The sequence below is a fragment of the Phoxinus phoxinus genome (genome assembly GCF_949152265.1).
Source record: "Phoxinus phoxinus genome assembly, chromosome: 5".
Lineage (NCBI taxonomy): Eukaryota > Metazoa > Chordata > Actinopteri > Cypriniformes > Leuciscidae > Phoxinus > Phoxinus phoxinus.
This window is the reverse complement of record NC_136880.1, coordinates 23,530,834-23,765,198: the sequence shown is the minus strand read 5'-3', so window position 1 is coordinate 23,765,198 and position 234,365 is coordinate 23,530,834. Positions and strand designations below refer to the sequence as shown.

The 234,365-nt window shown below is 37.6% G+C and overlaps 13 protein-coding genes and 1 long non-coding RNA gene across 20 annotated transcripts in view; 7 read left to right on the top strand and 7 right to left on the bottom strand.

Moving 5' to 3' along the window:
* Window positions 1-36,420, top strand: part of tox (thymocyte selection-associated high mobility group box) — a 55,110-nt gene extending 18,690 nt beyond the window's left edge. Inside the window, exons 3-11 of one of the 2 annotated variants that reach the window (XM_079612436.1) lie at window positions 9,022-9,087; window positions 11,323-11,430; window positions 20,577-20,825; window positions 26,085-26,336; window positions 27,643-27,873; window positions 29,444-29,524; window positions 30,090-30,434; window positions 34,629-34,777; window positions 34,873-36,420. In XM_079612436.1, the coding sequence (XP_079468562.1) occupies window positions 9,037-9,087; window positions 11,323-11,430; window positions 20,577-20,825; window positions 26,085-26,336; window positions 27,643-27,873; window positions 29,444-29,524; window positions 30,090-30,434; window positions 34,629-34,777; window positions 34,873-34,909 (1,503 nt within the window). In that variant the 5' untranslated portion in view covers window positions 9,022-9,036 and the 3' untranslated portion in view covers window positions 34,910-36,420. Of the gene's footprint in view, window positions 1-9,021; window positions 9,088-11,322; window positions 11,431-20,576; window positions 20,826-26,084; window positions 26,337-27,642; window positions 27,874-29,443; window positions 29,525-30,089; window positions 30,435-34,628; window positions 34,778-34,872 lie in introns of those variants that run through there. The other variant, XM_079612435.1, reaches the window with a different exon arrangement.
* A 10,678-nt stretch (window positions 36,421-47,098) lies between these two features.
* cyp7a1 (cytochrome P450, family 7, subfamily A, polypeptide 1) lies at window positions 47,099-55,948 on the bottom strand. The gene is made up of 6 exons (XM_079612434.1): window positions 55,683-55,948; window positions 50,645-50,885; window positions 49,948-50,552; window positions 49,657-49,787; window positions 49,377-49,555; window positions 47,099-49,240 (listed from the first exon to the last, which is right to left on the bottom strand). The coding sequence occupies exons 1-6, from the start codon at window positions 55,763-55,765 to the stop codon at window positions 48,941-48,943; spliced, it is 1,539 nt and encodes a 512-aa protein (XP_079468560.1). The 5' UTR covers window positions 55,766-55,948; the 3' UTR covers window positions 47,099-48,940.
* Window positions 51,057-55,204, top strand: LOC306998399. Its single transcript, XR_013797557.1, has 5 exons — window positions 51,057-51,196; window positions 52,154-52,222; window positions 52,336-52,473; window positions 52,613-52,804; window positions 54,580-55,204. It is a non-coding gene; the product is annotated as an uncharacterized lncRNA (long non-coding RNA).
* Window positions 55,949-68,136: 12,188 nt separating the features above from the next.
* fam110b (family with sequence similarity 110 member B) lies at window positions 68,137-113,609 on the bottom strand. Of its 2 annotated transcripts, XR_013797556.1 has the most exons (6): window positions 113,445-113,609; window positions 85,770-85,860; window positions 73,166-76,076; window positions 71,989-72,948; window positions 69,373-69,461; window positions 68,137-68,305 (listed from the first exon to the last, which is right to left on the bottom strand). XR_013797556.1 is itself a non-coding variant. In XM_079612437.1 (3 exons), exon 3 carries the CDS (start codon window positions 75,747-75,749, stop codon window positions 74,556-74,558), a length of 1,194 nt encoding a protein of 397 aa, XP_079468563.1. In that variant the 5' UTR covers window positions 75,750-76,076; window positions 85,770-85,860; window positions 100,612-101,080; the 3' UTR covers window positions 73,472-74,555. The 2 variants fall into 2 exon arrangements, 1 of the variants encoding a protein (XP_079468563.1); XM_079612437.1 differs by lacking the exons at window positions 68,137-68,305; window positions 69,373-69,461; window positions 71,989-72,948; window positions 113,445-113,609 and adding an exon at window positions 100,612-101,080 and having other exon boundaries at window positions 73,472-76,076.
* A 7,714-nt stretch (window positions 113,610-121,323) lies between these two features.
* On the bottom strand, window positions 121,324-125,548 carry selenof (selenoprotein F). Its single transcript, XM_079614177.1, has 5 exons — window positions 125,417-125,548; window positions 124,472-124,639; window positions 124,239-124,302; window positions 122,712-122,761; window positions 121,324-121,975 (listed from the first exon to the last, which is right to left on the bottom strand). The coding sequence occupies exons 1-5, from the start codon at window positions 125,462-125,464 to the stop codon at window positions 121,844-121,846; spliced, it is 462 nt and encodes a 153-aa protein (XP_079470303.1). The 5' UTR covers window positions 125,465-125,548; the 3' UTR covers window positions 121,324-121,843.
* Window positions 125,549-125,929: 381 nt separating this feature from the next.
* Window positions 125,930-138,815, top strand: hs2st1a (heparan sulfate 2-O-sulfotransferase 1a). Its single transcript, XM_079612153.1, has 7 exons — window positions 125,930-126,429; window positions 133,528-133,760; window positions 134,098-134,183; window positions 134,612-134,750; window positions 136,273-136,370; window positions 136,455-136,612; window positions 136,698-138,815. The coding sequence occupies exons 1-7, from the start codon at window positions 126,306-126,308 to the stop codon at window positions 136,922-136,924; spliced, it is 1,065 nt and encodes a 354-aa protein (XP_079468279.1). The 5' UTR covers window positions 125,930-126,305; the 3' UTR covers window positions 136,925-138,815.
* Window positions 138,816-141,924: 3,109 nt separating this feature from the next.
* lmo4 (LIM domain only 4) lies at window positions 141,925-145,005 on the top strand. The gene is made up of 4 exons (XM_079613572.1): window positions 141,925-142,198; window positions 142,373-142,625; window positions 143,404-143,500; window positions 143,650-145,005. The coding sequence occupies exons 2-4, from the start codon at window positions 142,390-142,392 to the stop codon at window positions 143,812-143,814; spliced, it is 498 nt and encodes a 165-aa protein (XP_079469698.1). The 5' UTR covers window positions 141,925-142,198; window positions 142,373-142,389; the 3' UTR covers window positions 143,815-145,005.
* A 428-nt stretch (window positions 145,006-145,433) lies between these two features.
* On the top strand, window positions 145,434-174,645 carry pkn2a (protein kinase N2a). The gene is made up of 22 exons (XM_079614134.1): window positions 145,434-146,126; window positions 156,103-156,394; window positions 163,543-163,697; window positions 164,687-164,816; window positions 164,906-165,051; window positions 166,472-166,700; window positions 167,145-167,327; window positions 167,450-167,559; window positions 167,648-167,791; window positions 168,023-168,098; window positions 169,305-169,464; window positions 169,561-169,678; window positions 169,920-170,056; window positions 170,133-170,214; window positions 170,936-171,027; window positions 171,125-171,301; window positions 171,391-171,453; window positions 172,247-172,323; window positions 172,399-172,541; window positions 173,215-173,322; window positions 173,410-173,490; window positions 173,584-174,645. The coding sequence occupies exons 1-22, from the start codon at window positions 146,106-146,108 to the stop codon at window positions 173,785-173,787; spliced, it is 2,928 nt and encodes a 975-aa protein (XP_079470260.1). The 5' UTR covers window positions 145,434-146,105; the 3' UTR covers window positions 173,788-174,645.
* Window positions 174,646-175,476: 831 nt separating this feature from the next.
* Window positions 175,477-181,100, bottom strand: gtf2b (general transcription factor IIB). The gene is made up of 7 exons (XM_079614135.1): window positions 180,923-181,100; window positions 179,828-179,934; window positions 179,596-179,729; window positions 179,365-179,511; window positions 176,950-177,079; window positions 176,101-176,382; window positions 175,477-176,020 (listed from the first exon to the last, which is right to left on the bottom strand). The coding sequence occupies exons 1-7, from the start codon at window positions 180,937-180,939 to the stop codon at window positions 175,887-175,889; spliced, it is 951 nt and encodes a 316-aa protein (XP_079470261.1). The 5' UTR covers window positions 180,940-181,100; the 3' UTR covers window positions 175,477-175,886.
* A 1,318-nt stretch (window positions 181,101-182,418) lies between these two features.
* Window positions 182,419-188,157, top strand: lrrc8da (leucine rich repeat containing 8 VRAC subunit Da). The gene is made up of 2 exons (XM_079613741.1): window positions 182,419-182,845; window positions 184,132-188,157. The coding sequence occupies exon 2, from the start codon at window positions 184,134-184,136 to the stop codon at window positions 186,612-186,614; it is 2,481 nt and encodes an 826-aa protein (XP_079469867.1). The 5' UTR covers window positions 182,419-182,845; window positions 184,132-184,133; the 3' UTR covers window positions 186,615-188,157.
* A 444-nt stretch (window positions 188,158-188,601) lies between these two features.
* znf644a (zinc finger protein 644a) lies at window positions 188,602-198,194 on the bottom strand. 4 transcript variants are annotated; one of them, XM_079611923.1, is made up of 6 exons: window positions 198,057-198,194; window positions 192,825-195,466; window positions 191,344-191,874; window positions 190,656-190,781; window positions 189,799-189,901; window positions 188,602-189,598 (listed from the first exon to the last, which is right to left on the bottom strand). In XM_079611923.1, exons 2-6 carry the CDS (start codon window positions 195,433-195,435, stop codon window positions 189,406-189,408), a joined length of 3,564 nt encoding a protein of 1,187 aa, XP_079468049.1. In that variant the 5' UTR covers window positions 195,436-195,466; window positions 198,057-198,194; the 3' UTR covers window positions 188,602-189,405. The 4 variants fall into 4 exon arrangements, with proteins under 4 accessions (XP_079468049.1, XP_079468052.1, XP_079468050.1 ...); XM_079611924.1 differs by having other exon boundaries at window positions 188,626-189,598; window positions 191,344-191,871; XM_079611926.1 differs by lacking the exon at window positions 190,656-190,781 and having other exon boundaries at window positions 188,606-189,598; window positions 191,344-191,871.
* Window positions 198,195-198,416: 222 nt separating this feature from the next.
* On the top strand, window positions 198,417-212,930 carry hfm1 (helicase for meiosis 1). 2 transcript variants are annotated; one of them, XM_079614178.1, is made up of 40 exons: window positions 198,417-198,490; window positions 199,196-199,287; window positions 199,417-199,529; window positions 202,367-202,586; window positions 202,732-202,982; window positions 203,236-203,277; window positions 203,723-203,793; window positions 203,871-204,003; window positions 204,132-204,283; window positions 204,361-204,438; window positions 204,534-204,689; window positions 204,791-204,991; window positions 205,075-205,163; window positions 205,603-205,646; window positions 205,742-205,843; window positions 205,957-206,102; window positions 206,412-206,506; window positions 206,640-206,773; window positions 206,858-206,905; window positions 207,023-207,103; window positions 207,246-207,337; window positions 207,441-207,547; window positions 207,639-207,686; window positions 207,786-207,883; window positions 208,039-208,173; window positions 208,332-208,417; window positions 208,560-208,643; window positions 208,890-209,047; window positions 209,140-209,243; window positions 209,373-209,537; window positions 209,867-209,953; window positions 210,564-210,670; window positions 210,833-210,915; window positions 211,019-211,119; window positions 211,249-211,332; window positions 211,414-211,686; window positions 211,820-211,862; window positions 212,097-212,127; window positions 212,307-212,395; window positions 212,469-212,930. In XM_079614178.1, exons 2-40 carry the CDS (start codon window positions 199,217-199,219, stop codon window positions 212,533-212,535), a joined length of 4,269 nt encoding a protein of 1,422 aa, XP_079470304.1. In that variant the 5' UTR covers window positions 198,417-198,490; window positions 199,196-199,216; the 3' UTR covers window positions 212,536-212,930. The 2 variants fall into 2 exon arrangements, with proteins under 2 accessions (XP_079470304.1, XP_079470305.1); XM_079614179.1 differs by lacking the exon at window positions 198,417-198,490 and adding an exon at window positions 198,816-199,120.
* Window positions 212,931-213,408: 478 nt separating this feature from the next.
* On the bottom strand, window positions 213,409-214,868 carry cldn18 (claudin 18; the record flags this gene model as incomplete). The annotated part of the gene is made up of 5 exons (XM_079613375.1): window positions 213,409-213,514; window positions 213,617-213,715; window positions 213,823-213,973; window positions 214,113-214,277; window positions 214,649-214,868. The coding sequence occupies 5 exons, from the start codon at window positions 214,866-214,868 to the stop codon at window positions 213,409-213,411; spliced, it is 741 nt and encodes a 246-aa protein (XP_079469501.1).
* Window positions 214,869-221,500: 6,632 nt separating this feature from the next.
* LOC306998975 (transcription factor Sox-14) lies at window positions 221,501-222,178 on the bottom strand (the record flags this gene model as incomplete). The annotated part of the gene is made up of 1 exon (XM_079613374.1): window positions 221,501-222,178. The coding sequence occupies one exon, from the start codon at window positions 222,176-222,178 to the stop codon at window positions 221,501-221,503; it is 678 nt and encodes a 225-aa protein (XP_079469500.1).
* Window positions 222,179-234,365: the final 12,187 nt, after the last annotated feature.

The following is a 234,365-nucleotide window of genomic DNA, read 5'->3' as shown; positions in this document are numbered from 1 at the left end:
CCTTAGTGTTTTTGTAGTGGTTTGGTTGCTTTTTGTTACTTAATCGAATACATTTACTTAAAAATAAATATAAAAAGTATGTATATATTTTTTTAAATAATAATTTTTTACTAATGTATTTTTTTTTTTTACATTTTGGAGTATTTTTAAGCATATTCACATTTGCCTAAATTGCTGCATTACCTGCTTAAAAAATAAATGAATCAATTAATAATAAAAATCATTTTACTCTTTATTTATTTATTTTACATTTTGTAGTATTTTAAAGCTTATATAAGCTTACAATTTAAAACATAATCATTTATTGCAGTTTATTGAAGACAAAATAAAATAATTTAAGTTAATTTATTAATAAAACCCTTAATCTGAACATTTCAGATGTTCAAAATAAAAAACACGCTGGAGATAAAACAGCTGTGAAGTATTTCACATTTAAAAAGCACATTAGCATTGAAAAATGCATTATATCCATTTCTGTCAGTTCAAGAGGTTTTATGATAGATATTTTAGGGGGCCCATATATTTCAGCGGCTCCTAGTCTAACATAAAAGGGGACGAAAATGAGCATGGTGCTGAGTAGTGAGTGCATTTAAACCACAGGGTGTGGAAAGAATACACACTCGCAGTTTGATTTTCCCATACTCTGACCTTCCATAAGAAACTGATGAGGAATGAAATTGGTTCCAGTCTCGCGAAAAAAAGCTCTGATTCACATCTGGACAACTGAGAGAGAGAGAGAGAGAGAGGGAAAGAGAGAGAGAGAGAGAGAGACGCTCAAAATGTCCTAGTCGGTGCAGCAAAAATGGTTCTTTACTTTCAGACAATGTGAAAAACTGTCATACTAACAATCAAGGCCTATGCTGCATTCCTGGCAAACAACTGCATTTAATGACTGAAAGCTGTACCACACTAAAACATTTGTGAAAAAAAACATGATGCCATTCACATCTGCGTCACATGAAATGATGAGTACAGCACAGCAATAAAGTCTGAGCACAGGTGCAACGCCAGAAATAGGATTCGTTCTATTTGATTACAGTATGTATCACTGAGCAGGAGAGATGTCACTTCTAGACATATCATCCAGTGCCAGAGAAGCAAATGCATAAAGCCAATTTGACAAAGGGGTCAATATACAGCATCCAATAAAAAAGAAATCTACAAGATCTGCCAAGAGCTATAAACATCAAAATAATGGCCCCACTGTTCAACACATATATTCAATTGGCTCCTCTTTTCTTATTTGTTTCTTGGATCATTTTATATTTTTTGCCATTTACAAAGTCGTAGAAGTCAAACATGATGCATGGCGGCGGAAAGTATGCCACGTCTTCTACGGTGAAACATTAGCCGCGTCTGTACAACAGGCAATCACGGGAGATGATGCGGGGGCTCATTGATTGCACGCAAGTTGCATGATTATGTTCGGCGCAAAGCATTCCATTGCACTCATATCTCATTACCCCTCTTCCTGAACGGCGGCCATTTTGATTGGGTGCTGCTACAGCAGAGAGAACTGTTGAAACAAGAGAGTGCCATCAGCCCCCGGTTCCACAGGAAGTGCATGATAATCTGTGTAGCTTCACCAAAAAGACCTCGAAATGTCCTTTGTTTGTAATCTGTTCTGTCACCAATATGTCTGTGGCATCATCCCAGCTAACAAAAACATGTTCTTATATGTGCTAATATTCCCATTCAGTTATGAAAACGTTATTTCTGAAGAGGACCTTCTTGCTGTAAGGAGACAGTGCTACCCAATGAGCCACTGTGCCGCCCTTTTTATATTTATGTTTATATGATTTCAAGTGATAAAAATAGATAAATGTTGCAAATTAAAAAAGCCACAAGTATGGATTTCAAATTAACAAAATTGTAAAAACGGTTAAGTGCATTAAATATAAGACTTTACTTTAGGATTCACGCTTTACTTTAGAAATACACTAAAAAGAGGTCTGAGAAGTGCACAGTCCAAAATATGGATTCACAAAGAGCATTTCTAAACCAAAAACACAACACCAAGTTAAACAAGGGAAAAAAGAACACAAACTCAAACATACAACTAGACAGCACACAAGCCAAATCTAACAAGACGTGGTAAACAACACTATAGAAAAATAAAACACCACAAATGTGTGTTCTGTGTATATGAACTGTTTACGGAGTTTCAAACAAAATGCTTTGTGATGCTTTAGAGAGACCTTAGCGTGTAACGTAACGGCTGTCTGCAGACTCTGGATGTTCGGTTTAAAATGGCGTGGAATGGAGCGCATGCGCAGAGTTGCGAGTAATAGAAAGATAATGAGAGAATTTAGTTCAGAATCAGATGAAGTGATGTTACAGTAGGGGAAGTTCAAAGTCCAGATTGCTTCGATTCAATCCCAGCTAACAAGGAACGTTCCCATAACTTTCACTAAAAGTGATATAAATGTTAGGACAAAACGTTCTTAAAACATTTAAAAAGCTGGATGTTTTGAATGTTCAGAAAACGTTCAGAAATAAAGTTTTCATAACTAAGAATGTTGTCATAACTAAAACATAAAAATAATGTTGGCTGAACATTCTAAGAACATATTTTTTGCTGGGATGAAGTCAGTGTATTATTCCTGCTTGCCTGTATATTGTATTTTTGCATTCATTGTTTGTTCCTTATGTGTCTTGTTACTTCATGTTTTCTTCAATTCTCTTTTTTGATCAAACAAGTAGTAACGTTAAACAATTATAGATGAACGTCCAACTAAACCAATCCAAAAAATGTTTCCCATGAATTATGTATAAATAATGTTTTTTTTTTTTTTTTTTGCTAATGTTTTGACAACATTATTAAAGACCAGATAACTTTTTTTTCTAACATTTACACAACTTTTAAAGAACATGAAAATGATGTGAATATTCCCTGTTAGCTGGGATGTGTCTCTCCTAGGATCCCTTCCCCCTTCTTATGATATCTGTTTATATTGGATCTGTACAATATGAATAATGTAGAGCAACCAATCTCATTACCATGCTCAGATATAGAATACAGATTATTGTATAACATTTGCATAAAATTATGGCTCTCGTTGAGGGAGAGGGAGCGTTTCTTTCACAATTTGATTTATTGGGTTCATTTACGGTGAGAAAGATTAGGTTTGAGTTACATAAAATTGGCTCGAATGTGAAATTTATGATACTTAAGTTGGAATTCAACACCTTAAAATCTGATTTTAATAGCTGTAAATTTTAGACACATTTCAGTTAGAATGACTTTTCAGGAAGACCTTTATCATCATTAGCACTTTTCAAAATGAAGTTGTTTCATAATTCCACACATGCATATATTTTGCACCTTCTTTTGCATAATACGCTCATTTACAAATCCTCACGAAGATGTATTTTGCTCATATAACAAATGCCACTTTTATTATATTACACGCACTATGCGAACATACCAAATGCAGTTTTTTACAAATGCAATATTTTGCTGTGATCTGAAAGGCCTTCATTTGCGTCTGTTTTTTAAACTGTCGCTGTGCATAAATGAATAGTGTATCATGTTGATATTACAGCCCATAATTCCAGTTTTGGAAAAACAGTGGCTCGCTGTCAAATATGGATGTTTGAGGAGTTTTTTGTGAATGCAGTACAATATAATTAGCTGGAGTGGCCAAGTACTTCGCTCAAGGGTACAGACTGGTCCTAACATAAAACATAAGGGTTTAACATCATCCCAGCTTCACAGCTTGTTTTCATCCCAGAACCTTTCAGAAGTCCGTCCCGGCCCAGCTAAGTGGCAAACACTTAAGATTAGAGGAACAGAAGTTCCTCATATATTTTAATAGAGAGTTGTTCAGAGCTGGTTGAGGTTGGCAGGGTGCCCTGGTACCTTCCTCCTCAATAGCTGGTACTCTTATATAATAGTGTATGCCAGGAAAAAGAGTTTGTCAGGAGGAGGGGCAGAGCTCAGGGTGGGGGTTATATGGTTTAGCCAGAACGTTTCCATTTTATCTGTGTACACATTGGGATGATGATGAGGCCGGGCAGGGGGGCTCTGCAGAAATCCTGCTGACCTCTGGAGAGCTCAAAGAGCAGTACACTGATACCAGTTCCTCTCAGACTGCAGGTGCTGAAAGCTATTACTCTCTTGATTACGGATGGGAATCTCAGGATTTAACGATTCTGGTTCCTATTTCGCTTAATGATTCCGGTTTCTTAATATCGTTGAGGAAGTACCAGATAATTGATCCTAATTACATTGTCATTCTGTTTATACAAAACCCTGTTCTTAATGTTTGTTTTTTAACCATGCGTTTTCATATGAACAATCTGTGCATAATTATTTTGGTTTTATTCTCATGAACGTTTGAGTTTTTTGAGTTTGTGATTCATTTTGACGTTTATTAAAAATGCTCATAAAAGTCACGAGAATCAGACTATACTATATAGTGTTGAGAATTTTTTTTTAATGATTCACATCGTATGAAAGGCAGGGTAGGCAATTTCGGACAGGCTAGCAATTTTAAAGCATAAGATCCAACCCTCCCTTCAGAGCGTCTCCAAAGCCACGCCTTCAAAACACACACAGAGTCTGCAAAGCGTCACGAGACAAGAGGCAGCAATTACCTTTACATATTTTCAAAAAATTAGTTAGTTATGTTCACATTCTCTATTAAAAACCTTCAAAATTATATATGATTTGCTGGAGTCCTTGGTAAAAACACCAAATTTGGCACACACCAAGTCAAAACCAAATATTTTATGATACCACAATTAATGAAACAGACAGCCTATATATTAAGACCTACTGTACTGTATGGATCTAATATAATGTTACACATCAGATATTTTTCCCCAAGAGTTAAACGTTCACATAAGACATAACAGATAATGTTTGCATGAATACTAGCCAAGACAGATATTTTGAAATACTGTAATTCTGTGTGAATCGGGATTGCGCACTGTCTGAGGCGTCTTTGTGCGCACACGTCTGTCAGTCAGTGCGCGTAAGATCACATTTTATCGGTTCAGACTCATGCTATAGAGAATTCCCTATGAATATTCATAAAGTTGGAATGCTGCACTTTAAAACGATACCAAACTTGTGCTGATGGGAAGCACAGCCGCTGAGAAGCGATCAGAGAAAAACAGCATTTTTCATGGACAAGGGAAAGGTATTACTCTCAGAAAACGTACAAATAAAGACACTTTTAGATGTTTAATCGCTATTTGGAGCATTGGGATTACTAGATGAGAGCTTAATGAACTAATTTTTGTGAAATCCTCAAATTCGACCAAAATGGACATTTTGTACTTGTTTTGCCTGTCATAATTAGCCCGTGCGCATTCCCAGGAAGGTAAGACATTGTCCAATCATTGCAGTCAGACCTGTTTTAATATTTAGACCACTTCTATTATTGATTGCTATCAGGATGTTTCAATAGTATATCAAAACATTTTTATAAAACAAATTGCTTACCCTACCTTTAATTCATACAAAATCACCACCTTCTCAAATACTGTAGTTACGTTTTCCTGTGTGAGACTGGGTTATTCACACACGCTAATTGAGGAAATTTTGAAGCTAGCGTCGAATTGGAATCAAATACAGCTTTCTTAAACACCTCCTTCTGATCGACTGTCAACTCCGAGACCCTCCAGTGACACTAATTAGAATAAATTAACAGAAAACCCCTTGTAAGATAAATACGGGCATTAGCGAATGAACACATCCCTGGCCACAGTTCAGTCCCCCACACACACACTTTGGCCCGTAGGCCTCGTCGTTCTGAACCAGGGGAGTCATTTAAGGATGAACAGTTTAATTACAGAGCTAATAAGTGTTGCCACAGACTTTCTAATATTATTCTGGGAGAACACTAGCATGTCATTACCCTCCTTCCCCTAAGGAACACTTCCTATTAATCATAATGAGGAATTTGTTAGCATGTGGTCATGTCAGTTGGGATCAATTTCTTTTACCTAAGCTTTCTATGGAGCTGCCAGACGCTCGGGGCGGAGTGTGGAAGGGATCGATTTACAGTCCCGCAGCCATTAGGCCCTGTTTTGTTTTTGTTGTTTTTGTTATTTGATACCTCATTTGCATCAGCGCGGCAGCTGCTGAACGCACATTGTAGTCGTTTGTTGACCTGCTCGCACAGATACTTTCTTGCTTTTCACACTAAAACTTGTTTATTTTAGGATGTAGCTGATGCCTCCGGCCCTGTAGTTTGATAATGGACTCTCGTGGTGTTTTTTTTTTTTGCTAATAATGCAATAATTTGTGTAGTGCATGCAGTTGAGCTGTCAGATTTTAGAATGGCAGTCTGCACTAGGTGTGGTTTTATTGGTCATGTAATGGCACCTCAGGCTCTGAAAGAAAAGCTACAATGACACAAAATGGCTCCCTGCTTGCCACAAGATTGAGAAATGCTTGTTTGCACGAATCAAGGAAAACCTCAGTCATAATCGGCCTGTACAGCTTGCAAAATGGAGTTCGCACAGTTTGCTTCGAAAGTGCAGTCGGCGTATAGTTGAGGGTGGGTGTTGGCCAACTGTTGCTGGATGGATTTGGTGTCAGTTTGATGTGTTTAGCTCTGAGGTTATACTTTTTCAGCTAAGGCCACCTCACACTTTCCACTGGCACATTCATATGCAAATAGTGTCTGATAGGGTAAGAGCTAAGCAGATAGAACAGCGCACAGACACCGAGAGAGCCATGTTAAAGGTCATAACAGTGAGAAACCAGAGAGAATCTTTTATAAAAATGGATATGGTTTGAACGGCTGCGTCTCAAATCTTCTGTTATAAATAACTGGCTGTCTATAAAGGCAGCTTACTAGCCGGTCCCATTACAATTAAGCTGCTGCCTATGTAAGTAAACAGAAAGGCAGCTCCGAGGTTTTGTAACAGAGCATGTGTCTTAACTGCAATAACTGCAGCATAGCTGAAAAATTAGATGATTTTTCAACATTTTCTCCTTCTTATGAATTTGGCTATCTTGTATGTTGTTTTAAAAACAGCTAATTTCATAGTTTAAGAATAGCCATATCTTAGATCAGCCTGATCACATTAATCACAATCAATAAGCTAGCATGAAATTAACTGTCATCCGTGTGCAAAAACCAATCAGATCAGCCCATCAACTCACACACTTAAAAGGTCGCGATGTGATAGGCTTTCATTAGGATTATTGCCATTTCATTTCCATAGAATTATCTCGAGCCGGCATAATGAAATGAGATGTGCTGCTTGGATGAACAGAAATATAAACATAGAGCCAGTGACAGGCATCAACCATGAGTTTCCTCTCTCACTCGATCTCCTCTTCGTCGTGACGCCCTCTCTCATTCGTTCGTAACACTCAAATAAGTGTCATGGATCTGTGTTAATGACAACGCTGCCGGGACCTTTTGCTGAGAAAGCCCTTCCCTCACAGCCAACTTAAAACATATCTGATTTCTGCTTTTGATGTTAATCAGTCATTTTTCATGGGTTTTAAAGAAGTGGAGCAGATGTAAATTGGCGTGTTTGTCAGGAAGGCGTGTCAGCAGAATTTGTGTGTGCAAGTGTGTGTTGCTGAGTGGACTGTAGCAGGCAGCCAGTGTGGGCTCCTGTAATTTCCCAGGTGTGCTGCACAGCTGGGTCACGGGCTCATTCTCCTTCATCACACATTTAACCCGCACTGACTCAGCTGAAGCTGTTTTGAGCATCTTCAGCAGGTGAATGCACACGCTGCATGTGTACTGTAAAAGACACTGTGGCTGAACTGACTGATTGCTGTTTGTCATTGAGGTATAGAAGATTCATGACCAGCTCTTGCTTCATAAAGTTTTCTTATTAAATCTCAAGAAAAAAAAAACAGCAGTTTTAGAACTTTAAAGTCAACATGAAATACCATGCATGTGCAACTCATTTTACTTCTGTAATCGGACATATTTCTGAGTGAAACAGGATATTTAATGAGGAAAAAAAAGGCTTGATTTTATCCATCTGGAATAAATTAACGTGCAGATTACGTGGTTGAAAAAGTATGAGGGAATAGTATGCATGACGTCAGCCAAAAAATTTGTTTCAGAAGCGGAGCATTTGCTTTGAAACAATCTGTATTGTATAAAGCGATATATAAATAAAGGTGACTTGACTTCATTTTGTTAAATTTGTATTTAATATTTAACAATTATATTAATATATTTAATAATATTAATATTACAAAATATTAAATAATTTTTATATAAAAAAAAGAATAAATAAATCTGATCTTAAAAAAAAAAAAGGCTACAAGATTAACTTTTTTAATAAACAGATTAACGTTTCTTCTGTTTGGATTAATATGCACCATTGAGTCATACACAAGAAGACCAGGAACATAAATTAAGGAAGTATTATTGTCATTTTTTATTTCATGTTGACTGTAAAGCTGAAGCATGTATTTTCGGTGCCAATAGCAGCATAAGAATTGCAAAATTAACAACTCTAATTTGGTGCTGCCAGTGGCGTAGAAATTACACACTTCATTTTATCCTAATTGTGGTAAGCCAATTATAAAATCTTAGTGTAAAAAAAAAAAAAAAAAAAAATTATTTGATTATCAGCCAGTCTTACATTTTTATACTGTATTAATCGGTCCGTTGATGGTATAAGTCGTCAAACTGTCAATTGAACAGGTTTTTGTACGTTTATATCTGCGGTGAGACACCTGTACCCTTCCTACAGGCTCAGGTCTATCCTTGTGTGGGCTCATCAAACTCCCTCTGTTTTATTCCACTGCACACATGAAAGCATTTCATTCATCCCCCTCAACCAGCAACTTTAATTATTACTGTACTAATTACATCAAATCACTGACATCTCCATCTGATACGGCAGGGACTTCAAAGACTAATTGTCTTCGAGCCCTGCGTTTTGGGAAGAAAGCACTGAACAGAAATACCAACCGCATGTTCTGTGGCTCTGTCTCATTCTGTGGCTCATATTTTGTGTCAAGCTAACATTTCTGACTGTTTATTTATTGTTTTTTTTCCCCTCTCTCTCTCTGTCTGTTTGCAGTACGACAGTGAAAACATGTTCATGAGTATGCCAGAGCCCAGCCAGGACTTTGTGCCAGGGAACCAGGTGGGTTAATTACTGCTCACTCCTTTTGTTTTAAGTCGTAATTAAACAAATTTAAGCCGGCGCATCACAAATTAGAGCCACTATCAGTCGCCACCATAATCAGGGGCTATTATAACATGTAAACAAAGCATTTAAAGCTTAATGAAATGAAGCTTTAATGCATATTGTCGCAGGCTTTCATTTCCTCCATTTACACTTTCATTAAAAACGACACACAGTATGGACTCCACACAAGGAGCGCTTCAGTGCAATTCTCCTCTAGTTACTCATCGAAAGGGAAGTATATTTCAGGATACTCGCACTTGTTCGAACAACCAAGATAAAAGGCTGTTTGTGACTCGAGCTTTGCCGACTAGATAGTTCAGCACATCTTGTTATAAAAAGCACAGCTTGATTAATTTTTAAAACTAAAACATGCAGTTTGGTGCATTAAGGTCAAGCGTGAACATGCCGCCTTGAGGAGTGCAGGTTGTCTTACGGGACCTCCTACACGTTTGCCTAATGAATTAAGGCTACAGGTTAATTAGCGCCCCTTAGGACACCTGCCACATTCTGCTGTAGGGATGTGAATGTGATGCACTGTAGATGTAGACTGATCATGTGTGCGCATGCAAAATAGTCCGTTTCGAGTCGAACTTTAGGATTGTTCTCCCTGCTAGTTTTATCAGCCAGCAGCAGGCTATGTATGATGCTGCTCTATTAAAACATTTCCTTCCTGCTTTTGTCATGAGCCGTTTGGGTTTGGCCTGTTTTTATAGACGCATTGATCTGAACTGTGCTTGCATTCTATTAAATTTAAGCAAGCTACATTTTGACATTTCAAACTTGGAATAGTATACACAATGGGATGTAGAATAATACTCAAGGTTAGAAACAACTTTTCTGCAAAGCGCCTCGACGCAGTAAACACAATGAAAGCGCTGAATTCAATCTGTTTGTGGATCACAGAGTTTGGCCTTTAATGTAAGACATGTAGAATGTAATGTGCAATAGCTCCCGCTCTAAAATAACTCCCTCCCTCCCCATCTCACTTGTGTTTTTCTCATTACAAGTTAAAAAAGTGTTATGAATAATTATTCCATTTGATAAAGTCAATTTAATAATGAAACACGTTTAAGAAAAAACTGTCCATATGGTTTGGCAACCTGCTCAAAACATCTTCTGTCTTTTAGTTTGACATAAGTAACGTTTAACAGGTCTCTGTTCTCCTGAAATGTGTGAAGGTGCAATTCACACCTTTCTCACACATGTCGAAAATTGTATATTCAAACTTAATCATGAGCGCATTCGCTTGCAGTTTGACAAAGTTTAGCTCTTTGTGCAATAACAAAAAAATATATTTAAGTTTGCTGGTCAAACATGGGGCATGATGGTTACTCCATCATGATGGTTACAACCTTTAGATTACAACGAATAGTTTATTTAAAAAAAAAAATAGTAACACTAATTTGCTGTTAAATTATATTATTCTATTGTTATTCATTTAATAATATAATTGAACAGCAAATTAGTGTTACTGATTTTTTTTTAAAATAAACTATTCGGTGTAATCTGATCTAATATCAGTGGACAAATATATTAGTTAATAGTCAACTGAAACTAAATGTTGGCTTCCACTGACTTGCCTAATTATGATGTCATGTTGAGGTTACATGCTTTGCTTCACCACATGACATATCTTATGTGATTCCTAAAAGCTCTTCAATAAGCATTCACAATACATTGTGATATAGAGAATTAGTGGGAATTATAGTGTAACCTGTAGTGCTGTAGAGACTAAGCCCAGTGGTGTTATGGCTCTCAATAGAAAGAGGAGAAATAAATAAATGATATTTGATTCATGAATTATTCAGCACACTGTAGCAAATGCATTCAGGAGAACGTAAAGGAAAGTGCACTAAATTACAGGTCACTTGTTTATTTCAGAGTTACTTCTTTTAACACGAAAAGCTGCATACGGTCCTATTGAGCCATTACATAGCCTGAAATTGGTTTAAAATGTGCATTGTCTGCATTGTACATTACTGGTCACTGTGTTTAAGGTGCTCACGCTGCATGTTTGCTACAGCTTTAATGTGGGTGGAGATGAAAGATGCATTGAGATTCTAAAGAACACAGAGCCAAAAAATGGATTGAAGAGTGATGAAAGTTGAAAGTTGTGATGAGTCTTGCATGTGCATGTTTCTTGTTACCCTGCTGTGTCGGTTGACCCCTTGGCCTTGCATCCCACTGTAGTTCCGCGTACCTGCCAGTCCCAGCCAGACGCAGCACAGCAACAAACAGGCCAGTGGCCACTGGAAAAGAGAGACCCCTACACACACGGACGGCCACCGTCTGACATGGGTAAATAACCCCACACCAACGCCAACCAGACGCCCATCACTGCAAAATAACATCAACTGACAATTTCTGTACTGTGTGTGTCTCATCCATATGGACCCTTTTTACATTTACGGGTTTGGAAAACGGAAGTGGCGGATGATTATTTATGCTTTAGAAAAACACTACTTTGTATAAGTCATTTAAAAATAAAACACTTACAATTATTTTAACGATATAAAACAATAATTTTAAAGGCTACAAGTGAAGTTAGGCATCACAACATAATGTACAGTATGAAAAATAAATATTTATTTTGAGATTTGCTACAGATTACATTTAACAATTTTATTAAATTAGTGAGCGTTAGATAAACATGATCTTTAGAGCGTTAAAGGACATTTAATGTAATGTAAAAATAGAGGAAATTAGCAGCACAAGTAAATATCAATTACCGACCAATAACAGATTACAACAATTTGCTGTCACTTCCTCCGCAGCTGTATTTGAAACCGTCTGTGAAGGCGCTGTAGTATAACATGGCATATTAGCGTATCAAAATTTCTTACACAACATGGAAATAAAACTAGCTAGCTAACTAACTAACTACAAATAAAGCAAGAAAATTATCACTGTTACTAATTGAAATAGCTTCTAAATTAATTTGTACATCTTTTTCACAATTGAAATGTTATCGGTTATTCTGGTCGCTAATGCTAATTTAGAGAATGTTGTGAAGCGACGCCTTAAACTCTTTTCCAGCAGTACCTACTACGGTAGTTAGCTAGATTTTACTTCTTTTAATTCCAGTTATATGACACAAAAGGGTCCTGCTATTTAACTTTACATTAAATTGTGTACATTGAAAGAGAGAGAGAGAAAAGCTAACCTGCTAAATTAAAGTTGAAAATACATCAAAGTCTGTGAAAAGGGTCCATTGTACTTTATACAGTCTTTAGACGATGTCTGTCCCTGCATCCTGCACTCCATTGTTGTGTAGATCGCACTTTTATTTGCCATTGAGCTCCACATTGATTTCACATGTATGAATAGGATTGCTGTAATCTTAGAGCTGCTTTGAGTCTAGCACTACTTTTATGTTTCCCTTTGAATCTTAAAACTCCCTTTGTAGATATTACTTCCTTTTGCTTATGAGCTGCAGTCTCTTTTTTTCTGCTGTTTTCGTGCTTCCTTGCATCTCTCTCCCTCTCTCTCGTTCTCAACTTCTCTCTTTCCCTCTGTTGGGAACAGGTAATTACTTTTATTGGCAACAACAGTTGAATTCACCTTGACCTCGTTGTGTGGTACGTAGCCACAAAGAGTTCTCCTGCTTTTAAACACACATTAACCGAATTAGAGAGAAGTGTGCCCCTGTGCCTATTTTAGACTTCACACTCAGGAAACTAAAACTGAAGCTGAAAAGCATCCGCAGCTCCAGCGCTAAAGGCAAAACATGTACTGCGATTGCGTCTTTTAATCTGCTCTATAATACGAAACAAAGGCAACCTGGAAAGCGGCCAAGGCCAAGTATAAGGATCATGGTTTTTAAATGAATGGTTGCTGAAGTACTTTTGGTTTGATCTGTTAATTTTTAGGTGGATTTGAAAGATCTAAATGCTGCCGTGGTCTGTGCACCGGTATGAACAACGCTGTTACTTTCATAAGCCGGTCCTCAGAGCGATTGGTTGAGATCAATGATGTTGAGTGTACCGTTAAAGATGTAATTTATGTGCATAGATACTGAAACTGGCCCTTCACATCGCTGCAGTTAGAATAGCAAAGCATCACGGATCACTTTTGCAGGGGTTAAATTGGGATTTTGGAGGTGGGGGAACTTTCAGATCTCGTAATGAACTTTAAAGATATTTTGCTCTTATGAAATGGAGCCAATATTTGTGTAGTGGAGCAAGCAAAAACTGGTCTAGATCAAATTGAATGTATAGACAAATAAACTGATTACCTTTTTGTTCTTCTTTGAAAAAATATTATATTAGGCTATGGGGGGCTAGTTGTCATTTTTAATTCAGTTTCTGTATTGACACATACACCTTAAAGTCTCGGTTACAAAAAAAAGCTTGATATTGCCCAGAAAAGATAGTTCATCATGCTATAGAAAGGCAGGTTGTCAGTCACACTATATGGTGTAATAATATAAATAATAATGATAAATATTAAAAAACATTATAAATATTATATTATATTATAAGTGTCTTTTTGAGAATATTGGCTTTAAATAATGTAAAAGATTTAGTTGTTGGAATTTTAACTTGAGAGCAGAGCTGGTGATGAGAGGGACTTTTTATAAAGGAAACGGGCATGTGTTAAAATGACATTTAAAAACTTCTGTTAATCTCTTTGAAATCTGCCTGCTTTTTTGCCATCAAAACATTCTCACTGACTGACAACACTTTTGAAAGCCTCGTAGCTGCTTGAAGTGACAAAATGTGATACTGTTATCCATCTGAGCATCTCTGCACGTGGAGATCCGTTCCTCTCTGAGAGACATAACAATAATAACAGCCCAGAAGAAAAATAAACAAACTGAATCAATGAAATGTTAAAATACATAGAGCATTCATAGGCCAGACTGCAGCTCAGCACTGTCTGTCTGCACACAGGTTCTCTCCTATCTTACAATCTCCTCTCGTTCCCCCTTCTTCCAACCCCAAACCATGTGTTTCTTGGCCATTAAATAAAAGCAACATTTATTAGCCCAAAATGGCGGAGTGTTGAGCGCATGTCAGCCCACAAGCGCTCTGTATCAACGTTTATTTATTTTAAATGCAGCAGCAAGATGAAGTAGCATGTGCCAGCGATGCTAGATAAAGCCGACTACAGCATACACTCAGCGAACACTAAAAATATACACACTTCTCATATTTCTGGACTACGCTCAAAGACACTACTTGTGAAAGCGCTCGCTTTGACTCACAGAGCGAGCAATGTTCGCTTAACAACTCTTGGTTTTTGTTAAAACCTGATAAGTGTTTAACAATCACATTTGGTTGGGTGAAATTGTCTTATCTGTGTTATAGAAGTTGCAATGCTGCATTCAGGAAGTGTATTTGATGTTAATACTATCCTAACTATAAGAGCAGCAGAGACAGTTACGATATGTTATTTATATTTGTTTCTTGCACAGTATTTGCCCGCCGCAATGGTTTGACATGTATATAGTCTCTGATGAGGGGGGTTGTCAGATTTCTGTGTGGGTTTATATAGAGTTGCTCGTATCCATCCCCCACCCCCCTCCCCCCAGATGTTGCAGAGCTCTTGGGGGACCAGGAGAAAGCTGTGCATTTTAAACATGCATAAACTAACCTTGTGCTCTCTCCTGGGAATGAAGAGGCCCGTTCTTACATGTGTTTTTTTTAGTGTATTTCAGACATGTTCAGAAATGTTCTCTTGAGCCAAACTAATGTTCCTATACAACATATTTATTCAATATTTCAACAGTAGTATATCTTAAATAATCGCTCAAATAATTCTAGCATTGTATTTCTCATAATATGCATTATTCAGAGATATTCATGAATTGCATATTCATGCATGCATGAGCTTTAAGCTGCTCAAAGGCACTGATGCAGCGTGCCGGACAGGGAGTGGTCGCTCGTGGACCATGTCTGTATGCTTTGATCCCATTCGGGTTATAAGACGCACGCCGCAGCTCGGGTCAGACGAGGCTTCACACGCTCTCATGTCACCTCCATTAAACAAAGTAGAAACCTCCTCCAAAATGCTTGACCTTGATGCTAGCACAAGACAGACAAGCCCTTCTGCATTTATCCGAGTCCGAGGTTGTTTTGGGGGCCCGGCCAAAGAATGTTGCATTCAAATGATCACTGCCCCTGGGTCCCAGAGGTATTCATTACAGGCTGAATTGCTTTCGTTGCCTCTCTCACACAATCCCAGACTAGATGGCAAATGAAAAGCCGATTGGGAAAAAATAGGGCACCTTATTAAGTTTAACTACTGTAGCATTTAACCTGACATCTTCATTATTCAAAATTACATTATAAAAAAGCCGCCTCATCTGCAGGCGCAGGTTATCGTTGTTTACTTTTCCTTTTGCTGTTCTTTGGCAATTTAATTGTTGGAAGGGCATGACAACATGTTGGAGCGCTCCTCGTGTCACATGGAGCTCTGGGTAATGATCCACAGCCAATCCTGGAGTGATCATTTAAATAGAGTCGTTTTGTTTCTGCGATAGGCAAATACCTTAAAGTGTTGGCCAGAAGAAGAAAAAAACGAATGCACCTAATGCCCCTTTCACACAGAAATGCCTGTAAATTACCGTAAAATTACTAGAACGACTTTACCAGTAAATACACAAAAATATGCACAAGCAACGGCGTTCTGGCTTTTTACCGTTATGAGACCATCAGCACCAAAATACCGGTAAATTCTGTGATGTCAGTCATCGGAATATGATCTTTAAACTCTGCGCCGTTGTTTTAGCCCGCATGAGGAGAAGCGCTTTTGTTTCAATATCTGTTCAATTTGACAGCATTATTTTTGAGAGGCAGATGAGGCGTTTTTTTTATAATGTAATTTTGATGATCACACAAAACGCGTTTTTGCTGAGCCCCAGCGCTTATGAATGAAAAAGAAGGATCGAGCTGCGAGACATGGCGCAACGGTCAAAGATGTCCATCTAGCGCATATTTACATTGAAAAACTATTAAAAAGCAGCGGTGTTTACTGTAATCAATCTCAATAAGAACTTTATGATTGGCCCAAAGCAGGCTTCTTATGTCAGTGCATTCAGATCTCGTACATCATACCGGTAATCTTCATTGTTTGTTAACACACATCATTATACCAGTAATTTACTGGTAATTGTACAACTTCTCATAAATGGCCAGAACTGATTTACCAGTATTTTTGAAAAGGTCCTGTTCACACATGATCTCTTAACGGTAATTTACCAGTAAAGACTGTACAGTATGTGTGAAAGGGGATTAACTGTCACCTTCCTGATAGCGGGGCGCTTGGCGGCGCTCTTTATTTTTACTGACTTTTTTCCTATTCTACATATTTTAGTAATCATCATAAATTAGATATGATTCGAAAGCTTAAAAACTCAAATTCCTTTTTTTTCTTCTAATCTTGACAAAACACAAATCGCCAGAAAGGTCAGAGACAGAGGCTGGTTCCATATTTGGCAACTGTTTTGTGATAGAAATGATATTCTGACAGAAATGTTTTAATTTGTCACAGGAGAACATTTCACACAAAATTAAATGGAATATGGGTTTCACCTTAAAGTCTTTGGGAACTTACATTTTTGTGATATCAATGGCTTTTATTTTATAGCAATTTTAGAGTAAATACATAGTATTTTGTAAAATATATATTTTGTATAAAATACAACATTTTTAGTACAGTACATTTGTTTCACACTAAACTTAAACTTCTATAACTTTTTGACACTTTAATTTTTCGAAGTGCAATAATCTGCTGAGTGTCTTCTTTAAAAAGAGACCAACCTGCATTCCAAAGGATTTATGAATTACAACCATTTAAGTTTGGAAAGTGCATTTTCACATTTATCCAGTTAAGGGATAAATGCCCAGGAAAAAATATACAGTTCATTTAATACTCATTGATATTTTTGCACAGATATTGGGGAATATTGTCATATTTTATGGAATATATTGTCACAATGAAAATGCCACTGTTAATTATAGGAAGTACTGTTAAAATCATTGAAACAATTTTTAAACACAAAACAATCAATGAGTCTTGTGCCGATATAAAATGTTTCATGTGACAACTTACCAGAGTACAATTTTAGAAGATAAAATTCACAAAAATGAAAAATATCAAATATATTTTATTATTAAGAAAATGAATAATAACAAAAAAACAAGAATGCATTTATTTTTCTACATTTATTTAAAATGTTTTTATGTTCTTTTTCATATCATGTATCATGTTTATACAATGTCATGTATTTTATTATTACTAAAATTATTAAAAAATTATTATTCAAAATTGAAGTGGTCAGGGGTTTAAAACCAACATACAAAACCACAGCTAGAGATAAAAAACATTTGATTTAAATGCTGGAATACAGCTTCCCCAGTTGACAACTCGCCTCAGTCTCACCCATCCTTCTAAATTTTCAGAAAGCATCTCCTAAATTTGTTTTTATGCATTTTGTGGCATAATGATTGAGCGTATATCTTATCTCAAAATGCACTTTTTTCTCATCCACCTCATATCTCAGTACACGTGCTCTTCTTTCATAATGACGAGTTGATTTACGCCTGTCAAGACGGAAGGCTTATAAACAATTCACATCTCCATTGTGAGGCTGCAGTAATTTAATGCGTAATTTCTGCTGGTGAAGCATTTCTGCCACTCATTCACTACACTATGTTAAAAACACAAGAGCTCTCTCTCCTTTCTTTCCTTATTGTCAGTGTAAACCGCATCAGATACATGACTATTCCCCCGGTTTGTTCCACTTCCCCCTCCGCTGTGAAGCTTTGATTGACTACTGGCTGTGAAGTCGCCCATAGACAATGATTCCATACAGCCATCATGACCATCATCAGTAATTGATAGTAGATTTAAATGACTCTCCTGCTCATTTGCCATTCATCTCCCACCAGTCCCATTACCCTTGTGCTATTTGACAGGCAATCACCTCCCTGAGAGATTTGTTGTCCAGTCGAAATGATGTCACACGAAATGGACAAGGACTTGCACGTTGTGGATCTCAAAACTTGTCATTTTCTTCTCCTTCCCCTCCTTTGCATGTAATGCGAATGGGGGTTGTTGGGAAACTATGTGTCATGCAAAGTCCTCATTTACACAGAAATTGTCGTTTTTCTTCTATGTTCCATTTATTGTTAAATGAAAGATAGCCTTTTAGAGGAAAACCGCACACCTAAATTATGTTAAAATTGTACGTAGCGATCTGAATGTAACTGAATTATGAATAGTAAACACTGAACTGAATGTACAGACATTGTGCGGGTAATTTCCCACAATCCTGACTCAGAATTTCATTCAGTTCATTTAGTTCATTTCGGATGATTTGATTCAGGTTTCATCAGATGATACAAAAATATTTCAATTACCAACAACATGACTACAGATTGAAAAATGAAGGATGTTTAAACAAGAGGTTGGAATTGGAAAAATGAACTGACTCGTAGCACACATTGCTTCAGTAAACGCATTTATTTCGATTAGCTGGAACTTTTTTGCAGTTTCCAGTTCAATAAGTAGATCAGCATCAGATGACACCATGTTTTGATATGTTTGTACGCGTGGCCTCATCTAACGTCTTCTTTTTCACAACAAAAACACACAGATGTAGGAAATGTTTGCAATGTCTCTTAATTTTTGTGCATTTCACTTTTTTTCAGAGCCACACACCACAGCACAGGGTTATTTATTTCCTGTGTTCTCTTTCTTGGCTGCCTGTTTACGCACCTCAGTGTCACAAAAAAAGGAAAGTGTAAAAAAAGAAAGACAGGATACCAAGAAACATCACGTACCGTTAGAACACATAAACAATCGCACCTCGACTCGAGCCGACAAAACTGTTATGCATTCCTGCTCTTATTTATTTATATCATTTTTTACCTGAAAATCATTTCTTTTTCTCCTTTCGACAATAATTACACAAATAAGTACATTACTCGCATGTATCAACAGCAATGCAAGCCACTGCAAACAGTCGTCTTGTTCTATGTGATTTATTTTTTTTCATTTGGCAGTCAAATCATTCCTCTAAGGGCCTTACTGTATGAATTATGCCAGCATATTTCCCGCAAACAAACGCAGACATCTGTGAGGCACAACACAATCAAATATGCAAATGAGCATGATACATTGGCTTTTAGAGGCAGAAGTAGGAAGCTCATTAAAACGATTATTGCAATCCTTAAAAGTAACAGTTGGACCGTTATTTGAGTTGAGTTTGAATTTGGAACCAATTTCATACCTAATTGCCTGTAGTTGGCTGTCTGACAGGTTCATTTAGTTTGCTGCAAATAAAAGCTATGTATTAGAGATAATAAAGCAGCAGAAAAGAGAAGCCCCTTTCAAGGTAAAAAAAAAAAAAGAGAGAGAGAGAGAGAGAGAGAGAGGGATCGTTTGAGTCATTTCGAGTCGAATCAGAGGCTGAGGCATATTTACGGTTAGCGTTTCGTGAAGTGTTCGGCACGATGTGTTTTCCGGCTTGCCTTTGGTACCGATGATAAACTTCATCTCTATGCCTTCTGATAACTGTATATATTTTTCTACAGTATTTTACTCCAAGGGAGTGTTTACCGAATAATTTATGATTTTGCTTGGATTTGTACAGCCTTTCATCTCCTTATCTGCTTTACATCTTTTTCATCACAGTCTAAACTGACAGGGGCTGAAGGAGGCAGCGTGCAGGACGGGCTGTTTTTAAGGCAGCCAAAGCAAACTTCACAGCCAAGCGCAAGTGACTGTTCAGCCTCATAAAAGCAGCCTTTTGTTATAGTCTAATGAGATTGATTGACCATTTGCATATAATTTTACTTCCTCAAAGGCTCAAATAGTATGAATGAATCACTGTAATGTGCAGTGCACTTTGATGTACTTTATTCAGCATTTGATTTGCTGCGTATATAGTTGTGATTAGTCTTTTTTCTGTTATTGATACAGCGTGAATCATTGCCATAGCAGGATCGCTTCAGTGGCAGAATATAGAACATCAAAGAATGTTGGTTTTCAACAAGATTTTTCTGTTCGTGCTATAACCCATTTCATTCTCTTATTTATAAGTATCAAATGGACAGTCTGTCCTTGTTCTAGCCTACGGGTGACCCCCTGTTGTGCAGTATTTCAAACTAACTGTTTGGAAAGCCTTTTCATGCTGCCTTTGGAGACTCTCTGACAAGAATGCTCATTGCACTTCACCATCTATTCACTCGCTTTTCCATTTGAAAGTTACAATGTCATTTTTATGTTGGGAGATTTCAAATTTGATACCTTCTTTATCAGGTTCTTTTGTATTTACCTCTGAATAAATGATAATAGACATGAAAAATGCATTTTATTCATCATCACTAATGACCAATCAGATCCATCTTTTGAATAAGATTGTGGTTTTGTAATCAGCCAATCAGTGTTCTGACAGGACACGTAACCTTTGTGTGCTGTGTCTCTGTTCATTCCAGCAGTCCTACCAAGTGCCCAGTCTTGGGGACGAAGACTTCAACATCCCGCCTATCACTCCCCCCACCCTCCCCGAACACATGCTGGCACACTTGCCCGAGTCTGAGTCCGGAACGTACCATCACCTTTGCCCCCCTGTCTCCCAGAACGGACTGCACCCCTTTCACCTGCAAGGAATGGACCTGTCCGGCATGTCGGTCCCCAACATGTTGGGTCAAGATGGCGGTCTGCTCACCAACTCCCTCTCAGTGGTGAGTTACTGGTGCTCTCTGTCTGTGGAAGCCCGTTTCTGCCTAAAAGGGTAATTAAGGGATACGGTTTAAAAGTAGTAGTTATACTCTGAGATACAAAGCCAAAATAATGAGAAATACAGTCACAATTGGATGATTTAAAATCACACTGCGACATATAAAGTCATATTGTTATAAAGTGACACAGCAGCAATTGTGAAATATGACGTCACATTTCTTGATTTTGAGATAAATCACATTGTAATTTATAAAGATGAAATTATGAGAAACAAAGTTTATATATGTCACAAAAGCAATTACCGGTATTGCATTGCAAGATTATATATATACACACACTTCAGATGCAAAAGGCCATCTGACATTTTTATTTTGATCAGGCTTCTATGCTTAGGTATTTTCAAAAATGTCACTGATAGACTAAAATTAAAAAAATAAATATGCTCATTTAAAAGAAAATGTCAGACGAACATAGAGGTTTTTGCATCAAGAAAAAGCAGTTGCAGTTACATTTTACATTTTTTGTACTCTGAGGTGGAAATGTGCTTCCATATAATATATGGAAAGGTACCAAAAATACTGTTTCTCAGTGAATGGAGGAAATCTCATTGTAAGATGCACATGCTCTCCTTTGAGATGTCACTAATGCATTTCGCATGACAGAATTACGCAACAGCAAAGTCGTTTCAGTGCCCAAACAATGATTTAATTGACACCAATGAAACACCTCAACAGAGATTATAAGAGGTTGGAGCGGCATATAGAATGATTGAGATAGCACCCAGCAAATGAGAGCTAATGTGATTTAACGCACAGTGAAACAATGCCAAATTCCCCGTTGGATTAAGTTAATTAAATATAATTTAGCATCAAGGCACTCCTCCTAATGCATTCTGCTTGCCGTGTAGCTGTACTAGATAGTTGTACAGTACAATCAGAAACTGTTGATTTTAAACTTTTGAATCCTAGAATCAGAAGTATATAGTTATTAGAATATAATAATTCATTATTAGAATATCTGTGCATGACATTATTTATATTAAGATTATTTTGTTAGATTTAATATCTGATATAAAGAGAATACATATTGAAATTATTTTATTTGGTTTGCTAACTTATGTTTTCTCCTCTTGTCTTTTTCTTATATTATATTGATATTAATTACAGACATCTACAAATCGCTGCCACTTCTGCAGAAATGAAACTCAAACCTTAAATTTTGGTTAAGTGCAAGAAACCTCATAATGTTATTATGACACTTCTGAAGTGTTGGTGAGCTGTGACTAACTGTGGTTGAAGATGAATGCGAGATGTGCTGCTAATCTGGCGCTCGAGTCAAACTGAAACTTCTCCTCTTCATCATCTCTCACCTATTGTTTTCCACATACATCATGTTTGGGGGCCAAACCTAAATATTTGAGCCTTGTTTTTCTGCATTTATTAATTTATTTTTAACCTTCACCTTTAATTATTTGATATTCGCACAAATGATTTATCTGAAATGAGCGCATGAAGGCGAAATTACAACTGCCGTAAGAGAGAAAAATGGTACGAGCAATATTTTCGATTCCTTTGTTAATCTTTTCGGGGAAAATGCACCTTCGCAGTGCCCCTCTTAAACTTACATCAAATAGATTTTTAAAGAATAACATACACATGGGTGGCTAAAAAAAAACACACAGAGTGACATGCACACTGAAAGATATTGAGATTCACAAAGGCATTTGTTCTTTTCACCTTAATGTTCTCAGTGCTTGGAGAACATCCATTTAGAGCGGCTATGAATTATGGTTGCCAGGCAACGGGACAGAGAGCTTGTAGCTGCAGTGGAGAATGAAAGAGCTAGCTGATGGAATTAATTTTCTCTCAGCATTAGCCTGTTGGAGCTGCCTTCTCTGGTGGAACAGAGAGTGCATTTATGTGCCTCTCACATTTTGCATTCATTGTATAGGTCTCAGAGCTTGCATTGTTTAGCCAGCAGAGATAGTTGAGTGAAATGTGCTTCACCTTAAAAACTATTAGATTAAAAGGAAAATTATCTCATAAGGTTTCACCATCCCTCCCCCTCGTTCCATTAGAAAGAATGAAAGTAAATGCCAGAGAATAGCTAAATGGATCCCCTAGTCCCGAGAAAACGAGGAAGGCTTCTTTCTAAACCTATAATGTGAGAGATGAGATCTCATCGGGCCGTTCTGATGAGCTCTGTGATTCGCATGAAACGCGACGAATTTATTGGAAATGCTCAGGTGAAGTTTGCTTTCCAGAAAGCCACATGTCCGCTTAAATAAGCACAAGTTGATGTGTGTAAAATGTGCAAATCTAAACAGAGCTGACAGCGGAGGAGAGAGAGGGAGAGGGCGTGAGCGGTAAAAAGCTTCGAGATCGTCCATCATCAGCGCAAAAGCCACTAAATCCTCATCCAGCAGTGGCCTAAATAAAAAAAAAAGGAACAGTAATGGACATAAATCTCCATTTATTGCAAATTTGCAGCAAAGCCTACAGTTTGCAGCTCTTTGCTGTGCACTGCAAAACATTCGAGACCTTGAAAGTGCAGCGTGACAAGCTACTTCTATTAGACTGCTTTTGCATAGATCATTTACAGTGAAGTTTAATAAGAGACAGGTATTTGCATGCGGTTGTGTAAAATTCAAGCGAAAGCAATTAAACACCGGCACGTCCAAATGACAGATGGCGTAATACGGCTCTAAGCTTTTATACTCCAAATTACCTCACTTCTCATATGTACTCCTGCATGTCATAAATTTGGGGTGTTTTCCATCGTGTAGACTGTGACAAGCTATTATTACTAATAAAAAATAACAGCGATTCTGAAGCGGATTAACTTGAGAGGAAAGAAATTAATAGCTAAGATTATGCCGGAATATATTTCAAATTCATTCGAACGATCGAAAGGGTAAACACAAAGCCAGTGTGTGTTTTAGCTTATAAAGATCTACAGTAACACAAGGACATGAAATACACCCTCATTACTCTGCCTGAAAAAGTCCTTATCATTGGGCTGTGGTTTTATTACCCAGAGCAAACAATTGGCTCTGATCTAGTCCAGCACTTAAGCTATTTATACCTTTTTAATGGAAACAGAAGGACATGAAAGTGCCCCTGAAGTGACAGCCGGAGTAAAGTAGACATTATTTTCCTCCCTTTAAAATGTCATTGGACTCCGTGGAAAGCTGGGGTTCTCGCGTCCCTTTCATACGTCTCTGTCGTGCACTATAGGAAGATAAGCATGCAAATAGTCTCATACTGTACGTGTGATTACAATTTGCCCTGTGATTTAAAGGAAATTGATATCAAATGAGTATGACCTCCCTTGCAGCACGGGTCAGTGCATCTGATGAAAAAACACCCAGGCCAGGCAGCCATTTGTTATTTAAAACTTAAAAAGTGCAGAACAGGCAACCTTTAGGGCTTTTGTCTGTGACCTCGTCACGTGACCTCTATTCATCCCTGGCAAGCCTTTGTCCTCTGTGTGGTGGAGATTAATGGTGAGCTCAGATGATAAATACCATCACAACCTCACTCTGACAAATGCGATTTGAGGGGTTTTTCTGCAGCCATGTTGATCCCCTTGTCGTAAAGTTTTTCTCATTGGGAAATTTCACTAGTTATTGCAGTGTGATTAAACAATTTGTCTTTGATTTCACTCTTAGTTTCTGTCAGAAAGCGTGTCCTGCCTCTAAGTTTTGTTTTACCATGAAAAAGAAAGGTGACCTTTAATAGCGTGTGTGGGTTTTCAAGTTGAAGGGTGTTTTCTACCCAAAACTGACCACATTGTCTTATTACCCCACACAAGGTGGGTATTGTCTGGGTTAACTAACAGAAAAAAGTCCCCCTCAAGAAAAGACAGATGTCTCACAAGAAATCGAGTGGGATGGGGTAAAACATTGGAAACACGGAGCGTATTAACGAGCTGTGCATATGAAGGTAAACGCATTTCGCTGAAAAACGAAACTTTCTCCTGTCCATTTACATTGTAATGGTTAAACACTAAAAAGTTGAACAGATTTCCACTGCAATCCCCCCCCCCCCCCCCCCCCAGTCCATTTCATGAGAACTTGACATTTTCACCAGTGTCAGTTTATGATTCGTCAGTTAACCGCTAAAACCGCATGGATTGGAGATTTTTCTCCCCATTGCTGTTTAATGTCACGTCATTAGACTTTTGCAACCAAATCAATTGCGTTAGAATATGCTGAATTCTCGGAAATTAATAGTTTATAAGATGCTTTATGACATGACATAAAAGCACTTTCATGTATTCAACTGAATAAGTTGAACATATGAAATTGCTATTGGCTGAAAATCAAACTGTATATACAGTATATATATTTTATTAAACTGTAAAATAAAACTATATATATATATATATATATATATATATATATATATAGTATAACATATAATTGAATAAATATAAATTAAACTGTATAAACTCTAATATGTATGTATATATATATACAATGTAAAAATGTATTCAATTTGAATTACTTAATCGAAATTTAAAACATTGAAAACCACCCAGAACACCCTAATATCATGGCAGTGACTTTTTTAGGACAAGCAGCACTCAATAATAGACTGTTAGAAGAGGATTTGAGTATATTTAGTGTATTGAGGGTTCAGAGTGTCTGAAGTGTTTATGTGGGGAGGGAGACACAGAGTCACCTGTCTTTCAGAGAAATGCCTGTGGCCTCTAACCCCAAAGCTCCACCTGTCGGGGGCATTGTGCGGCATACAATGGTGGGCGTGGGGTACATTTCAGGTCACCTGTTGCTTCAGACAGTATCAGGTGACAGACTACCACTACAGGGCTTGTCCTTGTCGGAAGTGATTTATCCCCTAGATACAGTGTACAAAAGCAATGTTTTATACACCCTGATACAGCCTAGCATTCACAGCAGCAGGAAGGTGAAAATATAAACCTGTCATAAGGTGTAGATGGAGATATTAAGTGCTAGTTAACATTAGGATTATAACATTTTTGTGAGCTTAGTTTTAATAAGTAATAATAGTTTAATTTAATAAGTAATAATATTAAATAGTGCTCAGTCGACAACTGAATGCAAAAAAAAAAAAAAAACATTTTTTAAATTCCTTATTCAAATTATTTTTGTGGTAATCAACATCATGCTACAAATGCTGCTGATTGAGATTCACTTCTTTTTGGTTTAGTTATTTGAAAGATTAATTTCAACACCTATGTATATTTGTTTCAAATAAAGTTTTCTTTTAATCTCCCAGATGCAGCAGATGGTCAACTCTGACTCGCGTTACGGTGGCCACCCTCAGGTGGATACGCATAGACCCAGGATCCAATCTGGCATGGTTCCTCAAGGTCAGCTGACCACAATCAACCAGTCACAACTCAATACTCAGTTGGGTCTGAACAGCAACAATGGCACCCATGGATCCCCATCTCCACCAGAGAGCAAGTCCGCCACACCTTCCCCCTCCAGCTCCGTGCATGAGGACGATGCAGATGATGCTGCCAAGGTGAGAGAGGGAGCTTTACCCATTCTACGATCTCATGAATATAAAAGCTTATCTTCCTCACACACACACACACACACACGCTCAGGTACTTTTTTATGCACTGTGGCAAAATACTGTGTATTAAAAGGAATGAGTCACTGCTGACCTTTTAGTAAGTTGTACTGCCATGTTTCCTTAAACACAGATTTGCTAAGACACTGATCTGCCTGAAGTCTGTTCTTCACAGCCCAAATACAGCACATTTTCTCCAAAACTCCACATCAATACTGATCCTCTGGAAAGTGTGGCCGTCTATGTGCTCTGCTTAGATATTTTTGTCTTGTTTCCTAACACGGAAGACAAGAGACATACACCATCAATATTACGAGCTACTCGTATTTTTGTGTAAAGTCTCAGTCACAAATTTCAGGAAATTTTTAAATTGTGATTTCCAGTTCAAGTCATATCACAATCAAATCTGATATTTGATTCACTTATCAATCTTAAAATATTAATGGACATTTATATAGTTAGGACTGTTACAAGTATGAAGCTTTGGCTGGTGATTAATTGTCATTCAAGTAATTAAATTAAATGTCTGTTTTGTTAATTAAACAGTTACAGTATTAAAGTGTAATCTTAATACACATGCACCATAAGAAATCATTTATTCACACTGAACTTAAAATGTATGATTTATTTAAAGGCTTTTAAAAATATATATTTATTGCACAGAGTAGACAATAATATTTGAAATAATTTTCTTTTAATATAAACTAAAATATTCAACTTGTCATTTTTAATTCAAAAAGTACTATTTTTAAATGAAATGTGCATTTATTGTATTTATTCATCCAAATAAAATTCCCTTATTTGGATAGTCATATATGATAAGGCCCTTTAATGTGTACAGTGATCACAATCCATAATCAATTATAATTGTGAACAGATGATTATGCAATAATCACTATGCCCTATAGCCAAAATTTATTTTTCTACTTATCCTCAGTTCTAAAATTAATATTTAATTAGCTAGAAATAGCTCTTTGTCAGTGAAATCTTTATAAAAATAATTTAAAAATATCCTTTGTCATTCAGAGTTGACAAACAGTTGCAAACGTCACGGAAATTCATTGGTAAAAACGCGTGGGAACCCGGTATATACGACTAAAGCACGGAAGTCATTAAAATTTAAAAAATTGCTCCAGGCTTTTGAGACAAGGCTCACTAACTAGCTTTAGGAAGATGATTCATTCATAAAGCTGTTATTATGGCTTAATCTAATTGGATATCTATTGTTTACTATAATGAGCTCCTCTCCTTTCAGATGAATGGGGCAGAGAAGAGAGCAGCCACAGACATGGCCAAGAAGCCCAAAACCCCCAAGAAGAAGAAGAAGAAAGACCCCAACGAGCCTCAGAAGCCAGTGTCAGCCTATGCCCTGTTCTTCAGAGACACACAGGCAGCTATCAAAGGCCAAAATCCTAATGCCACATTTGGAGAGGTCTCCAAAATTGTGGCCTCCATGTGGGACGGTCTCGGCGAGGAACAAAAACAGGTGACTTTCTCTCTTTAATAAACCTGGCTTGTGTGCAAAAGTGTAAAAGTTACTTAATCTTGCTGTGATCTTGTGGCTGACTCATAAAGACTGAGGTAATGTAGCAGGCATTAGATTACTCAGTGCTTCTATATACACAGCACATGTTTTGTTTATTATCTAAAGTATTATCTATAATATATACAATAGTATGTCCGCATAACGATTTGTTATGACAGCAGATGTGATGACGCACATGTTGGTCAGAACATTTGCTGATTTCCCCTTGTGCAATCACAGAAGAACATTGTCTCCAAAGTGGTGTTGTGGTCTAACATCAGCGCGGTTGTGCATGTAGGGGAAGTCTTAAAGTCAGGTGTGAAAACAGTGCAATATGTGAGATATGTTGTGTGTTGTTTTTTTTCATTGGAATATAACAAAGAAAAGTTTTGTGGGGTCTGCTAATCGCTTTATCAAGTTTCGGTACATATTTAGCAGGAATACAGGCTGTAATGTGGAGTTTTGTTTTAACCACCAAATGGCTATTTACAGCATAGTGCACAACAGCATTATGGGTTTCATTTTTTCAAAAATGTTATTTTATTGTATTCTGAACAGGTTTAAAAGTTGATTCTCAAGTCTCTATTTAAAATGAATAGGTCCTCTCATACTACTTGAAATATTACAAGTAACTGATTAAAAAACTGTCCTCATAAAATAGATAGTTTACAAAAAAAAAAAAAAGTGTTCCACAGAAGAAAGAAAGCCATACAGGTTTGAAGTAACATGAGGATTTTCAGTTTTAGGTGAACTACACATTAGATTGTGCAGTCAGTTAACAATGACTTTTTATTTGCTGTGCATTAAAGCAAATGTGTATATCAAAGTGAAATATTGGACCTTATGTAGTACAATAAATGTTTAATAATCAAGGTTTCTTTAAAGATTGAAAGCAGTGATGATGAAAAGGATTAGCACTTATGTCAACACCTAGACTCTTTTCTAGGGTGTGAATTTAGACTTCCAGAGTTGCTTCTGATTTCAGAATAAACACAACTGAAAGTACCCATTTCTCTCACCGAAGCCACCACACAGCATCTACAGTCATTCTTTTATTTTTTTGTAGTCGTTGATTCACTCGCTTTTTACTATGTAAAACACTCAGCCGGTGAAGCTGATGAAAACACTTAAAAGTACTTTTCCTCAGGAGAGGATGTTTGCCTGATAAAAGAACATCATGTCTCTCTGCTGTTTTTGTCTTTCTCTATCGCTCTCTTTTGCTCTTGTCTTTTTAGTAGAGGTCTATTGGTTGATGTAATAACAGCACAGATGTATTGATGGGCAAATAATTACACGTATGCCCCAACTGAAAGGGAAATATGGACAGTCCATAAAGGCAGAAGAACAAGCGATGGATAAAGTGGGCTGCACTCAAGCACCATTTCAGCGCTCCAACAACAATTACGCATTATGGCTCATAAATGGACTGCCATTAGATCCCATTTCTAAGAATAATTGTGCACAGGAACATGAAGAACAGCTTTGGCCTCTTAATATATTTTTTCTTTGTTTGTTTGTTTTATCATGGCAGGTGTACAAGAAAAAAACAGAAACCGCAAAGAAGGAGTACCTCAAACAGCTGGCTGCGTACAGAGCGAGCCTCGTGTCTCAGGTACGTAAATGACTATGGGTTATTGATATGCGTACGCGCTTTATAATCGCGACGTTTGAGAAGGGATATTTCGAGATGTTCTTGTTTGGCAGCTTAGAGGTGTTTTTGAGACTCCTCTCGCACACCTGAGTGGAAATATTATGAAGAGAGCGTTATAAAAACATCTCACGCTGTCGTAGCTTGCAAGAAATCCAATATTATTTAATAAATGTTGCAACATTTGAGGCATATAACCTGAATGGAAATATTACGGGTAAGACTAAGGGGAATACAGAGAGAGATTTATTTTATATTTTTATCTATACATTCATGCGATGTATTTACAATTTAGATTTTATACATAAAAATAATTTATACATATATATTTAAAATTGATATAACATTTTGATTTTATGTCATTTTAAATATATATATATATTTATAGCATATTTAAAAGAAACATTTCAGACATCAAACATTCATCAGGCATTTAAAAGCAGACAATGACACAATACATGCTTAAAAATAAAACTGTTTAAAGCAACAATGCAACCAACAACTAAAATATGTTGGTAACTTTCTCTAGAGCTACAATGACCCAGGCGATGTGAAGGTATCACAGGCCTCTCAGATGCTCGGGCCCAAGCCATCAGTTTTCTCCGGGGCAGGTCAGTCTCACCCCGGGCTCTACATGGCTTCTCCGTACCACCAGCAGACAGGACTCAGTCCCCATCTGCCCCCGATGCAGCCAGGCCTAGCCCGAGGTGGCACATCCCGGCCCATGGGCAGCATGACGGGCTCGTCCCCCCCTCCGCTGCAGATCAGCCCCCCCTTACACCAGCACCTCAGTCTCCACCAGCACCAGCACCAGCACCAGCAGCAGCAGCTCAGCAGCCACCCGATGCCTCTGCACTCCCCATCCATGGCCCAGGTCAGTCATCTACTGATGCTTTTGGCAATGAGTAATGCTCTTTTTTCTTTTCAGATACCTTTGAATTTTGTACATTTAAAGTAAGTTCCTATATGTACACTGCTGTTCAAATATTTGGGGACTTTTATTCAGCAAATACACATTAAAGTGATCAAAAGTGACCGTTAAGACAATTATAATGTAACAAAATATCGAATAAATAGTCTATTAAAATAAATGCTGTTCTTTTGAACTTAAAAGTATCACTGCTTCCAAAAAAAAACATTAAACAGCACAACTGTTTTCAACATTGACACTGAAGACTGGAGCAATGATGCTGAAAATTCAGCTTTACCATCACATTTGAAAATGTATTCAATTGCAAATTTATATTGTAATACAGTTTTTAATGTTTTACAGTATGTTTGAGCAAATAAATGCAGCCTTTGTGAGTAAAAAAAGTCCTAAAAAGAAAAAATATTAATAGGCACAAAATTATATTTATGTAATATATTAATTTAGCTTTTCATGACTGTACACATACGCAATTTTTGTTGCCATATCAGTTGACCACTAGTCCTCACATCCAAAAACCTAAATATTGAAATAAAAACTTTCAAACTAATTTAAAGTTAAATCTAAATTGACTAAAATTCGCTTTCTTAATATGTTGTCTTGGACCTAATGTGAACAATTCACGTTAACACTTTATTTTACAGTGTCCTTGTTGCGCATGCTACATGTAGTTACTATAGTAATAACTATTAATTATGCATAATTACATGCAACTAACTCTACAACAAACCCAATCCTAAATAATAAGTACACATAGTTAATTAATTTTACTCAGTACTTAAATGTAATTTACACTGTAACAATGACACCTTAAAATTCACCCCACCCATCTAACCCTGTAGAGGGCACTTTTCACCATCCGGTCAATTGCTAATGGAGAGAATCAAGACCCTGCCTAGATTTTTCTTCTTCTATTGTGAAATATGTCACATTTAGGATGTAAAATGGGCTGGCACTCTATTTCATGTTGACTTTAATCAAGAAAGACATTAACAGCTTTTCACTGTTATTAAAGCAGGACTAAAAAGAGGCATGACAGACACAAGGCCGGGCCAATTAAAGGATTTGTTCCTCAGCCAATCTATTTTCCATAAACCTCTTCAAGAACCCGCCTTGTCTCATACTTCTCCAATTTCCATTCTACATTATCGTGGAACAGATAGCGGAGAGTATATGTGTGTGTATGAATGTGAGAGTGGAGGAAGTGCTGTTTATGCAGCAGATGCTGCACCGTTTCATTTTTCATCATTTCCGGCCCCTTCAGCCTATCTCTCGCACCGGCGAATGAGGTCAAGAGAAGAACCATTAATATCTGCCAGCTTGTTTTATGTCCACACCGTGCAAAAAAAAAATCCCAGCGTATCACACAGACAGATTTTCAATTTTCTCTCTGTAATAAACAGATGCATTAGGATTTGGATGTGACTTAAGGTTGCACAGAAAAACTCACATTGAGATTGATGAATACATCAGTGTGGAAGACAAAACGCCTCAGCTATCTGATGAAAACAGTTTTTCAGACTGGGCCGAAGGAAATGAAATTAGTTCTCTGCTAAAGTGTATAGGAGGAGAAGGTTGTTTTTTGAGGACGTAGACAACAGCAAAGCAGAGAAAGCAAATAAAGGCTCTAGTCTACCCATTCACACACAAACAACCCCTAAAAAAAATCTAATTAAAGAGAAAACGACCTCTTTTGAAATAACATTCACTGTGTTTATTGCCTGCCCTGTTTTACCGTGTGAGGAAGAAGAGGGTGTTTCAACCGCAGCCCTACGTTAACACCTAGCCTCATTATTAGCATCAGTGCTAATTAAACCCTCCTGTCCCTAATAGAGATCTCAAACAGAGGTGGTTAAGGAGAGGTTTGAAGCCCGAGTCTCCTTAAACACTCGTGGTGACGGCGACAACGCCGTTAAGAGTCCTGTGTTGATCCGTTTCATGTCTTAATAGCCCTGAGTTGTGCTGGAACTTCAGTGGGATTGAGATGAGGTTGTAATTAGGTCCTAATGAATAGCACCCTTGTGCCTGGAAGCTCTTTAAGAGATGAGCATCAGCTGGGAGGCAGGACTGGCTGGTGCTGGAGAGAAGGAGAGGGCGGAGAATCACATTGTCATGGGGTAAACAGGGATTAGCTTTATAAAGAGAGATGAATCAGGTGGTCAGGAGAACAGGTGACACGCTATCCAATGACAGCGGTTTGTTCTTTCACAGAGGGATGCGCCGCGCCGACATTGAGCGATGAGCTGAATCGAAGTGCGTTTTGATAGGAATCATTAAGGAATGTATAGATCCCATCAAAGACGAAACCGAAAAACATATTTTTAATTCAAACTGTTGCCGCAAAAAAAGTTCGCCATCCACATTTGAATATGAAAGGCATATTGTTGTAAGCTTCCCTTCCTGTGCCTGCTGGGAATTCTGGGAAACGTTGTATTTAAAAGAGCAACTACTTGATTGAATTTCATGTGCTTCTTTTTTTATCAGTCCTCAGCAGGAAAATTAACTATTGCTGTGGATGATCATCGTCATAAGGCAAAAAAAAAAAGTGTCTAATTTTCATGCAGATTATAGTGTGAATTTGTCTGAAGTCCAATTTTAGATTACCACAGGGCTCCTTGTATAGCTCTGTCAATCTTTTGGAGGAGAGTACGAATGCTTAAACTTGGCTTTCTCTCCTCCGTTTGGGGAGTTCTTAAGCCTGTTCCGCAGATCCTGCCTTTATGGGAGAGTTTTTAAATCCAAAGGGGAGTAATAATCCTCGTTCATTTTTGCATATTTGTGGAGAGCAAACAAAAACGCGCGGTTCAACTTTTTCGGTGAGCCGAGGCGGGCTGGGGGGAGGTGGGGCGGTGTTGGGGTGGGGGGGAGGGACACAAAGGGGCAGATGGAGCCTTTGTGATCGAATGAAGGAGAAGAATTTGAGGAACAATTCATGAATAGGTAGAATCTCTGGAGGGGGAAAAAAACGCAGCCACCTGCTGTCTTGCTCTTTCAGGCAGATTCTCTTGTGTACCACTGAGATTAACTTCCTTTTCACATGCAGTCTTTCCTAGGCTAAGAACAGAGAAGAAGTCTTCAAATTAGAATATCTGCTTGGTTTATTTTTCGTCTCCCCCCACCGTTCGCGTCGACCACCGAATGCAGTTGCTCATTAATGCTCATTTGAGGCTGCTTGCGTTACACTGTCATCATGTCCACTTCAGATCGTGTAGGATGTTTGCTGGAATTAGACTTGAGCGAGCTGTTTTGTGCTTCGCTTGGGTTTCTCTCAGGAAAACAGGAAGGCTAGTTCAGCATTCTGAATAAATAAATAAAAGTTTGGGCCGGGGTCAGTGAGATTTTTTTTCTTTGAAAGAAATTAATACTTTTATTCAGCAAATATGCATTACATTAATCAAAAGTGACAGGTAAAAATAAATATTTGAAATAAATGCTGCTCTTTTAAACTGTCTATTTATCAAAGAATCCTGAACAAAAACTGCATCACGGTTTCCAAAACAAAAATTAAGCATCTCAACTGTTTTCAACATTTGTTATAGCATATTATAATGATTTCTGAAGGATCATGTGACACTGAAGACTGGAGTAATGATGCTGAAAATTCAGCTTTGACATCACTGGAATAAATTACTGTTTAAAACATAAACAGTAAAAAAAAGCTATTTTAATTTGTAATTATATTATATTTATACCAAAAAAAAATAATTCCCAATCTTATTACTTGAGTAACAAACTTAAACTTAAATTCCCCACACAAAGCCGTTGTATGGCTTCACAACAGCTTCTGAACAGTCCCTGGTCACTACGAGCTGTTCTTATATGGCAAAAGCTGCGTAACCATTCCTTAAAAATGTCTACTTTTGTGTTTTCCAGACCAAAATAACAGCACGACATATTGTGCTGAAATAATTTATTCTGGCATATAAATAATAATGATTATATAACAGATCCAGCATGCTTCTCATACCTCTGCACTGTGAGCCTTGTCTCTGTGGGACCTGCAGGGTGTAAGATCTCATATGTAATCTGCTATTGTGTTCTCTCTCTCTCTCTCTCTCTCTCTCTCTCTCTCTCTCTCTCTCTCTCTCTCTCTCTCCCCCTTTCTCTCTCTCTCTCTCTCTCTCTCTCTCTCTCTCTCAGGGTTTCCCCCTTCAGGCAGAGTATCAGAACATGGTAAATGTCACATCCTCCGCCGGACCTGGCCTGTCCCCTTCAATGGACTACCGCACCGGCTGCAGGAATGGACCGACCCAGGGCCTGGACTGGACCCCTGACTACTGCGGCAACGGGTGAGTGGACACCAGCGAGATCAATCACAATCACTCAGGAAAATCAGCCAATTTCTCTGACAGCCATTTTGACTTGTTCATATTTGCCTTCGCAGGGCTCTGCAGAGGGACAAAGCCCTGTACCTGACCTGATCGCCATGTCCATCCTCACGCTCCTTCACGCTCACAGGACCAAGGCAGTTCCTCATCCCAGTACAGCAATTCAGGGCCTGAATAATTATTCAGGCCTTATTTTAGACTAGACACAATCCACGCATCAGCAAAACAACGTTTGAATGTTTTCTTTCTCATGGCTCACACTTTAGTGCACCCTACCGTGGTGGCTTTGCAATTTCCTTCTAGCTTCTGACATTCAGACCGTTTGGATCTTTAAAATAGAGTTTAAATCATCGAAAGCATGAACATGTAAATTGAATGCTAAAATTTGTTTAAATGCAATCACTTCTCTAATTATATTGACTTACCTCCTACTGTTCCGCGTCCTCATTGCGTACCCAATACGAGGCCATGTATGGAAACCCCCTGTAGACGTGTTTTTTATTGGAGATTGTTTATGGTTTTTAAGACGTTGCGTAGGTCAATTTGCCTCGCAGGAAGGTTGTCAATCCATCAGTTCCTAAGCACTTACCGCTGCGTGTCGGAGACTCCAAGCTCTCGCTGACAAATGGCGGAACAAGAACCAAAACAGAACTTCTTTTTTGTACAAAGAGGAAAATCACAATCTGAAGAAAAAAAAGAAGAAAAAATAAAAAGCAACAAAAAAGAATGCGGATGATATGACTCCTGCTTTCGCCCCTCTCTTTTCCACACTCTTTCTCGTCGTATCATTCTTCCTCTCTGTAATGATCTTTTCTAGTCAACTGCCTTAGAAACAGAGTTCTGTTGTAAGTATAAAACAGTCGCTCATAGGAACGTTATGAACGGCCAGACGGGTTGTTTCAAGCAGCCCTCGTTTCAAGTTGTAAATAGAATCTGTGTTACTCCTAGAGTATAAGACTTCAATTTTTTTTCTAGTAACAATGTGATTTTGAATTGGACCACACCAGTTAATTTAAAACTCGAAAAGGGATAATTAGTCAAGAGGAGTAGTTTCTTGGCATCGGAAGTCGCCATTGATTGGACCGACAAAAGAGACTAAAGAAGTATTCTTTTCCCAAGTTTAATAAGGTAAAGGTTGATGGCATCAACCAGCGAGGTGGCATGACATGATTCATTAAGGAAAGTACTAAAGAAAAGTTTATTTTGTATTACACAAAATAATTCTTTTGTATCACTTCTGGCATATTGATTAATTTCATCCAAACTATGTGTATGAAACTGTCAGATGCTTATATGGTGTTAATTAGAAGAAACAGTGGCAGATTGGAGAGTTGCTGTATAACCCTGGCATATGGCTGATCATTTACTATTCCTCTACACTGTGTCTATATGAGATCTTTTTATGGTACTTGTTTGCGCCTATTTATGAAGGAAAAAAAATAACTGTAGGTGTTTTTTGAGTAATTATGTTAGAGTTCCAGGGATGTTTTTCTGTTCATTTGTTTTGACAGAATTGATCCAGGCAACAATGTGAATAATTCTTATTTAGTTTTTATTGTGTTTGAAAATAAATAAAGGCAAACCTGCATTTTTGTGCAGTAATTAATCAACGAGTGTCACGAGTGTTTCATTGCAAGGAATTCAGGGCATAATATTTGTATTGAGTATTATTTGAAACATTTCTAACCTCATAATTCCTTTCCGCAGAGAAAGGTCAAGCTTAAGTTTATGTATAATGAACACTAATTCTCTTCCTCACTCATATCTCATAACTGGGTCACAGTGCTGTTGATACAGAATGTAATAACAACAATCCATTTTCCAACCATGAACACAGCACAAATAAACCTCCCAATGTCAAGAGCACATTCCTCTCCTGCCGTACAGCTGCCATACACTGAATCACTTAGGATTTTACGTATTGATCTCGCTCTTAATGGTTCCTTAGTGTCATTTAAATCACATTTTCCTGCACAAACTGTATTTATAAAGTCCCCATTATGAAAAGAAATAACTAATGGGACAACTGAATTTTGTCCTATTTATGTTTATGTCTCCAAAACGGCTGTATATAATATAGCTGCTGCATACTACATACTCAACCTAGTGCATACTGTGTATGGGGATGATGAGAGGAGTCAGTATTTTCTCCTGACAATATTATATATTTTATTCATGTCTTTCACTGTTGGTTACTCAAATTAACAGACCTGAAATAGTTGGTTCATTATTTAGACTTGTTAAAATAGTCTGGATCGTGCAAGTACAAATCATAAAACAATTATGAACAGCCGATAGTGTTTTATTAGTTGTAGGCCTAGTAGTTAAAGCAAGGTCAAAGTTAGGTTTCATAAACAGAACTTCCTCTTGACCTAAAACCCTATTTGGACAATGTCCAGCCTCACTGGACTTTGTGTAGGAGTCTCACTAGACGCTAAAGACGGATTAATAGACAATCTGTATTCTGAACACCTCGCTGTTTTTGAAAACTAGAGCTCGTTGTAGTTCATTTTTAGTGATGGCAAAATATTGCCATCTCGTGGCCAATGGCAGAATAGCAGCGGGCCAATGTGATCTCTGGTTGTTATAACAGAATAAGATACATGCTGATAATATTCATATAGGCTATGTGTTTTTTGTGTGTGTTTTTTTCAGTAAATGGTTCATTTTCCAGGTAAACCTGTTTTTTGACAGGTAATTTGTCTCCGTGAATAACAATTTGATTTACCAAGGTTACTACTATGCGGGACTACCAGATGGTGCAATAGGTGACTAATGTTACCCTGTACTGATCCTTATTACTTCATCCAAAACAAAGAATCAAAAAAAGAAAAACAGAAATCCTCCTCCTGAAACCACACCCTTTCTACTTGCTCAATGTCCAAAAACAGGTGATAATAAAGTGTCCAAGGACAAACCTGCTTTGCCTTTCATTTTAAACCACAATTATCTTGTAATTCCTTTGATCACTGCTATAATGTAAAATATCAAGACTAGACTTTGCTTCTCTCTGAAAAGTCTCACAATCTACACACAAATATTAGTGCATTAACTGTCTTAACTGAAGATCTGTAAATGCTGACTCATGCTTCCTGGCTCTTCATGTAAAGTTAAAACAATGAGAAGCTAAACCTTCCCCGCTTAAAAATTAGATGAACTGAATCTTGAGTCACATACTTTTCCACTCATTACAAAAAGCACATACTGAAATTGAAAAGTATTTTTCAGTAGGCCTATGTGAATGGCATAATTTCCTTCTGTGAGTCTGTGACACAAGGTTTTGTGGGCAAAAGTTTTATAATTGAATATATTTATCAAAGGTAATTTATTCCTGTGATGGTAACGCTACATTTTTAGCATCATACTCAAGTCTTCAGTGTCACATGATCCTTTTAAATGCTCATTTACTGCTCAAGAAACTTTTCTTATTATAGGCCTAATCAATGTTGTACACGGTTGTACTGCGCAAAGGCAGTGTGTAAGTTTCGCCGCTAGAGGTCGCTTATTCAAAACAATAACAAAGGCATAACTTGATGAAGCCGTGAATTAGCATGGAATCATGGGAGTTGTCATCTTTACCTCCACACAGCCGAAGGAAAATCATCCGACGGACAGTCGGACGCCGGACTCCGGTAGAAATCATGTTCATGGATGAGCTAATGTATGGAAGTTTTACTAACGTTACTGTGGTAAGTAGGGTGGGGCCGAGAGACTTGGACATAAACGTTGCTGTTTTTATTCGCAAACGAAACGCTCCTTTCGCTTCGTTGTTCGCTTCATATCATAAAATATGTCAGTGTCATTGTTTTATCTCAAGATGCACACCAGTAATGTTTTTCTTTTCTTAGGCATGTTTATAAACGCTACTCAAATGTCCTAATTGAACTAAGGCTTAATCCTGGTTTAATCTAAGCCCTGTCTGTGAAACCAGGCTTATATAATTAAAGTTACGCCTCGTTCGTCCCTGAACTTGAACTTTGTTACATGAATTATCCATTAGGTTACATAAAAAAACCAACAACTTATTGTTAAACCATAACCTCAAATTAACCATAGTTTAACCATGGTATTTATAAAACTGTGGTTATACAAAATGGTAATCAATCCACCAAAAAAAACATGATTTCTACACTTTAAATAAAACCATGGTTAATTTTCATAATGTTTGATCACTTGAATTCACATTATTTAATTTTATTCTAATAAAACAGCCGTAAATGCTGAATTACTACTCATACAGGTCACTTTATCTGGCGAATTATAATTGTGGGATAGCCCTGTTACTTGGTCAAAACAATCATACTAATAATACATTTAAGTGTGTTGAAAGTTGATTTATGTTACTCTGTGGGTTCACTCGTGGCTGTTGTGAGACACTTGTTGCACTCTGCCTGCAGTAATCTAGATCGATATTAGATTATCATATTAATAAAAGCTGGATGACTGTGCTGGTAATGGAATGCAATTCATTTAAAATATAGCCTATATTGTGGTGGTGAAAATGCTGTATTACTGTTACTACAAATAAAGCTCTTTCTGATTTTGCTGTTAGCCACTTGACATAATAGTGTTGTCTCTGAGGCATGGTAAAAACATGTTACTCGCGGTAAATCAAGAAAACAAGAGATTCAAACAATAAGAACCGTGTTGAGCTATACAACAATGATTAGTTTTCTGTCGATAAAGGCATCCAAACAGTTGCTCACCTGTCTAATAAAACACAAAATATATGAAAGCGTGTTTGGTGTTTCCATGGTTTCTGCGAAATCAAGGGTAGCACTGATATGACATCAAGTCAAATACTCTGGATTTAAACATTGTTTGAAACATTTGGGATAATCTAAGTACACAAGTCAACAAAATATATAACATTATTAGTGTTTTTTTGGATACTTTTAAATCTTACATGTTGTGCCTTAAAGGCCATTACCTTCACCACAAACTAATTTCTGTCAAGACATGGCAAAACTTAGCTACTGCACTTTACTGTAGTGCTTTAGGGTTAGCGTTAATCATTATAATGAAACAACTGTCACCAAGCTTTAAGCACAAATGGTAACGTTCTGAGTAGGGATGGCCCGATACCAATACCAGTATCGGGTATCGGCCCGATACTGAGCTCATGTAGCCTACTCATACTCGCAAAAACGCCCCGATACCAACAACCGATACCAAGCAGCGTGTGTAGGCCTACAGTGTTTGTGTCCAGACAAAGAAGCACTGACAACAGAAAGTATAATGGGGATAAAAAAGAAGGCTGTCTATGAAGTAAATGTATCATATTAGTGAAATATTAAACAAAATATAGTAACGCCTTAGCCTATATAGCTGTGGTGCGCGAGCTGATAAAAGAAAAACGCGCAGTGGATTGAGCGCGCCGCGGCACCGAAGCGCGAGCTGGTCGAGCGCATCAGACGTCAGTGGAAAGTTTGTAGTTCAGTCGGATATCAATGGCAAAGAAAGTAAAACGAGGCATGTAGCTTATTATTAACATTAACTGACTGAGAGAGAGAGAGAGAGCGCACTTCTGTTGAATGCTCTGGATTGCTGATCGTTCACTCGGCACGTATATTTGGATTAGAACTAAATCGTATAGGCTATGTAAGTAAAACATGAACTGTTAACTTATTTATGTTTAACGACATTATTACAGGACATTTGCAGGTCAAGAAGTTACATGAACTTCAAACATCCAAAGCGCGCGCCCCGAAAACCATCGCCTCAGACAGCGCGCGAACACTGAGTGGAATTATTTCACTATTGCGCTTGTACGGATGAATTCAATTCACACAAAACTATGTAAAAACGCCCGTCTTGGCGAGTATCCTAGTAAACAAAGTATATTATATGTCAAGTGAACGTAGACAGTATAATTCAAATGGTGTCCGTGCGTTCGGTCTTAAAGGGGCAGCAGTTGAATTAATCTGCTGCTGTGTTTTAATGTTAAGCAGACAAAGGATTAACTCTTGACTAAATAGGCTACCTTTTTTTGTAACTTCACAAAAAGATCCATCTATATTTAATTTATACAGTAATGAATATGCAGTGCATTAAATATATTTGATGAACAAATTAAGTTTACATTTAATAAACACATATGATTTGACATTCTTTTGGTTTCTCTACCAATACATTTAAAAATGACAAATGCATGAATTAAATTAATTGAAAATAAAAATACAGGTATCGGTTACCGTATCGGTATCGGCGAGTACCAAAAATGAAAGTATCGGTATCGGACTCGGCCTGGAAAAAGTGGTATCGGGCCATCCCTAGTTCTGAGAATGAGCCAGCAGTGCTTCTGGAAGTGCTGGTGGAAGAAACACAAATAGGACATTAAAGATACCAATTCAACTAAGGTCCATCTTAAACGTATTAAAAAATACAAATTCTGATGAAAGAAACAGACATAAAGCCAATTTTCTGACCTTTATTTGACTGGCTTTGCAAGAGGTGACTGTTTTTTAATTATTACAGTAACCTGTTTGAGCTCGCCTATATTGTGCAATCCTGTTATAGTCTTCACCAAATGTATACTGTTGCCGCTTCACTGAATAGTGAATCATTTGATTCAAGGATTGAACATGCTTGCAGCAGCATGTTAAAGGATAATTCCGATATTTAACACCTTGAGTCTATATTGTAGTTTGTTTTGGATGAACAAGAGTGGTGGACAACATTTTTTTGACAATGGTTACTCTCTCAAGTTTTTGACTATAATAGAATTGGCCATGGACCCATTTAACATTGGAGTCAATGGGCATGTCCGAAAATGTCATTAAAACAGCCAATAATGTTAGTTTACAAAACTGTTAAACTCACCGAGTGGTTAGTGGTGTTCGTTGATGATTATAAACAATATATCGTCGCAATATATGATTCCAATCCGTTTATTTTGCTATAGTGGAACTATTTTTTCAGACAATTCACAACCGTGTAACTTCCGCTCAATATTTGAATCTGAAGCGTTAGCACACTCCCAACCACTTGATGGCGATAACCGATGTTTATGTCTCGCGGGACACTCACGGTCACAGTCGAGTTCAACTTCATATTGCACTGGTCAGTGGTCACGTCTTTCAATATTTTCAAGGTTTTGTTTGTTTATTTCGCTTACTCTCCCGGAGCACAGTTGCTCTGCTCGCTAGCCTTATGAGAAACGGAAGCGAGCAAAAAGACTACATCGACCAAATGTAAACAGCCCCCTTTCAGTTTCCGTTTCCGGTAGCGCATTTATATTAACGAGCACTTAGTCCTTCAACAGAATTCAATGGGATTTTACAAAATGACGAATAAAACACGACAGAAACTGTATTTCGCAACACTTTTTGTTTCTGGAACATCAACTAACATCACTAATCACTCGGTGAGTTGCACAGTTTTGTAAACGAACATTATTGGCTGTTTTAATGACATTTTCGGACATGCCCATTGACTCCAATGTTAAATGGGTCCATGGCCAATTCTTTTATAGTCAAAAACTCGAGAGAGGAACCATTGTCAAAAAAATGTTGTCCACCACTCTTGTTCATCCAAAACAAACTACAATATAGACTCAAGGTGTTAAATACCGGAATTATCCTTTAAGTCATGTATGTCCTGTTTCATCAGAGCATGTGCAACAATTTCCTGTATTAGAGTTAAACAAAACTTCTCCACATGCATTACAATAACCATATTCTGTACACTCAAATGGTAACTTTCCCCCTGGAGTCTGGACTGCATAAGTGAGATACAAGTAAATGCATGTTTTATATGAAACTTGTTTTACTTGACAATGTTTATGTAATTTAGTATGCGTGCGTGCGTGCGTGCGTGCGTGCGTGTGTGTGCGTGTGACCTCAGGTTGCTCCAGGGGGCCTGTCACTGTAATTAGTGTGCAAATCACTTTAGATGAAAGCATCTGCAAAATGACGGTTTGCTTTTTATTTTCATACTAAATATAAATCTGAGCGTGAATATGGTTGTTAACATTGCCTATCAATCATTTAAATAAATAAAAAACAGATGGAAAAATGCCTGCATATGGAAACCTAGAGTATGGCCACAACCATACAGTGTGTAGTCCAAGACTGGTTGCCCACTGAAGCAGTGTTGAGTCTGGTCAGTACCTGGATGGCAGCCCTCCTGGGAAAACTGCTGGAAGAGGTGCTAGTGAAGCCAGTAGGGGGTCTTACCCTGTGGTATGTGGGTCTTAACACCCCAGAATAGTGATGGGGACACTAAACAAGCACTGTCCTGAGATGTTAAACTGAGGTCCTGATTTCGGTGGTCATTAAAAATCCCATGGCACTTCTCGTAAAGAGTAGGGGTGTAACCCTGGTGTCCTTGCCAAATTCCCTCTATTGGCCCTTATCAATCATGGCCTCCTAATAATCCCCATCCATTGAATTGGCTCTCCACTATAGCTGGTGTGTGGTGAGCGGACTGGCGCCGGTGTACTTGCTGCCGTCACATCATCCAAGTGGATGCTGCACACTGGTGGTGGTTGAGGAGATTCCCCCTAATATGATTGTGAAGCGCTATATAAATACCTCATCATTCATTCATTCATTCATTAGAGCTGCACAATTCTGGATAAATAGAGATCACTATTTCCCCAATATTCTCAAAAGCCAACTAAACAAAATAACGTGATTGACAATATGTTCTGACAAAATGTAAAAAAAATAATAATAATGTATATATATATATATATATATATATATATATATATATATATATATATTTAAAAAATATTTAATTAAACTGAATTATTTAAAAAAAATTAAACTTGGTTTGAATGAATGATTCAATGACTTGCTCATAAAGAATTAACTTGATTAATTACTGGATGAATCAGCTTTTTTCTCTGGACTGAATGACATATATTTGTAACAGCACTTCTTTTGACCTACTGGTGTAACCTATACATGACAACTGCTCTCTTTGGGTCAGCGGCAGCGCGAACGCAGATCTTTTACCGATTAATCGTGCAGCAGTGCAGCTCATTGATACAAACTCGTTTAATATAAAAAATTGGCAAGACCAAAAACACTGTAACATCAGATGAGAAACCACTCCATGTGGAAAATATACACCAGTTTGGACATTTTTAAAGAAAAAATACTTTTATTCATCAAGGATGCATTACATTGATGAAAAGATATTTAGCCTATAATTTTACAAAAAGATTTCTATTTTAATTTAATTATGTTCTTGAACCTTCTATAAATATGTATAATGTATCAGAAAGCAACTGATCATAAGAAACGTTACTTGAGCACAAAATCAGCATGATTTCTGGAGGATCATGTGACACTGAAGACTGGAGTAATGATGCTGGAAATTCAGCTTTCACAGGAATGAAGTACATTTAAAAAAACTATAGAAATCAGTTATTTAAAACTGTAATATTTCCACATTTTAAAATATTTCCAAATTTTTAAAAAATCTTATCCGACCCCAAACTTATAAGCTAAACTGGATGCACACACACATTTTAGGGTTAAAAATAATCTCCATCTCAAACCAACTTCTAGTTTAGACCCATAAAATACTGTCCCAATCCCAAGTTTTTCAACCAAGTTCCAGATGTTACAAGATTAAGGTAAAGGGTTTCCTTTTGTTTAACATTTCTTTAATAACAGACTATATGAACTGCAATAATCAGCATAATATTAACCAAATGATTAATATTCTTTGCCACTTTATAACCCACTTTTGTCATTAAACCTTCGTCTACAGTCATTCTAATTTATACACTTGTTTCTGTTTCATTGTTACAGGACATGACTATGGTATGCGAAAACAAAATGACAATATGCCTGTGCCAGATGAGACTGATTTTTCCCCTCAAACATTTAAATCCCTTTTTGCAGCCGCAATATCTACTTCACACAGAACGCTTCAGTCTCATTTGCATGTTAAATGATTTATCTGTCTCTTCAGGTATTGAAAAAGCAAATCCATTAAACACTCTGTAAAAATGGCCAGCCTTCAGCTACAGCAGAAACTTTGCTTCTAGATGGTTCATTTCCATATCTGAACTCCATATCATCTAAAGCATTAGCCTAAATTACAGTGACCTTGAGATAATCTTTATGAAGCAGTTAAGATAATATAAAACAATGAACTCCTTCACTTTTCAATTACAATATATATATATGCTTTTTCTACCAATTAATGATACTCCATCCAAATGCTTATAGCCTAAAAGTCTTAAGTTGACATGTAATATAAGTTTCAGCATGATTGATAATAACCTATACTATCGTGACAGACATTTCCCCTTTATTGACTTGCACAAACAACTCCAGCCCTGCAAGATAAGGATATCCAGATCACAGGCTAACAACTAATTCAGATGTTTTATTTACACTGGCAACCAGCACCTGTCTGCTAACTGTCATCAGGTTCACTGGAAAAGGCAGAAATGAACCACTCTCGTCTATTCCGTACTGAATTGTATATCATCTCCGACATCAGTATCCTGCTTCTTCAGAAATGTAATTTGACACATATTCAGTTATTGCACATCACCTACAAGGCCAATAGTGAAACCAATCTGCATTATGACATATAATGTTATCATAAGACACTGATCTGCATGTCAATCATAATTAATTCAAAACTGAAGAAATTATATGCTGAGTTTATTCTAAACTTCCTATCCTTTAACAAATTGATCTTTTGTAGTTCGTGTTGGCATGTTTGTTACATAATCAGCTCAAGGTCAGAGCGTACAGCAGTGCGCACGAGTACTTTCACGTTGTTCCCTGAAGACTGCTGATGCATCGTCGGCCCGGGTTTACTAAGAGTCACTTTAATATTTGCATACCTTGTGCCGAGCTTATCAACAGAAAGCGGTTGCAAATCGTCCTTGACACAATCCATGTGTTTATCAACTAAATTTAGGCCTTTTGATATTCTTAGACATAACAGATGCTAAGGAAAAGGTAAACAGGTTAAGAAACATCGACTTGTTTAAAAATGTTTAAACTTTCATTGGGATTGTGTATAATCATTTGGCTAGATATTAGTATTATATGTTATAACAGATATATATATATATATATATATATATATATATATATATAATGTAAATAAATATAATAATATATATACACACACATATTATGTAAACAAAAACTTCAATGTTAGATGTGATTAATTGATTTGACAGCACTAATGTCCTTTACGAATCAGCATATGCTGCTTTGCTGGTCTTAGCTGATTTAAGCTGGTCTCCCAGGCTGAAATGCAACAAAAAATTCTAAAACCAGCTAACAGACCAGCCTGACCAGGTTGAGACACCAACTAAAACCAGTACAGTCATTGTTTATACAGTCTACAGTAAAATGTAGAGTTTCTAAAAAAAATTACACCAAAAAAAAGTCACATCAACTATAGGACTTGAGCCCTGGAAATCCTATATCAGTTAAAATCCACAAAATCCATCATCGATTCAGCCCGACGCAGTTATCATTTTCACGTCCTGCGCCATGTTTTTTAAATAGCAAATGCATTTGTGCCCAATGGGCGTGCTGGTCTGAAAATTAGGTGTGTTCAGGCGCATTGATGGCGCGTTGCTATTTTGAGGCAACTGCAATAGACTGCACAATATTTTTTTTGTTATTTAAAGAGCGCCTTAGTGATATGCGCCTATAGGCGGGTCCACAACGCACGTACACTCTGCTTATTAAACACACAAGGACGCACAGCAGCACACAAACATGGCAAATATTACAAATAAAAGGATTACAATGTAAAATATTATTATTGTGTAAAGATATGGTGGAATCCGGCTTGTCCCGTAGATGGTCTGCTCGCGCACTTTAACCTCACGCACGAACAGATCCGTTTGCGCTCTGGAGACGTGTTCGGTCTTTCCACAATCAAATTCCGCCATGTAAATAGCAAATCCACCATGGTGGGAGCGCAACTGACTTTTAAAGGGAATGGGAGATGATATTCTGATTGGTTTATTGCACGTAAAGCCCAAAATACACCGATGACTCATTAAGAGAATGGGGACAACCCTTTTAGACCATGCGCCGGGTGCATTTTTCCCGTCGTTAAAATAGTAAAAGGGGATTTGGACACACCCTAAGTGCACTTGCACCGTACGCTTTATACCATGCGCTTAGATCGTTAAAATAGGGCTATTGTGTATTGTCAATGTAGTGTTTAACTTCATGTTTACTCTTCAGCACAATGGTGGTAACCACAAAAAATTCAACATTACATTAAACACTAACAGGTCTTTTCTTTGACTAAAAACAAATAAAATAACACTTAATTCCAAAGTTAAAAGCAATTTTATTAAGTTACTACAACAACTTAATTTTTAAAAATCACAACTAATTGCACACCATATTAAGTTAATGTAATGACCAAAGTTATTATGTCAACAGAATAATGTTTGCAACCTAGAAACGCCAATTCTGTGTCGCATTTAAAACATTTCAAATCCCTCAGTTCTACCAGAAAGACTCGGGAGAATTATTTCAACAATCGTACATTTATTGACAGCTCAGCAAGCTGATAATATACAAAGTCATTTGGCGTAGGCCCCGTCCATAGTGCACAATCCGAGGGTATGGGATCTGCAATTCCTGCCTGAAGATGAAGGCAGGGGCGCAGCCGACCCCCCCGGGAGGTATGGACAGGACCATCCTGGTGGTGGTGGGGAGGATGGGGGTAATCGTTGCTTCAGTATCTGCGAACTCAAACATGTGTAAGTACCAAGCTTTTATACAGTGAGCATAAGAATATGATTGGATAGAAGTGAAGCAAAAGTTGACGTAGTAATTGAGTCTTCCCGGCAGAACTTATGCTAAAGCTTTCATTTCTCTCGCCATTTCCGAAAAACCAAACCTATGTTGATTCTCGTTTTATTACGAGCTCTGTCACTTTATTTTTTTTGCCAGCAGGATTGATGCAAAACCGTTCTCTTTATTTAAACATTCCATTCCGTGCCGATCCAGCCCAGCCGATAAGAATATGGTTTCATTTTCCACTGTAGGGCTGATAAGAGCTCTTTGGAATTTAATACAAATAGCGCAAGTTATTTGACAGATTTATAGATTATAGTTTACAGATTTTACAGATTAAAGTTTACAGATCATATGAGATGTAAATAGCCAGAGGTGTAAAGTCCAGGTTCCGAAATTAAAAGTCCTCCTCAGTATTTTGTTCCAATCACCTGGATTTACTAATTAGCACAGTTTTTCGGCCAGGAGATAGGAGACTAATTAGTGAAATCAGCTGGCTGAGTTCATGGGGGGAATAAACATATGGCAGGACTTTTACTTTCTGACCACTTGACTTTACACCTCTGTAAATAGTGGCCGCGTTACGGAAGATGATCAGATATTTATTTTAATTGTATTATTAATTTGACAATTAACAGACAAGTAACCATGGAACGTCACTACTGCCAACCTTGCTGAGAATCCCCGGCCGAGAACGGTTTGTAATCGTTCTGTGTTGTATCAGGCTCTAGTGGAAATCGTAACTGGAATCGAAACTGGAATCATGACTTGCCATTCTTAGATCCATTCGGTAAAGCGGCTGTTAAAAAATGACTCACTTTTTAACAGTGACTTGCTGCCACCTACTGGCGGTTTAAGTTTCATATTTAAATAACATTTTATTTTTCGAAATGTGTGAAAGCTATTCAAAAAACCTCTGACTGGCTAGTCTAGATTCTGACTTTTTTTATCTATCTAAACGGCGGGTGAAAAAGACACACTCAGGTATTTGGTTAAAAAATTTGTTCTGTACATTCAAAATAAAATTCACAAAGCACATAACTTTACAAAAATGGTGAACAGCCAGTGAAAGAGGATGTGGGTGATTACATTTTCTATGCAATGTACAATATAATTTTTTTGAATACTGCCATAGTTTAAGGACTGAGAAGAATACTATGAATACACAGCACAAGTGCAGTAAATGTTACTGAAAATTTTAAAAGGAGAGCACTGAAGTTCCTTTCAAACTTCCTAAAATCTCTCTCTAATCAAGTTGAAAAGAAAGAAAACACAATTGAAGCCTATTCACGTTTGTCTACTTGGACATGATGCAAAATGTACATTATTTACAGTTTAAGTCAACAGTCAATAAATAAGTGTGAGATCCTTAGTGAAATTTGAGTCTATATCGAAAGTCAACATCATAGGTGGGCTGCAAAACACCCAGTCCGGCCCGAGACTGGTCCAACGGTGGTTCTTTCACATCAGAGTCCAAAAGTTCCATCTCAAAGTACGCTAGCAACAGAGACAGGAACTGCTTTATCTCGTGCACCGCAAAGAAACGGCCCGGACACTTGGTCACCCCAGAGCCGAAGGGCATGTAGTAGTATCGAAGTTTGCGTCCATTTCGGTAAAAGCTGGTCTTCTCCTGCCCATTCTCGTCTAGGTATCTATCATACTTGTATGTCTGTTTGTGGCAACAACAAAAAACATTCATGATGAGAATAAAATTTCAAGATAAAATTTACAGGTTAATTCAAATATTTTTTGTTGTGAAAGCTGCTATGTATCTATTAAATACCAGCAAAGAACACAATACTCACCAGAGGATTGTCATAGACCTCAGGATCAAAGTGAATCATCGGGGGGTAAAGAGCTATTACATCATCTTTACGGATGTGGTAAGACTCTTTGTTGTCCAGGTGAAGAAGGAAATCACTCTTGGCCATTCTCACATTCAGGGACGCACTGGACAGTCTCATCGCCTCTTTAATGACACTATCTGAAATTGCAGGGAAGCTTTACTCCACATGACCTTTTGGTGTAGCTATTTTAAGAATGTTGAATACATAAATGTTGAAATATTTTCAAATTGTTTCCCACCTAGAACTGGCATGTTGTCCAACTGTTCCCTTGTTAGTACAAGTCGAGAATTTGGGGGATCGACTTTCTGATTAGAACTTTCAAACATTCGCCTCACCTCCTCGCTAGCAGCTTTCATGGCCGCAGGGCACCTGGAAACAAGCAGAAGTTTTGTCATCATCCTAACAAGTACATTTTCCAAGAACACTAATGCTTATCTCCATACTACAATTACTGTATTTATCTTTGCTGGTTTATAACTCTGGGGAGTGACTACTGTGCAGTTTTACACAGGCTGAGGATGAGTTGTACCTGATCATATAGAACAGGGTCCAGAAGGTTGCAGGCAAAGTGTTGGCTTGTGAAGCCCACAGTATGGCCACATGGGTCCTGGCTTTACTCAGCTCATTGAAGGTAGATAATGTGTCATTTAAGAGCATGCGCAAGGATACGAGGTCAGACACATTGGTGCGCTTGCTGAGGTTTTCGTGAAGCATGGTCTTGGCGAGGTTCTCGCGAGCACTGTGGGCACTCTTGAAAACGTGAATGGGGAGGCCAGCGATCAGAGCAGGAAAGATCTTATCAAATTCTTTAAAGTTCTCCAGGGCATTGAGCACCAGAGCTTTCTGGGCTTGCTGACGTGCAATGCTCTGGTCCCCATCCAAATCCTTTCCAAAGAGGGTCAGGTAGCCAGCTTCAAACATGGTCTTGTAGCAGAAGGCAAAAATACCATCGCTCTGCCACTTGGAAGTTTCGGCCTTCAGCATGCCTGACTGCAACATGGTGCTCTGAAGGTTTTCCATCATGGTCTCAATTAGAGAAGACAAGGCGTCTCCTTGCAGGGTCTTGAGGAAGGTCTGATGCAGATTTTCGGTGGTGTAACCGTGGCTTGGATCCATGCTCTCATGACCAAATGCCTGCAAGAACAAACGCACGTCATTACATGCCAACTTAAGAAGTTAATTTTGTAGTTAGATTGCTGAAATAATCATAAAGTTATTTCCTGTACCTTTGCAGAGGCATCAAAGTGAAATTTCTTCCAGTCCAAATGCCTTCCTTGGCGGATGACGGAGTGGTAAGAGAATGGATCACAAAGGAAATGGACATACTGCCCAGCGATCTTGCATGTAAAAATGTGACCATATTTCTTCTGTCTGCTGCGAAGAAACTCCAAAGGGTTTGCCCCAAACTGAAGAGCACAACCAAGGTAAGGGATCCAGCCATTTTCTACTGGAGGCTCCCCAGGCTGTCTGAAACACCCACGATGTCAAAAAATTACAAAACAGCTCATAAATATATAGGGTTTAAGAACAAGAAACAAGTTCTATCATGCACACTAAAAAACGTTGGGTTATTTGTTTAACCCAACCGTTGGGTTACACATATTGGGTCAATATGTTGGGTTATTTTTCAAAAATATTGGGTTGTTTTTAAAATCGTTGGGTAATTTCTAGAAATAACCCGACTGTTGGGTTAAATAGCCATAGCGACGGTTCAAATTTTAACGGTCAAGTGTCAGACAGTCAACACAGAAGCTGCTGCTGCATCCTGATAATGAACGGTAAGTCATATCGTTTTTATTTATATATAACATTAAGTATTGTGTACTGAGATACTTGAATATAATTATTCTAAAACTAAATGTTATATTTTTTAAAAACGAAGTTCCCTTTAGGCCGTTTTAATGATCCCAGGAAAGTGAGATCGGTTGGAAATAAACTTAGCTATCTCCGTTAGCTCGCTAGCTGTAATAAAGTAATTAATTAAAACATTAGCTATACTAGCGAAAACGTTAGTGATGTAACGTTACTACCAGTAAGTTACCTAATATAAACTAAGTAATGTTAGGCTTAAGTTAGTCTGAAATCACTAGCTAGCATTAACGTTACGCCTGTTTTACTGTATTCGTGATAGCAAAGGTCTTATTAAAGGGACTTTAGTGATGGTCTGTCACAGCTGAAGCAGTGCTCCAGACTGGTAACGTTAGCGTCCTTTTTTGTATAGGTGTGACTACAATTGTCACTAAATGCGGAACGAAAGAGCTCTATAACGTTACTCATTAGAACCGTAGTGCGCGGACCATCTATCAGCTCGGCCCAGCGGCGCGAGCTCAGGCATCGGTCACACGACACCACAACAGCGCTGTGAGAAGCGTTTGAATTCGCTCAAATCTCCGAGATGAGAGGAAGATGAAAAAGTGCAGATATTACCAACAACATTGAAGCTGAAATAATGAGAAACATTGTGCAACAAATAAACGATTAGTGCATGATTAGTTAAAAAAAGTTTATGTTTTCCAATACACAGATTACCTTGATTTACAACACAAACTGCAACTATGGTATTTTGGCAGAAAATATTCATAATGCATGTTAATATGCATGCATGTGCATGTAACAGTATAAATACTGGATAGCTGAAGCATCCAATTATAGTATTATAAGTGTTTTTTTTTCTTATGAAGTTTTTGCCTTTTATTTAAATGTGTTTTACTAAACGTGTTATACTTTTGTTTTAGACAAATGGGCTAATTTGTGAAGCAGACTACAACAGTTGATCTTCTGCCATTTAATTGAAACCTTTCAAGGTGAGTAAGCAATTAAAATAAGTGATATATTAAAGTTTTTTTATTAACTTATTTTTAAAGACTAGTTTACTTATCTGAACATATTTATTTTTTTCTGCTTCATTCTAACACAGGAAGGAGTAAATGGAAGTTTTACGCTGCTGGATGACAATGGTTCTCAACTCTGGTCCTGGACAGTGTACAGTAGTGCACATTTTGGATGTCTTCCTTATCTGGCACCGGTCTTGGTGTCCCTCTAATATAACAAGCTGGTAAGTTGAATAATGATTAGAGAGACCAAATATGCAGTGCTGGGGCTACTACATATACAGGTACAGTTAATTACTTATGTTTGCTTGTTTTTTCAACTGTCTTCCCTCATTTTAATACAATATGTTTTAATTTCTGTAGAGTCTGAGCTGGCTGATGACTGACAATGATTGAGTGGCAAAAGAAAGCAAGAAGTCCTCACAGCCAAGTCGAGGAGTTCGTGAGACACACACCACCTCAACAAACTGCAGTGCGTGGAATTGATCCTCTGGAACAAAAACTATCGAAGAAATCATTAGAGAACATCCCAGACTTCACCGTTTTCTTGGAATGGTAAGTTTAATGATATATTAAGTATAGCGGGTTTGCGCGTGACGTCACCATCGAGTGACTGCGGTTATACCCACTGAGTGGCAGAATGACTGCCGCAAAAACACCAATAAAATGGGAAAGAGCTTTTCAATTTGTTTGTACAACTAGATAAATCTGAGGTATATTTTTACAGACTGCCGAAAGCTAGTGGGAAGTTCTGATCATTTTACTATGTCTATAATCTATTTCAAATGTTACATGTCAATAGCCAAATTCACCAAACACATTCAATGTTGATCACATTAAGAATAAGAAAAAAATTGCAATGCTAGGAAGAGGCCAAATTATGAGAAACAGAAATGATTGATTCATTTATCTGCGTCTTCAGCCAATGCAGTCTGTTAGTTTACCTCACCTCCCAATTTGAGTCGTTCATTCATCCCATGACATCCTCATAAACTGAGCTTTGCAGTCTGTAGTACCGGATATAGAATTGAATAGTTCACGTTTCGAGTCTATCGACTTCAGGTTCAAATCATTTCTTTCAACACATGACAGCCACATAAACTGAAGCTATGCAGTCGGCACCGGATACAGTGTTGATTAGTTCATCTCTCTGGTTTGCGTCGTTCAGTTTTATGTCACGTAACTGTGTTGTTATTAGACTATATAATATATATATATATCTTTAGCAAAGGGATTTTGGCATTGCCAACTCTTTAGTACCACATTAATATGGAAAGAACCATCATAACAGAAATTCTTAAAGGGCTAGTTCACTTTAAAATTAAAATTCTGTCATCATTTACTCACCCTCAAGTTGTTTCAAACCTGTATTAATTTATTTCTTCTGCTGAACACAAAGGAAGATATTTTGAAGAATGTCAGTAACCAAACAGTAGTCTGTACCCATTGACTTCCATAGTAGGAAAAAAAAATACTATGGAAGTCAATGGGTACAGACTACTGTTTGGTTACTGACATTCTTCAAAATATCTTCCTTTGTGTTCAGCAGAAGAAATAAATTAATACAGGTTTGAAACAACTTGAGGGTGAGTAAATGATGACAGAATTTTAATTTTAAAGTGAACTATCCCTTTAAATGATCAATTTAAAAAGCTATAATTTGATACCAAAAGCGCAGCATGATACTGTAAAAAAACTGACTACTGGTAAATGCTTGTTTATAAGAAAGTTTGGGAATTATTAACTCATTTATGTGTCCAGCACTGCCACATGACAAAAGAACGAAAGACTCGGATCAGACCCAAAGACTCGAGAGATGAACTAATCATTTCTCTTTCCAGTACAGAACTTAAAGGATGTTGCGCATGTGCGGTCAAAATGAACAAAGAATTTTATCAACCAACGCGAGTGCTTTGTGTAAAAAATCATAATCGCTGCGTTCACACTCTTGTCGTCTGCTCTCGCATTAACACAACACGTATGCGTTGAGGTGCTCTCGTGAACATGCGTTTGAGTTTAATATTTTGTATACTGTAATGATGTCTTCGCTACCTTACTGGGGCTTAAAAGTGATAGTTGCAAAAATCTCTCAGACTCATCAAAAAGCTCTTTATTATGTTCCGAAGATGAACAAAAGTCTTATAGGTTTGGAACGATATGAGGGCGAGTAATTAATGACAGAATTAAAATTTAACACCAGGTGTAATGACTAATTAGAGTGACCATAATTTAATTCAATACAGCACTGCTTTGATGTAACTTTTTCATAATTTAACACTGTTGATGTTGTCACAGTGCATGCCCAACTGAACTTTATTTATTCTTTTAAGGTTGGAACTAACATGGTGCCTATCTGAAGTTCTGAACCGTAAGACAAGCCCGGATCCAGATGACTGCTGCTTGGGGACAAAGAGAACTCGCAAGTTTTGATCATATTCAGTGTGGAAGCAGTTGAGCAGAAGACTTTATTTCAACCAATGGATGCGTTTCAAAAATGTTTTACATATATGACATAAACAATTTCAAGACCTCTGCACCCATTTGGTTGTTTTTGTAGCATTCAAACTTTAATATATTCAGAGTAGTTCCTTCAACACATTGCTGCCTCATTAAGAACTTTGATCATCATCATCATTAGATCCTGTAGTCAACATATGTATTTGTAGTTTTATTACTTAAGGTATGTTTACAACAACACATCTATGCATTCAGTGTACAGAATAAAGTTGTGATTAGGATTTAATGTTATTCATTTGTGTATTCTGTCCATATTTGTATAGGAATTTAATGTATAGTTCTTGTGCTGTATATATATATATATATTATGTATGTTTTGAATGTGTTTGTACATATTTGCATAGGTTTTTAATTTATTATGCGTGTTGTATGTACACTTGTATTTTGAATTTATGTACACAATATATTTACATTAAATGCTAGACTCCCCAATATATATAGTGTGTCATTTATAAATATATTTGTTGAAACATATGTATTTTTTTATACAAATAAACAATCTGTATTTGAAAACAATGGATTTTATTTATTAAAATAGGGTCATAAATAAAAAATAAATATTTAACTCAACTGTTGGGTTATTTTAACCCAACTGGTGTTTAACCCAATGCATTGGGTTAAAATAACCCACAGTTGGGAAGGTGCTATACTAACCCACAGTTGGGTTATTCGTTGGGTTATTTTTAACCCAACATTTTTAAGTGAGTGTAGTTTAGTTTTTAGAGAACTTAAAAGATCTTCCTCTTGATTCAATACCATACAAAGATTAAATATCTTTAAATATAAAGAAGTACCCTGCAAGTTTAAGTCATTAAGCATTACGTAACATCAGTTGTCAAACAGATGCGAATCCCACCATCCCCATGATGTTCCTAAGATCAGTGAAGCTTTTAGTCAGATATCTGTAGGTATTTACCTTCTGCGTATTCCTGTGATAAGCCAGAGACAGCAACAGAGCGCAACCACTATGGCCCAAATGAGGGCAATGCTTATGATCATAACTGCTGGGGAGACAAAAACTGGAGGAACTAGAGTGTGGCTGTAATCCTTGAAGATGCACTCATACACTCTTAGCACTGTTTTTATATGATTCACCACAACCCACAGCCCCTGACGTAACCAACTAATGACTGCCTCCAACACTTTTTTTCTGAAAACGTGCCAGATGCCTTTAAGAAAAAAAACCTGGATAGGTGTATATGTGTTTGTGCATTTGTCCTTGAACGGAGTCCATGGACACCTCCACCTGAGGGCCAGTAGACTGTACTTTGATAGTACTGCAAAGTTGTGAAACAGCTTCAAGGTCTTTGATGTGTTTTTTTTTTTTTTTTGTAAACTCTCTTAAACTCATTTAAAAAAATTTGATTAAGTCATGCTTTTTAAGTGTCAGTAAAAAAAAAAGCAATGGCCTAACCATTCTCTGTAGATTGTTATGCTGAAGCCATGCTATGTAAATATGCAAATTCATTTCTGTGGATGTATTTCTATACAAACCCATATTTCACAACCACAGGCCTTTCAGACAACGTCAACTAAAGACGACAAAACAAGTTTTTAACAACGAATGCGCACACCTACACACTATTTTTTTAAGTCAATGTTTTGATTGCGTCACAAAATCTATTGGTGACTAAAAGGTTGAGGTTGCATCAGTGTCACACAAAAAAAACAATCTCATCCATCATTACATTTATTATATTTAAAAAATAAATTATTTTATCACTCTTAAGCTACACCAGTTGTGTCTAAAATAATTTATATTCTGTTTTTTGCAGCTTGATTGTGTCAGATGAGCAAGTGTAGCAAATGATTAGTCATATTTTCAGCAGAGGTTTTCTGAGTATTTCCCTGTCCTGGTGATGAGGAGAGGTCAAAAAGCTGTATGAATTGGCAAAGTGTTTATTTGCAAAGCAAGAAGTTTCTACTATTGTAACCTTAGTGTGACAGGTCACTTCTGGATAAATGGTCACTGATCGTTGGTAACTGGTGCTCTGCCCGAAAACCTAAAAGCATCAGTGAGTTCAGTCAGTTCAGGGTCATTCAGACATACTGTTAAAAAACTCACTGTCATGAGCTAGTAAGTAAAATGTTCATTACAGACTTGTTCATGCTGGTTTAGTATGATTACACACATCAGACAAATAATCAGAGTGAATGAGCATAGACATGATTTTAGAAATGGATAATTACTAACACACCTTGTTTTGTTAACTTTGGGCATTTAATCTATTACACCTGCACGCAGCAGTCTGAGATTTACGATTAAAATTAATTCAACATTCTTCTCAGATATTTTTGCCAACTGAATGGATCGGTAACACTTTACAATAAGGTTTCATTTGTTAATATTATTAGCTACATATGTTAACAAGGATGAAAAAATACTTTAAAAGCTCCTTGTTCATGTTAATTTCAACATTCACTTATGCATTATTTAAAATCAAATCAATATTTATTGATATTATTTAATGGACCTGCAGCTAATGAGACCTTATTTTAAAATGTTACCAAAAGATCAATAATCAGCTTTAAGTGCCAATATATTGCTGATCTTATCAAAAGCACCGTGTGAATCTTAATATGCGTGACGTGTCTCACTGAAATGAGTTAATTTTATTGATAAGGTCCAGATGAAGGCCATGTTCATCAACTTTAATAATTAACACTGTGATGGCCAGGCATTCCTTTGACCTTGAAACTGCAGATAAACCAAACAATCTGCTGCAATCAAATCACTATACTGTATCCTCAGAGAGCCTCTTTCCTCATAGTTTGTTCAGCTCACAAACCATTACAAAATGTTTGAAAAGTGAAAACCAATAAAAAGTGTGAGGGGGCTCAGCTATATAGCATGAAGGCATTCATGAAGCTTTATGGCTGCTGTTACTTCTCACGTGCATTTAAAGATTGAATTGAACTGGAAATAGGTTTTTATTAAACATAGCCAAATGTAAATTCTTGAAAATACCATATTTGTTCAAGTTTGTGTTGCTGAAACAGTAACAGTAAAAGTACATAACTTATTTATTTATTTTTAGATACATTCTCCATATTATTGGGCCACTGTGATTTTGCCAAGTAAGACATGGACATATTTTGTTGATCCTTAAACAACATTACTGAATGAAAATTACCCCTAAACCAATCCCTACCCAACGTATCCCTAATAGCAGAGGGAAATGATGAATAGCACTGATGTAGAAGCCTAACCCTGGTTATAAGCATAAACTTGACATAAACTGTAAATTTGTCCTTCAAATCTGATTGGTTGATTGGAATGTTGATCGTGTAGTACTTGGTGAGATCATGTAGATTCCTTACAAATTGTTGATTTCAAATTACATGACAAAATTGTAATGTAGCCTAATCTAGATAGGTATGTATTCTGACTCTGATTACTTTTTAGATTACTTTTAAGCTAACATATTTATCACATTGTTTTGCATAGGAACATATTTGACCATATTGATATAAAAATACAAAGAGAAAGAAACTATATGCCATTCTTCGTTATTTACAACATAAAGTGCATTACATCAGGGTTCGCCTGACTGGGGTTCATGAGTTTTATGAAAAGCTATTAAGTAATTACATCATAAAAATGAAAAAATGTAAGTGTGAACTGACATCAGACAACTGTGAACTTCATTTTGTTGTTATTTAATAGTGTTAACTTACATTCTCAGGGGGTTCTTCGAGTAAAAATATTAGGTCAAAGAGTTTCAGCTGACAAAAAAAAGTTGGGGAATCCATGCATTGCATGTAAATATGAAATGATTGAAAGAAAAAAGCCTTCCAGAGACAGTAATACTCACTGAGTGATAATTCAAATAATAATTAATGTGTTCATCAGAAGCTGATTAGATATCGTGGAGATGGGGTGTGTTGTAACACGGGGTGAGTTGTAACATCGTTTTAACTAATTAGAAATGAGCTACTGTGGTGAAATCTCTATCATACATAAGCACCACCCTCCGGCAGTGCCAGTTGTAAGACTTTGTTTGAAAATAAATAGGAGTTATACCCAAAGGCTGAGGAAAGCCTTTCCCTGGAATTACACATTTATTCAATTATATTTGCTTCAATACATGTCTGTCTATCCATACCCACAACTGACTTGAAACTATAGCGCTGGGATCACATTAATGAAAATAATACGTCAGAGACTGAAGAGAAGCAAATTCCACTGGATTTTATCCAAACTTTAGTTGGTACCGACATTGTCGGTTACTGCATTTCATACAAGCAAGTACATGAAAAGACTGCTACTTAATATCACACATACGACATACCTGTATACAGTATTGCTCAAATAATTACTTTTACGGTATACATGAAGTTACATGTACATGCAACTTCTCGGGGGCAAGACATAATGTTTTAAAGAACAAAATCTCTGTAGTATGAAGCATCATACTTCCTTGCACCAATAGTTTTGTCCTGCAGTTGCTACTCCAGCTTGTATAATAAGCCTGTCATGTCAAATGGTCACGAGCATGTGTCTGTTGTTTGATAAGATAGCCAGACAAACTCTGCATTGCGTTCAACAGTCACTTTGAACGGATGACTGCCAAGGAATGTTGTGAAATGAAAGGGAGCCTGTTTTGAAGAAATTCTTGGCTTATGATATTTTCAGAATTGCAGCTTATTATCCACATGAAAAAGTTTTAATCATTAGCGTTTCTTTAATAGAATAGAGTGGAAATAAGAAAAAAGAAAAGAAAAAAGAGGATGAACTGCAATGCAAGTCTGCAGAAACAACTGAACAGGGCAATGCAGGGCATTTTATCGAAATATTTGTTGTTTAAGCTTTTGCTAACTTTAATTATATTTGATCAGATATTTATACATCACTGAACTCATTTAAAACCATAAGCTGAGCATTAGTTACAATGTCTTATAGCTCCTATTGCATTTACTATTTATGCATATGCACTTTAATCCAAAGTGACTTAACTTTTAAAGGGGTCATGACATGAGAAACCAAATTTGCCTTGATCTTTTGGTATATAAGAGGTCTTTGTACCATTAAAACGTCCTGCAAGTTTCATAGCTTAAGACGTCCTCCCCATTATAAACGAATCATTTATTTAATCAAGCTCTAAATACAGCTCGTTCTGGATCCATGGTAAGAAGTGACGTCACGGTACGAAGTGACGTACCAGCGTTTGCATAATGACCGCCTCCAGCAGAAGACAGTTACGCTTAAAGCGCAAGACAACTACGCTCATTTCGTATCGTTGTCGCGCCCGCGTGCTGCGCGCCTCACAAGTGTTCAGTCGACGGACAGCGAGTGGGTCTGTGTACAGGGAACTTACGATGCCGCAGATGTGCTGTTCCTGCTGTGGACAAACAACATCTTTGAATACGCTGCGAAGGATCCAGTCGTCAGGGAAAAATGGATGCACTTTATTTTTTATTTTCTCAGTCACGGCAGTGTTAGTTTAAGCGTTTGTTCTGAAGGATGACTGTTTTGAGCTTTGCCAGAAAACTGTTGCTCAAAGATAAGTCCGTGCCGACTATTCTGGGCTCATCATCGACGACGCAAACTGTAAGTAATGTATTTAAAACTTTAAACTACTTTTTAAATACGCTGAAAGATCCAGTCGTCAGGGAAAAATGGATGCACTTTATTTTTTGCGGACGTCCCAGTCACGGCAGTGTTAGTTTAAGCGTTTGTTCTATACATTTGAAGGATGACTGTTTTGAGGAAAAAATCCCAATATGATGCTTGGCTTTGCCAGAAAACTGTTGCTCAAAGATAAGTCCGTGCCGACTATTCTGGGCTCAACAACGACGACGCAAACTTACTTTTTACCATGGCTAATAAAAAACACATTTGTATAAGAGAATCTTGAAAATATGTCGCCTTTCTAGTAGGCCTACATGTGATTAGTTAAATAATGTTTAACTGTTAGCAAATTAAGCTATAGGATAATTATGCAACAATAATCAGTTTTCAAGTGTCTCGGGTTAATTTTTTTTTATTAAGGCGAGACACGGCAGGCAAAAACATCGTTTTTTTTCACTGGTCAATTTTGAGATTTTGGGCTATTTGTCTTCAATAACATGTTTTCTTTCAGACTTGTGCTGAAAAAAAGTCCAAAATACACATTTAGGTCTTTATTTTACTACACTTTGTCTTTTTGCGTCAGTAGATTTCTCTGAAATTCAACAAAAGTTGCCGTTCTAAATCAACGCGCAGCTCCGCGATCTCTGTGTTCTTCCTTTAATCACGCACATGTCTGGAAAGCTCTCTCTCTTCTGTACAATGCTGTTGGATCCAAATATGGTCATTTCCTTTTAATCAGTAACCAATCGTGAAAGTAAAATGGGCATTTAACCCTAAAAGCGAAATCTCATTGGCTGATGTCAATTTCTGACAACCTGATTCGTTCAGATGCATCACGTGACGCGCTCTGACACTCAGATGTGTGTTTTTGACTGTTTTTCTGCTCAGTTGAAGGCCATAAATGCTGTGTTTATAAGTTTTGATGTGATTTAGGTCGTTTGTATTGTTGTTGCTAATGATTTGATAAGATATTGTGTCAGTAAATAGTTGTTTCCACTAAAAAAGTATGATTTTTTACATTACAAATCTTTAAATGCCTTTTTCTCAAAATGACTTTTCTCTCATACTCCAAGTCCGAAATCTCCTCTTCAGTAGCACCTATACACACCAAACTTTCCAGTCTTGTACCTAGTTATATTATGAAGACAATTACAGAGGGATTTGTAAATATATTATTCCTATCCTGATTTATATAACATTTTATTCCAAAAAACATGGCGAAAATTTTTTTTTAAGGCTATTGACAGTATATTCTGTTTTACAGGATAACAAAAGTAGATATCCATAAATCCCTCTGTAATTTTTTTTCCATCTAATATGTGAACACAATGAAAAAAGAATTTTGAACCTGGCTTTATCCAATTCTGAGATTTCGTTTTTTAAAATATAGGCAAATTAGCCCATATTTAATTAGATAATGCCTAATTTGCATATTTAAACAATAAATTACAGAAAACTTGTAATACATTTTTTTTTCATCTTAATGTAGGTAATCAACTGGGAAAGTTTCATGGTGATATCTGCTAGTTAAAAATATTTCCCTATTCACCTGTAGTGTCTCGCCTTAATTCAAAATAGTTTCACTTTCCATGTGGACACGAGCTGATCCAGTCTTCGTTGTTGTGGTGATGGTTCATTTTCCTCTGATTCTGGCTCAAACATAATAAGGTTTTATCATTGCAAGAGCCATCGCTTTGCATGCATCACCCGCTATTAAACAGTTGCGCCGAATCCGCAAATGTTCTGGCTGGGGGCGTTAATAATTGATGCACAGGCACTGACGTTAGCCAATCATATCAGTGGGCGTTGACACTGAACTCTTAAAGGGGAAACACCCCCAAAACAGACTGTTTGAATCAGAGGATGAGAAACAGGGTGGGAAAAGGTCATAAATCACTACATTTTAAAAGTTTTTTGTAAAAAAAACTATAGTAATACTATAATTGCACCTAAGGGAACATAATAATAAAATAAAATAAACCATGTCATGACCCCTTTAAGATATACATTTTTTTTCAATTATTTCCCAGGGAATCAAACCCATGACCTTGGCGTTGCTATGCCATGCTCTACAGTTTGAGCTACAGGAAAGCTCTGCAAGAACTTAACTAATCCACAACCATAAACAAAGGCACTTAATATACTATAAATGTAAATTATATATATGACTAAAACAATTCTCTCTCTCTTTCTCTTTTTCCGCATTTAATTTCCGTTCTAATCGACCTTATACTTGAAAAATTGTATCGACTCAAATGGCTTCTGCTGTTCCTCACTTGTATGTTGCTTTGGAGAATAGCATCTGGATGAAAACACGTAAATGTACCACGGCGCTCGTGTCTGTGTCAGCATGCATCCACATATGCACTTTGACTCTCACAGAGCCATAAAAGGAAAACATCATTAAAGCAAAACTAACTAACCTTGAAGTTGGATATAGATAAAAGGACATTTGTCACCTGTAGCCTATTAAAATACTCAGCTGAAATCAGCCAAAAGCCTGCTTCCAACATCACCGTTCATAATTCATAACACACATAAGTACATTTTTTGGCAAACTATGGAGGCTTGTACATTTTGCTAAATCAATTTTCAATACCAAAACGGTTACATCAGTTTTATTTTCACAATTTTATTGTGCTCCAAATGTACAATTAATACAAACTTATCGCCTCAAAAACAACTCTCTTTACCAAAACGGACCATATCATGTGTATCTGTTAAAGGTCAGTTTGCTTTTTATTTCAGTGCACTCTGTGACATGCTAGTATACAGTAGACAGACATTTGGAGAATTTCTGCACATGCATTGATTTTTCCTGGTCATGTTGTATGTTGAATACATGATCCAGTAAATACGTCAGAATACTGTTATCTGTTTGAACTATGAAATGAGGCAGATAGGTAAAGGTAAACCCTGACCTCTTCAAAAATACTCAACTACAGGCCTAAATCACTGGAATCTCTATAACTTAGAGATTCCAGTTTGTTGTCCTGTTCTGACAGTTAGTATACGACTAGTGTACCGCTATTCTATTAGACAATCATGACAGCAGTGTCTCAGATTTTACAATCCAATTTTGGCAAGAAGATCATGAATGCATTTATCGGGCACTGAATAGAGGAATATTAAAGCAAAAGTATTTGATTTATTTGACTTTTTATTTGATTTTTATCCTGTCATCCTTGTGGCAATCTAAATTTTAAAACCGTTTACAAATCTGCTCATAGTTGCTCTGTTTTGTATTATTTATATTGCTGCCTATAGCAACAGTATTATCAGTCAACAGACTTACAGTAAGTGCATCTGTCACTTTAGGTCAAGGCTAGACCCTAATAAATTGTGCATACAGTATCTACATATTCTGCAGGACTGTCACTATAACAGAGGGAAGGATAACAATGATCCACAACGATACCAATAGGTTTGCTGTAGGATCCAGTATACCGGTAATTAATTCAATGTTTATGTTATGTCACACATATTTAATCACCTTGTGGAACTCTATCTGATGCAAAAGAGGAGTTGAGTTTGTCAGGGCTGTGTCACACTGGGTTGCATGCTGCTCCTGATATATATGAAGACCTGGGTTTGCGTTTTGGGTCATGAGCATTGTTCCCCTTTTCTCCCATTGTACTTGTCCGTTTACTTCACACATCTTATATTACAACAGAAGTTATCACACGGGTCAGGGACAAATGATTGAATGTAAGATGAAAAATACCTACAGTATTTATGACTGCATTTAGCCAGCTATAATGGATAAAGTTTTTTTAAACTACACATTCATTAAACTCATTATAAACACAACATGCTGAATACATTCAAATTAGGCCTAACAATTAAATAAATTAAATATGCATACATACAGGTTTAGTTTTTGCTGTACAATACTTTACATTTCATTTAGCATTTGTTAATTATTCTAAAATAGTAATGAATATAATAATATGATGAAAGTAATAACTCTGAAAAAAACAAAACAAAAAAATAAATAAACTATTCAAAATTCATAAAATTAAATGAATAAAAATTAAAGGGATTGTTCACCAAAAATAAATAAATTTGATCATTTATTCACGTTCATGTCATTCCAAACCAGTATGACTTTTTCTTCTGCAGATTTAGAATTATTTTTCCCATACAGGGAAAGTCAATGGGATCCAGTTAATAGGCTTGATTTGATCTCACGTCACCCTCACACAATAACCAAAGCAGTGGTTCCTAACCCTGGTCCTGAAGTAGAAGTACACATTTTGTTTGTCTCTCTAATCTGACAGTACCATTTCAGGTCTTGAAGAGCGAGCTGGTGAGATGAATCAGGTATGTTTGATTAGAGAGAAATGTGTAGAGTTGAGGATATTCCAGGACCAGGGTTGGGAACCACTGAACTAGACCATGAACCAGATCCCTGTCTGAACTATAAGTCCTTTTACAGCACTACGTTTCAGTCTTGTTGATCTATATAAAGTTATTGTTTGAGTGTTGAATGCATGTACTGCTGCTTTTCTTATTCAGCTCGACTACTGTCATATCATCATTACTGATGAGTCTTATCCCGAACTCACCTGGTTTCATGGTACAGAGGTTCTGAATGACTTCCTTTTCAGTGTGATTACTTTTCAGTCTCTCCTCAATCTGTCTACACAGTTTGCCGACTGTCATCCACCGGTCTCTCATGTATTTTCAATCCTCTGCCTTTCATGAAAGCCAAGTCCCTCAGGAGAACACAATGTCTGCTCTAGCACTCGATGAGCCCTCGATGCTAAACGGGAGAGATATGTCAGTATGTGCTGTTGTAGGAACAGATTTGCCTAATGTGGGAACATTGTGCCATTTTATCTGTAAGCCCTCCAAGCAGAACAATCTTCAAGATAAACAAGAAAAAGATAGTCTGTCAAGGCTAACTTTGAATTTTGGCTCGACAAAGCCTCGTTTGAAAGTTAGTTTGAAATCTGAAGGTTATTTAGGCTCTGTGTACTTCTAATATGTTTGGAAGATTGCAGAGAGACTTGAAGTTTGAATATTATAAGTCTTGGGTATTGTAAATACTCTGGCCATTAAAAGTGATATACAAGTTTGAAGAGATTTAGACTCTGTGGTTTGGATTGGATTGGGCTTTGGTCTAGTTTGTTTGAAATCTCAAGTAATTAGTTAACTCTTATGCGGTGTTGAAAACCATGTAACACCGTTTGTGCTCCTTATCAAAAATGACTGGCCTTTTAAAAATTGCTTGTAAATCTATTGTTGTTATATTATCATCAAATATTGTATTCAATCTTTTTGTCAACTTGTTTTCTTTCAATTAGGACAGGTTTTGTATTTATATTTTGATTGATCATAGAAATTACAAATATTCACAAAAAAACTATTAGGAAGTAGTTACCCTGTAAAGTCAGTAAGTTTTAGTCCAATGCGATAACATTAACTAGCATTTTCTGTAAAAAGAATATCCTCTCTGGGTCAAAATGACCTGAACACAACCTGAGGGTTTTGAACCGCAAGTCCACGTAATCTCGCACACTAAGCAGAACTATGCTGTGCGGCTTCTTATCACAGAATGAGGCAGAAATTATATTATTTTATTACTGTTATAAAGGCTATGTCTGTTGGCATTGCACTATAAATATAGATTTTCCTTGTGAAAATACCAGAGATGACTTGAAGAACACAGATAAACCATATACTGTGTGTTAATTATCTTCATGTTTAATCAGTCAAAATGTCTCATTTATCAGCCTTTTATTTACACTCTAAAAAATGCTGGGTTGTTTCAACCCAATTTTGGGTAAAATATGGACAAACCCAAATGTTGGGTTAAACATGTAATGTAAAAATTGAACCCAACGGTTTGTCCATATTTTACCCAAAATTGGGTTGAAACAACAGCATTTTTTAGAGTGTAGCTACAGCGATAGTTTGATGGCTTAGTCCATATTAAAGGGATAGTTCAACCAAAAATTAAAATTCTGTCATTAATTACTCATTTCGCATTTCGTAACCATAACCATAACCGTAAACCCGTAAAGCTTCATCTTCAGAACACAAACAAAGGTCTTTTTAAAGAAATTTGAGAGCTTTCTGTTCTCTCCATAGACAGCTACGTAAACTACCACTTTGACGCTTCAAAAAGTTCATAAAGAGATCGTAAAACTAATCCATATGAATTGAGTGGTTTAGTCAAAATTTTCTGAAGAGACCGCTTTTATATCAGCGGACATAAACAGCAGCTCAACTGAACCTGCTTGAAATCTCATTGGTTAGCACGTCAAGCAAACATGTTTAAGCTTCCGTTTACCACAAGGGAAGAGTACATTTTTATATGTGAATAAAAGCTTAAATTAAATCAGTTAATTATATAAAGCAATCATGTATTTTCAGAAAATTTGGACTAAACCGCTAAATTCATATGTGTTGAGTGTGCACCTGTGGAGAGGGAGAAAAGATGAGAATGTCTTTAAGGTACATATTCAAAATGTCTCGTAGGGATATTAAATTCGGTCTTCCGCTCATCCACCTCGTGAATTCATACAAGGTGGTTAGCTTTGCAGAGGTGCAACTTGAAGACCTGGGCTCTGTGCAATAACAATAACTTTAGTCCCTATATAGTCAATGTAGGTGCGCAGGGAACCGTGCTTCTTCTCAACGAAGAAGAACCCTGCCCTAGCGGGTGGTGATGAGGTACGGAAAGGGAATATGGGCGGAGAAGTGCCTGGAGGTCAATGGCACAGTCATATGGCTGGTGAGGAGGTAAGGACATGGCTTGAGACTTTCTGAAGACCCGAGGAAGATCATGGTACTCCGCCTGGACTCCGGTGATCTACTACCTCCACCTGCAAAACAGGACACACAGAGCCAGGAGAAGAGACGGCACCGAGACAAGACGCTAAGCAAAACGGACTCCAGGCTAACACTGAGTTCCTTAAACCAACCCACGTGAGGGTTGTGCTGCACTAGCAATGGATGCCCCAGGATGACCAGGGCACCCGGGAATTCAGCAGGTACAGCTCAATATCCTCACGGTTATTGCCAGAGACAACAAGACTTACACGAGAGGTACTGTGGGTAATGATGGAGATGAGCTGGCCAGCTAATGACCATACAGAGATGGGTGAGGTCCTTGGCGACTGAACTGTCCACAGTACAGACATAAACCTTGTGCCAGGCGATCTTGTTTCTCCTGAGGCGTGAGACAGAGACACTCCAACTGCATGGGCTCGGGGTCCATTGGAAGAGGCGACGACGGGAAGGGTTGACTTGGGGGAAGGAGCCCTCCCCCAGCCTCCAGACCGATGCTGGCGCCGGCAAAGGATCCGACCCTCCACACGAAGAGCCAGGTCTACCAAGGAATCCAGGTCGCAGGGCAGCTTATAGGTGCCGTTCTCATCATGGATGTCATCATCCAGCTCCTCAATAAACCTGGAATGCAGGGCCCCCTCATTCAGTTTGGGTCCCTGTCGTAAGGTTGTGGGCTGTTGGCATGAGGTCCAGGCTCGTGGTGGAGAGGAGATTGGGCAGGATGAATGACTGGTCTGGTTCCCAGAGCATATCACTGGAGTTCCTCAATACGGGCGTTGAGATTGGCCACCCGAGCTGACGTGAATTTAACCTCCGGTGTAGTGGTGGTAAGCTGGGTGGCATGCTGGCCCAAGAGAGCGTCTGCTGGATGAGTGTCAGGAATCAGGATGAGATTCAGTTGCGGGCACAACAAAACTCAGTTTATTTCTAGAATAATAGCACACAAGGCCAAAAGCAGTCAACAGAAAAATAATAATTAAATCTAGCAGAGGGCGTTGGACAGCTCAATTCCTAGGCAGCCTTCAGGAGAACGTGAGGAACACATAACACAATAGACCACAGCACCTAGCACCCGGTGGAGAGATCGCTGGTGGGCGAGGAATCAGAGGCTGGGGTGAGTGAAGTCAATTCCAAGGAGCAGGAAGCAAGCCAGGGCAGGGGAATGCAGTCTAGACGGCGTGAGAGAGGAGAGAAACAAAACTAAAAGAAACAAAACGGGCACTGGAGCCTCGAAACAGGACACAAACACGGTTTAACTAGACACGACAATGTATTACAGCTGTCCGGAGCACTAGGTAACATACACAAACATTCTGGCACAAGACACAGAACAAGAGAGGAATAAAAAGTGGAATAAATGAGGAAGTCAATTGATGACAGGTGAGCAATTATGTTTAATGGAATAACAAGAGGGTGGGGATCATGCCACGATGACAGCGGAGCTGTCAAAACAAACCATGAGCACCAAGACAACGACAGAGAGTACAAAACTGGGCTGATCAGACCAAAAATAAAATTAGCTGAGATTTTTCTTGGATAAAGAATTCTTGCACTCATCCCACTTGATGAGGTCATGTGACAACAAAGTTGATACATTTATTATTTGCATAATTCACACATACTTTATGAACTGTATGCTGCACAGTTTTCAGTAAGCTAATATTCCTTAGTGAACATTGCCAGAAACATACAGCATGTGTCTTTCTTGCATGTTGAGAATCATCTCTGTGTGTATGCTGCCCCCTTTAGGCCTTGTGTGTAATGTTTTGAATTGATTATCAAACTGTTGAACTGTTTTTGCATTTTGTTCTCATAAGGGAACACATTTAAAAACATTAAACGCAGGATAAAAACATTGGAGTTTAGTAATGTGAAATTAGATTTAAAAAAGGCTTTTCTATTTATATTTTCACCCATGTAGGAAACAGAAAGCACCACTAGGGGACAGTCTGTGTTCATCCTGATGCAGTTATTGCATGATGATTGCACGAATGGCATCCATCAGACATCCAATCAGTCAACAGCTTGTTTGTTTGTTAGTTTGTTTTTTTTCGGGGGGGGGGGGGGGGGGGGGGCTTAGCTTTTCGGGGGGGGTTAGTTTTACGATTTTAGCACCACACATACAGTGTTTATCATAACAATCTAAGGATCCAGATACGGTTTGTGTGCCAATAGTTTGATGCAGAACTGGGAACTGAAATAAAAGCTTTTAGGTCTATAGTCCTGCGTGACTTACCTTCTATCCTCTGTGCTGTGACCACAAACTTTGTGCGTTGTGTCCCTGAGATAAGCGTTGTGTTGCTTTTTTGAAATGGTTCTGTGCCACTGAAAGTCATGAAAGAACATATCAAATGAGTTTCTGATAGACAGCTGGCTAATATCAGGCATAGAGATATACATAAAGCGAGAAAAAGTATATATATTACGGAACTGTCAAACCATCAGGCATGTGTAAAATGCAAATGGCTTATCATTATTCAAAATACTACAGTACATATACACTACCATTCAACAGTTTGGGGTCAGTAATTTAATGGTTTTGAAAGAAGTCTTTTATGGCTGCTTTTGACCAAAAATACTGTAAAAACAAATATTTTGACATTTTAAAAACATTTTCTATTTGAATAGCCTGTATTTTAAAACATAATTTATTCCTGTGATGGCAAAGCTGAATTTTCAGTATCATTACTCTAGCGTCACATGATCCGTCAGAAATCATTGCTGATTTGCTGCTCAAGAAACATTTCTTAATATCATTGTTGAAAACACTAGCAGTGCTGCTTAACATTTAACAAATTGACCAACTGAACAAATTATGTTAGTTACTACAGTTGGCCAAGATAAGAAGGGTTACACACACTGTCCTTAACACACGACCCAAGTAAGCTTTACTTATAATCTCCATTTCATACTGTATGCAGGCACTACAAGATGCATCACACTAATGACCACATCTGCATGCCATCTCAGTATTATGTCCATTAAAGGTATTCAGAAATGGATGGCTTATGCATTTCTCATCAGACTAAAAAAGCCCTTCAATCAGATGATTATGGTTGTTGGTCATATATGTTGCCCCTCAGTTAAGGGGAGGAATTTAGGACAATCTGCTATAGATATGTTATATCTAGATGTTATATATAGATATCGCTATAAAAAATGCGTCTGTGAATGGAATATGTAAAATAAAAAAAACTTTTAACCGGCCGATTTAAAAGACACGAGAATCTACAGTGTTTAAATAAGCCCAAGTTATGTTTTATAATTCAGATTCCTCCTCTTTTAAGCATCTTCAGTTATTTGAGGCTAGAGGAATCGTAGAGCAGCTGATAATGGTTAGCTGTGGGCTGCCATTTGAATTTCAATTTCAGGAGCATTCATTGCACACAGAGCCTTCTTACTCTCCTGGCTGAAAACAAGTGAATGCAGGTTGTTGACAAAGTTTTTTCCAAGCTACTGGAATTTTAACGATGGATCGCCATCGCCACATGCTTTCTAAAGATATTTTGCTCTGACGGGTTGTTCGTATCGTTCAAACACTTGACAAAAGTATACAGGAAAAACCTAAAGTCCTACAAAAGTAAGCCCTAAACCACCATGATGTGACATTTAAATAAACATAATAAAACATTTTTGTTGAAACAGATTAGTTAAGATTTGATTTGAGAAATCTACATGAAAATACAAGGGATTGCTGTAAGAAATAGTAATTTTACACTCATGAAAGTAAGTTAAAGATGCCTGAACTCACATTACAGTTTTCTTATTCAATTCTAGATTTTGGCCCAATTTTTCCTTGATTTATGTGATAAAACAATGCATCGAGACTGCATAAATACCAGGCTTCTTAGCAAAAGTCCAGTATTATATATATATATATATATATATGCACAACTCAGGGTGCCGGATTACAGCCAGCCAGTCGTGACATCAGCCGTGTGCGTGATTGTGACACCAGCAGACACACACACACACACACACACCAAAAGTCCAGGAGGCTATTATCTGTTTTATAATAAATGTAATTTACTTGCAATTTACTTGGTTATATTTAACCAAGCTAAATTGCATCTGAACTGATCAGATCAGCATGCATTTCCATTGTTTTTTTTTCTACAATAATCATGCAACTTCATCAAAAATATTTGTGTTTGTTTGTTTCTTAAAGTTCCATTCACAATCCACTTGGTTTAAAAATAAGTGCCCATTACTAAACATGACACTTCCAAATAAATACAAAAGTAAAAATTGACCATGAGTGCCATGTAAAAAATCCTCTATTTCAATTCTGCTAAGGAGATATAGTGCTGATGAAATCTCTGCTTATTTATGCTGCAGCGCCACTGACGAAACAATAGCAAAACAAACAAAAGAGGGACAACGAGGCAACATTCAGGCTGTTATGACACCACATGAATACTGTGAGACTCTGGCCTTAGAGAGAGGTGGCAATCGGTGGTAAATGGCATGCTAGTTCACAGCTGTAGCAAAGCGCTAGGCTTAAAACGCTGCATTAGAAAAGCACGAGTCAAAGGAATGAAGAAACTTGCAGCCTTTGTGTTGTGAAGGGAGGCGTGCAGGGGGAATGATTACAGCCAATGAACCCCACAACCATGTCGCAGCATCCCTCCAGCAGAGAGAGAGACAGAGCTCAAACATGGCTTGCTTTCATAGCCTAATGTTCTGCTCCACTCCTGCCAGAGAGAGAGAGAGAGAGAGAGAGACTATAGAAAGGGCATTCATCAATGCCTCTTTTGTCAGGCATGCAAGATGGAAATTAATGAAGGCATTCATGAGAGGGTCTGATGTTATTAGTGTAACTTCAGGAAACAAAATGGAAAATTAAATTCACCTCCTTATTGTTGCCTGGGGTGCCATTTTGTTTCAATCCAGGTCCTCAAAGGAAAAAGCAAGGCTTTTTACCGCCACAGCTCGACAGTCTTGTGCTTTCCTCACATGAACAGATAAACCCTCCCATTATTCATTAGATCAACTGAGAAATTATCTTCATGTCATGCAAAGCCGGAGGGAGGATTCGCTAATCCTACATTTCTTGGGGTAAGGGGAGTAGGGGAGGGGGTGTGCATTGTGTAAATATTGTTTAACAGGCATTCAAATGCTATTACAAATCATTTATAATTACCCTAAAAACACATTCAATTTCAGACCAGCAAGAGTTGGCAGCCATTTTGTGGCTTAAATAACAGACATGCCTTATTCTGGTTACTAAAATCAACAGCCCCTTATAAAAGCTGTTCAAGATAACAGCATAACCTAGGAAATGTCACTAAGTGTATTTTAATGCAGTGCTATGTGGTTGCAAGGGCGTTGTTATGGTGTTTTAAGTGGAAAATGATAACCTTTCTGTGATCAGTTCTTAAAATAACCTTTTTTTTTTTCATTGTCAACATATTAATAATCATCTGAATAACCTTTTCCAGTAAAATGAATCTTTTGTGCATTGGAAAGGTTCAATGGATGTTAAAGGTCCATAGATGCCAATAAAGAACCTTTCACTTTGAGTGTGTATTCAGGTCATTACAAGTGGCTCAGGTCCCTCCTTCAATGCAAATCTTTTTTTCTGCCCATTATACTGTCCCCTGGGCTACAATCATTTGACAAATTACTATAAGAATAAAAGCAAAAACACCTTTCCTTAATAAGGCACACAGTTTAAGGTATCATTCATGTCTGCACTTTACATTGTGCACCAGTTGAAGAATAAGTATGAGAAATAATAAAACTGAGACTTGCCTTAGCAATCAAAGACCAGTTCAGTGCTTTCGAATTTGCATCGAGTCTTTTCTGTAAACTGCAGAGAAAAGTGGGAGAAAACATTAGGTTTCACGTAAGTGTTCCAGCTTGTGACCCATAGATCCCTTGAGCTTGTTTATGAGTTAGGTGCTCCAGGGACCGAGGGGGCCTCTAGTGCAGCGGTCTGGACTTTCTAAACATTTGTGATGAATTAGATCATTTCCTCTTGCCCTGAGAAAGCAAGCAGCACAAATGACTAAATTAAAGGCACCTACCCTCCTGCAGACAGCCATGCTCTGCAAAGAGACAAGGGCTTACAATGAGAGAGCAAAAATAGGGTTGTGAGAATATAAGACTTGACAGCTGTTTTCTCAGGGTCAGCAATGGGAGGATCACATGATTGGCCTTTGTTATTTTTCCACTAGCTAGCCAATGTGTGAGCTGGTTCAAAAAGCATTCTATGATTGCTTAAAGGGATAGATAGTAAAAGAAAAAGGTTTTGTCATCATTCATTCACCTTGATGTCTATCTGAACCTGTATGAGTTTTTTTTCTCCAGTGGATCACACATTCAAATATTTTGTAAAGAATGTTTATGCTTCACTTCAAGAAAAATATCATATACATGCATCAAATATATACATGACAGAGAAAAATACATTCAAACATTTGAGTTTGATGACAAAAGTTGGCAAAATCAGCCATTTATTGAAATGAAAAATAACTAAATGTGAACAAACATTTTGATGAAATTTTTAAGTAACAGCTCAAACTTCAATATACCGAACATATATGTCATTGCAACAACAGTGTCGTACAGATTTGTTCATGGACAAAGTCTCACACAGCCTCGCAATGCAAGCCCAAAGGGGGAACAAACAGACCAGGAGCTATGGAGGAACATAGCAGACTCGTCATCACACAATGCTTTTCAGACAACTCTGAAAATGATATACATCTTCTTACAGCATTTACACCTTTCGAAACAATAGTACCACAAAAATAAAACAGGAGATTTATGGACGACAGACAAAGAGAAAACAAACCACATGAAGCTGAATGGTGTCGTGATACTGCTGGAACAATATGACCAGTGCAAGGCTGACCAAGACAAGTCGGGCGGGGGAGATCTTGAGAATAGACTAAAACATGCTTCTGCTGCGCCTATTCACAGAGGTTTATATACATACAGCTCATATCCATCATAAGAACAAGTAAAAAAAAAGTGACAGAAAGAGAGAGGATCAAAAGAAGTCTAAACACACTGCAGCTCTGCATTCATACCAATATGGCTTCCTGGCTCAGTGCGCCCAAGTGAAATAAGAAGCACCTGAAAAGTGCTGGCATCAAGACGTTTGATAGACAGAGGCAGAAAGAAAAAAGGAAATATGAGTTGTTCTCAGCACAGAGATGGCATTGACGCAACCATCTTTAAAGAGGTTCCTACATGTGCTGCATTACCTTGAGGCCGCAAAGAGGCTGAATGTCTAAGGAGTCATGCAGATTCAGAAGACAGCGAACACTGAATGCAAAAAAGCGACTAAAAAGAGCCGTCAACTCAAAAGGCTTTGCCATGTAGTCTTTAGAGATTTCAAAGACAGTGCATGGATTGCAAAAATAAGCAGGTACCAAGTCCAGATTGGGTTGGGGGGGTCTGCTCCCTCTTTTAGACATGGGAGACTTTCTGAGACTCCCGCGCCTGCTTGATGCTGTAGAGCCACTTTATGACCCGGGCGTTCCGTTCAACGGCAGAAATTCCATAGGGAACACGCTCCCCGGCATCATCTTCTTCATCGGTCAGGTCGTCGTTGCTATGCCGTGACTGCTCACAGTCCGAGCTGATCATGCTGGCACTACGGAAGTTGAGCGACACAATGTCAGAGTTCGCTCGGGCAAAGCTTTCCACACCTACGCTCTCCAGCTCCTCGGGATCCAGCCCACAATAGTTGAAGAAGCGTTCCACGTCTGCGCCAGCTCGAGCATAGCGGTCGCTCAGGTCTGATTTGGAGCGGTGCAGAGAGGGCCTGCGGGCCACAGAATTGCCCAACTCCAGCTCTGTAGCAGTGCTGGCCAGTGTCTCTTTTTCAGGGGAGCGGGGTGCATTGTCACAAGCAGCCAAGGCCTTAGCGCTAGGCTTGGGTGGCAGTGGTGGTGCGGAAGAGCTGCTGCTACGGGCCGCTCTCAGTGGCTTGCCATTGCACATGCGGCGAATGTCTGAGGAGCTGTGGGAGGCATGCAGCGGCGAACGCTCACCAACGGCCTCGCACGACCTCTCCTCCAGCAGCCTGCGACTCAGGTTCAAGTTGCCTCCCTGTGGACTGTGTCGACCTTGCGTGGAAGATGGTACCTTGAGCGAGTCGGTAAAAGAACGACATCCAGGTTCCGTTAGTTCGGATGAGCGATGCGGCGCCCAGCTGCGTGCCCCGACTTTGTAAGACGTCCCCTTGGCAGGCCCCTCGGATGAGGAGGAGCTGTTCAAGATGTTCTTCAGGATCTCCAGGTTGAGATTCTCCCGTTTGGTGGTGGTTGCGCAGGTGTCTGACTTGGCATTGTTGTTGGAGGCCTTCAAGCCAGATCCCACACCGCCATTCCTCTTGACAGGAACTGGGCAGACAGGGGGTTTGGCCAGTACCTGTGGCTTGATGGGTTCCTGCTTAGCGTTTATGACCTCCTGGCTCTTTACGTACTTGGCCTTGTCGGCCTCGAGACGCTCCACGGCACTCAACCGCTTCGGGTTTTGCTCAGTCTGGCGTCGGAAGTATTCAGGCCCCTTGTTGAGGATGCGGAGTGGGACAGCAGAGGCAAAAGCCCCACCCTGGACGGCGGGCTTGCTATCTGCCTGCAGCGTCTCGGTGGGCATCTCTGCTGGTCTCTCGGCGGCCGCCGTGGTGGATTCCGCAGTGGACTCTCGTCAAGGGGCAGCCTGGAGGCACACGCATCAAGCCAGATGACCGGACTATTAATCCCGTCTCCACTGGCTGTCAGCAGTGAGGCCTCATACTCACAGCTCATTAATTAGCCCCCGCTTCCTCCACGCAGCCAGGCCCCGCACAACGGGAAAAGAGAGCACTCAGCTCCAGTCAGTGTCAGCCCAACCTGTCAGGCTCAGCCAGCTGGGAGGGAGCACCAGAGGATTGTGGGGAAAATCCTTGTCGCTGCTCCTTTGTTCCTGGCCAAGGCTGAGGACCTGAAAAACACAAGGACCAACCATGTTAAAGGAGCAGGTGACATCACATTCCTAGCAACAACAGGAAGAGCTGCGACTCTGGCATGCTGTTGGCTGATGATGTAAGAACGAGAAAACAACTGATAGAAACACATGTACACCTCAATATCAGTGGAATTAACACATTTAGGTGGTGGTGGGTGTGTATGAGAAAGTTTTTAAATATAGAAATATTGATATGCACTAGTGCACCGTGGTTCCTTATGTATAACTGCAATGTTTATCCTTATAGGATACATTTATATATGTTACCATCGTTCGTCTGTGTAATCAACCATATTTCTTATATATTGCTTATAATTATTTCATAACAAAATTATATGAATATATTCTCATAAGTCAAAAGAGGCAAATTATTCTCATAAAACTGCAAAGAAACTATGATTCAGCAATTTAAGGGTGAGTGTGCATGTTTTCTTTTTGCAGAAAGAAATATAGACGTATGATCAGGATTCGTGTTCCTGGCAAAACCCTGAGGCTGTTTGCAGGGGAACAAGAAAAAATACATTGAAGAGAGGAAGAAACACGAAATGGTGGAAAACTTTCCTAGTCTCATAAATAAAAGTAATTACAGAGGTTCTTCGACAACAGTGTTGGTGGTGGCCACAATAGTTCTGGAAACTGCTATGACAAAGCAGTTTATGGCACAACAGTCTGTGACAATCTTCTGATTCAATCTAAGGGCTGCAGAGATTAATAAAAAAATAAATAAACATCAGCATAGCCATTACTGAGACGGCAAGTGAGTTTCTTTTTTGAGCTCAGGCTATTTTATTTTAAGCCTTCACATGCCTAGGGTCTTTAGCTCAATAGGTTTATGATTTCTTGCTTGTATAGCTTCACACTTATTTAAATAGCATATCTGTACCACTTTGTGGTGTAGAAAATGGTCTGTTATTTCAAATAATGTTTTGTCAATGTATGAGAATGTATATGTTGACCATTACAAGGTCTAGTTAATTTCAAAACTGTAAAACATACAATGGCACCCATATCAGAGTTATTACACACAGTTCTTCATTTCTGTGCATCCCGACCTCAGGCATACAAATCCACTGATTACAAGCTCACAAGGGATTTTATTGTTGTATAGCAATCAGATTTGCAGAAATATCATATAATTTAATTACAAAAACTCCCATTAGCAAGTGAACCTCACTGGACCCAAAAGCACTTTTTTTTCCGCCCAAGCACTTAAAACGTCCCCAGGGTCACTTTTGGGTTAGATGGAGACTTTGCAAAGTCTTCGAAAAGTCAGAGGAGGAAGTATTGGAGAAAACAGAATAAGATGGCCTTTTAAAAGGACAATTAAAACTCCTTCATCTGTAGCATGCTGTCAATTTACACAGAAAATAATTTTGAAAAACACACTTAAGGTTATGTACTTATAATGGAAGTCTATGGGGCACAAATTTCTACATATCTTGTGCTTTTTATAAGCCTTTATAAGTCGAAATTTATTTCCAGTGCCAATTGACAACATGTCACAGATGTTCTTAATAAAGCTTGTCAAAAACACACATACAAAACCACTTCAACTAGTAATTGGAAGCGAATTATGTACCAGCCAGAGAGTAAAAACAAAAGCACTGGTCTGGAGTAACTTTCAGTAATACTATCTTCTAAACTAACCTATTTTGCCATTTGTGGGACATTGGCAGGACAAAAACAAACATATACAGAAAACAACTTTGCAGTCACTTTATTGATGATTTAGCTAGACATAATATGAGCAGACTGTGATGAAAAGAAAACTGTGTTCTTTAATAACGCTATCAACAATGACTGTTTATATGTTTCAGGAAGGGGTCAATGATTATAAACCTAAACCGCATATGGGGAATGGGCCTTTCTCTTCAACCATAATTACAGAACACAGAGGAGACTAAAACACGGGTCATGTAGAGTAATAATTGTAACGATCTCCCCAAACGCCCCCGCAAAAAAAAAAAAAAAAAAGTCGCCTTTAATCCTCTGTGTTGAGTGCTGTAGCCCCCTCCCCCAAAACAGAGTAAGCCCAGCTGTGGGACTCCAGCCAAGAGCCATCTCACATCATTTCATCTCCCTCCAAAGCCCTTCTGAATTATCAGAGCCAAAGACAATCCCCACGGCTTTCTCAACGCACCCGCTCACCCTTATCGCCCATGTAAGAATAACACTTTACCTCACCACACCATCCCTGTGAGTTGGCCTGCTGAAATGAAACAGTAATTTGTTAAACGGATATTAGAACGACTTGCTACACGATCAGTAATACATGCAGGCCTCCCTGCATATGTGATCCTATGCCCTTATCAGTAACATATCTGTCATGTGTGTGTACTACAGTAAATATTCCTTTCTGGTCTTTAAAGACCACAATGAACTCTGTGGCTTTAGTGGTAAACACTTTGCAATAAGATTCAATTTGTCAGTAAACATCAGTTAATACATTAGGCATAATTAATATATATATATTATTATTACATTGACTTCATTAAATATACATTACATATAAACATATATACACACTAGGGCTTGGTATTGAAACAGATGTTCCAATTAGATCTTAATTGGATTCTCGATTTTTATTGCTTGGACTATTATTACTTATAATATACTATACTATATGTATTAATATATACTAATATTACTATATGTGACCCTGGACCACAAAACCAGTCACATGGGTCACAATTTTGAAATTGAGATTCATATATCATCTGAAAGATGAATAAATAAGCTTTCCATTGATGTGATCCAAATGGTTGATTGCATTGATTCCAAATGGTTTGTTAGGATAGAATATGTGGCCGAGATACAGCTATTTGAAAATCTGGAATCTGAGGGTGCAAAAAAAAAAAAAAATCGAAACATTGAGAAAATCGCCTTTAAAGTTGTCCATTTATGATCACGATTGTGCTGCATTCACTCACAAAAATAAGTGTTTTATACATTTACGGTAGGAAATGTACAAATTATCTTCATGTAATATGATCTTTACTTAATATCCCAATGATTTTTGGCATAAAAAGAAAAATTTATCATTTTGACACATACAGTGCTATGCATAAGTTTAGACACCCATGCTAAAGTTGACTAAAAAGAGGAATAAAAAATCATATTTTGGAAATTGAACTTAATGCCTTAATTTAAAAAAATAGGAAAAATCCAACCTTTAAGGACACCAATTTTCTTTGTGAATGAATAATGTATCGTAAATAAATAAATGTTCTTCCTTAAAATACAGGGTGCATAAGTTTGGACACCCCTATGTTAAATTCCCATAGAGTCAGGCAGATTTTTATTTTTAAAGGCCAGTTACTTCATGGATCCAGGATACTCTGCATCCTGATAAAGTTCCCTTGGCCTCTGGGATTAAAATATCCCCACATCATCACATAGCCTTCACCATACCTAGAGATTTGCATGGTTTTATTTCAGTTAGCCTAATAGCTGGTTTGATTTGCATTGAGAGATGATCTTATGGAAAGTACTCCATGCCAATCTCTAGATATGGTGAAGGCTATGTGATGATGTGGGGATATTTTAATCCCAGAGGCCAAGGGAACTTTATCAGGATGCAGAGTATCCTGGATCCATGAAGTAACTGGCCTTTAAAAATAAAAATCTGCCTGCCTCTATGGGAATTTAACATAGGGGTGTCCAAACTTATGCACCCTGTATTTTAAGGAAGAACATTTATTTATTTACGATACATTATTCATTCACAAAGAAAATTGGTGTCCTTAAAGGTTGGATTTTTCCTATTTTTTTAAATTAAGGCATTAAGTTCAATTTCCAAAATATGATTTTTTATTCCTCTTTTTAGTCAACTTTAGCATGGGTGTCTAAACTTATGCATAGCACTGTATGTATTGTTGGCTAGTGCCACAAATATACCCTACTAATGACTGGTTTTGTGGTCCAGGGTCACATATATACTTTCGCTTATTATTTTTTATTTTTTTTGACATGCATCCTTGTGATATTTCACCTTATTTATTACAATACAATTCTCGATTCCAGTTTTGATACCACAACTAAAACTACTAACTAATATAAATTTCGAACATTAAAAAAGGCAAGTAAACGGCCATTAATAAAAAAAAGAACAAATAATCAAACTACAATCAATAGCACAAATAAATAAATACAATAGAATAAACATACAAATGAAATATACAGTGCTTTTCAGGTTTTTCAGGCTTTTATTATTGCTGCTGTCACTTTAAGATATATATACACTAGTACAATATACTAGTATCTATAGTATAACAGTTAGTATGCTGTTAGTTAAAATCGTGAGACACAGGTCAGTGGAACTGTGATAAATACTGATAGTGTAAAATATTGATCTTGTACTCAGAGGTGTAAACAATTTTTGTCTGATAAAAAAAAAACTCTAGAATGAGAAAGTCCCTCTCCCGAATATCAGCGTTTCTGGCTAGCAAACTGCTAATCGTAATCATGGTTCACAGCTGTGGCAAAATCAAAGCTAAATTAAAAGCATAATAACAAAAATATATATACAGATACAACCTAATAACCTATACAAACTTGCTGTTTAGGAAACAAGTCAGCACAGGGCAAGGATATGTCAGCACTCAGCAAAAGGACAGAAAACTGCTTGTTATTTCATGAGGTCTTTATGGTTTCTTACGTATAGCTAGCAGATCATAAAGCACATCTGTATCAACGAGTGCGGTCCCCATGTTAGGAATGTTCTCTCAGCTGTACCAGTGTTATACTCTACGACCACGTAAGCCACATTCCAGTGCGCCTCAGGTCATAAAAATCACAGAAATGTGCAGAAAATACGCCACATCAGCTGAGCCGTTTGGCAATGTAGCAACAAAACCATTAAAACCATCTTGTTGTCTGACTGAGAGGCCAAATTTTTTCTTTTAATTCCAAACACATGATGATCACGCGAACAATTTTTACTCAGGCAGTTTAAAACCAAAACTGACCAAAAAAAGAAAAGAAAGAAAACTGCGGCTTTAAGGCCACATGACTAGATGTGCGTTACGTTAATACTAGATTCACGAGTCTGTTGCGTTTATCAACTTTGAGATGATATTAAGCACCAATGTCCCGCTGGGTGTATTGGGTTACAAAATCATGTATAAAACAAAGAGAAGATTGGATTTCAGCAAAAATCCTTTTATCACATTTGCCTAAAGGCTCGTCCTCTAGTTACATTACTCAGGGTGAGAAGAACTACAGTATGATCCTGCTTCACAGCAAAACTGCGTTAATAAACCTGCTTTGGTTTTGGCATCAAAACATTCTTACTAAATATTTCATATAAAAAACATACGCACAAAATGATTTGTTACCATTATTTAGAACCAATAAATAGTTTTATAAATAAAAAAACAAATTCATAAAGAATGTTTTACATACCGGTATATAAAAAAATGATACAACCCTTATCAGTGTCATAAAAGCACATATGCAGAGGAATGATTTGAGATGATCTTAAGAGCATTTTGAGCTTTAAAGCAAGACTTTTGGACCCGACTGTAAATATTCATAAGTTGGCAATGGTTTCATAAGATTACACCGCAGCTGTAGTGTTGATGAACTGCTATATAAGCAACAGATTCTGGTGTCCATATGTTATCTGCTCACACCAGCAGCACGGGGCTGTGACATTAGAGCTGGTTGTGTGCTGTGAGCAGTGGGCTGGACTAGTGACTCATGGAGCCAGCAGATGAGCCCCGGCCCTCAGGGGAGAGCAGCTCATTGGCTCTCCCCTCCTGTCACTCATCCAGACATGGGCCCACCGTCACAGAAGGTGTGTGTGTGTGTGTGTGTGTGTGTGTGTGTGTGTGTGTGTGTGTGTGTGTGTGAGAGAATGTGCCCGAGCCCTTGTTACATAATTATTTCATATATAGAAGCCACCAAACCAGTTGCAGTGTCACACAGTGTCTGTTCGACTGTGTAGAAGCTTGTCTACAATGGACTGGACACATGATAGCAAATTATCTAAATCCATTTGTCCTGTTATTGGAAGTTGCACATTATTTTCAAAATCGACTATCAACCGTTTGTTTAAAAAAAGCCAATGATCGGGGCCGATTATATTCTGTCAATCAAAGGGGGCGGAAAAACGTATCAGACTAGGACTTATACTGCGTGTGAAGAAAATGTCTCGTGTTGAATTTCATACAAAACAATAATGCATACTCATGATACAATAAAGACAATACTTATAATTAAAAATCGTCTCAGCTTTCAAATTCTGTCAACTTTTATCACCAAATCACGTTTTCAAATTGAATAAAAAAAAATGAAAACAATAAATGTTGGTTTGACACTCTTAAACGGGACAGTTCAAGTGGCTGTGCGGAGTGCATGTCTTTTCTTCCACTTTAATTCATTAAATACATGAAAAAAACATGCATTACCTCAAAAGGTATATTTGATCTGAAAATAAGTTTGAATATAATAGTTTGAGCTCTGTTGTTCTTTTTAAATTCTAATATTATAGAAATTTGACAAATGAGAGGGTTCCTTGTATAGTTTACACAGCATTAGTTGGAAGAGTTTCTCTTTTAGAAAATGTAACTATCGGTAGATATCATTCTGAATAATCTGCAATCGGTATCGACGGAGAAGTTTAGTATTGGTGCATCTCTAGTTTCTACAGACGTGTTGCGCTGCTTGCACCTAATGTAGACAGGGTGGACAAATGTTCAGTGCAAAAATTAGGAGCAATAAACATTACGAATTTAAACATAACTTTTAATGAATGTCTGTTAATTCGACGTTGTAAATAATACAAATTTAAACAACTTTTAATGAATGTCTGTTAGTGTTAATTCGACGTTGTAAATAAAACAAATATTAATGGAGTATGTAAAAAAAAAAGTTATTTCTACTTCAAAATGTCACATTTAATTATTTAATTCAGTGTTACTTAAAAAAAAAAGTTTATTATTTGTGAAATTTAATAGCAATTTGTACACCAAATCCTATACCATTTTTTTCAGATGCTGCTGTTACGTAAACACCATATTGAATACAAAATCTGAACGCCTATTTGGAAACATGTAAATATTGTTTGACTTCCTTTATTCTCTGTGTCAGAAAAGGAAAGTTACACCGCGCTTTGTGTACCAGAGTAACCACCACATTTCTGCTTTTCTAGAAGCGTTACCTACTGTCAAATAGTGAATTTGCATTTTCATTCAGCCTGTCTGCAGTTTTTAAACATTGGTCTGAACAGTCTGAAATTGGTCAGGCATTTAGAGTCAACTATCCACATACAAATTCAAGAGCAGAAGAAAATATTCCCAGACATCACAAAAACAAACTTTAAAGTTAGAAGAAATGTCAATATGTGGCAAACATAAAGTGCCACAAATCAGTCTCTGTCATCACATCCAGTTCATCATCCCCATGACATTTTATTTGCCAAAATATCCAGACAGAAGACATATTTGTCTTAGAAACTTTAATTTTATTTGTGATACTGGCACTAGAAGGCCCACAGCAATTTCAAGGATGTTTGGTGATCTCAATGCCGCTGCAGTAAATCAAAGGTGCTCTGTCATAGAGGAAAGGCTCTGAAAATAAAGCCTAAGGTAAATAGCAAACCTATTAAAAGGCATCATTCTGACATCCAGACCAAACACAGGACGTGCTGTGCTTTGTCGAGGGCTACCTGGCAGGCACAGGTAGCAACAGCGCATCTATTTTGAGAAGGTCTACAAAACACTAAATTACAAGTGCACATAACCAGAATATGACCTTCTATGGCTCATGGAAGACTGCAGGTGAGCCTTTCAAAGCGCAAGCACATTTGTCTGTATTCTTAAGAGAGCAACTTCAACTTTAAGCACATTTAAATATGCTCCCTTCCCTCTGGGACACACTCTAGTAAATGGCCTTTAAACTACTTTCAAAGGCCATGCTAACAGAGAAGCGTTTGACACTCCGTGAGGTTTAATTTTGGACCCTGCGTAAGTTCACAAGAATAAAAGCAACACAGCCGCATTGCGCCGTAAACGCTAGAAGCTGTCCACACTGAATGCGAAAAAGCGACCGTTGCAAATCTATTTGTTCTACGTATCTGAAGTAGTCCAAGCGCTTGGAGCAACATGTCCTGGGAGAATATCAATGTTCTAGCACAGCTTTGTTGTGTGTTTCTTGCAGCAATCACTACCTAACCAGCTCTTTGAGTTAACAAGAACAAAGTTAATCTAGTTGGTGTAAACGGATGCAAGGGACATTAACCCAGACTGAGGTTCGTTAAGAGCAAAGCCATGACCCAGATTATCCTGTACTAAAGCTCATGGGACAAATCTCACCACTCATGACTTTACTCATGCCTCATCAACCCAAAGCTTACGGGCTTTGATCACCCGTATAATAGTGAATAAATGATGAGCGTATGTATGCAGTTATACTGTACGCTAACTATCAGGAACTCACAGCAGACTCATCCATTAAAAAGTAAATGGTGTCCTCAGCGAAGACCCTAAGCTCCCGTGCACTTAATGCTCTATCTGTCCCGGACGCAGAAGAAATAATCCCGTTAGTGCTACTCAAGGAGCAGCGAGAGGACAGCAGTGACGGAGGACTGAGGATGGCCTCAGTTGGCTGGTGATCATGATGCTGTGGATTGGATCAACATGTGTTAACATGGTTCATCGTGATATTGATTATATTCTAAAGATAATTATAAGGGTGGTTAATTAAATTAACGAAAAATTAAAAATAATGCTTTTTAAAAAAATGAACAATGCGAGTACCATCTGTAACAAGAGGAAACTCGACTCACCAAGCCTCACTTACTGAGAACAAGCAGAAATAAGTGAGAAGTTGTTCACATGGGAAATGCTTTTGCGTTTAAAAACAAAAAAGATTGATAGTAACGGATTAGAAAGGAAAAGGATCTCTTGACATGTTTTTCAAACTATACATCAGCCTGCAATTGCAGACAATTTAAACAAAACAAAAATTAAGTAACATTGTTTCACCAAGGTCCAGTGTGACTGAATGTGATGGTTTAGCAGTCTTGGACAGGCGTTCCTAACATGACTGTAGGTGGAGACCGTTTCCGGCGTTTTGTAAGGAAGTCGGTCTGAAAAGATAATCTTCTCAGGTTAATTATAATAAACAAACTGCCGAGAATTAGACACACCACAGATGACTTGACTCGAGCACCCAAATTCTCATTCTCTTTTTCATCAATTGTGTTAACAGATTGTGGACAATGGGAAAATGTTATCCCAAACATTACATTTTAACGGCTTGTTAGTGAGTCTGGATTCTGGAACACATTGATTTCATCATAGCCTTTACCCAGATGAACATACCGAGTTACACACTTCTGAAGGGTTGGAAATGATCAAAGGGAATGTGTCAGCTTGTACAACCCATTCGCTTAAGAGAAAATGACATGGGAAAAACTTTTCCCGCACTAAAAGCTGCTCCCTCAGGTACCTCTTGTTTTTCTGTGAAGGAACATCTGCTAACGCACACAACAACAAACACAGGACCTGGGAATGCAAACAGACTCTCTGACCCCAGCACTGCAGATATCATGTTTGTTGGTGTATTGAAAATTGTTTGGCTAGTGTTGTTCAAAGTATAGTTTTTACTCTATAAGTTATACTGGAGGGAAGAGCATTTAAGAAGATGAAAGATGACGTAACCAACCTCTGTGTGGCTCAGGTTTTAACAGGCTCCGAGCTGCTGTCCGAGCCGCTCTTGTCCTCCAGATGCTGCAGGTTATCAGTGGGGGTGACGCCTGGGCAAAAGAAAACAGCGGGTAAGAGGCTGCCATCACAAATCAGTGAACAGCAAACTCAATGCGTTTCTGATAGCTTTATTACCGAAGCACTAGCAATGAGAAAATTGTTGTATAATAATAATAATGGTAAGGAACCAGGATGAGGGAGTTTTTGTGTGACATGTTTATTTGTTTTGTTTATTTTTTGTTTATTTTATTAAAAATATTGACAAATATTACTGTTGACAGTGTCTTCAGTCTCACCTTGTTACCTAAGTTAGTATTATTTAAAATATAATTTATTTTATATTAATAATATACTATTTTAATTAGTATTAACTAATATTTATAAATTATAATATTAATAAAAAAATATAAAATCGTTTTAAATATATACATATATATATATATATATATATATTTTAAACTTTAAACTCGCGCACGAGCAGATCCTTTTCCTCGCTAGAGAAGCGTTCAGTTTTTCCGCTTGCAAATTCCGCCATGTAAATAGCAAATCCACCATGGAGCGAGCACAACTGGCTTTTAAAGGGAATGGGAGATGAGATTCTGATTGGTTTATTGCATGTTACGCCCAAAACACACCGATTACTCATTAAGAGAATATGGACAACACCTTTAGACCATGCGCCGGGTGCACCGACCATTTTTCCCGTCTTTGAACCAGCAAAAGTGTATTCAGACACACCCTAAGTGCACTTGCACCGTGCGCTTTAGTCCATGCGCTTTAGATCGTTAAAATAAATATTCTTTAAATATTCCAAAATTTCCTCCCAAATTCAAAGTGCAGCATATTTTGTGTTAAATTTGCAACACATTACTTATTCTTGTGTAGTTTTTGATATGTATCTCTTAATTTCAAAACTGCACAAATCAAGTGTCACATCACATGTCCTTAAATTCGGTTATTTTCAGTGTTGCAAAATAGAAAAATCACATCCAAGATTAGCAGGAAAAACTCTGTGATCTGCCGGGATTGTTGATCAACAGTTTATGTTAAAAATAACTGGCAGCCGCAATCGAGATCATATCACCCCAATTCTACGTTCCCTGCACTGGTTGCCAGTCCGATACCGAATTGATTTTAAAGTTGTATTATTCATTAATAAAGCTCTCAGCAACCAAATACCTCTCTGACTTAATTGTCACGCACAACCCATCCAGATCACTTGGAGCAAGAGATCAGCATCTCTCGTCTGTCCCACGATCTGGCCTAAAAGGCCGGGGTGATCGAGCTTTCGCAGTGGCTGGCCCTAAGCTGTGGAACAACCTACAGTACCACTACATGTTAAACCAGCTCCTACATTAGCTGAATTTAAATCCATGTTAAAAACTCATCTTTTTTCTTGTGCTTTTAACCTTCTGTAACTTTTACGTGTTTCTTGCTCTTATTTTTCCCTTTACTTTTATGTACAGCACTTTGGTCAACCAAGGTTGGTTTTAAAAATGCTCTATAAATAAAATTGTATTTGATTTGATTCATGGAAAGTTGCCAATATCTAGCATGGCATCGTTTTTCAAAGACGACCAAATGAGTGTTACAAGGGGTGAGCTCAACATGCAAACACTCATCATCCACTGTATTTATGCGGCTCACTTATGTCCTTACAATCGCAGTCTTAGCTGTCTCGAAATAAGAGATCGGAGCATTTTTAATCTGGCGATGTTGAGCAGCGCAGCCTGGATTCCGATCTCTTATTTCGAGACAGCTAAGACTGCGATTGTAAGGACATAAGTGAGCCGCATAAATACAGTGGATGATGAGTGTTTGCATGTTGAGCTCACAGTGTTCAACCCCTTTTACTGTGTTAATGAATCATCATGACACTAGAGAAAGCAGCAGATGTTGGAGCTTCGCAGGCTCGCATGACTACAGTTTATCATTTTATGGGGAAGTTCCTCCAGACGTGGACATCCAAGTAATGAGAAAACCCTGGTACAAACTCGCTGCTCGGGGCTCAGCACTTTAATGAAGTAGAAACCACATTATCACCTCAGTCAGAGAACACAACCTGACAGCAAAACTAGAAATACAGAATCACTTCATTATTGATCCATTGTGTTGATATTTTTCACTAAATTTTTTTTTTCTTTTTTTTTCTCAGACTTATCAAGACACACGGATGAGATGTCAAACAGGCATATTCTTCATGTCATCCCTCCCTAGAGAATTCAACGCAGCACAGCTCATGTGATTAATGATATGAAGAAGCAAAACCCACATTTAGTCAGCTGGATCCTCCTCACTTGCACACACTTTGAGCAAACTATACTATAGCATTCAAAACTGAGAGTTGTGAAAAATATGATACACCTGTGTTTTGCCAGATGAGAAGTTTATCTATGTATTATCTTTTTACTCTTAATTCATTTTAGAACTGCATCATATATCTCTTTTAATTTCTTTTATAACTGGTTTAATTTTCCTTGCTTTTATTTTGATTATTTTAATTCCTTTCTGTAAAGCACTTTGAATTGTCATAGTGAATGCAATTTGCTATATAAATAAACTTGCCTATACCACTGAGACTAATGAACCCAAATGCATCTACTTTGAGAAGTGTACATAAACAATTAAGAGTAGGCCTATAACCAATGGGAATTTCTAGGAATTTCCTGAGTGAGTAGATTTGCCTTTCCTTTCACGTCAGACATTCACTGGTCCAGATCCAGACGCATGACAGGACTGGGTGTCTGCGGGAGGAAGTGCACCTGGTTTTGGTATGAGGGTACTTCAGTGATAATAACCATGCTAATATTTAGCAACTACAACTACAATGCCCATTTCTCAGTAGAAATAAGTCAGAAGTTGGTAAACAAACAAACAAACAAGGCGGTTCAGACTGCAGGCAAATCCGTTTTTTTTTTTTTTCAAATCAGATCTTTTTAGGTAGACTGTCCACACTATTAATTGCAAGTGATCAAATAATATTTGTGTGTCCAGACATAACCAACGTATCCGTATGGATTGCTTTGGCGGTTTTCGAAACGGATGCAGGAAAAATGGAGGTGCATCATCTCGCTCTTCAAATAAGTGCCCTGTTAAGTTGCAGTGCCGAACTGCTATATTGTGATATTCTGTGTTCTAGTCACAGCCGAAATCTTTGTATATACCATTTGAATAAATTATGAATATTATGTTTTTAAATAAATAAATAAAATAAACTAGCATTACTGAAACATTTAAAGTCACCATGAAATCAAAATGAACTATTCTTATTTTATTGCAGTGCTTAGTATAATTAATTTATCCATGCACGTCATTATTTAAAAAAAAAAAGAATTAATTAGCAAGCACCAATGATCCAACAACTCCAATGGACAAATTGGACAAATGGTCAATGGACAAAGTCCTGTCCTACATTTTTTTCCTCATTCGAGAAGTTTTCCTCAGATATACATCACAAAATGGAAGAAAAGAAGCCTGTTTTGCTGACTTTGGTAATTTCATTGAAAATAAAGAAGAAGAAAAAAAAACAGGATGCCTTCACTTCTAAATTGAAGAAAACCAGCAAATCTAACAAGGATCACTTTGACCTTATATGCATTCATATAGTTTTTTTTTTGTGAGTCATGCATTCTAGGGTCAGGGGTGACCATGTTTTAGAAACTTCTAGAACATAAATCCCGCTGAGAGCTGGTTTACTACTCAAGCACATGAGACAGCCTTCGCTTTTCACGTGGTCATTTGGCATTCCGTGCAGACGGCTCTCTTCACAGAGCCAAACGCACACTTTCACAGCTTCATTTATCTGTGAGCAAACACCAAAGCCTGCATTATCATTCCAAACAAGTCCGGAGCCATGAATCACATACAACAGCATGTGGGTTAGTCAGTTCCCAAATCTACAGCCAACAGTGTCAACTTAACTTACTACAGCACTCACTTACTATTCCACTTCAGCATGAAACTAAAGAACAACAGAGAATGAAATGCTGCGAAACAAGAACAAAGATCTAACAAACGATCGTAGTAACATCCCCGAAACTACAGACGATCTGTAGACGTCCGTGGAAACTAAAACTCTAGACATTAAACAACGGCTCCGTGAAGCGCTCATCAGCCAGACACAAGAATACATTATACTGTTGAATGCAAGTGCTATTTATGTTCAGCGTGTCTCTTTCATGCACACACACAAACTCTTCACCTTGTCTTTGATGGCACTTCTGCCACCAGCAGCAGCAGCAGAATCAGTCTCTCTCAAAGATCCAGTTTTAAGGAGAAAACACGCTACACCAGGGAGACTTTACATCAGTGGTTGGCAAATGGTTTAGCTTCATAACCCAGATTTTACTTCTGGATATCATGTGGCGACCCGATACTGAATTGTTTATCGTACAAAAGTGAACAAAACTATAGGCCTAACAATACAAAATTATTAAAATTACATAAGTTAAATGACAATAATTTCATTTCATACTTTAGCTTAATTTCAACAACAGTTTCTCCTTTTTAAACCCGACTTAACTTATATTAAACTTCTAAAAAATATATATATACTTTTTTTTTTAAAGTGATGTAAAAACATGTGTTGTCATAACTTTTTGATCATACAATATTTTACAGTGTACAGATCTAGAAGCTGAGACAGACACAGAGAACGTCGGACGAGATCTTCCACTAAAGGAGGTTATGGTTTGATTGGAGCTGGAGGGCCAATCAGAAGCTCCACCTTGCAGAGGCTGTTGTAACTTCAACAAGGAAACAAAAAGGCCCATGGTACAAATTAAACCATTCAGCGATTCATATGGAATCCATGCCTGCTTCACTAAGTTGGGACATCTGATGGTTGGGAAAAAGGAATACTAATACAAACTTACAGAGACTCTCTTTAATTCAAGCTCTCCTACAGGAAAGCTGGACAGTCCCAAACCACTAAAGGAACGTACCCATTGCCACACACCGAGGTTTATTTTGAGGAAACAGGCCCCGATGGGAACAAACAGGTTGGAGGTGTGGTGGCTTTTGCACAGGATCTTTTGTTTACCAACATGGCCAGTGTGGGAGAGGCCTTCTTTGAGGAGGGAGATGAATAAGATTGTTGCAAGTATGTTAAAAGCTGAAAACAAGGAGCGTTTCTTCACTAAAACATCCTTCCGTTGCAAGTCCGCTTTGAGAAAGAGGCCAAGCTACGGGCCGGCACCCAGAACAGCTTAATGAGAGCTCATACTGAGAGGAAGGCAACGGCATACATACAAACACACACGCTTCTGGCACACAAGGTCGAAGATTTACGCCAATGACGGGCTAATGTGGAAAAACTGTATTTTCATCATTTTCATTTAAAATATATATATTTGTTCCCATGGAAAAGGGACTTTACATTTAGTAAAGAATCCTGAAAAAAAAATTGTATCACGGTTTCCAAAAAAACATTGAAGAGCACAACTGCTTTCAACATAAGTAATATTTCTTGAGCACCAAATCGGCATTTTAGAATGATTTCTGAAGACTGTACAAAGAGAAAATTCAGCTTTGCCATCATAAGAATAAATTACATTTTTAAAATATATTAAAATGGAAAATCTGTTATTCTGAATTGTATTAATATTTCCAGATATCAAATGTTAGTGTATTGTTGATTAAATAAATGAAATGTTTGAATGGTAGCGTAGCGTGTATATGAGTTGAGCCATTTTCAATGTTTGTGTCATTGCACATTTTTAAAATTGTGAAGATACATCTTTAGCTTACCCATCAAAATCATGAATGGCATTAATATAAAACGCTATCAGACTGACATGTGACCGTCAGTAGGGCAGTGAAGGAATTTGAGGTAAGCCGCTGTTTGTTTTAGACAGAGAACGAGGTTGTGCAGTCTCCTCATTATTAGGTTGGACACACAGCTGGAAATGTAAGGGTGGGAGGAGAGACAGAGAGAGGACATTGTGCTGAGTAAGGAACGCTGCAGTGCCCGTCTGCTCCCTCACGATCTCTAAAGTTTTCGTCAAGGCTCAGCCGGCCCAACTCATCTCTCATACACAGGCCAAGGGCACAGACTACAGCACAAGCTTTTCCAGTAAACTCAGCTAAAGGGCTGTTCAATGCTCCAGTAACTCAGAAAAAAGAACCGAACACCATCCGTGTCACCCCTGCAAACATAACCTTTTTCAGATTTGTCAAAAGACAGAAGACTAAAGGTGAATCCAGGAAGCTAAAAAAAAAAAATTCTGCTTGCCCAGTCTGTATTCCCAACACACACAAAACATTATAAATTAAATCATTTAAATTGATGTAAAAAATACTTGTACCATATATTGGCCCTCATTCGCCCTCTCAGCTACCCAAAATGTCTCATAACATATCAAAAGGGAGAAACAAACACCCACTGAAATCACAATATGACATAAAATAACAAAGAAATTGAGTCTCGGATGTAAACACTAGTGCACTTTGCATCACATTAAATTATTGTATACATCTGAATTATCAGATGACATTAAAATTGGGATGAGCGGATCGATCTTAAAATATGTATACATTCGACATTTATGCAGTCTTTGGTCAATACTTTCATAATATCCTTTATTACTCAACAGGTGAGTATGGTATTTTATTGAAATGTAATATGCCATATGTAACTCTCTAACGGAGTTCGATGTAAAGCATTATCTATTGTGAAGGGTCATTTCATTATGCATTGTGCTGGAATTTATTTTCAAGGAAGTACCATGTCTATTAATGGCTATAACTACAGTAACGTTTCAGCTTGAGATCCTTTCCATCTAAACTGGTTATCTCTCTTAAGCCTGATAGTGAATGTTTTATGAGCAGTAGGCTAATCTCGCTCTCTTTTTTAGTTATGAGGAAAGAACCATATTCATCCACACAGTCCCACAGAGCTGAAGCACAACCAAAACAATGTTCTTCCGCAAAATGCATTTAGTTTTGTTTTTAAACCACTAGAGGGCTTAAAAGTTTAAAAGGGGCTACCTTTAAATATGGCAGAAGAAAATACATTACATTTTTAATTAAAAGTTTGTTACAATACTTTAGTTTTAGTATGTTTATTAGTTAATATGCTATAGTACCATGATAAATATAATAATACTTTTTTGCTGAGCAATAATAATCATAATAATAATAGTAGTCATTTTTGCGGAGTCCTGTGCAGAGTGAAAAAGCGCAAAAACAGTAAAAAAATAAAAATTCTGTATCTCTGAATTCAAAGAGAACATTAAGCTTGTAAAATGTAGCCTATTTCATATTTGATTAAGTATTAGCATACACAGTGCCGGTATTATGTAAAGCTGTGATAAATCAATGATGGATGGAATATCAAATAGCCATGCCACATGAAAACCAGCTGGAGACTCGACAGAAACAAAACAATCCGGATGCGACAGCGCCGTGTGCACGCTGAGACACATGTGTGCCTGTATAATCCTCAGTGTGTTTGCCCATTCAGGCTGATTTCAAGAACTCACTGAAAGATATTTTGGGTGGTGAATAATATCCTCTTATGAATAATGGCACTTAGGTCTCTGTTTACTAGAAACACAAGCTTCTCAGATTCATGCATCATATAAACTTGCTAATCAGTATTTCATCATGCTTTATGCCATCATTACTGAGGAATGCTGGGTAAAATAATGGGAATTAAGTGCATTAAAATTGTACTCTACTTAGAGCAATTTTTGCCTGGCAGTTTTAAAAATAACTCTTCAGCGTGTGCCCGATCCCTGCTTCGCCCTCTCAGCTACCCAAAATGTCTCATAACATATCAAAAGGGAGAGGAGAGAGAAACACAAACACCCACTGAAATCACAATAATATAACAGGTTAAAAAGAAAGAAAGAAAGAAATTGAGTCTCAGATGTAAACACTAGTGCACCTTGCATCACATAAAATGATCTGATATACTTATACACATGAATTATCAGATGATACAGGGATGAGCGGATCGATCTTGAAATATGTATACATCCGACGTTTATGCAGTCTTTGGTCAATACTTTTATAAAATCAATCCTAAAAAATAAATTGTATTTATTCTGGGTGAAAAAGAATGCATACCATGAACATTAAAGTGCGAGAAACTATCCTGTGTTATTTCAAATAATTTTGTAGTATAGAAACAAAAGATATTATTGACATGCATGTTATAATTGGCATATTATTTATTTCAATATAATGCCTTTGGTATACAATAATAAATGGCTATAATAAAGCTTTTTATCTATATAAATGACAAAAATTCAATTAATAGAAATTATAGTTTTGATATCCACATCAGCTCCTATTATGCTATAGCACCCTGATAAATATAAATATCATTAAAAAATATATTGTTTGCTTTTTGCTAAGCCCTGACAAGAGTGAAAAAGAGATCAAAACAGTACATGTAAATATAACACATGACAGGTTATTGAAAAATAGGTATTGAAGAAAAAAACATAAAAAATGCAGAAAGTGTGGAAAAAAAAGGTCTGCTGATTCCATTTGGTCCTGGTGATGAATTAAATGATCTCTCCTCAGCTTGTGTTTGCTTATAGAAAATAATAAACGCAAAGCAATGACCCAAACGTAGCCATATGCATCGAATGAAAGACAAAAACTGATAAAGGAGAGAGGGAGAGGGCAAGAGTAATGGATTGTATCACACACACCTTCCATCAGCAGTATGGGCCGCACAACTCAGGGTGCCGGATTACAGCCAGCCAGTCGTGACATCAGCCGTGTGCGTGATTGTGACACCAGCAGACAAACACACACACACACACACACACACACACACACACACACACACACACACACACTCGTCTGCCACTGCCACCCACTCCTCTCTCTAATCTAATTACAGTCCCTCAACCAGCTGCTTGTGTCGGCCGACAGCAGCGGCAGGACTGAGGCCGGTGCCGTGTATCAGCCATATTAAATTTTCATAAACTAAATCTTTCGAAGACAACCTGATACTGCTGTTCTTTTAATAAGTGGACCGGCTGGACAAAGGCGCTGTGGATTCAGACCTCATCCAGTCTATTCACTAAAACCACAGTCATCATCATAATAACCTTACCTTCAGTATGCCTTCTTACACAGAAACTAGAGCATTCAGCACAACACTGTCATGGAAAACACAATGAATACTCAGCTCTGTCCAATTAAAAATCCATGGCAGGAACAATAAACATGAACCGCGGTGTCAGATACAGCCTCTTCCATGACCTCATGGAGCAAGTGCACTGACTCCTTCAGCACAGTTTACACCATCTCCAACTTTGTTGCTGCAAGTCACTAATTGGCTTAGTACTTAGTACTCGACAGACAGTGATGATCACTCATGAATCATTTTTTAGTGTGATTTAAAAAAAAAAATCTGATTGGTAATGGCGCTACTGTGGGCTGTAACTTGAGGTCCGCATTGGACTGAAGTGAAACTGTCCCTGGAATCACTTTGATAATGAATATACAGTTAAGTGCAAAATGTGCAGCACAAATCTGTCATATACGTGACATTATAATGAGAACACTATTGTAATAGATTGTTTTGAATTCTGTTTAGTTGCCCATGTTTTACCATGTTGTTACGGAGGAGCGCATTCACGACAAGAGTTGCACATTTTGACTAGCACTTGTTCATTTGCTTCTTTTTGTGCAGATGCAAGTTTTAAATTTTGATTTATGTTGTGCATATATCTGTTTAATGTCATATAAGGTACATTGGAGTGAGTTAATTAACGGCAATGCCCGACATTATTCACTATGAATAATTTTTTCATACATTTTTCATTTTCAAAAACACTTATGATGCATTATTAACAATCCAGCTGTGATATTTTGTCATATTTTTGTCAGCTCAGCAGTATGATTTAAAGGGACAGTTCAGCCCAAAAAAGACAATTCTGTCAATATAAACTCACCCTCAAGTTGTTACAAACCTGTATGACTTACTTTCTTCTGCAGAGCACAAAAGAAGATATTTTCAAGAATGTTGGTAACCAGACAGTATTGGGGACCATTGATATGCATTGCATCGAGAGAGAAAAAATATGACATCTCTCAAATATCTTCTGTTATGTTCCACAAAGGAAAGAACGATATTCACGTTTGGAATGGCATGAGGGTGAATAAATTGACAGTATTTCCATTTTTGGGTGAACTATCCCTTCAAAATTGTTTAATTATTGTCATGACGCGCATAACACCCGTTAGCAAGTCCCCACCAGTCACTGTTATAAGGCATTCTTGGTTGCCCTGGTAACATAATTCCATGTTGACATTGATGTTTTATGCTGCTAAAAACATTCTGGAAGGAAAAAGGTTATAAATAAATTGCACCAGTGCATAAAGCATCATATAAAAGACTGACATCAAAAACAATCTGACTGCTGTTGTTTAGCCAATCAGAAGAATGTGGTGCTCTTTCATGTCCATGCTCGTGTCTGTGTCATTTTGTACGGTTTTGCTAACATGTCTTAACGGGGAGGGATTTTGGAAAGAGGGGGGGGGGGGGGGGGGTCTAATTCAGTGGGTAAGTCCAAGGAGGTCTGTAGTACATGGATAAAAGTATCCTTGGGTCGCTTTAGGGGGTCTTAGGGGGACTCAGTCCCGCCACCTAAGCATGAGCCAATGTATACTTCATGCCTCTTCAAGTGCAAGAGATCATGAGCCAAAATCTTGCTCGACTTACAAAAAGATGTGGTATATTTGATATTTTTTTGTGTGATTTCAGTGGAAAGGAGAGTGTTTGGATGAGAGAGCTTAGCTCCCCTAAGAAGACTATTTTAAGCAATACCTATGCAGCCATCCGTTAACATTGCCATTCATCTCAATGAGTCACTTCTATCCTGTAACAAGAATTCCAGCAATTTGGTCACTCTCAAAACATCTACTACCGTATAATATAATGAAATATTTACAATTTAGATAGTGCTTGGAAAAATGTCAGTGCGCATGGCAACTTTTAAATAGCTGTTGGTGGAAAACAAAAGTTTTTGGGTCCAGATGGTGTAGCTACAGCATCTACCAGCGTGGGCTAACTCAACCATGCTAGGCAGCCAAACCTCCACTCTTTGGCCAAGTCCGGTGTAGGTTAACAAAATAGTTAATATTGCTTACAGCTCCTTTAAATGAGATTATAGTAGTGTGTGCTAATTTAGACAAAGTATGAATTCATCATGCGACATTACTGCTGCATACATGCTAAAAAAGTACATTTCAAGCTACAACTTCAGCTCATAATGGTGAATTGTATATCATAAAGGCATGTTTATCAATCACTATTAGCTTACTTAGCTAAACTAAATGTGACTCAGATGTAAACGATCCAGCACTAGAGTAGAGCTGAACAACATATATAAAGTGGCTGTGACTGCATGGGCCTGTGGAAGTTTCTCGTATCGTCTCAGTATGGGGGAAGGTTGGCTCAGAGGAAGGCCACTGTGAGTCAGAGCTCTTAATCCCTCCATAAGCGCAGTTTCACATTTTTCCAAGTCGTGTTTCTTGAACACTGTGTGAACATGCTGAGAGTACAGAAAGCGTTTGTACATGGGGATGTATTTTCCACAGAGAAAGAACATGCAGCTTGTTGCTGATGTGTTTGATGCCGCTTCAAAGTTTCCACAACATCACAGGACCTACATCATTAAAAGAAACGATCTAAACTCAGCGGTACTCATGTGTGGTTTTGAAACGCACCTGGAAAAACTGTGTTATCAGGCTGGAATTCCATTCAAAATGTTCAAGTGTGTCCACAAGATAAATGCATTTAGACTGTATGACTGCTTGACATAGAAATATTGGGTCAATGACAAATCAGACTGCACAAGATAAAGGAAAAGAACATCTAATATGCACTACCATTTAAAAGTTTGGGGTCAGTAAGTTTTTATTGTTTTTGAAAAAAGTATCTTATGCTCACCCAGGCTGCGTTTATTTGATAAAAAATACAGTAAAAACAGTCCTATTTTGAAATATTATTACAATTTAAAATAACTGTTTAAAAAATATATATATTACCGGTATATATTTAAAAATGTTATTCCTAAAGCTGAATTTTCAGCATCATTACTCCATCAGAAATCATTCTAATATGCTGATTTGCTGCTCAAGAAACATTTCTTCTTATCCATTTTGAAAACGGGTGTGCTGCTTATTATTTTTTATGAAATTGTGATGGATTTTTTTCCCTCAGGATTATTTGATGAAAATAAAGAACAACATTTATTTAAAATATAATTATTTTTTGACAATTTTAAAGTCTTTACTGACATTTTCTATCATTGCAATGTGTCCTTGCTGAATAAAAGTATTAATTGCTTTCAAAGAAATATTCTTTCAAATATTGTACGGAGCACAAACTTTTAGTGTAGTGTATAAAACATTTTCCTTACACCATGAACACATGTACAAAGAGTATATTTGTCATTTTCAAAAAAAAGTTTTTAAATAATTTTTTTTTAAATAGTTTTTACTTTAATTTAATATGAATTATTAATTCAGAATATTTGTGCAACTAAAGGGACAAAACTCTTGTCAAATATTAATAAACAAAATGAATTTTAAAAGTCCAAATGAATTTTATTTTGGAGATTACAACATTCTCAATAAACAAGAGGTGCATTCAAGTCACTGCATTACACTGAATTACATTTTTAATGTATTCTTTCAAATTATTGTAATGAACAATAGATCTGGACAAAATAAAAATGAACGTCATTGTCCCTAGCAACAATTTACATCAGGCAATCTGGAAAGATATTCATTCCCCCAACCAGAAGCTGTTAAATCGATCAAACAAATCCCCATACATCATTAAGGGACTTTGCATTTCATCATTTGGGTCTGTTCAATGCTAAACTCCTATCGCTTGCTGAGGTGATTTATTGCTCTCCACAAGAAACGGGTCTGAATCTGAATAATTCTTCCATGGTCATTTATAAAGAGATTAACTCTGGCAGTCATCCATCCAGACAGACAATAATATAGGTATCTATGCTGCCCACCCCTGAATCACAAAGTACAGTATCACTCAAACAGTTGTTTGTTTGCCATTCAAAAAATATATATACACCTTTGCAGGGCTCCAAACTGCGACTAAAATGGTCGCATTTGCGACCAAATATATTTATTTGCGAGTGAAATTTCTGCCAAGGTCGCCATTGGCGACAATACAAATTTACTCCCTTTGATTGTAAAATCTGCATCATACATGCATGTTTTATAGCCAGTAGCCTATCGCTTCATTTGTTTTGTTAACGTCATGAAATGAGACGCTTTGTGTGAACTGAGTGAAAGCGCCAAAATATGAACGGGTAAAGCGAATTGTCACCTTTCGCGTCAGAAAAAAAAATGTCAAAGCGAAAAATATTGGACTTCTTCAAGCAATCCTCATCTCTGTCAATCACCAGCACGCATGACACACCTCTGCTAACAAAAAATATGCGATATTTTAAATGCGTCATTCTGTTCATAGAACGCTCCATATGAAAGTTTTTTTTTTTTTGCAATGCCAATCTAGCGCTGACTCCATGACGAGCCAATAATCAGAGTTGTTCCCTGCACCGCACAGCTTAGTTTCTAGATGTAGAAACTAGAATGTTTTGCCGGACTGGACAAAAGCGAAGCGAACTGGGCGAGATGAGACAGCGTGTGTCTGTGCGCGAGCAATAGTGCGCGAGAGAGACCGATGTCTGTGCGCGAGCAATAGTGCGCGAGAGAGACCGATGTCTGTGCGCGAGCAATAGTGCGCGAGAGAGACCGATAAGGGTGTCTGCGCGCGAGAGACTTCAAATAACAAGAGACCTTTCAAATAACAACTACAGAATTTTATTAACTGACATCGGGATCCCTCTTACATGGCTACCTTCCAAATAAATCAATAATTTGACAGAAAATATTGATTTAAAAACGATTGTATTGCTTCCGTGTCCATGACAACGCTCTGTTTTTCATGGCAACTGTGTCTTATCAAGAAATAACATACTGCATTCTACATCAGAATTTAACCAAGCCATGTAATAATAGGTAATAATAATAATAACAGAAGATAATATCTCTAGTCTATCCTAATAATTATTATAAATACAATGTATATAAAATATAAATACAATTTAAAATATTAATAAATTATTTATTTTTATTTATTCTGGAGAAGCACTGAATTTTGGTGAATAAGAGGACCCATTTTATTTTGATACACATTAGCAGGAGATGTAGCACAATATGAATGTAAAAAAGCAGTTATAATTAGCCTATGTGACAAATCAACAAATAATTTTGGCCAAAATCGTGCAGCCCTACTGAGGTATGATCACGAGACACAAATTTTTTTTTGTGACTTTTGTTCAAGAGCGGGCAAAGAAATAGCGGGGAAAACGGAGTTAATTACAGGAACTAACCATTTCAAAAAAGAGACTGTGAGAAAACACGGGGACAGTAACTAAGCAAAGTAACATTTTTGGACTATTTTGGATTATTATAGTTCATAAGTCGGAAGTGACATTCAGTTCCCAAATAAGCTTCAGTTCCCAGAACATTCACAAGATGAAAATGCTGAAACTGTAAGAAGAGGAGAGACATGCACACAACAGGGTGACTAAAAGTAAATGCATTGTTATGTGGCTCTTAAAAAAATTATTTGGCGCCTGTTTTTTCCCCCTATAGGAGCCAATGGCTCCTTACTTGATTTTTTTGTTTGGAGCCCTGCCTTTGGGAACTCTGCGTTCATTTGTAATACTACCATAGAACTGAGTATGTTAAAATACCATTGTCAAAGCTACAGAAAACTACCACAAGATACTCACATGATGAAGTTTCCTTTGAAATCCACACAGAGATGACACATTTCCAAAGTTGGCGTACAAGGAAGCACAGAATCACAGTACACATCTTTCGACATACTTTATTGCCGGGTTTAGTCCCATAACAGTGTCAGCAGAATGATAGTGTCCTTCCAACTTAACGAAATCTTACAACTGACTGGATAGACCAGCCAGAATGCCAGTTAGTCCTCGATCAACATCTATTAGGCTAATACAATCTGACTGCCTTCCTTAATCACAGGCCAACATTGAACTGCTTACCCTCTTTCCTTAAGTGGGAAGACCCTAATCTTCACTTTTAAAAAAACATTATTGTCATAACGAAGACTTTACGAAAGTGCAATATGTTGTTCCAGGACCATGTATAGGTCATGTTTGGGCCCACAGAAACATAGCCTATTTGTAGCTCCGAAGCAGCGCCTACCACACAGAGCTGAGACACATCTTAATCGCATCAGTGGAGATTGTAGGCCAGATTTCAATGGGATTACAGTGTCAACACCGCTCTCACTGTCCACAGAGAGTTCAGTTTAAAAAAAACATGGACACTTTTTAATGACCTTGGGAGTGGGACAGACAGTAACAACGACTGACCAATGAGAGGAAAGATACGCTAACATCAGGTTGAGATGAATCGTTAAGCAATTTCATCTCTAGGTTTATTTTGTTATATAAGGCAAAGCACTGAAAGGAGTAAGTTGGTTGAGAGTAAAAAAAGATGTTGGCATCAAAGACAGTGATTCACATGCAATGTTTAACAACATCTAGTGAGTCACTTGGAGCTGTGTTGAAAACTGTGATAACTTGGCCATATGAACCAATCCAAATCTATACCAATTAATAGACATGGTACTTCCTTGAAAATGAATTCGAGCACAGCACTATAACAACCCATAATAATGAAATGACACTTCAAAAAAGATAATGCTTTACAATATACTCCCTTACATGAGAGTTACATGTGGTAATTTATCTGTTCAAAATCATCAGTTCTCGTCTTTCTCAAAAAGCCAGGAGAATGTTGACTCTCGTTTTATTATAAGCTATTTTATTCTGTAATTTTCTCTTCTTGCACGCAGACTCTCTTCTGTTCGCTGCTTTTTTAAACAGGTGATTCCCCAAAGATTCAAGATTTAGCTGCTATGTCAACCCTTCTCGCTCATTGCCTGCTTATAAGAAAGATTTTTCAAATATCTGACTTTTGTTATTGAGAGTATTTTGATATTGGCATCAATAAGGTGATCATCTGTAAGCAGGGCACAAGCTATCCGATTCATCTGAGCAGAATAATGGAGGAGCCAAAGCTCAATTTTTACTAAAACAACACAAGTAACTTGTACACTGAAAACACAAATAAGTTGGCAAAACTCAATCAGTTGCATACATTTTTAGGTAAAGAAGAAATTCAAAGTTTAAGTAAGCAGAACTGGTGGATGTTTAATTGCTCTTAACTTATATTTGAGTAAGACAACTTTTCACTTAAAATTATCATGTAATGTCTACTCAATTATTTTTAGTAGTAGAAACTTAGCTAGCTCTAACTGGCTGATTCAGTAAATGCTAACTTGCTAATTAGTAACACAGGGTTTTGATAGCTTTAGCATAGTCTAGAATGAGTAAGGCAATATAGAACATTTAACATTCCTGTTCCTCTCATGACCATGATGGTAACCTACATAACAGACACTCTTAATTAGCAGCTAAACATCTCTCTACTAAATCTCTCACTTAACATTAATCTTGCACAAAAAAAACATTATTTAACAGTACATTTTTAGCATTTACTCTCCCTTTCGAGTGTCATGACATAGAAGGCAATAGAAATCCCATTCCAGTTTCAGTTCAATTTAAGTGTGTCAAAATGAAAAGAAACAAGTTCATAAAACTCAAAACAATGAAACAATTCAGATTACTTAAAATGTGTCAGTTTAATTTTAGTCAGTTTAGTTTTGTGAACTCAAAAGAAAAAGAAAGTTCTATATACTCATAAAAGTTCATTTGAATTAACTAATTTGTTTAATTTAAATTTACCATACTCAAACCAAATAATTATTTGATCATTAGGGTTAACAGTTTTCTGCTTTAACCGCTAGAGGCCCAAAAACTACATAGTGTAGCTTTAAGCAATTTAATCGTAGCAGATGCCGGTGCTTTCCTGTGCGCCATCATGTATACAGGTTTGAATTGGTGAGTAAATTATGTCAAAAGTTTCATTTTTGGTTGAACTATCCCTTTAAACAAACCATTTTACATTTCCAATGCGTTAATACATTATTTACAGTATAAGGGTGTGTAAAACAATATTTTTTTTTGTTCTCTTAGTTGGATGAGAGTACACCATCATCATCACCTATCCTTGATTATTTTGTATATTTATGAAGCCAATTTTTCTTGTTAGTCGGTCATTAAGATGGTTGTGATTTGTAGACTTTACTATTCTTGTGTAAACATTTGGTCGGATTTATAAGAACATTACAAAGGCCTTCAGGTAGTCAGGCTATGCTGAAAATAAACTATACTGACCGATATAGGCTAGGTTTCACTCAACCTTTTCTTTGTTTCACAAACAAGAAACTTTACAATATAGCACTGTAACTGATTTTAAAAAGCTATGAACAGTCTTAAATGTATGTCTACCTTGTAAGACTAGTCTTAGAGATTTATGCAACTTGGTTTGAAACAATATCAGGGCAGGGGGAAGGAAATTATGACCATTCTACTTTTGGGGGGAACTATTCAAGTTCTTTTCGAAGGATTGGGGATAGAATATTTAATTATTTCAAAATAAAAAGGCAAGTTCCCAAATTTATAGAAACAAATGGATGTTTGTTCACGGGCAACATATGCATTTCTGCCAATACTGTGCCACCAGAGAGAACTGGATGTGCCACCATGAGAATTGGCATCTGGATTGAGTGCTAATGCACTGCCACTTGAACCGACCCTGGGGGTTGGGCACAATTTTACCCTGGCCAGGATTGACTCAAGCCAACTAAATGATTTAAGCATCTACACAAACTCCAGGGTATATTAACTGGACACACCACCATGTATTTGCTACTAGATGCCCAGCGGACAAGCTAGTAGTCACTTTAACAGTCTCACCCCATCACATAACAGCCCATAGCATAGCATGAGGGTCATCAAAAGGATACTGCACATTGCATAATGTACAGCAGCTGTTAGCAACTAGTTGACGTAACAATTGCTGAAAGAGAAATATTCCAAAATGTAGCACAAATAATAAGCGCCTGAAATGAGATGGCAACAGAGAGAGTAATTCATCCCTTCACTAGTCTAGCACACTCTGGACGACATGAAATAGGTCACCGTTTGAGCGTAGTGCTTGGCCCTCTGCCAATGCTCCCAACTATTCGCTGATCCTCTTCTCTTTTTTTAAATTCCTTTATTGTTGATCTCTGTCAAAGCAGTCATGTGAATGCAAGATGGCAGATGATGTAGACTGTAGACATTTTATTCATTCTGCTAGACATACAGCACTAAAAACTGAGTGATGGGAAGATTTTTCATTTTAGGATAAACCCTTGAGAATATTAGTATTCCTAAAATGGAGGGCGACTGTGCTTCTCTAACACATGTAAGGCTAATCCTATTGTTATTGTTGATAATGTCTGAATGGAGACTGAAACACGAAAGAATTTGGCAAATAACAGGTAAAAAATTCTCACAAAACCAAATCTTTTCCTTCATCTCAGAAATTACTTGGATCTTATACCGAGAATCATGGCATGTTTAACTGCGTAATTAAGAGTCCATTCCCTAAATACAAAGACAAATCACAGGTTCATGCATGCTTTTCATCCTGTCCAGAGGATTTGGGTCACATTTTAATCCCACAGTCAGACAAACCATAGAGTCTAGCAGTTAATTACTTTAACTCAACATAATGCACTCTGCTTATTTACATAATGCACATTCAAATATATAATGATTAACATTTTATATTTCACTGATGATTAAACATTCATAAGCACTTCTTTAATACAGACACTTAAAGGGGTGGTTGATTGCGATTTCACTTTTTTCATTTTAAATAGTGTGTAATGTTGCTGTTGGTGCATGAACAGTATCTGCAAAGTTGCTGTGCTGAAAGTTCAACGTAAGCAGAGATATCGTCTTTTAAAAATCAGGAAGTTTAATGCCTACAAAAACGACTCGAATGGGACTACAACGAGATACTTCCCAGGTTTTATACGTAACTAACCCATACATTTACATCAACCCTCCCTCCGGAATATGCAAAAAAGGGGGCGTGGCCATATTTCTGCTGCTTTGTGGAAGAGGAAGAATTATAGTGGAGAGCTGTAGCCATGCCGTCTAAAGTGTGTTATTTTTAGTCAGGTCTTCTGTGTTCGGGCTTCCTATGGACGCTGTAGTTCGTCAACAATGGCTAAAATTTCTGTTTGATTATGTTCCTGAAAATTACAATCGTAGCTCTCTGTGCTGCGCATTTTACGGAAGACAGCTTCCAGAATCTCCACGAATTTAATGCCGGATTAAACAAGAAACTGTTACTAAAACATGAAGCAGTTCCAACTTTAAAACCAGAGGCAGCCGTTGTCGGACCACAACCTGTAAGTAAGACTTAATAATTTTAAATTTCTTTGGATGTATAATTTCAGACGTAATGTTTTAGTTTTATGAAGGACGTAAACAAATGCCAGCGCTGGCGTTAGTAGCCGCTATTTCGTGTGTCTATGACAAACGCGTACAAACATTTTGGACCTGAATTTGTAATTATGTACTAATTTTGTAAATGTATTTTCCATGTATACTTTGACGTAATTTTTCGATTTGATCAAGAACGTAAACCAATGCCAACGCTAGTTTGTTTATAGTAGCCAGTTAGTTCGATGCTATTTTTATAAGACAAACGTGTATAAAGTAAAAAAAAATGATATGTAATCGCAACAGCAAACTTCAGCAGCGGTATTACTCGGTCATTTATTCAGTTATATTAAATGTTTAATCAGGAGAAAACCGTATCCCAAAAGCTAAAGAACAGCAGTGGCATTTTCGATTTTCAAGTATTGAAATTATTATAGAATAGAATAGAATAATAATATTTAAAAAATTTACCATTCAGAAACGTTTTGTAAGAGCCGTGTTTGGAGGTTCTGCTTGACTCTCTTCATTGCCGCTTTCTGGGTCTGATTCTGGCTCAAACTGACGGCAGTATTGACAACATTATTTACATTTGACCGGAGCACATGCGACTTTCGCCCGTAAAGGTGATGGGCGTGAAGTTTCCGGACAACGTGCACTACGCAGTTTAGCCAATTACAACACACCGGCCCAACTAACCAATCTGAGCCCATGCCTGTTTCTGAGGGAGTGGTTTCATAGAATCAGGAAGTCAACCGGTCGTTCAAATGACAGAGGAGAAAGCGTCTTACAATAAAGGTCAAATGTATGAAAAATAAGGCTTTAAAAAAAAAAAAAAGACGAAGACATGTTATATTGCACCCCATAAACACAATCATGCAAAGAAAAAAAAGCAGTAAACCACCCCTTTAAAGGTCCCAGGGGTTGATTTATATTACAACTTTTGTTTTGATTGCTACTTTTCAAATAGCTTTATATTTTATTTTTCTCCAGACCTGGACATTACATTTTCACATCATAAAAATATTAACAATTTTAAAACTATGATAACCTAAACAAAGGGTAAATTAAACTAACTATTATTTACCAATTTTTTTAACCCAAGGTTCAACACAGACCCAAAATGACAATTCTCAATTGACAATTCTACAATGTATGCCTAAAATGAAATATGAGCAAAGAAAAAATTAAACAAAAAGGTATATTTCACTTGAATATTTACATATCTCTGAAAATTTGTATTGCATATTTCCAGTCAAGCTTCACTTTGGTCAAATTATGCAAAAGGTGTGGAAATAGGATTAAATTGAGTGCATTTAGAATAGCTATAATGTCAGCTATGAAATTATCATTCGGAAGACAAAAAGACGAGCCATTTAATTCCGAAATATTTTCTACCTGAATTGCAATGAACAAAATACAAAATTTTTAGACACTGTTAGTTGACATTTAAATAAGTTTAGTTTGAGAAGTGCGTTTCGAAAAGTCCACAAAGGCCGAAAAGGCCCATAGTTGAAGAAACATCCTTATGCGATTGTCGTATATTAGAAAGAATTCCAATATGTAAGCACCTGCTGTGAAATGAGTTATGAGGAAAGTGTTTACAAGCAAAATATTAGTTTGGTGTGGATGGCAATACAAACATTCATTATACTGATTATTGAGAGTATAACAGTGACAATTATTCCCTGCTCCATATCCATCACCTCTTAGCCAATAAAAGCAGGATATTAATTCTCACTCAAATAAAGATAATCACCCAGGCAGAGACATATTGAATGATTTCTAATAACTCTCCGGAAGTGGGAGAAGGAATGTGACCTGGCACCTAACATCAGTTCCCAGTGTGTGTGCCATCTGCTGTGGAGCACCTCCATAGGGCTGCTTTCATCAACACCTTCTGTTGAGCTATTCACACTCGCAGCAGTGTGGCCTAATCCTCCTTCAGCTGACCCAGCGTTGGGACACTTTAATTGCAAAAATATTTCTCAAGAGCCTGTAGACAAGATGCAATCACGTTTCTCTATGATATAAGCCGCCAAGGCCTGAGCTGGAATAAGTGCTGAGAGATTCAATAAAGGCCTGATCTGCTGTGCTTGCGAAAGGATTTTATTTGTTGATGCATTCTGTAATATCAAAGCAATATTTAGTAACAGGCCCTGTAAAATGTCTGCAGTAGTTATGTAAGAATAGGGCTGCGAAATCTATCAGCCTAAAACAGGACATTAGAAAAGCAATACACCATAGTAATGGATTAATGGAATTGGGGTTGTAGCCACATTATTTTCATGTTTTGCTACCAATTTTGCAAGCTTGCGTGAGGCCTGGTTGAGTTGCGTTAATAGTGTGTTGTTGTCACCATGTCCAAGAGATGCTGTTTTTTTCACCCCGAATCAAAACCTCCTTTTTGCGGCCTTTCTAAGGCAGATAAAATACAGTAGTTAAAATATATTTTTAACATGTCTCACGATTTTTATAACGTCGATGCAGGCAGGGGCACGGGAAGATTGTTTTTGTTCGTTTTTTGCCAGAACATAGCGATACTTGCGCTCATATGCAACAAGGAATGTATTTGTAATCCGCCATTTCAAAAAAGGGCTATTTAGGTTTTTTTGCAGGCATAAACGAGCCCGCGCACGCAGCAACAGGAAATAATAATGAATAAATAAGAGGAAACCTGCCAGTAGGTGGCAACAAACAAGTAACTGTTTTAAAGAGTGAGTCATTGAATCATTCATTCAAATAGACTCGTTCTGAAATGTTAATTTTCTCATGAACGAAACATGTTGCTCAGAGATGGTTCTGATGTGGCTTTGTTTGGAAATACTTCCATTGAAGGAGCACAAAAAACCCAGACAATATAATGCAATATAATATTTGCAATATGCTATGTGGGGAAAACAGTGCTCTTGCTCATGTGACAGCTTAGTGCTTAACTAGCCTATATCTTTAAAAATATAAAAATCAGGAGCTTGTTATTGGGGCATTTTCCACCGTAACTTAATTTTTGGGGGCATTTTTGTTCATTTTGATGCCATTTTTGCCACAAGCAGCCGTTAATAATTTCAGTCCCTGGTGTGCGTCAATCAAGGTCCAAGTGGAATGAAATAATAGGTTAATCCCATTTTGAGAAAGTCAACTAGCCTATGTAAAATTTGGAAACAGTTTAATAAGAGAAAAGGTTTGTAGCCCACTAACAACAATTTATAGTTAAATTCCTTACTGAAGGTTTACTGATTTCAAATGTATTGATTTCTTTATAAAAACAATTGTGCTGTGTGCGTTTATAAACCTGTGAAAACATCACATCTGAAATGTAAGAGAGGAATAAAATAAAGAATTACCACTGTGAATCGTCCTGCACAAGTCGTGGTTGCGAAAGTTGTTTCATTTTGATCAACTTGTTTTTCTTGACTGTCATTATCGGGCTCGGGCTCGAACTGATACGGCAAAACTGACGCCATAGTTAACGTAGTTACAGTAGGGTTTGCAGCACCTCAGGAAGCATCCGGACCTGATACTCGCCGTTTATGGTAAGAGGCGTTACATTTCCGATACCAGCTGTAAGTGGTAGACAATCATAACCGGCTGACAAATCAGCGCAGACTGCGATTTTCAGAAGGCGGGTTTTAAAGAAATCGAAACTAAAACAGAGCGTTCAGACAGAAGGAGAAAACAGATGCTGCAACAATGTAAATTATACGAAAATGTATGAGTTTTTTATCATTAAATGATGTAAACATATTCTTGTAGACCCCATAAACAAAATGATGAACCTGTAAATGAGCATAATAGTTCCCCTTTAATTCAAATAAGCCAATAACCAATATTATACAAATATATGGTGCACCCCTATTTGATTCATAAATAGACCTTAATATTTAATAAAAAACTAAATACATTACTTTCTATGTATATTTAGCTAAAAATAAAATGTATAATTTATTGCAGTGAGGCTAGTGAATATATCATCAAGTCAAGAACTAATCTAAACTACCGACCTACCTGGATCAGCAGAAAAAAAATATTATACTCAAGCCCTGAAAAATCAGAGCATGGAGAGTAATGCATGCAGGCAAGAGAGCGGTGGTTCTGCTGACAGGACACCTGTCTGTTGTGACTAACACGCAACCTAGTCTGAGGACCCTTTAAAACAGACCGGTGGCACGTCCTGAACAAAACAGCGAGTATGGAGCCTACCCCACTCGCATGCACAGAGACACAAACACACGCCACGCCTGGGCACATTACAAAGGCCTGCTGGGGGTCACGCTATGCATCTGCGGCTCCTATTGATGTGAAGAATCAGACAGATGGGCCTAAACCACCCCTGGAGAATAAACAATACAAAGGCAACATGAAACCACAAAACGCAACCTGGGCACAAAAGTGTTTCATCACCACTAATAACTACTCGGTCAGGGGGCATCCAAACCAGTTAGTTTTGTTGTGAAATTAGTCAAGCTACAGGCCATGTACAAAAGATATTGATTTGTCTTAAATCTCATCAAAACACTTTTAAGTGTGAGGGTGGTCGTCGATATACCGGTAGACACGATTAACTGGTAGAAATTTTGGACTATCGTCTCTATCGTGGTTACGCTCACATGACATTGCTGTGCCATGAAAGCTTATCGTTTGCATGCATTTCAAGCACTGCGGTTTAAAGTTTTTAAAATCGTTGTAATGCAATAAGCAGCGAAAGAGAACTCATTTCGCCATGTGCGCACTCTGAAAAAGGAAAAGATGGTTTCTGAGCACTGTCTGAAAGACTCGCACACATTAAGCCACTGCTTGAACTCACTTCTTTTCTCCGCCTTCAACAGTTACACACAATGCTGTCAAAATGCCGTCTTTGGGAGAATCTTCATGAACAGTAATTTATGTCTTAAACAAGGTTGAGAAGGAAAATGCATTAATGTTAACATTAATGTTAATCGAACAACAAAAAAGAGAAAATCTCTCAATGCTCTTGACTGAATCACTTTTGTCTCACTTTAATAAGAATAAATGTATATTGAATTTACACTGTGAAGATATGCAGTGTTTTTTTATTTGATTACTTTATACAATTTATGTAGGCCAGTATTTCTTATTTCTAGAGCTTGAACCGTTTCAGGTCTATTGCTTTGTTCTATTGTAGTTTGTTGTCATATTGCTTGTAATTCATTTTTTTAAGTAGGCTAGTATTGGTTTTAGTATTTTTGTGGTTGAAATTGGTAACAAGAATTATGAAATCTATAGATCTGGGAAATCTGGGTAAGCAGCACTTGGCTAAACATATGAGACAAGTGAGTTGTACACAAACTTCGGTAATTCTACCTCGGACAGATTGGAAACTCATTTTCAAAATGGACTGATGTTGACTTTAATTGCTGATGTGTTATTTTCAATGATATGTAAAATAAAAATAAATTTAAAAAAGTAAAAAAAACAATATAACTGGCTCTTAGTAATGTCTTTTCAGTGCTTTTGAGGCCGCAATGTAACCTTTGGATTTTCAAATTTTGTGGCTTTTCTTATAGGAAATATGATTACAACAAAGGCAATCAACAGATTAATTGTGATTGATTCATTAATTGGCATATCAAATAATTGATACGATATTATTAAAAATACAACTCGACTGACTATGAGTTTCAGCAGCTTTGGCTGAAAGTGTTTTCCTTTTGTAAAAGTTATTTTTAGATTGTTATAGATTTATAGTAAACTGTTATTGAGCTTTTATATTTAGGCCTACATAAAGGTATATAAAGGGCCACATGACAGACACAAATGAACTGGGCTGCATGAAGGGAGTAGTCTTAAAGAAAACACGATTGAATTCACTCTCTGCTTTTGCTCTCAGCTTTTGAAAAGCTGATATACCTACTGGATTTAATTACTCTCATGATTTATCCTGTGACTCACCGTTCATACTGTGAGAAGACTGAAAAAGCCCAAGACTTTCCACATGTGAACAACAAAACTCACCCTGAATGACCCACTGGATCATCCACGACTTAAATTATGATCCAATCGCAGCTGGCTCGACCATGCAATGCAAGATGCCAATATGATGTCAAAATCTGTCCGCTATTCATAGACTGCTCTGCTGTTTTTAAGACAATTCCTCAGCCAAAGAGGGGACTGCGTACTAAAGCTCTTGATTTCCTCAAACCCTGAGAGGAGTGCTGACAAAAAAAACTCTAACTGCATTTTCATCTGTTACCTCTAAACGCAGTTCATTTCCGCATCTCTGCTGAAGTCATCATGGCATTCCTCATATAATCATGGCTTTACAATCCCATGACACTGTTCCAGCTCTGAGCTTTTCATTCCACATCCCATCTTTACGCCACAGAAGGAGAGTGCACTACATTCCTGTTGTGTTATTACCAAATTCTGTAGGTTTGACACAATGTAACTTGTATTCAAAATGTTCAAAGAGGAAACAGCCTAATTAACGGCATAAAGTTAAGAATTGTGCAATACACTACCTACATTACCTAAACCAGTGGTTTTGTTTCAAAGCCTAGCTTTTGGCGACCTATCTCACTTCAAATTTGTTTATTGTATAAAAAAAAACTATTCTTAAACTAAACATGTAATGTATTCATATTACCAGGAACTTTATAAGCCCAACAATATGTACAAATATTAATATGACATTTGTGACAAAATACCAGTCTGATTTGACACACATTCTTTAAGTTAAGACACATTCAAAAACGTTTTCTCTTCCCTTTTAAAGTTGCGATGTAATGGAAACATTAACAGATTGTTTCTTCCATATTGTGAGGTACATCAGATTGAAACGGCTTATCGCAAAAGAAAAAACTTGGTTTGGTTTATTGGATGGAGGCAGACCTGAATGTGAGCTCGAGTTGATTGTAGGAAAGGGGTGGGTTTAAGGAAACTGAATGATTGGAGAAGTCTAGCATACGTCAACATTTTGTTTAAGAATAACGAGGTTTTTTTTTCTATGAAACATACGTATTGATAAATCATTCATAATAAGCTCGACTACATGCATTCAGAAAACACATAGTGGATTTCCAATTCATGCATTTATGTTTTCATCCTAACTATGCCAGCATTGTTTCCCTGCTATCCACAACCTGTGACCAGCCACCAGCCACCAGCCACCAGTTGAGTTTAAACTGACTATTTTTACTGAGCGAACCAACAGAGATGGTATTTAAAATGACGGGCAGTTTCTTGTGCTCAAAACAAGCATTAGTCTCTGGTTGATCAAACCGAACAACATAATATAGTGAGCTTTTGGCTAATGACTAATGCTCAAAACTAGAATTTTGAGATGCAAGTGTAAGCCAACCTTATGACCAACCCCTTAAGCAGCTATCCTAATCCAAACAGACAGCATACTCCAGTCAAACAGCCTTTAAATCTGGTTTGAGCAGCAGTATTTTATACAAGTACGTATAAACACAACAGGTCACCAGTGCCACATTTTGGACTGCAACAACAGGCACCCTGTCAAAACTTGGATATCTGAATGACTTAATCAAGCTGTCATTACGGCTTGTCTAATTCCCTTCAAACCTCCATTAGAAGCTTAGAATGATCCAAGACATTTAAGCAACATCTTTAAACAGGACCAAATTTAAGGGACGCACAAGAAGAGGGATGAAAGAACAAGGCATTTATGTGTATGTGTTTGGCATGCTGGAGGTGAACTACATTAGTAACAGTCCTGATAGACAATCAATAGCCCGCTCAACACACAACAAGAAGCCAGACTCGTATAGCCTACATTATCAGACAGTTACAATCAACTTACAATGGAGAAAAGAAAGTCATATATGGTGGGGAAAGCCTGCTGTTAGTTCAAGCGTATTGTCTGTCTGCTCTGTAATCCATGCGGTTTCATGACAACAGCAATATTTCCACCTTTATTGCAAAATGCAGTTAAGAGGAAGATCATAATGCAAACACTATCAATATTGAGCGAATGGTTCTTTAGATATGCTGCTTATCAAATTTCCTGAAGATAAACGCAGCACAGCACAACCACATGCAACATGTCATTGGCAGTGTTCATGTCCATGGAATTTGGATGTCTGGAGTTGAACAATAGGTGAGGGATGCTAGACTGTTATTGAATGGGCTGTTATGAGGTCTAAACAGACACTGACGCATCCTAAATACAGCGTGAAATATAATGATACTGACTACAAAAAACTTACCTTTATGATCTGCGCGTGAAGACTTCAAATGAATGAGGTTGCTGCAGTATATTTCCGTGCTCATTCGCAGTCGACTGGGGCTGAAAACCTTGCGTTGGGCAGCACCATACCAGCTTATTGAATCCCACTGCATCATGATGAGCCTTGGATCCAGAATAGACCGTTGTGCGAAAGAGGGGTGGACGGTCAAACCAACTATATAATTTTTCGTTAAAATTATTAGCTGATCCTCAGTTTTACAATAAAGGGAAACATGAGCCAATTCACTAACAAATAGATTACATATGCAATAAATGTACCCTTTGTTCAGTGACTTTTCAGGTTTAAAATAACAGTTCGCCCCTGTTTTCAAAATACTGCTGTCCAATTTTCTTAAAGGGACCGCTACGTTTACCACATTCAGCTGATGAGCGCAGTTTGTGGTCCGTTACATGAAATGTCAAGCATAAATAATGAACTTGACCTCTGAGTAAAAAAATTCGTGTTAAACCTAATAATGTTTTGGACAAGTGTTTCCGTTTCCTGTCTACTGTATTTTAATATTTTTAAGAAAGAATTTGAGAAAACACTTGTATGAGAGTTCAAATTAAATAGAGCTATATAGGCTACCGGTACTCCTTAAATGCTTATCCTATAGTTACCTATAGCTACTTTTATTTCTTTAATTCATTAATTTTGAAAAAAATAACTTAGGCCTGGTTTGCAATTGCAAATGGGAAAATGCTACTTTATTATTATTATTATGATTATGATTATTTTACTATAGTCTATAGATAGATAGATATAGAGAGAGTCAAAGTTAATTTCTGTAATGTGTCTGGCATAAAGCTTATCACATTGCACGAGTCACGCCACCTATAGGTTTGGATGTGATAAACGTTTTATTATGAAAAGTTCGAGTAAAGCTTGATTTTGGAATGACTAAAGTAGGCTACTACAACATTTCTATTCACTTTTCTGAATAATGAAACTTGTTTAACTTTAGAGGACTGAGCATCTTTTTCATCTACTCGTATCTCTTCATAGACTAACTAGTAGGCTAACTACTAAAAAACTATTTCACTGAGAAGGAAAATGTATCAGAATCTATAATGTCGTCATTAACATTTGCTGCTGTTGTCAATCACGTGCTTTAACTGGCTAATTTGAAGTACTGCTTAATAAAGTCCTTGAAATTGAGGATGTTCATCATTCTGTTCAATCATCAATACATGTAACATGACTGTCATTAAACAAATCTCTTTAACTAATGAATCGTTTATCTTTCCCTTATCATGTTCAAAGAGGAAAAGCATTTGACATTAAGATATATTAGTGATGATATTTCCCTCTCAAAGGGGGACTGTTCGCAGCACAGGCTTCTGAGGGTTTCACTTCACAGACTTTCCTGTTACTAAGCAACAGCTAAACTGAGCTGAAAATTGGAATTCTTGTTGTCAGGCAGAGGTAGACTCAACATCCTTTTACATCACTAAATTCAAGACCTATCAACAATTGTTGAAATCATATATAGTGTGAAATTCTTTTGCTGTAATTTTTAAGAAATAATGCATAGGCCTATGCTTAATTAAACAAAAAAACAAAATTAACCTTATCTCAAAAGTGCCACTGTATGAGTTTACATCAGAACTGTTGTGGAATGATGCCATCTTCATTTTACTCACTTAATGTTTTCTTTGTTTATCAGGCTTTGAATCATCAATACGCTCATTGGAAATGCTGAGTGAGGCATTAGCATATGCTTTCCGTACGTGGGTTTGTTGTTCCAAGAGAAGTACACGCTGCGCTGAAGGAGCCGCCAGACATTGTGTTGACACTGAGAGAGCAGATTACAAGTGACATTCAGCCTCCAGTCCCATGAGGCAAAGCCCTAGATGACCCACTCTTGAACCAGCCGCCAGTTCTATCACACATGCTTGACTCCAAGCTCCTGAAATTCAGTGAGATTTTTTAAGATTAAGCTGATTTGGTCTAACACGGTATCAGTTTATTGCAGTTTATCTTCACACTGTAAAGGCAATGAAACTCATCTGAAGTGGCATATATACCAGGAAAAGTGTGTACAATTGTATGCTGCACTATATGGCATAAATGCACTTGGGCAGAAAAATTACAATTGCAGAAATAATGTTAGGAAATTTTAAATGCTTGTTTTAAATATGGAATTATGAAATAGAAACATACAAACATAAAATACCTAATATGGAATGATGATGTAATATATGATGCACTATATATTTTTTTACAAATATAAATAAATATTACAATGTTTCAGGCTGAAGAAGAAGATGAGGTGAAGCGGATCTAGATGCAGCAGTTATTTTATTAAATAAAACAAAAGAGTGATATCCACAAATGAAAAATGAAAAAAAATGCTAAATGCAAAAGGACATCCAACACCGGACAATGAACTCAATTAACTTAGGGCAATATACACACAAGGTAATGAACTAAAAGGAAACAGGTATGAGTAACTGATAAAAAAACAAACATGGTACAATGAGAGGGAAATGTAATTTAATGCACACAAAAAATATAGGCCTATATATAAAAATAATATATCCTATATATCCAAACATAAAACCTTATTTATAAAGCAATTTATCTGATTATTAAGGTGAGAGTTACTTTGAAGTGCATACCACAACAACAGTCATACTCATGTGATTTAAATCCATGGAAAATGTATTCATGCGAGAAGGACTGAGTGGCAAATCCTCTGGAAAACCGCAAAAGTGGAAAAGTGTAGTTTCTCATTGAGTCATGCATTTGGAGAAAAGAACAATGTTTTCATCCCCAAGGAGCCGTGCTTTCCTTTGCTTCATTTCTGTTCCACCTTCTGGGCCACAGAATGACCCAGAGCTATGCAGACGGACTGGTTTGATTCTCTACACCAGTCTGCTCCTGTGCATCCATACTTTAAATGATATTGGTGAAATTATGCATTTTAGTCTGGAAAAGCCACCAAGCCTCATGAAATACAGCTTAATTGTTTATGCAGTCTTCAATTAAATGATTTTGGATTAATTTGCTACCTCAGTGTTGAACAATCAATATCAAATAAAGATGAAAAACCACACTCTCAGTTATATCTCATGTCCAATCAACAACAATCAATATCAATAATGACTTCTGGGATTCTTTTAAAGGTCTGGCAGACAAAGCTTGGTGGATCTTCAACATTTGCTGAATCAATTGCAGGTTCGCTTTTCAACAGGCAGCATCTGCAACCAATCCAAAACACTATGTAGGTCAAGTTCCCACCACCCTCCATAAAGACTAGTTGAGCACTGGCACATCTACAAAATCTCTTGCTCTCATTACACAAAGGGATTGATGAGCTCAATGTCGAACCGTTCCCACAACTGGAATGAAAAAAATAGGACCTCGAATCTGAGGACATAACAAGACATAAATGTGCGTCAGGTCAAGATCAAGAGGGAAAGGAAATCAAGACCTGAACTGAAACTATAGAGCATTCTAGAGACAGAAAGCCTCATTTTGACTGTTTATGCTTTGCTCCATTTCACATTTCTCGTAACAGCACTGATCAGACAACACTGACAAGCCTTCATGCAGGAAGGAAGCATTATCTGAAACAGCAGCCCAGTCAGGAGACTGAAACAGGCCAATGAAAAAGAGATGGATAGAGAAACAGGAAAAGTGAGGGATGAGAGAGTCAGAATTTCTTATTCAGCGATACCGAGTACAAAAAAGCTTTTATCCTGTGCATCTGCATCACTTCGATGGACACTGGCCGAGACAGGCGAGGCTTTGTCAGGGAAAATCAGAATTAGTGAATATAGTCAGCCCCACTTGATGTTTTGAACAAAGGTCGTTTTCGGGTTATGCTCACAGCGCAGTGTAAAGAGGTCAAAGGGGTGTTGATATTTTGCCAATATCTGTTGGAGGGACTTGCTGTTTTTGTGTAGCTTAATCCTACAATATGTTCCTCTGAGAGAAACCCTCTCCGAGTATTGGCTGTGATGTGCGTGTTCCACATGTTGGACAAAAGTGCAATGAGCAACTGGGGGTGGAAAGAGCTCTTTTTTTTCTTCTATGAATGTTCCATTCAGTGTTCATATAAAGCACAAACATTTTCCAGGTATCACAATTTCAAAACTGGTCGGCAAAATGTTTTAGAAAGGAGTCTCTTATGCTCACCAAGGCTATAGGCCTATATTTGATCAAAAAAGTAATAGCCTATTGTGAAATATTATTATAATTTAAAATAACTATTTTAAAATGTAATTTATCCCTACGATGGCATAAGTTGAATTTTCAGCTTCATTACTTCAGTGTCACATGATCCTTCAGAAATGATCTCAAGAAACTTTTCTTATTATCACCGCTGAAAACAGTTTTGCTGCTGAATGTTATCATTAACATTATTGCAGAATTTATAATGACAGAATTATCTCGACTGCACATGATTCCCACCAAATAATAAAAAAGTGGACAAGAAAGAAATATAGGCTATAATACTCACCTCTTATTGCTTTTATAAAACGATTAGGCTACACAAAATACAAATATTAAAGCCAAATATAGGCTATACAGTATGTAGCCTAATAATATACCTATGTATAAATATGTTTTGAAGTAAAATTATAAAATGCCATTAAAAACCTTAAAAATATTCAAATTTAGTTTGGAACAAAAATATTACGAAATGATTCTAGATTACGATAACTGAAATACAGGAATAGCCTATACAAAACGCTCTGTGAATGGTTACAGATAGAGCGACATCTTGTGTGTGTTCTTGCATATGGTATTATTTTGAATGAAAGGGGCATAGTAGATAATGAGGTGAAATCTGGAAGAAATGCGCTATGATGTTGTAGAGAAGCAGTAACTGCAGGCGGAGCGCATATGGAATTCATCAGAGATGTGGAGGAGAGTCTGCAGTCCTGTGTTGCTTGATCTGACTGCCACAACTACTGCCCCTGGACCCCGGGAGGGCTAGTATGTTTTTACTCATCCTGAGGGGGGGTGGGGGGAGTGAAAATAAGTTCAATTTTCCCACGCACACTGATAATTCGTGACAGACAGCGTATTGCTTTTGTGCATGCTTTTGGAGCAACTTTAGTAAATTCCCGTCGAGGACGTTCAGTGTTTAGATAGGCCTTACCTGTTTGTGGGAATCGATAACACCAAAGTTTCTCATATTTTTTAAATTAGGGCCAGCTGCCTAAGAAGTCATTAAAACTTTAAAAATATGAGAAACTTTGGTGTTTGGTTTGGTGTAAAGTTTACAATTTGTTAGCTTAATATATTAACTAACATGAACTAGCCTAACAATGAGCAATACATTTATTACTGTATAATTTATTAATCTTTGTTAATGTTTAGTTAATAAAAATACAGTCGTTCATTGTGTCCTCACGGTGCATTAACTAGCCTGATGTTAACAAATACATACAACGTTTGATTTTAATGTCTGTTAGTACATGTTGAAATTAACATTAAGATTAATAAATTATGTAGAAGTATTGTTCATTCTTAGTTCTTGTTAAAGTGAACTAATGAAACTTTGTTGTAAAGTGTTACCAAGGCTAATCCTTACAGATGTTATATGCTGTGCATTTAGTTAGTTTTATGACGTTTGTATGAGATTCCTGATGGTTGAATAAACTCTGTTTAACTTAACATTTTTAATCATTTTACATATGCAGTAAGATGTGTGTACAGTTGGCATGGACAAAGTAACGCAAGTGGGAATGAGGAAAAAGTAGATCAGAGAGCACTCGCTATATCAGTAAATTCCACAAGGGTGTGCTGTTACACTGGGAACTGTGATGTTGAGTCATTTTTAAAGTCCAGATTAAGAAAAACAAAGATGGCACATTCTGCAAATAGATGAATGGCTCAGCAACTTGTCCAAGACCAGGCTATCAAAATGTGCTTGTAATTTCATTGCTAACTGGTGACTAACTGATGACTAACTGTTAGGACCCATTAAAAAAGAATGACTCTAAACACATTGTGTGAATCTGTGAGCATGATGTGCCAAACATGCATCATTAATCAGTGATTCAGAGCTTTCCGTTTGCAGACATCTGCAGACTATACAACTTTACTTTAAATATTTACAAGAAATTTACACTACTGTTAGAAAGTTTGGGGTCGGTAAGATTTTTTTCGTTGAAAGAAATCAGTAATTTTATTCAGCAAGGATGCATTAAAGTGATCAGAAGTAAGAGTAAAACATAATGTTATGAAGATTATCATGTTTCCACAAAAATATTAAGCACTGTTTTCAACATTGATAATAAATGTTTTTTTTTCTTCAACAGCAAATCATCATATTAGAATGATTTCTGAAGGATCATGTGACACTGAAGGCTGGGGTAATGATGCTGAAAATTCAGCTTTGCCATCACAGGAATTATTACATTTGAAAACGTATTAAAATAGAATATAATATTTCACAATATTACTATATTATCTTAATTTTTTAATTTAAAATCAGCCTTGGTGAGTTTAAGAGACTTCTTTCAAAATCATCTTACCGACCCCAAACTCTTGAACGGTAGAGTATACATAATGGGAATTGTTTCTTTTTTTTCTTCTTTTTTGGATGAATGAATGAACCATTATTATAAACACAAACTCTATAAATTACAAATACATTTATATTATGTAGAAATGCAAAAAAAAAAAAAGTCAACAGTGCTTTCAAAGTTCCAACTTATATATGCATCTAATCTGAGTTTACTAGATATTTTATATAATTTCTGAGAATGTCATGTCAGAAATAGGTATTGATTTATTAAGTTTTCAAGTTACTAAATCAATACACTTCAATTTGAACTACAGTTATTTATCTATTTATTATAAATAAACTATATCCCCCAGTTTCACAGACAAGGCTTAAAACTAGTCCCAGACTAAAATGCATGTAGGAGCTGTTTTAATAGCTGTCTCGTATCTTAAAAATGTAAGTGCCATTGATTTGGCTCAAGAAGCACACCAGTTGTTGTTGTTGTTGTTTTATAGGGCACATTTATAAAAGCAACTTAAATGTCCTAATTGAACTAAAACCTAATCCTGGGTTAATCTAAGCCCTGTCTGTGAAACCAGACTTATAATATTATAAAATGTATATTTTATTGCCTTTCAGTCTTTATAACTGACAAAGAAACTGTATCCACTGTGAACAGGTTCTAATATATTAGTGTTTTGTTGGCAGTTCGATTAGGCTGACATTTCTGTAACATTGAATGTGAAATTAAATTACTATTTAATTAGAATTAGATGCTAGACGTTTTGGCCTGGTTTCAAAGACAGAGCTTAGAATAAACCAGGATTTGGCTTTAGCTCAATTAGGACATTTAAGTAGCTTTTTTAAAAGTGGCTTAGAAAAACAAAAACATTACTGGTGTGCATCTTGAGACAAAACAAATGTACCGACATGTTTTAAGATATGTCAATGCAAGTTGCTTTCAGTTAAAACGTTTTAGTCTGGGACTGGGTTTAAATCTAGTCTGTGAAATCAGAATCTCATCCAACAAGAGAACACTTTTCCAACAAGAGAAAGCAACCAAAATGTCTGCTGACATCTAGTGGTGAACATACAAATGCCACAGGACAAATGTTACTGCTCCAAATGTCTGTATATTGGAGGCACACACTATATGTGGAAGGTTTGACAAATAATTATACTAATTAACTCTCACACTGTAATTAAATAATATCAACAAACATTTATCAGTGCACAGTAGAACTCTTAGATATACCTAAACTCCTCCCCAAAATCAAAAGGAAAAGACTTGAAGTGATTTAAGTATTAAATCTAGTTGTTTATCCCAAACAGCAATATCACTTAAACCATTCACACATTTACTTATAAAATGTAAAAAGTCAAAGAAAAACATTAATATGAAAAACAGGTTTATTTGTGCGTGGACTAATGAAACATTAAATGAACAGATTCCACCTTCTCATGCTGGGGTAGATCTTGGAGATGTCCACCATAACAGCATGCTAAGAGAGTTACACAGGGTCTTCAGGCCTCACATTCCAGGGACTGGTTTACTGTCAGGCCTTCACTAACGTGCAAATCTACAAAAGCATGAGCTACGTGGAGTCAGACAAGCTTTACCAAACCAGCACATTACACACGCTTCACTTATTTCACTCAGACACAAGATGTATAAAAGGCCTCAGCACATCAACCAATTCAAAAACAAAATGTAGCCGAAACACCAACTCAAAATAAGTACAGTATGTCCTGATCGATTAAACTCAAACCAGACGCTATGGCTTTGAGGAAAAAAAAAAAAAAAACGCATTTTATTAAACATCCATTATTGAGCACAAAAATGAATAGTGGTCCTTTATTGATTTATATAAAAAAAAATCTGAAATCTGAATTTAAATATGAAATGGGGACTCTAAATGCGATCTAACTTCTCACTAAGAAATTCTTCAACGCTGTCTGTGTTCCACTTGAGGATGCTGAGCTCATCAGCAATGTTCCCGTTATCGTCCAGCAGCTTTAGTACAGGGTCCGAGCCTCTAACATACTGGAAGAAATGCAAAAAAAGACATCTAGAATTAACCAGTGTTTAAGCCACGTATAATATTAATATTCTTTTTCTGACAAATATTGTTATTTTTGCACCTAATAATATACACACAACTGTTCAAAAGTTTAGGGCATGTAAGATTTTTTTTTATTGTTTCTGAAAGAAGTCTCATGTTCACCAAGGCTGCATTTACAGGTGAAACTAGTTTATTAATACTAAATACCTAGAGATCGGCATGGTTTTATTTCAGTTAGCCTAATAGCTGGTTTGATTTGCATTGAGAGATGATCTTATGGAAAGTACTCCATGCCAATCTCTAGGTATGGTGAAGGCTATGTGATGATGTGGGGCTATTTTAATTCCAAAGGCCAAGGGAACTTTATCAGGATGCAGAGTATCCTGGATCCATGAAGTAACTGGCCTTTAAAAATAAAAATCTGCCTGCCTCTATGGGAATTTAACATAGGGGTGTCCTGACTTATGCACCCTGTATTTTAAGGAAGAACATTTATTTATTTACGATACATTATTCATTCACAAAGAAAATTGGTGTCCTTAAAGGTTGGATTTTTCCTATTTTTTTTAAATTAAGGCATTAAGTTCAATTTCCAAAAGATGATTTTTTATTCCTCTTTTTAGTCAACTTTAGCATGGGTGTCTAAACTTATGCATAGCACTGTATAATGTCCATGGACATGTTTAATAACTCAAATATTTTGCTAAAAATTATTACCTTGATTTGAAGACCCCTGAACATCTTTGGCTTGTCACTCCTGACAAAAGCTGAAGGGAAATATGGTCACAAAAATTACTGCTTTGTAACAAGTGTGCAAAAGCAAACACTCTACAGGTCTGTGCTACACAACAGCTGAATAGTTGTAACAGCTGCTACAGAAAAACACCCTTTGAAGTAGGGGTGGAACGGTACATGTTTTCATATTAAACCGAAACGGTATGGGCGTCACGGTTCAGTGCATGAATTTACACGGAGAATACACGGTATAAAAATTAATAAAACTCGCGAGATCGGCGCTCTGCAGAAAAAGCAGCCAATTACAATTCCCTTGTTGTACAGCCTATCGAAGTTAATGAAAAGTTTATGATAATAATAATAATAATATTCAAGTTGTACCGGCAAAAGTGCGTGTTCAGTGGTGCTGATCACGAGTGTCACGACTCACCACAGCAATCAACTAACGTTAACCACTACGTTACAGCTCCTGCACTGGATTCAAGGTAAGGTAGGCTGATGGCGATTTTTAGAACAGCAGTGAAAATGTAAAAAGGCTTTATAAAACTAAAATATTATAAATATATCCTTTTATTGAAACTGGAGCTTTGCTGTGCAAAGAGACATTTCTAAACATTTCCCCCGCTGGTACTTTCACTTTTGCCGCAGAGACCCTTATGTCCTATAAATGTGTCGTAGCCTATTTTTGATAATCCGTGCAAATTTCAGTTGACGATTTTGTTTAAAGTTATTAATAACAAAACATGAATGAATGCGAAAGAAAAGAGCAGGATGTGCTTTATATTGAAAAGAAATATTAAAAGCGCGATAAGTCGCGAAAGAGAACTGAACTCTACTGACAGGATGCTGTGCACGCGCTCCAAGCGCAACACGGACAAGCATAGTAGCCTTTGTCTTCGCTTTGTCTCGAAAATGCCAAGTCGAGTATTCACGTGAACACAGTAGATGAAAGTACTGTGTGCATTCACTCTCTCTCTCTCTCTTACACGCACACAAAGATGATTTAAGCTCATCAGTTGGTAACTCAACCACACAGTGAAAGTCGTGCACAATTAATTCCATATTGCAACTCATTTATTGTTTGCTGAATATTTGTTTGTTTTTAGTTGTCTATGGACCTAATAATTACTAGTGTTGAAATTTTATTGAAAAAAAAGCATGTCTTTAATAATAATTATTTTTTTTATTTTTTACTGTGGCTCTTTTGGAAAAATGCATTAACCAAAAATGAAAAAATGACTCTTTGGCCTGAGACATGCACAATAAAAAAAATTTGCCATCTGCATTTTTGTTTTGCTTATCCCTCATTGTACCGAACCGTGATATGATCATACCGAGGTATGAACTGAACCTTGGCTTCTGTGTACTGTTCCACCCCTACTTTGAAGCATTTCAAATAAAAATGGTTTATTTTTTTATATTGCTGTGCCAATTTTGAACAATCATCAACAAGAAATATTAAGTTTGAAGTAGCAGTTACTCATATTTAAGACCAAATCCTCAATCTACCTTGGACTTGAGGGAACCTCCCCAATTTTCATCCACAGACCTCAAGGATGGCTCCTGGGTAGAGCTGTCAAAGATACAATGACAAATGCACATTAATATGGGTGAATAATGACTTAAAGTCAAGTGATTTGAGAGCAAACCGTGGAGGTGCGGGTTAAAACAGCAGGAAAGCTTAAAGCCCCAGCACTCTGTTCACTGTTGGAAAGGTCCTTTGGCACAGAAGCAGAACTCACCTTCCTTGACTCCAGCTGAGCCTCCTCTTGGCAGCACTGGCCGCATGGAAGGTCTAACTGGTTCAGGCTGAACTGACCCAGGAGGTCACAGGAGCTACACAGGAGATTGCTGGAGAAGCCCAGCTCCCTGCACGCCTCGGAGGACAGCTCCGCTCCATAAGACGACAGCTGAGCAGAGAGGAATGACACCACAATTTAGACACTTTACACTGAAAACAAGCAGTAGATGTAATTCTCCAAGCACTAACAGCAGTTGACCTTTATGTCAACATCTTAAAGCTGTTGGAAATTCTCAGCTGTTCACTTTGGTTTTAATGACCGTCAAATGCAATGTCAAAGAAAAAGGCAAATGGAGGGTAAAGGACAGGTGCATGAATTTGCAACCTTTGGCTCCAGCTATGATAACAAGAGTGTACTGTTTATAGTTGGTGAGTGACACATCTCGCCTCTACATTTGGTGAACTTGCTTCCTAGTTACGAATGCAAGCCCAGCTGATCTCGAGAAATCCCCAAGAGAGTGAAGAATTGTGTAAACAAAGGAATATATTTTACATTACTGTAATGTTAATTTTTAAAGCTAAGTAACCATGCTACTGTATGAAATGTACTCGTTCCTTTTTTTTGCAGGTAAATTAAACTAGTAAACAGCTTTAAAATCGAATCATTACAGATTAACTGTTATGCAAAAAACATTGTCTAAAATTTTGCGGTAGGTGCTAAGTCAATGTTACGGGTAGAAATTTTATCTGCGATATTATGAAGATTTCCCTAACATTATTTACAGATTCAGCCAGTTGGGCCACGTCATTAGCTAACATTAGCGAGCCGGCTAACCATCGACTTAACGTAAGTAGCCCAGATTTTACAAAGACATGTGGATTCCTTGTCACTGTTGAGTATCTACTTTCAAAGTTGAAAGTGTAGAGATGCGTTTCATTAACCTACCGTTTGTAATAACGGCAGTAACCAAAGCAGGTACACTTCCCCCGCCATGAGTGTTTCTCTTCCTCTCGCTGGGTTCAGAGGAACAGGAAGTGCGTCAAACACATGATCCGCTACACCGACAGCTTTAATAATAAAAGTATTAGCATAACCAACGAATATCAGTTTATTAATAATAATAATAATAATAAGTGTTACAAAAATTAAAGGAATAAAAAGAGATTACAACTCTCTTTTTATTTGAATTTTGAACTTTGAAAGTACAATGGCTTAAAAATTGTTTGGACAAACCTGAATAAATTTTTATACCCCATAATATTGTAATTTCTAAATATCATCAACAAGACCTTATGGCATGAAAGATGTGTTATATTATGGGGATTTATTTTATAGGTAAGCTTTTGCTTATTTATATGCAATAAATATTAAAATATTAAATTGAAAATATCTGCATGTATTCACGGTCAGGTATATGTAAATATACCAATATAATATAGATAAATTTGATGTAAAGACAGTGAATGTAGAGGAGTGAAGTGAGATTCTCCAGAGCGACAGCTGACCGCCTGACGTCAAACGCACCCGGCGATTGCGCATGCGCACTGACACAACGTGCCTTTACTTCCCAGGATTTAACAACAACTGAACGTACAGTACAGCTGCTACTCAAGTACGGTAGAGTCGGAGCTGTTCTGATTCATGCAGCAAAGTATACAATATAAGCATAACCGTTTTTGTTGGGATAGTAAGCGTCCATTGTAGTGTAGGTCGCTGTGTTTCTGTTCGAGGACTGATATGGGGATCATAAAATAACAGCACTGCTCGTTGCATCCATAGAACTGTGTCATAAAGTTCTCGGTCACGGTATGTCCTCTCTGTGCTGGATTTTTTAATGGGGCTTTTAAGGTTAAAGATGCCGCCGAAGTTTCAGCTCCTGGCTCTGTTGGCCTTCGCCATTACGATGATCTTTTTGGAAAACCAAATTCAGAAGCTTGAGGAGTCACGGGGGAAGCTGGGTAAGAGTCTTCCAAAGTATTTTGAAATAATTTCTTGACTAAAAATCAGCGTAGTCTGTTGAATTGCTCCAATTGGTTAACATGATCATTAAGCAACTTTATAAATATGTGATTTGTGTCCTCAGTACTGTTTTGAAGGAGGTAATGTGTGTATGTTTGGACGACATGGTCCATCATGTCTCAGACAGCAGCTGCATTTTCATTCAAGCAAGATCTTATATCAGTTTTGACTCCCCTAGTTGTGCAATGAATATTTTCCTACGAAGCATATATCTCTTGACTTGCACTACCGACCTACTGCATCAGAACAGATTCTAAGGACTGGGACAAAACAGGCTATTAATCAACTGAAGAAAATACAAGCAACATTTTTTGGGATTCATCTATTCAACATGTTTGGCAGGATTCTCCTGCTAGAGTTACTGTGTGTTTTTCCCTTGCCCCTCACTCAATATGAACTTACAGAAAACTTACAGTATTGACATAATCACCATAAATGCATATTAAATCCAATAGCCCTTTAATTTTTCAGGTGTGTCTTGTTAGAGACACTATTGGAATTGCTCTGTTTATTATTATTAACAGGACCTGCTTAAAATGAGTGGAATTTCCTAAAAAAAAAATTCTTATAAGAAATACATTTAACAAGAATTAATTAAATTAACCAAAATTGACAGTAAAAATGTGTTAATAAAGATTTATAACATGTACAGCACAGCTATGTAAAAAAATTATAATAAGAAGAAATGTTTCTTGAGCTGCAAATCAGAATGATTTCTGAAGGATCATGTGACACTGAAGACCGTGGTAATGATGTTGAAAATTCAGTTTTGCCATCACAGGAAAAATGACATTTTAAAATGTATTCGAATAGAAAAGTTATTTTAAATTTCATTCATATTTCACAATATTACTGTTTAAAGAAATGCAACATTGGTGAGCATAAGAGACTTCTTTCAAAAGCATTAACTATTAACCTCAAAAATTTTAATGTGAGTGTATGTGACAGCTTGCACAGCATGGCTGTGTGTGTCACAGAAAATATAGACCTTAGCGCTTAATTAGAAGAATATAGTTTTAAACTGTATACCTCACAAGAGCTGAGTGAGATGAAGCACTTGAAATATGGAACGAGGATCTTCAGGATGAAGACTGATTTTGATTTTGATTTTAAAAATGTTATAATAAATGCATTTAAATATCTAACGATGTTGTACAGAATTATCTAAGGAAGTTAAGAATACCTTCAGCCTGGTATTCTTAAAACCCTTTTTGCAATCCTGTCTGTGAAATTAATCCTGTCATTACAACTACCGGTAATCAATTGAAAATAACAAGATCGTTTTTTTAAAATTCTGTGAAGTACACTTGTCAATATGGGGCTTTTGTATTTTGGTTGAGTGCTGCTGTAATTCCAAACACAGGCCACATGTCTAACTAGTGAGACATGTCAAACGCACATGCCTATAGAGCGATCGGATATGGGCTATTTCATATCCTGTACAGTGTACAGGCTATTCTGAATACTACACCAGTTTGACTGTAACACATCACTTCTGCATCATATCTGTTTCACAGCACCTTCACAGAGATATATCTGTGCTATACTCAAGTTGTTATAATGCTTTGTTTGTTTGAATAAGCGACGTTCTTTCCACTAAAAATTGGCAAGCTGTTGTTTAGGTTAGCTGGTTCCCACCATCCACGCTGAGTTACATCATAAACAGGTTTTTGCTCTATGAATAGTTATACGAGAGAGCCGTTAACAGGCAGAAAGGTGAGAGGAAGGTTTTCCATCTGGTTAGACCTGGAGAAAGCTGTCAGTCTTTGCACTGCATAAATTGATGATGTTTTTGAAACTGTCATCCTGTTGCACATCTTGTTTGACTGAACAAATGGGCTCTTTAGTACCTATCTAGTGTAAACTGTTTTATGTGCCTCAAAATTGCAGGAGTGTTTTCTGACTATTCTTCATGTCACGTCGATTTGAAATGTTGATTTATTATCTTTCCGGTTTTCTGTAATGATGGCAGCTGACATGCACTTTCACGGTTCATCAGCATCGGAAAAGTTATTTGATATCTAACCTGATAGTAGTTTGTCTCCATTTGCTAATGGAAGTTCTGGGAATCCCTTTAAACACGCTTCAAATTGGTACTGTTTTTAGCCCTGATGAGGCTGTGAAAGAACATAAGCCCATGTGTTATAGCTTGGCACCAACACATTGACTATTGTACATTTTTAGATCCAAAATAGCCATGTGTTTATGAAGCTTAAAGACTTTGAAAGCACTGTTAGTTGTTGAAAAGGTTTCAGAGCCAGCGCATGACATAAACTAAAAAAATACTTAATGCTAAAAATTTATGTAAAATTAAAAAGTGTATGCAATGCATTTATGATAATGTTTCATTTATTTATCAAACTAATAAATATTATTTGTAAAGTAATCATATATATATAGACTGCCATTCAAAAGTTTGGGGTTGGTAAGATGTTTTTTAAAATAAAAAGTCTCTGTATTTGATCAAAAAATTAAGTAAAAACAGTAAATTGTAAACATTAATTGTATGAGTCAACTGAAAGAAAAATCAATACCGTTTAGTCTACGGGTGATGATGATAATTTCAACCTAATGGTTAAACAAACTGAAAAATTTGTGGTAATGTGCTCACACTTTATACTAATCTTTCTTATGCATACCAAATCTCACTAAGTATAACCAGATGCTACATAACCTGGGGCAGATTATAAACTTAATGCTTTGCTAACTATTTATTAAAACTTCAAAGCCCCCTTGAATACCAGAGGCATACAGCTGCCTGCATTTCTTAGTCGATTTTTTATGGCCACTTTGTACACAGGACATACTTCATGTCTGTTTTTCTTTTGTATTTAAAGCAGGGCCAGAGCATGTCTAATAAGGGGAGAACTGCCACTCTCAGTAAACTTCCGGCTTCTGAACTGGTTGCAGTTCCACTCTGGTTCCATATGAGGGCGCTCACAGGACGAGTGCAGAATGAATGGAGGTCTATGGAGCTATACCCCTCAAAATCCACTTTTCTCAGGATATAATTTTTTGTCTAGTAATTTGAATGTTGTATTCGAAAGGAGATGCAAAGAAATTACACATTGCTGGGTGTTAGATTTTTTAGAGTCACTTATTTGCTTTAAAAACTCTTTTAAAATGTCAATGACGTCATACACGTTGTACGACCAGAGATACTGTTTTACGGCAATCCTTCAGTCAACGGCAATCGGGTGAAAGAGACAAATTTAGCCGTCTAGCTCCATAGACTCCCATTCATTTTGCACTTGGGCGATCGCCCCCAGTGGAACTACAACCAAAATTCGATACAATAGGACTTAATAGGGAGTGGCCAGGCTCTCCGTATACGGGCTCTGGCAGGGCTATGCAATTTCGGGAATTTCTTCGCTGAATTCTCGCTTTTTGCTCGCAGGTTTCTCTATAGAGCTCCCCCTTACAGCTTCGGAATAGATATTTGACAACAGTCTTGTTGTCGAATCTCCGATACCAGAGGCTAGTAGATTAACGGCATCAAAGCAGATGGGACATTCTTTAAAACGTCGTCTTCATACGGGTTTGAACAGCGTGAGGGAGCGCAATAATGACATAATTTTAGCCGATTTTTTTTTTAGGTAAAGGAATTCGTTACACCGCGAGACCTGATATCACGCGATGCGTCCTGACACTGCGGCCGCAAGGGTGTTTTTTCCGCTCACAGGCGATAGGGGGGTGCGAGACGACCACCATTCAACCGAAAAAAAGTAATATAACCATTCCAATGACTCCGAAGCTGTTCAGTTAAGGTAAAAAACCTGCATATGTCACCTTTAAAGGAGAACTCTGGTCAATTTTAACATTGAGCTAATTTTTTTTGTAAATTTGGAGTGCTGTCAATACAGAGAACAATGACAAAAAAACAAATCCAAAGGTTCAAAAACCAAAATATAAAAGTGATGTGAGCAACACTGCATTTTGCAGCCTTCTCCTGCGTCGCCATTACCATGCAACAGGGGTAAACAACCCAAATAATAATGTGAACTCAATCTAGTGGGGGAGGGGGGAGCAATCGAACTCTGTTTCGGACCAGGCAATCGAGCCAAGTGTGAAAGCACACTACACTCCGATGCTGCGTCCTAAATTCGCCTATACTTACATTGCTTACTCAATCATCTTGTCACAGTTAAAATCCTCCATTAAATCTAATTTGATTTCCTACTGTTTAGGAGAGAAATGTTGTAGCACGTTGATCTGCCAGTCGTGAGTCTTTTATGCGGAGACAGTCCTCATGTGTTTGCAATTTGAGTATAATGATGCATTTAAAAGTTAATGGCTAAACCAACGTATCTTTACAAAAGTTCACAATGCTGCTGCAGATGAAATATGATGTGGACAACATTGAATAAATACTTTTTTGTCAGGTTAGATACTGATAATTAATCACTCTCAAACTCCTTTATCTCAACCTCTCTCTACATAAGAGAGGAGGAGGACTCGCACATCCTCCATGTCTGTAGTTTAAAAAAAAAACACATTTTACTCGTGTTTGTAGTTCTAATCGAATCCTCGTCCAACGCGCAATGGGTTGTGGGCAATATTAGCCGCTAGAGTGCGCATCGATCTGCACTTTGGATTCTGACCGGAAATAGTAGACCATCCGGGTATCTTTGGAACACTCATTTCAACATACTACTATTTGGGATGTACTAATTATATTTTCGAATACTATTTAGGACAGATAGTATGCGAATTGGGACGCACTGCATTTCTCTCCCTCAGCCTTCACTCTACCAAGGCTGTAAATGTTGTTGTGGCATGATAATGTCACTTTCTTCAAGCATTAACGTAGAAATGACCCCACAGTGACCTCCATGTTGTAGAGACTCTCAGAGGGAAATCTGACTGGATTTATTTTGTTCTATCTAAGGAAAGACTGTAACCTGATTTGAAGTATTGAAAAGACATCAGTCAGAGTATAACTCGTCAGGTTTGGCAGCTGACTGCCATAAATCCTCGTCCCCTCCTGAGCAGCTTGACACTTGTAGATATTCAATTTCATTCGCTCATCTTATAATTTTTGACCTTTACTGGAACAAGACACTCAGATTTTGCACTGTCATTTCCCATCATGAATTGTTTTAGATTTTTGTATTCTCTCTAAATGTATATTTGGGTCAGTGACAAAATAACAAACTCTCTTTTATATATATATATATATATATATATATATATATAAATATATATATATTAAATATTGTTGCTTACATGTAATATTTTTCTATGATTTTTTCTGTGATAATGAATAATAATTTCCCCCCACAAATATCATGAATAATTATGTCCCCAATAAAATATAAATAATTTAGAATTTATAAACATAATCATCTTAGTAGAGATGTATTCAAGACATTGTATGTATGAATTGCATTTTTTTTTTTTTTTTTTTGCATGTTTTTGAGTAACATAATAGATCTGGACCGAAAAAGTAAGTGTAATTGGCCCAGGTTTTAATAAATGCTTATTATATTATTATTATTTTATTTTTTTTGCTATATATTTATTCCTTTTCTTAGGGAAAGTGTAGATGTGAATTGCTCGAAAAACACTACAGCAACTGCAAAAATTTATTTTAAGTAATGTTTTCAGGGTACAAGAAAAAAACAGTAAGATTTTATAGGTTATTGTACTTGTGAAGATGTGCTTATTAGAGAAGGCAGTGTGTGAAGGCCAATAGAAGTGAATATCTGCAGTCATCCATAGCATCAGTTACACACTGTCAGCCTGAGGGCCCTCTTGCCGTCTGTCTGTTTTTAAATGAGCGCTTTCATTCAGCATAAAGCAGCAGTTGTGTGTCCATCATGTAGGAAATAGGGAATGGTTCAGGGTGTTTTTCTCATTAACGTACAATTATATTATTACATTAGGCTGGGTATTGCACCCGTAATGAGATGGTGAAACAGTCACGTCTACCCATAAATGCTTGAACCCTGACGACTCTTTTACCTCAGAGTCAAACATTTTCCATTACAGCTCAGCACACCCGAAAACAAGTTAGAAAAAATAGGTCAGAGGCAAATTTCTTATTCTCTAGGTTTAGGTTTAGTTTTCAGGAGTGTTTTTTTCTCTCTCACAATTTTAAAATAACAACATCTTTTTGCATGAGTGACAAGATTCTCTGTTGTCGTGGGAGAGTTTGACATCATAATGTGGCATAGCAACAGTTGTTGTCATGGGCGATACCAGTTGTCCACATGTGATGGTTAGAGACTCGAGAGCAGTCGGAGCTGAGCGGGAATGTGCCGTGGTTGGCTTGACATCATCACCTCACCGTAGCAGCTGCCCGTTCTCCAGCTCACATTCACACGCTTCTGTCACCGCATCGTGTAAACTGTCAAAGTTCTATCTCAAGATCTCACGAGGATTACAAGGCCATTGGACCGTTCTGGTTCAACCTCTGCATTTTGTTCATGAATTCACTGTATTTGCATTACTCTAATACTAATAGCACTAAGGCTGCCATCATTACTCCAGTCTTCAGTGTCACATGATCCTTCAGAAATCATTCAATCATTCAAATCAAACATTTCTGATTATTATTATTATTATTATTATCAATGTTGAACAGTTGTTGCTGCTTAACATTTTTAAGTGTTACTGTGTATAATATATTAAAAGAAAAAAATATATATAAAAAATAATAATACAGTATATAAATAGACCATTCTGGAAAATTAAGTGTTCTTTTACCTTTGTCAAAAAAATGTAATGTAAGAATATTATCAAATGTGAATCCCTTACTAGTTGATTATACGTAGTATTATTATAATATAATTTTATAATGAAAGACATATTTTCCTTTAGGATATAATTACCGGTATTAATATAGTATTCTTTGCCGTTCTGTTTCCTCAACATGCAGTACTTGGAAGTATTCCTGTATGAATCTGGTATATGGCAGGTTTATTTGCAGTAGTTTGTTGGAAAGTTTTTTAAACGAATTATGCAAAAAACTAAATAATCTTTTGTTCTTTGAGGCTAAACACGTTAGTTTAAATATCTCTCCCCATACTTTGCAGAACGGGCCATTGCCAGACATGAGGTACGAGAGATTGAGCAACGGCACATTCAAGAGGGGGTGAAGGAGGCCATGGTAAAGGAGGACGATTTGGTGGTCATCTACAACAGAGTGCCCAAAACAGCCAGTACCTCCTTCACCAACATTGCCTATGACCTGTGCAACAAGAACCACTACCATGTGCTGCACATCAATACCACCAAAAACAATCCTGTCATGTCCCTTCAGGATCAGGTCAGTTTTGTATCATTTGTGCATGTTCACTGTTGTGCCTCCCGCTTACAGCCATCCAAACAACAGATTATAATGCTGGAAGGATCCAAATGTTTACTCAAATTATCCAAACAGCTTCTAAATGACACAAAGCATTTTCTTTGATAGAGCAATACGGCAGATGTTATGGTATGGTGCCTTTATGGTATATCATTCATGAGGCTTGAGGGGACTTAAAATGGGTACATTTCTATCATGAATTTCTAAGAAGGTTGACCTTTTGATTTTATTTAATTTTTTCTTCAGAGCATGTTCTTAAGTGATTTTTATTTTTTAACATTGTTTATTTATGTTTCAGGTACGGTTTGTAAAGAATGTGACATTATGGAAGGAGATGAAGCCTGCGTTCTACCACGGACATGTTTCCTTCCTGGATTTCACCAAGTGTGTATTATGTGCTCTCGTTGTTCCCTGTGCAAATTCCCTCAGTCTGTTGGGGTCATTGTATTTGCATGAAAAATGCTCTTTAGAAGGGTTTCAGTTTTACATTTGGTGCCAACATCAATGAAGTGAAAAAAAAGTATCCTTCTGACTCCTGGTGGCTCTGAAAAGAATTGCAGCACGCTTCTAGCATCTGATTTTGAACGAAACCATCATATTGTTACTAGTTTCCTGTTTTCTAGGTCTCCCTGTATCTTTTACAAATCTGGTCAAATTCACATACTTCTATGCATCTACATGCATAAAGTAAATATTTAATCATGCCTTGATGCCAAAAACATCTGTTAATCCTACTGTACTAATACAATGTATTCACTAGGAATAAAACATGAAATGCAGAGCTTGACAGTTCCTTTCCCATCCTTCATCAGATTTGGAGTGAAGAAAAAGCCCGTTTACATAAATGTTATCCGGGACCCCATTGAGCGTCTGGTGTCTTACTACTATTTCTTGCGCTTTGGTGATGACTACAGACCCGGCCTACGACGCAGAAAGCAAGGAGACAAAAAGGTGATTTTGGTGTTTTTGATTTGGGAGTTCAAGTGTTAAAAGTTCTTTTGTCTATTTTTAATTATTCTGAATTTCATGACTATGAGGTACTGAAGTTTAATTTCACAAAACGTTTTATAATTAGTTTTTATAAAAACATAAAATAATAAATAAAAATAATATATATAAATAATGATATTAATAATATTACCAATACATTTAATATTACTAACATTTAGATATTATTATATTATTCATACATTTTATTTAAAATATTATTGAATTATAAAATTCGTTTATTATAAATTTATATTTTTTTGCAAATGCTATGGTGTTAAAGAATATGATATAAAAGAATAATATTAATATATTATTAATAAATATAGTTAATATTAATGTTATTAATAAATCATATTTTAAAATATAATTGCATATTTATTTCATAAGTATTATCTATTTATATATTATTATATAAGAATGGATTTATAAATACCATTTAAAATAATATAAAGTTATAAAATATTTTTGAATACAAAAAATGATATTCAGATGTGTGCTTTTTAACTTTCTTTAACGCTGGCCCTGTTTTTTACTTGCCATACTTGCGTTACTGTAAGCATGATTTTTACCACAACAAAAAATGTTTTTTTTGTTTATTTTTTTTTGCTGTTGGTGTAGCAATGTTCAAGTTTAGGAAAGAAGGAGGCGGGAACCGGCGAATGTTCAACATAAACTTTGTTTGCTGTTTTGCTGTTTGAGCATAAACAACATCTGCAAAGTTACGACGCTCAAAGTTCAAAGCAAAGGGAAATATTTTATTTTAAAGCTATTGCTTTTTAAGAACTACAACAAACTAACCTTTCAGAAATGTTGTCTACATGTTGTCACTAATTCTTAAGTCTCTCCATCTTTCTGACTCCGGTTTGAACATAAAAGGCTAAAAGTTTTTGAAATTTTCTGTGCATGTCTGTGTGAGGTAATCGGAGCTGCTAAGAAAGGACACAAGTTGTTGTAGCTCCGCCCCCTGTGCTGGGAGCAGCAGCTCATTTGCATTTAAAGGGACAGACACAAAACGTGGCGTTTTTGCTCACCCTCAAAAAGTGACAACTTTTTTTTTATTTTAAGCTAAAGCTTCACATACACACTCTGGGGACATCAGATATTTATTTTACATCTTGTGAAAAGGGCATTATACCATCCCTTTAAATCCCAAAAATAAACAAACAACAAAGCGAAAGTAAAGCGTCAGCCCCTCACGGACAACTGCCGCATATAAACACAATAAAACAACATAAATGCCCTAGGCCTGGTCCTCTCTCATCCTATTACTGTTGTCACTCCTCCTTTTATCCTTCTGGAGCTCCTCCGTGGGACTGGAGACCGGTGTGGTGCACAGGTGACGCTCATTAACACTCGCTCCGTTCCCACGGCTCTCGGCCCTGCCCTGCTTGTCACAGCTGTCAATTGAGCTTAACTTTTGGTCTTATCAAAAACTGAACCTAGAAAGTCTATTTGTAAACTGTACGATCTGCGTGTGTTTCAGACGTTTGATGAGTGTGTAGCTGCTGGAGGATCTGACTGTGCTCCAGAGAAACTGTGGCTTCAGATTCCCTTCTTCTGTGGTCATTACTCTGAGTGCTGGTAGGCCGTTCAGTGTCTTTATGTGTATTTCGGGTATATCCCTTTTAGGACTCTTGTTACATCTTCTTAATTATTTTTTTACAGGAACATTGGCAGCAAATGGGCTTTGGAGCAAGCCAAATACAACCTGGTGAATGAATATATGCTAGTTGGGGTGACAGAGGAGTTGGAAGACTTTGTTATGATGTTGGAGGCGGCACTTCCTCGCTTTTTTAAGGGGGCCACAGAGCTCTTTCGGACAGGTATGATGCAATATAAGTTCTTAAGTGAATATGTAAAACATTAAAACTTAAATGATCAACTTTTATTTGTCCATTTTTTTTAAAGGGAAGAAATCGCACCTAAGGAAAACGAGTGAGAAGAAGCCACCCACTAAAGAGTCTATAGCCAGACTGCAGCAGTCAGACATCTGGAAAATGGAAAATGAGTTTTATGAGTTTGCACTAGAGCAATTCCAGTACGTTCGGGCTCATGCAGTGAGAGAAAAAGATGGAGAGCTTTACCTACTGGCACAGAACTTTTTCTACGAGAAAATCTACCCAAAGACTACCTGAGACCATAAACGCTGTATGCTGTGGTCGGAAACACTGGAGGAGGACACATTACATTGATATGTGTATTCTGCCTGACTCTTCTCCATCTGGATGTGTTCATTTCAAACAGCTGAATCTAGTATGTGCCACAGGGAAGAGTCTTGGGGCCAAACAGCTGTCATGAGCATTATCTATTCCCATTATAATGTATATCATTTCAATGAAGAGTTAAAAGCTCTCAAATGTGCATTAAAAGTGACTGAGATCTTGTCCGTGTCATTATTCAAGACAACCACCACCTTTCTGCCATTTGGGTTTTATACAGGTGCTGTCACATTTCTTTCTTTGATCCTTATTTAATACATTAATGGTTGTTGTTGTTTTGATTTGTTTAAAAAATTTTGACCGATTGATGCTGTTTTGGGGCTTTTTACATCTTATTTTAAAGTGTGAAAAGAGTACAGATGACTACTAAACATTCTTGAAGTTCTTCATCAAGCTGAGAAAGTCTAGTATTTTCTTTCAGTAGTAAAATGAGTACTTTTTCTTGGACTTTTAAAATACGGTTTATGGAATTTATTGGAAATACACAGATGTGATGTGGATGTATGTATTTTACATTGTTAACATATATATTTTGCCTTTAATATAGCAGATCAGATTTGTTTTGTTTTAAAATGTATCCACAATTGCTGTTTGCCATTTTTAAATCAGAACTTTGGGGTTCATCCCTGCAGTTTTTCAGCAATTTCAGAAAATATATTTTTTATCTAATATGTATGTAATACTGGTCAGTTACAGTTGGACCAAACATTTTAATGTGGGAGGATAAAGAATTTGAAGATAAAAACAAACGAATAGATCTGCATGTGGATCATTGTACTGTTACTGATTCTTGGTAAGCAGTTATTTTATTGTATTTTTTTTATACATTGTTCAAACATACTTTATTTCAAAGACTTGTCAAGCCTCTCATGGCAACATACCATTAGTTTGCTGCTTTATGATTTAAAGATCATAGACTTTAATTATGTTAATTGGACTGATTCATTCAGACTGTGCCTTTTTTCCCCTATATGACACAGAGCTGTCATTACAGCCGGTGTAAATATGACGTGACATCTCATCGTGAAAAAGGTGAAATGTTGGTATAGTTGCATAGATTGCCATTATCAACATCAATGTGGAAATAGGCAACCATCATATGAAATTGCTTGCCTTGTTAATAGTACTACAAGAGTGGAACTGATGTCTTTTTGAGAATGGAAATGTGTCCTGAGTTTATTATACAATTTCAGTTTTTCTATGTACATGATCTCTACTATTCACACGTATGTGCATGAAATGGGTGTTGCATTGCACATTTCCCTCCAAAATCTCCAAGACAAAATATGAGTTGAACAGTATGGTCTTTGTGACAAATGATCACTTACTTAAAAAAATATATTTTGAATGTTTTTAGATAATCAAAACCAATCTGTACTGTATGAAACACTAGAGTATAGCTGCAGTTTTACTATCTTTCTTTCACAGTGCCACCACGTGAGCCTGTATTTGCTCTATTTTTTTTTCTTTCCTTTTTCATTTTAAATAAATGAGACTTCAGGAGCTTTGCTCTTTTCTGCTGACAGTGTTGAGGTAGATTTGAAAACAGATTTTGGATATGTCAGCTATAATAAAAAGAGCTTTATTTGTTTAGATTTTTTCTTCTCTGTTATTGATTATAATATTGATAAAATGGCATAGTCTGTTTCTCTACTAAAAAAACACAAAGGAGAACCTAAAATATAAGGAGGGCCACCAGAAGTAGGGCATTAAATGATCAAATTAAATTAGACTTCATTTGTTTATTTTTTAATTTGCTTTGCCTTTTTTGTAACTAATAACATAAATTAAACCTATACTACTGTTCAAAAGGTTGGGATCGGTACTATTTTTTTTTATGTTTTTTTTTTTTTTTAAAGTCTCATGTAGTCTATTTATGTGATCAAAAATGTGGTGAAAGTATTATCGTTAAATATTACAATTTATAAATGTAATTTAATCCTGTGATGGCAAAGCTGAATTTTCTGCATCATTAGGCCTGCAGTCTTCAGTGTCACATGATCCTTCAGAAATCATTCTAATGATGATTTACTGCTGAAGAGACATTTCTTATTACTGTGAATGTTAAAACCAGTTGCTTAATATTTCTGTGGAAACCGTCTTACATTTTTTTGCAGGACTCTTTGATGAATAGAAAGTTCAAAAGAACAGCATTTATTTGAAATAGATATCATGAACATTATAAATGTATTTTCTGTCACTATAGATGCAATTCAATGCGTCGCTCTTGAATATATTTCTTTAAAAAAAAAATCAAATCTTACTGACCCCAAACTTTTGAATGGTAGCATACAACATAACCATCATTCTGCTCAAGGCGTATGACGTTGTGGCGCTATTTAACACATATAAAAACAGACTAAAACAACCACGTTCACACTCAAGCAAATGTATTAAATGTGAAAGTGACATCAGTATCAATCAAGGTCATCTTTAGATTCAAAGGCCAATATTTTTAATGCATCCTTGCTCAATGAAAGTATTAATTTATTTAAAAAATATATAAAAAAAACGCACTGACCTCAAACTTTTGCACGGGTATGGGGTATGCTTGTCTTTTCTAAAGAATTTTTGTTTTGTTTTAACCACCATAAACTTTATCTAGAATAACTGTGTGACCCAATGGTCTGTAACCTCTCTTCTTCCACACCGCTGACATGAACACACGAGATGTGCTCAAGAAGTGATGTGTGTACCAGTGCAATATCCCTGTTATCTCATCAGAGCACATACAGTACATTTAATAACATCAGAGGGGTGAAATGCTTTTGAGTCCATCTCAGTGGAAATGTAATCAGCAACACAATTAAAGCATTATTGAGTCATTCTTTCAATGGCATGGCCTAGATAATAGTGTAAATAATTAATTTTTCTATTAACTCGTTGTTGTCTCCTCAGCTTGTCTCTCTCAACACACTGGGAACAGATACCAGGCTGCCTTTCAGAGATATAATTTTTCTAATTAGCACTCAAATGAAGGGCTGTCTGTAGCCTCTGATGGTCATTGTTGGCGGTTTTTACCTCCCCCCGGTTAGATCATGATGGGTGATTGAGCTGTCACAGCAACAAATAAAGGGCCTTTCAAACAATCCCTTTCTGTGTTTGATCGACAGTCCAGCTTCCCTTCATTTTTAATGAACATCATAATTGTTGGCTATAGTCAGTGGGGAAAGGATACATTAATTAGAGGAAATAGTTTCGTTAAAATAACCAGCTAAAGTAATTTGGTAGATTTGTTTGGAAATGTTCTTCTAATCACCAGGACAGAAACGCACATCATTGTCAAATGTTTCGCAGATTTAATTATTGAGCAATAATGAAAATCTTGTGCTATAAAGACATCGGCTGGTTCCGGCTCTAAATAATGAGGCCTCTGTCTCACGGTTTCCATCTGATGTTTATCTAACTGTATGTGTTAAGACAGCTCACACTCTTTGTTAATGATCCTGTGCTTTACCTGGAACATCACAACATGCCTCTGCTCAGTAAACAATTAAAGTAATGGAGATGTGGAGAAAATGACTTAAAGTAATGGAGATGTGGAGAAAATTACTTATTTTTCCATTACGCCCTCCCCTTCCACACACATTTCAAACTTTGCGTTCCGCCATTAGATCAACGACTGTGACCTCATTACATAAACATAATGATCTAGGAGATGGGGGGTGCTAGTCTTGTTTACAGGAAATCTAGACAGGCAAAACCAACAATAAGGGCTGAAAAAAGTAATAGCTCATGTAGAACATTGATAATTACATTTGTGCTGAGGTTAGTCTGGCTTCATGCAAATTCATGTTCATGTGTCCATATGTCTCTTTTTACTGTACACAGTTAAACATTTTTTGTAAGTTTTATAGAAAAGAAAAAAAACAGTTAATTGATTAACTGTAAGTGTGACCGTCTATAGTATTGGCCATGTTTCTTGGACAGGCCACGTACAATGAACTTGAATTTATCATGTGGCTGTTCATTCACCACCTGTTTTAACATACATGTTAAGGTAAAAAAAGCAGATCAAGTAGATTCCTATATTAACTTTATATCTCAATAACATGTGTGGTTAAAATTGTAAAATATATACAGGCGCCAATATGCCATCCCGTAACACCTAAAACATTGTCACTGTACTTTGACTGTGCATTTCTTTTTTCAGGATGTGAATTAAACAGTTTTTTTAAATGGTAGTATAATACACTTTTCTCATACAACAGATTGCAGTTTGCAGATATTAGCAACAAACCTGAGGCCTGAGGTTAGAAGGTTTTAGTTCCTCAAAGCAAACAGCACATCAACACTAAGCTACTCTTATGGCTTTGTCATGTCATCAGAGACTAATTTTCTGCATTGAATGGTGACATAATACACCATAATGAATGACAGAAGCCAACAAAAAACAACCCTCTTTCCTCCCTCTCAGCTCCTACATCTCTGTAATCTAGAGTGCACATGTTTGAATTAAGATAAACAGTTTTCCTTGGTTACCATGACTACCACTTTTCTACCAAACTGCTTTGATTGTATTTAATCTGATGGTAATCATGGCTAAATGACAGACAGATGATAAGAAAGGCAGGATCCTTTTCTCACGGATGATTTTCTATTATCTCCCAATCAGACTGCTGTCAAGGTTTCTTTTCATAGTGATTTGGCCATGACGCAGTGTGTGTGTGTGCCGGTGTTGGGTGATTAAGGCTCCATTGTAAATGACTCGTGAAATATGAGGCACTTCTAAACTTAAAGTCACTTTGACAATTCAATTTCTGCGAGAAAATTTTGTAATTTACTAGTAAAATTTAAATAGTATAGTCAAATGACGATCGACCCAATTCAGATAACATCAATAATCCAGCATTTAAATATTGCATCTGCCTCATCGTGAGACCAAAATTTAAGTGACTGCTGATTGGCTGAAGCGCGCCTGACGTCAGCTCGCGGATGTTTAAAGGGGATTGAAGTCTGCTAACCGAGCAGTGAATGAAACAGCGCCGTTAATTTACAATGCTCAGACCTCATGATGATATGCCAACGAGAGTTCGTTTAAATGTAGGTTAATGAAGTTCTATTCGTGACATTTCTTTTTTTTTTTTGCCTAAAGACAAGATATGGTCTGCGTCTATCCGAGCTGACAGACTGAACGCGATCCTCTCTGTATTTATGAGCCTATGAAATGATCTGGAAGTTGTGAAGCAGGTAAGTGCGCATGCTTGTGCCAAACAATAAGTGTGAATTTGTTTACTTTAGGAAGATTGTTTATCTCTCTGTCTGTGTCATACAGATAGAGGCTCATTGGTTGAATACAGTCTATGTTTCTTGTGCAGTTTTATAATTGAAACATCTGTTCAGTTTACATTCACTCTGTTCTAGGTAATGACGCATTTATTATGGTAAACACTGCTTGTAATACACAACCTCCTCATGTCAGAATGGGGGCCCTGGCATGGAAGAGGTGTGTTGGATGTGGATGCAAGATTTTAGACCGCTTCCTCCTGTTTGCTTTGGATGGATACTGGCACTGCCACTGTCTCAAGTGCTCCTGCTGCCAAGCCCAGCTGGCAGAAATGGGCTCATCGTGTTTCACAAAGCATGGCTTGATCCTCTGCAAAAGTGACTATATAAGGTCAGACTACAGGAACAACACTTTATCTTAATCCCTAATAATTTACCATCATTCACATTCTGAGCAAACTAATGTATTAGATTAAATGAAAGCAGTTATTTTGTATGTCTAATATAGTCTTTTGTCACTGTAATAAATAAAATATGATAGACTTAAAGGGATAGTTCACCTAAAAAAAAAGACAATTCTGTCATTTACTCACCCTGATGTCGTTCCAAACCTGTATCCGCTTGATTCTTCTGTGGAACACAGTATTTTGAAGAATGTTGATAACCAAACAGTTTCGGTTACCATTGATTTTCATATGGGCAAAAAATGCAATGGAAGTCAATGGGAACTCGAAACCGTTCTCATCTTTCTTCAAAATATTGTCTTTCGTGTTCCACAGAAGAATTAAATTCATACAGGTGTGGAGTAAATTATGTGAGTAAATTATGAAGTAAATCCGAACACATAATTTTAAAATACTTAGTATTTATAGTTTTTGTCCATACGATTAAAGTAAAAACAAAACACTGGACCCCATTGCATTTCCTTTTATGATATTGAAAAATAAAAATATCTTCCTTTTTGTCCCAAGTGGGGTGAGTAAATGATGACAGAATATCATTTTTGGGTGAACTATCCCTTTAAATTGGGAAACAAAGTGGGCAAAAGTTGAAACAGCAATGTAATAAGTAGATTTAAAAGCTGTAAATGGCTTTCTGTGTTTGTGAAAGAAGAAAAAAAGACTAATGACTTGCTTAATAAAAGACATCTGTGATGATATTCACTACAGATTATTTGGTAACAGCGGAGCCTGCAGGACTTGCAGCAAGTCCATCCCAGCAAATGAAATGGTTATGCGAGCACAGGGCAATGTTTTCCATGTCAAGGTAACTTACTCATATTAAACTGATCTATTTAAATGCAGTTCATTCATAAATTATCTACATTTTTACTCTAGTTTATATGCTGAAGTGTGTGGGGTGCGGGTGCCTTGTAATATGTTTTATTCATTGAATTTTTTTCTTTGCTCTTGTAGTGTTTTGTATGCTCAATCTGCCACAACCAGCTACTACCCGGTGACCGCTTTCACTATGCGAATGGAAATCTGTACTGTGAACGGGACAGGCCAACAGCTTGTGTGCACAGAAACGACCACTTGGATTCACTCAGGGAGCACAACATATCCAAACAGAAGTCCTGAGCTCATCTTTTTGCAGAGCTCTGAGAAAGAGACCCTAATGGAGCTCCTAGTAGTTGCTTTGTCAGTTACAGTCTATTTTGTGAAGGTCTAAAATTGTGGAAATTCATCGTATATGATCACATCTGGCAGTTTAAATGAGGTTAGCCGTTGGAGCTATAAAGCAATATCATCAGCGAGCATCCTTGCGTATCATAATCAATTATGAATTGGTTTTGCACAGAATGACCTTTCTTACATGTTGTGGACCTGCAATTTAGTTTTGGTGTTTGTTAGTTTTGAAATAGTGATGTGTTCTTCACTTTCAGGCAGTGAAAACACACCATCCTCCACTGGTGTGTGTGTGTGTGAGTGACGTTTATCTTTTGGTATTGATACGGATATTCTTCCTGGTCTGCAATTACAGTATCACTGCAATTAACCTGTCCATAAATCAATTCTAGCAGCACCCAGAGAGCCCACATTCTCTGTATCCTTTAAAACAGCACTCCAGATGATCTCTTGGAGAACATAATGGGTTTTTTGTTTGTTTGTTTGTTTTTTAAATTAATTTTAAGCTTGCTATAATGTACCAATCTTTAAAGTGTATTGTGAAGTAATATTTGCTTTGTTCACAATAATTAAAAACCTCTCTTCAGTGATATGATCTCTTCAGTGAGATCACTGAAGTGAGATATGAGCTGTGTTTTAAGTTACTATGATTCATTTTAAATGGATTCTACATAATATATTGACCGAATTCATGGAGAACACCACCCTCTGTTGGCTGAAGTGACACTCTGTAACTTTAGAAATGCTGTAAAAAAGAGAATTTAACAGCAACCATTAACATGATAGCTATATGCAGGATTAATCCATTATATTATGCATTCAGAAAAAATACTTTTAAATGTTTACAACAAAATAAATTAAACACCATAAATTATTAAAAGTTTGATGTGTCATACGTTTAGGACCATTCCATCATGTCCTTATCTGTAATTATTGCAATATGGATATTTTTTTTGTGAATCATGCAGCCAAGAAGAATGACTGATGTACTTCTGTATGCTTCTGCCTTCTTAACCAGTGTGACTATCAGTCCATATTTCTGTTGAGTATTATTGATTCATTATTCTGTAGTAAGGATATGTTCTGCCTTTAAACTAAAATACATTGGATGCTACTTATAAATAAAAGTTGCTGCTCCTGCATAAATCTGAATATTTGTCATTAATTTACCTGTCAAATAATAAAAATAATAAAATAGTAATACAGAATGTTGTTCATGCACCTAAAAAATAAATCACAAAGGAATGAGTCGCACTGCTTTAAAAACACAAGTCCCTAAAGAATAAGTCCTAATAAAATAATGTGGTCGTGCCTTATAGAATCACAATAGAACGACGGTTGTGCTAATTCTATAGAATAAGTCTCTATGCAATAAGTATTGCTAATCCTATAGAGTAAATCCACAATTATGTGTCGTTGAAAAAGTAATTTACATCTTGCTTGAATTTTTTTGTGCATTTTTATTAATTTTAATATAATTTAAAGTCATCCTGTGATGGGGGGCCCCCTAGTGGACCCTGGTCCCCAAGTTGAGAATCACTGATAAAAGTAGTCATTATATCAAGTTGCATAGAATCATTTAGCCTAATAGAATCATTTAAAACAGAATGATTTGTGTTTAAAAACAATGTTACTCCGATGGAATACGTCGCGATAGAACGAATTTTTGTTAATTCTGCACAAAAAGTCCGTGTAGGCTAATTAATATACCTCTCCAATAAAATAAGCCCTAGCTTGTTTGTTTTGTTGTGCTGCTCCTACGAAAAAAATCGCCCAAATAAGTGTTATTTCTGAATACAGTTCTATAGATTAAGTCATAATTTAATTAGTGATGCTGCTCCTGTAGAACCAGACTGTTGAAGCGTGTTTGTGAAACTGTTATTGATCACATGATCGAGGGTGGACTAGCAGAGCAGTGGCTGAACTGGGTGCGGGAACAGAACTTGCACTTGGGTCGTTCTGACTGCCACCCGCCCCCCCTTGCCTTGTTCCGATATTAGTAGCAGCAGAGCTCTACGTTCACCCCAAATGCGCGGATCTCCGCCCTGAGCTCTGGGTTTAAACCCCTACATTTAGAACAAACCATCAGCTCAATCATGGGACCCCCTCCGTCTCCCGGCCATGATCGTACGGAAAAAAATAAAGAGCTTTTCGCTTGAGACGGAAACATAACAGCCTTGTTTTTTTGGGAGTGACTCACCTCCCCTTCCCCAGAGTTTGATTCAAAAGAGTTCACAACCAAGATGGCCGCCGATCCCATGCAGGTATGAAAAGTTTATTATCTTGTGCAAAATTGATGTAAAGAATCTTGAATGATGTAAAGTGTGCACGGCGACTTTTATGCTTCACAAACAGAGTAACTTATGCCCTAAGCGCAGCTCTCTCGCGCACTTTCAAAACACTTCTTTTCTTCCTTTGGGACGAGCTTCTCCCTCCACCGAAGAGCTCATGACACGGGAAAACGGGGAACGGGGCATGAAAAACACTTATGACAGGAGTTTAGAGCATGTGTTTTCTCCCGTGCAGTCATAGTATTGTGTCCATTTAAAATTTGAATGATTTTATGCGGTGTTGCCTATTGGAAAACACGGAGTTTTGATGGATTGGAAGTGACCACTGGCTGTGTCTAACGACTGCAAAATGGGATGAAGACAAAACCTATAACAGATTTAAATAAAGCTGATACACAGTATTTTAGTAAGTCCACTGCCGCACTCCACCATTACTAACGTTACCACCACAGCATTCCTTGAATTGAGTACGTTATGTAGTATAGTTTACTGGGATAGTATGAAGTTCTGTTCTCGTGGTTTATGCTTGTTTTGAGATGTTTTCTACAAATAATTTTGTAGTTGTTGGGGTTTTTCTTGGTTTAGTGCTAAACTGCAGTCTTGTTTCTAACATTTTGAAACTAGGCTAGTTATCAAGATAACCTGAATGTTTACAATGTACATTTTAACACCCAAAGTGGTTTGTTAGGTAATATAAACTAACAAATGAAACTATTTATACATTATTTATTTAAATAGTTTCTTCTTCTTTTATAAACTGTTTATCTGCTTTTGAAACATCTTAAATGTCAAGATAATGTTTTTGGCAAATGGATGGCATTTCAATAACTGCAATGAGTTGTCATCCATTATAACTCAAATTATAATGTGCATTTTTGTGGAAGACTTCTAGATATGGACTTTAGCCCTTTCTACTATAGTTACTTTTTTTAATCCACCCATTAGCCTATCACTTTTGATGTTGTTGTTCACAGACATAATCATGATATCTGAACATTTGAAAATTCAGTTGTCTGGTATACAAAACCATGCCCAGACAGACATTTTTTTGCCAGTTTACTAGCAGAATTTAGTTTTTCAGCTATTTTAAACTTTAAACACTGTTGTTACCAAAACATGGTTTGTCAGCATTGTTCCCAGAACTGATAAGTCCAAGAGTATAATGGAAAGTGGAAGAGACTGCTGCATAATTTGGTTTTATATGGTGAATGAGAGGTCTGATGAGTTAGTTTTTTTTGTCCTGCGGATTATTCTGTTCTCTTACGTAGAGTTCTCTCGTACTGCGTCGAAGAACGCTACGGGAAAGATATTTCTTTGTCGAGATTGAAGCCTAAAATTAATCCTTAATTTTGTAATAATGTAAAACGCTTTTCTGAAGCATACAACCTAGGCGGAGCAATACAGCTCACCCATTGGCTGCTCTGCCAGAAAAGCACAGCCTATGCGAGGCCAGGACGCTGACCAATGAGGGCGCTTCGCGCCCTTCTGCGTCACCTCCCGCCCAAACAGGCGTGGCCTAGGCCTATAAATACGAGCATAGCTGTCTAACACGCCGATTTTCTTAAATTCACGAAGCTGCACGCATCGTTGGATTGGATTCGAGCCGCCACAGCCGTTTGGAACAAGCACCTCAGCAGGACGCGCCTCTTACCTGAAGCCGCTGGTCATCGCCGCCTTCAGCCGCCGTTCCCTGCTGCGCTTCTCCGGCGTGGAATATCCTTTACATTATGTGTGTGTGTTTTGTGTGTGTGTTCGCCGTCGCGTCACACAGTTTTTCCACACTAAAAGAGCCGAGCGTCTTTTTCAAGATGTCTCGCACCTCCTGTGGCTCGTGTAGAGCCCCGCTCAGCGACGGGGACCACGTGCTTGTGTTTCCTGCCTGTGAGTATCACGCAGCTTCAGCTCTCGTCGATGGCGGCTGCCATCACTGTGATTTGATGCCTACGGTGACTCTGCGGACTCGCCTGGCGTTCATTTACTGAAGCTGCACCCTTTTCCGCCCGCTGTAGTGCCGCGCCGTGAAAAGCGCCGTGCTCAGCGGAGCCCGGAACCTCCCTCCACCACGAGGTGCTCGCCGCTGCTGCCGCTAGCTTCTCCGCCCGCTTCGCTCGACTCTCTGACCGACGGACAAGGGCCGCTGTGTGCCGCCGCGTCCGTCATGGATGAGGAAGATGAAGCCGTGTCTGTGAAGGACGACTGCTGTTCTCTCCTCGCTTCGGGTAGCGAGGGATGGGCGAGCTCCGAGGATCTCCCCTCCCCCGCCGCTCGTGAGCGTCGACGGAGAAAGACCAGCATCGATGCGCTTACCGGCTGGATGGCTGCCTTTCTGCAGAGGAACGTACGTTACCGTCCTCACGACCCGCGCCTTTTTCTTCCTGAATTCACGAGGAAATCGCGGAGTCCCGGAAAGCCCCGTTTTCAGCCAGGATGCGCATTTCTGCTTCGAGGAAAGCTACAGTGTTAAAATCCCGCCGCGGCCGGATTTCACTAAAATGTCTCGCTCGCACAGTCCCAACATTCGCGACCGTGCCAGTGTATTTTGCAGTCACCAAATCGGCATCAATGCCCGTTTGCCTGCACACAGACGCCGTTTTCACGACGCCCCAGGTAAATCTGAAAATGTATTTACTGGTGTCCCGGCCACGGCCGATGGTGTAATGTGTGTATCCGTAATGCCCACGACCTAGTGCCCATTCGTACACACAAGCACAGCCCTACACAATACAGGGCTTGCACACATAAAATCGACCCGTGTCGGTTGTGCTTCACATGTAAGTTAGTGAACGTGCCCGCTTTTCAGTGCCCACAATCACTACACACTGCATGTCCCGTGGTTTCTGTAAAAACGAAACGAATGCACGGTCAGTCGGTTCTGATAGACAGTACTCTCTGTGCTACACGGTGTCCCGGCCACAGCCGATGATGTAATGTGTGTATCCGTAATGCCCACGACCTAGTGCCCATTCGTACACACAAGCACAGCCCTACACATACAGGGTTTGCACACATAAATCGACCCATTTCGATTGTGCATTATAGGTAGTGAGCGTGCCCGTTTTCAAGCGCCCACAATCACTACAAACTACATGTCACACGGTTTCTATGAAACGAAACCAATGCACGGTCAGTCAGTTCTAATAGACAGTACTTCCCAGTGCTATAAATGTACCCGCGTTCACGCACCCACATTTATTCTCAAACATGCCGAGCCGTACGGGGCTCGCACCGCGCGCTCTCTCTTTCACCTGAGAGAGCTGAGAGCGCGCGCGGGCTGCCCGCTCGATTAAGCGCGCCCCCGCATCACGCTGCAATGGCGCCCATGTTACAGCACACGACTGCTCTCGTGTCGCCGCCATTTCGCGACCAGAGCCCGGTTTTTCAACCCGTGCAAGCACAGCCCTGAACAACGCAGGGTCTGCACACATAAAATCGGCTCATGCCGATTGTGTTTTACATGTAGTGAGCGTGACCCACTGCCAAGTGCCCACAACCACTACACACTGCACGTTCCGCGGTTTTCTGTAAAAACGAAACTAACGAACGGTCAGTCAGTACACAAAACAGTGTTCCCGGTGTTATAAATGTGCCCGCCACCAAGCGCCCACGTTTATTCACAAACATCACGAGCCCTACGGGACTCGTCCCGCGCGCTCTCTCTCGACACAGAGAGCTGAGCTCGCGCGGGATGCATACTGTGTTAAACATGCCCCCCGCCTCACACGCCACGGCGTCCATGTCACAGCACACGGTTGCTCTCGTGTCGCCGCCATTTCGCGACCAGGGCCCAGATTACATTCAACCCCTAGTCACACGTGCAGATGCATGGGAATGACTTCCCGGGGTCTCAGAATGGGTGCTAGAGACTATAAAAAGAGGCTATTCGCTACAGTTTCATCGACGCCCTCCCCGTTTCACGGGAAAAGTCGAAACCACGGTAAAAACAGAAGTAGCACATCTACTTCGAGCCGAAATAGCGAAGCTATTGAGCAAAGGGGCCATAGAGCCTTTATCTCAAGCTCAGAGCGAAGGGGGTCTGTACAGCAGATATTTCCTGGTACCGAAGAAAGACGGGGGTCTCAGACCCATTTTAGATCTAAGGCGTCTGAACAAAACGCTAACAAAGCGGAAGTTCAGAATGCTCACGACCAGAAAAATCCTCGCGCAAATTCGCCGAGGAGACTGGTTTACGGCGATAGATCTGAAAGACGCGTATTTTCACATACAAATTGCGTCACGTCACAGGCGATTTTTGAGATTCGCCTTCGAGGGCCGGGCATATCAGTACACAGTCCTGCCATTCGGCCTATCCCTAGCACCTCGTACATTTACAGTGTGCATGGACGCGGCGCTGGCACCCCTGAGACTCCGAGGCGTTCGAATTCTGAACTATTTGGACGATTGGCTGATTCTAGCTCAATCTCCGTCAGAACTCGCTCACCACAAGACACTAATACTCGATCACCTCGAGTGCTTAGGTCTGAGAGTCAATTGGGAGAAAAGTTCACTGTTTCCCAGTCAAAGGATCTCCTTTTTAGGACTGGATCTGAACTCACTGTCTATGACAGCACGCCTGTCATCACAGCGCAGGCGAAATACCCTGCAAATGGCGAAATCCTTCCGCAGCGGCCACATAGTGCCGCTCAGGAGATTTCAGAGAATGCTGGGCCTCATGGCCTCAGCCTCTACAGTGCTGCAGTTGGGCCTGCTGCGCATGCGCCCACTACAGTTCTGGTTGAGAACGCGCGTACCGCGCCGAGCATGGTTACACGGTCGTTATCGCCTCAAGGTCACTCAGGAATGCATTTCAGCCCTGACACCATGGAGAGCGTCAGACTGGTACCGGTCAGGTGTAAGCCTGGGGACTTCCTCGAGCCTGAAGGTGGTGTCCACGGACGCGTCCACCTCAGGCTGGGGAGCACTGCTCGACGGCAGACCGCTCTTTGGCCAATGGGCAGAGCGAGCCAAACTACCGCACATAAACTGCCTGGAAATGATGGCGGTGGACTTTGCGCTGAGGCGTTTCTGTCCCCGGATAAAAGGACACCACGTCCTGGTCCGCTCGGACAACGTGTCGGTAGTAGCCTACATAAACCACCAGGGTGGCCTGAGGTCCCGAAACCTATTCAGGTTAGCGGAACGCATACTGGTGTGGGCCCAGCACAACCTGCGCTCGTTAAGAGCAATACACGTGCCAGGCCACTTGAACGTAGGCCCGGACTGACTCTCACGGAACAATGTTCCTACGGGAGAGTGGTCCCTACACACACAGACAGTGCGTCTGCTGTGGAAAAGGTTCGGCAGAGCGGAAATAGACCTGTTTGCAAACCAGGAGAACGCTCACTGCCCAGAATTCTTTTCGAAGAGCGCGAACGCGCTGGCCAGAGTCTGGCCCCGCCGTCCGCTCTATGCCTTTCCTCCTGTCTCACTCCTGCCTCAAGTGCTGGAGCGTATCAAGGAGAGCGGATGCTCGGTACTACTGGTTGCTCCATACTGGACGAATCAGACCTGGTTCCCAGCTTTGATGCGACTAAAAAGTACTGCCCCGTGGCCGATTCCAGTGAGGAGAGACCTCCTCTCACAGGCCAAGGGCGCGATCCTGCATCCTCACCCCGAGCTTTGGTCCCTACACGTATGGGCCATAAACGGGTACCCGCTAACCTCCCAAGAGGAGTGTTAGACACGATCGAGCAAGCTAGGGCTCCGTCTACTAGACGGCTCTACGCTTCCAAATGGTCGGTGTTCTCTGGATGGTGTTCAGATCAAGGTCTGTCACCACTTCAGTGTGGAGAACCGGAGATTCTCTCCTTCTTGCAAGAGCTATTGGATAAGGGAAGAACCCCATCCACGCTCAAAGTCTATGTGGCTGCCATATCAGCGTTCGTTAATCCAACGCTTGGCCGTTCACTAGGCAGGAACGACCTGGTGGTCCGTTTCCTTAGAGGCGCCAGGAGGTTAAACCCCCCAAGGCCCCCCTCAGTCCCCGTTTGGGACCTTTCTACAGTGTTGAACGCTATGAAAGGGGCCCCTTTCGAGCCTATTCACTCAGTTGACATGAAACACCTGTCTTTCAAGACCGTGTTTCTTTTGGCTCTCGCTTCAGTGAAGCGTGTGGGAGACTTGCAAGCGCTCTCAGTGAGAGCTTCTTGTATGGAGTTCGGGCCAAACGACTCTGTAGTCGTATTGAAACCGAAGCATGGGTACGTGCCTAAGTCCCTCAACACACCGTTCAGGGCTCAGGTCATCTCCCTGTCGGCTCTGCCGGCTTCAGAGGACGGAAATAGCCCCCTTTGCCCGGTCAGGGCATTAAGAGCTTATGTGTCCCGCTCCGCTGTTTTTCGACAGACGGAGCAGCTCTTTGTTTCGTTCAACGGACGCTCCAAGGGGCGAGCCGCGACGAAACAGAGTCTGTCTCGATGGGTAGTGGACGCCATTGCGCTAGCCTACGCATCTAGAGGTTTGGAATGCCCTTTGGGCATCAGAGCACATTCCACGAGAGGCATGGCCTCTTCATGGGCTTGGTATAGCGGAATCTCGTTACAAGATATCTGTATGGCGGCAGGCTGGGCCTCCCCGTCTACATTTATTAGGTTCTATAACCTAGAGGTTCCTGCGTTGCAGGCTAAACTGCTCTCGGTCTAGAAGACTATGTATTAGTGTCCTGCCCCGCGCTGCGGCCCAGGTCACTTCAATGTTAATATGTATAAGTGTTTCTGCCCCGCGATGCGGCCCAGGTCACTTCAATGTTTAATGTGTATAAGTGTTCCTGCCCCGCGCTGCGGCCCAGGTCACTTCAATGTTTAAGCATCACTCACTGACAATGTGTCCTATGAGCATGCTATTACCCCTCATATATATCTATATTTACATATATATGCTATTATGCCTTAAGAGGCACTACTATAAAGGGATGATGCTAATTTAGCCGCTCTCCCTATACTTCTTGGGGTAGGCACTTGTATACCAGGGCGCGCGCGCCCTTAGGTGTCTGTGTCGGTCCAAGAGCACGCACGGCGTTTTACATGGGGTTCCCGTAGCGTTCTTCGACGCAGTACGAGAGAACTCTACGTAAGAGAACGTACTCGGTTACTAACGTAACCTCGGTTCTCTCTAGAAGAGGGAACGAGTACTGCGTCTCATGGCCGTGCGTGTCCGCGCTGCGTCGCTTCATTGACGAAAATCGGCGTGTTAGACAGCTATGCTCGTATTTATAGGCCTAGGCCACGCCTGTTTGGGCGGGAGGTGACGCAGAAGGGCGCGAAGCGCCCTCATTGGTCAGCGTCCTGGCCTCGCATAGGCTGTGCTTTTCTGGCAGAGCAGCCAATGGGTGAGCTGTATTGCTCCGCCTAGGTTGTATGCTTCAGAAAAGCGTTTTACATTATTACAAAATTAAGGATTAATTTTAGGCTTCAATCTCGACAAAGAAATATCTTTCCCGTAGCGTTCTTCGACGCAGTACTCGTTCCCTCTTCTAGAGAGAACCGAGGTTACGTTAGTAACCGAGTACGTTTTAATGTTGATTTTGTATACGTGTGTGACTTGTCCTGAGTGTAGCACAGCAGGCGGTACAAGGGAGGAAGAGATGAGGTGCAACTTTCTTTTTCCTATAGTAACTAAAATGAAGTACAGACGTTACTTTTCCATGAGTCAGTGCTGTACGTGTAAGCATAGTGCCAGTTATGTTTTATTTATTTATTTTTTTAATTAAATTTTTGCAGACAAGTGAAATGTGCATAAAGTCATGCATGAAGACTATAAACAAGTCGGTCACCAAATCTAAAAATTCAGAAGATTCAGCCCAGTTTTGCTTTTAGTTATAACTGACAGGAAAAACCTAATCGGCATAATTTAGATTTATTTTGAATTAATGAAGCATAACATATTTTTACCATATTGATTATCTGCGAATATTAGAGATATTTTATTTGATCTGTATTGGTTGAAATTGGATATTTAAATGTGCATGCTCAGTTTTACTTTAAAGGTCCTGTTCTTCGTGATCCCATTTTTTAAACTTTAGCTAGTGTGTAATGTTGCTGTTAGAGCATAAACAATACCTGTAAAATTATAAAGCTCAAAGTTCAATGCCAAGCGAGATATTTTATTTAACAGCGTGACCTTGCCGGGCAACGTGCGCTAAAGCTACTGTCGAATCACAACACAGGAACCGCTGGCACAATCAGAACTCGTTACGTATTTCCAGGGGCGTAGAATTTAGTAGGGACGCTAGGGACATGTCCCTACCAATATACAGTGACACTGATATATCCCTAGCAATAATTTCGATCAAAACTTAAAATATTGATGTCCCGTCCCCACCAATTTTACCTACGCCACTGCGTATTTCTGAAGGAGGGACTTCATAGAACAAGGAAGTCATCAGCCCGTTTTTAGGACAGTGAAAACAGCGGTATACAGATAAGTAAATTTTGTGAAAAAAATACTGTTTTTTTACATGCGAAACATGAACACATGTTATATTGCACCCTGTAAACACAATCAAAGCTTCAAAAACACAGAAAAAACGGGACCTTTAGTTTAGACGTTTAGTTAAAGGTAGGGCAGGCAATTTTCGGATAGGCTAGCAATAGTGAGCTAGCTTTAAAGGATAAAAGGCCCATATATACTCACAGCGAAGTTCTTTTTCGTTCTTCGTTTACGGGTAAAACAAAGTTCGAAATATATGACCAGCGATATACCCACAGAGCGAAGTTTAAAGTCGGCATGAAATCAAAATTGACCCTATTTACTTTGTTAGCGGATATTACTAGTCTTGTGGTGAACAATTAATCCGTGCAAGTTAATACACAGAAAAAAATAAATTGTTTGCCGTGGTTATCTTTAATCAAAGTCTGAAAAGTTACTTCCAGTCTGGAATGGTTATTTTTCTGATGACATTGCTTGGGTTGCTTAAACGCTTAACCACTCCCCTCAAACCGTTACTCTGCTATGGGCGAGAGATGGAGAGGAGGAGCGCTAAAAAAAAAAAAAAGCCCTCTGTTCAATATTCGTTTCACTCGGAAATGCGTCACAACACTTGAGAAAAGTCGTTTGTAACTTCCGGTTCACACGAATTTTAAATGAATATGTAAATATGTGCGCGTTTTCCTCTCAATAACAAAATAAACATACTAACAAAATTGAGAAAACGGCAAGCATTTTTTAATGAAGCATCATAAAAGCACCTGATCATCAGCAACGTGGATTGATTTAGACCACTTAAATTAGTTAATGCTTTCAACCAGCATAACAAAAAATGGTTCTGGAGCAAATCACATACTCTGCCTTCAATCTTTCAAAACATTATACTATTGTATAATTTAAATTGTCTTTAGCAAATCTCAGAATAAATTAAATATCCATTTTTCATGATGTTTCATGATTTTCATGATGTAATGTGATGCCTAAATTCACTTCTGGCAAGTTTTTACAGTTTTATATATATATATATATGCGCACAGACAAGAATCAGATATGTTTTGCTAATTGTCTATGCATATTTGACGATCCTCACCTTCATCCTCCCTTAAACCTGAATGAGCACATTCTGCTAAAAGTTTTCAATACTTTGTTTTGAAGCTTTATTTATGGCTACAATTTCCCCTGGAGGAAGATTAGAGGAGCTGTGTCAGTTCTCTTACATGTTGTCATGAGCCTATGAAGAGCTGGGCTAAGCAGGATTTGGCTCACCCACCAGTTATCCTCCCTGCTGATGTGACCTGTGTGTTTTCGTTCATGCTTATTGGGTTTGTGTGCAGGGTGCACTGGGGAGATGTGAATGCAATCTATAATGACTCATGTTACTCAAGCAAAAATTAATTCTTAGGAGGGAATTTCCTTCGTGTTGACAGAATGTTTTATTTTAATCTTTTATTTTTTGAATGGTTGAAAGAGCTTTATGTGAAAGTTGTGTGTATATTTGTGATGACTAAAAAAGTATTATTTTGTACAGGCTCACATGGTTTCGGAGCAGCTGGGCCTGGGGCACAACCTTGACCTGTCTGATACCATGGTGCAGCAGAAGCTAGATGAAATCAAGGAGCAGATCAAGAAGGAGATCCGCAAAGAGCTGAAGATCAAAGAGGGGGTGGAGAACCTCAGAAAGGTCACCACAGAAAAAAAGAGACTGGCATATGTTGATAATATGCTCAAGAAATCCAACAAGAAGTTAGAGGAGCTGCATCAAGAGCTTCAGGAACTCAACGCTCATATTGTGGTAAAGGATCCAGAGGATCTTCTCTTAGGTATGAGCAAAGCTGTCATAAGTAAGCTTCAACCTTCTGCAGTGCCCCATATGATTCAACCCCCTTTGCAAATCAGATTTATTGGCAAAATGTACAGATTTTCTGCTGTTTGCAATGTACAAATCAAACAAAAGTAATTGAAATGGCTCAACACAACAAATGTTTCAAGTGGTTTCCCCAAATTCAACTAAAAATTAAACTTTTAATGACTTCTGCAGTCTCAAAATTATTCAACCCTTTCATGGCAAGCATCTTTAGTAGTCAAGTCACTTTTATTTATATAGCGCTTTTTACAATACAGATGGTTTCAAAACAGCTTCACAGTGATAACATGAAAATAATACAACAAAGTTTGTTTCTTGAAGAAAATTGAGTCATTGTCCACCTTAAATGATATTTTACACCTTGAAAAATATTGTTGAATATAAAATGTCCCCAACTAAGCAAGCCAAAAGCCAAGGCATCAGTGGCAAGGAACCAAAACTCCATCTGGAGAAAAAAAACCTTGGGAGAAACCAGGCTCAGTCGGGGGCCAGTTCTCCTCTGGCCAACGAACGAACAGTGTATGATTATGATTCAGGCAGCATTATAGGTCAGAAATCAAACTGGATCAGAACATTCAGAGTATTTATCCATTTCTGGTTGGAAGTCGGAGTCATTACGGCGGTATGGTACTTAGTAGAACACCCTTTTGGTGTTATGACCTGCTGCAAACGAGATAACAGACACCAGCTTCTTGCAGCGTTTCTGAGGAATCTTAGCCCATTCCTCATGAGCAATGGCCTCCAGTTCAGTAATATTCTTGGTTTTTCTGCAACCAAGCCTTGATGGAATTTGAGGTAGGCATGGGATCGTTGTCCAGTTGGAAGGTCAAATGACGCCCAAGCTTCAGCTTCCTCACTGATGGCATTAAGTTTTCTCCTAGGATTTCCTGAAGAGTGATTGATATCTTCTCTTAACTTTTTGGACCATTCGTTTGACTTAGCCATGTTTCTAACATGCAGTCAAACGTGAGACTCAACAAAACTAGGCCAGGTCTAAATTAATCCGGATAGATTTTAAAACTGAGTTTTCGTTTCAAAACGCTTTCCGTCCATACTAGCGTTTTCAGAAGTTTCATCCACAGTGAAACGTCGGAAAACACTAAATTAACCTTATAACGCATGCGTAAACCCCCATAAAAGCTCACTGAGATGATACAGACACAAAAATACATCAAGTTATCACACAATTCTTCTGGCAGGATCTTTTTATTTAGCAAAATATCTCACCATTCACTCATGCGTCCAGGTCTCACTCACTCACCATTATTTGTTTGGTCTAAAACGCAACTGCTCTCATATTTTGCCGCAGGACAGCAAATGCTAGTGAATTTTCGAGTCATCTTTGACTCATCAAAGAGTTATCTATGCAGGAGAGTGATATGAAGAGTGTGGAAAGTAACATATTTTAGCCACTGTGTGAAATTGAATAGCACATAACGCAAAAGACCGGTATAAACATGAATATCTATGGGTTCAATATATGTCACATGACTAAACTTGCATCATTGTTTTCAAATACCTCCATTTTCACAGTCCACATTACAATGCGAAAATGTAGTTTTCAAAAAGTTTCGTTTTCGTTGTTTGTTCGTGCATATGGTGACGCAAAAGTGTGAGAAATTCGATGTAGTATGCTCTCTAGGTGGCAATGTGAAGCACTGAAAGTGAAAGAGACGCTGACACTGTTTTTCATGTTTAATACGGTAAAGCTGCTGCTTTAACCCTCGGTGCTCTTCGCGTGTCGCTCAAAAATGACAGTTTTTTTTTTTTTTGTCAATGAAATTAATGCTATATTTTAGTTTGATAATGTTTTGTTATTTTCCTGTACTGGCGCATGCCTGTGACGTAAACGCGTACGCGACGCCTTCACTGTCTAGCAGACTTGCGTTTTTACCGTTTTACCCTTTAGACGGGAACGCGATGGTGGAGCGTTTTTAAGATTTCCACTCTGGAGGGTGATTTCATTTTTTTTAGTTTTTAAGCCCCATAAACGCCGTCGCCGTGTAAACGAAAGGCACATCCAATATTTTTAAGTTTTTTCCCCCGCGAGCGTTCTCGTGTAAACAGGGCCTCAGATATTTCATGTGTTCTAGCTCAAGCACACCTGGTGCCGTGCAACTAATGAAGCCCTTAATTAGTTGCATCAGGTGTGCTTGAGACAACATCTGTTTTGCAGATTTGTGCTTTTGTGAGGGAAGCTATTCAGGGGGATGAATAATTTCGAGACTGCAGAAGTCATTAAAAGTTGCATTTGCAGTTGACTGGGGAAACATTTGTTGCGTTGAGCTATTTCAATTACTTTTGTTTGATTTGTTTAATTTCAAACATCTGAAAGTCTGTCAATTTTGCCATTAAACCTGATTTGCAATGGGGGTTGAATCATTATATACAACCTGTGTGCATGCGCACATAGAGACACAGACACTGCTGTTCAAAAGTTTGGGGTCAGTTTTTTTTAAAGAAAGTAATACTTTTATTCAGGAGGGATGCATTAAATTGATCAAAAACATTTATAATGTTACAAAAGATTTCTATTTCAAATAAATGTTCAAAATACTTTTGAACTTTCTATTCATCAAGGCTCCAGAAAAAGTAAATGTATCATCATCATGTTTTTCACAAAAACATTAAGCACCACACCTGTTTTCAACTGATAGTCATAAGAAATGTTTCTTGAGCAGCAAATCAACATATTATAATTATTTCTGAAGGATCATGTGACACTGAATACGAGTAATGATGCTGAAATTTCAGATTTGACATCACAGGGATAAATGCATTTTAAAAATTAATTCAAATAGAAAACCTTTTAAGTCATGTTTTTTTTTATTGTATGTTTTAGTAATTTCATAGTCATTTTAAATTAAAATAGTATAGTTGTTTTTTTCTTTATATTGTACAATATATTGGTGCGGGTCATATTTATAAAAATTTCAAAGGCTTCATTTAAAAAAAATCAGAAATACAGAATTTGTTTATTTATTAAATGGTGCAGTCTTGCCGTTTCCAGTGTGCCATCCTTGTTGCTATTTTTGAAAAAAATGTCTTGCTCCACAGTCTCCACAAAGCACTTTTTGATTGCTTTGAAGATAATAAATGGTTTTACATTTTGAGATATGTGAGCACAATAACACAATACAGGTGTAACAGTTAATCTAAACTGAATGATTCCAGAGCAACCCCCAGTTTGAACTATAATATATTATGGTGAAGAATAAGATATCTGCCAGAAGTTTGGTCAAATCTCTTACTCTACTAACCACATCCTTATATGGGACAAGATTTAGCATGGCATGGAAACCTTATCTGATGTGAAGAGGCTTTTGTTTGGTGACTCAGCGTAAGAGGAATGTCGCCGCGCATCACACCTCTGTGTTGACCTCCTCAGTCTGTGTCCACTGAGCAGAAGTCAGCAGATCTGCTTCCAGACGCCTCACTGATGATGTAATCGTGCTATCTGTTGCTTAGCACTTGTAAGGACTGGAGACAGTGGACTTTCCATATAGCATTTACACTACCGGTCCAAAGTTTGCAATAATTAAGATTATTAAGATTTAAATTAATGAATAATTCTGATTTAAATGTTTATCTTACCAAGGCTGCATTTATTTGATCAAAAATACAGTAAAACACTAATATTGTAAAATATGATTACAATTTAAAATAGCTGTTTTCTATTTGAATATATTTTAAAAAAATAGAATTTATTCCTGTGATGCAAAGCTGAATTTTCAGCATCATTACTCCAGTCTTCAGTGTCACATGATCCTTCAGAAATCATTCTAATATGCTGATTTACTGCTTAATTGTTATCAACTATTGTTTGTGCTATATATATAAATAATTTTATTAAAAACATTTTTTTATTGTACTGGTCTTAAAGTTTTGAATGGTAGTGAATCACGATTTCCAGAAAAAAATATTAAGCGGCACAACTAGAATGATTTCTGAAGGATCATGTGACACTGAAGACTGGAGTAATGATGCTGAAAATTCAGCATTGCATCACAGGAATAAATTATATTTTAAAATATATTCAAATAGTAAAGTTATTTAAAATTGTCTTAATATTACAGTTTTTTTTTTTTTTTTACAAATAAATGCAGCCTTGGTAAGCTAGAGACATCTTGTAAAAACGTCTTTTGACCTGTAGGAAATAAATTGCTAGTCCAGAATATTAAAGGCCTATAATCTGCTTTTAAGCACCTCTTAAGTCTCCTTGTAGTAGGTTAGTAATACCTGCTGTGTGGGTGCGTTATTTTCTTACCCTGCGGACTCTATTTATAATAACCACAACAGAGGCATCTGTGTTTATGCCTTGTGTAATGACGTGACTCAGGATTCTCCAGGTGCTCAACAAAAGACAATTGTTCATCATTAACATGTGCTTCCCACACACTAAGGTGCTCTGTGAAGATTTATTAAGCACAGACAACCTTCTCGCTTCCTCTTTGAAGTGAACCTCAACATCCCTCATAATTTGTATGTGTTGCCTATGTATTTTTGGAGATATGTTATATTTTCAGATTGTTATGTTATCATATCCTTACAGATTAAATGGTTTAAATTGAATTTATGGCATTGTTTGAGGTTGACTTTATAGAGAATTAAAAGGCAGAATTTTCAGCATCATTACTTCATATTAGAATTTCGGAAGGATCATGTGACAATGAAAACTGAAGTATACAGGAAACATTTCTTATTATCAAACTTTTTAAGGGCTCAAGGAAGGAACTACAGTCTTTCCATGTATATATGAATTGTTTTTGTGGTTTAAATAAATTTAATATGGAATACAACAATAGTGAGCTCACGTGTGTGGACGTTAAAGTTTTTATAGTTGATCATATCTTCTCGACAACAGTACAGACAACCAACAGATAGAAACAGCCCATTGCATGCCTCAAGTAGCCATGTGTGACTACTAAAACAGGGTTTACTTTATAGTCAGTTACTAAGAATAAGACATATTTGATCAAATAGAACAGACTTTGATACTGAGTCAAGAAAATGACTCGGTACGTGTATGTATGAAATAGCACGTGGATATAAGACTCAGTGTTTGGAGTCGTCTTTGGAGAAAGTTAATATTTTAGATGTCATTTAATATTCCAAAATAAAGAAAAAGTTGATGTTATGTTGTACCACATATACATATGTAAAAAAACATCTTTAAAAAACAGTTTTAAACACAAACGAGAAATGTTCAAGTTTATTGTCATATGCATATTAGTACAAGTACCACCAAATGTAATGAATTGTTTAATAGATCTTATTCAGAGCTGCGCCATGACGGGTATGAAAGCAAGGCTGTGAGGAATAGACTTACCGTGCTTTTAATGGCATCCTCTGTAAAAAGTTGTATAAAGCTCCTAGATCTCTTATCATTTTCCACAGCTCATATTGTCTGGGGTTTTTGTCTACTGGAATTTCTCGGAAATATATTTTTGCAGTGTTTTGTAAGCAGAACAATCCAAAAACACATTAAATAACAGTACAACCCACTGAAAAGATGCATGTCTGTCCCTCTCACCCTCGCTTTCATTACCATTAGAAATCAAAGATGGTGCTGCTGTGAATAAGGTCAATTGGACCTCTTTTTGCGTATTCTTGGGGAAGAAATTTATGGGATTACACAAACACCATTTCTGTTGAAATGCATTCAAAAACAATCAAAGGTCCATGCAGACATTGTTTGGCTTGTCGTGACATAAGAAAAGTTAATACGTTTGTCAGCTATTCTAAAAAACAGGAATTTGAAATCAGACATTTTATTCTTTGTTGTTCAACAAATGTGATATATTTACTTTCTTGCCCTTGTAGCCTTCAATATGTGGGTAAGACCAATCGTCAGCTGGGATTCCATATTAATGAACAGAAGTGCTATAAATAGAACCAGTTGCTCGACATTTCACAGATGTAAATAATACAGTTAATTCACTTTTTTTGTGTGGAATAGATATTGTATTTTCAATGCGTCGTAACACGAATATGGAACAGAAATGGATTTTTATTTTATTTTTGCAAATTGTTTTTTCGTCTTGATACTTTGCAACCACATGGTTTGAATGAAGATTTTTTTGTCTATTTTATTTATATCGTGAAGCTGTTTTTTTTCTCCTTCCTTTTTGGATATTGGTTAATTGTCAATTGAGTAACTGGTAAATCATTGATTGATTGTATATAAAGATGCAAATGTTTCAAAAGAATGTGAACACTGAGGAAGGTCCTGACTGAAATATTTGTTTTGGTTTTTAAATGCTCTGAGCACTTTTTAGCATGTCACGTAATACAATTTAAAAAAAGATTGCTAGTATCTTGGCATGTAATCATGTTTTGGATATGCAGCACATGATTTTCAAGCATTGAGAACACTTTTTAGAAGGAATTTATTATTTCTGTTGAAAACAGTTGTGTGACACCATGTTAAATTTATTTTCAGGATTCTTGATGAATAATATAGAACTTAAAAAAAAACTTCAGGATCCTATATAAATATAAATGTCTTTACTGTCACTAATCAATTAAGGCATCCTTGCTGAATAAATATCTTTAAAAAAATCATAGTTACCATATTTTTTTCTATTACCCACAAGTGCCTTAGTGAGAGCTGATGTTTTTGTTTGTTATTGGCAGAAGTCTAACTGGTTTAATTTACCTATAGATGTGGGGGAGTTTTTGTTTCTAGTCTGGACATGTAAAGTAGTGCTGTGCTTCACTGAAATAATTTCAGCTTTCACAGTCCCTCATCACAGTTACACAAAAACATTCCTGGAAAACTGCAAGACTTAAGCAGTCACACTCATAAGAGTGCTTAACCACATGGACCGCTTTTTAAACTTTGCTGCACCAATAATGACAAATTAATTCAAAGCATAAAATAAATATTCATACTTGGATTAGTGCAGCTTCTAAATGTGACTCTTAAAGGTCAAACAAAGAATCAGGTACTTTTGTTGCAACATCCTTCCTGTTATTTGTGGCTGAGCCAAAAATCTGGAACTTGCCACAGAATTAGAGAATTTTCGTTTTTGGGATCTGTTTAACTCTCTTCATAGAGATTTCTCTTCAGATTCTACTAACTTTCTGTCATTTGTTTCCCAGAGTGCCCTCTTACACTGGACAGCCCCAAAAGTGAAGCACGGACATACACTAGCAGCAGCAGACTAGCGGCCCTGAAAAAACAGAACGACATAGAGTTGAAGGTGAAGCAGGGGGCTGAGAACATGATCCAGATGTATTCAAATGGCTCCTCAAAGGTAATGTACCATTTGGTTTTATTTAATGACTCTTTTAGCTTGAGGCTTCTCTTTTTCCAGTGATGTAGAATGTTGTTTACAAAGCACAGGAGAGAAGACTACAGTTCCCTTTTGGCCCTCAACCTACACACACACACAACCAGTCAAACCTTTATTCCTGTGATGCAAAGCTGAATTTTCAGCATCATTACTCCAGTCTTCGGTGTCAAAAGATCCTTCAGAAATCATTCTAATATGCCGATTTGCCGCTGAAGAGACTTTCCTTATTAATTTCAATGTTAATGTTAAAAACAGTTGCTTAATATTTCTGTAGAAGCGGTCATAGATTTTTTTCCCCAGAATTCTTTGATGAATAGAAAGTTCAAAAGCATAACAGCATTTATTTGATATAGAAATCTTTTCTAACAATACAAATGTCGTTACTGTCACTTTTGATGCAAAAAAAGTTATTTCAAATAAAAAAATCTTACTGACTCCAAACTTTTGATTGGTAGTGTATGAGTGTATGAGCATGGAAAAACGACCAACACATAAAATACATTTACCTTACACTTTGTTAGAAACACGGACCCAAGAACTCCTGCTTTTCTTTTATTAATGTCATGTTAGAGTGCAGCTTTCCTGAGAGGTTTGGCCACAGGAGTGGTGCTGACGGTGAGCTTATCCCCTCTGAGCACACACACAGCGTCAGGATGTGGAGTGTTAACAGGCCTGAAGCACAGTGCAGCCCATGGGAAATTAAACCAGGGCTGATGTCGACCAGGAAATGACTTGTAAACGGAAGCCTTTCCTTCTCACAGTCTGTCAGATGGGACGCAGTCCCTGGAATATGTTTAGCCTTTGACCAGCCTGCACGAGAGTGCTTCCAACATTAAAAATATTAAGAGAAAATAAAAAAACATGAGAAAGAGAATTATCAAACTACATTTCATCACATAAAATCTGAATTTGTATTTGCATGACTTCTATGATTATGTTGTCCTTCACAGGACAGGAAACTGCTTGCAACAGCACAGCAGATGCTTCAAGACAGCAAAACAAAGATCGAGTTCATCCGAATGCAGATCCTCAAAGCCAGTCAAACCAGCGAGCTCAGCTTCGACAACAATGATGTCATTGGTAACACTCAAACGTAGTTCCTCCAGCATTAGCAGTCACAGTTCAACAAAACACAAAGTAATAAATATATTTGTGGTGTTGTGGTGCAGCTAAACCCATCATCAGTCCACTGGACCTGCGGGTGGAGGAGCTCTGCCATCACACACGGATAGAGTACGCTGTGGCCGAGGGGGCCAAGAATGTCATGAAGCTGTTGGGCTCTGGCAAACTGGCTGAGAAGAGGGCGCACTCAGAGGTATCTTCAACTGTATTGTCATCATTGTCTAAAGCTGACCTTATGGGGCATCTGACTTTTAGCAGTATTTTTAAGTTTCAACATGTTTATAGTTTTCACCTTCTGACCCTTGCAGTCTTGGAAAGCAAGGTGGTCAGAGAGACCACCAGCAGTGTACGAGCTTGACATAGTATAGTATAGAATAGAATAGAATATTTTTTTATTTGACACTTTAAGTTCCAATTAAGCAAGGTTACAATTTATTTTCATTTGTAAGCTTTCTTACTTGTGTGAATTTTGTTGTTGTTGTAAGGTTGCTTAATTGTGTAAAAATAAGAAAAAAAACTAAATTCACACAAGAAAGCTTACAAATTAAATTAAATTGTAACCTTGCTTAATTGGAAGTGTCAAATAAAAAAATATTATATATATATATATATATTATTCCAGACAAGCAAGATTACAAATTAAATTAAATCATATAATTTAATTTAATTTGTAAACTTGCATGTTGGTGTGAAATAAAAATCAGATAATAAAATTTGACAGACTGACATGGTCACTATCTCCTTAAGTTGTGGCACAACAAATACTGTTTCCATGTTCAAGCCTCTGCTCCATACTCCAAGTGAGAGTACTATCTCCACAGCTGTTTATGAGCACTGTTTAATTATTTATAGCACACATTTAAGCTATCACCCTCAAGTTGTTCCAAACCTGTATCCAAAAATCTGTTCCCCAAACCCAGATAGTTGACGTTAGCCATTGACTTCCATAGTAGGAAAAAAATACTATAGAAGTCAATAGCTAACGTCAACTGTCTGGTTACAAACATTCTTCAAAATATTATTTTGTGTTCAGAAGAAGAAAGAAATTCATACAGGGTTAGAACAACATGAGGGTGAGTAAATCATGACAAAGTTTTGGGTGAACCATCCCTTTAAGCTAATTGTACAACTTTGATGTACACTACTGTCTCTGGTCTCGTGGTGTCCCGGTCCGGACATCAATATTTTTATGATTCATAAAAGATTAATCACTTTCTGGCCATCTGCGATTTCGGTATGAAGATAAAAGTTAGACTCGTGATTTTTGATAGTACTACTGCACACCGTGAGAGTGTATTTTAGCTCTGTTTGTTGTTTGCTTTTGGGATCTGATAGAGCGTTCGAACCCGGAAATGTTGAGGTCAGACTTCACAACCAGATGGACCAGAATGCATATATTTGCATATATTTAGCAGAATATATGCAAAAAAGAGCTGCATGAAAATTCTCCTTTTGTGTTCCATGTCAAAAATATTAAACGGGTTTGAAACGACATTGTTGGTGAACTATTCTTTTACTGCCATTGTTTTCAGCTTACCATATACAAATTAAGCTTCATCTGTGCATCCATGTAACTGTCATTAATTCCTCCACTGTAACTCTGTGAAATCCAGGCCCAAGCCAGATTCAATGAGTCCAATCAGAAGCTGGATTTGTTGAAGTATTCCCTGGAGCAGAGACTCAATGAGCTTCCGAAGAACCACCCCAAGAGCAGTCTGATCATGGAGGAGTTATCGCTCATGTCCTCTCCGGCCCTCAGTCCCCGCCAGAGCTTCATATCCACACAGAACCACAACAGCACTGTCAAGAACCAGAACAGCACCAAACCAGCTGCACTCACAGGTGACTAACACGTATTACCTTCAGATTTAGTGTTAAATAAAGCTATGCATACTTTTATTTATCAAGGATGCATAAATTGATCAAAAGTGACAGTAAAGACATTTATGATCTTAGATTTCTATTTGAAATAAATGCTGTTCTTTGCAACTTTCTATTAATCAAAGAATCCTAAAAAAATGTTTCATAGTTTCTTGAAAAAGATTTAGGTGCACATCATCAAGGATCATGTGACACTGAAGACTGGAGTAATGGTGCTGAAAATTCAGCTTTGCCATTTAAAATATCAAAATAGAAAACAATTATTTAAAAACAAAATAATATTTCACAATATTATATTTTTTACTGTATTTTTGATCAAGCAAATACAGCCTTGGTGAGCAAAAAAGAACCAGAAACTCTTGAACAACAGTGTATTTTAATGGTGACTGTTATCAACTAAAACAGGCAAGTTGGAGGTTCGACTCATGGGATGTCAGGACCTGTTAGACAGTGTTCCTGGACGGTCAAAAGCCACATCGGTGCCGCTGCCCGGTTGGAGCCCCAGTGAAACGCGCTCCTCTTTCATGAGCCGTGGGAACCGCAGGGGAACCAGCGTTCGAAATCTCTCTAAAAATGATGACTTGTCCAGTTGAGTAGTGCTTAGTGCTTACTTTCAAGTGGCTTTTCACAAGCCTTTTATTTAACTTTATACAACTGTGCCAGTTGAGGAGCTTAATATGTGTACCGTATGTGTTTCTGTTTGACTCCAGGTGAGATTAGTGCTGTTCTGAAGCTTGACAACACTGTAGTTGGTCAGACCAGTTGGAAACCTGTCAGTAATCAGTCGTGGGACCAGAAGTTTACGTTAGAGCTAGACCGGGTAAACTTTTATTTAAATATATATGATACATTCAAAACACTCCTGCATCCTGTGTCTATATGCTGTGACAAATGTTTGTGTACCGTAGTCTCGTGAGCTGGAGATCTCAGTGTATTGGAGAGATTGGCGGTCTCTTTGTGCAGTGAAATTCCTGCGACTGGAGGACTTCCTGGACAACCAGCGGCATGGAATGTGCCTTTACCTTGAGCCACAAGGGACTCTGTTTGCAGAGGTACCTTTACAATATTGTCTCTCAGCGATCAATACTTTCTCACAAAGAGCCCTCTGATTAGCAGCCTGGAGCTCTGTGAGAAAGTCAGAGGAATTCCTCACGCTCAGTGGCCCCTGAAACCCCCGAGCAGGTTTTCCCACCTTTGCTTCTTTAAAGAAACTGAGCCTAGTAGATCTGAAGTGGAATTTGATTAATTTTCAGAGCTTGGTCTAAAAGCCATTTTTGTTACAGGTTACCTTTTTTAATCCGGTCATTGAGCGAAGTACCAAACTCCAAAGGCAAAAGAAGATATTTTCAAAGCAACAAGGTGAGCGCATCTCCACTACATATTAGAGTATTATGACTTTTTTTTGTAATAGTCAATTCATCAGACCCTTTAGGCCTTGTGTCCACCAAAACGTTTTTAAGCCAGCTGAAAACGTCAGGCGCTCTGGTGAAGCGCCTAGCTGTGGGTACTTGAGAGGGCTTCGGCAGCGCAACATTTGCAACATTTATCAACATATGATACGGAATATCTGCGGAAGTATATATAGAAATTTCGATAAAATGTAAAGTATTTTCTCTGACTGTTGTTTTAAATTTGTATGCTTTTTATTATGCTTGTTGTTGTCACCTGTTGCCGTTGTACAAGCAGTATGTGGCGGTTGATCGTGTTGTATTTGTCCCGCCCCTCCTCTGTGATTGGACAGCTGGATAAAAAGTGATAAGGATGAGCGCTGTGTTTTACCCAAAGTTGAACATTCTTCAACTCTCGATGACCCGTAAAAAAATGGCGAGCACTCCGCGTGAAGCGCCTCGTCATTGCTGTCGCTCCCATTGAAAACAATTGGAAAAATATAGAGGGAAAAAAACGCTTTGTTTGTCATTTAGGGTTTCTTGCACCAAAACCGATTAGAAAAATAGCTCTGCAGGACTTTAATTATTTGCAGGCATATTTAAAATTTCTATTTCAACACCTGCTTGTATGTATAGAATAAATACACAGATGGCCTACTACATTTGCCAAAAAGAGTAATATGCAACAATTATTGTACTGTATCCCACAATGCAATGCACTCAAGACTCAATATTTCATTTTCAGAGTGAGGGATGAAACAAAAGTAATAAGTCACAATTTCCTTTTTTATTTGATTAAAAAGTTAAAATGTTTTTACACATAATTTGATTCAAAATGCTAAATAACCTTACTTACTAAAATCCTGATGGGGTAAATCAAATTGATGGGGTAAATCAAAAATTGCCCCCAAAAAATAGTTTTTTTCAACCTAAATAATTCAAATGCCAATTATAAATGCATTGCCTTTTTATAATGCAGCCACACTGCTTGTGATAAAGCAAAACTGATTTTTTCCCCACCGGTCAACAGACCAAATCTGCTCCTGCACCTTTACACCATTTGGTGCAAGTTATGTTATTGTCATTGTAGCTTCTTGTTTATATAACCATGATCTCGAAGTAAAGGGGTTTATAGGGGTCTGATGAATGTATTTCTTTTCGTCTCCCATGTCTGTAGGGAGAACGTTTCTGCGGGCCCCTCAGATGAGCATCGGTACTTGGGGCCGGCTGGTGAAGAGGGCCATTCCCTCTCCCAATAACTCATCTAGTCCTCAAGTGGCCGAGCTGGCTGCTGAGACTGGACATGGCAGTCTCCCAGGAACCCCTGCTCTGAGGAGGTATGAACATACAATTCACACCAACTCTGGTAAACAAGTCACTTTTGTCTAGGTGGTGCTTTTATGTGTCTGTTTGTATTTGTCTGGCCTCTCTAGTGTCCCAATAGTGGCAAAACTGGACTTTGACAAAGACGCTACACCAAAGCCTTACTCTCCTGTTAGTATAAGAGAAGTCCTGCCTGAGGACCAGATTCCCAACAAAGAGCGAGAACAGGTAACATCACACGCCATCATGTGGTTGTTGTAAAGATAAGCCGCCCAGGCATCTGAATTGACGCCATCGGTGTCCTTGAAAGCACAGTTAAAAGACTCTGAGGATAAAGATCTGAAACAGACATATAATTCATGTTCAGTCTCTCATCTGCCCCTTGCATTTGAAAGGAATAGGAAATCCATTCATAATTACTTTTATTGACATACAGATCCAGTCTCATCTTGTCTTTTTTCTTTTGCAGGACACTTTGACCGCATTTGACTACCGAATTGACAGGAATAGCATTATTGTTCAGTCTGACCTTGAGAAAGTCGTGGAACTTGAGACTCAACCGTCAGCATTACAGCTCATAACTTTTCAAAAGAACACAGAAATAAGGTGACCTTTTTATAATTCATATGTTTTTCTTGTACTAACAAATATGGACTTGACTGAATGTCTTTTGTTGTTTTAGGGAAGAAGAGGAAGAACAGTTTAATTTCAGTCTTAAAGACTTTAAATGTGTTGCCGTGTTAGGACGGGGACATTTTGGAAAGGTACGAGAGTGTTCATGCTTCAAGTTGTTTTATTATTTAGTAGTGATTTAAGGAAATATTACTATTGGATATATTCTATACTTTGGCTATTTTTGTGCATGCTCATTTCCTGTTTTTAGAATGTCTTTGTCGTCATCTTACGCTCACTTCAAATTTGTTTTATTTATATAGCACATTTAACAGCAAGCACAGCTGACCAAAGTGCTGAACAACACAAAAAACAAAGAAACACGGCAAATCTCACAGTGAATTGAAAGCCAAGGAAAAGAAATAGGTTTTAAGAGACGACTTTGTTAATAAAAAAAATAAAAAAAAGAATATATTAATAACACTGTTAAATGTAATCTTCAGCAAATTACAGCTCTCTCTTTTATATATATATATATGTATACGTATATATATATACCTGTGTGTGTGTGTGTATATATATATATATATTTGTCCTTAACATGACAAAAATGGTCAGCTTGTCGGCATCAGGCTGAATTTTACTATTCGTACATCCCTTCTTTTTTGCTATTAACCTTTTTTGTAAGTTATCAGGCTTTCCAGGAATTTTTTTTCTGTGACAGGTCATAGTCACCCAGAATCCCCTAACAACACCATAGCAACACATTTTGGCGCCCTGACAAATACCCAAAATAGTGGCGGACTGGCGGTGAAAGGCAAACACTATTCACAGAAACTGAAAAAATCTATATCACTTTACCTTTTCCCTCAGGTGTTACTAGCAGAATACAGTATTACAGGTGAAATGTTTGCCATCAAGGCCCTTAAGAAGGGAGATATTGTTGCCCGTGATGAGGTTGAAAGGTACAACTTTTTTTCAAAGTTTTATATATGATCATTTGTGAGCAACATATATCAACTACTAGCTTATTTGATCCTGTCTTGTTTCCTATTTTCCCAGTTTGATGTGTGAGAAGAGGATATTCGAGACTGTGAACGGCGTGCGGCACCCGTTCCTGGTCAATCTTTTTGCGTGTTTCCAGACCAAGGAGCATGTGTGTTTTGTGATGGAGTATGCGGCAGGAGGAGACCTCATGATGCACATTCACGCCGATGTGTTTTCAGAGCCACGGGCCACGTGAGTGACACAAAAGTTCCTGCTTTTTAAGATGGTTGTAATCACGCCTTTATCAGCACTACATCTTCTGTTGTTTTTGATTGTTGCAGGTTTTATGCAGCTTGTGTCGTCCTGGGGTTGCAGTTTTTACATGAGCACATGATTGTATACAGGTATGTGGAAAAATTTGTGGTGCTCTGTACTTAAGGTCCGATATACTTAAAAACTGTTGTGACGCCATTTCAAACAAAATTAAGTCAAAACTAAGTTTGTTTTGGAGTTTGTTTCTGTGGTTTGAAACAGCTTGCCAAAGCGATCCAGAAAAGTTCACTCCAGCTGCTAAACGCCTTCGAACTACCATTGGTTTGTGGCAATGACGTATAGAGTAGGTGTTTGCTGAGGCTCCGCCGCCTTTGACGTCGAAAGATTAATTTATCCTGTTCAGTCCGCCGTGGTCAGACGTCCACGAGTAAAAACACGAACGCGTTGGAGAGCTGCTTTATAGTAAAAAGTGAAGTTGTAATTCTAATCGAAAGAGACACATTGACACTGTTTAATACTCTAAAGCTACTGCTTTATCTCAATCTTTTGTATAAAGTGCTATATAAATAAAAAAGGCTTTACTTGACTGGAGTGCTTAATTGCAGAGTTCATGCAAACATCCACATCGCTATGATCGGATGCTTTCTTAACTGCTGTTCTCTCACCGTGGTCATTTTTCTTGTTTATTTTGATATTGAGAGGAAAGCGCGCAGCACATATGCATCTAAACGCCGCTCTCATCCGTGTGGGTGGCGTCAATGTTCGCTAACAGTATACCGCTGGCCGTGTATGGTCACTTTCTTTTTACCTCTAAGTAAAGAACGAAAAAGAACTTCACCGCAAGTATATTGGGGCTATTTAAATTTTGACAAGAATGTTTGTTTTTCATTTATTAATTTGAGGATTAATACATTTATTCTTCAGAGATCTGAAGTTGGATAACTTACTGCTTGACACAGAGGGATTTGTCAAGATTGCTGACTTTGGTCTTTGCAAAGAAGGTAAGGGTATGTTTGTATTTGTGTTGCCCTCTGTACAAGCACCAGATGCACATGTTCTACCTCTTTCTGTGTTAGGAATGGGTTACCGGGACAGAACGAGCACTTTCTGTGGCACTCCAGAATTTCTGGCTCCTGAAGTGTTAACCGAAACGTCCTACACGCGTGCAGTGGACTGGTGGGGGCTCGGCGTGCTCATTTTTGAGATGCTTGTCGGGGAGGTCAGAGCTCATCTACTTATACATCTCTCCAAATATACTATTGTGTAAAAGATGGGGGTCTGCAAGATTTTTAAATGTTTTGAAAGAAGTCTCACCAAGGCTGAATTTAGTTTAAAAAAGCCAAAAAAATATATATTGTGAATTAGTATTACAATTTAAAATAACTGTTTTATAATTTAATATATTTTAAAATCTTCTCTCCAGTCTTCAGTCACATGAAAATATTCACATTTAGAAAATATTTTAATATGCTGATTTGGTGCATAAGAAACATTTCTTATAATTATCAATGTTGAAAACCTATTTGTGCTGCTTAATATTTTTGTGAAATCTGTTCTTTGGTCATTTCAGGATTCTTTGATGACAAGAAAGTTCAAAAGAAAATAATTTATCTGAAATGGAAATCTTTTGTAATTTTTATAAATGTCTTTACTGCCACGTTTGAACAATTAAATGTGTCTTTCCTGAATAAAAGTATAAATAATATAATTGCTGACCCCAAACTTTTAAATGGTAGTGTACCTCATAACCATCATTCTGCTCAAGGCGTATGACGTTGTGACACTACTTGACGCATGAAAACAGACAAGAAGACAATCAACAAAATAGTGTGAAAGTGAAATCAATATCAATCAAAGGTCATCTGTAGCTTTGTGAATTCATGTTTCCATAGTCTCCATTTCCCGGTGATGATGAAGAAGAGGTGTTTGACAGCATTGTAAATGATGAGGTTCGCTACCCAAGATTCCTCTCAACGGAGGCCATCTCCATTATGAGAAGGGTTGGTACCAGGAGCAGCTTTACCAGTGTGGATTTACCAAGTGACCAAATCAGTCTCGTTAACAATTGTTTTTCACTTTGTACACAGTTATTAAGAAGGAATCCAGAGCGACGACTTGGAGCTGGTGAACGCGACGCACAGGATGTGAAGAAACATCTGTTCTTCAGGGTAAGTTCCGAAACATCTGGCTACATATCTTGAATATGGCATACCTCTCTCTCTCCCTAAATATAAATATTATTTGTACCTTATTTTTTCCAGCATATTGACTGGGATGGACTATTAGCAAAGAAAGTGAAGCCGCCATTTGTACCCATAATCCAAGGTTCCAGTGACGTTAGTAACTTTGACGATGAATTTACCTCAGAGGCTCCAGTGCTGACACCGCCCAGAGAAGCCCGGCACTTAAACCAGGACGAGCAGGACCTGTTTGTAGACTTTGACTATATTGCAGACTGGTGTTAGCTGTGTGTCGTCATCTCTCCTTCTACACACACAGATGCAGAGAATGTGAATCAGACCATTTGCTGATATCCCTATTTTGTTTTCAGTGTTATTTTAGGAATACCACAACCTCTTTTCTGTTTTGACATTTCATCAGCGATGATTGGACCTAAGCACTGAAGAAAAACATGAATTGACCAGTATAGTTTTTAACTATACTGACAACTAACCACAGCTCATGAGAACCATGTGATCAGGTGTCTTACTGGCACCCCCTAGTGTTGTGGAAGTCAGTAGGCCACAGAATTTCATCAGTTACACTGAGAAGGATGAGCCTTGATTTTGATATTTTTGTATTTGAAGCATTTACAATGTGATTTACAAGGTTAAAAAAAAGTCTGTCAAGTGTCATTGTTAATTATTTAAAAGTATTTTAAAGCCACAGACTGAGATAATAGGTATCTGATATCCAGTGAATGTACAATTTGCCACCATTACCAAAACATCTAGCCATTTTTATGCAATGGAGTCTATACACTTCTCTACAGTACAGTATTAGTGCATTCTGATTTTTAGTTACAATGAAAACTGCAAATGAAAAATACAATAACATCTCTAGTCGTGTATATATATATATGTACATGTCAAAGTGCTCTGAAACAGGAAATGTATCTTCTTTCATTCGTTAAGTTATTTTGATGAGTTAAAGCATCATGTTGTTGTTTTTTAACCAGACTTAAGCTGTCAGTGGATTTACACTAGCGTTCAAAAGTGTGGGGTCAGGAATAATATACATAGCACTGAAGGTTGCTGAATATTCAGATGAATAGTTTTGCCATCACAGGAATAAATTACATTTTAAAATGTATTGAAATAGTATTATATATTTCATAGTATGAAATAATATTTCAAAATACAGTTTTACTGTATTTTTATCCAATAAATGCAGCTTTGGTGACTGTAAGAGAGTTCTTTCAAAAACATTTTAAAAAATCTTACCGACCGCAAACTTTTGAATGGTAGTGTGCGTGTGATAGGCAATCACATTACCTCATTTGTTGAGTAAGCACTAGTTGTTCCCTACTGAAAGTCTTTCATTTCATAGGCTTTTGTTCACAAAAAGCTCATAAATGACAGACTGGAATCCATGCTAGACACTAAATATCAACATGAATATACTAATAACCCTAGATGTACAAACATGCACCTGAAGCTTCATAGATGTAAAAAGCAATCCAAATGGAGGGGTAGATATTAGTTTGAAGTCTGGTGTGTTATATAAGCCACACTACATAAACACTATCAAGCTGGAAGCACTAATTTTTGTCTAATATATTCATTTTTTATCTAAATTGTGGGGGGAAATGGACTGTACAAAGGTTTTCTATCCACTGCTTATGTCTAAACATGATGCAAAGGAAATGTTTCAATGGTACAGTTGTGAAGTTTGACTTGACAATGGTGTAAATAACAGGTTTTGCTAAAACTCAGCCATCAAAAAATGCAAAAATGTAATGTTTATTATGTTTTGAGCCTCTTTCTGGACAATTTGTAGACCTAATGAAATGATTTGTCACTTCAAAAAGCATTATCTGGTGTTTCATGAAACCTTTTATAATAACTGAACTGTGAGTACATAAACACACAAACAGAAACTTCCACTTCATACCATTCCCCTCGTATAATAAAAAAAAGAGGGAAATAAAACCATTTGTGAGTTACACACTTTCAAATCTCAAGGTATTTGTAAACCTGATTTTGGGATTTCCAAGATGTTCACCATGCTTTTCTGAAAAGCATTTATTATTTAAGTTACTAAATATAATGCAAACAAGCTAACAAAATAATTTCCTACAAAAGAAAATGTTACAGTAAGAAATATGCCCAGTTAGAACCACCAATCAAATTCCCACTAGGACATATGTACAATTCAATTTATATACACACAAATGAAAGTACAGCCTGTAATCTGCGTTTAATCTTGGAATGTGTCTTCTGCACTTTGCTGAATCCCTGCTGTTGTCTTTTCAAAAGGCTTGTGCCTTCACAGCAAATTTCAAAGAGAAAAGGGCAAAAATTCTGAAAGTACAAAGAGCGGTGAGTGTGGGGCACATGGGTGTTTACAGTTGAGGCAGTTTATCCACAGGTGTGTCGAATTTGAAGTCGGGAGGAAAGAGATCGGCAGCACGGGGGTAAATGAGGCGGTAAGACTGGCGGATGGTGACATCTGCCACTCCAGCAATGTCCCCAATCTCTGCACGAGAGAAAAATAACTTCATATATCAAGGACACAAACAACAATTTGTTTTTGATGTTTGGATTGTTTTCTCTTACCTTTCTGTGTCTTCTTCTCAGCAGACGCTTGCGAGGCCATATAGATGGCTGCGGCTGCCACTGAGATTGGACTGCGCCCTGGAACCAAGTCCAGTTCCACGGCCTTCCTGGCGATGTAAGTGGCCGCCATTTGCACCTGTTTGGGCAAGCCCAAGTTGGAGCAGAAACGTGACATGAAGTCGCCGGTTGTAATGAGGTCCACACTCGTCTCAAGAGCCTTCAGGATAAGCTTGAAGCAACGGCCAATCTCCTTCTTAGAGATCCGAGACACGGCACAGATTTCTGGGGTGGAGGGAGATATTAATTATTAAACAAACTTGTATATCAAGACCTGCTTAAATATCAATAGCTAAATATCTTCATCAAGCATAATATTTTGAGTTAATAGCATAATCCTAAAGAAAGTATCCAATTTCTGCATCACTAGCATCATCAAATGGAGTTACAAAACCAGTGTTCACACTTTTCGGCAGAATTAACCTACAAATGGCTCACTTATAGTTGTCTGCATATTTGTTCCAATCCCATTTTAATGTTTTAACAGAAAAAAATGATATACTTAATATCATGATTTCATGTCAAAAGCTCAGTAAATTAGTCTATCCATCACCAAGATCAGGGGTGCCCAATCCTGCTCCTGGCGATGGACTGTCCTGCACAGTTCATCTCCAACCCTAATCAAACACACCTGCCTTTAATTTTCAAGTGATCCTGACGTGCTCTGAAGACCTTAATTGGTTGCTTCAGGTGTGTTTGATTAGGGTTGGAGATGAACTGTGCAGGACAGTCGATGCCAGGAGGAGGATCGGGCACCCCTGACCAAGATCATAAAAAAGATGCTGGTTTTACCTTTAAATGTTCTAGGGACGCCCTCCTGTCTGCACGCTATGTAAAGGCAGGCCGAAGCGATCGCATCATTACTTCTGCCTTTCAGACTTTTCTGTTCGTAAACCTGTTTGAACAAGTTGTTTGTTCGGTCCTGTAACAGAGAAAAACATCTTTAAACAGGGCTACTTCACTGACAATACTTTCTTACTATATAGTATGCGAGAAACAGTACGCCAAAGGAGTAGTATGTCCGAATACATAGTATTAAAAAAATAGTAGGCGAAAAGTCCCTGGATGACCTATTACTTCCACCAAGATACCGAAGTGCGCATTCGATGACCACTTGACTATCCCATGAGGCAACAGGAGGGGATTTATGAATGGAAGTGAAGCAACGCAACTGATGCTGGTACACCACGTGACAGGAACAACATGGCCGATGTAATACTACCAATATTCATACTATTATAGTAGGCCTGGCCGGTTTTTCGAGTTTGTACGATATATCGATATATTTTTTAGAAGCGATATGGAATGAGGCAATACCATTTATATCGATAGTAGTTTGATACGAGCCCATCTGAAAAATAGCGGAGGACGCAGTGTGAGCTGCTGCTGAGAAAGTACAATTTGTCCTTAACATGACAAGCTTTTATTAATGGTTTCAAAATAACTAAGATATAGTTACCTAGTTTAAAGCAGCTTGCCCTATCAGATGCTCTGACAGATACTGTTGCTGACTGACAGATAAATACTAGTGCTATTTAATGCGTTTAAGATGTGGCGCTTTCCTCAGTGCTTAACTTACATTTCACAGTTATATTCTCCATCTGTAAATGTTAGAAAGTCAAACAAATATGTCCATTTCACTGTCAGGAGAGGACGAGCCTTCTGCAAGTAATTCTCCGCTAAAACTATTTTTAAAGTGACTATTATAAAGGGGTAATCAAATGCAGGCTTATATAATTATAGTGTGTGCTTTTGTTTTTATAAAAAAATTCAGTTTAGCCTTTAGTCAATTTAAAATTTGTTTTTAGATTGTAATGTTACAATGTTAGAATGTAATGTGATTTTAACCACTTTTTTGCACATAATATATTGCATATCCTACATTACATTCACTATATTTGTTTCCTTCAATATCAACATTGTTTCTATGATATCATTGGGCAGGATGTGAAATATTTTTTTTAAAATAAATACAGATTTTTTTAATACAGAGATATATATTGTATATAGCCATTTAACCAAAAAATACAGAGATTTTTTTGGCCATATCGCCCAGCCCTACTATATAGAAAAAAATTTTAACAGCCGCAAAGTAAATTTAAAATCAAATGTAGTACCTACTCGGAGTACGTGAATTCAGACGCAGCATGAGAGTTAAAGTCATATTTACAAGTGGGAAACTCCCACTAAAGCCGCGTTTCCACCACGGGAACTTTCCCCAGGAACTAGGAACTTTGGGGTGGTACTCGGGTGGTACTCGGTGTGTTTACACCGCAGGAACCAGGGTCTAAATGAAGTTACGGGTAAATATTTCCCCCTCCGAAAGTCCCTGCTGGCGAGGTAGTACTTTTTCAAAGTTCAGGAACTTTCGAACTTGTGCGCTGAACATGCTGATTGGTTGTGTTCACGCCGCATTTTAATTGGATGACTCCACGCAGCATTATATTTTAACCGGCATTTTTAAATATCTATTGCGGTTCGTGGCTTCATGCAGTAAGAGTTGTCTGTCTGCAAATATGGAATTTAATTTTAAAAAGAAAACCACAGCTGGACCGACGACGAGGTTCAGGCTTTAAGCGTATTTGTGTAAAAGGAAATTTTCTGCGTGTTCGTCCCAGCAATCTCACGGTCAATGTCCGCATCGTCTAATTTTATAGCATTATGAGCTTTCTGAACATGCTTTAGTATCAGTGCTCGTCTCTTTTCAACCGGTCTGGGGCAAAAAAAGTTCCTGGGACAAATTGTTCCAGGTAATTTCGGTGGAAACGCGTAATAATTCTAGATGATACACGAGTTACCAACATCACAAGGAGAGTGTAAATGTGAAACATGGTGGAAATTAACATTCATTTATAATATATCTAAAATAATAATATATCTATAAAGATATATAAAGTCTATAGTGAATGGAAATTAATAATTTTGCTAATTATTTTAAATTTACATTATTTCGATAATTTGAATGGTGTTATGTACAAAGCAGCTTATAAAAAACAAGTGTAAAGTTAACAACTCGTTTTGATTTATAAAAAATACTAAGATTTCTTTTTCCTACCATGTATAAATGTGATAGAAATAAATAGGTTGCATTGTTCATTGTTCATAATCCTTTAGTCTGGTTTAGGCTCCTTCCGTGTTGTGCACAATTACATTATTTGCATAATTACGTTACACTCTAATTCAGTAACAGTAGGCTGCAATACTCACGATGATGTTTCTGGGGAGATTGATCCTGTCGGCCATGGTGCTGATCTCTTTGAAGGCATTCAGCATGGCTCGATCAGAGCTACTCATGGTTCTCCGATTCTGGTACTTGGAATTTCCAAACTCATCAAAGCTCGCTGCACCTGTTCCCTGAAATAGCATAAGGGAAATATATTTAATAAACCCTGACGAGAACATCAAAACACAAAATCAATAGGTAGACAAGTTCCTTACTTTGCTGATCATGGTGGTGAGGTCACCTCCATTGAGGAGAGGGTTCTGGGCGTCACCAACACGAGACGGGTCTTTAGTTGCCTTCTCATTGGTGAACGTTCTCCATTCTGACCCTACATCAATTACACGGTCACCTGCAAAAGAAAGGAAATGCACGCTTATTGTCTTATTGTTTAAGTCAGGGATGAAAAACATCCACTCAAAGCTCTAATATTCAGGTGGAAACTCATACCTACTACAAGGCCGCATTCAGGGCAGATCATGTCTCCTGCCCTGTAGTCCTCCACCAGCTGTGCTTCGGGGTGATTGGGGCATTGCACCTTGGGAAGAGAGTCTCCACTGAAACGGACAAGATTTCAAAGGTCAGGAAAAATCTACATGAACTCTTCTGACGTGAGAAAACAATTGTTTGTCTGTGGATTAGGATACAGTAAACAGTACAGGAAGATGCCCAACTATTCATCTGTGTGCATATGAAAAATAAGTTTATTTTTTAATTATACAGATTAGAGAAGTATCATTTTTTTTCAAACACAGTAGAACCACACAGTACATATGCAATTATACATATAAATCAATACTGCAAACCAGACTTACTCCAATATATTGTTTGAAATTATTTTATTAGTATTACTATTAATGAATACGCCATAGGCCTATGCCCAGTTAAGGGTTTGTTATAAAATATCAAACTTAAAAAAAAATCAGTTTTGAGCGTTTTCATAATTTATCCAGTTTAACTTCACAACTACACAACGTCTTCATTTATTATTAAAGAATAGCTAAATATAGCCTAATCTTCCAGCTGTTTAAATTTTCAAAAAATAACAGTGGACTAAAGGGAGGTTTGGACTTTTACAGCAGATGTTGTAGCCTCTACAATCCAGACATGAGTTAGCACAGATAAAAAGCATTCAATCGGCATCACTTCCTGAGAGTTTCCAAGTGTCCCTCTTGTTACTTATGTCCGTGTAGTTAGCGCTGTTAGCTCTGTGACGACTGTTATTTGGTTCGATTTTGACAGATATCTCAACCTTCCACGTAGATTTCAAATAACAACTCTGACGGATAACGTTAGTCTTTCAAAATCACTTGCTGCCCTCATTTTGTCTTATTTCATGAGATGCGAATGGCTAGCCAACATGCGCTAGCAGAAAATGACAGCGTTCATTACCCAATATCTCCTTTATACGCATCACGTCACGATGACAACAAACTTCGACTAAAAGCCTATAGAGGCCCACACCGGAAAGATTTAAATGTCATCTATGCCATGCGTTTACAATTGATATAAAGGAGGAACAAAACTATCAGAAATGTAACTAACCGGCTCGTTGACGCCATACTGTTAGTATCTGTTGTCCACGGCAGTGACTCTATGTGGTGAACACAATGGACGCCGGCTACCCCTATTTATAGGTTTTCTAAGTCACGTGTACATGGTGGAGACGGAGAGCCACAAGGGACAAACTTACGAATTTATGATTCGGCAAATTTGTCATGTCAACAACATGTGGCAATTTAACAATTTAAAGTTCAAAATTGTCAATTTAAACCTTAAATGCAGGAATTCAATTTGTAATATTTTCAAATAAAGTTGCCTCTTCATCTGATATTCCAGGAATTCAATTAAGGTGTCTTGATCATATAAAAGGGATAGTTCACCCAAAAAGGAACATTTTGTCATAATTTACTCACCTTCATGATGTTCCAAACATGTATGAGTTGCTTTCTTCTGTTGAACACAAAATATGATATTTTGAGGAATGTTTATAACCAGACAGTTGACGGCACCCATTAGTATTTTTTTCCTACTGTGGAAATCAATGGCTATTCAAGAGTCTGGTTACCAACATTCTCAAACAAAATAATTTGTGTTAAAATTAGGTTTGTAAAAGTTTTAAGTTAATCTAAAACGAAATTGTGTCATTTTAACTCAAATGTGTTCTTAAATAGTAAAGAATAATTGTCTGGACTGAAACATAACAGAATTGCACATGGCTTTATCTGACTACAATGGAAAATGCACGTGATTTGCAGTCTCATTTAAAAAACACGTTTCTGCTGTTTACTGACAAGGCTTTTAAAGTTCCTATTTGAGAATTATACACCATCCCTAAATTCATTAGTCATAATGCAGATGTGTCAAACAAAGTTATTATGGGTTTAATTCCATTTATTAGTGCTCTTAAAAACCAAGGGTTTGGCCCTCTTATAATCCAGCCATGGAGAGAACACTCATATCTCTCTAAAGGGATCATCTGTTCCCTTCTAATGACACTCAAGAGCACTAAAGAAGCAAATACACTGATAAACAGGCGGTGACACTTATGGCAACTGCATGTGTAAAACAAAATGCTGAACTTGCATAAAGAGTAGACATGTCATTCCTCATTTTATTGTGCTTCTGCTCATGAAAATAAATGTGCATGCCATAAATATATTAAATATCATGTTATTTTATGAAAAGGAATTATCAAAATCATCCAAAACACTGGTCGGAAAAAATAAAGGACAGAAGAGGAAGAAAAATAAGCGTGTTCATGATTCAGCCAGACACAATAAAACTATGTTCCTCTTGCAAACTAGCAGAAACTTGAAAAAAACATTTGGGGTGGGTTGATTTTAGTTAACAAGACATTTCCTGCGCCTGTGCCAGCCAAACAATGCTGCACTGGGTCCTAGTTTCCTCATAAAAGAAAGGAAGAAGAAAAAAATAAGAAGAATGAGCGCACAGTGCTAGTCTCAATTATTAAATGGTTATGGCAGTCATCATACTTGTAATATTTCACAGACTCCACCTATAATGGAAAATACACCTTTATGTAAGACACTGCTTTTTGTACAGGGCGCGTCTTCTGGGCTATAGGACTTTTTGGCGATAATTCACCTTTATCCGGTGGGTTCATAAACGCTACGCAGTCACCGTCCAATGAGATACGCAGTTGACGAGCGGAACAACTCCGTCATTTTGACTGCTGAACTACAAGTCGGAGCAAGTCGGACATAGAATCGCATATTTTAAACCTCTCGCCGAGTTCAGACTTCTGTGGACAGAGTGCGCAGTGCTTGGCGGACATTACATTACTATGCTGAAAGAAGATTGTTAGGTGGCGATTGTGTATTTGACTTTTGTAGTCCGTTTCCTGCTCAACGTCAACTTTTGTCAAACCTAGCGTCTACACTACAGCAATATGACAAAGATAACAGTGCGTGCTCTTCTATCCCAGTGAAAACGCCAGCAGAGACAGTAAGTAGACCGCTTTACAGTTATCTGGGTCTTTGAGGCTTATTTCTTCCTGCTTCCTAGAAATATATTATTCCTTAGGGTTGCAGGTTATGTTAGTTCAGTTTCGCGTTTTAGACTCGATCTACTTCATACCTGACATCGTATTACTGCAAATACGAATATGAATATTTCTATTTTAAGACATTTCATTAGCCTGAGATTAACCATTTTAGAACAACCTGGAAACGTTTTCCATTTACTGGGTCATCGATTAAATGGGTACATTTCTATTCTGAAAAAGGTTATTTAAAAAAGTTTAATAATAATAATTTAATAAAAATAATGAATTAATTACTTAAAAACAGTAACATGGTTGTCAGTTTTGTAGTTAACTTAGCCATTTGTCCTTTTGCTGTCATGCCTTTTGCTGTCATGACACTATAAGGATAGACTGATAATTTAGCTGACATTAAATTAAAACAGATAGCCTAGTTCTCTGTATTTTTTTAAGATCGCCCTCTACTGAAAATGTAACAAATATGAATTTAAGTGAGGAAGGAAGCCTGAAATTGTCCTGAAAAGTTCACTATGCCTTCAAAATAAAGGCACAGCTCTCATTTTATGGAATGACCAGCTATGTAATCACCTTAAAGTCAGAATAACGGGCTTGTATATTTCTTAAAATCCTTAAATAGTTAACACAAACAATTCTAATGATTAACAGCTGTCTTGTGTTTCCAGACTCTAGTTCTCACGCAACAGTCTGAGAAAATAGCAGGCAACGAATAAAGCTGCACTCGAATTGTGTGCATGCCACTGGGAGTACGTTTAAAAACAGAATTGGGATATTAATACCACATTGGCTGCTAAAAATGTTTTTACCTGGAATCAGAAAACATATCCAAAGTGTATGGACACATTTTCATGCCACACGAACATGTAAGACGTCGCAGTGAGGTGCCATTTCAAACATTACACACTCTTGAGATGGTTCGGACCTTTCATGTTGTAACTTGAAGCCACATGTGGCTAGCAGGTATTTGACGAATAGTGCAAACTGCACAGTCAGTACATGCACTCTGGTTAACTCACTCATTTACATTTGTACACAAGTCTCTTTCAATTAAAGAATCTGCTAAATGACTAAATGTAAATCTACTCTTTAAAATATGGTATTTGTTTATTTTATCTGGGAGTAAACACCCAAGACTTTCAAATGTGTACATCATTAACATTTGAGACATGAAGTAAAAGACTCAAATTAGTTCTGTTCAAACATGCACTGACTGCACTGCTCTTTATTACAGGGATGTTTAGTCTCACTGAAGTTGCCTCCCTTAATGACATCCAGCCAACCTACCGTATTCTGAAACCATGGTGGGATGTGTTCATGGATTATATTGGGGTGATAATGTTGATGTTAGCCATCTTTTCTGGGACTATGCAGTTATCCAAAGACCAAGTGGCATGTCTTCCCATTCTTGAGGCAAGCACAAACCCTGAGGCTGCACAAAATCTACCAGAATGTTCCACATCAGTTCTGGCGACTGCACCCACAACCACTAAAGACCTTCCTGACAGCGTTGCACATGAACTTCTTAACACTCAATCTACCCCCTTAAAAGGAGAGGGTATGAAGTCTCAACCTGAACCCAGAGGACGTAAAACAAACCTGGACTATCAGCAGTATATTTTTGTCAACCAAATGTGCTACCATGATGCCCTACCATGGTATAACAAATACTTTCCTTACCTTGCCCTCATACACACCATAATGCTGATGGTAAGCAGTAATTTTTGGTTCAAGTACCCAAAGACCAGCTCAAAGATTGAACACTTTGTTTCCATTTTGGGACGGTGCTTTGAATCGCCATGGACGACGAAAGCTTTGTCCGAAACCGCTTGTGAAGATTCTGAGGAAACCAAGCAAAGGTTCACAGGCAGTTCAGTTTACAAAAAACATGTATCCTCAGAGGACAGCAGTCAGTCTACTCCTTTAATGGAAACTCCAACGGTGCAGTTTCCTACCGAAAAGCTCATTGCAGAAGCTCCCAGCCTGACCACCTTAGACAAAAAAGATGGAGAACAAGCCAAGGCTCTTTTTGAGAAAGTGCGAAAATTTCGAGCTCACATCGAAGACAGTGACTTCATCTACAAACTCTATGTGGCTCAGACAGCAATAAAAGCATTGAAGATCATTTTGATTTTGAGCTATACGTCAACGTTTGCTGCAAAGATTAGTTTCTGCCATATATGCCATCCAAAAATCGAAAGTTTGACCGGGTATGATCAATTCATTTGCACGCACAACATGGCATTCATGTTAAGGAAACTTCTCTTCACCTTCATGGCTATGATATGTCTCTATGGACTGGTGTGTTTGTATACGCTCTACTGGCTCTTCAGGAGACCTCTTAAGGAGTACTCTTTTGAAAAAGTCAGAGAGGAAAGTAGCTTTAGTGATATTCCTGATGTCAAGAATGACTTTGCATTTCTCCTTCACATGGTTGACCAATACGATCAGCTGTACTCCAAGCGATTTGGTGTATTTCTCTCCGAGGTTAGTGAGAACAAACTACGAGAAATTAGCCTTAACCACGAGTGGACGTTTGAAAAACTACGTCAGCATGTGACATCCAATGCTCAAGATGAACAAGAACTTCACCTCTTTATGCTGTCAGGACTCCCTAATGCGGTATTTGACCTCACCGATCTGGAAGTCCTCAAGTTGGAGCTTATTCCCGAGGTCAGAATTTCAGCCAAAGTTTCTCAGATGACCAACCTACGGGAACTACATCTATATAACTGCCCTGCTAAAGTCGAACAATCCGCTTTCACTTTTCTCCGTGACCATCTGCGATGCCTTCACATTAAGTTTACTGATGTTGCAGAAATCCCAACGTGGATTTATCTTTTGAGGAGCCTCAAGGAACTGAACCTGATTGGGAACCTGAACTCTGAACACAACAAGATGATTGGTTTGGAGTCACTGAGAGATCTGAGACACTTGCGGACGTTGTATCTCAAAAGCAATCTTAACAAAATACCCACAAATCTAACAGAACTGTCGCCACATCTCGTCAAACTGGTGATTCACAATGATGGGACTAAATTACTGGTACTGAACAGTCTCAAAAAGATGACCAGCCTAGTGGATTTGGATCTCCAGAACTGTGATTTGGAGAGGATCCCCCATGCCATCTTTAGCTTGGCTAACTTGCAAGAACTGGATTTGAAGAATAACAATATCCGGACCATTGAGGAAATCATCAGCTTTCAGCACCTAAGAAGATTGGTGTGCCTCAAGCTGTGGTACAACAAGATCAATGCCATTCCACCATCGATAGGCCTAGTAAAGAGTCTGGAGTCCCTCATTATCTGTCACAATAAACTGGAGACCCTTCCTCCAGCTTTGTTTCATCTGCCCAAACTGAGGCACATTGACCTCAGCAACAACTCCATCTCAAGTATACCAGTGGAGGTTGGACACCTTCACAACCTTCAACATTTTGCTATCACAGGGAACAAGGTAGAGGTTCTGCCTCATCAACTGTTTAAATGTTCCAAACTGAAGGTTTTATTTGTGGGTCATAACAGCATCACCTCCATCCCAGATTCCATTGGGCAGTTAGTTCAGCTGTCCCAACTTGAGCTCAAAGGGAACTGCTTAGATTGCCTTCCATTTCAGCTTGGCCAGTGTCACCTTCTTCGGAAAAACCTCCTCTTCGTGGAGGATCATCTTTTTGACACACTGCCTCTTGAGGTCAAGGAAAGTATCAGTAGTGACTAATTAAACTCTTCAGAGTGGATTTAATAATTTGCTCTTATTGGTAGATGAAAATATAATCAAACTAGCCAAAAATATTTAATAAATGAACATGCAAGGGGCAGAATGTGTACTCTCTTATAAATGATGGATGTTTCAATTCTTTGGAAATCTGCAGAAATTTGAAGGACCTGCTAATATGTCACCATCATATGGTCTAGAAATGGGCCTCAAAGACAGGAAGCAAAAACAGTTGTTGCAAAATATAACAGGAACTTTGCAAATAAAAAGGTTTGTGTTTGCTTCTGTTTGCCTATTAGCAGGTATGTTTAGTTTAAATTATGTTCTGTTACACATTTACTTGTATTGTTATTTATATACAATTAAGTTACTATATTTAAAATGCAGACTGATGTGTATTTTAAAGGGACAGTGCACACAAAAATGAAAATTCTGTCATTTACTCACCCTGTTTCAACCCTGTATGACTTTCTTACTTATGTGGAACACAAAAGATGAAATTTCAAAGAATGTTTCAACTGTTGTTTTGTCCATCAGTGGGGCTCAAAACAACATTCTACCCCACAGACTTTCATTGTATGGACTGAAAAAACACTGATACCAAATTAAATAAAATCACACAGTTCTGCATTCTGCAAAAGAAAGAAAGTCATACAGTTTGAACAACACAAGGTTGAATAAATAATGGCAGAATAACCATTTCTGGGTGAACTATGTATAAAGGTCAGTAGTTTTCCTAAATGTCCTAAATTTTCAAAAGTGTCTCAGCACCAGTTTTCAGCAAAGTATTTAATTATGAAAACAAACTTAATTTTTAACTAAATGTTTTTATATGTATTGTCTATTTCTTACGAATTAGTTTAGGAGCAGTGCTTATCAACATTTTATAAACTCTAAAAGACATGATCTGACATGATGAAAGATGTTATGAAAGTTCACGTTCTCTTTAGCAATAACTGCAAAATTGCAACACGCTTTCGAGTCTGAGAATGTATTTTGAATTTCCTTTGTTAACAGTGAAACATATACATTTTCTTTTTGCTGTATTGTGATAAGAGGCCTATCAAGGACTAAGAAATGCCAGATGGGGAGGATGTGCATGCTGCACCTCATGATTAGAACCACAGTGACCTTGTAAAGCTGCTCGAGGTTTACTTATGCATTGCCGTAATGATTGTATCTTAGAATATGCCACATGCTTGGCAAAGAACATCTGGTAATACTGCCCTTTGCAATGTAATTATTAATGTCTTATTTTTTTTCCGTTTTCTGATTGTTATTATTAAATGTTGCGTACAAACTAGGTTTGGATATGTGTTACTGTGTTTTAAAAGTACAATGGTACAAAGGTTTCAACCTGTAATTTGAGCGCTGAAAACTGATATTTACAAAGAACGATACCTGCAAATATCACAAATTAAATGAATTTGATTGACAAGAGTCTGACTTCTGCTTTTTGTACTCTTAATTGTTTTTGGCTCGACAGTCAAACAGGCACACTCTACTTGAGTAAATTCAAGTATTTAAATACTACACTTTTGCCTACATACATGTTTCAACTTGTCTGCCTTATTTCAAACATGTTGGTTTGTAGAGCATTTGCCCACCCCCTTCCAGTTGTTTCCCCTAGACACTTCTACACCTTTATAACCGTGTTGTAGTTACAGCTGGGGAAGAATTTGCCCAAGACACAGAGCCTTTCAGTTCCTTCAATTAGATAATTAGGAGTATATGGGGGGGAAACTACTTGGAGAATTTATATATACAAACTTGTTGAAACCAAACTTCTCAGGATCTGGTTAAAAAAACCACAAGTTTTTCACATGACTGGATGATTTTGCTTTCTGCATGTATTCCAGTATCACTAGCAATGCCGTCTGTGAAGATTATCTAGGTTATTAGACTAGAATACATCGGCTAGCATTGTTGGCAATATGCAAATTATGTGGTGTAATTTGTTAATATCCACAACTACAAAGTCAATTACATTCATAGCTTAACATACCAACAAGCTGAAGACGACAAAAACATTTTATTCTGAACAGCAAAAATGTTTATAGTGATTTACATTTTTCACATAAATTACCTAAAAAGGTTTATACACAAAAATATCTGAACTGTAAAAAATGGCCTACACAAGTAACAGTTAATGTTTTTTTTTTTTTTTTGCACACTTGGCAAACTTACAGATTTAAGATAAAATCAAAACAGGGTAATAAGTGAAAACCAAAATGTTACCGGAGCGGAAACGGTGTAAACAGGGAGTTATGACATGCATACTGTCTGAACCGCTAAATATCAATAGAACAGGATGTTTTACACAATGACTGATGTGTTGGCATGAGTTAAACTTCTGAATCAAGTAAATATATAGACTTACATTTTTTCACATATGCATCATATGTGCACCTTCCAAGGCTCATGGTTGGAACAACAAAGACAATATTGTGTTTGTTCTCAAATTAAAATGGCTTGTTATAAAATCCACATACATAATAATTTCAGTTTTTGTAGAGCATAGATCTGTGATGATGACAGATTAAACTCAATGTGAGAAGCATCTGAGGTAAAGGTTGTCTTTTGGTGGTGGGTTCCACTGAAATCTCAACATATTCACCCACCATTCATACGTTCTTTGACCATGTACAACACCAGCACAATGTAACAATATCTAAAAAGCGGTCTGTGATAAGAATAGATCCTTACTGATGGCAATATAAAATTTAAACCAAATAACCAAACAATTTACACACAATTGATATTCCAAGGACAATTTGTGTGTGTGTTCCTGGGTTTATGAGGATGTTTGCATCACTGAAGATTGTGCCTGTGGTACGGTGTTGGAGCAAGAGTCCTTGGGGAAGGAGGTGACTTCCACCATCCCAGCCCCTGTGTGCGGTACAGCGGTATTCATAATGTGCCTCTGTAAATGCTTTATCCAGTCCTCCTGCACTGACAAAGGACCCTGGAAGACTAGGTCACAAAACCTGCATGTGGAAACAATTACACATAAGATTACAATGATGCATTGACAGATGTGAAAAGAATGGAAAAACAAGAAACAAAACACAAAAATAATTTTACAATATACAACATGCATTACAATATACATTTCAGAATATTCATGTTAAATATATATTGTAATAGTATATTCAATATGCATTTATATATTTGTAACAGAGGTTACCTGCAAGTAAGTCTGTAGATTTCCTCTGGACTGTGCAGCAGCGGGTACATTTTCTTCTTTGACCCAGACCTTGATCTTTGCTTTCTCTGTTTACAGTCATAAGCTGCAATAATGAACAATGCATTTATTAGAAATTACATAAACATATTTAAAAAGCACACCATATGCTCTTAACCTATAACAACATTGAAGTCTTTTTTAAGGTTTAGCAAAATATGTTAAAGCACCTATTCCATAGATTACAAATAAAGTCTTACCCTTGTGGTGGCTGGCTCACATGACCAGCCGAATACCACTCACTTTATCTCAGTAACCCTCTATTATTGGGCATTTGATTGTGAATACAAAAAAATCAAATGATAACAATACTTTTACAAAATGGCATCGTGCAGCAACTACAATCGGATTAACCATCAGGTGTCTGTATAAATCTCTGCTACTAAAAGCACCTGAATTATCCTTGTGATTATAAAAAAAAAAACACTTACTTACATTACTTAAAGGGTTAGTTCACCCAAAAATTTTTAATTCTGTCATTAATTACTCACCCTCATGTCATTCCAAACCAGTAATCATCTTCGGAACACAAATGAAGATATTTTTGATGAAATCTGTGAGCTTTCTACAACATGAGGGTGAGTAATTAATGCCAGAATTTTAATTTTTGGGTGAACTAACCCTTTAAGTTACTTCCATGTTACTTTTTTATGAGAAATTGGAAGAGTCAAAACCAAGTTTAGTAAAGGAAGTGAGGATGTGACATGCATTCTGCAAGATCTAAGCCCTAGGAAAGTAGAACAAGAAGCCAAATGCAAGTACACAGGTGCATTTACATAGGAGAAAAGAAAGGTGCGTACTAGTTCCATCCAGAAGAGCTTTTTTCTTTCTATGTGCATATGCCCTCAAATGATTGGAGAGACTAACACCACTGTGGAAGGTGGCATTACAGTGCACGCAAACTTTTCTATTGAGTTCACTTTTCTCTGCAACAAAAACACAACACATAAAAATGAAACACTTATAGTCATTATAGATACTGTAATACACTGTCAATGTACTCTTCATGTTCAAACCACTAAAATTCAGGCCTCTCATCAAAGGATCATTTAGCAGTAGTGTTCAGTCTATATTTGGAGAAGCCTAACATTTGTAATTTATATAAAATACTACACTAGTGTATAATAAGTATATAAAGCAGACTAAATGTTATGGCTATAGTGAAAATAAAAGTTATACATTTACATTTGAAATAATTATAGCTACATTTGAAACATTCATTATGTATTAAACAATGAGGGTATAATCTCTTCATGGTTAGATAGTTCCACTCAAAATTATAATTTTGACATTACTTATTCCCCCTCATGTTGTTCCAAACCAGTATGCTTGTTCTTTTTCTGCATTTCAAGCATATGGGTTTGGTCAAACATAAGACTAAGCAAAGTGTCACAGAATTTCCCTTTTTTTTTTTTACAAGAACTGTCCCTTCAAAGAGTGGTTCAGCTTTATTACAATTGATCAGTGGAACAAATGAAACCTAGTTACCTTCTAGTGAATTTGGCACTGCTTTGAAAGGTTGTATCTCAAGGCCACAGTCTTTGCCTGAAGATAAAAGGAGAGCCTTTCTCGCCATGTGGGATGAGTGCTTTGCTTTGGTCTCTTCATGGGCTCTTCTTTTCTTCAAAATTCCAATCAGATCACTTGGTGGTGAGCCTTTATTAATCTCTATCCTTTTCTTTTCCTCCTTATCTTTATGCCGTTTGACAGTAGAGGCGAAGGTTAGTCCGTTATTCAAACTAATAGGATGGAAAGACTTGGTGGTGCGGCACTTCTTCTCAAGAACCTGTAGCTTCATCTGAAACTGTTTCTTGTCGCGCATCAATTCTTTCAATATGATGACTGGAGATTTGGATGCGGTGGAAGTAGGTTTGCCCAGTCGCTTCAGGTGGCCTCGTACATGATTGGACAGCCCAGTCCTGTTGTCAAACCACTCCCTACAGAGAGGACAGATGAGCTCTGTCTGTTGGCAGTCGGTTGGCAGCTCTGCAGAATGATCAGTCTGGGATGTGTCCTCTGCTGGGATCAAAAAGCAAAAGGGAAACCACATGTAATCAGTCTAATTTACAACAAATATTTATTACATTAAAGCCAATTAAATTTGTCCAAACTAAAACTGAAAACATCTAGATTAACTATGTCAGTTAACTTGCACCACACCGGTTGTGAGGAAATTTTAAACCAAGACCATTCCTGAAAGTAAACAAATCAAGTACATGTGGCCAGCATGAGCGCACAGAAAAACAGCTTGGAGAAGTGAAACATAGTACTGCACAATAAAAAGTGCCATCACAGGAACACCTCAAAGAAAAACTGTATTTGCCAACTCTTCTACATTTCCATTCTTGGAGAATCTCCAATCTTTGCATTTTACAGCTTATATACTAATGGCTTTTCAATTAGAAATGATTATATTCCTTCATACCAAACATGAGGGTGGTATTATTATTCTAAATGTGTTGTGGATGGTGCACATTTATACACCATTTTTATTTTCTTATAGAAATCTTGATATGTTTATGATAAAGCTATACACTCTGAAATTTGGACATTGCACCCACAATAAACATCAATTTGTCTATATTGTTAATAAAATTATAATTGACCAAATACACAACCAATTTTATGCAATTTGGCATGACAACCTAGGAGGAGTATGAAAAAGTATTGCAGAGAATTCCCTTATTGTAGCACCACGTTCTGGACAATAATCTAAATATTCTAGAGATGCTCCAAAAGAACAATTCTGGCCGATACTGACAAGCCGATAATTATTTTCATGTTATGGTCGCTAACTGGTAAAACCAGCTGCTAAAATTTCTAGCCTACAATCAAAATGTTATTCTTAAATCTGAAAAAAGAGGAAAGTCTCATAATTAAAGATTTGGCTGCATAACTATTACCTTACTTGATTTTATTAACAAATGGAATAGGAAAACTAAGTCTATCAAGTACAAAAGAAGCATCACCTGTTTTGATTTGTGGCAATTTTCGACGTCGAACTGGAGGTACTTTGTCAAGAGATGTCACCTTAGCTGCAGATACAGAATTGCGTACTTTTAGGCCCACTCTGTGCAAATGTCCTCTTATATGATTAGAGAGGCTAATTCCTGACTCAAATACAGCAGGACAGTATGGACAAGCCTTCAGATCTGTCTCAACATCTGAGCTCGCTTCACGCTTTACAGTGGCGGTCGACTCTGAGATCTCTTCTTCCTTGTATTCATCTTTGACAGAAAACATCCTCAGGGAACTGTGATTTCTCTTAAAGTGACTAGTTGAGGCAACAAGACTTGCCTTTGCAGGTGAAGTCTGTTTTCTTACAAAACGTGCATTAGCCTTCTTGTTGATTTCACATTCTTCAGGTCGAAGATCATCATTAGAATCACACATAAAGTCAACGTTGTTGTTAAATTCTTTACTCCTCTTGGATGTTTCAGGTTTCTTGAAATTTTGTCGACATTTTGGGAAATCTAAAAGAATATCTTGGCCCTGCATATTGTGGAATGGAGTTGACATTTTCCTTTTGGAAGGTGACTTCTTCAATGTTTGCTTTTCCAAACTTAAATGTGTATAATATGAGTTTCCAACATCTGAACAAGTAACGTTTCCATCAGACTTTAAAGTTCTTTTAGTGTTCCCTTCTTTAGAATGAGCTGATCTTTTTAGACACTTAGACGGGGACAAACTAGTTCCTGTTCCAGAGTAATTGAGGGAATTGTCAAGAAACTCTGTTGTACTGCTTCCATCAGGATGAGTGTTGCATTCTGAGGCACTCTGGTCACTAGGTTTCTTTCTGGATAAAAGTGTGTGAATTGATTTGTCAAGTCTTGATTGGCTTTGGACACTTTTGTGCATCCACACCTTTTTCTTTCGTAATAGACCACACTTCTGATCAGACGACAAGCTCTCATTTTTGTCTGGTGCACGGAGCTTCACAGACAATTTTGGTGACTTTGCTGTTGGTTTTGCACATGAAGTAAGAACTTTGCAAACAGAGGTCGGCTGTTCAGTTAGCGATAGTTCTTCATCACTGCAGTCAAGGGAATGCGAGGACGCCTGTTCTTCCTTAAAATGCGGTTGACATGAAGCCTTAACATGATTTCCAATGATGTCTTTAGGTTTTCTTTCAAAAGAACAGGAGTAGGAAATTGGACATGTTGATTTATTGACTTTGCGCTCCTGAAATCCATCTGATTTCCAAACAGTAAGATCAGCACCACTGATGCCATGCTTATGAAGCAAATGGCGTCTCAGTTCAACTTCATTCATTTCAACAAAATCACACTTGTTACAACTATAGTATCGCTTGTCCTTCTCATGGGTCTTAGCATGTTGCACAAAGGTGTTCGGACAGTTCGTTCCAAAGGTACATTGGGGGCATTGTAACTTTGCATCTTTACCTTCATCTTTAATTTGATGCAACTCATTTATTTCTTCCATCATTTTCTGTCGCTTGCCCCGGTGAACACTTACGTGATTTAACAGTGAACTACGATCATGGTAACACTGCCCACATTCCTTACATACGAATGGCTTTGAACTAGTTGTATCTTTATTACCTGTACTTTGTCTGTTTTCTAGCGATTTCTCTTTAAAACCACTGTTACGCTGAAAAAAAGTTGGTTCCTCCCTAGAGTCTGATGGCAAAGTTTCTCTAATTAATCCCATCTTTTGAGTCTTGCTAATAGGTGTTTTTGCTGGTTTGGGAAACAGGTGTTTGACTGCCTCAGCAGCTCCATTTAAATACTTGGTATGTTTTACAATGGGTGACTTTAATTTGGATGGTTTTCTTGGGGAACGTGTCTTCTTAACAGGACTGCACTCTGTCCGGCTTCCTTCACCTGGATGATCTTTTTTTGAATCAAAATTCAAATCAGAGTATAGGTCCTCTGAAGGATCGACTTTTAAGACCAATTTTTCTTTACGTTTTCTTCTTTTACAGCTGAGTGGTGACGGAACTCTTCTTTTATGGTTGATGGGTGAAGGAACGGGGGACAGTTTTTCCTCCATTTCTAGACCGTTATCATCATCCCACAGGAACTTCATAAATTCCCTTTGGGGGTTCCAGCTAAGGTCATTTCCATCATCATAATTATCTAATGAACTTTCTGGAGATTCTGTATCAAAGCCCCATATACCCCTATTCTCCACATCCTCCGCAGTCAACGTTTGCCTGATTGTTATTTCCCCCTCTTTTCTGAGTGGATCGGGTCCTTCAAAGTGGACGTTGGTTGTGACAGAATTCTGAGCTTGTAATGATTTGGGAAGGAATACTGGTACATTTTTTGAAATATCCAACAAGATTTCATCTGATATATGGGGTGAGGTGGATCCATTGACGTAAGCAGCCTTGGCTGGTCCATCTGAGCAAATGGAGTCCATAAAACCGACACTGCTCAGGAGGTCTCCTTGGTCACCAAGTAGTTCCATGGTCCCTTGAGGACAATGCACTGATGGACCTGGTGTAGCCCCCTCTGCAGAGAATGTCTCGCTGTTCAAAAGGTCGTGAGAGATTCTTGACATTGAGGTGTCATTCTCCTCTACTTTGGCACTCTCCTTCAAACCAGACATAGACATTAGGACAAACCAGAGTCCTAAGGACACGTTTCTAGGGACAAAGAAAAAAATGACAAAACATGAGATGAGCATGAAAATCAATATATAAATTAATTCATGTTAAGTTAGAGATATTAAAAATTAAATAACCCTACAGCAAATGTAGGCAGTTTGATCTATAGCATATCGTTCATAGAATTTATTTTAGGATTGGAAAAGGAATAACTACTTTATATCCTCTCTTGGTTACTACTTCAAGTGCTCCAGCAACAGCATTTTACCACATTTTTGGAAACTTTCTGTTAAATTCTACTTAAAGGGTTAGTTCACCCAAACATGAAAATTCTGTCATTAATTCCTCATGTCGTTCCAAACTCGTAAGCCCTAATTTATACTGCACACGTCTGCGGCACATTACGGCTCCGACGAGCTTTTGTTCCCTGCTCCATGCACTGCCAACTCACACCAGGATTTATTGTGTTTTTTGTCTTGATTTTTGGGGTTCTACCATGGGTTAGTTGGCTAATTGGTTATGTTTTGTCCAGATTTATTGTGTTTATTGCTATGTCCTACTTTGTTGTGCTGTAGCCTACAGGCAATGTTAATACACTTAAAAGTACAGTTATGAACGACATGGATGATACATTTTAGTCATTTAAAATGCATCCTCAATTATCTTGTATCTAAATTTTACATTAGTGCTTGTGCGGCTTGGATGCAGCAACCGTCAAAAATAGACCAGGCAAAGCCTGTAAAAGTCCTGGCAGAAAGCGATCCATAAGGATGTAGGAATGCACTAATATTTTGTTGGTAGTACCAGTTTGCAACAATTTAGTTAACACTAAGTTGTCAACACTTCGGGAAAAAGAATACATTTTTTTGGATATATAAACTTTTTCAGCAACAAGGGTGATCGCGCGAGCTTTTATGGGCTTTTTCCAAATCACGGAAGTGACCTTGACGTACGGGTTAGCGGTAGCATTATAAGCCATCAGGCAAGTGTTATTTAAATAAACTCCTGATGTACTTACAAACTTTCCAATGTTTTTTTTTTTTATGAGTACAGCACCTATTTGTACTACTGTATAAGTTTGGTACCATTCCGGACATCATTACTGGACTTAGTCATAACTGTATTTAACTTATACATACAATATGCTATTATATAAGTGCACTACCAGGTTACTACAAAAATATGTTCACAATGTCAGTCCAAATCCAATTAATGGAGTATCCGATTGGAATTTTATCTAAATTATTGACTGTTCACACTGTGTATTGCAACTGTTCAGATCTGATTGGTGTGTCCTGTGTGGTGCTCTTTCGTTTTCCTTTCCTAGGTTTCTATGGCAATGACATTATGTTGGTAGGCATACGCAAAACGACAACAAAGCGTTTACCTTTTACGTGGTGAGAGGAAGTGACAAACTACGCAAAATCCGATTAAAGCGGTCAGACTGCAACAGATTTCCAGAAATGCGATTTGAATAGCCTAGGACTTCAAATCCCATATGAACCCAGCTCAAAACGGATTTGTAAAAATCGCATTTCATGTGATTTTTTCTTTTGCTGCTCACACTTACTAAATACAATCAGATTCCAATCAGATATGCACAAAAATCGGATTAGAACTGGCAGTTTAAATGAGGCTAAAATATGTATATGAGTATAGGCTATAAATAAACATCATAACTGGACTTAGTCATAACTGTATTTAACTTATACATATTATGCTATTATATAAGTGCACAACCAGGTACTACAAAAATACTACTACTAATAATAATAAAACACATTATTTCTATATAATTAAAATTCAAAGCAAATTTCAACATGTACAAATTTTGTAAGCCGATCCATTCCTATTGTACATGCATTTTTGTGGCAAGAAATGACACATACAACTAGGCAGAGTTTTAGCTTAATACTATAATAACATTAGAGTGTGAATTATAAATTGTGGCTGATACAGAGCAGGAACAGAGACACCACTACACTGTGCATACAAGATATAGGAAGAAATTCACTTTGCTTATGTGCACTATGACACACTGTATAAATAAAATATAAAACACCTGACAACAATGTACAAAGAATCACCAACATATAACGGGAAATCTCTCCAATCTCTTCTCTTCATGTGACAACGTTATGCACAATCACATGCTCTCAGAAAATAATCTTTAGGAAAACATCTGTGCCTAAATGTATAAATAACACGTTAAAAGTTTTAACAGTTGTCATGGTGTACAATTGTAGTGATGCAATTCTTAAACAGCACATTATATCTTTCTGGATCAAGTTCTGTATATTGCATAATTAGTGGTTCAAAGAATAGCAAATGCCTTCAACCCTGCAACCAATTTACTCACAAACAGTCATTTTTAATAATTCAAACTGGCAGTGCAAATTAATAATGCATTAATAACGTGCATTAATAACTTGAAATATATTTCTGACATCTTTCTGTTAAGGCATTGCTGTTACTACATGAGAGTGTGCTATGAGAGTGTGCTAGCAAGGTAGCAATCAAGCCCATTATGTTCAACATCAAGCTTAAAAACACTTGCCCGTAGCAGAATGTTGGGGACACTTTGATAGTTTCACCTTTCAATGTTGTTGGCAAATGAATTTTAGCCTACCTTTCTGCAGCTGCGATTGTGGAGAATAAAACTGAACTGAAATCATTTCATTTTTGCTCGCTCAAGCTTTCCATCTATTGCGAAGCCGCCATATTTGCTGGTCCACAGACAAAGGCATCGCACCTCATTGAGGGGGACTCCAAAAACTTGACAACGTGTATTTTAAAAAGTGTTGATATTAACATTGCTTAAAGGCAGCTACTTATTTGTGATACCATTTTAGTCAAGAAAAACATATTGAATACGTTTAATCTGTAGAAAATTAATCATTTGTATGAGTCATGTAAATAATGCCCCCCAAACAAAAAGTGGACTATCCCAAATAGGTGGCAAGTAGAAGTACTGACGGTAAAGTGAACAGAAGAAGATAAGCAGAAAGAATGACAATGGCACTCTCAACCAGTTATTTTGAATAAAATAACGCTCATAGCACGGTATATTACAGTAAAATGATTTATGTTAAATAATGAATGCATATTCACATCAAGTTTGAACTGGGGAAACACAAGAAATTCCTTCAATGGTGTTTCCCCAAAATAGGTCTAACGTGAGTCAGACAGCTATCAGTATCATTGTAAAGAACGTAAAAGGCGTTACATTTATTAATTTAATTAAAAATGGTAGCTTTCTGTTATTTAATTCCGTAAAATACTGCGGGTCGAACCTTACAAAGGGCATTCCTGTTGATATTATCTGGTCTCTGTAATAAAACGACAATGTGACTGTAATGTGATAATGATGATTTGCATGACCTTGGTCGAGACAGACAGTTCACAGCTCGCGCCCATAGACTGGCTCGCGCCTCGCGGGTTCGATTGCCGCCTTCACGAGAACGCCATTTACAAAGTATTCCTCACAGAATGCTGTTTTATTAGATACAATCCATGAAAATATACATATATGTTATGTTTTTAGACTTTTAATAGTCACTTCACTATTTATGTTCCCACAAACTGGACCAAGACATTCCACCGCATACATTAAACGAGTGGCTAATTATTTACGCAGGTTTCACTCGGAGAAACATTAGCCATCCGGCTAACAGCTAAACTCGAGGCTTCACAGTAAATAACTCGCTTTACATCAGTATATTTTATTGCTTTATGTCGCCATTATCTATATTAAAGTTGTTCTTTTAGGATTTCAATGACACCAACAAGATGTTAGAGTCTGAAGAAGGCGTTTCGTCGCTGGATAACCTGTTTTATGACAGGCCAGTAATTCATAAAGTGTGAGTAACTAGGCCTCTACACATGATACCTGATCATAGACACGGCGCCAGATATCTGAGAATGTATTAATACATGTTGAGAAACTGGTTATTACGTGTATGACAGCATTTGTCTATATGACTGTTTAGGAAACCATTATGTCAGGGACAAGGCTCCTGGATCTTTGATGCTCCCCCCTCATTATCACAAATACCTGCAACACAAGACATCCAGGGAGAGGCAGCACACCTTTCCTCATTTAGTGAGTCTTGTTTGGATTGAAGCTAAAATAAGGTTTGGGTAGTTTAAGCATATCGTGTGCATTTTTAATCAACATATAATCGTTTGCGTTTACATAATATATATATATATATATATATATATATATATATATATATATATATATATATATGTGTGTGTGTGTGTGTGTGTGTGTGTGTGTGTGTGTGTGTGTGTGTGTGTCTGTGTACTGTGTACTGTGTATGATTATTTTGTATACCGGTATATAAATGCACACACATGCATGTATATATTTAAGAAAAATGTGTTATTTATATATAAAAATGTATATGTATAGATAAATATACAGTATATACATACAAATATCTCTTAGATATATACATGCATACGTGAGTATTTATTTACAAAATAATTATACACAGTACACATATATTATGTAAACACAAACTTTTATTTTGGATGCGATTAATCATTTCCCAAAACACCACATACACACACACATATATTGTCATGTGAAAAACAAAGAACACCCTTTAAAATGTTATGGTTTTACATATCAGAACTAATAAAAATGATCTGGTCATTAGCAGGCCTTAAAATAAGATCAATACAACCTCAGATGAACAACACTGTCATTATTTATTTAATAAAAATAAAGACAAAATTGAAAAGCCATGGGTGACACCCATGTGACCCTGTGATTCATGCTTGTAGAGCCACTTTTAGAAGCAATAAGCTAAAGGAATCATTTTCTGTATGACAGTACCAGTCTCTCATCATTCTGGAGAAATTTCGGCCCACTCTTTACAACGTTGCTTCAGTTCATTGAGGTTTGTAAGGCTGTCAAAATGAATGAAAAGCTAAATTCGAATTTCTTTCTTAAAGCTACACTGTGTAACTTTTTTAGTTTATTCTTAGCTAAAAACACTTAGTTCTTTCAAAAATATATGTGCTCATTAATGTATATTTACTTCGTTCAAGTAATAAAGTATTCTCGTGAGTGTATAATATGCCATTGAAAATACATACGGGTGAGGGGTTCGAATGTCGGTCGCCATGTTGCCCCTCCATCTTGAAAGTACATTAGCCAAAGAGGGACATACCCGTTAATTCAAGCTTCGCCTTTCGCGTCTCCACAATTCACTGGCACCGGCCCTGTTTTTATTTTTTCCTTTCCCTCTCCCTCTCCCTCTCCTCGCACCTCCGTCACATCAGCTGATCTCTGCTCACGGAGAAAATGATATAGCCTACAATGTACACTTTGCCTTACGCTAGTGATGTCGTACAATATACAGAATAACGATAGCACTGATAAAAGTTACTTTACTAAGATTAGCTTGCATTCGTCTGGGAACCTGATAGCTGATGTTAGCAATGAAATGGTAAAAAAATAACGAAAACATAAAACTATTATTCATTTTACATAGATGTCATAACCTATATGTTAACTGACAAATTAAATTACTGCAAATTATAATAGTTTTCTAAAGTAACCTCATCACTTGAACGAATACTCATGGACGAGGTCGAACTGGAAGCCATGTTAATCTTGGACTACATTGGCCACCGTAGGAGTTAAAACGAAATCGGAATTGAGAGGAACAGAAACTAATATTCACTGGATGGTCATATACCTTTTCACCGCTAGATGGGGGTAAAAATCACACAGTGTAGCTTTAAATATTAGCACAATTCAAATTATATTCTAATTCTAAAGGCAATACTTACAGGAGTCATGAACTGCATTGTTTCCTGGGGTGCACTTATAATGTTAGTATGATTTTAACTAAAAAATTGTCATAATTTAGAAATAAAAGGCATTTTTCCTAATAGCCCTCTTGTTTGAACGTCTCTGCTGTGAGACTTCAGTGTAAACGCTGTATAACACGCTAGTATAGTATAACATGTGGAACTCTCTCGAAAACTTTTAGCACGTTTTTACTATTACTGTAGTTAACTACTATTTTAAATGTTAACTACTCCTGAAAAGTGATAATTATAACAATGCAATTAGATCTATGGCATTACCGTATATTAAGTTCGTGGCATGAAAGGTTGCAGTAATGATAAGCATTGCATCATATCTCAGACATGTATGCAGCAGCGATCTCGTCATTGCAACTCGATTTCTGCACACTAACGAATGCTTTCATCATAACTGACACAATGCAAAAAACACAATGTAAATAAGAGATTCGTTGATTATTACATACTAAGAGAAATGATGTGAAGTTGACCGTTTAGTCACTGGTTTGATTTACTGGGGTCATAAGGTTGCTGGTGTCTTTTAACCTTGGCATTGTGTTAACACACACCTGAATGCTCCAGACCAGCAAACTGCTAAAACTTCTGCTTTTATAGAGATGATCACGCTTGCTGATGATCAATTATTCAAAAGCATTTGATTATCAGCGCAGCGCCTTACTGCTACTTACCCTCATAATTCCTATGAAAGCAGTAATGTGTACTTAGTTTGTCACCCATGGCTTTTCCATTTTGGCCTAGTTTTTGTTAAATAAATAATGACAGTGTAATATGTCATGCGTTGTTGTTTCTCTGAGGTTGTATTTACCTAATTTTGAGACCTGCCAAGGATCAAATGATATTATTATTTGAATTATGCACGTGTACATGGTGAGAAACTGGTTATTTTATATATAAAAAATTTTTTTTATGACATATTAGTAAACAATCTACATTTGTTGGTACAGATTTATATTGCTACAAATTGTCACATTTTACAACAATTTTCACTGCTAGTTTAGAGTGCAAATTGAATCACTTCCATGTCTTATTAGAGACTGCAGTGACTCAAATGACAAAAAAAGCTGTTACGTTTTTGTTTCCTTATTTATGAAGGTTACTCTCAGAGATCGAAGACATTTCTGGCTCCAGCTCAAAAACCATTTCACAATCCTAATGAAAATGCCCAAGGTCAGACTGTGAAATCATATGAGCTGGAGGAATCTGTTTTGTGGACCCATGAATCCTCTAGAGAAAGAAATCAGGCTGTCGGCATGAAGGGTTTTGTGGAATCGAGGCCTTTACCTACTGCCAGTGCTCCTCCCTTCAAGACTCGGTAGTCTTTGCTGCATCTTGATTGAGTTTTAAAAAATTGCTGGTGTAACAAGCAGTTCTTTGTTTTTGTTTTTTTAAATGGATATTGGCAGTAGAACAATAAGTGGGTAAACTAACTGCCTTTATTCTCCTTGTTATTAACATAGGTTGTTCAGAGCTCCCACAAGAAGGATCTCAGGGAATGGTGAAGACGGTATCCCCAATCATATCATGTCAACAACAAATGACACTGGTTTCCTTGGTCAGGGTGCTATGACAACCAGCGGCCCACAGACTTCACATGCTTTTGCTAACTGTAGTTCCTTTATTGGCTTGGCCCAAATGGAACAAACATGTGATGTTCCTGCAAAATCAAACCATAATCTTCATCTTGGTTTTGAACCTGCAGAATTTGAAGGTAATATAATACTCTAGAACTATTAAGTTATCTGGAATGCCATGACGTAGAGTTCATGTGGAGCAGTCCATGTTGCCACAAATGTACTACATTAACCAGCTTTTCTATCTGAAGGTAAATCTTTGTAAGGTTTAATAAAGTAAAATATGCAGTCTTTTAGGGCATACGTAAAAACTATAAAAATTTCCGTAGATAACAGTTAGTGTTAGACTGAATATTTGTCTGTTTTCTAATATTGATGCTGTTTTTAAAGGGTCATCTGGAAAAGGAACACTTCGCTCAGTCTCTGAAATTCGTATCCTCCTCCATTCAGCACAGCTGTTAATAAATACATTTTAATTCTATTAAGGACCTCATAAAATCAGAATCAGACTTTTGTGGCTTTTAATCCATGTTCATTAGCATTGAGCTTAACTAAATGCTAATGTACTCCTAAACGCTGACAAAATTAACTTTTAGACAATATTCACATGAAAAAGATTCTCATCTGGGAATACAGATAAAAAAACTTTAATGATTCATGTTGCACTACACATATTTTTGTCAAATTAAACAGGACAACTTCTTTGATACGTCCCACCTAAAGTTCCTGTTTCAGTAAGAAATATAGGAAGGTAAACTCTGATTTTATGGGGACTTTAAATCATTCATGTAAGTCTTGTTCAATTTACTTTTATACCTTTGGAGTGTGAATGATGCTTTTATTGGCATGTTCATTGTTTTCCTTGATATACGTGTAGCTGCTAAATTCAGGAGTGTGTTTAAAGAATTCCCTTATTTTAACTATGTGCAGTCCCAGGCATTGGATGATGTAAGTCTCTAGCATTTATTTCTGTATAATGTAAAGTTCATAAACACCGTATGTGACAGATTATTGCTCTATTTCAGGTTCTGTACACCAATAAAAATTTTGTTGCCTGTGCTCCCACCGGCTCTGGGAAAACGGTGCTCTTTGAGCTGGCCATTGTTCGACTACTGATTGAGGCTTCTGATCCCTGGCACAATGTCAGAGCTGTGTACAGTGAGTTACAAACGATAATTATTATTATTTAAGCTTAATAGGATTATAAACTAAGCATTTTTATTGGAGACATTTTATTCAGTAATTTATAACAAATACTGTTTGACATTCTTTGTTTTATGCTTTAGTGGCACCAATTAAGGCTCTTTGCAGTCAACGATATGAAGACTGGAAACAGAAGTTTGGACCTCTTGGACTAAACTGCAAGGAGTTAACTGGAGACACCGAAATTGATGACATTTTTGAAATCCAGGATGCTCATCTAATTTTTACAACTCCAGTAAGTTGGCACAAATGGTACAGTCTAGACATCAAACATATTTCCGACAGGTCTGAACGTTTTTTTCCCCTTAAAAGGAAAAATGGGACAGCATGACAAGGAGGTGGAAGGATAACTGTTTATTGCCATCTGTTCGTCTCTTCCTCATTGATGAGGTCTGATTTACTCCCATCTCCCATGTGATCTGTATTTGAAAATTGATTGCAGTGTTTTGTTAATTGATTCATTTTTATCTACGTACCATCTGTAGGCACATGTGGTGAAAGACAAAACCCGTGGAGCGACTCTTGAGGTTGTGGTCAGCAGAATGAAAACCATGCACTCGCACCACCTAGCTGTAAATCCAGAATCAAAAGCGTCCGTGAGATTTGTGGCTGTCTCAGCTACCATCCCAAACATCCACGACGTACGTAGTTTCATGAAGTGCCAAAGTCATTCAAATGAATCTCTTCATCTGTGTTCAGGTTCATTTAGATAATTCCTGTGCTGTTCTCTACAATTTTGAAGGTATCTGAATGGCTTTCGGATGAGTCAGGGCCTGCCGCTTGTCTGGAGATGGATGATAGTCACAGGCCAGTGAAACTGAGGAAAGTGGTGCTTGGGTTCCCCTGTGGAAGTAATCAGAATGAATTTAAGTTTGATCTTTCTCTCAACTACAAAATAGGCAACATTATTCAAACCTACTCTGATCAAAAACCAACCCTTGTGGTAAGTGAATCTTTGTGAATGCAAAAGTGTTGGGTTGTGTATTTTAAAATAACATTTTATTTACATTTGTTTGAAATTAACAGTTTTGCTCCACAAGAAAAGGAGTTCAACAGTCTGCTGCTGTGCTTGCCAAGGATGCCAGGTTCATTATGGGTTTTGACCACAAACAAAGGTACTATAGTTACATTACATAGGATGTAAATATACATTTCCATTTTGAAATAAACAAAACATTGCCACTTATATCAAACATTTTTGGTCTGGAGATTAAATAAATATATACATCAATATAAATCAGGGATGTCCAATCCTGCTCGTAGAGGGCCACTGTCCTGCAGAGTTTAACTCCAATCTCATTTAAACACACCTGAACAGCTAATCAAAGTCCTGGCTACTAGGCATACTAGAAACTTCCAGGCAGTTGTGTTGAGGCAAGTTAGAGTTATAGGACAGTGGCCCTCCAAGGACATAGTTTTGACACCTCTGATATAAATGCATATTTGAGCATATTGTTGTTGAAATTCCACAGATTTAATTGCCAGATATTAACTGTACTTTTAAGATTACTCTTGAGATGTGTACATCTCTTAGTTTAACTTTTCTTTTCATAGACTGATGAAATATGCAAACTCTCTGCTTGATTCAAAACTCAGAGGTGTGTATGATAATGAGATTTCTTCTGCTGCACGACATTCATGAATACATTGGTCACTGTTTTATGAAGGTAAACTTCTTCTATTTCTCTTCCAGATATATTTATTTGTGGCATTGGATATCATCATGCTGGCATGGATGTGTCAGACAGGAAATTGATTGAAAAAGCATTTACATTGGGTGACTTGCCAGTGTTATGTAAGTTCTGTAAATATATTTTCACTCATTTACTTTCAATTGTTCATTATTCAGTACATAGTGTATTATTAAACAAAAGCCTTCATAGGAAACCTTTTTTTTCTCTTATTCAGTTACAACCAGCACCCTAGCCATGGGTGTGAATTTGCCAGCCCATCTTGTGGTAATCAAATCCACATTGCACTATGTTGGTGGTGCATGTGAAGAGTACAGTGAAGCTGACCTGTTACAGATGATTGGGAGAGCTGGCAGACCACAGGTACGGCTAACAAATTCAGAGCATGACTTGTTAAGTAGAGACTTCAGGAGGTCTCTCCTGGTGTTCTGAAGTCTTTATGTGTACAGGTTGTAATAATATCTAGAAATAAATTACCTGTATTTTACTAAATTGGAAGACATGTACCTATCAAAACATGCATATATTAAATATAAAATAAGTAGCTGCTCCATAAGCAGCAATATATGAAGTCAAGCAATTTGGCTACATTTCACTTGGTAATGCAAACATAGAGCAGTTACAGTATTAAGATTGAGACTACAGTACATGCTGGCTTTTGTTTTTGTTTAGTTTGATACGTCAGCGACTGCAGTGATCATGACCCGGTCTCAGACAAAGGACAAATACACAAATTTCTTAAGTGGCATAGACAGCATAGAGAGCAGGTATATATACCATCTAAAACACTTTTTGTTCAGTCTTAGAGGATTTTTTATATTTCCTAAACATGTGATATAGGCTAGTTGATTTAAATGTTATCTATGTATGTGATGAGTACAACAGAATGACTATTTTCAGCTTGCATACAAACTTGGTGGAGCACTTGAATGCAGAGATAGTTCTCCACACCATATCTGATGTGAACATGGCTCTAGACTGGATCCGCTCCACCTTCCTGTACATCCGTGCTTTGAAAAACCCCAAGCACTACGGTAAATCCTAAAACTTGTCCACTCTAATGTTATAATCAACAAAAGTGCCACCAGCTGTTTTATTAATCTCGTATTTTGTCACAGGTTTCCCCCCTGAGCTTGACAAATGTGGAATTGAGACTAAATTACAAGGTATGAAAAAAACGATCAGATTACCTGATCAGTGAATCAGTTGATAATCATTCATTTGAAAAACCTACTAGAATGAGGAACTTGTGGTGTAAATACGATTTACACGGTGTGTTTCAGAACTGTGCTTGAAGAACCTCAACTCTTTGGCCTCTTTTAACCTGATTACCATGGATGAAGACATTAACATCAAGCCCACAGGTTACTGATAACACTCTTTTTCCCATTAAAAAATATGTTTTAAGTTTATATAGTTCTCCTTTTATGAGTAATTTAATGACTCTACCAATTTAATATAAATTAAATATAAATAAATGAATATAAATGAAATGTTCACACACAGAGACTGGAAAACTCATGGCCAGGTACTGTGTTGCCTTTGACACTGTAAAGCAGTTCAGTAGGGTGACTGGAACAGAGACTTTACCCGAGTTGGTAAGAACGCATTGTTGTTCTTCCGGCATTTCCTGATCCATTGTTGTTTACTTCTTCAGAACAACATATAATGAAAGAAATATATATTTTTCTCACTTTATAGATTGAAATGATATCGAAGGGTAAAGAATTTAGTGATGTGCAACTGAGAGTAAATGAGAAGAAAACCTTGAACATGTTGAACAAGGATAAGAACAGAAACACCATCAGGTCAAAGTTGTCTTTAACTACCTAATTGTCATAGTTAACATACTGTATATTGGTGGACTAAAGCATGTCGGCTGTAATATTTTCTTTTTAGGTTTCCTATGGAAGGAAAGATCAAAAGTAATGACATGAAAGTAAATTGGTAAGGTCTTGCTTGCTATTACTGTTTGAATGTACAATTTATTCCATGGTCTGCATATTTGTTTATTTATTTATGCATGCGTTTATAATCTCATCCTAGTCTGATTCAAGCTCAGCTCAGCTGCATCCCCATTCAGGAGTTTGGACTCATACAGGACACCGGAAAAATATTCAGAAATGGAAATAGAGTCAGCAGATGTATGTTACTAACATAATCTTGTGTAATGTCTCTATTTAAGCTTTTATTCTGTCTGTCTGATGATGATTTGGCCATGTAATTGCAAATGTTTTTTTCTCGTACCGCTTTTTACTTGGCATAAAATTAACAAAATACTGTTTTCGATCTCTGCCAGATCTGACAGAGTTTCTCAGTCATCACTCCAAATCGAATTTTTCAGCTCAACTCAACTCTTTAATTCTTGCCAAATGTTTTCGAGCTAAACTGTGGGAGAACTCGTCTTACATCTCCAGACAGCTTGAGAGGATAGGTCAGGGAGCACATCTAAAAGTTTATATATCATCATTAAACAAAGTGGTGTCTTTGCTAATTGAGATAAAAGTGAATAAATGGAACCTACTGATTAAAACTGAGTATGTTCGTTGTGACAGATGAATGTGTTTATATATTTGGAGTCTTGTTTTCTAGGATTACAACTCGCTACTGCTATGGTGAATGCAGGGCTTACAACATTCAGCAAAATTGAGCTGACTGGTCCCAGAGAACTAGAGCTAGTAAGCCAAAATATCCTACATAAATTGTTTAGAAGTTTTAGAAATACATTTATTCATGATGATGTTATGATGTCCCTTTCTGTTGTTATAGTAGTAGTACTGACACATAATTATTATTATTTTTATTAAAAAAATTTGCCAGATTGTGAACCGACACCCTCCATTTGGGAACCAGATTAAGGAAGCTGTCAGCAAACTTCCAAAATATGAAGTTAGTTTGGAACAGGTAACGTAAATATATATATAATTACATTGGAGTCTCATACTTATAAATAATTAGTTGACATGAAATAAAGTTGTGGAAAGTTGACAACCTGTAATTTATCCATTTAAATTATTTTCAACAGCCTTTTAAGCAGAATTTCAGAATTTTATTACATATTCACACCAATTTTAATTTCTTTATGATGATTAAAAAAACTGCAGATTAAGCCATCATAGATATCATTAATATAATCAAATATTTTTCTAGATTCCTCGATACAGTCTGTCCACAGCTGAGATTGTGGTCACAGTGAACTTGCAGAATTTTATGGAGTTGGCATCAAAACGGACAGCACCAGACCATCATTATGTAACTCTCATTATTGGGGACTGTGACAATAATGTAGTTTTCCAGCAGAAAATCATGTAAGATCTATGTGATTTAATAATCACTGGCAAGTTATCTGGATAAAAAAAGAAATTAAAATATGTAAGAGATGCATAATTTGTTTGTCCAGGGACACAATGCTGTTGAGGTCTGGGAGCTGGTCAAAGAGAATCGAGGTGACAAGAACACCTAAGGGAGAGGAGCTCAGCATTCATTTGATCAGCTCTGAATATGGTCAGTGGCCATAGCCAGCTGGCAACCACTTAAACAAAATAATATTTGTTTTGCATAAACATCTACATGTAGATTGATCTGTTCTATCTGGTAATATTTTAAAACAATTAATAATTGTTGATTGTGTAGTGGGTCTGGACGTACAGCAGGAGTACAGCGCTTACTATTCAGGAGCAAAGAGGTTTGGAGATGAGTCCTGCATCAGAAAGAGCCCTACATGGAAAGTGCAGAGGATTCTCGACACGGGGAAGAGACAAGGCCCTACGTCCATAACTCCCACTTCTTCAGACAGAGGTCAGACTTCTTGACAACAACAATTTAATAAGACCTTAGATAGTTACAATAGATTTGAAATAGACTTTGTGACTTCAGAATATCAGTTGCCCTGTTTATACCTGGTATTAGCATCCATTTCACAAGCGGGCAGGTGAGACACATCAAAGATTTTCCCTGGTTGTAACATGCATCTCGAAGACATTTTCTGTGACCACTTGTGATCAGCTTTCAGTTCTCCCCCGAGATGAATGTTAATACTAGATATAAATGGTCTGATAAATCTGCTGAAACTACATTAATTATATAAATGCATGACTCTTTCAAATATTATATTTAACTTAATGTAGGCATTCTCTCCACGGATCAATTTGCTCCAAACACGAGACAGTGCCATCATCTCTGCAAAAACAAGGAGCTCTGTGGACACGAGTGCTGTGAGTATGAGAGATTCTAGATGATCCTGGATTGTGCTGTCATATGGAGCTTAAGTTATAATATGACAAAATGATTTGAATTTGAATGTGTAAATTATTAGGACTATTATTAGAATATAAGAAATCTGTTCTAATTTTTCTACTCTTAATATTAAATTAAAAAACGATTGAACAAACGATACATGGATTCTCTTGAACCACCACTATCCTTGCGCCAGAAAACTACTGCAGTGTAGCCAAAATGCTCTGTTCGACTTTTCTGTCGAAAAATGTAAGTTGATGCAGTAGGAGAAGCCACTGTATATAATATATTAGGCCTAATATATTATAATTATATATTATATATCAGTCCGCTGGTTCATCAAGTAATGCCGTCCCATCACAAAGTCAGATGTCTTTTTTGATGCACATTGAGGAATTTGTTCGGTACATTTTCTTATCAGATTTTTTTTTATCTGACTCAGTTTACCCCACTTTTTTTTATTTTTTGTATGCACATCTCCACTTTCCCATCCAGCGTTTTTTTTTTAATGCAATATCCCATGATGGGCAAAATGTGGATGGAAACAGATACTATCTGTGCTGCTATATCACCTTGTTTCCCTTTTAGGCAAAGTTGGAGTCATCAAAAGGACTCAGTCCTGTTTCTCCTCATACCTTGACAATCTAAAAATGAGAAATGAGAGACTCTGTGAGACTCCTGTGAAACGTTTGAAGGTCAGAATTCCGACTATCAAGGGTTACATGTACACAACTGTCAGAAAGTATATAATTCAATATAGTCTAACAATAGTACACTTTAATGCCTAGAATTTATTTCTGTAAGATATACTGTATTGTGTCAAAGTCTCAATCCAATTTTCTTGAGTTTCTCTTTAGATGATGATGAATAATGGAACAGCAGCTGTAAGCATGCAGCAGTTCTCATACAAACCCAAAGACACACTGCCTGCTGCCAAGAAGTATTTTGGTTTTCTGCTGACAACAAAGTTGCCCTATTATTCTTGATGAAGTTGTCATTGTTGATATTGTATTATTTCCTAAAGTTGACATTCCTTCTTGTAGGTTTGAGGGAAGTCAGTGTTACACTCAAAGTACATATGAAATCAAGGAGTTAGAGGCCAGTTTTGTCACTCCACACGAGAATATGTCATCATACCATGATGGTATGTTTACTCTGATTCACATACACTCAAGTTTGTTGACAGAAAATACAACCGTTACAGTGAATGTGAGGTTAGAGTTTAATTGTAAATCTCAGAACTCTAATGCTTCAATTGTCAAACTATTTACAGGTTACAATGACAAGCTTGGAGACTTCTATTCTGAAACTGGAGACCTAGCATTGGAACATCCTCCATTTTCTGCTTTACATCAAAGTATGGTGCTTTAGAGCTTCTGGTGTTTGCCTCATATTGTTCATATTAACAATAATAATAATGGTACCATCATATTTTCAGGGGTTTCGCTTCACAGTCAGTTCAAGCCACGCAACGCTGGACAGATGCACAGAGTTAGTCCTAATAAAGCCAGTGTTTATTCAGTCCATGCAAACCCAGACCACAGTACTGACACTGATAACTTCTGGTCTGGTTCCCTGGATGTGACCTTTGACCTGGGAGTGAATGATTGGGATGATTTTGATGATGGTAACCTGGTTGATGCTAGTGAGGTGTGCTATGGATCCCAAATATGTAACCGGATGACAGACCATGATCAACCTTCAAATTCTGGTTTGTTGTACTCATTTTATAGTCAAATTTTTTCTTTTTATGTTTTTTGTATGTCAGATATTTGTAAAATTGTTGTAAATCTGTCAAAAATGTAAATGCGTGTTTTTTGTTGTTGTTTTTGTTTTGGCTTCAGCCTCACAATGTCCAGCCCAACCCTTTGAAGTCTTGCCACAAAGGTAACTGGAAATAGACCATTCTTCCCTCTTCATTCACATGTTTCAGTTCACCAGAAATATGTGTTGTGGGGCATTTTTAATATCACTCACAGTCACCCACTTCCCCTGATTAAAAGCTTTTTCAAGAGCAGTTATTCTAGGGTCCAGAGGGTGCATTATGTTACTGTTTACTATCTCCTGAACTGTCCTTTGCTTTTGGCCTAATGCCTCTGAAAATATGATTACTTTTTTCAGGATCCTACCAATGGCTGTGACACCCCAGACTGTAAGTACACATAAATACTTTTAAGATTTCCCTCAAACTTTTTAAGACGAATATGGTACCATGCATTTTGGTTACTTAGAAAGCACACAATGATTGTGTTTCAGTTGCAAATAGCTAGTTTATCATTCATGTCATAGGATGTGTGCTCAGAAATTTGTATAAACTCCTTCTCAAACCAGAGTCAAGCCAAAACACCTTCAGTCCCAAGAAGATTTGATTTCTTCTCAAGGACAGATGCGTCTCTAAAGGAAAACACACCTGTTAACAGGTATTTCAAGAAATAATTAACTTTAGTTATCATATTACCAGTTTACAATGTTAACATTGCTTAATAATTGCAGGGATCACACAGAGGACATCAGCAATGAGACCAGTGTTTTTCTTGGTATGTTTGATGGCCTTTTTTAGAGTTGTTTTGAAGGATTGCTGACACATTTAGCACTACGTTGTAAAGACTCCAAGTTCCTCTGCTATTTGTTTATTTTCTGGTGTAAAGACGTTCTTGGTTTAACTGCACTTTATGGACAATTTGCAGCAAACAATTCGAATGTGAAATAGAATGGCAAAAAGACAATAACAAAAAGTTTATTTTCTTTTGCATTGCATTAAGTTATTATATGTTGGAGAGCTTTCTATTAAAAAAGGCTGAACTATATTTTGATGTTCAATATTTTTAATCTTATTATTAAATGTATTCAAAATTCTTAATTGTACTAAAAATATTGGAAATTGTATCTATAAATATTACATGAAATGAAAATAGATTGTCAAAATGGTAAAGTCAGGAATGAATGAGAAAAGTGTTTGTGTCTCTGTCTCTGTTTTTTATTCTATCAATACACATTTGACTTTTAGGAATTGGGTTAGGGTTATTTTTTAATTAGCTATATAAAAACAATACAAGTCTATGATATGTCCATTTTTTAGACAGCTGTAAGTTACTTTGACAATAGTTTGTCAGGACACCCCAGTCTCTGTAAATGCAAGAAATTGCTCTTAGCTAGGCCAAACAATTTATCTGCTACATGTCAATACAGTTGTGGCAAAAGTTTATTATAATTCCAAAACAATAATCTTAAATCTTAAACACCTGTGACATTCCAACCTTATCTGACCAATGAACCCATATACAATCAAGACTTTTCAATAGAGACATTAAAAAACAATTAACACATTTTGACTGCAATTATCGAAAACAGCACACAAAAAAATTACTTCAGTTCATCAGTGCAAGGCATTACATATAGGCCTGACATGATTTGGGAAAAGGCCCCCCTCCCATTAATTTCTTTGTTCTCCTTGGACTCTCTGGACATGGGACTCTTCATCTTCTGGCCTGCACTGGGCTGGGGCGTTGTAAATATATCCTTCTCTCATATCAGTGTTGCTAAAATGGAACATGCTAGTTAGTTTACAACCCATGTACATTTCAACTTAATGTGTCACAGAGCGAAAGAAAGATGTTACGCTTTAAAATGCAGCGACTTACGTTTGCATTCCTTTGAATGCGATGCACTTCAAAATTCCTCCCAGGAGTAACAAAGCTCCTCCTACCCAGGCTATGTAGAGGGCGGGACCGAATGTGTACCTAACCATTCAAAACAAAGATGGAGAAAACAGGAAGTGATGTGATCAGCACATAACAGACACCTGTTAAACATTTGCCAGTGAAAAATCTATGGTTTTTCATCTTACCTGGAAGCAAATGATTCAATTCCTCCAATGTCTATGTTATTCCCACAGTGTACCCCTCCCTTCTCTCCTTGCTTTGGATTGTATGGGGTCATCATGAAACTAGGCACAATTTGATCAGCATACACGGATGCTCCAGAAATATCACAAAGGCCTGAAAAGAACAAAGATTAAATGGACCTTGTGTATTATAATGGGAATTATTGTAATGATAATCTGTAAACCTAATAGAATTTAATAACTGATAGATCAGTGGCATTTAGTTAGTGAGTAATGAATAAGCTTTTGTTTACCAGCAATGATGAACAAGATCCCTGTGCTTAGTATCAGTTTGGCCCTGGTCAATAACTCCATACATCTCATTTTGAGGCACTTCAGGCAGAAGAATCCGATGAAAACTGCGATCACACTCACTAAAATTGCTACTACCATCAAAGCTCTTGCAGCCTGAAGGAGTCCTGAAGAAGAAAACAAACGGAAAAGAAAAAACAGGATGTTTGAGGGTCATTAGTGCCTTTGACTTTGATTTCTACTTAATGTTAAGTATGGACTAGAGCAGATGACAACAAAATCAAAGACAATATTCAATATTCATATAAAAATAATTTCACGTTGCTTATCTACCTTCATTGTTAGGCTAGCAGTTACTGAACAGTGCACACAAAAATAAACATTTGGTGAATAATTTATGGAAAAAATGAACACTTCTGGCACAAATTTAACTTTCAATGTTAGGTGCAATGAGAGGTTCAGAATAAATGTTGATGTACATTTTGGGTTTGTAGAAAATCTTACACTCAATCTAAAAAAAATAATAATCTCAACCCACCTGAGTAGTTCACATGACTGTAGAGAGGTTGGCACTCAGTGAATCCAGAGCTGGACACCTCACAATCCTTCCACAGGCCCTTATAAGTGTAGATGGAAGTTACCTTGTGCTCCTGCTGGTTTCTGCCGCACCAGACATCCATAAGCGTGGCTGAAAAAACTCCAGCCGTACCGATGACGCCTGATACAAAACCTGCAGTCTGCAGCGCGGCGGCTTTCATTATGCTTCTGTCTTCGTTTCTCGGTTAAAGATCTGGTGAAGTTGATAGTGACGAGCGTTGCGTTTCACTGAAACTGGACAGGGTGAGACTGCTTTTTATAGTGTGAAGGCTCACTTGCACACTCATAAAGTGATGCTTGTAATAAGCTTTGAGTGGTCATAGTTCCACCTACTTCTAACAGAAACATAAAAGGAGGATTTTAATCATCATAATCTGTCTGACCATTAACTAACACAAATATACCTGAGGTCACTTGATGTGTAATATCTAAGAACTGTTCAGACAGGCCTTAAATTGCACACCTAATTGTTAGATCATTTGACTCAGCGAATAAACATTTAATTCAAGATTAATTCTGCTTTGCTTTTCCTTCACCTCTCTGACTGTTGCTCTGCTGAATACTTTACTAATACTGATGCATGAAGAATCAGCAGATGATGAAAAGAGTCTGATAACAATGAGTAATTAATTACATTTATGAGGACAGAAAACAACATATTAGAGATTATAAATGGAATGTGCAAAGATTTAAAAAATGTTTTATAGCAATTAATTGCATGTGGTTAGATGCACGTGATAAGGTGTACTGTACATAATTCAATAAAATTATGAAAAACCAGTGAACACCTTCATGATTGTGTGTGATATTATGCAGTTGTAGCTTGTTTATTATAATGAATCATTTGGATTTGTTTCAGACATAAACAGCATATTTATTTTCAGGTTTCTCCAGAGATGTTCAATTGGGTTCAAGGAGTCAAGGACATTCACAGAGTTGTCCATGAGCCACTCGTGTATTGTCTTAGCTGTGTGCTTAGAGTCATTGTCCTGTTGGAAGGGGAACCCAGGTCTGCCCAGTCCGAGGTTCTGAATGCTCTGGACTGGGGTTTTGTTAAGGCGATCTCTATATTTTACTGTGTTGAGCTTTCCTTTGACTCTGATGAGTCCCCCAGTCACTGTCGCTGTCTTCCCCAGATATACAAAATCCTGTCTCTGAGCTCTACAGGCTGTTCTTTTGACCTCATGGCTTGGTTATTTTGAATAAATTTGATTAATGTGGAAAAAAAAGTAATTAAAAGTAGTTTAACATAAGGCAGCAAAATTTAAGGTATAACATAAGAAAAAGGTACAAATATTATAAGAATCTTATGAGATGAACATTATAAAACAAAACTAAAGAAAGACTTGTAAGAACTATATGATGAAGAACGATGATTTCCACCTGTCCCACCTCTTGTCCTATATTATTAATTATTATTAATTATTAATATTGTTAATTAACAAAAATTAGGGGTTGTTCCCAAAAAGCTTTATTTAGGCTAAATATGCATAGGCCTACATGTTGCTGTCTAGAACATCAATAGAAATGTATTACAATGGACAGGGCAGAGAGAAGAAATAACATGTAAAAGATTTCAGGATATACGTAGGAGGGAGGAAAAAAAAACTATGGCAAACACACAGATACAAATCTGCACTTGTTGAAAACAGGGAATGCAAAAAAAAACAGACAATTTGTTTACAATTGAAAAGTTTTTTTATTGATATGTTTTTTTTCCCCCTTTAGACTAGAAGATTGTTACCTGAATTATTCATGAATCATAAGACCACAAGACCATATCAATAACCGGACAATAATCAGATAAAGACAAACAGTAAAATACACCCGCCAAATTCGGGTGGATTTCAGCAGTGGTGTGTAACGCAGTCACTCCTACTAGCCACTTTGGCGGGTTGAATTAATATATATATTTTTTCAATTGTAGTCTTTTAAAAAGGCATCTGAAATGATAAGTGCAATGTAGTGTTGTCAAAAATATTGTGTTCTCGTCTCTCCAAAAGCGAGTTAACGCACAAACCCGCCTCGCTCACTTCATTTGCTCTGGATGAATATTGGTGGTTACAGGGCTTGAATTTCGGCATGGCATTGCGCGCATTGCGCATCATTTTATTTATTTCTGCAGATTTTGTGCTCACACCCAGAGTGCGCACACATAAAGCCACTTCTCAGTCCTTAATTTTATGTGAACACAGTCAGTTGTGTTTTAAACGTGCATCCATCAGGTCTTAAAGTGACAGAAAATAATAATAAAAATATCTGTATGGTGGTTTTCCCCCATGGTATCAAAATTGTGGCCATGCAGTGAAAATGCTGAGTGGCTAGTAACTTTGGAAAACTACTAGCAACAGTGCTGGTGAGCAAAAAAGTTAATGTCAAGCCCTGCTTGCCAGGTATGTGGAATAACTGTTTTATAAAAGCAATAAGTCCAGTGAAGACATGATTTACAGTGAATTTAGAAATGCTAAGGTGGTTTCTAACAACCCCTCTTAGCTGTTCTAAATGCATAGTAAACCATGGCTTCACAGGGCTTATTGATTTAATTGACAGGTTCACCGTAAATTTTTTTAATCTTTTAAAAAACGGTCAATGACTGTTATGGCTACCAAACAAAAACTGTAAAAATTAAGTAAAATATCCTAATTTAAATAAAGTGCAAAAAAATTATAGAGAAATTTTCCTTAAATGTTTTACAAAACACTGATGTTATGCTGCATGTTGCTTTATTTAATATTTTTTAAATATTTTTATTTAACAGACAGTAACTGTGTTACTGATGCAGTGACGTATGGTCACAGTAAATCATGCATGTAGTTAACTGCACTTTTTACAGTGAATGTGTTTGTAAGTAAAAATTCAGGAAATATATGTGAAATAACTGTGTTTCTGTTAAAAAGTTTGATGAAAGTCTTTTGCACTTTATTTAAATTGGTATATTTTACATTCATTTTACGGTTTTTGTATGGTAGCCATTGCTGACAGTCATTTGACCATTTTTTATGGGGGTTTTTTTTAACAGTGAAGATGTTTGATCATAATACTTCAGGAAATAACTTTAAATTAACAGTGCTTGCTTTGCTCATCCGGGACTGAAGCACAGGCTCTACTCTTCAGCACAAAGGTGGCCCATAAAACAGACCATATACAGAAACACTTTACATCCCAACAGACCTTTAAACACTAACATATCTCTCAAGATCTCAGAATCTTCACTTATACAATCCAGACTTTATTTTCGTTCATACTAACATTCATATTAAGAAATAACAGAGGTTTAGAAGTTGATATTTTATTGAAAATAATAAATGGTTTGATGTCACCATTTTGCTGATCAGTGTTTGTTTTAGTTGGGCTCTTGATCCTTCAGTTTTTAACATTAGTTTTTCTCCGGCTGCTTTAACTGTGTCTCTGATGCATAGTTATGGTAGGAATCCAAGAGAAACTCAAGATCAGATGATGTTGGTCACTTTTTAGTGATGGTAGCCATTATATAGTGGCCTGATTTACTTATACCACCTGAAGTCTAATATCTGATGAGGTTGTTAAATATTAGTTGTTAGTTTTGCATGCATGCCAATACTGCTGCTGAAAATCCTGCAGTGCTGTGATACTCTGAAAGATGTTATAAAGTCATTAGTAGTATAGAGTATAGAGACATCAAGAATCAGCGAATGAATCGCAACAATGGTGACAATGAAAAAAATTCAGATAAACACTGAACTCGTCACAAAAAAGCTTTGTTGATTGTCACAATTGTTGAGATTCATACGTTGATTCTTGATGTACTAAAACCCCCAGCTCAAAACATTTTCTGTTTAATACAGTATATATATATATATATATATATATATATATATATATATATATATATATATATATATATATATATATAGGCTATATCTTTTTTTGTGAAAAATTGTGATGATCATAAATATAAAAATTATAATTTCTCTATTCATATTATGTAACCTCAGCTAATATATTCAGAGATTTGATTCAAAGTCATATCAGTGAATCAGGCCACCATATGATGACTACAACATCACCAATAAGTGACAAACATCATCTGATGAGATTTTCTCCTGCATTTGATGCCATAACAAATGTGTATCTAAACTAATGGAAAAACTAATGGTAAAAATTCAAAGGCCATGAGCCCAACTAAAGCAAACACTGATCTCCATCATAGTGACATACAATTTCTGTTAAAGTTTTTTGCATTTTATTTAAATTTGAATATTTAATTTAATTTTTACGGTTTTTGTTTGGCAGCCGTAGGTGCCAGTCATTTGACCTTTTTTTTTTTTTTACAATGAAGGTATATGATCGTGATAATTCAGGAAATACCAAATAACATTGTTTTTCAGTTTATTTAATTTAGGATGTTTTAATTTAATGTTATAGGTTTTTTTGGGCTGCCAGTCATTCGACCGTTTTATTATTTAACTGTTTTGTTACTGTTAAATTACAGATTATATTGTAATTTTACATACATTATTATGTAATTTAAGGTGCTATGTGGAGTTTTTCTACTAAAATTAATAAAAATTGTATTGCCTGTGTGTGAAGGGGTTGTAATCTCACAATAAAATTATCCATTTGGCGGGTTTTGCTATTACCTCTGAAAGCAAGTAAATGGTAAAAATGAAAGCAAGTAGGCCTATTCCTATTTCTATGTGAAGTCTCCGGGTCGGATTTGCCGCGAAATCCTGTGACTGAGACCTGAATGCGCGCTCCCGAGCCTCACGCCTTGTCTACTGACTTTGTGCTCAACCAAAGACACTATATCACTCAACAGCGACGACACTGCAACTTTATGACATGGAGTCTGCTAAGAAACGACCAGGGCTGCGTTTCCCAAAAGCATCGTAAGCCTAAGTTGATCGTGAAAACGATCGTACGACTGATCTTAATATTATGGTCTGTTTCCCAAAAGCATCGTAGCTTAAGTAGCACTTGAAAATCTTCGTAGAACTACGAGTGCTCTGGAGTAATCGTACATCCCCAAGTGCATCGTAAGAAGACAGATTTATGAGGTCATCTGCAGGACAACCGGCAGATTACACTTTTATCTAGATTTAACACACTGCAACGTGAGTAATATGTTTTGATTGTACTTTATTGTACTCGTTTTTTGTTTACATGAATTTATAAATGAAATTATTAAAAAGGGAAGAAAAATATAGAAATACACACCTAAATTAAATGAATTAACAAAAAAATATATAAAAGAAGTAATGTGGAAAATACACTTCAAATACTAGGCAAAATAGGGATGAATTCAAAAACATCTGTCAATGACGTGCACGAAAACCAGCCATGTATTGGCGATTTCTTGGTTGGCCTTGTGGTCCCATGCCATCTTAGTCGTCGTCCTCCTCATCCACCTCTTCATCTTCCTCCCTGTTAAGTAAGGGCACTCTTGAATGTAATCTTTTTGAAAGTTTTTTTTTTTTTTTTTTTAGCCATTTTGTCAGTGCCTCCGCCTTTAGGTGCTTTATATAGCCTAGACTTGATTGTCTTGATTGCTAATCCACAACAGATGACGATTATTAGGTTAAACGTTCAGAATAGGAATATAAGGTTATATTTCAGCACTTTGCGAATGGACAGCGACTCTTAAGTAGCACGTAGAGCGCGTTCTCGCGCGTTCATGTTAAGTGCATTTTTGGGAAACGCTCGTGGAATTGCCGCGAGCGTTCGTAGCCTTGCACGTAGAAAGCGCTCTTAAGAGCAAAGATACATCGTTATCGGGAAACCCGGCCCTGCACAACACAGACTACAACACAAACTCCACATAATAAAAATAAATAAAAAAAAGCACGCCCACGAACACTCGCTTGTAAACGTATTGGTTGCAATCGGAAAACTTACCACTAGATGCCGCTGAAAACTCCACATAGCCCCTTTAAGAAAACTGAAAAAATACTGTAAGAAAAATACAGTAAATTTTCTGTTTAAAAAATGTGAATTTGCCTGCTACAATTTGTCATTAATGTCACAATACTTAAAATAACAGCTGAATTTTTAATTTACAGATATAATTTGTAATTTTACAGAGTTTTGAGTACAATTTAAAAGAAAAGAAAATGAACATAAAAAATCTGTTCTTTTCTGTAAAATTAGGAATTTTATTACAGTGTACTATGACTTGGATCAAATTAAATTCAAAGTCAAAATGAATGTTCTGTTGTATTATTATGTATACAGTAAGCTGAGCAGCTTTTAAAACAAGTGTTTTATATAATATGTCTGCTGCTGCTATGATACTGCATTTTTAAAAATCAGCAGTATGAAAGGAACACTTGATTTTTTTTTATTCATATTTTTTGTTTATTTTTGGCATTTTAGCATGTAGAAAATGTCTTTGAAAGAGTCTTTCACTGCATTTTCATTCATATAACAATTTTCAGGCAAATTTTCAATACACAAATGACTTCAAATCATCATGGCATTTGATTGTGTTAAAATTCATCTTTGGCTCTGAGCATCAAGTAATTCTATCATTTATAATTATTACAATGATCCCATGGGTTTCATTAATCAATGCGAAAAATAAATAAATTCCAAAACTACTAACTACTACTATCTAACTAACTTACTAAATAGTAGGTGGTAGGCTATCATTATTAATATAAAATTAATAACCAAAGTGTTGTCCATTTAATAGGCTAAATGTTCATGCCTATAATTTAGCCTATTAAGATGCCCTTGAATTTAAAGTGAGAAACAGGAAAAAACTGATAAAACAGAAAAAACTTTCCGCGATATTAATCCCATCTTAATGCCCGAGTCACAGCGCTGTAGAGTTCACCGCAGTCTTGCTCATACCTGGAAACACTATGTAGGCAAGTGGAGGTGTGAGACTGGAAGAAGACCAGGGCGAACAGTTACAGGGCAGCAGGTATCCGGGGTTTGCAGGAGACAGGTGCGTGTGCGCGTACTGACCGGGGCATCCCAGACTCCCGATGCACCTGTGTCCACTCTGATAGCCTAAAGCTGGAGAAAAAGCAATCGAGCCAGGGGTTATAGCAGGTTTTTCATGTTGGAAAGTAGTATTGGATCGGATCGGCTCAATGAAAGGATGTTGCATGGACGCAGCTGAATGGAGAGGTCGTGGTTTGGTCAAAGTTGAGATGCTTTGAAAGTCTCGCTCGCCGTGAAGCGCTAAAGACAACAGCGTGTCCTTCCTCAACAGCCCTTTAGGTTTGCGTCTCGGTCGGTATTTGTAATCTGGATGCTCTCTCATGTGTTGCGCGCGGAGTCTTTTGGCCTCGTCGATGTAAGGTCTTTTTTCAGACTCAGAGAGCAACTTCCACTCGGCACCGAGTCTCTTGCTGATCTCAGAGTTGTGCATCTTCGGGTTCTCCAGTGCCATCTGTCTTCTCTGACCTCGCGACCAGACCATGAAGGCGTTCATTGGTCTCTTGATGTGCTCCATGGGCTGCTTCACCATGTTCCTCAAGTTCATTTGCGGCTTTGCGTCACGGAAGAAAAAAATGCTATAACACCTGAAAGTAGGCTATATAGGCTATTTAAATCATCTGTGGAAAGAGAGGGTTCCTCGGTGAAGAGAGATGAGGTCTGCAAGTCTATTTCATGGAGATGCAGCGGAATGAACGCGCTGTTTGAAGGGCAGGATTATTTCTTTGCAACTTACAGTGAAGTGTGTGTGAACGACCTCTTGGTTTGTGAGATATTTGTTTCAATATATGCCAAGAGCAGAGAGTTTCAAAGAAAGCTTTGCAGTGAGGAGCGCGCGCTCTGACACATCATCACCTCTCGCGCCCAATCAGCGCGTGAGCGACATATACAGTTACAATGACACCAGAAAACCAATGATTTCTGCAAAAAAGGGACTCAATGAAATTAAAATGACGTTAAAGCTGTTTATAAAAGTTTAGGTAAGCCGCTGCCACACTGCGAGGACACTATTCAGTGCTGTCCTTGGTGCTGGATAAATTACCACAAAAGCTGTCATAGGCATAACATGACCACCATGCTTTTTTTTTTAAATCAGCAGTTTCGATTAAAGGCTATATTAATGCATAAGGGAAATTTTATAGATGCTTTTTTGTTTTAATCACCTTCTTGCCGTGGTCAGTTAATTTCAAATGCTTCTGGAGACGAATTAATTTCTTCCATGTCTGTCAATTAATGAGTTCATAAAAAGTTCATAACAATGATAAAATAATTTAGATTATTTCATGATTAAAATCTGTTTTACATTTTTGAAACATTTGCTATTCATTCTGTGTTTAGATATTCTTGATTTAAACAAATCTAATTCATTTACATTACTAATTCAAGTAGAAAATGTCACATTTCACTAATTTTACATTCACTTAATCAGTTATATATAATACTTTATCTTCATGCATGCATTCACAGCTGATCAAATTAATTTCCACCTGCATTATTGCTGAACTAGTTGTTTTTAAAAAGTCAAGAATTCTTTTTTTTTTTTTTTTTTTTGCTCTTTATCCGCATTGCTGTTACAAATGCATGTATGGCAAATATGAATTTAGAAATAAAGAAGATAATTAATTCTCAAAAAACAACAACAATACTTTCTATATTAACATCAGATTTTTGTTTTCATCATAAACTGATGTAAGATTGATGCGCTGGGGGCAAAAACACACAAATATCAAGTAAGATTGATGCGCTGGGGGTAAAAACACAAAAACATCAAGACATTTCCTGAATTAACCCTTTTATAACATGTAAAACAATTATGATGTGGTAAGTATGCAAAGTGCATGAGAATGACTGAAGTATAAAGATTGTTTTTGCGTTATGTTCAAAAAGGTACATCTGCTAATGCCTAGCTGGCCATGGATAAGCAAGCATGTTAGCCATGAATAATCGCATATCGAGGAAAAGATGCCTTCCTAATGTATGTCTCGAACCCACTGCTTGTGTGAATTGTTCAGATAAATGAGAGAGAGGACAGCTAGTGATTTGCTGTGTCCAGCATGAGATTTTATTTTCCGCACTGAGGGATTTCTGACACAGGGAGGCACTGGTCATGCTGTGAAGCTGATTGCTTTTTTATATGCCTTTTACAGGTAGATAATATGCCCATTGAAAAGCTATCAAATCTATATCCTGATTTTTTCTTTCATTGCCTCAAATGACAAGGATAAAAAGAGCTTAGCATACACCTCTAAATATAAGGCACCTATATTTTTATAAGGACAAAACATAAGCTATCTCTATGGAAATAATGTAATTGATTTAGGTTTCAAATAAGTAATCAAATATGCAATTTGTTAACTAAAAATATTTGACCATTGCAGCAGGTAAAAAGTCAAGGGTCAATTGTATTATCATATACATATATGGCTGTATTCTGAATATATTCAGATGCTTTGTATACTCTAGTCGCCAAAATCCCAAATTGATCATAATCCGTTTCTGCTCCCAAGCAAAAGTGTTGCTGTACCCTAGTACTCAAAATACCATTTATTTTTATATCATGTCAGAAGACATTTAGAAGGATTTGATGGAAAATGCAGCGCTTGAGAAAAAAAACCCATATTTGACAGGTAGCCTATAAAGGAGATGGAAAGATGAGAAAAAGATAAAGTTAAATGCTCTTCTAGAAATTAAATGCACTGCATATATCTATATGTACAGTGGATATAAAAAGTCTACAGAGCAATAGGGTATGTGTCGTATTACTAAGTATTAGTTCAGGGGTGTACACACGTATGCAGTTAGTTATTATATAGTTATAAAGTTGATTTTTTTTTCCTCACAAATGTGTCACTTCTGTTTTTAGTGGCATTGCATAGGTGGAAATTGTCCCTGCTATGATGTATCTACTTTTTTTTTACATCACAAAAAACAGTTGTTTAACAATATATCCACTGTACTGATATGCCCAAAAATTCTTTGATTACTCCAAATCATTTTAAGCAATTTCTACTCTTCTTGTGTATGATTCATGTTTTCTCTGCATGTTGCATGCATTTGTAAATAGATATATTTAGACCTCTGACCTTTTCCATTGTGGTAAAGAACTATGGTGACACCTTCAAGCGGTGCATTTTGAAAACCTCTTCCAGAGCAATCCTACAGATTTCCTCTGCTCTGGGGGATAAAGCTTGTGCTTATTTTAATCATATTTGAGAGAAGTCAAGCTTTGCTTTAATAGCCTTTCATGGAAATATTGGTGTTAAAAATGTGTTGGAGGAATGAAGGAGACAGCTCAAATCCTGAGGTGTCCTGATCTATCCCAAGCCACCCTCTCACGCCTGTGAAATTAATACTGCAGATCAAGTGGGAGGACATTATTGCCTGCCTATCTGCAAGCCCCAAATCACAGCAGTCAGCAGTCAGCAGTCAGTTAGAGACATTTGCAATAAGGCATTTCTGCGAAAAGCACTAAATGCAGGCTAAAGATTTCAAATGTGCCACAGATTAACAAATTAAACTGAGCGTTTAAGTGAAATGTGCCCTGTAAGCATTGCAATACTTACTCAGTATGAGTTGATGGGGGATGTACAGAATGCACAGATGCAGTTTTTTGGTGGTCACATATCAGTGTCATGTCATTAAATGTTCAATCCAGAAGGTCTTATTTATTTTCACTACTTTTCTTTTTTTTGCTTTAATAGAAGATGTATCATGGAATGTTACTCGCTTTGACAAAACCCTGTTTTGCTAATAAAAAAGTTCACAAAATGTGCATGCAGTTTTTGTATACAATTTTCTGTCTCATGAGAAAATTTAGCATGTGTGTTAGAGAATAATACCTGATAATCTTCAGCAATTAATATATATTCTTATGTATAAGACTGTTAAATTACAGATGGACAGTAAACTGTTAATACTACATTTATTTACACATAAAAGAAAAAAGTAATCATCATAGAAGCATTGCGATATATAGGCATTTGTAGTTGTGCATTTATAAATGAAATCGATATTTAAAAAAACATTTCAAGGAAATGGAAATGAGTGAGTTCAAATATTTGTATTGCTTTGCTGTTGAGACCCTGATGTTTCCAATAATACTTTTGTTGTTCTGTGAAATTCATAATGACCACCTGTACCGTTTATCACCACTAGAGGCCACTGCTAATCTGTGAGATTTTGAAGATCTAATCCGATCTAATTTGATGCACGTTGGCTGTATTATTTCAGTGCAATGGGGTGATGGGGTTTAAGGCCGCGCGATCCAGTTTGGTGAATTTATGCTGTAATATATGTGTCCCTAAGCGTAACGGGCGGCTAATGCTAACGCTGGTACGCAGGGAAGGAGAGCAGAGGCCATGGATGTCAATGGAGAAGAGGCTTCAGCTTCACTAAACCGAATAAACCGCTTTTGTGAGGAAACACCTAATCATTTAAGTAATCGACAGCCTGTTCGCTAATCTTCCACATGTTTTATGCTAAACAATACTTTTGTTGGGAACGATATGTAGATTTTACTATGATAAAAAGGTTATTTTATAAGGGAAGGCAGAGAAGGTAATGTCGCGACAGGCGGGGACAATATTGCCTGCCTATCTGCAAGCCCCAAATCACAGCAGTCAGCAGTCAGTTAGAGACATTTGCAATAAGGCATTTCTGCGAAAAGCACTAAATGCAGGCTAAAGATTTCAAATGTTTGAAATGTTTATGGCATTACCATAGTATTTACTGTAATAATATCAAGTGATATTGTATACAGTATTGTCTAAAGAAAGTAAAAAATACCGATGTTTTCTTTCTTTAGCTTTCAGGTTTTACCAGTTATGATAAGAAAATTCCCAACAAATATGGACGTGCATGGACATGGGATCAAACACAGAAAAGCGCATTTAACATTACATTTATATAGCGCTTTTCTGGGTACTCAAAGCGCTTCACATATGGAAGAGGGGAATCTCCTCAACCACCACCAATTTGCAGCATCCATGTGGATGATGCGACGAAAGCCATAGTGCACCAGAACGCCCACCAAAGGGGACAGTGATGAAGCCAATCAGTATGGGGATGATTAGGGGGCCATGATGGACAGAGGCCAAGGATGCCGGGTTAAACCCCTACTATTTTTCGAAGGACATCATGGGATGTTTAATGACCACAGAGAGTCAGGATCTCAGTTTAACATCTCATCCGAAGGATGGTTCTCTTTGACAGTAGTGTCCCCATCACTACACTGGGGCATGAGGTCCCCCATCCAGGTACTAACCAGGGGTGCGTTTCCCAAAGCCAACTATGGTCGCAAGATCCGTCGTTACCAATAGAGTTCAATAGAAATTGCGATCATAGTTGGTCAACGATGCTTTTGGGAAACGCACCCCAGGCTAAGCCCTGCCTAGCTTCAGTGTGCAACCAGTCTTGGGCTACAGGGTGATATGGCTGCTGGCCCTGCTGCTGGACAGGATGACCCGTTGATAGCACTCATGTGTTTTTCGAGCCACCTCCACCTCCTCTACAGGGGTCAGCAGCGGAATTGCTTATGGGAAGAAAAATCTGTACTACTATACCGAGAAGGAATGCCTTGCAGGTGTATGGGTGTGTGAAAGGTTCCAGAAGTACTTAGTGGGCATGGACACGTTTAATGTGATCACTGATCACAAGCCATTAATCAATACATTGATCAATAGTAAAGACTTGGACACTGTGCCAGTAAGTTGTCAGAGACTTTTGATGAGACTCATGCGGTTCAATGCAAAAGCAAAGTATGCGACCTGGCTAAAGCTTGGTTGTTGCAGACGCACTGTCGTGTAGCTCATTGAAAATCACGGAAGACTTCATGTCAGCAGATGTGAGTTTTCACGTAAATGCAATCATCCAACCCGATCTCACGGCAATTCGTACGAATTTTACGAGGTGGCTAATTCGTACCAATTCATACGACCTCACTCGTACGAATTTGTACGTTTTTTGCTAAAACGTACATATTTTACGATTTGCCAAAATCGTATGAATTCATACGAATGACCTACCCCTGACCCCGCCCCTAAACCCAACCGTCACGTGGGTTTAGACAAATCGTACAAATTCGTACGAGTGAGGTCGTACAAATTCGTACGAGTGAGGTCGTACAAATTCGTACGAATTAGCCACCTTTTATTCACTCGTACAAATTCGTACGAATTGGTCGTGAGATAGCGTTGAATCATCAGATGTCTGCCTGTGTTACAGCGCAAGTTGACAGAAATAAAAACGGAGACACAAAAGGATGAGCAGCTACAAACTGTAGAGAGACTTGTAACGGAAGGATGACCAGAATATGCTAAAAGCGTTCCCAATAGTGTGAGTTATTACAGTGATGGACTGATTGTGCTGGGGAATCGATTGTGCTCCAGTGAAGCCTGGAGAAGCTTTTGTAGTATGTGCGATATTCAGCACATTACATCGAGTCTGTACAATCCACAAGGTAACGGACATGCATAACGGGCAGTTCAGACAGCGAAGTGCATTCTGAAACAGGATGACCCGTTGATAGCACTCATGTGTTTTTCGAGCCACACCCACCTCCTCTACAGGGGTCAGCCAAGCAGAATTGCTTATGGGAAGAAAAATCCGTACTTCTTTACCCACTTACCGAAAAATCTGAGAGCAAAGTGGCCAAACAAATCAAGTGTGAAAGAGAAAGACAAAGCCGTAAAAGAAAAGCAAGTTACTTTAACATACAACATGGTGCGAAGGACTTATCTGTTCCCAGGCCAGGGAATTCAGTCTTGTTAAAGCTGGATGATGAATCCAAATGGAAAGGACCTGCTACGGTGCTGGCGGAGAGCACTACTCCAAGGTCAAGTGAAGTTTTCAACGAAAAGGGGGGAGAGAAACGGAGAACGGAGTTCCGGTGTTGTGGCGAATTTCGACCCCCTGCCAAATTATTACCCCCCTCGTTGAAGTCAGTACCTGATTGCCTGATCCTAACCCCACCCCTAATCCTAACCCCTCCCCCACAACTAATCCTAAACCTACAAATCCGAGGGGGGTAATAATTTGGCGGGGGTCGAAATTCGCCACAACACCGGGAACTACTTTAAAGTGGAGAGTTCAGAACAGTCACCACAGAAAGTTCAGCTTCATGGAAACTCTAATTTATCTGCAAAGACAATTGCAAGGAAACATAATATCACTAGATCAGGCAGAGCGAGCAAGACATTAGGAAAATATGAAATACGGATGTGCCGTCACATTACATTAATACAAATAATTTAGTAGCCTATCCTTGCCTTGTTTTTGAATAAATAAATCAAATAGTGTAAAATACATTTCAGAGAAAGATTTGTATTATTATTGCAATTCAAACAATCAGTCAATGTGCAGTCAGAACTGCAAGGTTGGGGGTTATTGTACTTACATTTATGTATATGGAATTCATATATATGGAATTTATCAAAAAATGTAATTAAATCTATAACATAGTATTCTTTCCTTTTATTTGAGGGGATATTATTAAAACCAAATATAGTAAAATATAGTAAGTACAAGTGGGGTCAATTTGGTCAATTATGAATCTAGACAAATCTTTCCAAAATGTTCTTACATGAGAGCAAATGCCAAAATAACAGTGCAAAACACGAAGAGATAAGAGGAGATGGGACAACCTTGCCTTATACAATAAGAGAGAAATTGGTCTCCAATTATCTAACAGCAATGGGTCTTGTTTTGGTTTTGGAATCAAGCACGGATGCCGACAGCTGTTTTTTTTACAGGGGGAACAGAATCCGACAGCAAAAAAACAGCCGTCGGAATCCGTTCCCCCTGTATTTCTTACACAAGGAGGATCTTCTAATATCTAACAAAGAGCTGCTAATTATTAGGCCCCCACAGCCTAGTGTTCAATGCACTGTCTTTAAGAGCTGATGAATGATTTTTAGGTGAAACAAGTTCTAGTCCCGGCTCCAGACTTTTTTTAATCCCATATCGTCCTATCATAATAAAAGGCAAAAACTCCTAAATATATTTCTTTACACTGGTGCCAGGTAAGCTCCATCCCCACACAAATTTAAATAAGCATTTTTTAGGCCACTAAATCAACAACACTCATAATGGGAGAGGGGGAACGGATGCCGACAGCTGTTTTTTTTTACAGGGGGAACAGAATCCGACGGAAAAAAATGATACTGTCCTATCATGATTAAAAGGCGAAAGATATTCTTTAAACTGATGGCAGTTAAGCTCCATCCACACAAAATTGAATTGAATTGAATCAGCCTTTTTTTAAGCCACTTCATCAAAACCTCTCATAATGAGGGTGGGGGAACGGATTCCGACAGCTGTTTTTTTGCCGTCGGATTCTGTTCCCCCCTCTCATGTTTCTTAGCAGTGAGGTTCAAATACTCAACAAACTTTTGTTTTACACCTGTCCCCTATAGCCTAGTGGTCTAAGCACTGACATTTAACACTTTTGGGATTTTGACGACAGGTCCCGGGTCATCGTTTTTTTTTTTTTTTTTTTTTCATATTGTCCTATCATGGTTAAAAGGCAAAAAATATTCTTTAAACTGATGGTGAGGGTAAGGGAACGGATTCCGACAGCTGTTTAAAAAAAAAAAAAAAAAGCACTGACATTTAGCACTTTTGGGATTTTGACGACAGGTCCCGGGTCATCGGTTTTTTTTTTTTTCATACTGTCCTATCATGGTTAAAAGGCAAAACATATTCTTTAAACTGATGGTGAGGGTGGGGGAACGGATTCCGACAGCTGTTTAAAAAAATAAATAAAGCACTGACATTTATCACTTTTGAGATTTTGACGACAGGTCCCGGGTCATCAAATTTTTTTTTTTTTTCATACTGTCCTATCATGGTTAAAAGGCAAAATATTCTTTAAACTGATGGTGAGGGTGGGGGAACGGATTCCGACAGCTGTTAAAAAAAAAAAAAAAAAAAAAAAAAGCACTGACATTTATCACTTTTGGGATTTTGACGACAGGTCCCGGGTCATCGTTTTTTTTTATTTTTATACTGTCCTATCATGGTTAAAAGGCAAAAAATATTCTTTAAACTGATGGTGAGGGTGGGGGAACGGATTCCGACAGCTGTTTAAAAAAAAAAATAAAGCACTGACATTTATCACTTTTGGGATTTTGACGACAGGTCCCGGGTCATCGTTTTTTTTTTTTTTTCATACTGTCCTATCATGGTTAAAAGGCAAAAAATATTCTTTAAACTGATGGCAGTTAAGCTCCATCCACAAAAAAATTGAATCAGCCTTTTTTTAAGCCACTTCATCAAAACCTCTCAAAATGAGGGTGGGGGAACGGATTCCGACAGCTGTTTTTTTGCCGTCGGATTCTGTTCCCCCCTCTCATGATTCTTAGTAGTGAGGTTCAAATACTCAACAAACTTTTGTTTTACACTTGTCCCCTATAGCCTAGTGGTCTAAGCACTGACATTTAACACTTTTGGGATTTTGACGACCAGAGTTCAAGTCCCGGGTCATCGTTTTTTTGGGGGTTTTTTCTTCATACTTTTGGGATTTTGACGACAGGTCCCGGGTCATCGTTTTTTTTTTTTTTTCATACTTTCCTATCATGGTTAAAAGGCAAAAGATATTGTTTAAACTGATGGTGAGGGTGGGGGAACGGATTCCGACAGCTGTTTTTTTGCCGTCGGATTCTGTTCCCCCCCTCTCATGTTTCTTAGCAGTGAGGTTCAAATACTCAACAAACTTTTGCTTTCCACTTGTCCCCTAAGCCTAGTGGTCTAAGCTCTGACTTTTAACATTTGTTGAATTTTGACAAATGTATTTGAACCTCACTGCTAAGAAACATGAGAGGGTGTGGGGGGGAACAGAATCCGACGGCAAAAAACCAGCTGTCGGAATTTTTTTCTGTCGGAACCAGCTTGCAGACTTTTTTTTATTCTCATATCTTCCTATCATAATAAAAGGCAAAAACTCCTAAAAATATTTCTTTACACTAGTGCCAGGTAAGCTCCATCCCCACACAGCTTAAAATAAGCATTTTTTAGGCCACTAAATCAACACCTCTCATAATGGGAGAGGGGGAACGGATGCCGACAGCTGTTTTTTTTACAGGGGGAACAGAATCCGACAGCAAAAAAACAGCCGTCAGAATCCGTTCCCCCTCTATTTCTTACACAAGGAGGATCTTCTAATATCTAACAAAGAGCTGCTAATTATTAGGTCCCCACAGCCTAGTGGTCAATGCACTGTCTTTAAGAGCTGACGATTTTTAGGTGAAACAATTTCAAGTCCCGGCTCGTGGACTTTTTTTTATCCCATATCTTCCTATCATAATAAAAGGCAAAAACTCCTAAATATATTTCTTTAGGTAAGCTCCATCCCCACACAACTCGAAATTTTTTAGGCCACTAAATCAACACGTCTCATAATGGGAGTGGGGGAACGGATTGCAACAGCTGTTTTTTTTACAGGGGGAACAGAGCCGCCTGGCTCTGATGTCATGCTGACAAAAAACTCTCGCGATTGCAAGGTGCACGTGTCGGATTCTGCAGTTGCGCGCAGTTGCTCTTGACTGACTGCGCTGATCAAAAGCACAATGGGAAACGACTTACTGACGACACAGCTTAAAGATACAATATGTAACAATTTTGTAATAAAAGATCCAAAAATCACTTGGACAGTGTGATATATTTCCTGCAGTTATGTACTTACAATATTCCAAAAGTCTCCAAAGATTTTTTATTTCTGAGTAATTCCAATTTTAAATAATTGTCCGTCCCGGAAAAAAACACCTGTCAGTGATGCAATATCCGCTCTATGCTTGGTTTCCGCAATATCACGTGGACAAATGCGGAAGCTGGTAAGTCCCGCCCCTTCCGTAAAACCCCGCTGGCCCTTAAAGTTGAAAAACCATCAATGCAAGTGAATGGGAGAAAATAATTGTTTTCTGGTCCCGTTTGAATTGTGCCCTGAAAGTGAACATATGTTGTCTGTGAATTTTTTATATAATCTTTCATGTTACAAGTTTGACAGTATATGGTATGATTCGTCGGCTAGCAGTTGTGGAAAAGACATAACGAGAAAGACTACATGTCGCCTATGTGACGTCACCCCATAAAGTTGACTTACCCGTGGTTTTCGCCAACCTCAACGATTTTGTCCTCTCCCTGAAAGAAGGCGATGAAGTGCACCAAAGACACAGCCATGTCTAGCGGGATCCGTGAGCTAGAGCCGTGTGCTAGTGGTGTTGACGTTTCAAACGCGTCGAAAGCAGCGAAGAGTTGTAGTCCACAAAGTGCTCTCACACAAAGTCTACCCGTATCAAACGTCTACCCGCTAAATTGTAGCATTCTTCACACGAAAGATTATATAAAAAATTCACAGACAACATATGTTCTCATTCATGACACAATTCAAACGGGACCAGAAAATAATTATTTTCTCCCATTCACTTAATTGACGGTTTTTCAACTTTGAGGTCCAGCGGGGTTAGCGGAGGGGGCGGGACTTACCAGCTCTATAGCTGTTGTGTACATCATGGATCACGATTACTCTTTGGCGAGTATTGAAGTGCCAACAAAACAAAGCGTCCATATGGGGATACACGCAGAATTTGTGACAAACGGAGGAATACAACAAGGATAAATATCGGTGTGGCGTTTTCGAGATGGAGAGAGCTTCGCGAGTGAGAGGGAAAGAAGGGGGACAAAATCAGTAAAGTTGCTCTAGCAGGGACGCGGACTCGGGTCTCCCACGTTATATGATGGCACACTTACCCACGACACTATTGTGACGCGATACATCAATATGAGAAATTATACAAAATTGTCGGCCGCGTCCCTGCACCCACGCATGTAATAGCCTATTATGATTTCCGTCATTATTTTAATATATTTGTGTACCAGGTGGGCCGGCCCACATTGGCCGGCCAGTCCGTGACCGAGATTGTCTGTTGTTAAAAAATATTAAGCCATTACTTGCAAATGTCCGTTCAAATTCAATTTTACTACGATTGGTTTGAACACGTAAAACAACACTTCATTAACTATAAACATCCTAAAACTACACAGCATTAATCTAACAAATCATTTGACAAATAGCTGTAACAGGATAATATAGCATAACATTTCGCGTTCCTTGTAGTTAATTCTTATCATGACATACAATTTCGCGTTCAGACGTACAGGTAATACAAAAACTAATAAGTTAGCTCATCCGTGATTATGATTCATTAATTCCATACGTCTCTGGATGTTGAAAACGACATCTCCCATCGTTCCACTCTCCTTCCTATCGTCATCAAGTTTCGCCTTTGTTATTGTTTGAAACAGCGCCCTCTTGTGGCTTAAAATCTTACATACTGTAGCTTTAATGCTCATTGGTCTAAACAACCATAATGTATTGTTCTCTTTTATCATTTTTATGTGTATAAATTATGTGTGAATATTCCCAAACTCTCTGACAGTGTGATCTCTATATGGATTATGTAATTTTTCTCAAATATATATATATATAATCACTTTTCTGTATTAAAGAAAAGAAAAAGGATTGATAAACACGTATGTGGAATGGGATTAAATAACAAGTGTTTTGTGTCTTGTTCATTATATTTATTTTCATATAAAAGCAACAGAACTTAAATTTCAATCCATTTTATTAGCAACACTGTGCACGAGCGTGAATCCCGCGTTATCCATCTTTGATCTCACAGACCTGTGTCCGATCTGCGAGAAGCATAGACAGTATATAAGAGGCGAGAAGAGAGAAC

Coding starts and splice junctions, on each gene's coding strand:
- cyp7a1 (XM_079612434.1), bottom strand. CDS start 55,765: ATGATCATAAGCATTGCCCTCATTTGGGCCATAGTGGTTGCGCTCTGT. Junction 50,886..55,682: donor ATCACAGGAATACGCAGAAG/GTAAATACCTAC, acceptor TGGGTGTTTCAG/ACAGCCTGGGGAGCCTCCAG. Junction 49,788..49,947: donor ACCCTGTTCTATATGATCAG/GTACAACTCATC, acceptor GCTTGTTTCCAG/GTGCCCTGCGGCCATGAAAG.
- fam110b (XM_079612437.1), bottom strand. CDS start 75,749: ATGCCCACCGAGACGCTGCAGGCAGATAGCAAGCCCGCCGTCCAGGGT.
- hs2st1a (XM_079612153.1), top strand. CDS start 126,306: ATGGGGCTTTTAAGGTTAAAGATGCCGCCGAAGTTTCAGCTCCTGGCT. Junction 134,184..134,611: donor TCCTTCCTGGATTTCACCAA/GTGTGTATTATG, acceptor ATCCTTCATCAG/ATTTGGAGTGAAGAAAAAGC. Junction 136,613..136,697: donor CACAGAGCTCTTTCGGACAG/GTATGATGCAAT, acceptor TTTTTTTTAAAG/GGAAGAAATCGCACCTAAGG.
- lmo4 (XM_079613572.1), top strand. CDS start 142,390: ATGGTAAACACTGCTTGTAATACACAACCTCCTCATGTCAGAATGGGG. Junction 142,626..143,403: donor TGCAAAAGTGACTATATAAG/GTCAGACTACAG, acceptor TATTCACTACAG/ATTATTTGGTAACAGCGGAG. Junction 143,501..143,649: donor GCAATGTTTTCCATGTCAAG/GTAACTTACTCA, acceptor TTGCTCTTGTAG/TGTTTTGTATGCTCAATCTG.
- pkn2a (XM_079614134.1), top strand. CDS start 146,106: ATGGCCGCCGATCCCATGCAG. Junction 168,099..169,304: donor GATATTTTCAAAGCAACAAG/GTGAGCGCATCT, acceptor CCATGTCTGTAG/GGAGAACGTTTCTGCGGGCC. Junction 171,028..171,124: donor GCCCGTGATGAGGTTGAAAG/GTACAACTTTTT, acceptor CTATTTTCCCAG/TTTGATGTGTGAGAAGAGGA.
- gtf2b (XM_079614135.1), bottom strand. Junction 179,512..179,595: donor TCACCACCATGATCAGCAAA/GTAAGGAACTTG, acceptor ATGCTATTTCAG/GGAACAGGTGCAGCGAGCTT. Junction 176,021..176,100: donor TGAGAAGAAGACACAGAAAG/GTAAGAGAAAAC, acceptor TCTCTCGTGCAG/AGATTGGGGACATTGCTGGA.
- lrrc8da (XM_079613741.1), top strand. CDS start 184,134: ATGTTTAGTCTCACTGAAGTTGCCTCCCTTAATGACATCCAGCCAACC.
- znf644a (XM_079611923.1), bottom strand. CDS start 195,435: ATGTCTATGTCTGGTTTGAAGGAGAGTGCCAAAGTAGAGGAGAATGAC. Junction 191,875..192,824: donor ATTGCCACAAATCAAAACAG/GTGATGCTTCTT, acceptor TTTTGATCCCAG/CAGAGGACACATCCCAGACT. Junction 190,782..191,343: donor AGTGCCAAATTCACTAGAAG/GTAACTAGGTTT, acceptor TTTTTGTTGCAG/AGAAAAGTGAACTCAATAGA.
- hfm1 (XM_079614178.1), top strand. CDS start 199,217: ATGTTAGAGTCTGAAGAAGGCGTTTCGTCGCTGGATAACCTGTTTTAT. Junction 205,844..205,956: donor GGGTGACTTGCCAGTGTTAT/GTAAGTTCTGTA, acceptor TCTCTTATTCAG/TTACAACCAGCACCCTAGCC. Junction 207,338..207,440: donor CAGAGACTTTACCCGAGTTG/GTAAGAACGCAT, acceptor CTCACTTTATAG/ATTGAAATGATATCGAAGGG.